The 284,414-nt window shown below is 42.8% G+C and overlaps 6 protein-coding genes across 19 annotated transcripts in view; 5 read left to right on the forward strand and 1 right to left on the reverse strand.

The window, feature by feature from the left end:
• Positions 1 to 26,887: 26,887 nt before the first annotated feature.
• On the forward strand, positions 26,888 to 135,533 carry LOC121285771 (putative adenosylhomocysteinase 3). 10 transcript variants are annotated; one of them, XM_041202565.1, is made up of 19 exons: positions 26,888 to 27,300; positions 83,638 to 83,749; positions 85,724 to 85,753; positions 98,874 to 99,017; positions 101,507 to 101,607; positions 105,102 to 105,204; positions 111,296 to 111,390; positions 112,381 to 112,487; positions 114,406 to 114,531; positions 115,836 to 115,952; positions 117,021 to 117,084; positions 119,817 to 119,905; positions 121,963 to 122,033; positions 122,569 to 122,663; positions 123,094 to 123,192; positions 126,407 to 126,475; positions 131,886 to 131,964; positions 132,775 to 132,895; positions 133,680 to 135,533. In XM_041202565.1, the coding sequence occupies exons 1-19, from the start codon at positions 27,019 to 27,021 to the stop codon at positions 133,684 to 133,686; spliced, it is 1,911 nt and encodes a 636-aa protein (XP_041058499.1). In that variant the 5' UTR covers positions 26,888 to 27,018; the 3' UTR covers positions 133,687 to 135,533. The 10 variants fall into 10 exon arrangements, with proteins under 10 accessions (XP_041058499.1, XP_041058501.1, XP_041058500.1 ...); XM_041202567.1 differs by having other exon boundaries at positions 85,724 to 85,732; XM_041202566.1 differs by having other exon boundaries at positions 83,641 to 83,749.
• An 8,031-nt stretch (positions 135,534 to 143,564) lies between these two features.
• LOC121285927 (striatin-interacting protein 1-like) lies at positions 143,565 to 182,125 on the forward strand. The gene is made up of 22 exons (XM_041202881.1): positions 143,565 to 143,621; positions 146,117 to 146,182; positions 148,401 to 148,470; positions 149,691 to 149,765; positions 151,490 to 151,624; positions 153,329 to 153,449; positions 156,076 to 156,144; positions 157,536 to 157,642; positions 162,077 to 162,204; positions 165,236 to 165,418; positions 165,730 to 165,938; positions 166,429 to 166,494; positions 167,700 to 167,763; positions 171,142 to 171,213; positions 172,237 to 172,311; positions 173,411 to 173,508; positions 174,302 to 174,428; positions 177,177 to 177,277; positions 178,913 to 178,979; positions 180,405 to 180,509; positions 181,035 to 181,239; positions 181,720 to 182,125. The coding sequence occupies exons 2-22, from the start codon at positions 146,129 to 146,131 to the stop codon at positions 181,974 to 181,976; spliced, it is 2,388 nt and encodes a 795-aa protein (XP_041058815.1). The 5' UTR covers positions 143,565 to 143,621; positions 146,117 to 146,128; the 3' UTR covers positions 181,977 to 182,125.
• A 13,501-nt stretch (positions 182,126 to 195,626) lies between these two features.
• Positions 195,627 to 217,268, reverse strand: LOC121285911 (carboxypeptidase A1-like; the record flags this gene model as incomplete). The annotated part of the gene is made up of 12 exons (XM_041202853.1): positions 217,204 to 217,268; positions 211,111 to 211,192; positions 209,976 to 210,110; positions 208,896 to 208,994; positions 208,213 to 208,314; positions 207,302 to 207,403; positions 206,125 to 206,235; positions 205,054 to 205,144; positions 204,305 to 204,504; positions 203,223 to 203,307; positions 202,671 to 202,833; positions 195,627 to 195,642 (listed from the first exon to the last, which is right to left on the reverse strand). Coding segments are annotated over exons 1-12 (1,251 nt in total), but the record flags the coding sequence as incomplete, so codon positions are not given.
• On the forward strand, positions 198,171 to 199,054 carry LOC121285645 (small lysine-rich protein 1). The gene is made up of 2 exons (XM_041202297.1): positions 198,171 to 198,182; positions 198,806 to 199,054. Exons 1-2 carry the CDS (start codon positions 198,171 to 198,173, stop codon positions 199,052 to 199,054), a joined length of 261 nt encoding a protein of 86 aa, XP_041058231.1.
• Positions 217,269 to 222,722: 5,454 nt separating the features above from the next.
• On the forward strand, positions 222,723 to 246,782 carry tmem209 (transmembrane protein 209). 4 transcript variants are annotated; one of them, XM_041202962.1, is made up of 15 exons: positions 222,723 to 222,775; positions 223,158 to 223,302; positions 223,927 to 223,985; positions 224,787 to 224,918; positions 226,275 to 226,516; positions 228,873 to 229,077; positions 230,806 to 230,984; positions 231,757 to 231,828; positions 234,105 to 234,201; positions 234,879 to 235,004; positions 235,682 to 235,779; positions 239,117 to 239,231; positions 239,840 to 239,937; positions 240,762 to 240,835; positions 243,144 to 246,782. In XM_041202962.1, exons 1-15 carry the CDS (start codon positions 222,772 to 222,774, stop codon positions 243,196 to 243,198), a joined length of 1,701 nt encoding a protein of 566 aa, XP_041058896.1. In that variant the 5' UTR covers positions 222,723 to 222,771; the 3' UTR covers positions 243,199 to 246,782. The 4 variants fall into 4 exon arrangements, 3 of the variants coding, with proteins under 3 accessions (XP_041058896.1, XP_041058897.1, XP_041058898.1); XM_041202963.1 differs by having other exon boundaries at positions 222,745 to 222,775; positions 223,158 to 223,243; positions 224,848 to 224,918; XR_005944859.1 differs by lacking the exon at positions 239,840 to 239,937 and having other exon boundaries at positions 222,745 to 222,775.
• An 8,724-nt stretch (positions 246,783 to 255,506) lies between these two features.
• cax1 (cation/H+ exchanger protein 1) overlaps positions 255,507 to 284,414 on the forward strand; it is an 88,706-nt gene continuing 59,798 nt past the window's right edge. For both annotated transcript variants that reach the window (XM_041203569.1, XM_041203570.1), the window contains exons 1-9: positions 255,507 to 255,670; positions 269,999 to 270,132; positions 272,623 to 272,731; positions 276,045 to 276,161; positions 277,101 to 277,162; positions 279,609 to 279,758; positions 280,899 to 281,084; positions 282,841 to 282,943; positions 283,912 to 284,053. In XM_041203569.1, the coding sequence (XP_041059503.1) occupies positions 255,607 to 255,670; positions 269,999 to 270,132; positions 272,623 to 272,731; positions 276,045 to 276,161; positions 277,101 to 277,162; positions 279,609 to 279,758; positions 280,899 to 281,084; positions 282,841 to 282,943; positions 283,912 to 284,053 (1,067 nt within the window). In that variant the 5' untranslated portion in view covers positions 255,507 to 255,606. The remainder of the gene's footprint in view (positions 255,671 to 269,998; positions 270,133 to 272,622; positions 272,732 to 276,044; positions 276,162 to 277,100; positions 277,163 to 279,608; positions 279,759 to 280,898; positions 281,085 to 282,840; positions 282,944 to 283,911; positions 284,054 to 284,414) is intronic.

The following is a 284,414-nucleotide window of genomic DNA, read 5'->3' on the forward strand; positions in this document are numbered from 1 at the left end:
GGTCTCCAATTAACCATTTAATGTGCAGTTTCTTACTACCTAACATATCCCTGGGCATCACTGCTCCTGTCCCTGTGATGATACAGGTTTATCATTAAGCCCACAAGTTCATCAATCTCTCAGTGTGTGGCTTTGTAGTATTTCTCACTGTGCTCTTATGATAGTGGTTGGTTTATTCTCCTGTTTTATAATGTCAGAATCTTGAGTCAGTGATTGTGTGGATTATTCAACTTGGCTGTTCAAGCCGTGTCAACCTTGACTCACTTGGAGGTACACTTGCCTCCTGAATCAGAAAGTTGTGGGTTTCAAACACCACTCCAAAGACTTGCATACATAATCAAGGCTCGCAAGTCCAAATTACACTAATTAAATGCTGCACTGTCAGAGCTGCTGTTTTTTTGGATGAGACATTAGGTTGAGATCTCACCTACCCTCTCAAGATCTATTGATACTATTGGACAATGTGCAAATGTGTTCTCAAGATGTCCTAGCCAACATTTATCCTGTAACCAACATGTGATACACTGGCCTAGATTTTCACCACGACAGAGAGCTTCTCTGTAGTGGCAAAAATGGTGGAAGAGGCCCATGTCTAGAAGTCCTGCCCCCAAACACAGCATCCACCGTTTTTATGGGGGCGGGAATGCTGCCGGATTGGGATTCGCACATGCACACTTCGAGGACACAGCTGCCCATAGAAATCAGTAGCTGCCTCTCCTCGTGTAATTTTGGTGTAAGAGGTGTCTGAAATCCACATGCACAGATTAGAGCTGGTAGGAGCAGGCCTGATCTTTGTGGATTTGTTTGGATAGCCAGGGTACCCATTTGAAGAGGTAAAGTACCTCTTCGGATATGGTCCTGGGAAGGCTTTGGGGGAGATAAGGTACCCTTTTGGAGAGGTCTGGTGCCCTTTGGGATTACTAGAAGTATGAATGTGCTTTAAAAAGTGCATAAATTCATTGGAACTGTGAAGCTCATTGGAACCGTCAAAAACAACTGTCAAAAGTGTCAAGGAGCTGTCAAAGGGTGCCTGTCATTTCAGTTTGATTGATAGCTCCAAGTGGTTATGGACTCTTTGAAGTGGGACTACGAATTCCAATGCTTGTTTTTATAAGGATTGTGCACTGAATGAAATGTTTGTTGTAAATGATAAGGTACTGCAAGGAATGTAAATGTAGTAAATGGGATTTTATGAATGAGAATTTTCTTTTAAATAAAGTCTGCAATAGACAATTGGAATTTTATTTAATCTCAGAATGGGTTCTGAGGTCTTCCCATGATGGATACTGGGTGAGTTGGCATGGCAGGTATAAGGGCAAAGCATGGTGGGTGGGGTCATGGGTTGGCATTAGTTGGCACCAAGTTGGCCTAGGGGCTGTAAATGGGCATAGGAGTGCGCAGAGGGGCATAGGTGGGCATTGGGGCTCTAAAGCACCATTGGAGTGGGCAGAGGGGCACAGGTTACCATGAGGGTGTGAGAGGCCATGAGGGGTGGGCAGAGGACATGAGGTGGCAAGGCATAGATGAGGCATGGAGGGGGGTGAAAGCTGGAGAGCTGTTTTCTGTGTTTTTAATTAAACTACAACACAGTGCCAGAGCACAGAGGCAGGCCTTCTACCCAGCTCGCCTCCGCACCCAGCATCCTCTGCACTTGTTCCAGGCCCGACTCCCAGGGAACTCCGGCACCTGAGAATGAAAATATGATGTTTGGTCAGACACTTTTGAAGTCGAGTTCAGAAGACTGGGAATTCTTCCAACTCTGCGTACCCAATGCACAGATGAAAATCTTCCATTCATCTCCTTGCTGTTTGTCGGACCTGGCTGTGCAAAAATTCTAACAGTGATTATGCTTCAAAAGTAGCAATGGGCAGTAAATGCTGGCCTAGCTATGAAAAAAAGCAAATTTTACAAAAGTACTTCAATGGATGTAAAGCCTAAATACATGTTTCTATTCTTTCTATAATAACACTATCTTTTGGATCGTCGTCCACCAACTTCATTGAAATCTCCTACAGCATTCAACAGCTGTGGAATTTTCTTCGACAAAACACTTTAAACCCCATTAAGATATACCAACAACTAACCCACAATGTTATAATGTGTTCTCAGGATATACAAGATGACCCAGCACGCCCCGTCAAAATGTAATAGCAAGATTCGCCAAAATAACAGCAAACGTTGAAAATATACCAGCAAAACCTCAACAAAAATACACCAACAAATCTCAATACACCTGCAAACTTCATCTGAAAAGCACCAGCAAGGCTCGACGTACACCAGTAAAGTTTATTGAAAATACTCGAACAAAGCTCACTGAAAACATACCAGTAAAATTAATCAAAATAGCAGCAAATCTCACTAAAATATGCCAGTAAACCTCACCAAAAACACACTGGCAAACCTCCCCAAAACAGGCAAACCTCACCAAAAGAAAACCAGCAAAATTCACCAAAATAACAGCAATCCTCATTAAGATAAACTCACCAGAATTATATCAGTAAATTTGGCAAAATACAGTGGGTTTGAAAAGTGGTTTATTTGATAGAAGTACTGTGAGGAATAGCTTTAAAGTTATTTCTCCCAGGTGACTGCCTGAACTAATAACATCAAAAATAAACTTTCCAGAAAAATTCCACAGTGACAATCCTGAAACACATTCAGCTAGGGGCCTGGAGATGGTGCTGTTGTAAAATATAAATATGGGTAAAGAGGCTGCCGTTGCTAACCATGCACCATGGGATTCATGCATTATGAACAGTGAACTGGTCCATTGTGCTATAATTCTACAGAATCTGAGGTGAATAATCTTTGTGATTAAACAACACATGTTACCTACCTCAGCAAATCAGGGATCAAACCTGCAAAAAAGGAAAAAGACTTGTATTTACATAAAACCTTTTGCAGCCCCAGGATTTTCTAGTGCTTTCTGAAGGATGTTCTAAAATACTTTCAAAGTGTAGACACTGTAGGAAATTTGGCAACCAAATTGCACACAACAAGCTCTCACAAACAGCAATGCGATAATAACAGGCTCCTCCGCCTGACTGAACTTGTTCTTACATTGAACAACTTTTTCAACTCCACTCACTTCCTCCTAATAAAAGGTGTTACTATGGGAACTTATACGGGTCCTAGCAATCCTTGCCTTTTGGTAGAATAAATGGAATATTCTTTGTTCCAGTCTTACACAGGTCCCCTCCTGCACCTCTTATATTTAATTTTTTTTATTCATTCACAGGATGTGGGTTTCGCTGGCTGGGCCAGCATTTATTGCCCATCCCTAATTGCCCTTGAGAAAGAGGTGATGAGCCACTTTGTTGAGGAGTGGTTTGCCAGGCTATTTCAGAGGGAAATTAAGAGTCAACCACATTGTTGTGGGTCTGGAGCCACATTGGCTAGACTGGGTAAGGATGGCAAATTACCTTCTCTAAAGGACATTAGTGAAACAAATGAGTTTTTTTAATGACAATCCATTAGTTCCATGGTCACCATTACTAATGTTAGCTTCCAGTTTATTTATTAAACTGAATTTAAATTCTCTAGATATCATCGTGGGATTTGAGCTCATGTCTTTGGATTTGTTGGTCCAAACCTCTGGATTACTAGCCCAGTTACTATGTTTTTATTCCTATTCTGGCACATTGATGACTGTATCAGTGCTGTTTCCTGCTCTCAACCTGAAGTAGAAAATGTCATCAACTTTGTTTCAAATTTCCACCGCCCTCTTGCTTTTAGATTTCTGATTCTTCCCTTTCCTTCCTCAACTTCTCTATCTCCATTTCCAGGGATATGTTGTCCAACAATATCTGCTACAAGCTCACTGACTCCCATATCTACCTAGATTACATGTAGGAAGAAGTATAAGGACTCTATTCCATTCTCCCAGTTTCTCAATCATATCATATTCTGATGTGATTCTAGTGCTTCCAATATGTCTTTCCTTTTCCTTAAGTGAGGATTTCCCCCACTGTGGTTGACAGGATATTTGACCATATCTGTTCCATTACCCACAATTCTGCTCTAACCCCTTCCCTCCCAGAATCACAATAGAGTTTCCCTTGTTCTCACCTTCCACTCCACCAGGCTCAATATTCAATAGATCATCCTCCGCTATTTTCAGCAGCTCAAGCATGATGCCATCAAACACATCTTTCCCTCCTCTCCCATTTTAGCATTCCAAATGGATAGTTCCCTGCACAACACCCTGAGCCATTCATAAGAACATATGAAATAGGAGTAGACCATTTAGTCCCCCGTGCCTGCTCCACCATTCAATATGATCATGGCTGACCTTCAGCCTCAACTCCACTTTCTCACCCACTCACCATATACCTTGATTCCCGGAGACCAAAAGTCTGTCTGTCTCATGTCTCAGCTTTGAATATACTCAATGATAGAGCACCTGTAACCTTCTGGGGTAAACAATCCCAAAGATTCACAACCCGCTAAGTGAAGAAATTTCATCTCATCTCAGTCCTACATGATCAACCCCTTATCCTGAGGCTGTGCCTCATGTTCGAGATTCTCCATTCAGGGAAAATAATCTCTCAATGTCTACTCTGTCAAACCCCTTTGAATATTGCATGTTTCCATTACATCACCTCTTTCTTCTGAATTCCAGAGAATATGGGCCCAATTTACTCAGCCTCTCATCATACGACAACCCTCTCATCCCAGGAACCTAGTGAACTTCACTTTACCACCTCCAATTCTTCCAAATATTCTTACAACACCAACAACTCCTCATGTCACCTTCCAATACAAACGCAGATGATGCAATACTTGCCTTTTCACCTTCTCCATTCCCACCATCCAGGGCCCCAAGCATTCCTTTCAATTGAAGCAGTGATTTACATGTACTTCTTTCAATTTAGTGTATTGTAGATTGGATGATTGCATTGTTGGACACCTCTGCTCAGTCCACTTATGTGACCCTGATCATTCACCTGTCATTTTAATTCTCTATTTCATTCCCACTTTGACCTTTGGTCTCCTCTATTGTTCTATGGAAGCTCAACGAATAGCACTTCATCATTCGATTAGGCACTAAACAGCCTTCAAGGCTCAAAATTGATTTCAACAATTTTTAGTACATTGATGATAATCACTGCCCCAAATTTTTTTTGGAGGGCAGCTGCTGGTAATAGTCCTGCTTTTGTCATTTGCATTGTCCTCTAGCCCCATCGTTTGTTTCTTCACTTCTCTCATTACCACCCTCCTTTTGTCACTTAATGACCCCTGCCCTCCCCGCACGTCTCCCTGCTTTTGTACTTGTTTGAGAGCTTTTACATCTCTAATATTTACCAAATTTGAGAAAAGGTAATTAACCTGAAACATACATTCTGTTTCCCTTTCCAAAGGTGGTGCCTGGACTGCTAGGTATCTCTGAATTTTCTGTTTTTATTTCAGATTTCCAGCATCTGCAGTATTTTGCTTTTGTAGTGACAATGCGATAATGACCAGATCATCTGAAATGTAGTGATGCTGATTGAGGGATAAATATTGGCCAGGACACTAAAAAGAACTCACTTGCTTTTCTTTGAAATAATGCCATGGGATCTAGTGCCTCACCCGAGAGAGCAGACAGGGTCTTGGCTTAACGTCTCATCCAAACGACAGTGCAGCACTCCCAGAATATTGTAGAGGAGTGTTGGCCTGAATTATCTGCTCAAATCATCTGGGGTTAGACTTGAACCCAAAATAACTTCAGACATAGAGACAAGGGTGCTAATTACTAAACCCCAGGCTGACACGCAACCACAGATTAAAGTGACGTGATACATGGCAACCTTTTTTGAGGCAGCAAACATTAGTTTGTTTTCCTGACCATGAGTACAGAGACATAATTTTATTAGTTGGATTTCATTTCCAGCTCATTAGTGGTAGGGCAGTTGCCAGGGGAACATGCGTGCAGTGTGGGATTTTGTGAAGTATGTACTTGAAGGGAACACAGCATGTTCCCTGCTTGATTTATTATACTGTAAAAGTCATAGTTCACAGATGCTCCATGATATGAAATAATTCACAGGCAACTACTCAACCTTATAACATTTCTTGGGGTCAAATTTTACTGCCGTATAAATTTTAAGTCCTTTAAAAAAACAGATACTGTACATAAATATCTGGTCAGAAACTGATTTGAGCATATTGGAAATATTAATAGCTCTTGACCTGCTGTGACTATTGAAGGATCAATGAATAGAGGAGGCTGGAAGGTTCTGGAAATATTCTGGAGTTAAATTTTATTACTGGGGCAAAACATGACTGACTGGAACTTAATATGAGTCAATGGGGCAGGTGGTGGAGTAGTGGAGGCGCAAGTGGGTATTTGATCATGTGGCTCCTGTGAGATGTAAAAGGGGGAGTGTCATGTGATCTCCCGGTATGGGTATGCCAGTAATGTGCGGGAGTTACTTGATTTTCAGGTTTGATGGGAAGCTGGATTAATATCTACTGGGAATAGTTAAAGACTGAGATATTCACACGTTCTACAGGATACAACAGCCCCTTGTGCCATCTGGTGTTGGCTCTTGTCTGCAGAACAATGGACTGCAAGACTGAAGTTGTCTTGAGATGTGAGGGTGGATATTCTTAAATCTTGTTTGGGAATTGGAGTTTTACATAGAATGTTCTCTTAGGTTAGAATAATTGAGGGGGAGTTGATAGGATTGAATCTACACTGTTCAGGAGCAGATTAGAGGGGCAGAATGGCTTCTTTATAGGATGAATGCATGATAGTTACACAGTACATAACTTAATCCAGTTGGGAAAAGCACAAATGACAGCACAAACATCAATGGACAGGCGTGCCTCTATTAATGAAACACCTTGTGAGAGCTCCAAGTCCTTTGAATCCGTGGGTATTAACCTGGTGTGACAGTTGAAGAAAAAGTGCCACAGATACAGATGGTCCAAACAAATAATGGAAGACCCTGGGTAAAGAGAGTGCCAAATTTATTGAGCAAAAGGGAATGTGATTCCAGACATTATGACATGGGAGGAATTCTCCGTTGTGTTAAAATAGTGTTGTTGGCCAGTATCTTCAAGGTACAGGTAGACAGATTGTGTCTACTATGTCCTCAGCACCATCAAATTCAGGAAAACACCCATCAATTGCTTCAGGTTTTTAAAAGTTCTTATGTGGCTACTTCACCACAACTCCGATGGCTCAGCAGGTAAATGCACTGCCAACCGTTTCACTGAGCCATGCAGACCAAGAGCCAACTTCAATCTCTACTCTGCTGGCTTGAAGTTGGATGCCAGTAGTATTACTATAATTACTCTTATTGACCTTTAACTAAAAAGGAGGGGGAGAAGAGTCAACCAGGGTTCATATTGCTATCCAGGGATGCAAGCTGAAAAGTATGTGCATGCATGAATACAAATGTGCATGATTATCCGCATGTGTGCATGTATGTGTGTGTTTAAGCGTGGGTGTATGGGCATGTGACTGGGCATGTATCTGTGTGTGTGCACATGCATTCACGTGGACATGTTTGTGTGTGCGTGCATGCATTTGTGCACGTGAGAGTGTGCATTTGTGTATACACTTGTGTACATGTGAGGCCATTAAGTGCATCAATTTCAGTGTTGTCATGGTCAAATAGTCTGTTGGCCCTCATGAGGGGCAATCGTAGAATCCCTTTACCCATTGGGGAGGTGCTCCTGCAGAGAGTGTGGGATCAATGTTTGCCCATCTCTAACCCATGCTGGAAACAGAATTAGCCCTACTGTTTAGGGATGCAGGAAGGCTGCCGTAATCTGAAGAAGTGAATCACTCTCATCAGGGAAAAAGATGAATGAGACGATCTGAGGTTTTTAAAAAAGGGACTTGTTTTTGAAATAAAATGCATCAACCATTTAGAAAAACGTGCCTCTCCCTCAGAGGTTCAGCATGTTTTTTTTAAATTCATTCACAGGATGTGGGCTTTGCAGGCTGGGCCAGCATTTATTGCCCATCCCTGGCTGCCCTTGAGAAGGTGGTGGTGAGCTGCCTTCTTGAACCACTGGAGTCCATGTGGTGTAGGTACATCCACAGTGCTGTTAGGAAGGGAATTCCAGGATTTTGATCCAGCAACAGCAAAGGAACGCGATATATTTCCAAGTCAGGATGGTGAGTGACTTGGAGGGGAACTTCCAAGTGGGGGTGTTCCCATCTATCTGCTGCCCTTGTCCTTCTAGGTAGTAGTGGTCGTAGGCTTGGAAGGTGCTGTCTAAGGAGTCTTGGTGAATTCCTGCAGTGCATCTTGTAGATGGTACACACTGCTGCTACTGTGCATCGGTGGTGGAAGCAGTGAATGTTTGTGGATGTGTTGCCAATCAAGCGGACTGCTTTGTCCTGGACGGTGTCTAGCTTCTTCAGTGTTGTAGGAGTTGCACTCGTCCAGGCAAGTGGGGAGTATTCCATCACATTCCTGACTTGTGCCTTGTAGATGGTGGACAGGCTTTGAGGAGTCAGGAGGTGAGTTACTTGTCGCATGAATCCTAGCCTCTGACCTGCTCTTGTAGCCGCAGTATTTATATGGCTAGTCCAGTTCAGTTTCTGGTCAATGGTAACTCCCAGGATGTTGATAGTGGGGGGTTCAGTGATGGTAATGCCATTCAAAATCAAGGGGCGATGGTTGGATTTTCTCTTGTGGGAGATGGTCGTTGCCTGAAACTTTTGTGGCACAAATGTTACTTGCCACTTGTCAGTCCAAGCTTGGGTATTGTCCAGGTCTTGCTGCATTTGGACGTGAACTGCATCAGTATCTGAGCAGTTGTGAATGATGCTGAACATTGTGCAATCATCAGCGAACATCCCCACTTCTGACCTTATGATGGAAGGAAGGTCATTGATGTAGCAGCTGAAGATGGTTGGGCCAAGGACACTACCCTGAGGAACTCCTGCAGTGATGTCCTGGAGTTGAGATGACTCACCTCCAACAACCACAACCATCTTTCTTTATGCTAGGTATGACTCCAACCAGCGGAGAGTTTCCCCGATTCCCGTTGACTCCAGTTTTGCTCGGGCTCCTTGATGCCACACTCCATCAAATGCTGCCTTGATGTCAAGGACGGTCATTCTTACCTCAACTCGGGAGTTCAGCTCTTTTGTCCATGTTTGAACCAAGGCTGTAATGAGGTCATGAATTGAGTGGCCCTGGCAGAACCCAAACTGGGCATCAGTGAGCAGGTTATTGCTAAGTAAGTCCCGCTTGATAGCACTGTGGATGACCCCTTCCATTACTTTACTGATGATCGAGAGTAGACTGATGGGGCAGTAATTGGCCGGGTTGGATTTGTTCTACTTTTTGTGTACAGGACATACCTGGGTAATTTTCCACATAGCTGGGTAGATGCCAGTGTTGTAGCTATACTGGAACAGCTTGGCTAGGGGCGCGGCAAGTTCTGGAGCACAAGTCTTCAGTACTATTGCCGGAATATGGTCAGGGCCTAAAGCCTCTGCAGTATCCAGTGCCTTTAGCAGTTTTTTGAAATCACATGGAGTGAATCAAATTGGCCGAAGACTGGTATCTGTGATGCATTGAACCTCTGGAAGAGGCCAAGATGTATCTTCCACTCAGCACTTCTGGCTGAAGATTGTTGCAAATGATTCAGCCTTATCTTTTGCACTGCTGTGCTGGGCTCCTTCATCATTAAGGATGGGGATATTTGCAGAGCCTGCTCCTCCAGTGAGTTGTTTAATTGTCCACTACCATTCACAACTGGATGTGGTAGGATTGCATAGCTTAGATCTGATCTCTTGGTTGTGGGATCACTTAGCTCTGTCCATCACTTGTTGATTATGCTGTTTGGCATGCAAGTAGCCCTGTGTTATAGCTTCACCAGATTGACACCTCATTTTTAGGTATGCCTGGTGCTCTCCTGGCATGCCCTCCTGCACTCTTCATTGAACCAGGGTTGATTTCCTGCTTGATGGTAATGACAGAGTGCGGGATATGCCGGGCCATAAGGTTACAGATTGTGTTTGAGTACAATTCTGCTGCTGCTGATAGCCCACAGTGCCTCATAGATTTATGCATTTATGAAGTGATATGCAATTAGACCCACTCCCCCACTCTTTCGCATATCCTTCCAATTTTTTTCTCCTTCAAGTGTTTATCCAAATCACTTTTGAAGGCTTTTATTAAATCTTCATCCACCACCCTCTCAGATAGTGCATTCCAAATCCTAATCTCTATTTAATGATGGAATTACAATAACATTTGCAATTATACATAGAATTGTATGATTCACCTAGCTTGGGCTAAATAGAGGAATCTCCGGCGTAAGCCTCACAGCAAAAGTCAGTTTTGGGACTGGAAGTTACCCGACTGGGAAGTAAAAGGAAGCAAGCCATCGGGAGCTGGGAATAACTTTGGACTAGTTCGTGGAGAATGAAGTGTCCACTTACGGGACATACTGAAGTATAATATAGAGGAAGATTTTTGGTCATGTTAAAAGCTAAATGGGGACTTTCTTGTCTGTAGTTGACAGTAAAAGTTGCCTACTGAACAGTGTTTAGGCAATGTTGCTTTTAGTTTGTTTGTTGCAGTAAAAGTCTTGAAACTTAAAATATTGTTGTGTGTTCCTCTCAGTCACTGGACATTCAAATATCTTTTTAAAAGTTATCAGATTCCATGGGGATTATAACAACACAAGGAAGACACTATCCCTCTTTTCCCTATAGCCCTGCAAATTCCACTTCAAGAACAACATTTCAAAAGGGACATTGCCTACAATGCTGCAGGACTTTTGAAGCGTTAATCTAGTTTCAGTGCCTTAGCCCTGAAATGAGGTTTGAACCCAGACTTTCTGGTTCAAGGGCAAGAGTACTACTGACTGAGCCAAGCCACACAATTAGCCTCACTGTTAACTGTGCTTCAGAAGTAGTGCTCTCACCTCTGAGTCAGAAGATTCCGAGTTCAATATTTATCCCTATACCAGCATCACTAAAACAGATTATCTGGACATTATTGCATTGCTGTTGAGACCTTGCTGTGTGTGAATTGACTGCTGCTTTTCCTACTTTGCAAAAGTGACGACATTTCAAATGTGCTTAATTGCCTGTAAAGCACTTTGGATGTCATGAGGCTATGAAAGGCAGTATATAAATGCAAGTTTTTTCAGTGGGTATTGGGGGGTGGGGGTGGGGGTGGGGGGGGGGAGACGGAATTAGCAAGGTTTTCTACTCATTTGTTTGTCTGTCTGTATGGCTAAAGTTGGTGTTGAATACTTTGCCAACAACACTCATTGTCTGGGCTGACTCATTATGAATCACACAGAATCACAGTGCAGAAGAGGCCAGTTGGCCCATCAAGTCTGCACTGACAAATCGGAAACACCTGACCTACCTACCTAATCCCATTTACCAGCACTTGGCCCATAGCCTTGAATGTTATGACATGCCAAGTGCTCATCCAGGTACTCTTTAAAGGATGTGAGGCAACCTGCCTCCACCACCCTCCCAGACCATCACTACCCTCTGGGTAAAAAAGTTTTTCCTCGCATCCCCCCTAAACCTCCTGACCCTCACTTTGAACTTATGTCCCCTTGTGACTGACCCTTCAACTAAGGGGAACAGCTGCTCCGTATCCACCCTGTCCATGCCCCTCATAATCTTGTACACCTCGATCAGGTCGCCCTTCAGTCTTCTCTGCTCCACGAAAACAACCTAAGTCTATCCAACCTCTCTTCATAACTTAAATGTTTCATCTCAGGCAACATCCTGGTGAATCTCCCCTGCACCCCCTCCAGTGCAATCACATCCTTCCTATAAGTGGTGACCTGAACTGCGCACAGTGCTCCAGCTGTGGCCTCACCAAGGTTCTATACAACTCCAACATGACCTTGCTACTTTTGTAATCTATGCCTCGATTGATAAAGGCAAGTGTTCCATATGCCTTTTTCACCACCCCACTAACATGCCCCTCTGCCTTCAGAGATCTATGGATACACAGGCCAAGATCCCTTTGTTCCTCAGAACTTCCTAGTGTCATGCCGTTCATTGAATACTTCCTCGTCAAATTACTCCTTCCAAAATGTATCATCTCACACTTTTCAGGGTTAAATTCCATCTGTCATTTATCTGCCTGCTTGACCATCCCGTCTATATCTTCCTGTAGCCCAAGACACTCAACTTCACTGTTAACCACCTGGCCAATCTTTGTGTCATCCGCAAACTTACTAATCCTACCTTCCACATAGTCATCTATGTGGTTTATATAAATGACAAATAATAGGGGACCGAGCACAGATCCCTGTGGTACGCCACTGGACACTGGCTTCCAGTCACTAAAGCATCCTTCTGTCATCACACTCTGCCTCCTGCAACTAAGCCAATTTTGAATCCACCTTATCAAATTACCCTATATCCCATGTGCATTTGCTTTCTTTATAAGTCTCCCATGTGGAACCTTGTCAAAGGCTTTGGTGAAATCCAAATAAATTACATCAACTGCACTACCCTCATCTACACACCTGGTCACCTCCTCAAAAAATTCAATCAAATTTGTTAGGCGTGACCTCCCTCTGACAAAGCCATGCCGAATATCCCTGATCAAACCTTGCCTCTCCAAGTGGAGATAGATACTCTCCTTCAGAACTTTCTCCAATAGTTTCCCTATCACTGACATGAGACTCACTGGCTTGTAGTTCCCTGGCTTATCTCTGCAACCCTTCTTAAATAGCGGAACCACATTAGCTGTTCTCCAGTCCTTTAGCACCTCCCCCGTGGCCAGAGAGGAAATAAAAATTTGGGTCAGAGCCCCTGCGATCTCCTTCCTTGCCTCCCTCAGCAGTCTGGGATACAAATCATCTGGACCTGGAGATTTGTCCACTTTTAAGCCTGCCAACACCTCCAATGCCTTATCACTCCCTATATCCATTTGCTTAAGAACCTCGCAGTCTCTCTCCCCGAGTTCGATACCTTCATCCTCATTCTCTTGGGTTAAGATGGATGTGAAGTATTCATTCAACACTCTAGTGGTGTCATCTGGCTCCACCTATAGTTTGCCCCCTTGGTCCCTTTTGGGCCCTACTCTTTCCCTGGTTATCCTCTTCCCATTGATATACTTAGAGAATATCTTGGGATTTCCCCTACTTTTACCAGCCAGAGCTTTCTCATATCCCCTCTTTGCTCTCCTAATTGCTTTCTTAAGCTCCACCCTGCACTTTCTATACTCCACTAATGCCTCTGCTGATTTGCTTCCCTTGTACCTGTTAAAGCCTCTCTTTTCCTTCTCATTGTAACCTGAATACCTCTGGTCATCCATGGTTCTCTGGGCTTATTACTCCTTCCCATCACCCTAGGGGGAACATGTTGAACCTGTACCCTCTCCATTTTCTTTTTGAACACCCCCCACTGTTCCTCTGTAGATTTCCCCACAAATAACTGTTCCCAGTCTACCTTGGCCAGATCCTGCCTTATTTTACTAAAATCCACTCTCCCCAAATCCAAAACATTTTTTTACAACTTGTCAATTTCTTTGTCCATAACAAACTTAACCTGTACCATGTTGTGGTCACTGTCGCTAAAATGTTCGCCCACCACCACCTCAGCCACCTGTCCGGCTTCATTCCCCAGAATTAGGTCCAGCAATGCACCATCCCTTGTTGGGCCCTCTACATATTGACCTAAAAAGTTCTCCCGCACACATTTCAAGAAATTCATTCCATCCAAGCCCTTAACACTATGTCTATCCCAATTAATGTTGGGGAAGTTGAAATCACCTAATACAAGTACCCTATTGTTATTGTTTTTACACACCTCCATAAATTGTGCACATATTTGCTCCTCAATTTCCTGCTGACTATCTGGGGGTCCATAATAAACGCTTAATAATGTGGCTGCTCCTTTTTTATTACTAAGCTCTACCCACAAAGCTTCATTCGATGCCCCCTCCAAGATATCATCTCTCCTTACTGCAGTAATGATCAGATTTTCTACAAATTTGACTTCAGTAAGAGGTCACAGCCTTAAGGATGAAAGAAATGAAATGGGGAGAGGAAAACATAAGCTTTTAAAACAAAATATGCTCCACCTTTAAATATCCAGACTATAGGAGTCACAACAAATGTACTGAAAGGTAATTTGTGACACAGAGTTTTAAATGCTGCCAATATGCACACAATGCTTTGTAGAAAGGAACTGTCTGATCCAGTAATACAATACCAGGCACATCAAAGCTCTATGACAAAGTCCACTAGGGACGCTTTATGCTGTTACTGTTTCAGGGGTGACTTCTAAGGCCGATAAAAATCTGGCTCACAAAAGGAGTGTAAGGTACGGTTAACATGAACTCTGTTCTCTCTGCCAATAGTGCATGACCTGCTGATTGCTTGCAACATTTTCTGTTTTTATTTCCAATTTCCAACATCCACATTATTCTCAGAGCCAGTGCAACCACCAGACAAACTAAGCAGTCGCCTAAAGGGACATACGAGTAGGGGTGGACCATTCACCCCCTTGAGCCTGCTCCGCCATTCAGTTAGATCATGGCTGATTGTCTACCTCAGTGCCATTTTTCCACGCTATCCCCAAATCCCTTGATGTCATTAGTATAAAGAAATCCATTGATCTCTGTCTTGAACATACTCATGACTGAATATCCACAGCCCTCTGAGGTAGAGAATTCCAAAGATTCATTACCCTCTAAGTGAAGAAATTTCTCATCTTAGTCCTAAATGGTTTGCCCTTATTCTGAAACTGTGTCCCAGGTTCTAGGCCCACAGCCAGGTGAATCATCTTTTCTGCATCTGCTCTGCCTGGCCTTTTAAGAATTTTTAAAGTTTCGATGAGATCATATCTCATTCTTCTAAACACTTGAAAATACAGGCCAATCTCATCAACAAAAACAGAATTACCTGGAAAAACTCAGCAGGTCTGGCAGCATCGGCGGAGAAGAGTTGACATTTCGAGTCCTCAAGACCCTTCAGCAGAACTGGGTGAATCCAAGGTGAGGGGTGAAATATAAGCTGGTTTAAGGTGGGGTGGGGGGGCACGGCGGTGGGGGGGGAGAGAGAGAAGTGGAGGGGGGTGGTGTGGTTGTAGGGACAATCAAGCAGTGATAGGAGCAGATAATCAAAAGATGTCACAGACAAAAGAACACAGAGGTGTTGAAGTCAGTGATATTATCTAAACGAATGTGCTAATTAAGTATGGATGGTAGGGCACTCAAGGTATAGCTCTAGTGGGGGTGGGGGGGCATAAAGGATTTAAAAATAATGAAAATAGGTGGGAAAAGAAAAATCTATATAAATTATTGGAAAAAACAAATGGAAGAGGGAAGAAACAGAAACGGGGTGGGAATGGAGGAGGGAGATCAAGATCTAAAGTTGTTGAATTCAATATTCAGTCCGGAAGGCTGTAAAGTGCCTAGTCGGAAGATGAGGTACTGTTCCTCCAGTTTGCGTTGGGCTTCACTGGAACAATGCAGCAAGCCAAGGACAGACATGTGGGCAAGAGAGCAGGGTGGAGTGTTAAAATGGCAAGCGACAGGGAGGTTTGGGTCATTCTTGCGGACAGACCTCAGGTGTTCTGCAAAGCGGTCACCCAGTTTACGTTTGGTCTCTCCAGTGTAGAGGAGACCGCATTGGGAGCAACGAATGCAGTCGACTAAGTTGGGGGAAGTGCAAGTGAAATGCTGCTTCACTTGAAAGGAGTGTTTGGGCCCTTGGACGGTCAGGAGAGAGGTAGTGAAGGGGCAGGTGTTGCATCTTTTGCATGGGCATGGGAGGTGCCATAGTTGGGGGTTGAGGAGTAGAGGGTGATGGAGGAGTGGACCAGGGTGTCCCGGAGGGAACGATCCCTACGGAATGCTGCCGGGGGGGTGAAGGGAAGATGTGTTTGGTGGTGGCATCATGCTGGAGTTGGCGGAAATGGTGGAGGATGATCCTTTGAATGTGGAGGCTGGTGGGGTGATAAGTGAGGACAAGGGGGACCCTATCATGTTTCTGGGAGGGAGGAGAAGGTGTGGGGGCGGATGCGCAGGAGATGGGCCGGACACGGTTGAGGGCCCTGTCAATGACCGTGGGTTAAGGAAGAAGGAGGACATGACAGAGGAACTGTTTTTGAAGGTAGCATCATCAGAACAGATGCGACGGAGGCGAAGGAACTGAGAGAATGGGATGGAGTCCTTACAGGAAGCGGGGTGTGAGGAGCTGTAATCAAGGTAGCTGTGGGAGTCGGTAGGCTTGTAATGGATATTGATGGACAGTCTATCACCAGAGATTGAGACAGAGAGGTCAAGGAAGGAAAGGGAAGTGTCAGAGATGGACCACGTGAAAATGATGGGGGGGGTGGAGATTGGAAGCAAAATTAATAAATTTTTCCAAGTCCCGACGAGAGCATGAAGCAGCACCGAAGTAATCATCGATGTACCGGAGAAAGAGTTGTGGGAGGGGGCCGGAGTAGGACTGGAACAAGGAATGTTCCACATACCCCATAAAGAGACAGGCATAGCTGGGGCCCATGCAGGTACCCATAGCCACACCTTTTATTTGGAGGAAGTGAGAGGAGTTGAAGATGAAATTGTTCAGTGTGAGAACAAGTTCAGCCAGACGGAGGAGAGTAGTGGTGGATGGGGATTGTTCGGGCCTCTGTTCGAGGAAGAAGCTAAGGGTCCTCAGACCATCGTAAGGTGTCAGAGGTGACGTAAGGTGTCAGAGGAATCACGGATGTAGGTGGGAAAGGACTGGACAAGGGGAGAGAGAAGGGTGTCAAGATAACGAGAAATGAGTTCCGTGGGGCAGGAGCAAGCTGAGACGATCGGTCTACTGGGGCAGTTCTGTTTGTGGATTTTGGGTAGGAGGTAGAAGCGGGCCGTCCAAGGTTGGGCGACTGTCAGATTGGAAGCTGTGGGAGGAAGATCTCCAGAGGAGATGAGGTCAGTGACAGTCCTGGAAACAATGGCTTGATGTTCAGTGGTGGGGTCATGGTCCAGGGAGAGGTAGGAGGATGTGTCTGCGAGTTGGCGCTCAGCCTCCGCGAAATAGAGGTCAGTGTGCCAGACAACAGCAGCACCACCCTTGTCAGCGGGTTTGATGACAGTGTTGGGGTTGGACCTGAGAGAACGGAGTGCAGTAAGTTCAGGGAGAGACAGATTAGAATGGGTGGGAAGAGCAGAGAAATTGAGATGACTAATGTCGTGCTGACAGTTCTCAATGAAAAGATCAAGAGAAGGTAAGAATCCAGAGGGAGGGGTCCAGGTGGAGGGAGAATATTGGAGGTGGGTAAAAGGATCCGTTGAACGGGGAGAGGACTCCTGCCCAAAGAAGTGAGCCCGGAGACGAAGGCAGCGAAAGAAGAGTTCATCATTGTGCCAAGCCCGAAATTCATTGAGATGAGGGCATAAGGGTATGATACTAAGTCCTTTGCTGAGCACTGAACGTTCAGCGTCGGAGAGGGGAAGGTCAGGGGGTATAGTGAATACACGGCTGCGGCTGGGATTGGAAGATGGGGTGGGGACGGAGGGACAGGTAGGAGTGGAGGGTCCTAGATGGGTGTTGGTGTCGATGAGTTGTTGGAGCTTACGTTCCTTAGCACTTGAGAGAAAGAGAAAAAGTTTCTTGTTGAGGCGTCGGATGGGACAAAGAATAAAATGAAACTGGGGGCACGCGCAGCTTTGAAAATGGTGGTGCTGCTGGAGGGAGAGGTTGAGTGTGTTCATATGGCGGCGCATGGCACTGAGTGTGGATCTCAGAAGGTGACATGAACAGCAGTCCGAGAAACGTTTTATGTCCCAGAGATACCTAGGTGGGTTCGAAACAAGAGGGATGGAATTTCAGTTGAAATCCACGTGGGGTAAGTCGGAGATGGAGACAGTCACTGAGAAAGGAGATATGGCTGTGAAAGCGGGTTTTAGTAAACACCTTTTCAAACACTTGTTCTCACACTGAACAATTTCTCCTTCAACTCCTCTCACTTCCTCCAAATAAAAGGTGTGGCTATGGATACCCACATTGGCCCCAGCTATGCCTGTCTCTTTATGGGGTATGTGGAACATTCCTTGTTCCAGTCCTACCCCTTCCACAACTCTTTCTCCGGTACATCGATGATTACTTTGGTGCTGCTTCATGCTCTCGTCGGGACTTGGAAAAATTTATTAATTTTGCTTCCAATCTCCACCCCTCCATCATTTTCACATGGTCCATCTCTGACACTTCCCTTCCTTGACCTCTCTGTCTCAATCTCTGGTGATAGACTGTCCATCAATATCCATTACAAGCCTAGCGACTCCCACAGCTACCTTGACTACAGCTCCTCATACCCCGCTTCCTGTAAGGACTCCATCCCATTCTCTCAGTTCCTTCGCCTCCGTCGCATCTGTTCTGATGATGCTACCTTCAAAAACAGTTCCTCTGACATGTCCTCCATCTTCCTTAACCAAGGTTTTCCACCCACGGTCATCGACAGGACCCTCAACCATGTCCGGCCCATCTCCCGCGCATCCGCCCTCCCAGAAACATGATAGGGTCCCCCTTGTACTCACTTATCACCCCACCAGCCTCCGCATTCAAAGGATCATCCTCCGTTATTTCCACCAACTCCAGCACGATGCCACCACCAAACACATCTTCCCTTCAACCCCCTGGCGGCATTCCGTAGGGATCGTTCCCTCCGGGACACCCTGGTCCACTCCTCCATCACTCCCTACTCCTCAACCTCCACCTATGGCACCTCCCCATGCCCATGCAAAAGATGCAACACCTGCCCCTTCACTTCCTCTCTCCTCACCGTCCAAGGGCCCAAACACTCCTTTCAAGTGAAGCAGCATTTCACTTGCACTTCCCCCAACTTAGTCAACTGCAATCGTTGCTCCCAATGTGGTCTCCTCTACATTGGAGAGACCAAACGTAAACTGGGTGACAGCTTTGCAGAACACCTGCGGTCTGTCCGCAAGAATGACCCAAATCTCCCTGTCGCTTGCCATTTTAACACTCCACCCTGCTCTCTTGCCCACATGTCTGTCCTTGACTTGCTGTATTGTTCCAGTGAAGCCCAATGCAAACTGGAGGAACAGTACCTCATCTTCCGACTAGGCACTTTACAGCCTTCCGGACTGAATATTGAGTTCAACAACTTTAGATCTTGACCTCCCTCCTCCATTCCCACCCCGTTTCTGTTTCTTCCCCCTTCCTTTTGTTTTTTCCAATAATTTATATAGATTTTTCTTTTCCCACCTATTTCCATTATTTTTATATCCTTTATGCCCCCCACCCCCACTAGAGCTATACCTTGAGTGCCCTACCATCCATTCTTAATTAGCACATTTGTTTAGATAATATCACTAACTTCAACACCTCTGTGTTCTTTTGTCTGTGACATCTTTTGATTATCTGCTCCTATCACTGCTTGCTTGTCCCTACAACCACACCACCCCACTTCTCTCCCCCCACCCAACACCCCCTGCCTCCCTCCCCGCTTAAACCAGCTTATATTTCACCCCTCTCCTTGGATTCACCCAGTTCTGCTGAAGGGTCATGAGGACTCGAAATGTCAACTATTTTCTTCTCCGTCGATGCTGCCAGACCTGCTGAGTTTTTCCAGGTAATTCTGTTTTTGTTTTGGATTTCCAGCATCTGCAGTTTTTTGTTTTTATCCCCATCTCCTCAATCTCTCCTTGTAGGACAATCTCACCATCTCAGGAATTAGTCTGGTGAACTTCTGCTGCACTCCCTCTATGGCAAGTATATCCTTCCTTAGGCAAGGAGACCAAAACTGTACACAATACTGCAGGTGCGGTCTAACCAAGGTTCTATACAATCGAAGAAAGACATCTTTATTTCCATACTCAAATCTTGTAATAGTGGCCAATATAACATTTGCCTTCCTAATTGCTTGCTGTACCTGCATGTTAACTTTCAGTAACTTATGAACGAGGACATCAAGGTCCCCTTGGACATCAACACTTTCCAATCTCTTACCGTTTAGGAAATACTCTGCACCCCTGTTCCTCCTACCAAAGTGGATAATCTCACACTTATCCACATTATATTCCATCTGCCATGTTCTTGCCCAATCACGAAGTTTGTCCAAATCCCCTTGAAACCTCTTTGCATCATCCTCACAACACACATTCCACATTCCCACCTAGTTTTCTGTCATTCACAAACTTGGAAATATTACATTTGGTCCCAACATCCAAATCATTGATTTAGATTGTGAATAGCTCAGGCCCAAGTACTGATCCTTGTAGCGTCCTACTAGTCACAACCTGCCAACCTGAGAATGACCCGTTTATCCCTACTCTCTGTTGTCTGTCCATTAATCAGTCCATGCCAATATATTACTCCCTATCCCTATGCTCTAATTTTGTTTATTAACCTCCTGCATGGGACTTTATTGAAAGCCTTTTGAAAATCCAAGTACACCACATACACTGGTTCTCCCTTACCTATCCTGCTCGTAATATTCTTAAAAAACCCCAACAGACTTGTCAAACATGATTTCCCTTTCATAAATCCATGTTGACTCTCCCCAATTAGATCATTATTTTCTAAGTGGCCAGTTATTACATCCTTTTAAAATAGATTCTAACATTTTCCCTATAACTTACGTCAAATCAACAGGTTTGTAGTTCCTGGTTTCTCTCTCCCTCCTTTCTTAAATAATGGTGTTGTATTTGCAACCTTCCAATCTGCAGGCACCATTCCAGAACTTATAGAAATTTGAAAGATGACCACCACTGCATCCATTATCTCTACAGCGATCTCCTTCAACACTCTGGGATGCAGATCATTGGGTCCTGGGGATTTATCAACTTTCTCCAGTACTACTTTTTTCTAATTCTAATATTATACTAATACTAATTTCTTTCCGTTCCTCATTTCTGCTCGTCCCTTGGTTCTCTATTGTTTCTGGGAGTTTTTTTTTGTATCTTCCTCTGTGAAGACAGGTGCAAAGTAATTATTTAGCTTTTCTACCATTTCCCATTATAAATTCTCCTGTATCTGCCTTAAAGAAACTAAAAAAAATATACATTTGTTGTATACCATGTATTAATTGTTTAAATATTGGCCATTGTCTGTGGCCTAACATACCTTTTCATGTGTTTTCCCAGTCCATCACAGCCACATTGCCTCTTATACCTTCATAGTTTCCTTTGTTTATATTTAAAACCCTAGTTTTGGATTGAGCTACATTGTTTTCAAACTTAATGTAAAATTCTATCATGTTATGGTCACTCATCCCTGAAGGTTCTTTTACAACAGGATTATTAATTAGTCCTTTCTCATTGCCTAATACTAGATCTAAAATAGCCTGTTCCCTCATTGGTTCCTCAACATGCTGTTCTAGAAAACCATCTTGTGCACGTTCCTCCACAGCATTGGTGCTCATTAGATTTACCCAATCTAACTGCAGATTGAAGTCACGCATAATTACTGTATTACCCTTGTTACATGCACCTTTAATTTCCTGATTATATCATGCCCCACATCTCCAATATTGTTTAGTAGCCTATAAACAACTCCTACTAATGCCTTGCTGTTTCTTAGTTCTACCCAAACAGATTCTACATCTTGTTCTTCTGATCCAAGATCCTCTCTCACTAATGTAATAATCTCATCCCTTATAATCAGTGCTATCGTATCTCCTTTTCCTTTTTGCCTATCCTTCCTAATGTCGAATATCCTTGAATATTCAGTTCCCAGCCTTGGTCATCCTGCAACCGCATCTCCGTAATGGCAATTTGATTACTTACATCTATTGTTGCCATCAATTCACTTATCTTGTTGCAAATTCTGTGTGTATTCAGAAAGTGTGCCTTTAATTCTGCCTTTTTAATATTATTCTGTGTTTTGACTCTAATTAATGCTCGCATTTGTTTCTGCTGCCTTCTATTTTCGCTTACTGCTTTCCTACTTTCCATTACTTGCTTTGTTTATCTCCTATCTGAAGAACACCAAAATTTGGTGTATGGCAAAAAAACTGCATTAACTATTCATGAAACTACATATGTAAACAAACAGTCTTCAGTTGTGGGAATGAAAGGTCCAGATCTACTTACGTATATCCACATAAACTGACATATATATGTAGATTTCCATGTATTTATATTGCAAACTTTCACAAAATTTCATATATTCCTCATTCTGTTTATGCAGGTTTTACAAATTTGTGCATGTACAAGACTGTTCCAAAACTGTGAACCAGTAAATAATATTAAAGAACATAACTTAATCTAGTTCATTCTCATTCATTCACTTTTCCAGAACTGCTTCATCCAATTCAGGGTCCCGTGGAGTCTGAGCCTATCCCGACAGGCAAAGGGCGCAAGGCAGGGTACACCCAGGAAGGGACACCAGTCCATCACAGGGCACACACTCACATACACACACACACAGAGGAACAACTTACCGTAGCCAATCCACCTAACCAGGACGTCTTTGGATGGTGGGAGGAAACCGGAGCACCTGGCAGAAATCCATGCAGACACGGTGAGAACATGCAAACACCACACAGTCCAACCCATTCTATCAAAATGATTATTGATTGTGTAACTTGTGCATAAAATCATTCAGTAATTGTTGCAGGAATGCATAGAATTACATCATATGAGCCTTATTACACATTATAATGTGCATTTATTCTAGTACATATCCCGCAAAAGGTTAGAAAATGAGAACGTACAACAATGATAAATGCAGAATTTTTATTCATACTAATGTAAAATATTCATTTTTGAAAGATAATTGTGGAGGGGGGTGGGGCACAAGACTGAATGTTCACCTGAATGTTGCACCGGCCCTGATTATTTTGCTTTTGCGGTTTTAAAGGTGTCATCTTCATTGAGGTAGTGGATTTTGTGGTCAAAGATGAAGCAAGGGTGCTCACTGCTGACCTCAGAGAAATTTGCCAACAAAAATCTAGCTATCTCTGTGGCGTGGTTTTCCCCTCTCTCAAGGAAATTTAAATCTAGTGTCAAGTTGAGGTGACATCTTGGTGCATGGCAGTAATGATGTCAACAAGCAGGTAAGGAACAAATCACATTAAAGTAGTTACACACAGCAAACCAGGGAATTGAAATCACGAAACCCTTCACTTTCAATTGACATTTTTAGAAAGCAAAATAAAAGACCATGATTTTTTTTATTCATTCATGGGATGTGGGCTTCGCTGGCTGGGCCAACATTTATTGCCCATCCCTAGTTGCCCTTGAGAAGGTGATGGTGAGCTGCCTTCTAGAACCGCTGCAGTCCACGTGGTGTAGGTACACCCACTATGCTGTTAGGATGGGAGTTCCAGGATTTTGACCCAGTGACAGGGAAGGAATGGTGATATATTTCCAAGTTAGGATGGTGAGTGACTTGGAGGGGAACTTCCAGGGGGTGGTGTTCCCATCTATCTGCTGCCCTTGTCCTTCTAGATGGTAGTGATTGTGGGTTTGGATGGTGCTGTCTCAGAAGCCTTGGTGAATTAGGATAGATACTAAAATAAAGATAAACAAACCTTTAAAAAAATGTTTTTAAATTTTTTTAAATATGTGGATTTTTTTATATTATGGAAAAATTTGACATTCCACAAATATAAGATTACCTTTTCAAGAGCAGTAAGTATGTTTAGCAGTAATTATAAAGTTAGAACACCATCAAAAACAGTTGCACTTCATTCAACAATGTATAAAGCACTTTTTCAACATTTTTATGGCTAGACTAACAATGTGGAAGTGGAAGTTTTCATCAAATCATGATTGCAAAGGAGATTACAGAGAACCACAACAGTACACCTTATGATGGAGCGTAGACTCACTGACAGAAACTTATTGATTTCTGCATTATCCTGCACATGTGCAGACTCACAAAGTTGCTGTCAGTTTCAATGGGGTCATGATGGACAGCATTGATAGTTTCACTGTCATCACTGCAGAAAAGTCTGGGCCAATATCAGCTGGTGAATTAGGCCATGCACTGATGACTCCCTCTTCTGTCAGAAAATGTGCCCACCAGGAATTTCTGTTTGGATGCTATAACTTTGGCGGAAACCCCATTTATACATTTATTACTGCTGCTCAGTGATCTTGCCCATGATTAGATCTCACACGTAACTCCCATTGGAAGTGTGCACGTGTGTGAGAGATACTGGGTCTGTGATGTTATACATGACATTCACTGTGCTCACAGAGATAGAACGGTGAGGTACCAGAAGGCTGCTGGTGCCTATGAAATATCTCCTGGCAACACTTACTGTCTTCAGAAAAGGAAAAATAGAGAACAAAACAATTTTCTGAGTCTTGAAGGGTTCTTCCTGAGTTTTGATTTTTAAAGGTATTGCATTATGATTGAATCTGGAATCTATCAGGCTGGTATAGCTCAATAGCACATCACATGCTGCAATTGCCTACTGTTCTATAAATTGTCATTTTAGTTTGTACAAAAGCTTAATGCCTGAACTTCAATAAAAAAACTTAATCTCTAAAAGAGAACAGTACAGTCAAAGGCTAGTTCTCTATGACAGCTGTCAGAGTGTCTGGTATCAGCTGTGAGCAAAGTGGCTGCCAGATTTCCTATATTACAACAGTGGCTTCAGTTCAAAAATATTTCCTTGGGTGTGAAGCACTTTGGAACACCCTGAGGCTGTGAAAGACTATATAACTATTGGTTATTTCTTTCCGGTAAAATGAACTTAGGCAGTTATCCACTCTGTTTTTCTGTGGTTGCAAGTAAAACACTATCCAACAGGGGTTTTAAATTAGCAACAATTATGCAGTAAAAACAGAAACTGTTGAAAGTACATAACATTGACAGTCAGCAAGAGAAAGGACAGATTGTGACATTTCGGGTGTGTGATGCTTCATCGGAACTGAAGACTGACACAGGACAGACGTTTGATAAGATTGGAAAACACTGGGAGAAACTGGAGAGAGACAATGTAGTGAAGTGAAAAATAAAAAAAATCTGCTTAATAGAAAACTGTTAGATGATCTAAGGAATAATCAATTAGGTAATGGGCTGAGGCATTAAAAGAAAAGAATGATGTATTAATAATATAAAAAGGCCAACACCAGGGAAATTGGACCTCAATAGCACTGATAAAGATTCTGCGCCACAAACATGAATACACCTCCCCTCTGTCTAAAGATCCTGTGTCATGTCATTTGAATCTAAGGCCAAGCCGATGAGATGAAAGTCATCAGTGGGGCAGAGAAAATCGTAACAAAAGAAAAACATAGCACACAGGGGACTTGATTGAAGGCTGTAATCTTTCCTTAGGTTTCAGATGATGTTTCAAAACCACTCATGCTTTGCTCTCTCAGGCTTTATTACTGGCATCAGAACCCTTCAATGAGGTAAGATGTGGTGTGTCAGCCTTGGCTCAACGGATAGTACTCTTGCCTTTGAATCTGAGAGTTGTGGATTAAAGCCTTACTCCAGAGTCTTAAGCACAAATCCAAGTTCTCACTCCAGTGCAGCACTGAGGGAGTGCTGCACTGTTGTGAGGTTTTATCTATTGTACATGATGATAAGCTTTTAAGTGGACAAAAATATCCCTATGAGGACAGGGGAGTTATGCTGTCTAATATTTAGCTCTCCACAAACATCAAGTAACAGATTATCTCATTGCATCAGCACTGAAATTCAAACACAACATTGCTCAACGATGTGGTAGGCAGAACGTCTATTTGGATTGATGACAGAATCCTGTTAATGGAAAATACCACTTGTGTAGCTACTGCACAGTAGCAGCATGAATTGGCTTCCTTAATCTGTTGCTCATTTTTAAAAATTCATTTGTGGGATCTGAGATACTTTGCCTTTTCAGGGTAATTTGATGCCAGGTACATAAGCCATACATCCCAGCAATTAGCTGATCGAAGTCAAACAGCATGTTCCTTCGTTGTTCGTAATAGGCAGAGTATACACTGTACTCACCCAGGCTGCGCTTGCAAAACCCAAAACAAAATGCCTACAATCAGATGTGATTCGGTGACTGGGCAGCACTTGCTGTACAATCCCAACTGTGAAATAGCTACACTAATCACCAATTTAAGATAATGATAATAAACCTCACAACATGGCTCATTTACACTTGCTAGAAATCACATACATTCATAGGTAGGGATTTGTTCTGAGCAAACAAAAGGAATATGTTAAAATCTTGCACCTTTTTAAATTTACCAAGAGCTTGATGAGCCAAAAGTTTCCCATTGATTTCGCCATGGCAACACTTTGACCAATCAGAGTCAACTTGCTAACCAATCAGCACCCTTTTCTCCTGTAGTATAAATTGTTGCGGTAGTTTGAAACTGGCATCCTTATGTTTATATTGATGAATGCAAGATGCAAAGCTTCGGCAACATGTCTCTCTTTTCAGTAATATTCATAATAGCATGCATGTCAAAAGTATTTCATTGGCTGCAAAGTGCTTTTGGACGTCCTGAGCCCATGAATGGCTCTTTATAAATGCAAGTTATTTAAAATTATATCCAGCAGCCCTTTAAAGCGTAACAATTGTAATTAATTATTGATTTTATTTTTCGCAAATCAAACAGGCTCATCCACCAACCTCTCAATGTACAGATACAGATTTTAGGTCGCTCATATCACCTGAATAACCCTAAGGCACTGACCGAGTAGCAAACAGAATTCAGCACTCTGCAGGATTGTGTGGAGGAGAGCAATGGAAAAGACTACAATTCCCATCGTGGCGCAAGCGATACGATACACATGCATAAAGATATACTGAAGGGAATTCTGGGATGCGTAGTTTTTGCACTCCTGTCTTTATATACTTCAAATGCAAAAGAACTACGCTACCCGAGAGTCTTTGCGACGCTGACATGTTGTCAGTGAAGAGCGTTGTGGGGCATATAGTCTTTCTGGCCTGTTCAACGCGTGGAGTCAGCGGGAATAGAAGCGGAGAGAAACTACAAGGCATCAGCACGGGGGAAGGCTGCATTGTGGAGGGGCGGGGCATGCGCAGTGTGAGGTTTGCTAGTGCGGCGAGTGTGTGGAGACATTGGCAAAGCTGGAGTTTGAAAGCAACGGGCACAGTTGGAGAGAGCGAGAAGGCGCGGGGGGAAACAAAATAAAAAAATGTCGCTTCAGGTGGTCACAGCAAAGATGGCCGAGGTGGAACTGAAGGAGGCGGTGGTGGCCTTGGATAAGGTGAATGCTGAGGGCAACAGCGTTCAGACAAAAGACGGGGAGCCCACGGCGACAAGCTCAGCGGAAGAAATCAAACAGCATCAGCTGCCGCTGCTCAACACCACCCCGAAGGACTCCAAGTCGGCGATGAAATGCATCCAGGCCGCACAGAACGGGGACACTTTCAGCGCGGACGGCACCGTCATGGAAGCACCGCGGACCGTGAAGAAGGTGAGAGGCACTGAGCCTGTTCGGCAAACCCTCCCTTAACCACCTACCTCACTCACTTCCTTGTGTTTTCTGGCTTTGAGTTTCGATATCTACGGTAATCGGGAGGGGGGTGGTGGTGGTAGTGAATATGTTTTGTTAGGGACACGGGGATTGACTTGGCAAGGCTCTTGCCTCCGTGGCGGAAGGTTAACCGCCGGGATGGGTTGAATTGAACAAGTTCTCGGGCCCTCGCGCGTTAAAGGGGGCGGAGCTTTGAGGGTATGCGTGGCGTTGACATCACAGGTATCAATCCGCCTCTTATCGGAATGATACAACACCGGAGGAAGCCATTCTGCCCATCATACCTGTGCTGGCTCTTCGAAAGAGTTACCTAATTAGTCTCCTTCCTCTGCAAAAAAGATTGTCTTAAACTTTTCTCTTTTGAGAGTTTGTTGTTGAATCTTCGCATTCCTTGGTTTTACAAACCAAGGCCCCTAATATTTCTAGCCTCCCACACATAAGGATGGATTCCCTTGAGTTATTTGTGCTGCTTGTTTGGAGAAGTGCTTTTGTGCAATGTGACCATAGACTTGCCATATCTACGTGACCTCTGCCATCCATATTGTATAAAGGTTTGAGAGCAGAAAAAGTTCATCTTCTACATGGTCTTCACTTTCACTACTCTTCACTTTCAACCAATTCCGTGATGCCACAGCTCTGGCCTTGCTGACTTATTAAGCAGCTAAATTGTATTCTGGGGTAGGAGGGGCAAAAACCAGAGTACATAGGTTTTACAATTGGTGAAAGAACGGGGGTTTGGGCAGTGTGATTTTTCTTTCACACACTGAGTTGCTACGATTTGAATTCCACTATTTGAAAGGATGATGGAAGCTGATTTGATTAAAAACTTTCATAAGGGAATTGGACGTATACTTGATGATAAATAATGTGCAAGTCTGGGGGAAATTGAGGGAGTGGAACAAATTGGATACCTCTTTCAAAGAGCTGACACAGGCACGATGGGCCAAATGGCCTCCCCTCCAATAAGTGCAAATAGTCCTTTCAGCAGATGTCAGATTTGCACTTCTGTTTTATTTTTATTTATTATTCTAGCCCTCCCTTAGGAATTGTCAATTATTGAGCATATTTATAAAAACAAAAATAAAAACAAAAAAACTGCGCATGCTGGAAATCCAAAACAAAAACAGAATTACCTGGAAAAACTCAGCAGGTCTGGCAGCATCGGCGGAGAAGAAAAGAGTTGACGTTTCGAGTCCTCATGACCCTTGGAGCATATTTGTTCATTCAGCCTTCATTGGTCACTTTGCATCCCCAGTTAATCACAATTTGTTCTTTGAAGTGATTGTGCTGAATGAGCTGACCCTGCACTCGATTTTAAAGCTTACTGTCAGACTGCTTTTCTTTGAGGTGCACCAGCCTGCCTTCAATAGCTCATTTGAGTGCACTGTAATAAAATTGATATTGTTTTGTTCTGAAGTCGAAAATGTTTGATTCCTTAGTGCTGTGAAAGTCAGTGTAGGAATGAGCAAATGGTGGCAGTTGGTCAAAGATGTGGGATGATAAAAGTAACACTGCTAAGTTGAAATGCAGTTTGCCTTCAAGCCCAACGTTGTGTGTTATGAGAGTTTCGTGATGGAAAACAAGCTGTGAGACTGAGTGAAGCAGATGTAAAAGTTGTGCTTCAAAAATCCCTTGTACAGCAGTATTTGTACATTTTTTTTGTTGGACAGATATCAGGCACAAACATTGCTTGTCACAGGATATACTTCCATTGAAAGTAATCTGGATGAAAAAGTGTTTATTTTATTGCTTCACTGCACGGGCGTGAAGTTTTGGAGTAAGAGAAACCATGAATGTTGAATCTGCAATCATAATACAGGTCCTAAAGCTATACTATAGTATAAATTCAGCGTGCCATGCTTTACACTTTCTCTATCTGCTTATAACATTTTGTATGTGACAAGCCATTGTTAGGTATGATGTGAAAAATGTCATGTCTGGTAATAACTGGAATAAGCATTTTCTCTGTTGCCTTTGGGATTACGTTTTTTCAAAGTACCACCATGTTTGAATTGAACTGAAACTGAAGAACATCTGTTCTTTCTGAACAGCAATGACAGCTTTAAATCCTTTTCTAAATTATTCATTCAGTCACTAAGCTAAACATAAACAATTGATTTTGCTGAAACTATTGTCTTTTGAATTTTGAAGATGGGATTGAGCTACATATTTGCAATATTTAAGCTTTCATAGTCATTAAAACATATCTCCACACATAGTATCAACAAATTGACCAATGTTTGAGATTCTTACTGTGTGCAAGCTCAAAGGCATGCAAAATATCAGGGCGTGAACAGAAGGATTATGTCTGACTGTCTTGGAGGCACGCTGGAGAAAGGGTGCAGCTGTCTGTTGGTCATGTCAAGAGAATACCAAGACTACAATTGGAGTTGAAACTGTTTAAAAAAGGTCACATGGGCCAACCAATGAAAGAATGCCTGATCTGGCATTTTAAGCAAACTTTTTTGCTGACATGGTAAAGGTGGTCAGGAATTGTTTACTAATGTAGGTTTTAACATGTATCTACGAAAAGCTTTCTTTGTGGGCGAGATAGCACTTGCTCGCTGATGCATTTTGTAACTGGATCAGGGTGTCTGGGGCTGAGCTGTTCTGCTAAAATCAATAGCTTGTTCAGAATATACAGTCTGGGAGCTTTTTATAAAAAAAAGTTTCAGTGCCCTGCTGGTCTGATTAACTTTATTGATTTTAAATTAGCAAAATGACATATAAAAGTAGGGAAATCTTGCCTAAACTGTATAGAGTGCTAATGAGACCACACCTAGAATTCTGCATTCAGTTTTGATCTTATTTAAGAAGGGATAAACTTGCATGGGAGGCAGTTCAGAGAAGGTTTAATCAATTGATTCCTTGGATGTAGGAGAAAAGGTTGAGCGGATTAGGCCTATACTCATTGGAGTTTAGAAGAATGAGAGGTGATCTTATTGAAACATATACGATCCTGCGGGGGGCTTTACAGGATATGTGTTGAGGATGTTTCCTTTCTCAGGGGGAATTTTGAACTAGTGGACACAGTTTTAGCTAAGGGGTCACCTGTTTAAGAGGGAGGTGAGGAATTTCTTTTCTGAGGGTGGAGAATCTTTGCAATTCTCTACTGCAGATAACTGGAGGGCCAAGTCGTTGAATATATTCAGGGCTGAGTTAGACAAAGCTTTGAACTATAGGGGAGTCGAGGTTTAAGGGGAACAGGCAGGAAGGCGGAGTTGAGATCAATATCAAATCAGCCATGATATTAAAGACAGAGCATGCTTGAGGGGCTGTAATATTTACCCTCCTTTCTCTTACATTCTTGTGTCCTTGGGACAAATTTCAGTAATACTTTTGCAATCTCAGCCACGTGCAGCTCGGACTATTAATACATTGTGACATTACAGTGTAGGTGGTGACCTTCCTGTTCTGCCTGTAGGGAAACTCTGATTCAGTAGCAGACAGATTTTCTTGTGGTCTAGGCAGGACACATCATTCAGAACATTGTGCTGCAATAGACATAGAGCTCCCTCTAGAATTTTCTGCTTCAGGACTGTAAAATTACTTTCTTATGCTGTCCTGTCATTCAGACAGGATGCTGTTGTGCAGGTCCTCAAACAGTATCAAATGCCTTCAGTTCAATATAATATGCTGTTATTTATAATGCCTACATTTGGTGAAATGGCAGAAGGTTTATGTACAATCTTTGAAAAGTGTTATGAGACCTGTGCTCTGGCCTGGTTTGGTCATGTGCAATAGTGCCGCAGCTCTCTCCTGTCTGTCATGCTGACACTGTCTGGCAACATTTTATTCCCTTGTGTTTTAAGTATTAATTCATTCAGTAATAGCATTGATACAGGTCATTGCTTGTATTTTCATATTTACTTTATTCATTTTTATTCATAACTTAATATTCTGACAACTTTTTGTGTGAACAGAATTGTTTCTGCTTTGATTAAACCTGAAACTAATCAGTGATTGTTTTTATCCTCTGTAACTCATATAACATAGTTTACCACATTAGTAGGAAGCACTCCAGACTTAAAGACTGCCTTGCTCTTTTGAAAGCAGAAACCTCAATGTCTTTTTAAAAGAATTGCTTAGGGCTGACATGCATATTTAAGTTTTGCTTCCCCATACTCGGCCTCTAGACAGTATCTGCACCTGCACAGGTTGATGAGCTGTTAGCAGACCTTCAATGTTGCTCTTAAACTGCTGTGTGATGCCCAAGAGGGTATTATAGTCATTCTTTCCCTCTGTTCTGGGATGGGTGGAGGAGGAGAACAACTCAAAGCAAAGGTTTAGATGAGGAATTCAGTGGTTAAGATAATTGTTTGGGTACATTTGTTTCTCTGGCATGTCTAATCAGGTTGTTTAAATGTTTTAAAATCAGCTGCTCTGTGTTTCTAAGAAACTGAATCACAGAATCACAGTGCAGAAGAGGCCCATCGAGTCTGCACTGGCACGTGAGAAACACCTGACCTACCTACCTAATCCCTTTTACCAGCACTTGGCCCATAGCCTTGAGTGTTATGACGTGCCTAGTGCTCATCCAGGTACTTTTTAAAGGATGTGAGGCAACCCGCCTCCACCACCCTCTCAGGCAGCACATTCCAGACCTCCACCACCTTCTGGGTAAAAAATTTTTCCTCACATCCTCCCTAAATCTCCTGCCCCTCACCTTGAACTTATGTCCCCCTGTGACTGACACTTCAACTAAGGGGAACAACTGCTCCATATCCACCCCCTCATAATCTTGTACACCTCGATCAGGTCGCCTCTCAGTCTTTGTTCCAACAAAAACAACCCAAGTCTATCCAACCTCTCCATAACTTAAATGTTTCATCCCAGGCAACATCCTGGTGAATCGCCTGTGCACCCCCTCCAGTGCAATCACATCCTTCCTATAAAGTGGCAACCAGAACTGCACACAGTACTCCAGCAGTGGCCTCACCAAGGTTCTATACCACTCCAACATGACCTCCCTACTTTTATAATCCATGCCTCGATTGATAAAGGCAAGTGTCCCTAATGCCTTTTTCACCACCCCACTAACATGCCCCTCCGCTTTCAGAGATCTATGGACACACATGCCAAGGTCCCTTTGTTCTTCAGAACTCCCTAGTGTCATGCTGTTCATTGAATACTTCCTTGTCAAATTACTCCTTCCAAAGTGTATCATCTCACACTTTTCAGGGTTAAATTTCATCTACCACTTATCTGCCTGTTTGACCATCCCGTCTATATCTTTCTGTAACTCTTTCGAGTACAAACACGTTTCCCATCTGTTTCAGATGAAGTTACATTGTTTCATAGTTTGCCATTGTGAGATTTGAACCCTTGATCTTGGGGTTACAAACCCAGTACCATAACCACTTGGCTATTTAGGCCAAGCCCAGTACCACTGTAGCCCAAGACACTCAACCTCGCTATTAACCACCTGTCCAATCATTGTCATCCGCAAACTTACTAATCCTATCCTCCAAAAAGTCATTTATGTCGTTTATATAAATGACAAATAATAGGGGACCCAGCACAGATCCCTGTGGTACGCCACTGGACACTGGCTTCCAGTCACTAAAGCATCCTTCTGTCATCGCCCTCTGCCTCCTACAACTAAGCCAACTTTGAATCCGCCTTATCAAATTACCCTGTATCCCATGTTCACTACCCTCATCTACACACAATTGGTATCTAATCAAGCATGACAGAGAGTTTAACCGCTTGCCAAACATATACTAACAAACTGATGTGATACTCAATAACCAAGTGCCTTTTCAATAGGCACATTGACTGCCTTCTTGAAACTGGCCTAAAAAATAATTATATTCATACTGTTTCCAAGGAATGTCTTTCTATGAGCAAATCAGTTCTTAATTTACTCATCCCTGCTGGTGATTTGTCTTTAAGTTTTTTGTAGATTTGCTTTGAGTGAGGAAGCCCTGGTTCTCATTAGGGTTGTTATGGCACAGCCGATGGTAATTGCTGAGGTGTTCAAATCCCAGAGGAAAACTTGAAACAATTGCCACAACTAATTTTTCAATTTATATGTTTCGATATGTGGGCTTTGAATTCAGTAGTAATAAGACCACCGAGCCTTATAGGTTTTTACAAAACTAGATTAAACATTTATTCATAAGAAATTATTTTAAGCATATACATATGTCTACAAATTACTACTATAGTAATTTCTAAATCCCTAGTTAATCTAAGTCCCAGTTACACTTTTGTTAAGGCAACAGTAAAACACACAGATTTTAAAAGACCCGGGCAAAGAAACATGATACCCTGAACAATCCAATTCAAAGTGAGTTTCCTTAACTTCGTCTCTTTGTAGACAGCAGCTTGAGACTTAGGTGCTGAAGGCGTTTCACACTTGTTAGATCTTAAAATTCCTACCCTTACAGCTTTGCACCTTTTATACATATTTTCACCTTTGAATGCAAATTCCCATTGTTTCACAATGTCTTTGGACTTTATCTCCCTGATCATAAAAATAACCATAGTACCAATTTTGCCAGTAATCTTTGGGAAAAATAAACACACTGTTTCTGATCTTCTCCTGGCTAGGTGACATTTCACCCCTCCTTTCCAAACAATCTGCTCTGGTTTATTTAAAAATGCAAATACACTTTTACACCTTACATTCTAAACATTCCCCATGTTTACCTACTTAACATTTGAAACCTAACTTCATCTTTTGTTACATCAAAGTCTCCAGATTAGCTATCTTTAATCCAATTAAGTCTCTCACACACAGACACATATAGACACAGATACCAGCATAAGATAAAGGCAAAATACTGTGGATGTTGGAAATCTGAAACAAACAAAAAGTGCTGGAAAAACTCAGCAGGTCTGACAGCATCTGTGGAGAGAAGGACAGTGTTAATGTTTCGAGTCTGAATGACTCTTCTTCCAAGCTAAAGGGAAGTAGAAATGTGGTGAAATATATACTGTTTAAGGGGGGGTGGAACAGGTGAAGCTGGATTGAAGGCCAGCGACAAGTGGAGGTAAAGGAGAGATTGTAAAAGATGTCATAAACAAAAGTTCAAAGGGTTGTTAATGATGGTGGTACCGGCTAAAGGAGGTGCTAATGGTGTCATTGAGAGTGGAAAGCAGAATGTTATAATAGCCAGACCAGGGTAAGCACTCTGGAAAGTGACAGATGGCCCTAGTGGTGGGAAAAAATATCAAAAATAGGCTAAAAGCTAGGGATAAAACAATGAATAAAAGTGGAAATGAATTTAAATAATAATAATAATGGAATTAAGTAGAAAAAATAAAAATAAATATAGAAAAAAGGGGTGGGGATGGTGGAGAGAGAGTTCATGGTCTGAAGTTGTTGAACTCAGTGTTAAGTCTGGAAGGCTGTAAAGTGCCTAATTGGAAGATGAGATGCTGTTCCTCCAGTTTGCGTTGAGCTTCACTGGAACATTGCAGCAGGCCAAGGATGGACATGTGGGCATGAGAGCAGGATGGTGTGTTGAAATGGCAAGCAACAGGAAGGTCTGGGTCATGCTTGCAAACAGACCAATGTGTTCTGCAAAGCAGTCACCCAGTCTGTGTTTGGTTAGAGGAGACCGCATTGGGAGCAGCGAATGCAGTCGGCCAAATTGAGGGAAATGCACTTGAAAGGAGTGTTTGGGCCCTTGGATGGTGAGGAGGGGGGAAAGTAAAGGGGCAGGTGTTGCACCTCTGCGATTGCATGGGAAGGTGCCTTGGGAGGGGGTTGAGATGTTGGGGTTGATGGAGGAGTGGACCAGGGTGACCTGGAGGGAACAGTGCCTATGGAAAGTTGACAGGTGGGGGTGAAGGGAAGATGTGTTTGGTGGTGGCATCATGTTGGAGTTGGCAGAAATGGTGGAGGTTGATCCTCCGAATGCGGAGACTGGTGGGGTGAAAAGTGAGAACCGAGGGACCCTATCATGGTTCTGGTAGGGAGAGGAAGGTGTGAGGGCAGAGGTGCGGGGGATGTGTCGGACACAGTTGGGGGCCATGTCAACCACCATGGGTGGGAAACCCCAGTTAAGGAAGAAGGAAGACATGTCAGAAGCACTGGAGAAACTCAGCAGGTCTGGCAGCATTGACCCTTCATGAGGACTCGAAATGTCAACTGTGCTCTTCTCCGCCGATGCTGCCAGACCTGCTGAGTTTTTCCAGGTATTTCTGTTTCTATTTTTGTTTTGGATTTCCAGCATCTGCAGTTCTTTGCTTTTATGTCAGAAACACTGCTTTGGAAAGTGGCATCATCAGAACAGATGTGATGGAGGCGAAGGAACTGAGAGAATGGGATGGAGTCCTTAGAGGAAGCAGGGTGTGAGGAGCTGTAGTCGAGGTAGCTGTGGGAGTCGGTGGGCTTGAAATGAATATTGGTAAACAGTCTATCACCAGAAATTGAGACAGAGGTCAAGGAATGGAAGGGAAGTGTTAGAGATGGACCATGTGAAAGTGATGGGGGTGGTGGAAATTGGAAGCAAAATTGATAAATTTTCCCAGGTCTAGACGAGAACATGAAGCAGCACCAAAACAGTCATCAATGTCCTGAAGAAAGAGTTGTGGGAGGGGGCCTGAGTAGGACTGGAACAAGGAATGTTCCACATACCCCATAAAGAGACAGGCATAACTGGGGCCCATGCGGGTACCCATAGCCACACCTTTTATTTGGAGGAAGTGAGATAAGTTTAAAGGAGAAATTGTTCAGTGAGAGAACAAGTTCAGCCAGACAGAGGAGAGTGGCAGTGGATGGGGATTGTTCGGGCCTCTGTTCAAGGATGAAGTGGAGACCCCTCAGACCATCCTGGTGGGGGATGGAGGTGTAGAGCGATTGGATGTCTATGGTGAAGAGGAGGCAGTTAGAGCCAGGGAACTCATGGGGAATTTTCTTTATGGGTACTCTTGTGGATTTTCCCTTGCCAGTCCCATTATAGTGCCAAATTCAACCTCAGTTGATATCAACCAATTCAGCTTAGACCAGGGATCAAATCTCTCACCTTCCTGTTCTGTAGAACTCAGCTGCATGGCTTGTGACTCTACTAAGCCATTGGGGAACCTCCAGAAAATTTGTTTTCAACCAGAACGGGAATCTGATACTAAAAGCAAAATACTGTGGATGCTGGAAATCTGAAATAAAAACAGAAAATGCTGGAAAAACTAAGCAAGTTTGACAGCATCTGTGGAGAGAGAAGTAGAGTTAATGTTTTGAGTCCTTATGACCCTTCTTCAGAGTCGGGAATGCGATGCTGTTGTCTCAGATCATTCTGCTTTATTGAACTTTGGATGTTTAATGAAATCACTGTTGGACCAATTACTTGCAACTGCAATTAAATAATACACTGTAACATAACACCATAAATTCCTACTGGAATTTGATTTATTGCAAGTCAGTCAGGTGACTTGGGAGACTGGCAAAGCACATTTAGAATTTAAAAAAAAAACTTTCGGTCAAATGTTTTGTGTTTAGCACAAACTGAATTAAATGACATGAGGATAGATAATGTACTGGTTGTCTAACATTTTGGGTGGAGCTGCCCTTGTCTTGTTCTATTCCAATCTATCCAGTTGTAGCCAAAGAACTGCCTGCAAAAGCTCCTGAATCATTACTTTTGAAGTCTACCTAGGATCTATACTTAGTCTCTTCCTATTTCTCATATACCTGTTATGCGGGGCAATATCATCCAAAAAACACGTGGGCTCCACATTTGCATGACAACACCCTTTCTCCATTGCCTCTGATTTGTCATGTCACTTGTCTGACATTCAACAATCAATGAGCAGAAATTGTCTTCAACTAAATATTGGGAAGATGGAGGCCGTTGTCTTTGGTCCCCATCACAAGGTCTGTTCCAATTCACCAACTCTATCCTCCCTGGCTCCTGTCTGAGCTTGAACCAGAATAATTGTATGCTTGGTGATCTATTTGATCCTGAGTTGAGCTTCCAATCCCATATCCTCTCCATCACCAAGAATGCCTACTCCCAGCTCTGTAATAGTGATCTCTGCCATGCCTCAGCTTGTTGCTATGTAAATCCTCGTCCAACATCAATTTACATTTTATATAGCACCTTTAATGTAAAATGTCTCAAGGCACTTCATAGGAGCTTTCTCTAAAAAAATTTTGTAACTGAGCCAGTTGAGGACAAATTAAGGCAGATAACCAAATGCTTGCTAAGGATGAAGGTTTCAAGGAGCCTCTTAGAGAGAGGTGGGGAGGTTTAGGGAGGGAATTCTAGAGCCTCAGACCATGTCTTTGTTGCCTCTACACTCAATTATTCCAAATCCCTTCATGGCCAGCACAGAATAGCAAGACATTATTGTGTTTTCGTGAAGGTTTCTTGAAATCTTTTGTTCAGTGAGAAGATGAAATGTTTGCTTGGGGCCTTAATTTTTTTGAGAATGAGGGAACAAGATGAAAGGTTTTAGTACGTTTCACCCCTAGATATACTTCATACCTCTAAACATCAACAGTATTAATTAGCTGAAGTCTTGAAACAGTAAGGAACGCAAGCTCCAACACCCATCCAGGACCCTCCACCCCTGCCTGTCCCTCTATCCCCACCCCATCTTCCAATCCCAGCCCCGGCCGTGTATTCACTATACCCCCTGACCTTCCCCTCTCCAACGCTGAACGTTCAGTGCTCAACAAAGGACTTAGTTTCATACACTTACGCCCTCATCTCAATGAATTTCGGGCTTGGCACAATGCTGAACTCTTCTTCCGCCGCCTTCATCTCCCTGCTCACTTCTCTGGGCAGGAGTCCTCTCCCCGTTCAATGGATCCTTTTACCCACCTCCAATGTTCTCCCTCCACCTGGACCCCTCCCTCTGGATTCTTACCTTCTCTTGATCTTTTCATTGAGAACTGTCAGCACGACATTAGTCATCTCAATTTCTCTGCTCCACTCACCCATTCTAACCTGTCTCTCTCTGAACTTACTGCACTCCGTTCTCTCAGGTCCAACCCTAACATTGTCATCAAACCTGCTGACCAGGGTGGTGCTGTTGTTGTCTGGCGCACTGACCACTACCCGTGGAGGCTGAGCGTCAACTCGCAGACTCTTCCTCCTATCTCTGCCTGGACCATCACCCCACCACTGAACATCAAGCCATTGTTTCCAGGACTGTCACTGACCTCATCTCCTCTGGAGATCTTCCTCCCACAGCTTCCAACCTGATAGTCGCCCAACCTTGGACGGCCCGCTTCTACCTCCTACCCAAAATCCACAAACAGGACTGTCCTGGCAGACTGATCGTGTCAGCCTGTTCCTGCCCCACGGAACTCATTTCTCGCTAACTTGAGTCCTTTCTCTCTCCCCTTGTCCAGTCCCTTCCCACCTACATCCGTGATTCCTCTGATACCTTACGTCACATCAACAATTTCCAGTTCCCTGGCCCCAACCGCCTCCTCTTCACCATGGACGTCCAATCCCTCTACACCTCCATACCCACCGGGATGGTCTGAGGGCTCTCAGCTTCTTCCTCGAACAGAGGCCCGAACAATCCCCATCCACCATTATTCTCCTCTGTCTGGCTGAACTTGTTCTCACACTGAACAATTTCTCCTTTAACTCCTCTCACTTCCTCCAAATAAAAGGTGTGCGTATGGCTACACCCATGGGCCCCAGCTATGCCTGTCTCTTTATGGGGCATGTGGAACATTCCTTGTTCCAGTCCTACTCCGGCCCCCTCCCACAACTCTTTCTCCGGTACATCGATGATTACTTCGGTGCTGCTTCATGCTCTCGTCATGACTTGGAAAAATTTATTAATTTTGCTTCCAATCTCTACCCCTCCATCATTTTCACATGGTCCATCTCTGACACTTCCCTTCCTTGACCTCTCTGTCTCAATCTCTGGTGATAGACTGTCCACCAATATCCATTACAAGCCTACCGACTCCCACAGCTACCTCGACTACAGCTCCTCACACCCCGCTTCCTGTAAGGATTCTATCCCATTCTCTCAGTTCCTTCGCCTCCGTCGCATCTGTTCTGATGATGCTACCTTCAAAAACAGTTCCTCTGACATGTTCTCTTTCTTCCTTAACCGATGTTTTCCACCCACAGTAATTGACAGGGCCCTCAACCGTGTCCAGTCCATCTCCCGCGCATCCACCCTCACGCCTTCTCCTCCCTCCCAGAAACATGATAGAGGGTCCCCCTTGTCCTCACTTATCAGCCTCCGCATTCAAAAGATTATCCTCCACCATTTCCGCCAACTCCAGCATGATGCCACCCCAAACACATCTTCCCTTCACCGCCCCCCCCGGCGGCATTCCGCAGGGACCGTTCCCTCCGTGACACCCTGATCCACTACTCCATCACCCCCTTCTCCTCAACCCCCTCCTACGGCACCTCCTCACGTGAACGCAAGATATGCAATACCTGCCCCTTCACTTCCACTCTCCTCACTGTCCAAGGGCCCAAAAACTCCTTTCAAGTGAAGCAGCATTTTACTTGCATTTACTTCAACTTAGTCTACTGCACTCATTGCTCCCAATGCAGTTTCCTCTACATTGGAGAGACCAAACGCAGACTGGGTGACCGCTTTGCGGAACACCTTCGGTCTGTCCACAAGCATCACCCAGACCTCCCTGTCGCTTGCCTTTTTAACACTCCACCCTGCTTTCTTGCCCACATGTTTTTCCCACCTATTTCCATTACTTTTAATGTATTCCACCGATCATTTATCTATACCTTTTATGCCCTTTTAGTCTTATTTCACCCCACCCCAACTAGAGCTAACTCTACCTTGCTTGTCCTGCTATCCATTCTAAATTAGCACATTCTTTTAGATAATGTCACCACCTTCAACACCTCTTTGTTCTTTACTCTGTGACATCTTTTGGTTATCGTCTCCTATCACTGCTTACTAGTCCCAACAACCACTACCACCAGCCCCCCCCCCCGCCCCCCCGCTCCCCACCTTAAGCCAGCTTATATTTCACCCCTCTCCTATTTTAATTAGTTCTCTTGAAGGGTCATGAGGGCTCGAAACGTCAACTTCGCTCTTCTCCACCGATGCTGCCAGACCTGCTGAGTTTTTCCAGGTATTTCTGTTTTTGTCTTGAAACAGTTGCTCTGTCCATCCTTTTGTTTAGAAAAGATATGGCATGGGGGACTAACCTACAAAATGAGGATTTTGCCTGTTACAGGTTTCGGCCAAGCTGTTCTTGAGCATGTCAACAGTCACTAGGTTGTGCCAGCCTACAGCAACCCAAATAATTCATAAAATTGGCCCATTTTTAGAGGAACACAAACAATAAACAACCAAATTATATAAAAGGAAACTTTGCAAATTGAGTAATATTGCGATGCCCACCTGTCACAAACGGCCTCAGGTTGCCAGTGTCAGCAGTATTGCACATCAGATTGCAATATTACAATGCAGGAAGGCTGGTAAACAGCACAGGGAGTGGAAGCAAACCCTGAAACAGCAGCTGTACAGGGAGTGGGATGACAGTGGAGTGTTTCACTTGAAATGCACCACTGTTTCCAGCAGGAGCCACCAATCTTAATCCCAATCAAGGAAGAACAGTGGGGTGTTGTATGGTGTATGGTATTCAACAGGCATATTGCTGAATCAAAAGATAAAAACAAAAAACTGCCGATGCTGGAAATCCAAAACAAAAACAGAATTACCTGGAAAAACTCAGCAGGTCTGGCAGCATCGGCGGAGAAGAAAAGAGTTGAGGTTTCGAGTCCTCATGACCCTTCAACAGAACAACGAGTTCAGTTGAAGGGTCATGAGGACTCGAAACGTCAACTCTTTTCTTCTCCGCCGATGCTGCCAGACCTGCTGAGTTTTTCCAGGTAATTCTGTTTTTGATATTGCTGAATCTGTAGATTTACCTTTTCAGCTGAAGGGAAGATGGAAGTTTTCACTTCATGAGTCAGTGTATCAGACAGCTCCGGCAAAGTTTCATACCTTAAAGTCTCCTGCTGCAGAAATCACCGCTCCTTTAGAATTTATATAGTACATTTTAATGTAGTAAAACATCTTGAGGCATTTCACAGGAGTGTCATCAAACACAACTTGATACTGAGCCACAAGGAGAGTTTGGGTACAGCTGCAACACTGACATCCACCCAACAGTGGAAAATTACCCAGGTTTATCAGCAAAAAGCAGGACAAATTCTACCTGCCCAATTACTGTCCCCTCAGTCTACTCTCAATTACCAGCAAAGTGATGGATGTATTGTCGACAGTGTTATCAAATGGCACTTATTCAGCAACAACCTGATCACATGTTCAGTTTGAGTTCTGCCAGAACACAGCTGTGGACCTCATTATAACCTTGGTCCTAACAGATGGCCATGGAGGCCAATTGTGACACATTATTGCTGCCCCAACTTAGATGAGATCAGCAGATATCTGAAACCTTCCTGGTCTGGATGCCTTAGTTACTCCCCTTAACCAGCTAACCGTCAATTGAGCGTGGAAATAGATTACAACAGTTGTTAACATACTACATTCTAATACAGACCCTTCGACTAGTACCAATTTTAAATGAGCTGAGATTTGAGAAAGAAGCATGTAGCTTCCATATCTAAGTTCCTATAAATAAAACTGTAGTAATCACTTGGAAAAAGCGACTTACCATGGGGCCAGGTACAGCTTTGGAAAACAATTCCTCACTCTCACCACATGTAGCCATGTAGGCCTTATTACTGCTTAACACAAATGATGTAAGGCGATGAGATTAAAAATTGAATAATTCTATAGACTGCAGAAACTAAAGCAGTACAGATTCTGAAATTTTCCAGTTTTAACCACAATTTTAGACTCCCCCCCCCCCCCCCTCAGGGATATTGAAGAAATCTAGTGCTTGGCTATAAATTTTCTTTTAAACTAAATAACTAGAGTTATCAGGACTCTGAATTCCATCTCTCCATATTGTTTCCCTCTGCTTGGTGCCATATACGTTATATGCTATTCTCATATTCCCTTGGTCCCAAGGCCCCTTCATCCAATTGGATGACAGTGATTGGTTGGCTTTCAGTTATTTATCATGTCCAACCACATGGTGTACCCCCTCGATATCACAGCTGAGAATGGGAAATCGCCATGAGGGAGGATCATTGGCATGGACTCACATCACACACCATAGTACAAAACAAAATAACTGAAATTTCTAGTATAAGGGTGCAAGCAGTACAAAACTAAAAAGGTAAAAACAATTTTACCCTTCAGTAAATTACTGAGAAAAGAGACATGCTGTTGAAGCTTTTGTCCGGATGATCCACTTGCAAACCAATCAGCACCCTCTTCTCATGCACTATAAATTGTTGTTCCCTTTGAGATTTGGTATTCTTGCGAATCTGTCCTGATGAGTACAAGATGAAAAGCTTCGATAGCGTGTCTCTTGTTTCAGCAATACTCTACTACCAAGTGGCACTTACAGCAAATGTTAATTTGACAATTCTCAATAATAAATTATTTTTACATTGTAATATTTAACAGCATGTACACTTTTTCAGAGGCTAACTATTGCAATATACAGAGTATTGATTGATAATTAACAGTCTAAAATTTAAAGAATGCAGGAATTCAACAATCTCAAACACGTCTGTCAGAATCTCAGAACACTTTCACAAGTGGTCCAAATGATGCTTTCTGAAATCACAATAAGATTCAACATTAGAATTTCAATCTTAATTACAGTGCTCCTGTCTAAAAGAGCAGTGAATTGCATGGCGCAGTTCATCATCCTTTGTTTTATTTTTGTTACCCTCGGGCCTTCCTAACATAATGACAGGAGGGGAAGGTCTGATCAGCCTCTTACTGATACTGCTTTATTTTGGTATAACTTGGAAAGGGTTCAGATTTTGTTATTTGCAGGGTTACTGGTTGAGGACTGAAAATAGTTAATTTGACCATTTACAAATTAATCCCTGGTGATCCTAAAAATTTAGTAATCAATGAATTGCTTTTCAATCATCTCCACTTCATGTTTTAAAATCTTTTTTAAAAGGTCAGACTCAGTATTCCCCATGTTCCTCAAATTGTCAGCCAGGCAGGTTTCTCTTTCATGTCTTAGTATCATATATGAACAGAAACTCCTATTTACTACAGTATGAATCGTATGCTCATGGATACCTTCAGATTCAATGTCGCTCTTAATTGGTTTATTTAATGATGTAGGGTGCCACATACTCCATCTATACTGCATAGTAACTTTTAAACTTCTACAATGCCAACTGTTTCTTTATATGGAGGAGTGGATTTGGCAACAACAATTTATTTCTCTATGTTCAAGGTTTGCACATATATTTGCTCCAAAGTGGCAAACCTAGGCCTGGGTTTCATTGAAGTGGCAATATTGTTGGTAAACACAGTTAAGTTTAACCAATGTGCTGGAAAGTTAATTTGTATACGTGACAGCAACCAATCGGGAGTGACATTGCTAATGTCTGATATCTACCCAAGGTATAGGTATTTGCCACAGAATGGAGCAACAGATTATTTAGTGTTTGCATACCCATAAAAGAGCTGAACAATTTGTACAGTTGCTCATTTATTATGTTTTAAAAATTGATCTGTATAAATTGAGACTTTTTTTCTTGTAATGACTTCTGTGGATTATAACGAAGCAGTCAGCTAAAACAATGGTTCCCCATAATTTTTGGTTGAACGATTCCTTTTCAAATGGATTAGGATTAACAGACCCCCATTTAAATTTTCATACCATAAACTCCTTGCACATTTACATTTCTGAATGTAAAGTTCATCTGCATCTTTTTTTTTTAGTTGATTCAGGGATAAAGGCATCACCAGCAATGCCAGCATTTATTGCCTATCTTTAATTGCATTTAAGAAGGTCGTGGTGAGCTGCAGCCTTGAACCGCTGCAATCCATTTGGTGCAGGTGTTCCCACAGTGCTGTTAGGGAGGGAGCTCCAGTATTTTGACCCAGTGGCAGTGCAGAAACGACGATATAGTTCCAAGTCAGGATGGTGTGTGCTTTGGGAGGGGACTTGCAGGTGGTGGTGTTCCTATGCATCTGATGCCCTTGTCCTTCTAAGTGGTAGAGGTCGCGGGTTTGGAAGGTGCTGTCAAAGGAGGCTCGGTAAGTTGCTGTGGTGCATCTTGTAGATGGTGTATGCAGTTGCCACTGCGTTGGTGGTGGAGGGAGTGAATATTTAAGGTGATGTATGGGATGTCAATCGAGCGAGTTGCTATGTCTCAGATGGTGTCAAGCCCTTGAGCTGTCACAAAAGTGTCATAATTCTCATAATATTATTGTGATTCATTGTAAAAGCAGGTTAATAGTCGGGTGGGTGTGTGTGTGAGATTTAATTGAATTGGAGACAGCTGGTCTGGCAGCTTTGACTCATCAAAAGAAGCTGGGTTTGAAATATTAAATACGTAAACTTGGCTGAAATCTTAGAATGTGAGGTGAGGAGAATTTGCATTTTTAGATAAATCAGGGCAGTTTGAATTTCAAAGAGACGGTAAGATGTTAGAGAAGTTAAGCCAAGCAGTATGTTTGTTTTTCCCAAAGCTTACCGATAATAGCACCATAAAAAGATTTATATTATGAGAAAGGTAAAGTTCCAAAGACATATGGGAACAATGGGATTTACATTAAAATGGAGAAACATGTATAAAGGAGAATGAGGCTGTATGTCTGGGAAGGCATTGTAAGATCTAACATAAGTGTGAGAGTATTTGTGCATTAAGCTTACTGTCTACAGGAACCGAAGCTGGGAAAAGCCGCTTTGAATTCTACTGTCCAGGGTATTGTGTTGACTTGTCTGGATCTGTTTAAATCTATTTTTTACTGCTTCCTTAATGGGGGTGTAACTGGAAGCCAGATTACTTAGGGGTTTTACAAGTTATTATAGTAGCATTTGTTGATCTATGTATGCGCTTGAAATCTTTCCTTTTGTTAATAAATGTTTAATTTAGTTTCTAAAAATCCCAAATCTCGGTCTTATAACTACTGAATTCAGGGCACGCATCTCAAAATAAAATACAAATTGCAAAACCATTGTGACTGCGTGATCAAGTTTCCCTCTTGGATTTGATCTGCCTGACGCACATCATCTGCCATGTCATAACAGAGTGATGTTGAAGCTGCACTTCTCCAGGAAAGTGGAGCGTATTCCACCACAGTCCTAACTTGTGCTTTGTAGATGGTGGACAAGCTTTGGAGAATCAGGAGATGAGTTACTAACAGCAGAATTCCCAGCTTCTGACCTTCTTGTAGCCACAGTTCTTGTGTGGCTGTTTGAGTTGAGCTTCTGGTTAATGGTAATCCCTAGGATGTTGATAGTGGGAGATTCAGCAATGGTAATGCCATAGAGTGTCAAGGGCCAAAAGTCAGATTCCCTCTTACTGGAGATGGTCAATGCCTGGCACTTGTGCAGTGCAAATATTTTGCCACTTTATCAGCTCAAGCCTGAATGTTGTCCAGGTTTTGCTGCTTGTGGACACAGACTGCTTCAGTATCTGAGGAGTTGTGAATGATACTAAACACTGTGTGGTCATCAGCGAATATCCCTATTTCTGACCTTAGAACGGAGGAAAAGTAATTGATGCAGCAGTTGAAAATCATTGTGCCAAGACACTACCCTGAGAAATGCCTGCAGAAGTGTACTGGGGTTGAGATGATTGGCTCCAATAACCACAGCCATTTTCCTTTGTGCTAGGTATGACTCCAACAAATGGGGAGCTTTCCCACTGATTCCCATTACCCATCCTATCTAGGGCTCCTTGATGTCACAATTTATCGAATGTTGCCTTGATGATAAAGGCAGTCACTTTCACCATTTATCAGGAATTCAGGCATGTTTGGCCTGATGCCATGGAACTTGATGGAGTCCAGAGTCAATGTTGAAGACTCTCAGGGCCTATTGTATATACTGTTGCCAGCACATCCTCAATGTCAGAACATACCCAGGGTCATTGGCTGGAAGGTATGATTTGGGGCGTATGACTGTCAGGCTGCTGCTTGACTAGTCTTGTGGGCTAAATGAAACACGAAGGATCTATTGTGGATAATTCTAGGAGATCACAGTAAAAAGGCATTGGCCATAAAGGGATTGGATACAAATTAATAGAGGTTGTACAGCATCAGACACCTAATTTTATTATGACCCCCCCACTTTGAGTAGTGTGGTGCTGCTGACCTAATCATAGAAAGAAATTTTCATTCAACTGGTATCAAAGCTGTCAACTAAGTTCATTCTGATATCAAATATCTACATCATTAGAAAATATAGTTATTTGTAAAAGAAGTTAGTTCAAGGTGCCTGAACTGATATTTTAAGAATTATTTGAAAGTTAATCCAGGAAATCATATATTATGCAAAGGGCTCAAATATCTTGCCACAAGCTAAAAGTTAGGAGTACCAAGAGAAGTCATGCAGAACATTTTTACACTCAAGTAATAGATTTATGGCAAAAAGTCAGTATAAATGGAGTCAAGAAATGTCTGAAGAAGAATTATATGGACTTGAAACATTAGCTCTGTTTCTCTCTCCACAGATGCTGCCAGACTTGCAGAGTTTTTCCAGCATCTTTTGCATTAATATTGCATTTATTATTATTATTCAAGAGATTTCTAATTGGTTAATGGAGGAAGAAAGAATTAAATTTAAAACCTGAGCCTAAATATAATTATGGAAATCCCTGTTTGTCCTTGGTTGAGGTCCATATGTGTCCTTATGGTGGGGATGCCGGGAGGGGGGCAGATCATTAAATAGTTACTGGATGTAAAAACTCTGACTACAGCAAGGTGCTAAGGCTAATCTTAGTTCTCTGTTTATCACCCTGGTTGAAATCCATTAACTGGGCATGAATTGAATTTAGAACCTCCTGGTCTGCAAAGTGCAGTACCACATCATATCTATTCTCATATCAGATTATTTTGAAGGTGATTGGAGGAAGGATTGAAGTATGTAGGACTGTCTTTGCAGGCTTGTAGAACAATGATATCTGTGGTTAATTATATCTCAATTATTTTCCTTAAAAATTGCCAACATGACAATATATAGCCATGGTAGCTCTATGGAAATGCTTACAGAAATCCTATTCATATAGCAACACGTTCACAGCAGTTTTAAAGGATGAATAATCCTCAGAGCTTTTGTGAAGAAATTGTACTATAAATGAATAACAGTTTATAAAGGCTTCCAAGTAATGTTTTATTGACCTTCATGTTTTTTTATTTGTCCATTACTGACATCCTTGAGGTAAAATTGCTAATTTATCAAGGACTGTATGTAAAGTAATTGTTCTGTGAATAGGAGCTACCTGAAGTGAAGCAACCCTGTACAATGAGAAATGAGGGATTTGGCATCAGAGGCTCTCCTCTGAAAACGCTTTTCACAATTGTTAAGGGGCTTACTTCTGGCTTGTTTAATGTAACCTTGTCAAATATCCTATAATAGATTATTAGCAAGCTGCGAGGTAGCAATAAGTCAAGAAACATTGGTGACCTTAAAAGGTTGAATTTCACCATTGGTACTGTTCATAATTTTCTACCAGTTTAATTTTTAAAGAAAGAGTTAAGATAATTTTAAAATACCACTTCACACTGTTGCTAACTGCATGTATGTTCCCAGTCATGCAATGAGGAGTAAAAAAATCTAAGTCAAAATGATCACGACAGACTGCCTGGATATGGTGTAATTTTTTAATCCAGTTCTGCAACTGAGGACCCTGGATTTGTTGCATAATCTGCTCTTGATGATGATTCTTGATTGCAGTCAAGTAAGTTATAAATTCATTAGTCACAAATGAACTGGTCACAGATAATAATGGATCTTGGCATTGTACTGGCCATTATTTAGATGACGAGGCTCGTCTGCCTTTGTCGCTATTCCCATTCAGATCTGCCTGTGACTGGTGCATCATCTTGACCTGACCTTGCATATGGCAAATGGAATCAGTTATAAATTAAGTCTTTTCATTTTTGTTGCAAATCATATATCCTGTAACAGACTGTTTGCTTCAGTTGGGGAACACTGCTAGCTATTCTGGGAGCGGAAGGCTGCTTTGTTAATTTACAGAACGTTGTTGTTAAGCAAGCACCTCCTAACCTTCTATCTTAAGTGTACCCCTGGCTTTTATTAAGCAGGTAATAGCTATTTGCTGGATCATGAGTTATTTGTAATTGTGGCCCACTGATTATCCATCTTACTCTTAATGGAGTTCATTGTCATCACATAGTACACCTGACAGTAAAGTTATGGTAGGCAAAAATTCTGGAATACAAAAGTTCCTGCTGAAGAGGGGGAAAACCTTGAAATGCTAGCTAACAGAGAAGACCTATCAAATTCTGTAAAGAGAAAAGACAAGTAAATTTGGCAATGCGCTCTCTCACTTTTCCAGAACCACCTTATCCAATTCACGATTGCAGGGAGCTGGAGCCTATCCTGACAGGCAGTGGGCACTAGGTGGGGTACACACAGGATGGGACGCCAGTCCATCACGGGGCACACACTCACATGCACACACACAAAGGGGCAATTTAGCTGTAGCCAATCACCTAACCACGTCTTTGGACGGCGGGAGGAAACCGGAGTGCAAAATCTGCAAAGGAGATGATGGATGAAATTAATTTGTATTTGGTAGTATTGTTTGAGGGTGAAATGTTGGCCAGGACTGTAGAACATCCTGCTACTCTCAAATAATGCCATGGTATCTTTTGTAAGCACCTGAGCAAGCAGATACCAGTTTACTGTCTTGTCCACAAGAAGGCGCCTTGAACAATATTGCACTGTCTCAGTACTGCACTGAGGTAGTAGTTTAGATTATGTTAAGCTTTGGAATGTAAACAGACAAAATCATGACACAGGCCAAGTGTTCACTCGTTCATAGAAAGTTTAATGAAATGTAATGACTTTGCTTGAATGCATGTCTCAGACAAGCTTAAAGAGTGCAGCATCAATAAATCCCCACAGCTATATGGGCTAATCTGCAAAATGCTGAAATGGAGGTCCCATTGGATTGGAAAATCCAATCTTGCACCTATTTTTAATTGCTTCAGCTCCTCCTTAACGCAGTTACTCATGCTGGATGGTTCCACATGCGCCAGTAGCTATCCAGTATCTTGTGCGATTTGCCATTCTTTCCTACTGTGGATTGGTGGTGAATATTAGCAGATAACTCAACTCAGCTCAACCATGGGGAGCCACAATTCAGTTCAATTGTCCTTCCACCCAACGTTCATACATGTGTATTTTCCTGTAGGAGTCACTGGATAATGAGTCAGGAAATTTGGAAGATTTTATTTTGCTTTCTGATCCCTGGCACAAGGATTTCTTTTAATTCATCCATGAGGTGTGGGTGTCGCTGACTAGGCCAGCATTTATTGTCCATCCCTAATTGCCCTTGAGAAGATGGTGGGGAGCTGCCTTCTTGAACCGCTGCAGTCCGTGTGGTATAGGTATACCCACAGTGCTCTTAGGGAGGGAGTACCAAGATTTTGACCTAACGACAGTGAAGGAACGGCGATATATTTCCAGGTCAGAATGGTGAGTGACTTGGAGGGGAACATCCAGATGGTGGTGTTCTCATGTTTCTGCTGCCCGTGTCCTTCTAGTGGTAGTGGTCGTGGGTTTGAAAGGTGCTGCCAGAGGAGGCTCGGTGCATTCCTGCAGTGCATCTTGTAGATGGTACACACTGCTGCCATTGTGCGTTGGCAGAGGGAGTGAATGCTTATGGATGGGGTGCCAATCAAGTGAGCTGCTTTGTCCTGCATGGTGTCAAGCTTCTTGAGTATTGTTGGAACTGCACTCATCCAGGCAAGTGGAGAATATTCCATCACACTCCTGACTTGTACATTGTAGATGGGGAGTCAGGAAGCGAGTTACTCACTGCAGGATTCCTAGTCTCTGACCTACTCTTGTAGCCATAGTATTTATATGGCTACTCCAGTTCAGTTTCTGGTCAGTGGTAACACCCAGGATGTTGCTAGTGGGGGATTCAGTACTGGTAATGCCATTGAACATCAAGGGTGATGGTGAAATTCACTCTTGTTGGAGATGGTTATTGCCTGCAATTTGTGTGGTGCGAATGTTACTTACCACTTGTCAGCACAAGTTTGGATATTGTCCAAGTCTTGCTGCATTTGGACATGGACTGCTTCAGTATCTGAAGAGTCGCAAATGGTGCTGAACATTGTGAAGTCATCAGTGAACATCCCCACTTCTGACCTTATAATGGAAGGAAGGTCAAAGATGAAGCAGCTGAAGGTGGTTAGGTCTAGGACACTACCCTGAGGAACTCCTGCAATGATGTCCTGGAACTGAGATGATTGACCTCCAACAACTGCAACCATCTTCCTTTGTGCTCGGTATGACTCCAACCAGTGGAGAGATTTTCCCTGATTCTCATTGACTTCAGTTTTGCTAGGACGCCTTGATGCCACATACAATCAAATGCTGTCTTTATGTCAAGAGCAGTCACTCTTACCTCACCTCTGGAGCTCAGCTCTTTTGTCCATGTTTGAACCAAGGCTGTAATGAGGTCAGGAGCTGAGTGGCCCCGGCGGAACCCAAACTGAGCGTCGGTGAGCAGGTTATTGCTCAGCAAGTGCCACTTGAAAAGCACTGTTGATGACTCCTTCCATCATTATACTGATGATAGAGAGTAGACTGATGGGGTGGTAATTGGTGAGTTGGATTTGTCCTGCATTTTGTGCACTGGACATACCTGGGTAATGTTCCATGTTGCCCGGTAGATGTCAGTGTTGCAGCCATACTGGAACAGGTTGGCTAGGGGCGCGACAAGTTCTGGAGCACTAGTTTTCAGTCCTATTGGCAGAATGTTGTCATGGCCCGTAGACTTTGCAGTATCCAGTGCCTTCAGTCTTTTCTTGATATCACGTGGAATGAATCGAATTGGCTGAAGACTGACATCTGTGATGCTGGGGACCGCCGGAGGAGGCCGAGATGGATTATCCACTAGGCACTGCTGGCTGAAGATTGTTGCGAATGCTTCAGCTTTATCTTTACGCTGATGTGCTGGACTCCCCCATCATTGAGGATAGGACTATTTGTGGAGCATCCTCCTCCAGTGAGTTGTTTAATTGTCCGTCACCATTCACGACTGGATTTGGCAGGATTGCAGAGCTTAGATCTGATCCGTTAATTGTGGAATCACTTAACTTTGTCACTTGCTGCTTATGCTGTTGGCATGTAAGTAGTCCTGTGTTGTAGCTTCACTGGATTGGCACCTCATTTTTATGTATGCCTGGTGCGGCTCCTGGCCTGCCCTCCTGCACTCTTCATTGAACCAGGATTGATTCCCTGGCTTGGTGGTAATGGTAGAGTGGGGGATATGCCAGGCCATGAGGTTAAACAGATTGTGGTTGAGTACAATTCTGCTGCTGTGGGCCCACACGGCCTCATGGTTGCTCAGTCGTGAGTTGGTAGATCTGTTCAAAATTTACACACGATACGATGGATGGTATCCTCAATGTGAAGACGGAACTTCGTCTCCATAACGACTACCGATACTGTCATTGACAGATGCATCTGTGGCAGGTAGGTTGGTAAGGATGAGGCCAAGTATGTTGTTCCCTCATCACCTGTTGCAGACCCAGTCTACCCACTATGCCCTTTAGGACTTGGCCAGCTCAGTCAGTAGTGGTGCTACTGAGCCACTCTTGGTGATGGACATTGAAGTCCCCCATCCAGAGTACGTTCTGCACCCTTGCCACGTTCAGTGCTTCCTTCAAATGGTGTTCAACATGGAGAAGTACTGATTCATCAGCTGAGGTGGAGGTGGGTGTGCAGTATATGGTAATCAGCAGGAGGTTTCCTTGCTCGTGTTTGATCTGATGCTATGAGACTTCATGGGGTCCGGAATCAATGTTGAGGACCCTCAGGGCAACACCCTTCCAACTGTTTATACTGTGCTGTCACCTCTGCTGGGCCTGTCCTGCTGGTGGGACAGGGCATACCAGTGATGGTGATGGTGACGTCTGGGACATGCTGACACATTTAACGGCTTCTTGGTTGAGAGCAGCAAATTCATTATAGACCTGGAATCTTCCTAGTGTGGATATACTATAGCTTGCAGAATACTGGCTAATGATGGGAGTCTGAAATGAAAAACTAGGTTGATGTGGTGAATTAAAAATCAGTTCACTGTTCTCTCTGTGTTACAACATATTCTGTTTCTCCTGTCCTAGTTTGAATCCATAATGAGTTTTGTGCTTGGCATTACAATCACAATGTGGAACTAAGAGCCGAAGCAACAATTTACAAAAGAGGTCTTCGAGCTAAGTTATTTAGGATGGTGAAATTTCCCATAGCACCTAAATTCTCTTCACTCACTGTCAGTATTTCATTCCTGGACAGCATCCAATCAGCTTGTGTTAGACATTTTTATAAAGAGTAAATTGTTGCCCTTGGGAAAAAATACCAGAAAGTATTTTTGTAACCTGCAAAGTATTGTATGAATTTGAATAGATTTTGTCCAATGACAAAATTATTATTTTGGTCAGGTAATCTGAAATGTGAAATAACTTGTACATTTTGTGCCACTTAGCTATTTATAAAGCAGCTGTGATTGCCATGATTTTGTGTGTTGCTTTAAATATATTGCTTGCTCAGTATGCGGTCTTGGAAAAATTCATGTTGTTTACAGATCTGTTGTGAAAAGTTAATGAGCACAAGTCATTTATCTATTCTCATTTTAGAGTCATTTATCTATTCTCATTTTAGAGTCATTTTTCTATTCTCACTTTAGAGTCATTTTGACTGGACAAACAGTTGCAGCACATTGGACCATGCTGCTCCTGAATATACTGGGCTGACTGACTGCCTTTGCAGCTAGCCAAATTGTTTGTAAACCTTCTAAACAATCAAAAATGTCCTTGTAATTTACAGTAATTCCATCTTTCCAAAGAGTGCCTCATTGCCAATGATTCTCTTCATGGAAAGATTCCAATACTGAAATGCTAAGAATTCTTTACTGTCCAACAATAAAAAGAATTTTTGAATCCCCAACAAAACCATTGGTGTTTTTAAAAAAAAGTCTTAAACTTCCAACATGTCCAAACGTGGACAAAAGAGTTCAGTTCCAGAGGTGAGGTGAGAGTGACTATCCATGACAACATGGCCACATTTAACTGAGTGTGACATCACAGAGCCCTAGTAAAATTGGAATTTTGGGTGGGGGTGGGTAGTGTTATACCTAGCACAAAGGAAGATGGTTCTGGTTGGTGGAGACTAATCATCTCAGCCACAGGACATCGTTGCTGGAGTTCCTCAGGGTAGTGCCCTAAGCCCAACTATCTTCAACTGTTTCATCATTGATATTCCCTCCATCATAAGGCCTTAAGTGGGGATGTTCGCTGATGATTGCACAGCGTTCAGTACCATTTGCGGCTCCTCAGATACTGAAACAGACTGTGTCCATATACAGCAAGACCGGGACAACATTTGGACTTGTGCTGATAAGTGACAAGTAAAATTTGTGCCACACATGTATCAGGCAGTGATCATCCCCAGCAAGAGTGAGCCTGACCATCTCCCTTGGCATTCAGTGCCACAACCATTGCCGAATCCCCAGCATCAACATGTTGAGGTTACCACTGACTAGAAACTTAACTGGACCAACCACACACACATTTATAGCTGTAAGAGTAGGTCAGCTATTCAATATTCTGACAGGTGACTCACCTCCTGACTCCCCAAAGCCTTTTCACCTCCTGCAAGGCACAATAGCCTGATGGAATACTTCTTGCTTGTTGGAATGAGTGTAACACTTAAGCTCGCACCATATAGGACAAAACATCCCTCTTGATCCTTCACCACCAGAAAATGCATCACCTCCACCACTGAAGCACTCATTGCAGTATGTGCCATTTTCAAGATGCACTGTAGCAACTTAGCAAGGCTTCTTCAACACTTTTTCCAAACTCGCAACTTCCACCACCTAGAAGCCCAAGGGCAGCAGGTGCATGTGAATGCCACCTCTAGTTCCCCACCTAGTCACACATCATGCTGACCTGGAAATATGTCACATTTCCTTTGTCATTGGGTTAAAATCCTAGAACGCCCTACCTAACCGCCTCTGGTAATACAGATTGCAGTGGTTCAAAAAGATGGCTCACTACCACCGCCTCAAGAAGAACTTGGGATGGGCAATAAATGCTGACATTGCCAGTGAAGTCCACATCCCACGAATGAATAATAAAAATGAAAAATTCTAACAATATAACTAATCCTTCCATTTCTAGTATTTCTAGCAATGTAAATAATACTTTAGATCCCAATCTCAGGAATGCAAGAAATGCAGGATTCCTGTAAAAAAAAAAAATCTCATGGAATTACTAATAATTTCAGTATTTTCAAACATTTCTACAAACCAAAAATTCTTAGTAATTACAACTTTAAAATTGCAAATAATTGAGGCAGTATCAGAGTTTAAGGTAGAAGCGTTTTAAATCTGAACAATTTAAAAGAAAATTGGCTTGAGGAATTGAGGCCATTTTGACTAAGAAGCATAACCACCCAGTTGTTGAGTGCAAAAGCTAGCCATTCCACCATTATCTTCCAGACTGCCCAACAAACGTGTGTATTGCAGCCCTACTCTTTGATGCTAAGGACTGCCCCAGTCACAAGTTAGAGGTTCCACTGGCTGAAGAAGTAGTGTGGGGGAGTAGTGTGAGCATCTGCAAATACAAGCAGGAGTGGCAAGGTAATAAAGATTCAAGGGGGCTGCAAATGGACCGAGGAATAGTTGAATGCATGGGACTGGGGATCACTGCCCAATGGACTAGCCATGGGTTAGATAACAGGTTGCAGACTTTGGAGAAAGGGTTTAGGAGATAGTAGACCTCCAATGACACCTTTACAATGTGTATGGAAAATAATATTTAGAAAAATATATTTAGTTTGTAATAAAAGGTGAAAACCAAGAAGAGGCCAGAAAGAGCAGTGAACCAAACAGGAGACGCTACAAATTGTACTGGACGGTAGGATTAGGGGAGAGGATGATTGAAGCACAGAGGCCAGCAGCTGGACAGATGTAAGCAGGGCAAGGAAGTCTTGGAGGGCAACAGGCAGGTAAGGAAAATTAAAATTTAAGTCGAAGATACCTTCAGTTAATTATAAAAGCAGTGGCTGCAGCAGATCCAACTGACTCATGTTGCTGTTGAGTTGTGTAGCTGGGTGTTGGGAGCCACCAGTGATGGAAGGACTGAAACTGTTGTGTGGCTGTTAACTTCAAAGGTTAATGGGAAATATTGATGCAAAAGTTTAAAAATATTCGATACCAGGAAGTAAGATTATGGGCAGGAAGTGCTCTGTTAAAATAGACCTGTGGAGTTATTTTTGATTATTGTGGTATATTGTATGCTTTTGTTCTGAAGCAGATAAATCAAGGCAATTAGCTTTAGCATATATAAAAACGTAAATATATTATATATAATATAACAGTAATTTACCCCCAAGTAAGAAGTTTACTGCAACTTATTGTTAAGTAGGCAAACAATAGTCTTTGTTTATTGTTGAAAAGAGAGACATGTTACTGAAGCTTTTTGTTTTCAACTCATCAGGGCAAAAGCAAGAATGCCAAATTTCAAACAATCACAACAATTTATACTACAGGTGAAAAGGGTGCTGATTAGTTGGCAAGTGGAGTCTGATTGGCTGAGGCGTTGGCATAGAGAAAGCAATGAGGAACAATAGGCTCCCCAGCTGCCAGGTAGTTCAAAAAAGGCACAAGGTTTGAACATACTACTTTTGTTTGCAGAGAATGGGCCCCTGCACATGAATGTATGTGGCTTCTAGCAAGCATGAATGAGCCACATTTTGAGCTCAACATTGTCTTAAATTAGTTATTAGCCCTCCCTGTAGGATCCATTCTCAAAAGGAATATGTTCAAGCCTTGCATCGTTTTTAGAATGACCTGAGAGCTAAGGGAGTCCATAGTTCTTTCTCCATGGCAATGCTTCGACCAATCAGAGTCAACTTGACAACCAATCAGCACCCTCTTCTCCTGTAGAATGAATTATTCTGATCGCTAAAATTTGGCATTCTTGCGTTTGTCCTGATGAGTGTAAGACAAAAAGCTTCAGGAACAAAGTCTCTTTTCAGCTATATTCAATTTCTGTGCTACCAAGTGACAGTCTTTGTTTACCCATATACATCACAGAATAAAGATGCAGGTTTTGATTCACAAGGCATTCAGTTAGTTCATGGGCACTGTCATGAAAAATGTGCCTGGAAGAAAGCCTAGACCGTGACATTGTCCAGCTACTCCAAGCAGACAGTTTTGAGAGTTGGTATTTCAAACCAAAATCAGCCAGGGTAAATGAAAGTGGGCATAGTTTTCCTTCCTGTGTTAGAATCATATCTCTCAAGACTGAATTTTTCTTTTATAAAATGGAAGGACATCACATGATCTGGACATTTTGAAGTCAACCTGGGATTTTTTTTAAAGGAGGTCATAACTTCACCTTGGAACTGTCAGCAAGCAGACCTCTTCCAAGAAATCACCTGATCTTTATGACACTTGACGAAGATCTGGTTGTTTGTTTTGAACTGCAATCACTTTAATTGATGGAGAAAAAAACTGCAAAGGAAGGTTGGTAACTTGCTGAAAATCACATGGGTGAGAGGGAAAAAACTTAATTTGTGAACCGGCTTATTTTGAAGGCAGCCTGGTTGGGGAACAAGCCGAGGAAGGCAAGCTACCTTAACTGGCTCCCTCTCTCTACCTTGCCTAAAATTATGTGTGGCTATCAGCCTGTAGCCAGAGAATTCTCGTCTGAGTGTAACTAGTCTGCATTTGGACCTGCAAAGCTGAGACCAGTTGGTGAGAACTTCCAGACATCCACTGGGACCAGTAGCCAGTCTTCACATAAGGGAACTTCAGGTTGACAGCGTTGAGACCCTGCGGACTTTATCCTTCATTTTATAACACCCATCCTCCAAAGCCCATCTCTACAGAGAGACTCCATCTGCTGGTCCTTTGTCTGAGTGTGTGCTAGGGGACTTCTTTCGGAAGAGATGGATAGTTATACTTCCTTATTACAATTTTGTTAACCAGTACTTGCAACTTGTTAAAAGAAGTTTTGTTTTAAAAAAATAAATTAATCATTGAGTTTCTTGAAAGAAGCTTGGTTGAAGACTCTTTATTTTGGGGCACCAGCAGGGGAAATAGACGCTGGCCATTTCAGTGAGAAAATTAAACATTTAAGTTAATGGTACGGGCTGCGGAGTAGTGGGGCTTGATAACTCTCGCACCCCTCCCATCCTGGTCATAACATCTGGATCCAGACTAGGTGCTAATTTTAATTGTGAAAGTAATGCTTGATGAAGTACTGGGGGGGTAAAGTAGTATAGTGATTATGTCACTGGACTAGTAATTCAGAGGCCTAGGTTAATAATCCAGTGAATGAAAGTTCAAATCCTGCAATGGCAATTTGAGAATTTGAATGCAGTTCAGAGAATTTCGAAGTAAAAGTCTAGTATTCAGAGATGTGACCATGAAACTGTTAGATTGTGTAGAAACCATTAGAAGGAAACCAGGTGTCCTTACCCACTCTGACCTAAATGTGACTCTGGTTCCACACCAACATTGTTGGCACTTAACTGCCCTCTGAAATGGCAGCAAGCCACTCGGTGAATTATATGAAACCACTGCAAAGAATAATGATACATCGTGAGAGTAACTTCACCACAAAATATGCAGTCTTTCAAGAAGGCCCACCACCACCCTCAAGACGAGAGAAGATAATAAATGCTGGCAGAGACACTCACATCCCAAGAATAGATTTTTTTAAGCAAAAAAATTTTTTTTAAACCTATTTTTCTCTTCTCCACATCTCACCTGAAGGTGTTGATTCTTTGGTAGGATGTGGTTTCGTGGGTACCTGGCCTGTTCAGGACCTTGTCCATGTGCCCATCTTCTTAAATGGGCCCTGTAGTAACTGTTAATGGAATTTGTGAATATGCATTAAATGAGTTGTCTTACTGCTGGGGGAGGGGATTAATCTAAACAGCACTAATTTCTCCTCTCCCCAACCGGTCCTGAACCAGAGCTTCACGTGTGGCCTGCTCATCAAAACTTAAACAGCAGACCGAGTTATGCAGTTCAGCAGGAGAATGCTATTTGTTCCACAAGCCAGAAGCCACATGACTCCCATCTCTCCATGATGTCTTCAACAAAGGATGTTTATCCAGTGTCTGAAAATTGGCTTTTGTGTTCCAGGCTGATAATGTCCAGGCATTATGGGTTCAAAGGAATGTATGAGAGGCCATTGTTTTAGCAGACATTCTGTCTCCACAGGCCAGCCTGGGTTATCAAATACAAATGGCCTTCATGTAGCTCCCTTTGAAGCTGGACTGTGCAGATCACAGGTGGTCGTTAGTAGCTCCTCAGAGATAACGAGGTCTGAGTTTGCCTAAAACTGCAACATGGCTTCTTTTGTTCAGGGGTCACAGACAGACACAGTTTCAGCCATTTTACATATCTTTGTTCAATTTTTTAAAAATTAAGAAATAGCAATGAGTATATCTGTTTTTTTTATAAAAATATACAGTGTGAGGTCTTAGTCCCCCTCAGTCTTCGCAGCTTCGGGGAAAAAATTAATTCTATTTAATTTTTTTATGTGGCCTTATGAAGGAAGAACAGGAAGTAAAGACGTATGTATTAATTCTCTTGTTCACTCTGGCATGTCAAACACACAGCTAGCGGGGGCAATGGCAGCTTCCTGCTGCATTTCTCTTTTTGAGGTTTAAATCTGGATTAATGCATCAGCAAGAATATTGCCCTGTCCTGGGATGTGGAGTGATTAGGTAACCCAGGTTACCTAGAAGAAGTTAACCCAGAAGACTGAAATCTGTTTATGGGAAATCTTGCTGGGGTTGGCTTTCTGAATTTTTCAATGTTGGGGATCAGAACTCTGCCTGTACAACTCCTGATTAAGTGCCCACTGACTCTTCAGGTACTAAAGCAGTCCATGTCCAAATGCAGAAAGACCTGAACAATATCCAGGCTTGAGCTGACAAGTGGCAAGTAACATTCACGCCACACAAGTGTGAGACAATGACCATATCTAACAAGAGAGAATCTAACCTTTGCCCCATGACATTCAATGGCATTGCTATTGCTGAATCCCCCACTATTAACATCCTGGGGGATTAAGCAGAAACTGAACTGGACCAGCCATATAAATACTGTGGCTACAAGAGCAGGTCATAGGCTCAGAATCCTGTGGTGAGTAACTCACCTTCTGACTCCCCAAAGCCTGCCTCACCATCAACAAGGCAAAAGCCAGGAGTGTGATAGAATACACTCCACTTGTCTGGATGAGTGCAGCTCCAACAACACTCGGGAAGCTTGGCACCATCCAGGACAAAGCAGCCCACTTGATTGGCACCCCATCCACAAACATTCACTTCCCTCCACCACCAACGCACAGCAGCAGCAGTGTGTACCATCTACAAGATGCACTGCAGGAACTCACCAAGGTTCCTTAGACAGCACCTTCTAAACCCACGACCACTACCATGTAGAAGGACAAGGGCAGCAGACATATGGGAACACTACCACCTAGAAGTTCCCCTCCAACCCACTCTTCATTCTGACTTGGAAATATATTGTCATTGCTTCACTGTCACTGGGTCAAAATCCTGGAATCCCCCCCCCCCCCCGCCCCACAACAGCACTGTGGGTGTACCTTCACCACATGGATTGCAGTGGTTCAAGAAGGCAGCTCCAACTTCTGAAGGGTAATTAGCGATGGGCAATAAATGTTGGCCTAGCCAGCAATTTTAAAAAAATTTAAAGGTCTGGGGGTTTTACAGGGTGATTAGCACACAATGGGTGAGTAATGGCCAGTTGCTCAGGGCTACCTGCAGGGAAATGCCAAGTATCTCAATCTGAGAGTGCCAGGTTCTTTGATCATCAGGCTGAGTGGCAAATTGATTCCTGCTACTGGTAGTTCAGGGATAATTCCTACCCCTGACACAGCCTAAAAGGTCACACTTTATGTGGACCCAGTGGAGGGGTGCAAACGCTCATCCTCCTTCCACTCTACTAGTCAGTGCTTTAGCCTTCAGGACGGACTCGCAGGGGATAGGTTTAGGCTTCCCTCCAACATTACAGACTTGGTGGCACCTGTGTCCTTGGGAAGTACAGTGGGCTTTGTAAAGAACATATCTTTTTATTTCGGTTGGACTGTGGTTGCAGTTTGAAAGACATGTCTACTGGAACAGTGTGAGAGATATATACAGTGTTGCTGCCCTGGAGCTGAGTGTTCCATGAAGGACAGGATGGTGCTGAGGAGGAGTCTGGGGAACTGCCTGGCAACACCGTTTTAATTGGCTCCTGACCAGGTGATCAGGGTTTGTGTGAGAGCAGTACAGCAGAATAGCTCCTAGCCTAAAAAAGGAAGACCTAAAACCTCTTGCTCCTGCGTGTCAGATTCCAGTAATTCTGCAATAATAGCTAGCTGGCCTTTTTTCCTCATATCTCCATAATCTGCTCTCTCTGAAAATCCCTGTCAAGAGGCAGAGGGGAAAATCACCATTAGCGACATTGAAAAGCAAGTGGTCAACCAGTGAAATAAAGACTGAAATTGCAGGAAGAACACCTCGTGTCATCAACAAAGAACTGAAAGGAATTTGGAAGACATCGATCAAAATCAACCCATCAAATCCTGTACTCTGGAATTGGTGCTATTGAACTGTTTTATCCCACCCTTAAAATCCATGTTTTTGTGTGCCTTATGTGTCTTGTATGTGTGTGACTAGGGACTTAAGAAGGAGTAGAGTTTAGCTTATAGAGTTAGAAATTAGGAGTTCATATTTCTTTCTTTTGCTAGTGGTTAAAGCCAATTTGTTCAATAAACAGTTATTTACTTATTAAGTTTACAAACCTGGTGCTCGTATTCTGTTAACCTAAATTAAACAATTAGGTGAGTTGATCAAACTTTTTCACTTTTGTCGTGGCTCGGGGAACAGTGGGGCTTGATATTGCAGTGCACTATCCCCAGTGAGTCGTGACAACTTGCTCACATTTTGGGATGAGTAGGGAACTCTGTTCCTGAAAGGACAAAACTCCAGAAGCTCCCTGGGAGTTTGTCTGGCTCGGACACACAATGCCATGCCTACAAAGGGTAAATTTCTGTAGTGAGAGTCTTTGCCTGCTCAGCCACACTACCCTTTGGGGCGACCTTTGGGGGACTATTGATGTGGAGCCCTATTGGGCTTTCTTCGCAATATCCAGCACTCAGGCCTGGAATGGCCTATTTTATTACAATGGGAATACACCAGCCCCCAGGTGTTCTCCTTTCGGGCTGCAGGAGGAATCCTCACACCCTCCTTTGTGTTTTCTTTTCTTAGTGGGGGTCCTTTCCTATCCAGGTCAACCTGCTTATCTGTCCAATGTTTATGGGAATGTTTTGGAAAGGGTCTGCCTGAGTTTCCGGGCCTGTGGGGAAATTGTAGTCGTCTGTTGTGACTGCTGCATTCTTGGCTATGAGGATTCCCTGCTCCACTAAGTGCATCCGCAGGCTGGTGGGGTGAAGGCACCTCTAGCTAGCAGCAGCCACACTATGATTGAATTTTCCATCCAGTTTGAAAGGGAGATGAGTGGGTCTAAGTCTATAGTATGTTAAACTTAAATAAGGACAACTATGTGAGCATGAAAGCTGAGCTAGCTGAAGTATACTGGGATATTAGGCTAGAGGATAGATCAATAGAGAAGCAATGGCAGACATTTAAGGGTATATTTCAGAATAAGTATATTCCTACTAAAAAGCTAAATTCTAATGGGAGGACCCATCATCTGTGGCTAACCAAAGAAGTTAAGGAAACCCCCAACTTGAGGAAAAAACATATAACTGTATAAAGATGAGTGGCAGGTCAGATGATTGGTCAGAATATAAAGAGCAGCAGAGAATGGCTACAAGATTAATCAGGAGAAAAGAAACTAGAGTATGAGAGAAATGTAGCTAGAAATGTAAAAACAGATAGCAAGAGTTTCTACAGTATATGAAAAGGAAATGAGTAAGTAAAGTGAGTGTTGGTCCTCTAGAGAGTGATAGTGGGGAGTTAATAGATAATAAGGAAATGGTGGATGAAATGAACAGACATTTTGCTTTTGTCTTCACTATAGAGGATACAAAAAACGTTCTGGTAACAGCTGTAAATCAGGAGGTGAAAGGGAGTGGGGAACTTGGTGAAATTACAGTCACTAGGGAAGTGGTACTGTGCAAACTGATGGAGCTCTGGGCTGACAAGTCTCTGGGCCTTAAGAACTTCATCCTAGGGTCTTAAAAGAGGTGGCTGATGAGGTAGTAGATGCGTTGATGTTAATTTTCCAAAATTCCCTAGATTTTGGAAATATTCCATCAGACTGGAAAGCAGCTGGTCTCTCTCCCATTGAGCTGCTAGCTTCATTTCCAATTTTTGGAGCTGCAATTCTCTACTCCTTTCCTGTTCTCTCTCTGGAGCCTCTGTTTCCCTCTCCTTAAATTCCAGCTGCATGCTGAGCTTGTCCAGCTAGAATTTGGCTCAGAGAAGGGAATTCAGAGTCATGGTTGAGTCCTTTATCTGTCTGTTCTATTGAATATGAGAGATCCAAATGTTCTACCATCAACTGGATCAGTTCACTTTTATTCAATTTACTGGGTAACTTTAACAGTACCTCCCAAGCTACAGCTTTCAGTTGTTCTGTGCTAAGGGATGCTAATATTTCACCATCCAGATTTCCTTGCTTGACCCACATCTGAGTATCAAAGGTCACCATTTCTTAGTGCTAGGGAAAAGGAGTTGGCTGTGGAAAATTACTGTGCTTTAAAATTTGTTCCAGCCACTGGGTTTTTTCCGGTTGGTTTCCAATTGACTCTTTTATCGCAGATTTGGCTCATGTCTTAGTTAGACACTGGTCAGATGGGTGATTCTGGACTTGAGCTCCCAATGCCTATTACAGACAGGAGGCGGGGTTAATTTAATCAGCACTAACTTCTTCTATCACCACCCATCCATAAACAGAAAGGTGTTTTGATTTGTTTCCCTCTCTAAAAGTGCTGGCATATTTCCCAATCCCTTGGTTTTTGTGTGATCCAATTTCCTATTGATAACCCACAACAAACTTGAGATAGGATGAACTCAAAGGGTTTGTTTATTTGCACACACTCAAAGTGCAAAAGAGGGTTCACAACATCCTCCTTGCATTCAGATAGTAAAGAGAGGGATAGATTGAAGAAAGATTTACAGTATAGAGGCCACAAAGAAAAGAAACATTGCTTCATGTGTGTTCCAGAATCAAAGTCCAATAAGGTATTCCTCCATGGAGGTCAGTGGGTTAAAAACCTATGCTGGATAATTCGCTTCTCCAGTAGTGTTGACTTCACACAATGAGATAGGCAAGCAGAGATGAATCAGTCAGCTGGTTGACGGTACAGTCTCCCAGCAGAAGCAGGGTAGATAGGGCCAAGTGTCCAACCTGGCCTGAGCGCCTTCCTGTGGCTTGCTAGTCAGACGTTAAACAGCAGAATGATCAATGTAGTTCTGCAGGGTAATATTACTTGTTCCTTAAGCCAGAGACCCATGACACATGACTTTACCTCTCTGCAATGCCTTCAACAAATGATGTTTATCCAATGTCTGGAAATTGGCTTTGTGTTCCAGGCTGATAAAGTCTCAGGCATTGTGGGTTAAAAGGGATGTTTGAGAGGCCATTGTCTTAGTGGACATTGTCTCCGCTGGCCAGCCTGGGTTAGCAAGTACAAATGGCTTTCGTGTTGGTTCCTTTGGCTGTGCAGTCCATAGGTGGTCGTTAGTGGCTCCTCAAAGATGACAACAAGGTCTGAGTTTCCCTGAAACTGCAACATGGTTTCTTTTGTTCAGAGCTCACAGAAAGAGTTTCAGCCATTTTACATATCTTTGTTCAATTTTTTAAAAAATTAGAAATAGTGATGAGCATATTTAAGAAAAAATGAATTCTATTTCATTTTTTATGTGGTCTTATGAAGGAAGAACAGGAAATGAAGAAGTATGCATTCCTGCTCCGACATGATGTCCATGTATACACATTTCTAATCTGATATAGTGACCAGTAGTGGTAACTCTGGCTGCTTTCTCTGCTTATACCCCCACCCCGTGTCACCATCACTCATTCATTTTCCCTTCACTTATTCATGGGCACTAAGATCAGTTGTAACCACCCCTGTTCATTTTTTCCCCAAAGATACATTTTATTATAAAATTTATGAAATTGCACCACCTGACTGTTGAAAGTTGACATTATTGACATTACGTAAGATGCAAATCAAATCAGTTTCTTCCAATACTGTATGTTACTCATTACACTTACAATTACAGTTAATACTTACCATACTCAAGATGGCGAACATAGAACCCGAGGGAGTTTTCACAGTTTCCAACCCCTGGGTGTGCTATGGTTGAGGGGCCTTAGGCAGTGGCTTTTCCCAACTGCAGCAACTGCCCCAAGCTTTTGTGCATTGCTCAGCACATAGTCCTGCACCTGGGAATGTGCCAATCTACATACTGGGTCATGGTCATCTCTTTGCACTGGAAGACCTGCAAGTATTTGGCAGACCAAAATACCCGTGTCACTGTTCTGGCAGTAGTCAACTAGCTTAAGACAGCAGGATATAACTTGCGATTCTTGGACTGTGTAAATTCAGCTAATCATTAGAGAGAAACTTACTGAGCCATAAAGGGAAATAATTGTGAAAATTTTAAGAAAACACCTTTTACCTTCCCTATGCCCCTGCCTCCTTCTAGAACTCTAGTCAGTCAGCCAGAGTTGCATGGAATGACGCTGGGATGATGGACTTCTTCCCCATACTCTGAAGGTGTCTGGATTTTGCACAAGAGTTTTTAGTGATTAAAGCTTTCAGAAATTGAAGACAGTGAACTGACCTGAACCTGCTTTGTACATACTGACATTGAATATTTCTACTTCTTTCCTGCACCAACAAACAGTAAAACAGTTTATCTGAAGTGATGTTAAAATCTTTGGTAAAGCATTGTTGTAATTTCAAAATTTGCTTATTTTAAACATATTCCAATTATGAACCTACAGCATTGCTTCAAAACTTAAATGTTATTTTCATAAAGCATAAAATAATGACTGGTTTAGACTTTTGAGCTGGAGCTCAGTGATGCATTTTGACCCATTCATCCTAAGTCATCAAGTTTAGTGTCCTTTGGGGTCAGCTCAATTTAAAAAAAGGTGTTTTCACAAGTGTGATTGCATGGTGTCTTTGGAGATTAAACATTTACAGGGTAAACTGTTCATTGCAAAGGTGAATCTCAATCGGTGCTTCTTTTTAACAACCCATCATTATACTGGTGTGTTCTTTCATGAACAAATCGCAAAGAAAATCTGCCATTTTTTTAAATTGTACGTTTCAGAGCTTCTGCACTCTTTAAACAGTGTTCAGTCCATGACTTAAACTGTTGTTGTTGTGTTAAGGTGGCGCACCTATTTGGAAAGAGGTGGAGTATTTATATTCTTTTCCAGGATCCTGATATTGCTGCAGCTAAACAGCCCATCTCAATACTTGCCTGCTGTAAGAAGAATGAGGAAGGTTCGCTCCTTCTTTGGTCCATCAGTGCATGGGCAATACAACATTGAGCAGGTATTTGTAACTGTGATCATTAATAGAGGTGGATATAGATTTTGTGGAGTTGTAGGGCTTATAATAAAATAATCTGTTTCTCCTTTTTCCCCACTTGAAAAATACTTGAAATTAACAAAGTGTGTTAAAATTTCAGTATTTCAATCATTTTATTGCTATTTTAAATTTTTTTTTTCATTTGAATTGGTCACTTAGCTTGGAATAAATAACGAGATGTAGGAAACTCAATGCTTTTGCAGAGTCTATTGTGATTATTTTTTCTTTTTAAAGCAGTTTGAATGTAGGGGATTTGCTACTTAAATAAAATCCAGTAATGGCCTAGTATGCTTTTAGGGTGTAACTGAACCAGAAGATGTTCATTTCTTTCGGCAGAGCTGTATAAACTAGCTGTTTCGTGAGACATTGATATGCTGAAATGGCTAGGTAATTCTCAGATGAAATCCTGATTCTTGGCTATAAAGACATAAGGTCCAAAGGCAAAGTCATGTCCAAATGTACTCACTTGGCTTTACTTTTGTCTGTTCTTCAATTCCATTTATTGCAGTGCAGCACAGAAGGAGGCCATTTGGCCCATCGAGTTTGTGTTGGCTCATTCGCAGAACGATCCTGTTAGTCCTACTCCCCTGCTCTTTCCACAAAACCCTGTAATTTTTTTTTCACTTTCAAATATTCCCTTTTGAAAACTACAGTTGAAGCCACACCCCATCAGGCTGTGCATTCCAAATTCTTGTTGCATAAAAAACTTTTCCTCATGTCACCTCTGGTTCTTTTGCTAGCCATCTTAAATCTGTGCCCTCGAATTGTCAACCCTTCAGTCACACACCAGTTTCTCTTTACTCTTTCTAAATTGTTTTACCAAATCTCCTCTTGGCATTCCCTGTTCCATATAGTGGTAATCCCTGACCCTTGGTTAGGCAACACTGCATGTGGTTCTGGTCACCATCTTATAAAAAGAATGCAGGTGTACCGGATAGGGTTCGGAGAAGATTTAGCAGGATGATATTAGAAATGTGTGGGTATATATTTCAGCAAAGATTGACAGGTTTCTTTTCTTTTGAAAAAAGGAGGGTGACCTAATAGAGATCTTCTAAAATTATGAAATTTGTTGCTCGAGTGGATACAGAGAGGATGTTTCCTCTTGTGGGGAAGAACTTAAAGGAATTGGAAATTATCTGAGGAGAAAAAATTTGCAGGGCTACATGGAAGGGCAGCAGAACAAGAATAGCTGAGTTGCTCTTGCAGACAGCCAGCACAGATATGATGGTCTGAATGGCTGCCTTCTGCACTGTGACCATTCTATGATCCCTAGAACCATTCTAGTAAATGTTTTCTGTATTCTTTCCAAAGCCTTCATGCCGTTCCTAAAATGTGGTGCCCAGAAGTGGGTACACTACTCCAGCTGGTCCCAAAGAAATGCATTATATAGTTTTAGCATAACTTCTTGTCTTTTGTACTCTGGCGATCAGAAATGGACCACTTTTTGGGCATTATAAATAGAGACAAAGGAAGAGAAGTCAACACTGGCCATATTTCATGTGAAGGGTTTTAATGTACTATTATTGATACTAATAGGCAAGGTGTGGATTAAATAATCCCAATCTCCTGGTGGAAAAATGATGTAAATGGTTTGTGGTAGAAGAATGAGTAACAAAAAGGATCTGTTTTTCTTGAGGAAAGAACAATATTTGTTTTTATATACAGCTTTCTCTCTCTATAGTGAGCAGCGGGCATATTTAAAAGTTGAAGCAGATCACTATATGTAGAAGATATGCCTTGACTTAACTCTGGTTAAATTAAGACTGGAAATGTAACTTTGGAAAGTGGGAATTTACATAGGGAAATATATTTTTGGAGTACCTCAGAAAATTGCATTTTACTCAGCAGTGTGCTTTGCAAAGAATGCTGGGATACCAGTTTATGCTTTCTATCAAGTTTTCATTAATTCATTAAATCCTTAGCTATGATTAAAGACCATACTGGTGAGACACCTGCATTGCTTCAACAACAAAATGTGCAGTGCAAATGTAAATATGTGTGTAAAATTAAAAATCCTCAGAATGAGTAAGTTTCTGGGCTTATTGACGGCATTCCAATGTTGACCGGAATATTTTTCAAATTAATCTGATCAGTCAACTTATTGCCCACTTCCACATAGATGCTTACCTCTGTGGTGGTTACCTAGGTTTAGCGAGGGTGGTGGAGGGTGGGAAGAGAATAAGAAACGTTGTTAAAATTGATAAGTAAAATGAGTGCTCTGGGGTCTTGGATTCAACAAACACTTCTATGTAGCAGTAGCATCATCAGTTGGAATAAACAAATTGTTACAAGATCTGTGCTTGATTGAAAAATTGATACCTTATTAAGCTCAAAAACTGGATGCTTTTTGTATATCATGAGTTAACTTTTCTTGGAAAGTCAAACGAGTCATTTACGGCAAAGAAGGAGGCCATTTGGCCCATTGAGTCCATGTTGGTTCCCTGTGGAGCAATCTAGTAAGTCCGATTCCCTCACTTGATCCCTGTACTCCTGCAAGTTTATTTCCTTCAAATGCCCATCCAATTTCCTTTTGAAAACATTGACTGTTTCCACTTCCACCACCCTTGTGGGCAGTGAGTTCCAGGTCATTATCACTTGCTGCGTAAATAAGTTCCTCCTCACATTCCCACTGTGTCTCTTGACCAAAATTTTAAATGTGTCCCCTAGTCCTTGTATCATCAAAGGAATTGGAATGCTCTCTAGTGGGTTATCTAACCTACAGCCTGGGAGTCTTGCAATCCTGCCATTGAAACTCAAACGTTGGCCTTCCCATATTTTGGCATCTTAGAGTTAGAAGCATTGGCAGCTAACGTACCAGACTGCCATTTGGCATAATTAGAGGCCTGTGGGCTCAAACTGTGATTGTGACTTAGACCCCTGAATAGAATCCAGGACTTTTTTTATTTAAAATAAATGTGATCTTGCTGCTTTCTTACTAGTGGAGTTTTGGGGAAGTTGTTTGGATGCTTTTGGTGGCTTGCAAACTACCTGCCCCCCACCTCCCTCCCCATTCTTCCTCCCCACTCCTCAACTAGCCAGTCTTTGGCCAACCTTTCTCTCACTTCATTAGGTGTCCTAGGTGCATCTCTTGTGCCACAGGAATCTGCTACATCAATGGAAATTAAGGAATCCCCACTTAACCTTAAATATTGCTGTGGTCGGATGCATCTAGTCACTTGTATGGAAATACTGTCTTCGGCTTCACCATCCCCACCCCGCAATGAATTTTCAGAGTCAATAGGATTTTCACTCACTTATTCTTTCACAGTACTGCAGAAGCATAAAGTACAGCCTGGTCCTTAGTTTTTAAGTTTGGGTTCTTTTCTGGACCAGTTGTTGCTTTAGCTAACTCTCTTAGTTTTTGTTTGTCTCTACTTGACTTTGGAATCTCAACATCAGTAGTACTAGAATTATCTTTTAATCTCCCAGCATGTGAAAGTTATTTTCAATCCACGTCTGCACCAATCTTCAGATTGGATCTCATCAAAGGAATTTTCAGCTGCTGACCATTATGGTTTTTCCCCCTGTTACTTTCTTACTTAGGCAAAGTAAAGATTAGCCTTGTGGACTGGGAGCAAATGTTCAGAGTACATACACGATCTATTCCCTGCCAAATCAGAGCTCCTGGTGCAACAAATTAGACCTGTCGTGCTCTCTAATGTCCCAATTCATGAAAGATGCTTGGAAGATCAGGTCATTGATTCATGCCTCAACATCGTTCTGCTTATCAAACATGCGTCTGAGTTCTTCAAGCCCATGTTGGCCTGTAACTCAGGTTTTTCACTAGGAACACTTGTTTTCCTTCTGTACTATGATTTCAGGATATTGGGTAAATGAATCTTTGGATGGATTTCTGTTGCACACTTTGGGAACTCTAAGGTGGGATTTGGGGGTCTTGCATGTCAGTTTGTTGGTGTGCTCAGTTATACTGCCACATGGTATTGATTTAGAATGCAGATCATTTTGCATTGATGTACCCATGAGAGCTGTGAACCCAAATAATAGCATGTAGATTGGACATGCAAGGCTATGTCACACCATCACCATACAATGTTATTGGTTTATCAACTCATTCACATTTTAGAAGTTGATGGTAGATTTAATTGTGTGTAAATTTATTTTTGAGATATTTCTATTGCATACCAAAATACAACGCTGCTTTTCTGGAAGAGGAGTCAGTCTGGGGTTCCTTGCATGTCTGCTTATGACTGCAGGGTGGCATTAACATAGGTTGTGATTTGATGTTCTGCTATGCTCTTTTGGGCCGTATGCATAGGCAAGGCAAAACTCTGAGGTTTTGCTAAATCCAGTTATTACAACAACTGACAGAAATCAGACTCAGTATGTACCTACCTGAACATGACTGATGTCTGACCTTGGCTGCCATATTTGCTTGGGAGAGGAGAAGCTGCCTGCTGGAAGTTATTGCTTCAAAATATTTATCCTTGGTACTTTCAAGAAGAATCCTTGTGGTTAGAGAGAGGATGCTTTAAATACAACTTATGGAATATTTTTATTTGTGTCTGTCTGATTTTTACAAAGCGACTTGAAGGAAGTTTTGGTGTAGGGAGTAAATACAGTTCTATTGGAGAGAGTTGGTTAATCCTGGTTCAATAAGCTGAGGACAGATTTTTTTGTTGTTAACTGGCTATTGCCAATCATAGGTAGCATTTGGCTTTTCTCTATAATAAATAAGATTCTTTGTTACTTGCTCAAACTTGTGGTGTTACTAAGTAGCTCTGAAAGTGGACCAATCTTCTTAGAGCTGCCCGCTGTAGTTGAAGAAGCAGACTTGTAAACTTAACGGAGTCTCAAAATCCAGCTTTAAATGGCCTGACGTTTTGTGAGGAAAAGTCTTTTAATTTTGTTTTAAACAAAACCTTGCACAATTGGATCTTAATAGATTAGTTTTGACTATTGAAGGTGTTAATTTTGTGCCTGAGTCAAACTTGAGATGGAGGATTGGGAATCAGCTGTTGCAGCTTTTGAAGTCCCTCACTGGAGGGTGAGTGATGTAAAAGTCTTGTACGGTGCACATTTTATTCTGTAATATGAATGGTTATCCATGATAACCTGCCTTTAGAGGCCAATAAATTATCAACAACCAAATTTGCGGTGTTACTAGGACTTCTCTGGGGTTGGTGAAATCTTCATAAAATATCCACCTGCGTTGTGAAAATCACCCAGCAGTTCAATTGTAGATTTCGGGTTGTATCTGGGAGAGCATTTTAAACTATACAACAATAGACTTTGGTTCAAATGGTTATAGTCTTGTCACCTCTGGGTTGCGAGCAGTTTGATGTGATGAATTAAGGATGTTACAGAAAATGTAAAGTGTTCAACTAAAATATGTAGGTTGAGGATTTTCTGTTGGCTATTAATATGCTAATAAGGCTTAAAATGGCAACAACTGCATTGTGCCTTCTGCTCTCACACACATGAGTAACATTCACCACAGAAAATGAAAATGTGTTTCAAAAGTGAGACACCTGCTTTCTGTTTGGGCCATGTATTGCCACAGAAATATTTTTTGCAAATTGTACGTTTTTGTGCCATAAAAAGCATGCAAGTATTTCTACTGCACAAGTGTATTAACTCTTGCGAGATAGCCATTTGCAGATTTGATGAAATATGGTCATCTGCATTTGGTGACTATCTAGTGATAATTTTCCTTTGGCGTAAGTGGGAGCTTTTTGGCTTTGAGGTGGTACCCGCTTTTCCTTTATTTGTGTGCTGCCCCTAGCAACATTATCCTTATAAATGAGGCCATTTTCCATATTTATGTTGATGACTGCCAGCTGTACCTCCTCTCAACCCACCCACTCTCCCATGCTTATATGATATCCAGTTTTGGCTGAATGGCAATTTCTTCTAGCTAAACATTGCGCAGGCCAAATTCAAGGTCATTTGGCTTCTACTACACACTCTACCCTTGTAACTAAGCCTATGCCCATTCCAGCCACACTTTCAGGTTGGACCAGACTACTTGCAACCTTAGCATCCTTTTTGATCCTGAATAGCAATTTCGATCCCTCTATATTCTGTCCATCACCAAGGCTGCCTACACACTCCTCCATTTCATTGTCTGTTTCTCCCCTTACTTTAGCCTATCTGCTGAAACCATTATCAATGCTTTTGTCATCTTCAGAGTCAACTGTTCCAGTGTTCCTCTGGCTGGCCTCCAGTCCTTCACCCTCTGAAAGCTTCAGCTCATCCAAAATTTGGCTGCTTTATCCTATCCTGCTCAACCATTACATCTGTTCTCACTGGTCAACAGTGGCTCCCCAGCACTTCGAATTTAAAATTTTGATTTTAAAATCATTTCATGGACCCATCTATCCCTTTACTCAAGGACTTCACATCTCCCTGAACTCTCTTCCTCAGAATCTAGCCTCTGCACCACTTCCCTCCACAAATTGGGTGGATGTGCACCTGGCTATCCAGGATCCACTCCGGAATCCTCTCCTCCTTTAAAACCCTCTTTAAAATTCGCCTCACTGGCCAAGCTATCCTTTGGCTTAGCATTTGTTTTCCCTTTGTGCTTCCATGAAGTCCCTTGGATCATTTTTCTGTGATAAGGATGCTATCCAACAACAGTTTGTATTTTTACAAGTTTATTGTTGAGCTCTCCTGGCTGAGATGATGATTACTGCAGCTAATTCCAATAGGAGACTTCCTCTCAAGTGAGTTAGTTTTCCATTCCTCTGTTGAGCAATTGTATACAGCATGTGATAAGATGTACTCATTAATTTAATTTTTCTCTTTGAGAAATATCAAATGCTCAGCAGTTATGGATTGCAATTTTAAAACACATGCCATATTGATTCTCGTTTTCTCTCCGCAGCTGCATTGAGCTTTAGGCTTTCTTTCACTTGGCATGCAAGTCATTATAATACATATTTGAAATGGGTATTCTGAAAGAGCAACTGATTATTAAAGAGCTTTTCTAAGACATCCCTTTCTGAGCCAAATGGTTGTGGGTTTGTTTTGGAGGGAGCAAGTCTGGATGAGGATGTTTTCTTGTCTCAATAATCTCATAATTTCAGAGTAAAAGATCCTCTGGGAAAACATGATCATAATATAATTAAATTCTATATTAAGTTTGAAAGCTACATTCTCCAGGTCCAAACAAGCATCTTAAACTTAAACAAAGTCAATTATGTCATTATAAAGGGAGAGCTACTTAAGGTTGATTGGATAAATAAATTAAAAACTATGGCAGTAAATAAACAGTCGGAAACATTTAAGGAACAAAATCTTATTCTCTGTCTGACGTTATGGGGCATGAGAATAAAGCAGCAGGAGCTCCCAGAAAGGGCGTGAAAAAGTCAGTGAAAAAGGCCCCAGCGAAGGGTGAGGAAGGAGAGTTACTCCAACTACATCTACAAAGTGATGAAGCAGGTTCACCTGGACACCGGCATCTCCTCCAAGGCCATGAGCATCATGAACTCGTTTGTCAGCGATATTTTCAAGCACATCGCAGATGAGGCTTCCCGCCTAGCCCAACAAGCGCAGCAGCACCAGCTCCCTGGAGATACAGACCGCTGTGCGCCTGCTGCTGCCCAGGAACTGGCCAAGCACACCATGTCAGGGGAGACAAAAGTGGTTGCCAAGTACACCAGGTCCAAGTAAAACACTGCATTTCACTGAAAAAAAAAATGCAAAGTGTTCCAACAAAAATTTACACCATTTAAAAAAATAAAAACCCAACAAGAAAGATCCATCCGTACCTTACCTGGGAAGTTAAGGATAGTATTAGTTTTAAAGAAGAGGCTTATAATATTGCAAAGAATAGTAGTGACCTAAAGATGAGAACATATGAACAAACATATGAATTAAGAGCACGAGTAATCCATTTGGCCCCATCGAGCCTGCTCTGCCATTTGATAAGATTCTGTCTGATCTAATTGTGGCTTCAATTCTACTTTCCTGTTTATCTCCTATAACCTTCGACCAAAACCCTTGTCAATCAAGAATCTATCTAACTCGGCCTTAAAAATATTCAGTGACTTCATTGCTCTCTGGGGAATAGGATCCCAACAGACTAACGGACCTCAGAGTAAAAATTCTCATCTCCATCTTAAATGGGAGACCCCTTATTTTTAACTGTGTATCCTAGTTCTAGTTTTTCCCACAAGGGGAAACATCCTCTCAGCATCCACCTTGTCAAGCTCCCTCTGGAAGATTGAAACATAAAATCCTAACTCCAGTGGATACAGGCCAAATCTGTCCAAACTTTCGTCATAAGATAACTTTGTCATTCCAGGAATTAGCTGCGTGAACCTTCTCTGAACTGCTTCTAATAAACAGGTGCCAACCCCATTTCCGGGAAGCTCGGAACCGGATGTGTACTGGATTTGGGGATTTTATGGATTTTGGGTCCTAGGCCTAGCATGTACTTACAATACATAAAATAAAATGTGAAAAATAAAGAATTAAAAAGGCTTGATACAAATTGTTACCCAGCATGCCAGCTTCGAATGTAGCCGGTTTTTGGGTCCTTCCGGATTTTGGGATGCTGGCTAAAGGGTCCATTACCTGTAATTATATCCTTTCATAAGTAAAGAGACCAAAACTGTACACACTACTCCAGGTGTGGTCTCAGCAAACCCTTGTGTAACTGTAGCATAACTTCCCTACTTTTATATTCCATTTCCCTTGTGATAAACAGCAGCCAACAAAGAGTAATCAGAATGTTGATGCAAAGGGAAAATATAGAATATGAGAGTAAACTGGTCAAGAATATTAAAACAGATTGTAAGAGCTGTTGGTGGTCTGAGTTGCTGTGGTAACAGGCACTTTTTATATGCATGTTGTAGTCTGGAGCAATGGATAGTGATGGTAGAGGGTCCAACTTGCTTTCTGCCACAGGATTGACCAGGAATCTCTCCTGTTTTTACTGCCTGTTCTTGGCATGCTAAGAGCATTTACAAGTATATAAAAAGGAGGCCGATAGCTAAAGTAAACATTGGTCTCTTAGAGACAGAGACTAGAGAAATTATCATGGGGAATGAGAAAATGGCAGAGAAGTTGAATAAATATTTTGTCTGTCTTCTCAGTTGAAGACACAACTTGTGTACCTGAAATAGAAGGTGACCAAGGGACTAATAAGCTGTGGAACTTAAGGTAATTAACATCAGCAGGAAAAAAGTGTTCGAGAAGCTTAATGGACTAAAAGCTGGCATACCCCCAGGACCTGATGGTCTACATGCTAGGTTTCTAAACTATGTAGCTGCAGAGATAGCGGATGCACTGATTATGATTTTCCAAAACCACCCCAGTGGATTGGAAGCTGGCATATGTAACACCTTTATTCAAGGAAGGAAGGAGAGTGAAAATTGGGAACTACAGACCAGTTAGCCTGACATCAGATGTTGGGAAAATGCTGGAATCTATCATTAAGGAAGTCTTCACAATGCACTCAGAAAATCATAGTATGATCAGACAAAATCAACATGGTTTTATGAAAGGGAAATCATGTTTGAGAAATTTATCATAGAGGGAGATGGTGGTGTAGTGGTAATGTCACTGAGCTAATAATCTAGAGACCCAGGCTAATGCTTTAGGCACATGGATTCAAATCCCATCACAGCAGCTGGTGGAATTTAAATTTAATTTAAGTTCAAGGGCAATAAATGTTGGCCTTGCCAGCAACCTTCAGATCCTATGAAAGAATAAATTTGAGTTTTTTTAAGGATATAACTAGTAGGGTAGGTAAAGGAGAACCAGTAAGTGTAGTACATTTGGATTTCAAAAATGCTACATAAAAGGTTGAGTGTAATATGTTACCATGGATAAAAGGATTGGTGAAGCAGTGTATGGATAAATGAGCCATTTTCAAGTGAGTAGGCTATGATTAGTTGAGTACTGCAAGAATCAGTGCTGGGACCTCAGCTATTTATCATTTACATTAATGACTTGGAAGAAGAAACCGGGAACAATGCATCTTAAGTTTGCTGACAATACAAAGTTGGGTGAGAATTTGAAGAGGACATAGAGGCTGCGGAGCGATATAAACAAGTTAAGTGAGCATGCAACATGGAGAAGTGTGCGTATTCACCTTGGTAATAAGACTGTAAAGCAGAATATTTGTTAAAAGGTGTAAAATTTGTAAATGTTGTTCAGAGACACTTTGGTGTAGTCATACAAGGAACACTGAAAGTTAGCATGTAGGTTATAGCAAACAATTTGGAATACAAATGGCATGTTGGCCTTAATTGCAAGAAGATTGGAAGTACGAATAAGAAAGTCTACAATTGTGTAGGGCTTTGGTGAGACCAGTAGGGTGGAGTAGGAATGCACAGTTTTGGTCTTGAGTTGGAGGTGGTACAGCAATGGTTCATTAGGTTGGTTCCAGGGATGAGAGAGTTGTCCTATGATGAAACGCTGAGTTTAGAAGAATGAGAGGTGATCATGATAAAAGGTTCTGAAGGGCCTTGACAGGGTTGGTGAGGTTTTCCCCCTGATAGGGGAATCAAGAAAACAGGGGAAAGTCTCAGGTTAAGGGTTTAATCACATAGGACTAAGATGAGGAGAAATTTCTTCACTCGGAGGATCATGAATTCTTGGAATTGTCTATTCCAGAGGATTGTGGATGCTCCATCATTGAATGTACTTAAGACTGAGATAGACAGTTTTGATCTCTCAGGAACTCATGGGAAATGGAGCTGAGGCAGATGCTCAACCATGATCGTACTGAATGGCAGAGCAGGCTTGAGCAGGAACCATACAAATGGTCGTCTACTGCTCCTGTTTATTATGTTCTTATGGTTAGTTAATTTCTGAAGGTAGTTTATCATCTCGGGTGTGCAGCACAGAAATGAGGTTTCCCTCGGTCTTCTTTCCTCCTCGCCTGTTGGGTATGGTTCCACAGATGCCCTTGATACCTTGTTAACTATTCATTATTCATATGTTAGACCAGGGCTCTAAATTTTTTGAGGAGAAAAAGACTGCCTAACTTAACTTTCTCAAGGGCTACTTTTTGATTTTCAGAAGCTACTTTTTCATTTTAACTGACTCCTTTATTAGGTGATGCAGTCATGTAGTAACTGTATTTGCATTGAATTTTTCTTTTGGGTTTCCTTCTTTAGATAGCAGAAATACCAAACAGACTCATATATAATTAAATCTTTTATTCCTTATGAAAAATTCAAGTTCTTCACGATAAGTGTTTAAACTGTTTGTATGATACTAGACGGAAAGATTTAGATGCACTAGGATAATTACACACTAATGTAAAAGTAACAATCGATCAATATCCTCCCAAACCTCTACCATTACTGTTTACTATTGTTTTACTTAGCTGGCCATCTTCCTGACCACATCTTGCTTGGTGGCTCCCTTGTTGCTGCCTGCTTTCCAGCCACCTTGGTGCCTTGCTCGTTGCACTTCTCCCAAGCCCTCACTGTGAGCAGGGAGTGGTCAAAAGTGCACTGAGTGGGAGGGAGGTTGGGAGGGCCTATGAACATGAGGGAGATCAGGAGGACCAATGAGCGAGAATGAGTGAGGAGGCTTGGGATAATGGTGGTGAGAGAAGTGGAGGAAAGTACTTAAAGAATATACTAAGCTCTGAACATGTGTAGTTCAACAGAGTTTCTGTGGGGGCAACTTTTCTCAATATTTAAAATTTTTCACCTCCATCTTTAATTTTTCACAGGCTATCTTGGAGCCTTCAAGGGCTAATTTTCCTAGCACCCCTGTGTACTTTGAGCCCATGGTTAGTGTTGGATTATTCAAATACTGCGAACATCACAGCTGAATTTGATCCTGCACATATCTGCACACTTTTAGCAGAATTTGCTAGGTAGTAATCATGAGCAGGAGCTTAAGACCTGGAAAAAATACTGATCATAACAGCAGCAAAAACTCATTGACCTGAAAACTGAGTGCTATTGATCCCAAACACGAAAAATGCACTGCAGCCTTTGTTAACCAGAGTCTGTAATACATTTTTTAAACAGCAGTCTGGTTATTCATCTTTTTGGATAGCAGGGGTCTGATGTCAGCTGTGATCTCCATGAAAGGAGGAAGGTGAATCAATGGAAATGATCATTTTTTGTTTCCTCCCACATACCTGTAGAGGGTGAACTGTATGGTGTTACAGTACACAGACCAACGGCCCCCATATTTGCTTTCTGGTCTACGCTGAGTTTGCTCATATCAGCTGGTTCAGCAATTAAGAAGCTGTAATTCACCACCAGATCATTAATATAGAAAGAAATAATAGCAGCGACCCTACTTTTTACCTTAACAGCTCAGGTCAGGAGAAGTTGAGTTCAGCTGTGATGCCCTCTGCCATTGAATTGTCTATTGATACTCACTGTCTGCGCTCAAGCATAAAGAATGGTCGGAAGAGTGAAAAGGAGGCCATTAATACCTGTGGTCTGTATTCCTGTAAAAAATCTGCACCTTCAGGAGAGAAGGGATATTGGCTGTGTTATTCACTGGCATTCCCAGTGCCCCTGCCATTTATTTATATTAAAGCCCAGTGTGATTACAGGAATATAATCCTTTCTATTTAACAAAGGTTGCGCTGTGTTCTTGCAACCTGTGGGATTCAATTTTTGGTTTAGTATGTTCTTGCTGGTGAGAGCTTAATCTACGATTGGAATTTTTCCCAAGCATTAAATTCCTTGATGAAGGCAGAAAATATATTTTGAGGACAAAATTTATTGTCAGTTATCAATGAAACATTTTTTTTAACAAGTGTTAGTAACCAGATATTTGTTTGGGTGTCTAATTCTCATCCGGGTAGTGAAACACCTTTCCACATAATAATACCTAGCTTGATCACTGCATCCTCCTGCCAGCAGAGCCAGAGTTGTTGTATTCCCAATCTTGGGATGATGGCTGTGACTGCTATATTTTTTGCAATAGACGGCTTGGTTTTCCATTCGATAGAATGTCCCTGTATTTGTGTGCTACTTGCTACATTTAATTTTTCCCATTGCCAAGGTTCAGTTCTGGAATACACTGTTGACCTCTGTTGATAGAAAATAGTACTGCAGTCAAATATTTTTACTTCACACCAGTGACCAGGCTGTGGTCTCAGTATTACAGTACCACTGCCCAATATACAAGCTCATTGCCTTCATACATCTAGATACTGTTGCTCAAAGCATCTTTTTTTCTCTCCCCTCTCTTTTGGAGTATAGTAAAGGAGAGAACTCATCTGATTAACCAACTTGACACTGGTTCTGACACGAGTGCGAATCCTATTGATTACTAGCTTCCAATTCCCATTTGCTTAAACATTGTTCCAACATTGTTTAAACGTGTCCGTACTCTTGGGGACTATTGTCTTCCTGTGAATCATGTTAAGTCCCTGGGCTTGTGGTCCCTAAGATTGTTACAAGGCTATTTAATTAAGATGAGTTTTTTTGTATTTGAGAGAGAAATTACTCGGTACACAAACCTTTATTATTGTTTTTAGAATTAGTTTGTTGATATGTTTGACAATATCTGCTAGTTTTCGAATAAATTCTGATTAAAACTAATAAAATTGCACCAACAATGAGTTCTAGTTATGGCATGGTCATCATCTTGAAAGTTTCTCTCCAATTAAGATTTCATGGATGCTGGTGGAACAATGTCATTAGTTGTTTTGACTGAAAACCATTTAACAGCTAAACAATTGCCTCATTAATTCGTGGCAGATAAGCATTGTTAATTGCTCTGGGAGTTCATTTTTAAAAAAAAACTGTTCTAATCCAAGTCCCCAATAACAACATTTGCAAGTTTTAAAAGTGAAATTGAGGCTGTGTGAGGACTGGGCAGGACAGGAGCACAAGTGTATGCATGGTACTGATTTTTGGTAAGCAGAGCACAGGTAACCGAGTATCCCTTGTACCCAACAATGTCCGACAGCAAGGCGTTAACCAGCAAAGGAAAGAACAATGCGACATGCTCTAACTCTATTCCCAAGCAGGTATGGAGCATGAAACCGCACTGCATTGGCTGAAATTGCTTGGATGAGCTGAGGAATTATTTGTGGTGTTTTTTTTTGGACGTTTTTCATCTTTGTGATGTGCAGTGCTGGGATAAAGCAGTATCTATCCAAACTTTTCTTAGGATGTGAAAAGGTTTTTTGACTGAGCTTTCTAACTATTTGTGATTTACAACAATTCTGTTTTTGTCCCCAGAATTAATCTTAATTGTGGTTTTAGACTTTTGGATGTGGAATTTTAGTCTTGGTATATTTATTGTGTAAATGAGACATTAGTTTTTAGTATTGTTTGTTCCTAAATGTTAATTCTATTATTGGAAAATATTTTGGTCAGAACATTTATTTTTACTTTTGATACTTTTGTCAAAGCATTATCATTTCTTTAATGTATATTTCAAAAAAATTTAAGTTTCATTTCAAAAGCAAGTTACAAAAATTACAAAATACATTAAAGCTGTGTTGTAATTGAGACTTTATTCACCTGTTTCAATGTCTGTTCCAAAAGGTTGTGGATTTCTAACAATCCTGGAAATACTTTTAGTCTAATTACATGTCTCTATCCTGTGCTCTCTTCAGTTTTATTATATTTTTAATTTTCATATTTCTATCCTAAATTTAGTTTTAGTCAACGGTACATCATCCTTACTTTTGCTGACTAAGACCACACTGGTTTACCATTAGCATAATACGCAACAGGAGAAGCAGCAGAATGTGTTTTTTGTTTTGCTGTACGGCTCTGTACCAAGCAGAACATTGGCCTGTATCCATGCCACTGTACCAGGCTGGAGTCGGTCCTGAATGTCCACGTTCTGTTTTGTTTTTGGCTACAGGACTTGGACAGACAAATGTATTCTTTTTATTCCTCAAGATTATTTTGCAAATTTTCCTAGTACCATCCCTTCTTCCCTCACTTGGTCATTTAGGTAGTTTAATATCTCAATTAAAGAATGGTGGCTTGACAGTGCGGTACCCCTCAGTTCTGCCCTGGAATGTCAGTCCACATTATGCACTCCAGTTGTGGAGTGAGGCTTTCAGATTTTGGGGAGAGTGTTATGAACTGAGCCAAGTTGCCACTCATACCCAAGTTAACCTATTAGATTTTGCATTGGGGTATGCCTGAAACCATTCTACATCAACACAACTGAGGTGGTGTTGGCGTTGCTCAAGACGATGGCACATTTAAGACATGCTTTTGTTATCATTGTGATGTGTAATGTGATGGGATTTTTTTTGCATAATGTGTAGATCCATTTAAATCAGGATTAATACACCATGCTCTTTTTGTATGCTAGGAATATTGTACAACAGTGAAATTGTGTTTGAATAGTGAATGTGTACATAACACAATCTTAGAAATATATTGTGAAAAGCCTGCACAAGCATCTTTTTGCATGTGGGAGCATAGTGCTGAGTGTGTATTGGTGTTAAAATTATCAATGCAATATGAGACTTGATAAACTCCTTCACTGGTCTACTGTGAAATATAATACTGATTTTGAACTCTGGACAACTGGGCCACTTGTAATTTGTATATTCCAATGTGATTGCATCAGTGTGTAATCTTTTCACTGTTTTGCTGAGTCCTTCTAATGGCAGATACATTTTATCAGTAATGAAAGTTAACAGTGAGCAACTTCTGATCTTGGACTGTTAACTCCAGGAGTGTTGCTTTGCTAACTGATTGCTGGTCTGACATCAATATAATTTTCCAAATCTTAGAGTACAGTGTTGACAAATTGAAGCCATCCTGTTTGAATTGCATCAGCACTCTGATACCAAGCCTATTAATCTTGCCATCTGCCCATTTGGGCTGGGCATTATGTTATGCTGCCTCATTACACTGTTTAACCTCAAGGAGTGACAAAGCCTCCTGACCACCACCAAATCATCACCAAACTTCACTGACTTGCTCCACGTGCTTTGTCAGATTAGCTTCAAGATCTCAATTCACTTTTCTGGAAAATCAGTTTTTAGCTGCACATCACACTATAACCTCAGCTTGCCTGGCACCAGATTGTTGATGACCTCCCGTTCTTCAGTACTCTTGCCGAAGCAATTTGAGTTTTGACCTTTCTCTTAAATTCATTATTTCCCGGTTCATTATTTCCCTCCTTGTGATGTGCTGTACAGACTTTTTTTTTACACAAGGAGTACTCCACTAAAAGGTTTCCACTGATTATGACCTTGTGGCAAACAGATTCTAGTGATATGAACTGAGCCAAGCTGCCACTTGTGATCCTGTTACTCTTTGCATTGGTGTGTGCCTGAAACCAGACTACGTCAACACAACTGAGGCACTATCACTGCTGCACAAGACAATGGCTGTAATCTAGCAAAAACTAGATAATCCATCCCCACCCCCTTTTCGTTTCTTCCCCCTCCCTTTTGTTTTTTCCAATAATTTATTTAGATTTTTCTTTTCCCACCTATTTCCATTATTTTTAAATGTATTTCACCCATGGTTTATTTCATCCCACCTCCCACTAGAGCTACCTTGCTTGTCCTGCTCTCCACTCTTAATTAGCACATTCTTTTAGATAATATCACCACCGTCAACACCTTTTTGTTCTTTTGTCTGTGACATCTTTTGGTTATCTGCTCCTATCACTGCTTGCTTGTCCGTACAACCCCCGGTAAACCAGCTTATATTTCACCCCTTTCCTATTTCTACTTAGTTCTGTTGAAGGGTCATGAGGACTCAAAACGTTAACTTTGTTCTTCTCCGCTGATGCTGCCAGACCTGCTGAGTTTTTCCAGGTGTTTTTGTTTTAGATAATTGTAAAACTAGCTGTTGAATTGTCCTTGGATTACAGGTGCTGGGGACAGTTATGCTATTTCACTGACCAATGCAATCTTTTTATCTGAGCAGCAATTGTGATGCATTTAGTACTATTTCTTGACACACAAGGTGGAATCTCTTTTTTTTTCCTTGCCATTAAGGGAATGGTGTTTTGGAGGGAATTATATTGGTTGGAGGAGAGAGAGGAGTACCCATGGATATTACCCAAGACTGGGGATTAAGTGAGGGGAACAAAAACAAAGTGCTGGAAATAATCAGGTCTGGCAGCACCTGTGGAAAGAGAAACAGAGTTAACGTTTTGGGTCAAATGACTCTTCTTTAGAACTTTGTTTTCATTTCAGATTTCCAGCATCCACAGTATTTTGCTTTCATTTGATTAAAATTGAAATGACTGAAATCTGAAAATCATTTTTTTAAAAAATGATTGCAGATTTCAGCATTTGTATTGTTACTCTGAATGGTGAATAATCATGTAAATGTATGTTTTAAGCTGGTAACATATGAATTCCTCATGATTCAACACCATCACTGACAACATCAGGAGTTTTTAAAATTGATTCACTGGTTAAGGAGGGCAGAAAATCTGTTCCTGCAGCTGTTTAACTTATGGCTGGTATAAAAGAGTAGGAGGTGATTATTCCCTGATAATTTTTAAAAATACTCTTGTAGTGGGATGCCATCTACTTCATAAACTACCCCCATGACACCATCCCCATCCAATGGAAACAGCAATGGTGTGAACTTACCTTGTTTGGGTAAGTGCCAACTGAATCACACATTCACACATCACATGGCATGGTGCATTGGTTGAGCCAATACACTGTGCTACCCAGTTAAGTTTTTTATGGATATCCTAAAAATGCTAATCCCAGATTCTTGAAATCAATCTACAGTAAATATCCTTTCCTTTTCTTATGAATAGCAGATCCAGTTTGCTGACCAGAAGCAAGAGTTCAACAAGCGTCCAACAAAAATAGGTCGTCGTTCGCTTTCTCGATCAATCTCCCAATCCTCAACGGACAGCTACAGCTCAGGTAGGCGCTTCCAGGGCTTCAGTAAGATCTCCTGTATATATGCATATGAAAACACAAGGAAGTTAGGACAGGAAAAGATCATTAATCCCAATAAACTCATCCTTTCTTCATGGATCGACATCACCTTCCAGCTTCTCAGAAGATTCCCAATTTCATTTCCCCAAATCCTATTCCTCATTTGTCATGAAATTATCCTAATTGCTACCTATCTATCCTCTTGGCTATAATCACTGTCCTGTAAATCAGTAACCAGAACAGCATGCGATATTCCAGATCAAGTTTCCCAATATTTTGTACAGCAATAGGACAACCTCTTTGATTTGTACTGCTTGCCTCTGCTACTGCAGTAAAGGTGATGCACCATTCATAAAAATATGCACACAGATTTGTTTGTGTATAGATTTCATATGTAGAACATTTCAATAATTGTGTGCTGTATTTTTTTTTGTTTAGAGTGACTCAATAGATCTATAGTGGCAGCAATGCAAAAACTTATAAGCTGTATGATCTAACCTGGTTAGTTTTTAAAACACTGATCCCAGCATTAACAGTGGCACTGTTGTGTGTTTGATTCAAAATTGAACTGGGTTTGTTGTGTAGTTTTCAGATGGTGAAAGTGTAGTGGAGACACAGCATGCTGGGTATCAGTGCATGATGCAGTGCAGGTTCAGTTGACTCACCCCATTTGAGTTTTATATTCTCAGCTACTTTGCTAGGGGAAGATGCTGCATGGCTTTCAAGGGTGTCCTTACAGAGAGGATGGAGTGAAAGAAAAATCAGATGGAGAGTCTTTTGGACCAGCATTGGTGGACACCTGATGATGGGTTGCCAGTTCATTAGTATTTTGACTTGGGGGCATGATAAGAAAATTGGTTAATTTCAAACTTTCCCAAAAATAGAACAAAAGTACCAACATAAATGCATAAGCTGCCAGTCGTTAGCACTATTCAGTTTATTCTGTAGTGTCGGTCGACAGCAAGGCACAAGGTGCAATTGGGTGATGGGCTAGGTGTCCACGGGTTCATTGATTCACTAGCACTTACTGATATAATTATGTTCTAAAGTCATCATGAGAATGGGATGTCATATCATCACAAGTAACTTGAATTAGAACCCAGAGAGGCCTCTAGATGCATGACTAAGGACCTGCAAAGACAAATGGAGAGAACAGCAAGTCAAAACTCAACGTGTTGAGCTCCCCTTCAGCCTACTTATCTTGGATGGGTGTCACGTATTTGATTTTACAGATCAACCTGTTCCATCTCTCCCAGCGCTCATCCAAATGTTTTTTGCTATCCCAAGCACTTTTCTCTCCACCTTCTTTAAACATTTGCTGACAATGCATCTTTTTGACAAACTTTTGGCTACTCTCCATGACTAGGCATCCATTTCCTGATTTCTGTTTATGAGGCACCTCAAAAGACTTTTTACAGAAGTTATATAAATGTTCAGGAGCCTGGCAAGAGTGTTTCTTCTACTCCTAAATACCACAGCTGCTTGCTGTTTTTACCCATGACAGTTATGATCTTGGGACTGCTGCAGATTGCAGTGCAACTGTGCAAAATGACTCGCACAGCATTATTTAATAATTACCACAACTTTGGCCTTTTTCATTTTATCCTCTAAATGAAACATTCTGTTGTAAATGCAAGAATCTGAAAAATGTTCAGGAATGTGTGTTGCCTGTGCAAAGGATTAATCTAAAGAGATCAGTGCTTTATATTAATGCTGCGCTATTGAGAGGAAAGTCTAAGTTTAACTATCCTCTGCCTACACAATTAACAGCTTTATTCTTGAATTATTAAGGATTTATCACATTGAAATTATTACTAGAATCTGACCACAGCCTTGCGCTGAACTGCATTAACCTCCAAGTGATCGCTTGCTGTTTGCTTCAAATCTGCAACTCACCATCGTTCTCTATGCAGTGATGGAACTAGCCACTAACCAGCTTCTTTTTTTTCTTCTCTCCAGAACTGATGGGTATGTCTAATCAAAATAATGGTAAGCAGATGGTAGAAATAGTTTGGAAAAAATGAAGCTGTTCATAGAGACAGGTATGAGGAAAGCAATCACTTGTCCCAGTGTATACTCACCTGTGGCAATTACATCTCATGTCAAAAAGAACAGACAGAGGAAGCCATTTTGCAGCTGGGAAGATAAACCGAATTAAGATAGTGCCCTGTTATAATGAACTTGATTTTTGTGTTTTTTTGGGAGCATTGGGTGTTATGAATAATTATGCTAATTACTGACAGCAACAATGGAAAATAACTGCTAAATACAGCCACCTTTTTGACACATGACACCTTTTTGGTTTTTAGTGGAAGTGTTAACCTATTTTAAATAACAGGTTAAATGCTATAATGTAACAGAGCTGTGGCTTTCCTACAAGTGCATTGAGTATTTGTCTATTAAATGTCACCAACAAATAATTCTAAACCCATACCTTTGGGGTATTTCCTTTTCATTTTGTCCCTTGAAGTTGTTGAATCATTCTGCTATAGTTCATTGGGCACCAGCAGCCTTCCAATATCTTGCCTAAATGACCATTTGTGATGTGTGAATTTAAGGCAGTGTTGTCATGCTGTTCATGCTGGGGAGACAGAAGCTGCACAGTCAAAACTGGTGCTATTATCGATCCATTTTGCAGCAGGAGCCACTGGAAAGCGATCAGACTTGAGAATTCCTCAATTTTCCTCTTCTACTCTCCCTAAATTCTCAAATGCACTGAGGCTAATTGTAGGACTCCTACCACTGCCTAAGATCAGTTAACTCAGAACAGACCAAGGGTCAAACCCTATTATTTGTAGTTTGTGTAGCTCACTACCACACTTAAACGCACCTTTTATTAAAGTTATGGGCTTGGAGAGAGGAGGAAGCTCTATGATTGTTAGGCACTTTACATGGAGTGCTGTATTCAACAGGAAAACATTGCACTAAGTCATTGAGACCTCCTAGACTATTGTCCATTCATAATGTTATCAATAGGGAAGATCTAGAACAGTTGTGGGAGGTCTTAATGTCTTCAGAGTATATCCTAGAGCAATGAATTAGGATTGATCATTATGATAAACATTAATCCTGTACTTACCAAATTCCTGGAGTTAACCTTCTCTTAAGTTAAATCAGGGGCCTGATGTGTTTGACCCTGGATCAGTAAATGCCAAATAGCTTATTTTAGCATATTCAGCAGCCCTAACCATAGCTAACTATCTTGTTCCCAAGAAGACAAAAGGAATATACTTTTATTTAAATTACTCCAACTTCTATCTCATTTTGTCATTTAATTTTTTTTTACCAAGGCCCAACAGTCCTGACTGCTTGTTTTACAAAGAAAATCTTTGACAATTGCAATTCAAGCAGTTTTGTTGTGTAGCATGGGGAGGGCGGATTTGCTGCAGTCACTTCAAGGAAAAAGTAAATTTATTTTTTAGAAATAATTTCCTTGAGTAAACTGGTCTGTTTAATATATGTAGTAAAAAAGCATTGAAACTGAGTAAAGTCACTCCTTTGTGAAGCTGGTTTACTTTTATTTTACCTATACTTCTAGTCTATAAAGTTATTGCTGAGATGGTCAGAAAAGAAGTGTTTATTTAGGTGAAGGATGACAACACTGCACAATAAGTTAAACACTCATAATATGCAGCGATCTCTCCTTCGCCTTATTATGTAATATCCATTTGGATAATTATAATCTAGTCACTCTTTCTCTCGCCCTCCCATCCATACTTTGATTTTGATTGGCAAGTGCGTATTGGAAGTTGAATGGCCCCATAACTGTACATGTGAATCTACAATTCCAGGACAATAGAAGCAACTACATCCGTGACTTGTGTTGCTAAGCCATAAAAACCAGGGTGTCTCTGGATTTGATCCTCAGTCTGTTGTAAGTAGGTTGAGCTGAGGGAACCTGGATGGACTACAGCATTACATTTGGGCTTTATGTCCCATTTCCAGGGAGGGAAATCTAAGGCATTTCTGACTTTGCTACTCTGGCAGGGGGTTTGCCCACCAAGAGTGTGTAATCAGGAACTTGGGGACGTTCTGTACATAATTTTCCAACCATTTAAATTGACCCTTGGAAAAATGTGTCCTATGTATACTGCAGATGAGTTCCTTAATCCTTTGTCCACACTGTTAAAATCCAGATTCATTGTACTATCCCCACTCTAATTTGTTATATTATTCCTCAGGATTGGAAGGTCACTGGGGGTTTAGGCTCGCACCTTTTGACATGAATTCTGACAAACTTAAGGAAATTGATCCATGGTTAACACATCATACCCTGGCATTTAAGTATGAAATTAATTGATTTTTTTTTTGTTTAATACATATAAACTTGGAAATCTGCTGAAGCTTCGCTGTCTCCTCTCCTCTTTGTCCCAAAGAGGATGGTGTTCACTAATTAAATCACTTTGCCTCTTGTTAGTAATCAGTGATCCCAGTAGTTTGTGCCTTGGATTTGTTGAGATTAAATCTTGGCCCTGGTGTTAAGAGCAGGCTACCTGTTGGAGATCAGATAGGAAATTTAGTGATGGTGACCCTGTCTTGATGGTGTTCACAGATGTTCTTCATATGGTTGCCACATGGCACCACAAATTAAAATCTTGTCATAACATGTCACATGTATATGATGTACAGCTATTCCACTATTTTTGCTCCCTGGCATAAAGACTATTTTTTTAAGTTTTCGCTTGCTTTATTTTTTGTTCAGCCTATCTTTGAGTCTTTCTTAAATTGACAGTTCAGTGGGAATGACAGAATCCTGATCAATAAGTTTGGGCATTGGGTAAATATTCCCAGATAATCAGTAGTAGGCATATTAGTTTATAAAAAGCTATTGATTGCATCACTCATTTATCCTTTACCGTTCAGTTCATTACATAAGTTCTGTTGCACCTTCCTAGCCATAAAGATTATAAAACTATCCTTGTTGTTCACTCAGTGGGTAAATGTGTCACGTAATTGGATACATAAGAGTCACAAGGCAGAAATGAAATGGGGCCATTCAGCCACACTTGCCTATGTTGATGCTTACCTTCCACAAAACAAATAATCCTATTTACATTTATGCAACCCATTTCTTTAACCCTTCAACCCTTTTTCCATCATTGACCTACTCAAACTAATCTTGAATGTTGACAGTTTCTGTCTCAACCGCAGTCCTGGAGTGAATTTCATAACCTCATGACTCTTATATAAAGAAGCTCGTACTGTTCTCTCTTTGAAATCTCTTGCCTTCAATCTTACGGCCCCTCATTTGAGATCCCTCAACTACTGGAAATAGACTACTTCAGCCTAGTGACTCCTGCTAGATGTTTGGCACAGACAGGGTCAGGCTCTCCTATGATAGCTGCTTACCTTCCAAGTTCTATTTAAGAATGTCTGCTTGAGAAAAGTATTACATTGTACAAGCTACCATCTGGAGACGTGATTATGGAGAAATTGAAGAACTAAACTTGCATGAACAGAAACAGAAATACCTGGAAAAGCTTAGCAGGTCTGGCAGCATCGGCAGAGGAGAGCACAGTTGACGTTTTGAGTCCTCATGACCCTTCAACAAAACTGTGCTCTTCTCCACCGATGCTGCCAGACCTGCTGAGTTTTTCCAGGTATTTCTGTTTCTGTTTTTGTTTTGGACTTCCAGCATCCGCAGTTCTTTGCTTTTATAACTAAACTTGCATGATGCAGTATAGGATGAGAACGAGGCAGCACCTTGTTCAGCTTTGAAGCTTCATCCTAGCTTCTGTACCTCTTTTGGTAGCCCAGTTGTAACTGTCCCATTGTCATTTTTTCCACATAACATTCAAAGACAATAGAAGTTTCAACATGTCACATTGCTAAAAGAGCCTCAAAATGTTTTAAAATGTCAACATTTAATCATAGTCAAATTTGTTGCTCTGCCTATGGGGCGTTCTGGCAATTATCATCCCTGCAACTCTCCTTGTATTTAGAAGATGGAATACAGTTACTAACCCCTGGATATTTGACACATGAATTAGATGATGGGAAGACTGCTTATTGTCCTTTCACTTTTCTTTTTTCCTTATTCTGCCTTCGCAAAGGGTAGGGTTTATGGTGTCTTAGTGATGTTAGTAATCATCAGAATTGATAGGAGACATTCATCTTCATAATTGTGCTTACTTTTTTGTTGGCTAATAGAATCAGCCCCTGCACAGCAAGTTGTATTTCAAAGCCATGTTGTATATAATTTACATTGGTTGTTTCTAGGATTGTGAAATGAAGGAGCAATGAGAACAGCGGCTTTGAAAGTTAGCATTAATGTACCTACAGAGCTCTTAACGCGATTAAGTAGAGTGAAATAAAAGCAACATATAACCAAATAGAGCTGTGGAAAAACTGAAGTCAATGGGGGCCAAAGAGAAAACTATCCAGTGACAGGAGTCATACTTGACACAAAAGAAGACAGTTGCAGTTGTCAGAAGCCAAGAGATTACTTGGGGAAATTCCTCACGAAAATGCCCAACCATCTTCAGCTGCTGCATCAATGCCCTTTTCTCCATCCAGGATTTTTAAAATATATTCGTTCATGGGATGTGGGCGTCACTGGCTAGGCAAGCATTTTTGCCCACCCCTAATTGTTCAGAGGGCATTTGCTGTGGGTCTGGGGTCACATGTAGGCCAGACCAGGTAAGGATGGCAGATTTCCTTCCTTCGTGAACCAGATGGGTTTTTACAACAATTGACAATGGTTTCATGGCTACCATCAAACTTTTAATTCCAGATTTTTATTGAATTCATATTTCACCATCTGCCATGGTGGGATTCGATCACAGGTCCCCGGAGCATTATCCTGGGTCTCTGGAATACTAGTCCGGTGACAGTACCACTATGCCACTGTCTCCGACTGTTTGCTAGTAATTCCAGTGTTTGCAATTCCTCTGAAAATGAAGCAACTGATTCCAGCCTACAACAGAACCTGGGTAACATCCAGGTTTGGACTGTCAAGTGGCAAGTACCTGTTATCCCACATAAATGCCAGATAATGACCATTTCAAACTGTCCCTTGACCTTCAATAGGTGCACCATTGCTGAAATCCCACCATCAACATCTTGGAGGTCACCATGACTATTTGCTAAACTAAATCAGCCATATCAACGCCATGGCTAAAGGAACAGGCCCAGAGACCCTGTAGTTTGCAACAAGTGCTAAACTCCTGACCCCTTAAAACATCTCCACTACCTAGGAGACTCAAGCCATACGAACTAATGAATTAGGAGTAGGAGACGGCCATTCGGCCCCTCAAGCTTGCTCCGCCATTCAGTAAGATCATGGTTGATCTGATTGTGGCCTCATCTCCCATGTTCCACCTATGTCTGATAAGCTTTGATTCCCATGTTAGTCAAGAATCTATTTACCTCTGCCTTAAAATATTAATTGATCCTGCCTCTACCACTCTCTGGGGAAGAGAGTTCCAAAGATTCACGACCCTCAGAGAAAAATTGTTTTCTCACTTTCACCTTAAATGGGAGACCCCTCAATTTAAACTCTCTCCCTATTTCTAGTCTGTTCTACAAAGGGAAACATCCTTTCAATATCCACCCTGTCAAGTCCCCTCAGAATCTTACATGTTTCAATAAGATCACCTCCCAATCTTGTAAACTCCAAAGCATACCAGCCCAGCCTGGCCAACCTTTCCTTGTAAGCAATCGCCCCGCCCCCCCCATCCCAGGTATCAGTTGAGTGAATCTTCTCTGAACTGCTTCTATTGCATTTATATCCTTCCTTAAATAAGGAGACCAAAACTGTTCGCGGTACTCCTAGATGCGGTCTCACTAAAGCCCTGAATATTCCGTTCCCTTTGAAATAAACAACATTTCATTTACCTGCAGAATCACTTCATGTGCCTACATACTAACTTTTTCTGATTCATATACCAGAACACCCAGATCCCTCTGTCCTTCCGAGTTCTGCAAACTCTCTCCATTTAAATAATATCCTATTTTTCTATTTTTCTGCCGAAGTGCACACAAGTTCACATTTTCCCACATTATACTCCAATCTGCAAAATTTTTGCCCACTCCCTTTCTATGTCCCTTTACAGACTGCTTATGTCCTCTTCACAGCTTACTTTCCTATCTATCTTTGTTGCCATCGGCAAATTTAGCAACAATACATTTGATCCCTTCATCCAAGTCATTGATATAAATTGTAAATAATTGAGGCCCCAGCACTGACCCCTTTGGCACTCCACTTGTCACATCTTGCCAACCTGAAAAAGACCCATTTATCCCTACTCTCTGCTTCCTGTTAGCTAACCAATTCTCTATCCATGTTAATATGTTACCCACTACACCGTGGTCTCTTATTTAATGCCTTCTTTAAATCTAAGTATAGCACATCCACAGGTTCCCCTTTATCCAGGTTACTTGTAACTTCCTCAAAGAACCCCAATAAGTTAGTCAAACATGATTCCCCTTTCACAAAACTATGTTGACTTTGCCTGATTGCATTGAGATTTTCTCAGTGCCCCGCTATAATCTCCTTAATATATTCCAGCAATTTCCCTACGATAGATGTTAAGCTAACTGGCCTGTAGTTTCCTGTTTTCTTCCTCCCTTGTTTCTTGAATAGGGAGGAGTTACATTCACTATTTTCCAATCTGATGAGACCTTTCCAGAATCTCAGGAATATTGGAATATTAAAACCTACTAACTCAGCTGTCACTTCTTTTAAGACCCTAGGATGAAATCCATCAGAACCTGGGAACTTGTCAGCTTTTAGTTCTAATAATTTTCTCAGTACCCTTTCTCTGGTAATTGTAATTGTTTTAAGTTCCTCCCTCCCTTTCACCTCCTGATTCACAATTATTTCTGGGGTGTTATTTATTATCCGCTACATTGAAGACAGATGCAAAATATCTGTTCTATTCCTCCACCATTTCTTTATTTTCCATTATTAATTCCCCATACTCACTCTTTAGAGGACCATTGCTCATTTTACTTACTCTTTTCCTTTTTAAATACCTATAGAAACTCTTTCTATCTTTTTTTTAAATATATTTCTAGCTAGCTTTCTCTCATAGCTAGAGTTCTCCCTCCTTATTAATCTTTTACTCATTCTTTACTGTTCCTTATATTCTGTCCAATCTTCTGACCTGTCACGCATCATTGTGGAATTATATGCTTTTTCTTTCAATTTGATACCATCTTACCTTCCTTATCTAGCCATGGATGGTGCATCCTTCCCTTCACTGGAATTGTAAACATTATGCCCTTGTTCCAAAAAGGTTGTAAGGATAAGCCCAGCAATTATAGACCAGTCAGTTTAACTTCAGTGGTAGGGAAGCTTCTTGAAACAATTTTTCAGGATAGAATTAATAATCACATGGAAAAAGGTGGGTCGATTAGGAACAGCCAGCATGGATTTCTAAAGGAGAAAATCATGTTTAACTAACTTGTTGGAGTTTTTTGAAGAGGTAACAGAGAGGTTTGATGAGGGTAATGCTGTTAATGTGGTGTACATGGACTTTCAAAAGGCATTCAATACAATGCTACACAACAGACTTGAAAAATCTCGTGGAATAAAAGGGACAGTAACAACATGGATACAAAATTGGCTGAGTAGTAGGAAACAGGGTAATGGTCAATGGATATTTTTCAGGCTGGAGGAAGGTTTGTAGTAGAGTTGGGTTTTGGGACCCTTGCTTTTCCTGATTACATATTAATGACCTAGATCTTGGTGTGCGGGGACAATTTCAAAGTTTGCAGATGATACGAAACTTGGAAACATTGTAAACTGTGAGGACAGTATAGAACTTCAAAAGGACATTGGGAAGTTGGTGGAGTGGGCAGATAGGTGGCAGATGAAGTTCAGTGCGGAAAAATGTGAAGTGATACATTTTGGTAGGAAGAACGTGGACAGACAATTTAAAATAAGGGGTGAAATTTTGAAGGGGTTGCAGGAGCAGAAAGACCTGGGAGAATATGTGCATAGTCATTGAAAGTGGAGAGAGTAGTTGTTAAAGCATAGTGTCCTGGACTTTATTATAATAGGGGCAGATTAGGCTGAGCTTATATAAGACACTAGTTAGATCTCAGCTGAAGTATTGTGTACAGTTCTGGGCGCCACACTACAGGAAGGATGTGAACGCATTGAAGAGAGTGCAGAAGAGGTTTGCAAAAATGGTTCCAGGGATGAGAAACTTCAGCTATGAGGATAGATTGGAGAGGTTGGGATTGTCCTCCTTAGAGAGGAGAAGGCTAAGAGGAGATTTGATAGAGGCATTCAAAATCATGACGGGGCTGGATATTGTAGATAGAGAGAAACTGTTCCCAGTCGTAAAAAGATCAAGAATGAGAGGACACAGATTTAAAGTGATTTGCAAAACAAGCAAAAGTAATGTGAGAAAAAGCTTTTTCGCACAGCGAGTGGTTCAAGTCTGGAATGCACTGCCTGGAAGTCTGGTGGAGGCGTGTTTGATCAAGGTATTCAAGAGGGTATTAGATGGTTATTTGAATAGAAACAATGTGCAAGGGTACAGGGAAAAGGCAGGAGAATGGCACTCATGCTGCTCATTTGGAGAGCTTGTACAGACATGATGGGCTGAAAGGCCTCCTTCTGCGCCATAACATTCTGTGATGCATCTTTTCTGAGTAATTTGAAAAAACTCCTTAACTGTCTGCCACTGCATCTCTACTGACCTATCCCTTAACCTAATTTTCCAGTTCACTTTAGCCAGCTCTGTCTTCATGTCCTCAATTACCCTTACTTAAGTTTAAAACACTAGTCTTAGATCCACTCCTCTCTCCCTCAAGCTGAATGTGAAATTCAATAATATTATGATCAGTGCTGCCTAAAGGTGCCTTCACTAAATGGTCATTCATTAATCCTGTCTCATTGCACGTTACCAGATCTAGTATAGCTTGCTTTCTGGTTAGTGCTAAAATGTGCTGCTCTAAGAAACAGTCCCAAAAACACTCCATGAACTCATCATCCAGATTACCTTTGCCAATTTGATTTGCCCAATCTGCATGCAGATTAAAACCGCCCATGATTATTGCTGTACCTTTCTTGCAAATCCCCATTATTTCTTCCTGTAACCCTGTCCTACAGTGTGGTTACTGTTTAGGGGCCTATAAACCATTCCCACAAGTAACTTAACTTTACAATATCTCATCTCTACCCAAACTGATTCTACGTCTTGATCTCCAAAACTAAGGTCATCTCTCTCCATTGTACAAATGTCATCCTTAATTAACCAAAGCTATCCTTCAATCTTTTCCTAGCTTCCTGTCCTTCCTAAATGTCTAATACCCTTGAATATCCCTTCAGGTCCCAGTCTTTGTCATCCTGCGATCATGTCTCTGTAATGGCTATCAGATTATATTTGTGCTGTCAATTCATCTGTTTTGTTATGTATGCTGTGTATTCAGATACAGAGCCTTTAGCCCTGTCTTTTTACTTCTATTTGTAACCCTTAGCCTTATCTGTTGGTGCACTCTTAGGTTTATACACTCTGTTCCTTCCTGCTGTCCCTTCTCTGATCATTTCCCTTATTCTTATCTCGCTCTTTTGCATTGTCTCCTTTATTTAACTTATCACATTTTACCAAACTGGATCTCTTGTTCCTACTATTTTGTTTGAAGCCCACTCTACTGCCCTCGTTATACGACTTGCCAGAACACTTGTCCCAGAGGGTTCAGGTGAAGACCATCCCAACGATACAGTTCCCACTTTCCCCAGCACTGGTACCAGTGCCCCATGAATCAAAACCCATTTCTCCCACACCATTCTTTGAGCCACACATTTAACTCTAATTTGATTTAACTACACCAGTCTGCTCGTGGTTCAAGTAGTAATCCAGAGATTATTACCTTTTGAGGTTCTGCTTTTTAATTTAGCCCTAGCTGCTCATACTCCCTCAGCAGAACCTCTTTCCTGGTCCTACCTACGCTGTTGGTACCTGCGTGGATCAAAACTGCTGGATCCTCCCCCTCCCACTGCAAGTTCCTCTCCAGCCCAGAGCAGATGTCCCAAACCCTGGCACTGGGCGGGCAACACAGCTGCCTGGACTCCCTCTCTTGGCTGCAGAGAACTATCCCCCTGACTAAACTGTCCCCAATTACCACCACATTTTTGTTAACTTCCCCTACTTGAATGGCTTCCTGTACCATGGTGCCATGGCCAGTTTGCTCATCCTTGCAGCCACCACTTCCATCCATACAGGCAGCAGGAACCTTGAACCTGTTAGACAATTTCAAAGACTGAGGCTCCTCCACTTCTATCTTCTGGGTCCCTCTCCCTGCCTCATTCACAGTCACACCCTCCTGTCCCTGTTCACTGACCAAATCAGAAGACCCTATCCTAAGGGTTGTGACTGCCTCCTGGTACAAAATGTCCTGGTAATCTTCCCCCTCCTTGATGCATTGCAGTGTCTGCAGCTCGGCCTCCAGCTCAATGATTCTGGGCCAAAGCTCCTCAAGCCGCAGGCACTTACTGCAGACGTGAATCACCTCAGTGTCCAGGAACTCGCATGTTATGCAGCCGCAACACATCACCTGCCCTGCTATCTTTATTATGTGTTAATTAATTTATTTATTCTTAATTAATTTATGACTAATAAACATGCTACTCCCAATAATCTTTACTACTGCTAGTAAACCTTACTACAGCTAATAAAACTTCACAATTACTAAAAAAATTATACAAGTTTTGAAGATAAACGAGCAAAATATTCATCAGCCAATTACTTATTGATGCCACACTTTGATTTCTCTCAGAATGCGGACGCTTCACTCTAGAGTCAGAGATTGGATTAGATAGCTCTTCTAGGTGATCGTTACTGCCCTGGGTCCTCTTTCTGCCTGTTCTTCTAGGTGGTGGCTACTGCCTCTGGGTCCCCATTTTGCTTACTCCAGTCAGTGGTTTAATGGGATACTTGCCTCTCCCTTAGATATGAGCAGTTGGATTGATCGATGCCCCTGCCACTGGACTCAATATCTACCTTCTTCATCACTGTGGCTGTGATATGTATGATTTACAGGATACATTAAGGTTACTTTGACAGCATGCTTGTCCCCTGCAACCTCTACCATAGAGAAGGATAAGAACAATGTTTCTCATGTGTCGGTGCAGACTTGATGGGCCGAAGAGCCTCTTCTGCACTGTGAGATTCTGTGAATGTCATGAGAACACCATCACCTCTATGTTCCCTTCCAAGCTAAGCACCATTTCAATTTGGTCATATTGCTGGCCCTCTATCCAGCTCTTCTGGTGTCCCCCACCCACCTTAAACCAGCTTATATTTCACCTCTCTTCTATTTCTACTTAGTTCTGTTGAAGGGTCATTCGGACTCAAAACGTTAACTGTGCTCCTATCCATTTCAACTTGGTCTTATTGCTGGCCCTCTATCCAGCTCTTCTCGTCTCCGCCCCACTCCCCCCCACACGCACCCCCCCCCCCCCCCCCCCACCCCCCCAGCTTATATTTGACCTCTCTCCTATTTTTACTTATGTTGAAGGGTCATTCGGACTCGAAACATTAACTGTGCTCCTATCCACAGATGCTGCCAGACCTGCTGGGTTTTTCCAGGTATTTTTGTTTTTGTTTTGGATTTCCAGCATCTGCAGTTTTTTGCTTTTATTTTGGTCATGATGCTGTTCATTTATTGTTGCTGGATCAATGTCTTGGAATTCTCCACCCATTGGTGGGAGCAGTGCCACCATGAGGACTTTTTATTATTCTTTCCTGGGATGTGAACATCACTGGCAAGGCCAGCATTTATTGCCCATTTCTCATTGCCCTTGAGGAGGTGACGATGAGATGCCCTCTTGAACCGTTTCATTCTGTATGGTGTAGATACACCCATAGTGCTGTTAGGGAAGGAGTTCCAAGATTTTGACCCAGTGACAGTGAAGGAAGGATGCTATTGTTCCAAGTCAGGATTGTGTGATTGCAGCAGCACAAGGAGAAGGCCCATCACCTTAGGGCAACTAGGGATAGGTAATCAGTGTGACCATGTGCAAAAAAAAAAATCCAACAACCTTAAACACAGTACATGTATGGTGATAGTTCTACAAGCTTTGAAACATTTATGATCGCTTTTAGTGTTTGACACTGTAAATTGTGTGAAATTAACCCTTTATGTTTCAAGATATGACTGAAGCATTTGGGAGAGCTGCATAATTTGCACTATCTCTGATAACTCAACCCAATGCTTCCACAGCAGCTGGGTGCAGATGTTGATCATCCTGTTGGTTGCATTCCACCTTTTTTGAAAAGAAATAAGATTTCAGATCTAAAGGTATTGTGGGCCCTCAAATTCTGTCTGGATAAGAAAGCCAGTTTCTATAATGGAAAATGGCAAGCCACTGTCTGTGTAGGTCTTTATATTGGAGGATGAACCCTACATGGCTCCCAGAGATCACTGTGACTCAGCGTAAAACCAGCATTTGAGGTCTCTGTCCTGAAGTAGCGTGCTGTTTTAAAACACTTCATAAAGTTTGCTTTGATACTATATTTTCTATGGTTTCCTTGTTAGTCAGGGAGTTGTAAGCAGTATTTGTATACTGAAGGTCATGAGGAAGCAAAGAGCAACAAGGGATGACTGTGTTTAGATGCTGATTTCAGACTTTACCACTGTATATTAAGGCATGTAGAAGTAATGGGCATCCAAAGACCTCCATTCCAGTTAAGTGTCACTGAAGCAAAATTTCTTCATGCCGTATTAGGGGGGAGGTATCAAGACATGAAAGGCAACTGAAAGAAACTGCTAAGAGTGGACATTCCTTTAGTCTTTCACCTAAACTTTAGCCAGTTTACTCCTTTCAGCAAAAATATAACTTGAGCTTTGACTAAAGATTATTCAGTTGTACAAGTGCATTTCATTTGAAATGCTTTCAGGGATTTAAAGAAGTCAGAATCTCATACCATCAACCCTGTCCTCCTCACCTCAGCCACATGCACTCTGTTACATAGAAGTGCATTGATTCAAACATATTTGAGAATCAAGTGGTTCTCGACATGACACTCCATGACCTTTGATGAAGGTGTGGAGGGGTTCACTGCCCAGTGTCTACTTTCCCAGATTAGCATTGAATAAGGCATTAATATTTGTCTGTTGCGTTGATTGTTCACTAATTCTCATTTGCTCCTAGCGGCATCTTACACCGATAGCTCAGATGATGAAACATCACCACGTGACAAGCAGCAGAAAAATTCGAAAGCCAGTAGTGACTTCTGCATCAAAAACATCAAACAGGCAGACTTTGGGCGCAGGGAGATTGAAATTGCAGAACAAGGTGAGAGATGATACTATGCGGTTGTCAATTTTGGTACATTTTGTTCATTTACAACATTCTGAGCTGGTTTCTTGAAATACAAAGATTCATGGCAAAGCATACTTGATCGTCATTGACAAGCAAGGGTTCCCTGAAAAATCAGGCTGGCTGAAGTCTTCCTACTGGCTTTTGTCGTGTCTGATGAAAGATCTTTCCTCTGATGACCTGACTGAGATAGGAAACCCATTATTTTGGAAATGGCGGGGGGTGGGGGGGGTGGGTGATGGTGGGGGGTTGGGAGGTGGGCGGGGATTGGGGTGGAGGGTGGAAGTTGAAGGCTTTGATTGAAATAGTGACTTCATTAATGTACATCAGCCCATTCACTGATCCATTCAATGAATACAAAACTGCAATGTGATAAGATATATGTAAAGTAATATCTTGAATTTATTTACTGCTTTAAACATCTCGAGGTTTTTCACAAACATTGGTAGGGAGAAAAAAGAAGCAAAACCATGAGCGTGGGATTAGAAGGGGTGACCTAAAGTTTGGTTGGAAAGATTTTGAGATGGTTTAAAAAGGAGACAAGAGAAAGTGAAGAAGTGTGGAAATTTAGGTGTTTCAGTGATTGGGCTGAGGTGTCTGGAGACTGTGCTGCCAATGCTGGGGTGAAGAAAGAGGGCGGTCAGAGGAGCAAATGGTGTGTTACTGGGTGTAAGATTGGAGGGAGGAATTTGCAAAGAAGACATTAGGGTAGTGCTGTGGATGCTTTTTAAAATGAGGCTCACTATACTTGTACCCTCTGTTTAAAGGCTTTCATGGAGCATAAACACAAGCATAGACCAGTTTGACTGAATGGTCTGTTTCTGTGCTCTACGTTCATCTTACGTAAAGATCCAGTTATTATTCTACTCTAATCAGAACAAGTAATTTTCAATCTCCACCTGAAAACCAAGAGATTCCAAGGAATCTGGAAACCATTCTTGGAAGCTGGGTGAAAATAAACTGCTCTGCCCTTCCCAGCATAGTGACCCATCAATCGCCATGAAGGCAAACAACTCCAAGGAATATAGTAACAAGCAAGTCCTCCTACCCAGTCTTCACCCCAAATCTAACTTATCGCAGAAAGTAAGATCAAAAAGGTTGCCACAGCCCTTGCTTCGTTACATTCAAAAGAGTTTGCCAAGAACCTAGGTGCATCAATACATTCCTCATGCAGAGCATCATACAATCGAAAGGTACAACAGCTTCATAAAAATGTGAATATTTTCTCTTGAAGATTCAATTTAAAAATAACATTGTTTTGTGGCAATCAGGAGTTCAGACTTTAACAAAATAATGCATGATGTTGTATGTAGGTAGTATGCCCCACAGATACTATTCTCTGTGTAGTGAGGCTGCCACCCAAAATATGACCTCGCCATACACTGACTACTCTAGAATGACCTGCTGGCCAAGCTATGCTGATGACTACATGAATACGGTTTATTGGGGTTCACGGCTCATCTCCATGAGTCTTCCAAACTGCTGCGAGCAACAACGGACAAGGTCAGCTGAGACAGAAACCTGGGACTGCAATGGAGCAAAGTATTAGGTAATGGTATTCAACTATATAAAATAATGAAAGGACAGCACTGACTACCTATTGGTAGGTTACTCTATTTTAACAGATTGGGGAGGACCAAGTGGCATGCTTTTTAACTAAGCAAAAATAGGAATAGATCTGGATGTTAGATGGTTCTTCTTTTCCCAGAGAGTAGTGAGCCTCTGGAATGCATTGCTGACTGGTGCGGTGGGTGCTGACTCTCTATACCTTCAAGAGGGAGCTCGACTGGTTCTTAACTGAGGCAGAGATTGCATCATAGAGAAGGTAAGTGCATTAACATACACATGGTCAGTGTGATCTTCTGGACTGGTTTCAATTGCCTGAGGGTATTGGAGAAGAATTTTCTATGGGTTTTTTCCCGTATTGACCCTGGATTTTTCCCTTGACTATTTGATTCTTTTGCCTCTCCCTGGACATTAGATATCTTGTGGGGATAAGAAGTGCCTGGCCATGATGCTCCAGGCATTATCCATGTGGGGCAAACTTGATGGACCAACTGGTCTCTTCCTGCCCGTCATTTACATGTATTTGGATTAGGAAATTTTAACATTGAGACTGAAAACCTTTGTACATGATTATTGCTGAATATAAGAGATGTTCCCTTTGGTTCAGTATTGGCAGAGGGGAATGTGAAGTTGTTTTCTCAGAATTGTGCAATGTCTCCTCCAAGTTCAGCTTCATCCAGTAGAATGTTCAAAATCTAAATGTTTCCTACATCCAACATTTTTAGATTGTCACTTGTAATCTAATCTAACCACACCTCAATCTTTTTCATTTTGTTGTCAAATTGTAGAATAAAACAGAACATGGAGTTCCCAGAGTAAACTCATTGTTAACCAAGCAATCATGTGTTGCAATAAAGGACTTCTTCACTCATTTTGTGCTTACTGTTGTTTTGATGCAGAGATGCCAGCACTCATGGCTCTTCGAAAACGAGCCCAGGGAGAAAAGCCATTAGCTGGAGCTAAGATAGTCGGCTGCACTCATGTTACAGCCCAGACTGCGGTGAGTGTCCAGTTTTAAATCCCTAGTTATAAAATTCCAGGGGGCATATGTTGAGTGGCTTAATTAACACAATGTCCAGAGCCCCTGTTTCAATCCAGCCCACCTTGATGAAATTTTTAATGCTATGTAGGTTACTGTGAAATGAGTTATTGTTTTTCGCACCCAACTCTTAGATGGATTAGCGAGTGGAAAATAATGGTGCTAGCAGAGATGTTCTTCTGAGGTTAGAATTGAGGGGCATTGTCTGGAGAACTTCAACAATCTGTTGTACTTCATCTAATGATGCAAGTAAAAAAAAAAAAAGAAATTTCATTCCTCTGTACTGATGCCCTTTGCCATTGTTATGATCACCGTAGAGTGATAGAGGTCTACAGCACAGGAAAAGGCCCTTCGGCCCATTGTATGCATGTAGGGACTGATAACTTTGAAAAAGAAATTGAACTTCCAATTAATAACTGAGTTCATGTTTTAAGACTTTTACTGTAACAAAAGACTGAAAGCACTTTTGACTAAACTCTATCTTTGTAGGCAACTTAATACTTTAAATCACAGAACTTGCTCTTTTTTACTTCTAGCACAACTGAAAAAATAAACCACAGATATACTTCACACTGTCTCTAGGTAGGCATTCAATTCTCCTGTAAACAGTTTAAAGTGATTCTTAGCTCCCAAGGGTTTACTTCTGTTAATCTCAGGACTGTCTTTCACAATGAGGTTCCCCCAGCCCCCACCAGAGATGCTTCCTCTAGTTCAAGCTAGACGAATCTTCCAGCCTTGTTCTAATTCCTCATGAATTTGGTCTTTCCAATCCAGGCATGAGTTCCCACCTGCATTCCTGCGCGGTGAACCATAGAGACTTTCAGCCCTAGACTGCTATTGCACTCGCTCGCTTTCTCTTTTTCTCTTTCTCTCTCTCTTTCTCTCTCTTTTCCGCTCCCGCTTGCAGACTACCCAACCTGTCTATGATATTCAGTGATATTTTAGGAAAGTCTGTAACCTGATATCACAATGGCTTTCTCTGCACCCTTCCCCTTTCAAAGCCCAGCACAATGGCCTGAATCAGGCAGGTCTTGTATGCAAAACAAAAATAAAAATAAAAATACCTGGAAAAACTCAGCAGGTCTGGCAGCATCTGCAGAGAAGAACGCAGTTAACGTTTCGAGTCGTATGACTCTTCAACAGAACTAAGTAAAAATAGAAAAGAGGTGAAATATAAGCTGGTTTAAGTGGGGGGTAGGACAGGTAGAGCTGGATAGAGGGCCAGTGATAGGTGGAGATAGCCAAAAGATGTCATAGACAAAAGGACAAAGGGGTGTTGAAGGTGATGATATTATCTAAGGAATGTGCTAATTAAGGGTAGAAAGCAGGACAAGCAAGGTACAGATGGCCCTAGTGGGGGTGGGGTGGGGGGAAGGGAAGGGATCGAAATAGGCTAAAAGGTATAGATAAAACAATGGATGGAAATACATTTAAAATAATGAAAATAGGTGGGAAAAGAAAAATCTATATAAGTTATTGGGGGGAAAAAAAGAGGAATCAGAAAGGGGGTGGGGATGGAGGAGAGAGTTCGTGATCTAAAATTGTTGATGGTCTTGTATGCAGGTAGAAATGCTGATTAGCTATTCTTTAGACCCCAACTCTATTTTATTGTGGAATTGAATAGTTTAAAACTCAAATGTTTGCAACATATTTTCAATACCTTCCTGGGACCTTGGAGACTAGCAGTCTGACCACTATAAACACAGATGCCACTACCATTGTCTGCTAGTGTGAACGATCTACACCTTGCCAGTAAAACAGTCTTAGTCTTCCTTTAATTTTTAACAGCCCCATCACCATGGTCTGTTGTCAGGCAGACTTAGCACAGGTCACTTGACCCTCTTCATTTTACCTTAAATTAAAGACACAGTCCCAAAACATAAAAAATCTTTTAAACCTCATAATTGCAACACAATGATGACCAGAAATTATCTCTCAGCTCTTTTAAATTTATCTTTCCTCATATTTAATTATAAAGCCTTATTTTATTTCCTTTAACTATCAGATGTTTCCCCACACTGAAACTTCTGTGTTTAGAGCCAGAAATAAGGAGCTGAAAGAAAGGCAGGAACCAGTAGTACACTAAACAACCGCCAACACTTTTCCTCACCAGGTTCATGTGCCATCTGTTGTTCACATTCACCCACAGCACCTTTAACTGATTTACCAGGTAAAATGAATGTTGTGCCATTTACCCTATGCTGTGAAGGTGGTTATGCTTATCAGGCTGCATTCATCTCCATACTGTGTTACAGTTCAGCATTTTGCACTTGCAATTATTCCACTGTTTGCCACATAGCAATTGAAGTTAACAATGTGCCACATCTATTCCTGCAGGTGGCACTAGTGAGTTATCAGAAACAGCATCACCAGTAGACCATTCATTCATTGTCTACTACATATCCACTGTTCCCTTTATTTCATATGCTATTAGAATTTTTTCTTTTTGACTACATTTGGGTTAGTAGTACTTGTGCAGCCTCTCACTATTACATCAGAGTATATAAAACCATTAATCACTGTATAGTTGCCCACTGTAATAGATTGGATTATGTTTTTAAACTGTCACCAACCCTGTAACCCTTCTCTTTTTCTTACTCAAGCTGATAATGTATGCTGGGTACATTTCTAACATGTGTAGGGGGGGCTTGTGGAGGCGGTGGATGATGTTAGTGGCCCTTCCTTGTAAAGATCACCCAAGTGGCCACTATTCATATTTGACCCTACACAGTGTTGGCAGACTATATGACCTGCAGGGATGAGACAACCAAGCCATACTCTGTGTCCCAGATGTCTACACACCCACACCTTTCCAGCACAAATCAAGGGATTGTGATCTTGTGGGAGCCTGTTTTACTGGTATCCCAAGTGGCTATTTGTATTTGATGGTAAAATTATAGCTTCACTCGTAACATGATCTTTATCATTTTAAATGGCTTCCTTGTATAATTGGCTAATATGATTAGTATAATCAGTGGCCTTATGCAACAAACTGCTAATACAAATAGTGGTGGTCTTCCTTAAATCACTATGATTTTACTGGAACATATGTGGTTACTTTTTCTAACCAACAACTTAGTGAACAGTAAATATAACATGTGTGAATTTGCAGTTAATACAAGGAGAGATCACTGAGCAAAGCTAATGAAATGGGCTGAATTGCCTTTGGTGCTGTCGGGAAACAAGACTGACTGAAATGTTTGTAAATGAGTTTTCTCCTGGATAAAGTGGGATGCTGAAGGATGCTTTGCAGAGGCAGACTCTGCAGTTGCTTAAATAATTATGTTTATTTGTGGGGAGGAAGGAATTGTAAACTTTAAAACACAAGGTTATGTGTATGCTAAACCTGAGGTTTAAATATACTTGTTTTAACTGAGTAGCTGTGAGTGAACAATGTCTGGTGCTCCACTGCCTTTGTTGTGATCTCTGCCTTGTTTTAATTTCTGATGCGGCAGGTGCTGATGGAGACCCTCGCTGCCCTTGGAGCACAATGTAGATGGGCTGCCTGCAACATTTATTCCACCCAGAATGAAGTGGCTGCTGCTTTGGCTGAGAATAGTAAGGGAAAATTGTTTAACATCAGTTTGGTGTATTCAAGTGATCCGTTTTTCCCCGTTTTGTTCAATGCCTTTTGCCTTGCCTTTTGTATTTTCCTTTTTATCTCGATCATACAATACGTCTTAGCTCAGAGGGTAGAATAATGACCTCCAAGTATGAGTGATTCCCTCGCAGTTATTCTGTTGCTCTGCAGGCACGTAATGTACTAATTTTTCAATTAAAGGTTGTATGTTGCAAGTGAAATACTGCTACAGTTTAGGAATGGTACACAATGGGCCATAATTTGTTGTGGGTGTAAATCTAATGGCACCTGCCATGAGGTAGATTTGCCCTTGTCCATTTAATCTCAGTGATGTTTTGTGCCCCAATTTGCTGGAAGTGCAAACTGGAAAAACTTACAGCCAGGGAAACTGGGCTTCTGGGACCTGAATGAACTGTACTAGCACCTGTGTATCTCCTTATCGATTGTTAAATAAACAGTGCAATGACTAAGAAAGAAGCATAAATTAGTGTGGCTAAAATTAGAATGCCAGATCAGGTACAAAAATAGAAATAAAGTTTGAACATAGAAAAGGTTGGATTAAGAGAAAAGTAAGAGCCAAAAAAGGGAATGTATACAGAAAAATAAATTTAACATTTTTTTAAATATCCAATAGCAATTAAACACTGAGAATGAGACACCACATTTGTATTAGCTGATTTTCAGTGCCAGATTGGTTCATCAGTAGTAACTAAAATTAGAACATTTGTAAACAAATCTCTAACAGTTAATCAAGGCTTAATTAAATATGTGCGAATTTTAACTGCCTCCAGAATAGTCTCCCTGTGTCGTTTCAGACCAGTTCTAACTTTGTCGCAAGTTTAGTTCAGATCTGCCTTATAAGTATGGCAATGCCCAATGCGTTTTAGCAGTGAGCCAAACAATGAGATGCCACTTCTGCAAAATGAATAGCAGAGCAACACATCTCAGACAGCAACTTTTGATTTCCATATTATTTGGCATCTGTCATGCCTTAAGTTACTGTAACATTTCCATAATTAATAGTGAGACTGATGGGGCTTGGCATTATTTTGATAAATTATGGAATGTTATTTCCTCCTATTTATATGTAAAAAAGACCCTTTACAGAAACAGTTCGCACTAAAATAAATGCATTCAGAATTAATCCAATTACCAATTTCATTGAGCCTTTCCAAAAATATCTTGTTTATTTTTATAATTCCCTATTCATCAGACCACTTACAAAGATTATTGTTCAGTGCTCAATTGCACACAATTTCAGCACTCAAAAATCACAATGAAGGAATGACATTCAGTATTGTGTCACCCTCAACACAACCAGGGCTAGTTGCCGGTATGAGTATTCACTGTACTAAGCAGGCAGCATTTTTGAACATCTTGGGAGAGTATAAAGCTAACCTACTGAAGTGTCATTTTCTGATCAATTTGAATACAAGAACCTTGAACAAAAATCTGGCTAAGAAACAGATATTTAATCAGTAGCATATCCTTCAGCAATCTTGACCTTATCCCTTTGACCTTGCTACTTTTCTCCCTGCTTTAAAAGCAACCTTAAAATCTATCTTTTGGTTATCTCTCTCGACTCTCCACTGTTGCTTGCCATCTATTCCTCTTTGTGAAGCGCCTTGTGATTTTTCTGCATTAAAGCTGAATATTAATATAATGAGACATGGGGCAGAATTTTGCCCTTGGCGGGGGCAGTCGGGGGTGGTCAGGAAGCCGAATGCCGATTTCATGCTGGCGGGCCAATTAAGGCCTGCCCAGCATGAAACGTAAGCGGCAGCGCTGAGCCCTGCCTATGCGGGGAGGGGTGGGGGTGTGTGTGCAAGCGCAACCTTCGTGCATTTGCGCGAGTGAGCGCTTCATAGTCTCCCTAGTCACCCTGAGGCACAAGAGTTGCCTCAGGGAGGTGAAGACATATGGAAAAAAAATAAAAATTGTAATGAAACATGTCCCCTCATGTGACTCTGTCACATGAGCAGGGACATGTTATTAATGAAAAATTAAAGTTTTTATTTTATTTTTATTTATTTTTGGAAACCTCATCCCACCCGTGGATGAGGCTTCCAAAAAATGCAAAGACTGTTAGATTGGGCATGCAGTGAAAATTTTAATTTAATTTGATTACTTAATGGCCTTAACAGGCCTTTTAATTGTGCGTTACCGAACTATTGCGTGACTGTGTGCTTTGACATTGGCATGCTCGGCGCAGCATTTCATGCTTGAGTGAGTCGGGTGCCAGTTTGCCTGCCGAATGAAAATTTCTGCCTGTGGTTTTGTTGCCTGGTTACCAAAAAAGACTATATAACTGACAGTATCTTTGCAATATTAGTGAGCCTATCCAGTGATCCACTCATGTATCAGTTCAAGAACGGTTCTTCAACTTTCAAACTTAGAAGTGTAAAAAAAAGTCTGCTGCAACTAAGTTGGCTGGGCACTGAATATATTTTTGTGCTAGTGGTGGAAAATGTTAAATCTGCAAATAGTTTTGGATAGCGTTTAGTTTGAGAGCTGTTTTGTACATAATCTTAAATCTTTCAAGGTAATGATTTCTGCTGGAATGCCGCTGAGCAGCACCGGCTGCAACTGCGGATGAAAATTTGATTGCCTTGACCCTGACCATCCAACTACCACTCCCCAAGCCATTGCACTTGGTCCCCATTTTGAGGTGTGACAGATGTTGTTCCTGTATCTACTTGTAGGTACGTGAAAGTTTGCTTGGTTGTCCTCCCCAGAGTTTGTTCAACCTATTCTTTAAAAATTCATTCACGGGATGTGGGCTTCACTGACTGGGCCGGCATTTATTGCCCATCCCCAGTTGCAGGTGGTGGTGAGCTGCCTTCTTGAACCACTGCAGTCCACGTGGTTTAGGTACACCCACAGTGCGGTTAGGAAGGGAGTTCCAGGATTTTGGCCCAGCAACACTGAAGGAATGGTGATATATTTCCAAGTCAGGATGGTGTGTGACTTGGAGGGGAACTTACAGGTGGTGGTACCTGCTGCTCTTGTCCTTCTAGATGGTAGTGGTCATGGGTTTGGAAGCTGCTGTCTAAGGCGCCCTGGTGAATTCTTGTAGTGCATCTTGTAGATGATACACACTGTTGCTACTGTGTGTCGGTGGTGGAGGGAGTGAATGTTTATGGTTGTGGTGCCACTCAAGCGGGCTGCTTTGTCCTGGATGGTGTCAAGCTTCTCAAGTTTTGTGGGAGCTGCATTCATCCAGGCAATTGGGGAGTGTTCCATCACACTCCTGACTTGTGCCTTGTAGATGATGGACAGGCTTTGGGGAGTCAGGAGGTGAGTTGAGTTACTCATCACAGAATTCCTAACCTCTGACCTGCTGTTGTAACCACAGTATTTATATGGTTAGCCCTTTTCAGTTTCTGGTCAATGGTAACCCCCAGGATGTTGATAGTGGGGGGGATTAAGTGATGGTAATGCTATTGAATGTCAAGGGGCGATAGTTAGATTCTCATTGGAGATGGAATCTAACCATCTGGACAGGTGAGGGTGGAGTTTTGCTCTGCAGCACCCAACTGTGGGGCATTTTTCACTAAAGCCCTAGATACTCTTGTATCCTATCCTGCAGATTGTTCCCATTTATCATTCTCATACTTGGGTCATTTCCCCAGTTTTGTGACGTCATGTTGAATAACATATGGCATTTTTTGGCCTAAACCTCCAGTTTTGCAACTGATCAGCACCTTTCATGAATAGTTATGCCCTAATACAAATTATTTTGGTAATTTAAAAAAACCTTGAACACCTTGCAGACTCTGCTTCCACTGCATTTGATCTCACTGTAGAAAACCAATACTGTTGGCTACAATGCTGAGCTGGGATCACTGTAAACTCTTGAGTCAGTCTTACCTGTTGGAGACGCAGCACTCAACAGAGATTAACAGTGGGCTTGAGTCTATCTTACAGATCACTTGGCCATAAACTACTGTGGTTTGATGTGACTAAATACCATGACGGTTGTGAAAAAAGTTTTGTATTGCAGCCTTTATTTATCATGGTGTTTCAAGTATGTCAGGTGCTCTGTAGTCTGGTAAATTGTTTGACATAAATGACAAATGTAGCTGATAAATGTGTACCTCAGTCTACACCACATGAAGAAACCTCTGATCCACTGTCATTTTGGAATCAGGGGCACAAATCATGACTTAAGCCCTGCAAACTAAACTCATTCAAGTGCTGAGCTTGCATGGTTTGTCTCATTGTCAGTAATGCAAGCTGCAAGTCTTCTAAGCATACCTGTGCTGTGGTTGAACATTTGAAAATTATTTCTTCTGTAATCCTGGACATTACAAGGGGTGTCTGCTGCACACTGCAGAAGGATTTAGACAGGTTAGGAGAATAGGCAAAGAAGTGGCAGATGGAATAAAACGTGGGGAAATGTGAGGTCATGCACTTTGGTAGGAAGAATAGAGGCATAGAATATTTTCTAAATTGGAGAGAATTCAGAAATCTGGAGTGCAAAGGGACTTGGGAGTCCTAGTCCAGAATTCTCTTAAGGTTAACTTGCAAGTTGAGTTGGTAGTTAGGAAGGCAAATGCAATGTTGGCATTTATTTCGAGAGGACTAGAATATAAAAGCAGGGATGTGCTGCTGAGGCTTTATAAGGCTCTGGTCAGAACACATTTAGAATATTGTGAGCAATTTTGGGACCCGTATCTCAGGAAGGATGTGCCGGCTCTGGAGAGGGTCCAGAGGAGGTTCCCGAGAATGATCCCAGGAATGGAAGGCTTAACATATGAGGAACGTTTGAGGACTCTGGGTCTATACTCGATGGAGTTTAGAAGGATGAGGGGAGATCTGATTGAAACTTACAGAATACTGAAAGGCCTGGATAGAGTAGACGTGGGGAAGATGTTTCCATTAGTAGGAGAGACTAGGACCCAAGGGCACAGCCTCAGAGTAAAAGGAAGACCTTTTAGAACAGAGATGAGGAGAAACTTCTTTAGCCAGGGAGTGGTGAATCTATGGAATTCATTGCCACAGAAGGCTGTGGAGGCCAGGTCATTGAGTGTATTTAAGACTGAGATAGATAGGTTCTTGGTTGGTAAGGGGATGAAAGGTTACAGGGAGAAGGTGGGAGAATGGGGTTGAGAAACTTATCAGCCATGATTGAATGTTGGAGCAGACTCAATGGGCCGAATGGCCTAATTTCTGCTCCTATGTCTTATGGTCTTATATGGTCATTTGGAGACTATTTTAACACTCATATTGAAGCCATTTAATCACTTCAAATTTGCCATTTCTTTTTATGCCAGTTGTTTTCTGATGATCCGATTGTACAGATTATTAATTGCAGTAAATGAATTGAGATTTTTAATCCCTCAATGAGGGCATAATTGTGTATGAACTCTATGGAGTCCCAACTATTCATTCTGTTATGCTTCTGACAAAAAAAATTCTAAATAGAATAAAAGTTTCCGTCCTAAGAATCCCTAAAATAACTTAAATATGTAACATATAATGCACTAATAATTGTGGGTTTTAGATGTTGAATACAGACCATTTGACCTTCACTCCTGATGACAGCTGAGTCCCTTTTAAGATTATTTGAATATCCTTCAAAACATTGAATCCTTCAGTTGCTTTCCTAGCTATGGCTTGCACCTGGATATTCTTTACTATTTATAAGTCAACCAAACTTCTTAATTAGTTTCCACTATGTTGTGCAGCAAACATCTCTTTGTAATGTCCAGGATAGTGACTTACAGAAGAAATAACCTTCAGCAGTTCAAACACAACACGGGTATTCTTTGTAGACTTATCTTGCACTATTGGCAAACCCAACAGACAGGAGCACGCCACATGCATATTAAGGAAAGATGTTGAGAAGGAAAAAAATCACCATCACTAACTTTCATTCCTAGGCATCCATTGTTCTCGGTATTTAAATTATGATCCTACAAGGAAGCAATTTTGGTAAATGTCCTTATTAACGTAAGGTCTCTGTCCCAATTTTTTAAAAATCAAGTAGAACCCAAAAGGCTATTTGGGATTGTTTTTCCATACCGTAACTGAAAATCATTTTGTCTTTTTATTCCCCTGTGGCAGGTTATCCAGTTTTTGCTTGGAAGGGAGAATCAGAAGACGATTTCTGGTGGTGCATTGATCGTTGCGTGAATGTGGAAGGATGGCAGCCTAATATGGTAAAGACAGGTTGTTGCTCTTTACCCGTTTTGAATGTTGGTAAATGAAGAGCTACTCTGTTGTGCGATCATTCAAGCTTTGATCAGTTTGCGTGTATAAGTTAAAAATGATGACTCAATTCAATAGCTGAGTAGTTGGACTTTTTTTTGCTATATTTTTGTGTGTGGCAGTTGATTTCAGTTAAAATATTAAATATATTTCTAAGGGTTTATCAATAATTTCCATCATGGGACATGACTAAATTCCCTAGTGCCTAACTCGCATACTTTTGACACTAACCCCAGTTTTCAGCTACTCCTTTCAGGCGTTCTCAAAAACTTGCTGATGATATGAAAATATAAAATTACCACTATCCACTGTGTTCAGGGTGCCTTTACTTACTGTAAACAATTGATTTGAGAATTGTAGGAAATGAATAACACATTTTCACAAGGAATGAAAGATGAAAAGGATATAGAAGAGTTAGCACAGTGTGAAAATAGATTCAATTCAATGTCGGAAAATATGAAATGGATGTAAGAATACTGGAAGCAATATACCTTAAATAGCAAGATTTTAGAGGAGCAGAAGGACCTGGGTGTTCTGAAACACAGGCCATTAAAGGTGGTAGTATAAATAGATAAGACAGTAAAACTAAATCTTTGCTTTTGTATCTATAGATAGATAATACTGGCAGAGTCGGTATTGATCTCTCTTTATCGTTTTTTGAAAGGTGGAGTCTGGAGCACCTTTGTAGAATTTCCCCTGAGGAGATTACCCAGATTGGGTATTTCATAGTGGATGGGTTATACAAACCTGTGTAATGATTGAGTCCTGAGGATGGGGAATGGCTCTGCTTCTTTTGTGCTTTTCTTCATAGGCTTGCCTTTTAACACTTGGAGCCAGAGCTGCAGTGATTTTCCTGTGGACCTGTGTCACTGTGTTCTGGCCTGGTACTACCACATATTCTGCTTATCAAATTGCCTTTGCTAATTTGTGTTTTGTTACAGATCTTAGATGATGGTGGAGACCTCACTCACTGGATTTACAAGAAGTATCCTAATATGTTTAAGAAGATAAAGGGCATAGTGGAAGAAAGTGTGACTGGTGTTCACAGGTGAATATTATTCTAATATACAGATGGCTTAGCCAGCCTTCCTTGTCCCTGGTTTATTGATCTTACTCAAGTTCTCTGATTCCTCATAATATTTTAAGGTGTCATTCTACATGCTATTCTTCTTTGCTGAATCCTCATTGTGTTGAAGTTGAGACTTATCATGCCACCTCCTTCTCTAGCTAATTATGCAACATTGTTCTTTCTACAATCTATAAGCTTTTAAAGCTCAAGCTTTACGGCCAGATCTGCTCCACCCTCCCCCATCTTTCTGAGCAGTGATATATTACAGTCAGTTATGAATGTGCCTCTCTTCCCCCCCGCCCCACAACATTCAAGAGCTCTGAGCAGCACTCCAAGAGATTACACGAAGCATGACTGGTGCCTCAGTCACTACAGTTACCCTGCCTCTTGACTACCCAATTAAACCATGCTTACTACATATTTGTTATTCAAATAGTTGCTTGGCAGTGCAGAATTTGAGAATTGCTGAAGAAAGAGACATGCTGTCAAAGCTTTTCACCTTGCACTCATCAGGACACACTCAAGAATGCCAAATTTCAAAGAGAGCAACAACTTATACTGCATGAGAAAAGGGTAATGATTGATTGGCAAGTTGGTTCAGATTGGCCAAGACAGCCATGGCGAATGCAGCAAGAAACTAGTATTCCCCCATGCTTTCATGCTTTTGCTTATTCAAAAAAGTGCAATGTCGAGACATATTCCTTTTGCCTGCAGAGGACTGGTCCTACGTATGAATATATGTAGCTTCTAGCAAGCGTAAGTGAGCTACATTGTGAGCCTGACTTATAATCTTAAATTGGTTGTTAGTGTAACTCTTAGCACACTCGGGATTGTTTAGAAAGTGTTGCCCAATCACAGAATCACATCTGACATTAGGCATTATGTTCTTGAGTTTTTCAAGCATGGTTTGGTTGAGTACAGTTAGTACTCTGCCTATAACGAGCAGCCAAAAGGATGTGCTGTTTGATATGATCCACTAGTCATTGGGATGTATAGTCTACACACAAGGCATTGCACCGGCACTGAAATTCATTTACCACATTACACATTTGTGTGGTAGGCAGAACATCTTTTTGGCTTGAGAGCAAAATCCTGTTAGTGGAAAACACCACTCATGTTGCCATTGCATAGTAGTAATGTGAAATAGCTAGCTTCACCTGTTGCTCAAATTTTTGAGATACTTAGTTACACTAACATTCAATTTAAGATAATCATTTGGGCTCACTGTAGCTGTTACGCTTGCTAGAAGTTACATGTGCAGGGACTTGTCCTTTGCAGGCAAAAGGAATATGTCCAGACATTACACTTTTCCTGAATAAACAAAAGTATGGGAACAGTCGCTTCCTGCTGCATTCACCATGGCAACGTCTTGACCAATCAGAGCCAACTTGTATCCCTTTTGTCATGCAGTGTAAACTTGAAATGTGACATTCTTGTGTCTGTCCTGATAAGTGCAGGACAAAAAGCTTCATAGCATATCTCTTTTTTTCAGCAGCACACATTTGTTATTGTCAGCTTTATTTCCTTGCTATGGGGAAACACAGCCCTTCCCACAGCAATTGTGAGCAAGATGTATGCCAATTGAAGCAGTTAATGCTTGAAGCCTGGTGTATATGAGATGCTCCTGGCAGCTCTCGGACACACCCAGACCATTGCCTAAGGTGAGACTGCAATTGAAAACCACCTCCTACTGACCCTACCCCTTGCAGGCATATAGGCCACTTGATAGCCCCCCTTGTTCAGCCTAGAACTAGGACTCCTGACAAATGATCGCATGTCTGAAGCAAAATGTAATTCCCAAAGTGTGCGCAGCCACATCTAAAACCCTAAGTTTGGCAGTGAATTCTCCTATATATCTTGTGTGATACAATCATACATTTTTAATTCTATCAAACAGTTTCATGTTTTGGATATTAATGCATCTTCAAACAGTACAGTCTGTCTTCCAGAGCTTGCTTCTAGCCTTCTATACAGGATGGTTCACCCAGCCGCATTCCAACAGTTGTCAAGTTACAAGGGGCAGGTGAAAAATCCAATCTATCAATCTATTGATTATCATGAAATTTAACTGTGTTTGTATTCAATGTATCTGAAAGGCATCAGATTGATGGAGTGGAATAGGCAAATGCGTCGAGGAACTTGTTTGCCAGTGTCACAGTGGATGATGGTGCTGTCCAGGTGGCTTATCCAGTGAGTAGCTGGGCCAAACATACCAGGAAGCTCTCAGTTGGTGTACCTATCTCATTCTCCATTCTGGGTTAGCTAATTTTGGACAGGGCGGTAGTAGGGACACTGCAGTTGGTAAGGAATTGAAAAATCAGCCAGGGTTCCCTTCTAATGATCACTATTCAGTAAACCCATGCTGGAACTGGACATCAGTTGAGGCCTTGCTGCTGTGGTATAAACCTTGCTGATGCTCACTGTCTGAACACAGACATTGGAGAATGGCTGATTGGGTAAAATGCCAGAGGGAAACTGCAGCCTGTGATTTGATCACTTAGTCAGCACCTTCAGATAAAAAAAGGGAAAGGTGAATATTGGCAAGACAAGGGGAGAAAATAATAACATATTGTCACAGCTTTTCCCATCTCCTTATGTTACATTGCCCCGCCTGGCATCATATTGAAATGAATCCATTAAAAGTTTTCAAGTATATTTTTCATTGGCTTTGACGTGTTGAATTTTACATTGGCCTTGAGCACAATTCCAGAATATAATTGGGATGGTTGTTATACCTTTTCAACGTAAGAGGACTATTGCAAAGTTATTGAAAAAGTAGGGATTGCTATGTAAGAGTTTCAACCTGATTCATTCTGGCTAAACATAAAGTTTTTGATTTCCTGTTTGAGCAAAAGTTTCTTCAGGACTCGTGCCTCAGGTCTTCAGGTTTCTATTGGGTTTCATTGTACTACCTAATCCACTTTTCTGTCTTGGAGATGTCAGCTGATTCCATCATAGCTCTCTTGCAGTTATCTGGTCCTGCAATTGAGCCAGATCTCCAGGTGTTGATTTTAAAATTTCCCATAAACTCTTGTCCAATGTAGAATGTTAATGTAGCAGAAGACTGTAGCAGACAACTAAATCAGGTAGCATTGCTGCATCTTTGATCAAAGTGAGGGTGATGAGGGGCAGTCTATTGTAAGTATCTGGAAGAACTTCTGGTCCCATGTTATAGAACAGAATAAAGCAGATCTATGATCATTTTAGAGCAGTTTTCTGTTGGGTTTCCTCAGCAACCTGCCTGAACTATCGGCTCAGTCGATGTATTACAAACCAATTTTGGAGCTCTTGGTTTCTGACCTTTACCTTTTCTCTTCCTTTTTCTAGACTTTACCAGTTGTCTAAAGCTGGTAAGCTCTGTGTCCCGGCCATGAATGTAAATGACTCCGTAACCAAGCAGAAGTTTGATAATCTCTATTGCTGCAGAGAGTCCATACTCGATGGGTATGTAATCAAAGTCTACTGGCCGTGAACCAGGTGTAGACTAAGATGAACAGCAATGTTCATTAAATCCATTTGATGGTGAAATAATAATGATCCAATAAGTGGCAGATTGTATATCCAGAGATTTTAATGCTCTCAAGTCCTCAGCCTGACCAAGTAAGGAAATCAAAAACTAACCATTCAGCCTCTCAAAGTGGTAGGAAGCTAATTTGTGCCTTTCTGTTTTCTGCTGTAATTCTGTGTGAAGATTGCAAATAGAACTAAATGGTTTCCCAAAGGAAATGGAAGCTTTTGGAATAGCTGTATCCAGCGTCTCGTGGTGATCTAGGACAGTGTCCCTGACCTTTTATGTTTTTATTGAGACAAATAATCAGAGTGGGAGGTGACGGGGAGATTAATAAAAATACCAATGGGAATGAAGTTGTGAAGTTACTTTGTCAATGAGTGACCGACCTTTTCTTAGAAAGTTTCAACCCTAGCAGTTTAAAGGCAGGCGACTTCTCTCTGGTTTTCACCTATTGATTGGATAAAGTTAGAAATATATTTACTTTCCTGACAGCTTATTAAATCCTTTACTTGACTCGGCATATACTGAATGGTGTAAGGTGCACCATTAATGTTGGGTTTTCTATCTACTTTTAGAGATTGCATTGTTTCCCTGAACACATGCATTGTACATGTTTCTCCAACTCTGGTCTCTCTGACCGATCTTAACTCCCTACCATGTGGATATGCGACACTGTCTACTTATTGGGTTCAATAAGATTTTTGGAAAAAATTCTGATTGTAGAGAGTTATAATATTTCTCTGCTCCCCTACCCTTTCACCGCATGGTGAGCCCTAGAGGGAACTGCAGAGTTGGGCACAGTCCTTTTTGCCGGAAGAGAGCAAACGTTTGAAATAGTTATCATCTTTATTCAAGAGCTTAATTGTGGGTTTCTTAATTAGCTTGCCTTTAAGAAACAAGGGTGACTGTCAGAACAGTGAGTAATTACAATACATTTTTGTTCAGTATATGTTATGCTATTTTGAGAGCTAATTGTATGAATTTCATATCTTTTAAAAAAGCCTCAAGAGGACAACAGATGTGATGTTTGGAGGAAAACAAGTCGTTGTCTGTGGTTATGGGGAGGTAAATATTCCCTTTTTTGGGTAGGAGAGTGTTCTCCACCCTGCTGTCCTAAACTGTTGGATAAAGTTAGAAATATATTTACTTTCCTGACAGCTTATTAAATCCTTTACTTGACTCGGCATATACTGAAAGAACCAGAGTTTACCTCCCAGCCTCAAGCCTGCATTCTTTTCCTTTAAGCAGCCCATAGCTTGGGCTGTAATGTCAGTGGATTCTGTTTCCCATCTATGTTCTTTTAGATGATTTGTTTGCTGATGTGCATATGGTAGACCACAGTGAAGTCTCTTTCTTAACCATTACTAAGCTGCACTGATCACTTCCCACATTAAAATATCATTGTGATGAAATCATCAAATTTCAGATTTTATGTGCAAATTCAGAAAAGGAAGTGGCCACAGAGATTCAGTGCATTTGATTGTATTTATGCATGTTTGATGGTACTTCAGAATGATGGGGTGTTGGCATCAACCAATGCTCCCCATAACGATTTTCAACAGGCCATAGTGTCCATTTACCTCAGACATTTTAACTGCTGCACGTTAGAGCAAATGTAAATTCAGTTTTGTTCTTCATATGTTCAACATCTGAAACATCGCTCTGATTTGTAATTTGGGGCAGGAATTTGTGCTGAGTGGGCACGCAAACGGCCAGCCCGCTTGAGTGTAAAACGACGCGTGATCTTTTGGTCGGTGGGCGCGTGCAAGAGGCGGTGGTGTGTCCACTGACAATTAAGAGGCCTATTAAGCCCTTAAGTAATTAATTAAGTAGCATTTTTTTGCTGCCCGCTCAACCATTCGGCGAATAGGCCAGGTGGCCTTTGCATTTATAAAAAAAACCTCATCCATGGGCCAGGTGAGGTTTCCAACAGTTACAAAAAAAAAATCAATAAAAAACTTTTAACATCCTTTTTTTTACATGTCCCTCTTCATGTGACTGATTCACATGTTGGCACATGTTTATATAATATATAAAAAGTTTATTTCTCATTTTAAAATCCTTCAACTCCCTGAGGCAGCTCTCTGCCTTCAGGGAGCTGTCAATGCGCATTCCCCTGTTCGTGCACACACTTCAGTGCTCACCACCACCCTGACGATGCTGAGGCTCTTAGCGCACCTTTCACGCTGGCTGGCCTGTTAATTGGCCAGCCAGTGTGAAATCGTGGTCATAGGCTGATCATGGGTAGCGGTCGGTCTCACGTTTGTTCCCGGACCTGCCTGATGCACCCACCCAATCAGGGGAAAATCCTGTCTTTGATGTTTGTCTGAGCTATACAGTTTTTCTTTCTTTTGTTCTTAAATAGATTCAAAAAAATGATATACACCACACAGAAAAAATGGGCTGAGATAATATTTCGCTTTAAAAAAAATCAGTCCTTGAGTTCGGGGGATGAATCCTTGCTTATATTCAGTTTAACCCTACAGTGGGCTTAAATTGTGTCTGGTGATGTTTAAATTAGGAGCAAAGTTATCTGAACATCGCATCTGAGCACCGATGTATGCTGGAGTTCTCATTTATTCCTCTTCTCTTGCCACTTCAAACAATCTGGATTTGGATATGGGGCACAATATCAAGATATACAAATGACACAAAAGTGGAGAGCATGGTTAACTGGGAAGCTGACTGTAAACAACATCAGTAGGGAACAGACAGATTGATAGATTCAGTAGAAAGATTTCACTTATAATCTAATGTAGAGAAAAATAATGCATTTTAGGATGGAGAATAAGAAGAGAAAATTAACACTGAATATTGCTGAAAAAAGAGACATGCTGTCTCAACTTTTCATCTTGTAATCATTAGGACAGTTCTCAAGAATAATAATAGTAAAGGGAACAGCAATTGATACTGCATGAGAAGAGAGTGCTGATTGGTTGGCAAGTGGACTCTGATTGATAGTAGGTTGCCATGGAGAATGCACCAGGGAACAGTTAACTGCCAAGCTTTTGTTCAAATTCAAACCAGGAAAGTTGACTCTGGCCAAGGCATTGCCATAGGAAACGAACCAGGGAATGGCTGTCCCTCAAGTTTTTGTTTAGTTGAAAAAGGCGCAATGCATTGGTGTGCGCCTTCTGTTTGCAAAGGACAGTGCCCCTTGTGTGAATATATGTAGCTTCTTCTATGCATAATTGAGCCACACCTTGGAGGACAGCCATTCCCTGATTCATTCCGTATGGCAATGTTTGACCAATCAGTGTTCACTTGCCAACCAATCAGCTCTCTTCTCATGCAGCATAAATTGTTATTCCCTTTATTATTGGTATTTTTGGAGACTGTCCTGTTGTGTGCAAGACGAAAAGCTTTGTCAGCATGTTTCTTTTTTCAGGAATATTCAAGTTCTACACTAGAAAACAACTATACAATACTGAACAGTAAAACTTAAAAAGGAAAGCAGGAGCAAAGAAAGTTGGGGGCACAAGCAAAATACTGCTGATACTGGAATTCCGAAAATGCTGGAAATATTCACCAGATCAGGTAGCATCTGTGGAGAGATGATCCAACTTCAGTTTCCTAATGGGTTTATAAACAGTATAAATAAACATAACAATGTTGACTTTGCAGCATGGACTTTTCCTTTGGGTCAACCTAGAAACCACAAAAGTGGTTGCAACATATAGTTTGATCATTAAGAACCACCTACAGTAATTTTGATTGGGAAATTGTGCTGTGTTGATGGCTAGGTTTATCCTGACCGTTTCATTGACTATGCGAACTTATCTTGTGTTGCTTTCCAGGTTGGAAAGGGTTGCTGTGCTGCTTTAAAGGCGATGGGATCCATAGTGTATGTCACAGAGATTGATCCAATTTGTGCCCTGCAAGCCTGGTAAGTACCTAGAATTAGAATGCTGAGTATGTTTGTACATATTTGTTAATGGAGACAAGTAGGGACTTGTAGAAGTTTAAAACTTATTGACAGGTTACGGAACATACAAAGTTATCTGGTTTAGTTTGCTTACTCATGACTGGGGCAATCCTGAATTTGATTTCTTCACACACAATGCATTCTGTCACGGTGAAGTCACTTTAGTCCATGTCTGTGCATGTCTGTAATATAGATGGCAGCTGGCGTTAACCTGACACCAAGAACTTGAATAGTATTCACTGCAAATCGTGTCTTTGGTAGTAACATGATTAGAGACAATTGTATTCTTGTTAGAAAAGCTTGCAGATTGAAGAGAGTTTGTCCTAGTGTTTAATTGCAAATGATTGAATAGTTCAGAGCTGTAATTAACCTGCATAAAACCTCAATTGATACTGTTTGAAGGGTATCTTGATACTGTGCTGGGCTCTCTCAGCAGGTCCTGGATAAGAAAGTACAGTAATTTTTGATATTTAAATCTTATAGAGTATAGCTTATTAACCATTTGTATGTTGCTTTTTTAAATAGGTGACTGCCTAATTCTTCATTTCAGTTTTTCATCAGTTAGACAAGTGTATGAAGGGACTATGATAGCACAGTACTTTTAGGGTGTTCTCTTTGATTTGATAGATTCCAGGGACTCCAAATCTCGAAAAGTGGTACATGGAAATTAAGCAGCGTGGTCCGAGACATTTAACTGATTCAGGATATTACAGCCTGGGTCCTCACCCACATCACCATTGTTGGTTTGTGCTGAGCTGTACTGATACCCTGTCTCCTAATGAATTGACTTCAAGCATCTCATCTTCATTTTGAAATTCTTCCATGGCCTGGTCCCACTTTACTTCAGCAGTGATCTCCAGCCATATTTCCCTATGCAGACCTTTCACACATCAAACAGTGGGTTTCTCTTTGTTCACTCCTTACCATTGGTTGCCAGTCTTTTAGCTGCTGCACGCTGTCCTCTTGAACTTCATCCTTGAATCCCTTCTCCTCGTCACTTTCTTTCCTGCCTTGAAAACCTCTTTAAAAGCTCTCATATTCAACCTTGCTGGCTAAATTTTCTGTTTTCCCCTTCATCCGCATCTATTGTTTTCCTCTGCCCTTTAAAGCACTCTGAAATGTCATTTTGTGCACAAAGAGCACTATGTATAGAAATGTAAGCTGTCTTATCTCACAAGTATGCTCACTCTGCTGGTATGGTTCTTCTGGTGTATCATCCAAGTGATCATTCTTCATGCTTAACCCTAAAATGTCAGCAGGTTGGGGTTCTAAGTGCCAAATGTTGGCTAGTGATCCTTGCTGTTAAGTGAGGATGGAATCATACAGCTGTGATGTTCCTCATAGTTGATTGGCCTTACATGAAGAATATTCATTTGGATGAGGCAACAGAGCACTTCTCAGTACCTGTGGAATCAATTCCTAGCATAAGTTAACATCAGAAGAGGAGAAATAAATTGTGGCGTCAGTTGGCATAGCTTGTTTGTATCAGTGGTAGAACTCACCTACATAGCCCCAATTCTCCATATAACAACTAATATAATCTTTATCGTCTGCAAATATTTCAGTTAGGCAAACAACAACAACATGGGGGGGCATTGATGTGTAAGAATGTCTAGGACACTCTTGTGTCCCTCCTAACATCAGCTATTGAGAGAAGATTGCACAGTAGTAGATCTTCCCCCTACAAAAAACCTCATCTGACTCGCAGCTTATTCTCCTCTCCTGCTCTTGCTGTGTGCCACTCCTCTGACCTGCAATGCACAATCTCCCCAATTACTCATACTTCTTAGCTCGTTCTTCAGCAAATGATATCCTTGACCTGCTATGCACCATATCCCCAGTCACAGCTCATTGTTTGGCAAATGGTGTCCCACATTCTGACACTATCAAAACAGACTGACTGTGACAATGTTTAAGAGCGGAAATGCCAAATCAGGTAGATTTGTTTTTGAGCTCTGTCCTTATGAATATGACTCAGCTCCTGTGTACATTGATGCAGCTCTACCTTTCCTTTACAGTATGGATGGATTCAGACTTGTCAAATTAAATGAAGTCATTAGACAGGTGGATGTTGTCATTACTTGTACAGGTAAAGTATTACTAATATTGTTTAATGTTGATATAGGTTCAATATAACAAGCAGAAGTTCAAGTTGAAATTATAGTTAACACTCAATAATTTTAGGTCTACTTTTGCTGGATTGATATTTTAATGCTCTAACCCTGGTTAAGGTTAGATAGTTAAGATGAAGAAAAATTTAAAGTTAATTTGGAAAAAGCACCAAATATTTATTTTGTAAATCTGTAATTTTAGCCGATCTGTGATGCAGGAATATGGCTGTAGTACATTTCTTAGGTTCTGTGCTTCAACATGAAACAAGGAGAGTTTTACAAAGCTTCACCTGTATAGTTCCCTGTTCCACTGCTGAAATAATCAGAAGGTGCCCAAGAGCAATCTGTTTATACTGTATCTCACTACTTTGAGTCAGCTGGGACTTGGCCCTCTGACCAGTCAATTCAACATCCAGGGCATTTACACAATGTAAATCATCTACAACTCCATAACTATATTATGATAAAGCACCTGTCTTGAGTTTTAATGCTAGGTATCTGCCGTATCTTTAGGTAACAAAAATGTAGTGACCAGAGAACACTTGGATCGCATGAAGAATGGCTGTATTGTCTGCAACATGGGACATTCCAATACGGAGATTGATGTGGTATGTAACAGGGTGCAATGTAACTTAACACACGATATTCCAATACAAAAATCACTGTGGAATGTAACTGGATGTGAAATAACTGATCAAATTATTCCAATATTGAAACCCATGTGATGCATACTCATTGTGTAAAATAACATTTCAGTTTAATAAAATACTCCCAAACCTATAAACTGTCAAACACATTACTTACTGTTTATTATTTTTCCATAATTACTTTCCCACCCTCCAATCAGAGGTGCCACTGACTCCTTCGGTCAATGGTTTTATGGATACCAGTATTCCTGTGGCATATCAAGTGGTTGTTTAATTTGAATACCCAGAGCTGGTGAGAATGTAGCCTCCCAACAGCCAAACGTTTTCAGAGAGAAGAGCTACTATTTATTGCTGCCTCAATAATTACGTTGTCTTCCCTCTGTCCTTTCAGGCGAGCCTTCGAACTCCAGAGCTCACATGGGAGCGTGTTCGTTCACAAGTAGATCACGTCATTTGGCCAGATGGGAAGAGGATTGTGTTGCTTGCTGAGGTAATTGTGTCTTTAGCAAATTGTTCAGTTTACCACTTGTTTGTACAATTTGTGTGGTACTGGAGGAGATTACAGAGATAGGGAGGGTGCGACCATCGAGGGACTTGAAAATAAGGACTTGAATTTTAAAGTCAATAGTTGCTTGACTGGGAACCAATGTAGGTTAGTGAGAACAGGTTTGATAGGTGATTGGGACTAGCCTTGAGTAAGGAATTGGGCAGCAGAGTTTTGGATGACCTCAAGTTTGTGGAGTGTAGAATGTGGGAGAACAGCCAAGAGTGCATTTGAATAGTCAGGCCTAGAGTTAACAAAGGCATAGGTGATGATTTCAGCAGTCAATAAATGGGAGCAACAGAGGCAGCTGATCAGATGGTTTTGATCTTAGTGACGAAGAAGTCTATGAGCTCCTCACGTTTGCTGTTAGGGGTGACAATGAAGGAGACGGAGAAAGAGGTTTAAGAAGACGATTTGCAGTAGAAGAAAGAAGCTGGGCAGTTATTTTTGCATGCCAGGATGATCCTGGGAATAGTGAGCAGTTTTAACAGACGAGAGCAGGACCTGATAATGTCAGATCTGGCTGGACCACATTAAACACTGGGTGGCTAAACCTGTTGTTCATCATATCCTTTCAAGTCTGCATCCCTTTGACTAGGGAGCGGAGATGAGGGCCATACAGGAGCAGCAGCCAGAGTGAGAGAGTAATGGTTTTTTTGGCGACTAGAGCACTGAAGGTGGTGGTGAGAGTACAGTGGAGCAAATTGATAGCTGCAGAAATGTTGTGGCGAATGTGGGGGGAGCCAAAGGTTAGACAGTTGAAATTTTGAAAGTGCAATTGTAAAAGAATTGAGGGATAGTTTTTTTAAGGGGTGGATATAGGATGTGGTAGGTTGGGGTGTAGAACACGGGACGTGAGTGGAGAGTGATACAAACGATCAGAGATGACCTTATCTGTGATTGATACTATGGGGATGGCAAGGTCAAAGGAGTGGCCATGCATATGGGTTAGTCTGTTTCCAAAGACTTTATGCAACACTTAATAATGTTACAGAGATAGAAATAGGCAGCCTTAGTAATGCCTTGAATATGTAGTCAGTAGTTGGTCTCAGGTTCAGATGGTTGTGAATAGCATGGTTTAGCATCAGATAGTTGCCAGGGAGAAGGATGGAGCTGGCAGCTCGCGAACTGAGTTTGTGGATGGGACCAAAGACAATGGCTTTACTTTCTGTTTGGTTGTAGGAAGTTTCTACTCATCCTGCACTGGATGTCAGACAAGCAGCCTGATAAGTTAGCAACAGTGAAGGAGTTGCGAGAGATGGTGGTGAGATAGAACTGGGTATTGTCAATGTATATATGAAAACTAAAGCCGTGTTTTTGGATGATGTTGCTGAAGCGCAGCTTATAGATGAGAGAAGGAGGGGGCCTAGGATAGATAGTTGGAGAACATCATAGGTAACTGTATGGGACCAGGGAGAGAAGCCTTGCAAGTGATACTCTGACTACAAATAGATAAGAATGCAATCTGGTGAGGTTTGGGGTGATATTAGCTTAACATCCATCATTGGGAAAATGTTAGAGTCTATTCTAATGGATGTAGTAGTAGAGCATTCAGAATTACGTAATCTAATCAAGCAAAGTCATCATGGCTTTATGAAGGGAAAATCATGCCTGACAAATTTATTAGAATTCTTTGATGAGGTAACTAGCAGGATAGATAAAATGGAACCAGTAGATGTAACATATTTGGATTTCCAAAAGGCATTCGATAAGGTACCGCATGTAAGGCTACTTAATAAGATAAGAGCCCATGGTGTTGGGAGTAGTTTATTAGCATGGATAGAGGATTGACTAACTAATAGAAGATAGAGTTGGGATAAGGGGAGGGGGCATTTTCAGGATGGCAACCTGTAACTAGTGGAGTGCCACAGGGATTAGTGCTGGGCCTCAATTATTTACAATATATATTAATGACTTAGATGAGGGAAGTGAATGTACTATCGCCAGATTTGCGGATGATACAAAAATAGTTGGGAAGGCAAGAGGTGAGGATGACACAAGGAGTCTACAGAGGGATATAGACAGGTTAAGTGAGTGGACAAAAAAGTCGCAGATGGAATATAATGAGGGAAAATGTGAGGTTTATGCACTTTGGCAGGAAGAATAGAGGAGTTGAATATTATTTAAATGGAGAAAGGCTGCAGTACAGAGGGATTTTGAATCCCAAAAAGCTAACATACAAGTTCAACAGATAATAGGAAAGGCAAATGGAACGTTGACCTTTATTTCAAAGGGAATGGAGTATAGAAATAGAGAACTCTTGCTAAAACTATACAAGGCACTAGTTAGACCCACACCTAGAATACTGTGAACAATTTTGGTCCCCTTATCTAAGGAAAGATATACTGATGTTGGAGGCAGTCCAGAGAAGGTTCACTAGGTTAATCCCAGGTATGGAAGGATTTTCTTATGAGAAGAGGTTGAATAGGTTAGGCCTGTACTTGTTGGAGTTTAAGAGAATGAGAGTTAATCTTATTGAAACATGTAAGATTCTTAAGGGGCTTGACAGGATAGATGCTGAGAAGTTGTTTCCCCTTATGGGAGAGTCTAGGACCAGAGAGCATAATTTCAGAGTAAGGGGTTTCCCATTTAAAACAGGTAAGGAGGAATTTCCATCAGAGTGTAATTAATCTGTGGAATTCTTTACCACAGAGGGCTGTAGAAGCTGGGTCATTAAGTATATTCAAGGCTGAGATAGATGGATTTTTAATCAGTAAGGGAATCGAAGGTTATGGGGAAAAGGCAGGAAAATGGAGCTGAGGATTGTCAAATCAGCCATAATCTCACTGAATGGTGGAGCAGACTCGACGGGCCAAATGGCCTACTTTTGTTCCCTACGTCTTATGGTCTTATGGCAAGGATATCAGCCTGGTCCTCTTCAAGAGTTGACTAATAGGCAGGCTGCTGCAGCTGTAATAGGGTCTGTACATTCTAGATGGATGGCAAGGGTGAGCAGAACTACCTTTGTCTTCTGTACCTTTCTTGTGATGCAAAATTGTGCTTTTAGGCAACATGATCTGATTATGAAAATTGAGAAATGAATAAAAGAACTTCACTATGCAGTTGACGCTTGACCCCTGAGATATATCCTATGCTCAGTCTTTCAGGGTAAAAATTTTGCAGTTGAGTGACCAGATGTCCCACTTTCTCTTTTAACTAGGGACGACTGCTTAACTTGAGCTGTTCTACAGTCCCTACCTTTGTGCTGTCAATTACTGCTACCACACAGGTAAGGTAACTTGTGTTTTATATCGCTGAATGATTAACAGTGGAGATATGTTATGTACTGTGACACAGGATCACTGGATGCCTTCAGCAAATAAATTAGTTCTATCACTGATTCAAGAGGCATTTGTTGCTATTTTATTACCAATTTTAAAATGATGACAGATTCTCAAATCACTATTTTTAAAAGTGGTTATGTTTTGAATTGCATATTGTCTTTATAAACAGCCTAAACCATATTCACGGCCACCTTTTGTCCTTGCCATCTCATGTGGTCTTGCAAGTCCCATCGTATTAATCACAGCCAAGGCCATCTTTGTTTGTTTGTATCACTCTCCACCCGCATCCCCTTTCTACACCCCGATCCTACCACCTCCTTGTATCTGCTCCTAGAAAAATCTATCCCCCAATTCACTTACAACTTCACTTTCAAAATCCCAACTATCTAACCTTTGGCCCTCCATTCACCACAACATTTCTGCAGCTACCAGTTTGCTCAACAGCACTCTCACCTCCACCTTCGCCCCAAAACCATTACTCTCTCACCCTGGCCATTGTTCCTGTATGGCCCTCATCTCCGCTCCCTTAAGTCAAAGGGACACAGATTTGAAAGGATAAAATGAACGACTGGTTTAGCCACCCAATGTCACATCTGGCTGAACATAAAGGACATCGGGTCTTGTTCTTGTTAGCTAAAACTACTCATTATTCCAGGATGATCCTGGAATGCAAAAATAACTCCCGTCGTCTTTCCTCTACTACAGACGACCTTCTTAAACCTCTCTCTATCTCCTTCGCCCTTACCTCTAACAATAAGTGCGAGGAGCTCATGGACTTCTTTATCACTGAGATTGAAATAATCTGATCAGCTGCCCCTGTTGCTTGCTGTGGTCCTGTTTTCAGTTGCCTGGACCCTACGCTCTGGAATTTCCTCCCTGCACCCCTCCACATCTCGACCTTGCTTTTTCACCCTAAAATCTATGTCTTTTACCAAGCTTTTGGTCATCTTGCCTAATATCTTCCTATGCGGCTCGATGTCATATTTTCAAGCACAGAAGCACCCATTGAGTCCATGCAGCTCCCTGTAGGGCAATCCAGTGAGTCCCATTCCCTCACCCTATTGCCATAGCCCTGCAAGTTTAGATCCCTCAAGTGCCCATTCAATTCCCTTTTGAAATCAATCAGTCTCTGCTTCCACCACCCTTGTACACAGTGAGTTCTAGGTTATTACCACTTGCTGTGCAAAAAATGTTCCCCTTCACGTTCCTTCCTGCATCTCTTGCCCAAAACCTTAAAACTACGTCCCATGGACCTTGTACCATCAACTGATGTGAACAGCTGCGTTATTTAAACCTATCATAATCTTGTACATCTCTGACAAATCTCCCCTCAATTTCCTTTGCTCCAAGCTGAAGAATCCCAGATTTTCCAACCGAAACTTGTAGCTAAAATCCCTCATCCCTGGAACCAGTCTGGTTTATTTTCTCTGTGCCCTCTTAAGGATTCTTATATCCTTCCTTAAAGTGCTGACCAGAACTGGACACACTACCCCAGTTTTGGCCTAACCAGAGCTTTATAAAACAAAAACAGAATTACCTGGAAAAACTCAGCAGGCCTGACAGCATCGGCGGAGAAGAAAAGAGTTGACGTTTCGAGTCCTCATGACCCTTCGACAGAACTTGAGTTCGAGTCCAAGAAAGAGTTGAAATATAAGCTGGTTTAAGGTGTGTGGGGGGGGGCGGAGAGAGAGAGAGAGAGAGAGAGAAGTGGAGGGGTTTGGTGTGGTTGTAGGGACAAACAAGCTGCTTGTTTGTCCCTACAACCACACCAACCCCCTCCACTTCTCTCTCTCTCTCTCTCTCCGCCCCCCCCCCACACACCTTAAACCAGCTTATATTTCAACTCTTTCTTGGACTCGAACTCAAGTTCTGTCGAAGGGTCATGAGGACTCGAAACGTCAACTCTTTTCTTCTCCGCCGATGCTGCCAGACCTGCTGATTTTTTCCAGGTAATTCTGTTTTTGTTTTGGATTTCCAGCATCCGCAGTTTTTTTGTTTTTAGAGCTTTATAAAGGTTCAGCATAACTTCCCTGCTTTTGTACTCAATGTCTCTAATTAAGAAGCCCAAGAAGCAATATGTTTTGCTAACCATGCTCTCATTGTGTCCTGCCACCTTCAATGATCTATGCAAAAAAAATCCCAAGGTCCCTCTGACCCTTGATACTCTTTAGAACTGTGCCATTAAGTCTGTATTCCCTCTCCCTAGACCCCACCAAAACACATCACACTTTTCTGCACCAAACTCCATCTGCCATCCGTCTGCCCACCCCACCAGCCTACCTATGTTCTCTTGCAGTCAATTTATCATCCTTGTTATTTTGGTATTGTTGGCAAATGCTGAAATTTTACTGTGTATTCCAATATTCAAGTCTTTTATACATATTATAAAAAGCAGGGGTGCCAGCACTTTGACCCTTGGAGAACACCACTGTCAACCATCCCCAATCTGAAAAACAACCATTTAACAAGACTTGCTATTTTCTGTTCTGTTTTATTATGTTAAAGACATTATATAAATATAAGTTGTTTTAAACTGTGGTCTGTACAATTCACCAGAACAGAGAGACTCAGACCTCTGCATACCATCCTGTGCAATAGGTTTGATTGTGCTTGCGTGAAATATAGTCAGTAGAGGTTGCCCAGATTTAGGTCAACAGACTTTCTGCCAGCAATGACAGTGCTTCTGAACAGACGCAACTATAAAGCGCATTTGATCCTGTTTGACAGATCAGTTTGTTTAAATATATACTTCTAGTGACATGACACAGCATTATTCTCAGTATGATGCTTGATACATACTGTTTTTACACATTTTTCTTGCTTGCCAGACCTTATAGCATTAAGATGGCACAAAATAGCAGTTGAGCCAATGACAGTTAGTAGGTGCACTTTGATATTCAGCAATCTGGAGTATATGTTTAATTGCCAGTCTCTGTAATGTTAGCTGATCTCAACTGGGCTGACAGTAGGGATGTGACAGGTGGCTTCAGTGCCCCTGAGCTAAAGAAAATAAATCTCTGATTATTTTCTAGTAACCCCTGCAGAAAAATGCACACTGTGGCTTTATAATCACTTTCACTGTCAAATATCCTACCAGCTCTTACCATCTGTACTCATATACTTGGAAGTGCGTGATAAAATTGGGCAAAATCAGCATGGTTTCATCAAGGGGAGGTCATGCCTGACAAATCTGTTAGAATTCTTTGAGGAGGTAACGAGTTGGTTAGACAAAGGAGAGCCAATGGATGTTATCTACTTGGACTTCCAGAAGGCCTTTGACAAGGTGCCGCACAGGAGGTTGCTCAGTAAGATAAGAGCCCATGGTATTAGAGGTAAGTGCTAGCATGGATAGAAGATTGGCTGTCTGGCAGGAGGCAGAGAATGGGAGTAAGGGGGTCCTTCTCATGATGGTGGCCGGTGACTAGTGGAGTTCCGCAGAGGTCAGTGTTGGGACCACAACTTTTCACTTTATACATTAATGATCTAGATGAAGGAACTGAGGGCATTCTGGCTAAGTTTGCAGATGATACAAAGATAGGTGGAGGGACAGGTAGTATTGAGGAGGCGGGGAGGCTGCAAAAGGATTTGGACAGGTTAGGAGAATGGGTAAAGAAGTGGCAGATGGAATGCAACGTGGGGAAATGTGAGGTCGTGCACTTTGGTAGGAAGAATAGAGGCATAGAATATTTTCTAAATGGGGAGAGAATTCAGAAATCTGGAGTGCAAAGGGTCTTGGGAGTCCTAGTCCAGGATTCTCTTAAGGTTAACTTGCAGGTTGAGTCGGTAGTTAGGAAGGCAAATGCAATGTTGGCATTTATTGCGAGAGGACTAGAATATAAAAGCAGGGATGTGCTGCTGAGGCTTTATAAGGCTCTGGTCAGACCATAGTTAGAATATTGTGAGCAATTTTGGGCCCCGTATCTCAGGAAGGATGTGCTGGCTCTGGAGAGGGTCCAGAGGAGGTTAACGAGAATGATCCCAGGAATGGAAGGCTTAACATATGAGGAACGTTTGAGGACTCTGGGTCTATACTCGATAGAGTTTAGAAGGATGAGGGGAGATCTGATTGAAACTTACAGAATACTGAAAGGCCTGGATAGAGTAGACGTGGGGAAGATGTTTCCATTAGTAGGAGAGACTAGGACCCAAGGGCACAGCCTCAGAGTAAAAGGAAGACCTTTTAGAACAGAGATGAGGAGAAACTTCTTTAGCCAGGGAGTGGTGAATCTATGGAATTCATTGCCACAGAAGGCTGTGGAGGCCAGGTCATTGAGTGTATTTAAGACCGAGATAGATAGGTTCTTGATTGGTAAGGGGATAAAAAGTTACAGGGCGAAGGTGAGAGAATGGGGTTGAGAAACTTATCAGCCATGATTGAATGGCAGAGCAGACTCAATGGGCTGAATGGCCTAATTTCTGCTCCTATGTCTTTTGGTCATATGTGAAGAATGGTTACTGGGTTGAAGCCTTCAGAGGAAAGCTGATCTGAGTTGGTTCAGTGATGGAGGAGGGAAACATAAATAAGAATTTTCCTTTCTAATTTAATTTGGTAGCATTTTATGCAACACTTGTGTTGTGAGCTGTTTATTCGAAATGGGAAAAACAATGATTGTTAAGACACGGGTTATTGCAGTCATAGCTCTGACTTCTTATTTTCTAAAGTAAACAGGTAAGGACTTCCTGAGTGTAACTGATACCTATGTGTTTTGTGCTAATGACTAACTATTAAAAGTTTTCTATCCCAGAGTATATAAAGAAGGCTTACACAGTTTAGCAAGAAAAGCTGCAAGAAACCATGAGGCTGTAATTCCCATGGCTATTAACTGGCAGTTAAGTGAAAATGTCAGCGCCAGTTTAATACAGATCAGGATCATTTCTTCCAAACTTTAAACTTTTAAACAATTATTGCTGCATTCGTTTTGCAATTTCCCACATTTTTAACCTGAACTACTGAGAGTTGTAATTATTTTTTGTATTCAAATTTTTTCCTCTTCTGTCCTGAAGGTTTTGACTTTTGCTGAAGAACAATTTTGTAAAGAATGGCAGCCTTCTGGTATTTCACTCATTCTTGTATGGGGCTAGGTAATGAGCAGGCTTTTTGAATGTGGTAGGAGGAGAGGAAGGGATTGTAGCTGAGGCCCACCCTCTTCTTGCCCAATGTCAATACATCTGCCTCAGTAGCACTTATGGGCTCTAGTCAGTTCATTACCCATTCCTGGAGCCAACATGGCACTGAGGGCAGTATTGTGCTCCAACTGCTAGTCAGGTAATTTGGGCTCCAAGTAATTTTGTTGTATCTGTATTTTCACTGTTTGTACAAACTGTAGAGATTAATATTTTGTTTGTTGTCCTCAGGCACTGGCAATGATAGAGCTGTACAATGCTCCGGAGGGAAGATACAAACAAGATGTCTATTTGCTGCCTAAAAAAATGGGTACGTTCTAGAACATGTGTATGCTTTTGCTGCACTCCATGCTCTTAAGGTGACTTGGCACAGCAGATCTAGGGATTCAATCCAAAATTTCACAGCTTTGAGTAATGTCATCTGTACCCTCCCATCTGTGTAAGATGATGGACATGCAGTAGATCAAATCCTTTGGGAATGGTGTAGCTTCATATGAGGTGACTTGTACCTTAAAATAAATTGACAAAATAGAACGAAGTGAATGAGAACTCCATACAAACGAGAAATAATTTATTTGTGAAATTCCTACATGGTATGTTCTCATTTATTGGCCACAAGGGAAAAATAATCCTTTTTCAGTTCTCCATCCCTTGCGAGCCAGGTGGGAGGATGGGGAGAGGGACTGCTCACCGGCTTGTACTGCTCTGCACTGTCGTTGCTAGTGCAAGAACAGACTGCAGTAATTATTGTACTTTAACCTTATTTGGAAACTACTTGACCCATGCATATGCATGTAGAGAGATGGGGCAATGAGACAGATACCAACACAGGCAATACAGACAGACAGACACACTCGCATAGGCACTAGAGACAGGCACTGTCAATATCAGAAGCTTGTCCTCTAGTGATTTGTGACCAGTGTTATTCCACAGACCAACCAGAAGAATCAACCAGCAGTTTTGTGACAGCACTCTTATCGGGCTGCTATCAGTTTAGAAGTTCTTAAAACTTTCCAAACTTAATTTGACTTTAAGAAAATAGTTATTTTTCAAAATGTGCAACTGTATTTGTTTTCACAGATTGCTAATGCTGAATGTACTGTTAACTCATGCTTTTCAGATGAATACGTAGCAAGCCTTCACCTGCCCACATTTGATGCACATCTCACAGAACTGTCAGATGAGCAGGCAAAATACTTGGGTTTGAACAAGAACGGGCCTTTCAAGCCAAACTATTATCGGTAAGATGCAAAACAAAAAGCTGTTCAAACTACAATTTTTGGGGTATGGTAAGTTCAGCTATTGGCAGGTAGCAGATTTAAATTTAACGGCAGGGAGGGATTTTGTCTGGGCATTCTGACTAGAACTGTGGATAAAGCAAGTTGTTTGTAAGATCCATGAAAGAAGGAAAGAATGCAAACATCTGGAAGAATAAAAAGCAGTTAAGTTTCAGACCTGATGCCTGATGGAGGATTTCACAATTTTGAGATGATCATTTTGTGCATTTTCCGATTATAAATCACATCCACAGTAGCCTCACAATTGGTTGGTGACATTTTTGCATTTATCAAGGTGTGAAATGCATCGAACACTCTTTAGCTATGTAGATAGAACAGGTTAGATTGGGGGAATACTCCCGCTGCACTATAAAGCACTAAGATACAGCATGGATCTTGTACGTGCATCTCCTGCAATACCCCAGCAAGTGCCTCCAAGTCATAAACAACTTGAATTCAGTACAGAGGAAAGCTACTTCTAGACTGCCTGATTAAGTGCTCTGAAATCCAACAAAGCTGCACCTTTGTATCTATGGATAGGATAAAGTGACTGGAGAGAATGACAGGAGGAAGAATGGGAAAGGGAAAGATTTAGAATGAAACTCCAGAAGGTTTGCAAAGAATCAATGATACCTAAATGTAGGGTGAAGAACTTTGTGTGGAACTGACTCCTCTCTTTTACATGGCAGTAAGAGCAGAGCCTAGTGAAGCATTGCTGATGCATTGTTTATGTTGTTCTTTGTCCTAGGTATTAAATGTAAAACAATAAGAACAACAAACAAGAGGAGGAACCTTTCGTCACTACTGTACAGGATCAAAACCTCTGATTTAGCTGGCCTTGATTAAGTAGTTTTAGGTATATAGTCATTTATTTATTTAAATAGAATGTGTATAATCCCACCAGACGGTTTTACTGCACTAGAAGATGAAAAAAGTGTCTCCGTTTAATGTGATTTTTTTTTCTTCTATTGCCGTAGTGTTTTAAAATAATGAATTAGTAACATCCTAGCTATTAACTGTGGGAAAGAAACAATGGAAGCGAAAAATCAAACCGTCAGCTGTTTTAAAAGTTTTAAGGTGCACATATTCCAGTCTTTTTTTTGTTTTTAATTTTCTTTTTGTTGAGTAAAAGGGTATGGTAAAGAAATGGTTAAATACTTCATATTTAGAATATCATTATGGAATTCCTCAAAGGATTTTTTTAAACAAAGCCCAGCAGTATGAGCTGGAGAACTTGCAAACTATAGCTTGTCGTTTATGTTCCGTTTTGAATCTTTTTAAAAAAATAGGATCTAGCAGACTAGGTTCTGTCTGACTGGTCGGATAGCGTAGCACTTAAAATTCCTTCTTTACAGCGCTGCTGTTCTTGGCTCAAGTCCCTGGCAGTGTTTGACACTTGGTCTCACCTGTTGTGAATATGAGCTTATTCTGCCCTCAGCCGGGGCATTAGCTTTGAGTTGGAGGAGCACATGAAACCTAGAATGGCATGTGGGACTGACTGGGTCACTTAATGTTGCACAGGTTATCTGCAGACCTTTCACCCATCTTTATCTTTTCATTTTTTAAAAAAAACAAGTGAGCTGTATGATTATTCTGTGACTGAATTCAACATCTAAGTAGAATAAAGTTACATTTTGGCTCAGCAGTTCTTAAATGGAAGAGAGAAATTATCAGCAATTTTAAAAAGAGAAGTTTCATTTGTTTGCATACCAGTGGATTTATATTGCGGAACACCATGAAAGAGAGTCTTTGGTGTTTGCCAGTGTGTTTTTGATTTAATTTATTATTCTATCTCTCCCACCATCCTCAAAAGCTTCAAATGGTACTAGCTGTTACAAACTGTTAGCTGATGGCTAGGGCTTGTGATTTGCCCTCTCTCTCAGACCAGCATTTTCACTGATTTTGGACTTTTGTTCAAGTTGTACTGCAGCAAATCTCCTGTCCAGGCAGTAAATGGAGAAATGTTGCACAATTTATCACCGGTTAGAACCTTAGATTTTTACAACACAAATTCAGCCCACTGACCCTCAACTAGCTCTCTGAGCTGTGCACGTTGCACCATTCCTCTCCCCGTTTTACATTTTCCTATTTTATACTCTATGACAAATCACTCGCCCTTTTGATGGCTACCAGTCTAATTATTTGTCGAAATATATTATGTATGTTAAGCAAGTGCTGTTTTATTTAAAACATTTGATCACATCTGTTTTTGGATTCCAACAAATATCTTGACCCTATGCATTTCTGCAAGCTGCTATATTTGTGGGGGTTTTTTTTCCCAAAACTGAAGCTTATATCTGAATCTCAGCCAGTTTTAGTGATTTATGATTTTTAATTGTTTTGATCGTGGAGAAGGGGTGCTAGTGAATGTATTATCATATGTTACAAATAAAAGTTTGAGGGAAAAAGGACACCAGCAACCTGCTCAGTAGAGCAGAAAAATCAACTTTTAAAAGAAACAAATCACTTGTTTATCTGCACAAACTGAGTTTCAAAATTGAGGTAACTATTTTAAGTACTGTATTAATGGTCAAGTATTGTAGTAGATGAGCAATAATGAATCTGTAATCATAAACCCAAATAAAGTGTTGATAAATTCAAAGTACTTTCAATGTTTTTTTTTCCCTGTTGCATCTCATTCATTTTTCAATGAGGCATGTATTGATTTCCAACATTGTTTCCATTTGTTTTCCAGCTCTTCATCCCTCCCTATATTCATATTTGGAGAGTGAGACAGACCAGCCCACAGACAGTTCCTTCAGGGTACTATCTCTAGCCAGCCTATCAGGGTTTGTGCTTTTGTAATGCAGGTAGCACCTTTCTCCATCTTCAGTATTGACTTGCTGAAGCTCTCCAAACTCTTCAAGAGCAAGTTTGATGATGAGGTGTGCATTAAAGGCTGAAACCTCCATTGAGGCTTCAGTTTGTGGCCTACAGCTAGGGGCCAGTTTTGAGTAGAGGCCTGGAAATCTCGTAATAAGTAAACTAAACAGCAAGCGGCTGAATCTTTCCGGCATTTTCACTGGGCTTTTAAAAACTCCTCTGCTTGCACCATGTCACACTTCCCCTCCACCCCTATACTCACCAACCTTCATTGGCTCCACATTTCTCTCCCAAGTAATTAATTACAAAATTTCTATACTTATTTACAAATCTCTTTATGTCCTTGCCATCCTTCTGTCTGCAACATGCTGCAACCCTAAATGCAAACGCCCTGTACTCCTCCAACTCTGGATACCTTTGCAACCCTATCTATTCCATCTTCATTGCAAAGTCTTAGCCTTTTTGGCTCACATTCTCACATGACATCTTTAAATCTCTCTGCCTTGCTTTTCTGCTTTTCAAAGGCTTCATCAAAACCTATCTCCTTGATTATGTATTTTTGTTGCCTTACAATGTGCATATACTGCTGACTTGCACTAATTTCCAGTTAAGAGTAAATATTAGGTTGTGATACCTTTGCCATCTTTACCTTTGACCCCTGCCAAATAGAAACAGGAGGAGACCAGTTAACTCATGACTTGCCTGATAACCAAATGGAGAAAGCCAGAAAAGCTGTGAGGTAGAAAGGAAACATGAAGTGAAGAGGAAAAAGTGAAAATACTAATCCAACAGCTCCAAGGTCTTTTATTTGTCTATTTTATTTTGTCTTTTATTAACCCTTTGAAGAACTTTAAACATTTTTTTACATAAAACATTGGCCTATCGATTCAGTAGAGGACCTAACAGCTACTGATTCAACCTGTGGAGGTTGGTTAGGAGTTGTTTTTTCCAGTTAAAAGTCACAGCTCATTGTAGAATTGTAGTTGATGAAAGAAGAAAGATTTATTAGGAATTTGTTTGGTTGTATGATTCAAACAGCATGCTCTTTCAGGGGGCTTCATACTCACATATGGAAGTTGATAGACACAGTTGGCAATTGCTCCTGCCACTTGGGAGGTGCAGTCTAGGAGCAAAGACCATGGGGACCTCAACAACCCCGGAATTTGAAAGAGTCCACCTACGCTGTCCTAGGCCCAACCTTCTTCAGCTGTTTAATCAATGACCTTCCATCATAAGGTCAGTGAGGATGTTCGCTGATAATTGCACAATGTTCAGCACCATCCACGACTCCTCAGATACTGAAGCAGTCCATGTCCAAATGCAGCAAGACTTGGACAATATTCAGGCTAAGCCTGACAAGTGGCAAGTACAGTTCGCACCATGCAAGTGACAGGCAATGACCATCTCCAACAAGAGAGAAGCTAACCATCTCCTTTTGACATTCAATGGCATTACCATCGCTGAATCCCCAATGATCAACATCCTGGGGGGTTACCATTGACCAGAAACTGAACTGGACTAGTCATATAAATGTTGTGGCTACAAGAGCAGGTGAGAGACTAGGAATCCTGCAGCAAGTAACACACCTGACTCCCCAAAGCCTGTCCACCATCTAAAAGGCACAAATCAGGAGTGTGATGGAATACTCTCTGCTTGCCTGGATGAGTGCAGCTCCCACAACACTCAAGAAGCTTGACACCATCCAGGGCAAAGCAGCCCACTTGACTGGCATCTCATCCACAAACATTCACTCCACCACCACCAACGAACAGTGGCAGCAGTGTGTACCATCTACAAGATGCACTGCAGGAACTCACCAAGGCGCCTTGGAAGGGACCTTCCAAGCCCACAACCACTACCATCTAGAAGGACAAGGGTAGCAGATACACGGAAACCACCACCTGCAAGCTCCCCTCCAAGCCACCCTCCATGCTTACTTGGAAGTTTATTGTTTTTACTCCACTGTGGCTGGATCAAAACCCTGGAACTCCCTCCCTAACAGCACTGTGGGTGTACCTACACCACATGGACTGCAGTGGTTCAAGAAGGCAGCTCATCACCACCTTCTCAAGGACAATTAGGGATGGGCAATAAATGCTGGCCAAGCCAGCAAAGCCCACTTTCCATGAATGAATTTTTAAAAATATTGAGTGGATTTATAATAAATGAGTAATGTTCTGCTTATTCAATATCCATCCAGTAACTTGGACTCAGTCTCAAGGTGGAGTGAGGAAAGGGGTCACAGAGCCATTGGCACTTGGCAGAAAAACCCAAGTGGATTCAAGTTGTGACAGAAGACTCATGACAAGATACTGAACTGAGTGAGCTGATGGAGTCTGGCTACCAAGCAGCGCTGGCACCAGAGCAAGATCACAAAAAGTTCAGCCAGGACCATGTGGAGATGACTGCATGAAGGAGGCTCATTTTCCCCTTAAATATCTTTGCATTTGTGGCATTGGCCAATGGTGCCAGACTTGATGTTTGAACAAAGAGCCAAGGGATTGGACACAGACACCTGCCACTCCAAATGGCCTTGCATTTTTGTGCTCAAATAATAACAAAAAAAGCTTGCATTTATATAGCACCTTTCACACACACTGGATGTTCTAAATTGCTTTACAGCCAATGAAGTACTTTTGAAGTTGTAAGCCCATTGCGCACAGCAAGCTGCCACAAAAACCAATGTAATATTGACGAGATAATCTGTTTTCAGTGATGTTGGTTGAGGGTTAAATATGTGTGAGGACACCTGGGCGAGCTCGTCTGCTTTTCAAAATAGTGCCATGGGATCCTTACACCTGCCTGAAAGGGCAGATTTGGTTTAACGTCTCATCCGAATATACAGTGCATCAATAATTGTAGTGGTTGCCAAAGAAACTGGTAGGTTTCAAGTCAAGAACTTGAAAAAAAAATTGATTGCAAACATCGAGAAAAATGTTGACAAGCAGCAGTAGGTTATTGATCTGTGCACTGAAACTGTTGACATTGGGATAACTAACTGAAGATTTGCCACACGTGCTACATATTTTCTGATCTGGAGGAAAACTAATTAACCAGCCTTTTTAGAGGCAGGCATGCTGTATGGATTGTCATAACATTTTAATGGGATGGCGTCCTTTTTGTGAGGACATATGGTTGAGTCCAGCGTGTATGAAATATTCATTTTGGCAGATGGGCAGTTGTAACTCATCCTTAGGCAGGGTGGTTATTCATGGTACTTTCTTCCCACTAGGAAACCTTACGCACTAAAATTTCATTTATTCCAAGGCTACCATGAACTAGAATTGTAAAAATATAAAAGATGTTTAGGGTAGATGATTCTCAGATATATGCACAACTTACAACTTCAAGGTTATGACAACTCCATCCACTCCACTTTACGCTCCACTCCCTGTGTCTTCCACCCTCTGCACTCTTCACTATCTGCATCTTTCATTATCTCCATACTGCAGTGAATTTATCTGATGAATAGCCTGGTAATACAGATGAATGAAATGTCAGGTTTGGACCCCAGTCTGTGCGCTGAATTAGCTGATTTGCATCACATCAAAATATAAATGTCCTTAGCAACCCTAGCTTTCGGAGTGTAAATGGGTTCCAGTTGGGGGCTGGGGTGGGGGAGATTTTGTGGACCATTCTTAGGAAGGTTATTTAGACCTGAAACGTTGACTCCTGTCTCTCCACAGAAGCTGTCTGACCTGCTGAGTGTTTTCAGCAGTATTTTTCTGTTTCCATTTCTGATTTCCAGCAGCTGCAGCATATTTGGGGCAGGTGTAGATGTCTGTGAAAGCAGGATTGAGCTTGGCAATGATGCCTCACGATTGAACACCTTGCTGTTCCACTGCAAAAATCAGGAAACGTGGCTTTCTTTATGTGAGCACTTAGCACTGCTCCCCAGCCTCAAACTTTGTAAAATTTCTAATGCTGGGAAAACAACATGCTTTGGTTGGGAGATCAGCCTGATTAAAGTTATACCCCACAGGTGATGGCAACAAAAAGTCCAAGAAGAATCAAAACATTGATTTTCCAGCTCTCTACACTAACTCCAGAGGTCGTGTGGTGCACAGGTAGTACCCTTGCCTCTAAGCCAGAAGCGCTGGGGACTGAGGACTTGATGGTCAAGGAAGGTGTGTTCATTACACGGCCAAACAGGTTGAGTATCAACCTGTAAAACCTTCCAAAACATGCCAATGGCAGGCGCTAAGAATGGGAGAGATTCCTGGTCAGCCATGTGCTGGAAAGAATGTTGAAGCCTCTACCGTCACTATCCATAGCCCGAGCTTACAATGTGCATGTAAAAGTGAATGTTGCCACACCAACTTAGACTTCCTGAGTGAACTGTAATACACCACCATCACACTAACCCTAAAGGAGTCTAGACAGAGTAGATAGAGAGAAACTGTTCCCATTGACGGAAAGATTCAGAATCAGAGGCTACTGATTCGTTCACAGGATGTGAGCATTGCTGGCTCAGCCAGCATTTATTGCCCATCCCTAATTGCCATTTGAGAAAATGGTGGTGAGCTGCTGCACTCCATGTAATGTAGGTACACCCACAATGCTATTAGGGAATTCCAGGATTTTGACCCAGAGACATTGAAGGAACAGCGATATAGTTCCAAATCAGGATGGTGTGTGGCTTGTAGGGGAACTTGCAGGTGGTGGTGTTCACGTGCATCTGCTGCCCTTGTCCTTCTAGGTAGAAGAGGTCGCAGGTTTGGAAGGTGCTATTGAAGGAGCCTTGATGGGTTGCTGCAGTGCATCTTATAGATGGTACATTCAGGTGCCATTGTTCTTTGGTGGTGGAGGGAGTGAATGTTTAAAATGGTAGATAGGGTGCCAATCAAGCACACTGCTTTGTCCTGGATGGTGTTGAACTCCTTGAATGTTGTTGAAACTGCATTCATATAGGAAAGTGGAAAATATTCCACCACACTCCTGACTTTTGCCTTGTGGATGGCGGACAGGCTTTGGGGACTCAGGTGGTATGAGTTGCTCTCAGCTGAATTTCCAGTCCCTGATCTGCTCTGGCAGCCACAGTGTTTATATGCTTGATCCAGTTCAGTTTTTGGTTAACAGTAACCCCCAGGATGTTGATGGTGGGGGATTCAAAGATGGTAATGTCATTGAATGTCAAGGGGAGTGTTATGACGCAGCAGATGATGTGCTTCATGCAGATCAAATCCACGAGGGAAACTTGATCACGTGGTCACAGCGGTTTTGCAATTTGTATTTTATTTTGAGATGCGTGCTCTGAATTCAATCGTAACAAGTCCACCAAGACTTTAGAGATTTTTTAGAAAATTAAATTAAACATTTAACAAAAGAAACGATTTCAAGCACATGCTTAGGTCTACAATTTACTACTATAATAACCCCTTAAACCCCTAAGTAACCTGGCTTCCAAGTTACGGCCCTGTTAAGACAACCGTAAAAAAAAAAACAAGCGGATACCAGCAAGTTAACACAATATCCTGGACAGTAGAATTCAAAGTGGCTTTTCCCAGCTTCAGTTTCTGTATACAGCAAGCTAAATGCACAAATACAGGAGGCTTTTCATACTTCTGGTAGATCTTACAATGCCTTCCCTGACACACAGCCTCATTCTCCTTTATATATGTTTCTCCCTTTTAATGTAAATCTCTTTGTTCTCATATGTCTTTGGAACTTTACCTTTCTCATAATATAAATCTTTTCATGGTGCTAATATTATCAGTAACCTTTGGGAATAATAAACACATTGCTTGGCCTAGCTTCTCTGGCCAGGTGTAACCATCCTACAATCTTTTTGAAATTCAAACACCCTGATTTATCTAAAAATGCAAATTCTCCTCAACTCATTCTAAGCCATGTTTACGTATTTAGCATTTCAAACCTAGCTTCTTTTGATGAGTCAAAGCTTCAAGTCCAGCTGTCAGCAATTCAATTAAATCCCACACACACGCACACAGAGAAACTATCCAAATCCCCCTATTAGCCTACTTTTACAATATTATGAGAATTATTATACTTTCGTGACAGGGACATGGTTAGATTCTCTCTTGTTGGAGATGGTCATTGCCTGACACTTGTGTGGTGAGGATGTTACTTGCCGCTTATCAGTCCAAGCCTGAGTATTGTGCAGGTCTTGCTGTGTATGGACACCGACCGCTTCAATATCGAGGAGTCAAGAATGGTGCTGAACATTGTGCAATCATCGGCGGACATCCCCACTTCTGAACTTATGATGGAGGGGAGGCTATTGATGAAGCAGTTGAAGATGGTTGGGTCTAGGACACCATCCTGAGAAACTCCTTTAGCAATGTCCTGGGACTGAAATGATTGACTTCCAAAAATCACAACCATCTTCCTTTGTGTTATGTATGACTCCAACCAGTGGAGGGTTTTTCCACTGATTCCCATTGACCTCAGTTTTACTAGGGTTCCTTGATGCCACACTAGGTCAAATGCTGCCTTGATGTCAAGGGCAGTCACTCTCACCTCCCCCTCTTGACTTCAGCTCTTCTGTCCATGTTTGGATCAAAGCTGTAATGAGGTCAGGAGCTCAGTGACCCTGGCAGAAACCAAACAGCATCAATGAGCAGGTTATTGTTGAGTAAGTGCTGTTTGTTAGAACTGTCAACGACACCTTCCATCACTTTACTGATGATCGAGAGTAGACTTTGGGAAAGTAATAGGCCGGGCTGGATTTGTCCTGCTTTTTGTTGACAGGTCATACCTGTACAATTTTCCACTTTGCCAGGTAGATAGATGCCTAGGCTAGGGGCACAGCTAGTTCTGGAGTGCAAGTCTTCAGTGATATTGCCAGAATATTGTCAAGGCCCATAGCCTTTGCAGTATTCAGTGCCTTTAGCCATTTCTTGATATTGCGCGGAGTGAATCAAATTGGCTGAAGACTGGCATCTGTGATGCTAGGGACCTCAGGAGGAGGCCGAGATGGATCATCCACTCAGCACTTCAGGCTGAAGATGGTTGCAAATGCCTTTTTTGCATTGATGTGCTGGGCACCTCCATTGAGGATGGGGATATTTGTGGAGCCACCTCCTCCAGTGAGTTAATTGTCCAACACCATTCACGACCAGATGTGGCAGGACTGCAGATCTTAAATCTAATCCATTGGTTGTGATTAGCAAAAGTTGTTCAAAGAATTTTTTAATGCAGGGGGTGGTTAGGATCTGGAATGCACTGCCAGAGTAGGGTTTAGAAGTAGATTCCAGCATGGATTTCAAAAGAGAATTGGATAAACTTCCGCTTCTACTTTAGCCGTATTGGTATCACAGATTAAAATCCATATTCCCCCAAAATTTATAAAGGCGGTGCTAGCTAAACCAGGCAAGATCTGATGAGGTGGTAATCCTGATGATGAAAAGTTTTAAATGGAAATAATCTAAAAATGGCTCTTGAAGATTTCAAGTGATGGGTGACTATTTCCGTTTGCAGCCTGTCCCATTGTGGGTTTGTCCTTGGGAACAAATGGTCTTTGTAGTTTGTATGGATGAAGGGGGTAAATAAATTGCAGGGCCGGGGAGCGGGATTAGCTAAATGGATCTAGCAGAGAGCAGGCACGGACACAAAAGGGCTGAATGGCCTCCTCCATTCTATGATTCTCAAGCTGAAGGCCGGGCGGGGCAACAGAACTGACTGACGTCCCACTGGTCCAATCAGGGGCCGACTCAGCTTCTATCTCCCGCCTCCGAATCAGTTGTCCAATAAGGAGTGAGTGGGCGGGGTTCTGAACGCTGGCGCTTGGTTACAGAATGTAACCGAGTTTAGTGGCCGATTGAGGATGGAAGCGGCGAGTGTCGGTGGCGGCAGCTTGGCTTCCCGGGCGAAGGAGCTCTTCCGTAACCAGCGCAGGGACTCGGAGGTGAGTCTGAACCTCGGGTTCGGCCAGCAGAGTGACACCGACAGGTGACAGCGGCTAATAATAACCGGCGAGGGGGCAAATGTCAGTGTCAGTCAGCCGATGGGAGTAGGTGCCGGTCTGTGACTCGGAGCTGCTCCCATACGCCAATAGAAGAGTGGCACAAGGTCATGGAAATAGGCGAGAATGGAGCCGTACAACTTTGCCAAAACAAGAAGCCTAACTTTTCTGTTTACTTTTAAGCGACAAAACTAGGTTCGGCCAACTTTTCATGATTTGTGCTAAGGAAAGACTTGCATTTATGTACCACTTTTGACGACCAGGAGACGTCTAAAAGCACTTTACAGACAATGAAGTACTTTTGAATTGTAGTTATTGCTGTAATCACAGAATCTCAGAATTATTACGACGCAGAAGGAGGTCATTCTGCCCGCGGGCTGGCTCTCCAAAGGAACAATTCACTGAATGCTACTCCCCTGCCCATTCTTCCTTATGAGAGAATAATTCAATTCCCCCTTCAATGCCTTGATAGAACCTGCCTCCACCACACACACAGGTAGTGCATTCCAGATCCCAACCACTCACTGCATGAAAAAGTTTTTCCTGATGTCTCCATTACTTCTTTTGCCAATTATCATAAACCTGTGCCCTCTTGTTCTTGATCCTTCCACCAATGGGAACAGTCTTTCCATATATACTCTGTCCAGACCTCTCATGATTATGAATACCTCAATCAAATCTCCTCTCAACCTCCTCCAAGGAAAACAGTCCCAAACTCTCCAATCTATCTATGTACTCTCAACCTATCCTGCCACCTTCAATGACTTATGCACCCAGTGCACCCAGGTCCCTCTGCTCCTGCACCCCTTTTAGAATTATATCCCTTTATATTGTATTGCCACATTCTTCCTATCAAAATGAATCACTTCCCTGCATTAAATTTCATCTGCCACTTGTACACCCATTCCATCAACTTGTCTCCTTTTGAAGTTCTACACCTCACAGTTTATAATGCTTCCAAGTTTTTTATTGTCAGCAAATTTTGAAACTGTGCCCTGTACGCTAAGGCCAAGATCGTTAATACATATCAGGAAGAGCAAGGGTCCCAACACTGACCCCTAGGGAACTCCACTACAACCCTTCCTGCAAGCCAAAATATATTCATTAACCATTACACTCTGTTTCCTGCCACTCAGCCAATTTCACAGCCATGTCACTATTGTTCCTTTTATTCCATGAGTTATAACTTTGCTCACAAGTCTGTTGTGCAATACTTTTGTTAATGTAGGAAACATAACAGCCACCTTGTGTACAATAAACTCCCACAGACAGCCATGTGATAGGCCAGATAATCTATTTTTTTGTGATGTTGATTGAAGAATAAATATTGGCCAGGACACCGGGCATAACTCCTCTCCTCTTCAAAATAGTGCCATGGGATCCTTTACATCCACCCAAGGAGGCAGATGGGAACCTCTGTTTAACACATTTTATGAAAGACAGCACCTCGGACAGTGCAGCACTCTCTAGGTACTGTGCTGAAGTGTCAGCCTTGATTTTTATGCACAAACCCTGGAGTGGACCTTGAACCCAGAACCTTGTGAGTCAGAGTCAGAGTACTCACAACTGACACATAAAGCCTCAAATTTGAAATATAGTGCATTTTGGAAGATTTGCTCATTGTAACTGAAGTTTAACCTGCGAATAGTGTTGAAACCAAGTCAGTTAATTAATATGATTTGAAATCTGGATTGTACTCTTATCTGGAAAGCATATCCCCCTCTAAGTTTCTCATTTCCTCTTCATATTTCTTACCCTGATATCTCTGTAACTCTCCCTCTTATGTGCCTCTTTCTTATCTCTCTCATGCCTTTTCTGCCTCTTTTGTCAGCCCTCACCTCACTTTTGTTCCCCTCTACTGTCTCACTCCTGCTTACATCACTCTTTCATTCCCCCCCCGTGTCTCTCAAACTCTTCTGACTTCCTGTCAGCTCTTCTCACTCTCTTGTCCACCCCCCCACCCCCACTCCCTTTCCATCTTTTATCTTTCTTCTGTGCGTCTCCCTCACCCTACTTTCATACTCTGACCTTTGCTTTCCTCATGTTCTCTTATCTACCCTTTCCATTTACCCCTCTCTGTCCCTGTTTAATGTGGGATAGTCAACTAACCTTTTGGGAAGCTGTTACTTGGTATCATCATAGTACAGGGGAAAGGTGAAGAATCGGTTGAGGGAAGACTGCTCCTCTGATATTGTTTGGGTGAAGGTGGGTGCTAGGCTGTATCCCTTTGATCCACTTCATATTCAGTTGGCTTCTCTATTTTGAGTGCCAGCCCACAATGGCCTCCCATTTCGCAGAATGATTGTATATTGCCTATGAAGTGTGTGCTGTTAAAATGTGTGACCTCTAGAAGAACCGCTGTGACTTGTTTCCTGCCAGCAATGAGCGAAGTTTTGTGGCAGTTGCATTAGTGATGCTTCTCATTTTTCCCTTTTAAGGGGCCCCAGGGGATGGTGAGTGGTGAGAAAGTGGACAACAAGTACCAACATGAGGCTCACGTGAAGGTTGTGGCATGGCTGTTGAATTTAGGAGATCAACTTCATGAAGAAAAGAAAGATTATATCATGCTTAGATCCCAGCTCTCATTGTGATTCCATAAAATCAATTGGTGCATTGCCTCAGTGCACTGAGCACACGTCATGGTTTTTAATAACGTAGGAGGAGGTCGCTCAGTCAGAGTCTGTTTTGCCATTCAATTAGATCACAGATTATCTGTACCTCGACTTCATTTGTCCCATATTCCTTAATGCCCTTATCCAATAAAAATGTATTGGTTTTTGCCTATCCTCTATAGTACTTCCAGTCTGATGCCTGCTAAAGTACAGTTGAGTGATGATGTGCCACCTTGGGCGATGATTTTCTGCCAACTTTTCCATTTCAATTGTATTATGATGCCAACTGATGTTACAACTGCACAAGCCTGATCCCAAGGTGGAACCCAGCTTGATAGATCCTAATTTTTATTTTTTGTTTAAAAACGTGGACAGCGGCTACTGAACAGAGTCACAGCAGTCAGTTGATGAACTTTTAACAAAAGAATAAAACATTTATTAAATAAAATATGAACTATATTGCAACACTCCTCCACTCACAACTCTACCTTTACAGATACATGCAGATCTGTAAGGATATCACAAGTTACAAAAGCTATCTTATATTCTAATGTTCACAGTAAGTACACAGTCCATGTAAACAATAAGCGACATGTGGTCAGACACACCACACTCTGAAATCAAGTGAAGTGACAGATGCCACCCCAAACAGATGCGATGGATCTCTCCTCAACTCCCCCAGATGATTGTCACACTGTGAGCCAACCGGTCTCACTGCACTCCGTCTTTCACACAAGGGTTTCCAATCTCCACTCTCTAAGAGTTTGCTTTGGAATCGTCTCTCAAACCGACGTTTTCTCTCAGACGCCTTCTGCAAGGGTCCACCTCCAGGGTTTCTTACTCTCCTTCCAATGTTCCTCCCTCCTGGGTCACCACATGCATTCAAGCTTTCTTCCACGTATTCTGTCTCACTGACTCGGCCGTCAACAGCTTTACATGCCCATAGCAAAGAGTTACAGACCTTCATCTGGCTCTTTGGACCTTCTGGCCTCTTGCTTTAAATCTGCACCCTGCAGCTTTTCTTCCTTGAAGCTTGGCGCCTTCCTCTGCTCCTCACTCTTAACTTCACTTAACAGGATTTTTTCCAGGTTCCTGTCCTTTCTTTGACTACAAGATCTTCTTGGGACTTTCTCCTGTTTCTGTCTCACTCCTTGGCCTTGGGACCTTTCAGTCTTTTTGGGAAATCTGCTGTCACTTTGCAGCTCCCTTTCCCAGTGTCCAGTCTCTCTGGAGTCTTGGCTTCAACTTCAGTTTGGGACTTGTTATCTGCCCCTCCTCTCCGCCCTCTCCCTGACAGCTGTTTTCAACTGAACTTGAGCTGCTTTCTCTTTAGCTTTTGTGTATGGATGGGGTCTGCCTCTTTGAGCCCCTGTTGCTGGGCAGCAGCACGGTTTTTTCTACTCTTGTGTCTGCTTTAACTTCTCTTAGAGTTGTAAAACTCATTAGAAATGGAGATATACAAACAGTTTTAGACCTGCTGTCGCCACTCAAAATGAAACTAAATCCCATGTTTCATCTTTTAAAGTGGAACTAAAACTCAACTTGACCTTTCCTTAACACACACATACGGAAATATAAATCAAACTTAAACTTTAAAGCTAAAACTCATCCCTAACACCCACAAATACAAATATAACTAATTTAAACTGTCTCTGTTTCCTAACAATTGACCCAATATTGCTAAGCAGGCAAAGCAACAGGCTGTGTAATGTAGGATGTAAGGTTAGGTAGATGGTCTATAGTAATCCTTGACTTGCATATTTGGCATCCAGGAAACTACATTCCAAAGCCTTTCTCTGGTAATACCATGGACCAAATAGAGTGAATCACACATAATCAGGCCATTGGTATGTTACAAGAGTTCCTCCTGTGCAGACCCCAAACCAGGGGCATAAATAGCCTTGATGGGCCAAATGGTTCTCACTTTGCCGCTACCAGAAGGTGGGTTGCAATTAATCTTTGGTTGGCCATGTTTACTTTGGTCAGGATTTTACTCCATGAATTATAATTGTGTCAAATGCACTGCTTATGGTTATGATACTTTTAAGACATAAGGGGGTGATGACAATAAAGTTGAAACCAACAAAATGCTCCTCTTGCCAATTTTTAGGGTTCACTGGATTCCCCTAACCTAGAGTTTGAATATGGAGATTCAGACAGCATTGTTGCAGAGCTGTCAGGTAAGGGGAATTGCCACCTCAACTACTTTGTATATCTAGTTCTGTTTTAATTAGCATGCATGTAATTAATAGGATCCTTTGACACAGCAGCTGTAGTGAGTCCTGTATTTCTTTAATGCTGAAGAGTAAATAATTTGCATCGGTGTTCCACCTTGTAAGAAAGGCGATAATTTTCAGAACCTTAAGGAGGCTAAATTTAAGGCGAAGTAGTTATTGCAGAGGATAGCTATAGATTTTTTAAGGAGCAGGGTAATTTATAGTAGTTGAAGTCATAAGCATGAGTCTAATGAGGGATAGTTGAGTATTTTGGAGCTGAGTGGGGGTGCGGGGAAAGTGGTCAAGGGAGCGCAAGGTCCTAGAAGGAGGGGAGGATCTATAAATGGTGCAAGTCTGGAACTGGAAGTGGACTGCAAGGATGTGGAGGCAGAGGCAGATAAGCATCTAGCCTCAATCCGCAGACTGGCATTGGGTTCCATCTGGCAGTGGAGGGTCTTATTGATTCTAAGGACCTGGGTTTTGATGGCAAGGCTGCCATTTGTTGCCCATACCCAGTTGCCCTGAGAAGGTGCCTTTTCTTCAGCTGCTGTTTCTGTTTGTAGCAGTTTGATGCAACTTAATGGCTTGCTTGGTCACTTTAGAGGGCAGTTAAGAGTCAACCATGTTGGTTTATGACTGGAGTTACGTATAGGCCCAAACAGGGTAAGGACTGAGGCTCCTTCCTTAAGGACATTAACAGACCAGTTGGGTTTTTATGACAATTGGACTGCTTCATGGTCACTTTTATGGAAACCATTTTTTAATTTTCAGATTTTTAAAAAGTAGAAATCGAATCCTCAAACTTCCCTGACAATATTTCTATTACTGTCTTTTGTCTATTAATCCAAGCCTCTCGATTACTAGCCCAGTAACATAACCACCACTGTAATCAGATGTAAGAATGGCGGCAGGTGGAACAAGGAGGTGATTGGAGACACCAAAGATGAAAAATTTTTAAAAGTAGTTGTAAAAAATGAAATCCATTTTTAAAATCATGTTTGAAAAGCTGATGCAGAAACTTCCCTAAAGTAGGAGTCTGTGCAACACAAAGTGTAAATTAGTAAATCTTACGTAAGACTCCAGTTCTGGCTGGATCCTCTGCCTTCACAGAAGTGGACAGTGTGGTGGAAACTCCCCATCACACTGCGCAATGTTGAGCAATCTTTCCTCTTCTCTTCCCACAGAGCTATACAGTTACACGGAAGAGCCTGAATTTGCTGCTAACAGGGATTGCTTTGAAGAGGATTTCGCGATTCACGGTAATGGGCAATTGCGAAGAACAGTGACAGGGGGTCCTCAAAACCCTCAGCACATTTGCTAGATTAAGTCTTGAGTTTGAGCAGGGTTTTGATGAGAGCTGATATCCCAGAATGGGAGGGGAGAAGCCGGGCCTGAGAGATCAAATTGCCTGTAAACTAGTGCTTCCCAAACTCTTGCCTAATGTTAACCCCATTTTAATGCTTCAGGCTTAGTGTGACCCCAGAGTGAAAATTGGGGGCAAGGGGGTGTGGGAAATATTTTGAGCAGGGTGTGGGCTCAAACAGCAAGGATACCGGCACAAAAAAAACAAGTAAGAAACCTACCATTTTTATCCCCACTGGGGATCTACCATTTTATAGACTCTGTTGGTGTCAGCAATTGGGCCTCAGAGCCTCATTAGATTAGGCCATGTCCACAGACAAAAAAAAAAGGGGGGAGGCCTTGCACCCATTCCTAGGACTGTCAAATTTGAGTCTCTGCTCCACAGCCGCCATTGCTGCCTCCAATTGCTCATCCTATGACCCCACTGGGGATCGTGACCCACAATTTGGGAACCCCTGCTGCCAATACCTTTTAATGATAAATGATGATTACTAGAATGCTGCCAGGGTTGAGAGACTTCAGTTACCTGGATAGTCCAGGGACCTGGAGTTGCCCTTCCAAAGGCAGGGAAGATTTAATAGATGCACACAATGTCATGAAGCATTTTGATAGAGTAGATAGGGAGAAATTGTTTCCAGTGCTAAAGAGGTGGTGACCAGAGGACAGATTTAAGTTGATTGCCAAAAGAGCCAAAATAAGCTGGGAAATGTTTTACATAGTGAGTTGTTGTGATCTGGAATGCACTACCTGAAACTATGGTGGAAGCTGATTCAATAATAACTTTCAAGAGGGAATTGAATGAATATTTGAAGAGTAAAAATATGTATGGCTCCAGGAAAAGGAAAGGGGAATGGGAGTAATTGAGCAGCTCTTTCAAAGGGCAAGTACAGACAATGATGGGCCAAATGACCAGAACCTGTACTGTATCACTCTGATCTGAACATACCAGAGGTTTGAGGGCAAGCTGAGTCCTTCAGTAACTCCACTCACTGTCCCTCCTCCTGGAATTTTCATTTTTAACCATTTGATTAAGCTTCCTTTTTCTGTGCATCCTTTCTCTATCACTGTGCCATTTTAGGCTACTTAGCCTGCAGTGTGCACACTGTGGTACTTAGGTTATGCAGCTAAGTGCATGACTGGTTACTGAACCTCTCATTCAGTAAGATCAGCTCGAACTGCAGTGCCAGTGCAGTGCTTTATATCCTACATTGGTTCAGCCGGCTCATTTCTGTTAGTCTTCTCAACGTGTGTTAATAAACGCACACACATTGCCCAAGACCCCAGTTAACTCCAGGTCAATTAACATCATCCCTAGTGGCTGAGGAGAAAGAGATCACAAATGGCAGTTCCAGTTAGGTTATAGATATGGCTGTTTTTTGCAAAGGGAGTGTAATACAGGACAAGTTTGACCCCCGTTACTATTTCTTCTTACTTTGTTTGCTGATAGTCTGTCTCAAGTTCCTGCATGTTAGGGGGTCAAATTGTTCCCTGGGGAACAGATTGAATAGGGTTTTAAAACCAGCGAGGACCCAGAGAGGTTTGTTCAACCTTTTGGATGTTGGAGAGGTGAGGCATGTGAATGTTGGCATCAGTATAATTTAATATTTTTTGTCTCTTACAGGGAAGGGCAAGAAATGGGTAGAACTGGAAGAGGATGAACATAAGTCCTACTTAATGAGGTTGCTAGATGGATTGGAGGTCATAAGCAGGGAGAAGAGACTTAAATTTGCCAGAGCCGTTCTTTACCTGGCCCAAGGTAATTAGTGACTGACGACAGTGTAACTCCTTCCTTTTCTGAATTACCTTCCCCCACTAGTAGTCTTCTGTTGTGTAAATCTAGTGGAAAAATTAAACCAGCAGCATAGATTCAACCAAAGTTAACCCGTATAAAACACAGACATGGAGCCTTAACTCTGCACAAGAGTCTAGTACCCAAACTAGTCAACACTTCGTATCATTTACACACCATTAACTAGAAGACAGTTTAATCCACCAATTATGTAACCTGATGTAAAATCAACATCAGGGCAGTTTCTGCAAAGTTTTTCGCTGTTTTCTGTCCTTTCCTTCCCCACACACCACCACCACACCACCGCCACCCCCAAACCCCAAACAGCCTGACACTCCAGGGCTGCACCGTCAGCTACAGCCTCCCCCACTCCACCTCAAAATCTGATGGTCCAATACTGTACTGTCAGTTATGGCCTTTTCCTGTTTTGGTGATTCTGTTCAGCGTATGAAGGTCCCATACTAGAAGTCAGAGAGTTGGGGGTTCTCCCCAGATGATCTTGGCCAGAATTCTCAATGCTGTCCACCATCAATGGATTGCTACAACTCTGACACCAAAGCCCTCCCTCAGCATTGCACTGGAGTGCGGGGTGGAGGCAGGGTCATTGAACGCTTTTAAGACGGAGGTAGATAGATCTTGTTAGGCAAGGGAATCATGAAGGTTATCTGGGATAGATAGGAATGTGGAATTTGAAACACAACCAGATCAGCCATGATCTTATTGAATGACTGAGCAGGCTCGAGAGGCCAAATGGCCTACTTCTGCTCTATCTTGTATGTTCCTAACCTAGATTATGCACTGACGTCCTGGCATGGGCTATGAAACTGTGATGTTCTGACTTTGAGATGCTTACTATGAACTGAACCAAGCTGTGGTCAATAATGATGAGGATTTTCTCCCTGCATTAAGTGGAGATATGTTTCTTTATGTGCTATCTATTTACCTGCCTGCAGAGGGGAAGCAAACGCTCATCCCTAGGAAGCAATCAACCGATGCTTATTCGTTTTCTCTGGGTAGACTTCTTACAAACTTCTTTATAAAATTCTTCCAGTGGAAATGTGCACCCCTCTCCCCATTTCCACATCCAAGCGCCCACCACTCCTTCAAATCCACCACCTCCATGTCAACATGTGTAGTGCCAGAGATCAGATGAACCACTTTGGAACACGACCAACACAGTTGTTAGTAGGCAGCTGGGACCATAACATAAAATGACTTGCAGTGTGTCATAAAGTGCCAATTTACTATAGCCAGACCACTGGTAGTGAATAATGTTTTCCTGAATTTGTAGCAGTGGGAATTTGACTGGTTTGCCAATGACTTGAAAGCATTGGCACTGACCCTCAGCACTAGAATTGCAGATCATTCCACACTTGTGGCAGTGACATAACTTGCACAACTGAACAGAAAGTGGCACTCCCTTGCAGTGTTCCCTGTAAGCTGTCCACAGAAATCCAGAAGTGGCTGCAAAGGCCAATCAAAATTGTCCCCTTTAAGATACCGCACAAGAAGAATTTTAAGTTACCGCTCATTGCAATGAACAAGCCACACACAATGTTTAAAAAAAAATAGAGGGGACATTGCTGTGATCTTTCCCACACGAAGTAAAAATAGAATGTCTTTTCCTTCTCCTCGCTGTACCTGACCCCTCGGTTTCGATGCTCCCTATAGGTGTGTTTGATGACTGCTACACGGAAACCGAAGTGGTGCATTGGGCCCGGTACAATGTCTTCCTTCTCTATGAGATGGGCACGTTTGGGGCATTAGTGGAGCTCCTCAATATGGAGATCGAGTGAGTGAAGAAGGGGACTGGTTGCAGTGGTAACGACCTGTCTGTGGATTACTTTTCCGCGTGAAGTAGAATTAGACTTGTAGGCCCAGTGGAGGCTAAATTCCAGGTGGGGTCCTATGAAACCGCAGGCTGGAATATGTGCTTGACAGTGAAACACTTAATCTCCACTGTAATGGAGAGAACTCCCCAACCCGGGAATGGATAATTGGGAACTGGCATATCCTCAAATGTGAATCTTATGTTATGAACATTTATCAGCATGCCAGACATGGAAATGAAACAAGTGCAGTATAGAGGAACATGAGGTTGTTGACTCATGAGGAAATTATAAACAAAATATGATGTTCATATCGTATTTTGCACAGGGATTTATTCTGCAAATGTACTGATGGATCAGTAGAATGGCAGATAATTAGGGGCAGATTTTTGCTGTCGGTGAGCAGGGGGCGGGGCCCAATATGCAAAATGATGCGGGATGACATCATCTCGCCCCATTTAAATTTTCAGGAAGGCGGAGGCGCAGCAAAATCAGCTGTGCGCCCGCCGACCTGTCAATGGCCAATTGAGGCCATCGACAGGGTCATTAAAACAATTAAAGGACCTGCCCTTATGGTTAACGGGCAGGCTAGGAGCCCCGGCGGGGAATAGATAAAACATGAAACCTCATCCACCGGCGGGATGAGGTTTCATGCAGGTTTTAAAAAAGTGTAATAAAGTTTTAGTGAAATTTATTAACATGTCCCATCTCATGTGACATTGTCACATGAGGGGGACATGTTACGGGTTTTTTTTTCTCTAGTTTTAATGTGTATACAGCTGTCAGCGATCTCCCTGAGGCAACACTTAGCCTCAGGGAGATGTGTGCTCTTTCGTGCGCATACGTGAAAGAGCGCACTCTCGCATTTGGGGAATCCCCTCCCTGCCCACACAGGGAGTGCTTAGCGCTTCCCGCCGGGCGTCACGGCCAACACTTAAAATGGCGGCGGGGCCCGCTTCTCCGGCGGGGGGATCAGCTCCCCACTTGCCGGAGATTGGGCCGGGCCTGCCCTCCCGGTAGGCAGAAAATTCTGTCCTAGGAGTGTGGATAACCTTCTTTAGCCCTTGTTTCAAAGACACTCAAGCGGTAAATCCCCAGGTGATAATTGTATAATCCTAAAGGGAGGCGTGAGGCTACAGATGGAACCTGCAAAGTGGTGGCTGCCAACGTGATGGAGTCATTGAATACAGTGGGGGTGGTGTTGCCACTGGATTAGAAACAAGAGAGCATGATACCTATTTTTAAGTAAAGCAGTAGTGCAACTGCAGGCCCCTTAGTCTTTTATCAATAATTTTTGGAGTCAAGTTGAACCCCGTAGTCCAGTTAATGGTAGCCAGCACTGACTCAAACCCTGCCTGACATTTTGTTGAAGAAAGTGACATCTATGTGGATGTTGAAAAGTCCAATGATATAGCATTCCTAGAGACCAGAGAGTCTTTGATAAAGTTCCACATGAAAGTCTTGAGGTGAATAAGGAAAAGAGCAACACAAGTGCCAATTAAGGGGGTGATTTTGGGCAAAGGAGATGTAATGATCATGTATCCTTGATGGTGGAGCCTGTACTGTTTTTGATCTATATAAATGGTCTGGATTAAGAACTCTGATTCACAGATGTTAAACCACTATGGGTTGTAGAGTCTGGTGAAACAACTAAGGAGTTACAGACAAATCTATTTGCAGGTGTCTAAAGCCAAGACCAGCATAAGGTCAAATAACTGGAAGAGAAGTTTATGGGAGATAATGAATGTTACTGACTTGACTAGGGAAGTGACTGGAAAAGAAAAGATCTAGGAGTGAGAATAGACACATCAGTAACCACGTCCAATCACTGCTGAACAGCCATTAACAAAGGAATTTCAATATTGCACCCTGAGTTTATGTTTGATGCTCTCAGTCTTCGGCTTAGGCCAAACTTTGAACAAGTTGTTTAATTCCAGTCATTAAGGCACAAGGGAAATGCTCAGGCCTTGAAACAGGTCATGGAAAGGTCATGAAACCCATCCCTAGTGTCAGTGGATTGAGTCATGAGGAAAAGTTGGAAAACTCTTCAGCTTTGAAAAGAGGTGATTGACAAGGAGAGGTCTTAAGGAATTGCATAAGTTATGAAGAGGACTATAAAGATTAACCCTGAGCACAGCTTCACATTAAACCAGGAATGTAGATCAAGGGGACGTAGATATAAGTTGATGAAACGCCAGTTGAGAACTGATGTTAGGAAGCATTTCTGCAGACAAAGGAGTGATTAGTACCTGGAATGATCCCTGGAAAGAGCAGGGAGAGCATAAACTTTGGATTCATTCATGAAGTTAGATTCTCTGATGGGGCGAATCATTGAGGAATGTGTTAGATTGGTCGAACGGCCTCTCTCATTTGTCCATGTCTTTGCGAACTCTTGCCAGTTGTGATAGATAACAAACACAAATTTGCATCTGGCAACTTTGATCTGTACTGCTGTGCTCCATGCCAAACTAAGCCAACTAGGCAATCTGAGAGAATTAGTTGTATTTATATATACTGTCGTGTTTATGGTTGCCACCTTGTTAATGGAAGTATGAAATTGAATGTAAATATAACTCTGTTTAAATGCAGTAACAGCCAGGCATGCAGCAGTTCTCTGAGAAAACCAGCCATCTCCCTAGCGGACAGCACTGAGCTGAGGTAAGGGGATTACCTGTTTCTTATTGCATTGGTACCCGCATGGGAAGAGGTAGCATGTATCATAAAATACGTCTGATGCTTTTTGAGTTCCATGTAGGCAATAGCTGAAATGTGCTTCCATGTGTTCCTAGTCTCTGCTTCATCTCCTGTCCTGGAGCATTGTGGTTCACGTTGTACTGTCAGTCATCGTCTGGTACTTTGGCCAAATCCACTCCTGTCAGGAATGTACCTGGACTGAGTGTTGCCAAACTATTTGACCCGGCTAGGCATAATCCAGACATCCACACATTACTGCAGGAATGGCTGGACAGCAATAGAACAATGGGCAAGCAGTTTGCTGACTCCATTTTCTTTTTCTTCCTCTGATGACAGATATTTGAGGTCAGCTTTTGTGGCATTCCAGCTAACTGACTGGGGTCAGACTTCCTGCTCTGGTTGATGCAGTCTGGCTGCTATACTTGCACGCTGATCAATGTGACCCTTTAAATTGAAGTAAGGAAGAGCTTTTATTCTACACCTCCCGGCTGGCTATTGAGATAAGGTTTCCTCCCCTGCCATCCCAGAGAGGCTTCATTAGTTTTTTTTTATTCATTCACGGGATGTGGGGTTCGCTGGCTGGGCCAGCATTTATTGCCCTTCCCTAGTTGCCCTTGAGAAGGTGGGGTGCGGCAAGTTCTGGAGCACAAGTCTTTAGTACTATTGCCGGAATATTGTCAGGGCCCATAGCCTTTGCAGTATCCAATGCCTTCAGCTGTTTCTTGATATCACGTGGAGTGAATTGAATTGGCTGAAGACTGGCATCTGTGATGCTGGAGTCCTCCAGAAGAGACTGAGATGGATCATACTCTTGGCACTTCTGGCTGAAGTTTGTAGCAATTGCTTCAGCCTTACCTTTTGCGCTGATGCATTGGGCTCCTCCATCATTGAAGATGGGGATATTTGTGGGAGAGACGATGGCATAGTGGTATTGTCACTGGACTAGTAATCCAGAGACCCAGGGTAATACTCAGGGGACCGGGGTTCAAATCCGGCCACGGCAGATAGTGGAATTTGAATTCAGTAGAAGTTTGGAATTAAAAGTCTAATGATAACCACAAAACCATTGTTGATTGTTGTAAAAACCCATCTGGTTTATTAATGTCCTTTAGGGAAGGAAATCTGTCATCCTTACCTGTAGTCTGACCTACACGTGACTCCAGACCCATAGCAATGCGGTTGACTCTTAAATGCCCACTGAAATGGCCTAGCAAATGCCACAGAATCGCCAATGAGCCATCAAAGTCACAAAGTGCTCTGCAGTTTGGTGTTTAAATGATGCCTGTTTATATGACACTTGTTTTATTAATTATTAATCAAATTTATCAATTATTTGCGCATGGATGATATTCTAGGGTGCTGCTGAATATTATGTACCTGATGGTGGAGATCATGCGCAGAGAGGGGGAGGATGACAAACCGGAGTGGAGTTCAGCAAGAGATGGATTCCGGACTGAACTAAGTGAGTATGGTTGCTTCCTGGTGGGAATTAATCAAATAGTCTGACCCTCTGTCCATTTTCTATCTTTCACTTTTTTTCTAATGTAGGTAGACTTGTATTTTTTTAAATTTATCGAATGTGGGCATCACTGGCAAGGCCGGCATTTGTTGCCCATCCCTAATTTCCCCTGGGAAGGTTGTGGTGAGCCGCCTTCTTGAACTGCTGAAGTCCATCTGAATGCTGATACACCCACAGTGCTGTTAGGGAGGTCACTGCTACCTATACTGTCATGGGAAGATGCATCTGTGACAGGCAGATTGGTGAGAACAAGGTCTAGTAGGTTTTTCCCTCATGTTGGTTCCCTCATCACCCAATACAGACCCTGTCTGCCAGTTATGTTCTTCAGGACTCGGCCAGCTTGGTTAGTAGTGGTGCTGCCAAGCTGCTCTTGGTGATGGACATTGAAGTCCCCCACCAGAGTACATGCTGTACCCTTCTTATCCTCGTGAAGTTCAACATTGAAGAGTACTGGTTCATTAGCTGAGGAAGGTGATTGATTGATGGTAATCAGCAGGAGGTTTCTTTGAATATGTTTGACCTGATGCCATGAGACTTCTTTGGTTCCGGAGTCAATATTGAGGACTCCCAAGGCAATTCCCTCCCGACTCTGTACCACTGCCTCTGCGGGGTCTGTCCTGCTGGTGGGACAGGACATACCCAGGGACATTGTCTGTAAGGTATGATTATGTCAGGTTGTTGCTTTAATAGCCTGTGGAATAGCTCTCCCAATTTTGGCACAAGAGAAGGAGAACTTTGCAGGGACAACAGGGCTGGATATACCTTTGTCGCTTCCGGTGCCTAAATCGCAAATGGTTGGTCCATCCAGTTTTATTCTTTTTTTTACTTTTCTGAAGCAGTTTGATATAACTGAGTGGCTTGCTAGGCTATTTTGGAGGGCAGTCAAGAGTTAGCTATATTGTGTCGGCCTGGAGTCACATGTAGGCCAGACCAGGTAAGGACGACAAATTTCCTTCCCTAAAAGACATTAGTGAACTATAGGACATTAGTGGCACCATTACTGAGACTAGCTTTCAATTCCAGATTTTTATTTGCTGTGGTGGGATTTGAACCTGAGCCCCCAGAGCATTAGTCTGGGTCCCTGCATCACTAGTCCTGACCATTACGTCACCATCTCCCCCTATATGATGATTTTCATGACTTCAGAAAATCCCAAAGTGCTTCACAGCCAATGAATTACTTTTGAAGTGCAGTCACTGTTGTAATGTGGGAAAGTCAACAGCCAATTTATGCACAGCAAACTCCTAGAAGCATCCCACTAGGGGTCCCACTAAAGCGCAATATGATTGCAGCAAGACTTCCTTACCCTTATAACCTCAACCCCCTTGCAGTGAAGGGCAACAAACCATTTGCCTTCCTTACTGCTTGCTGTAATTAAATGCTAATTTTCTGTGACTCATACAAGGAACACCGCACCCCCCCTCCCGAATCTAAACATTTACTCATCTTCCATTTTTATTTTAAAAAATTGTTTTCCATTCTACCTTCCAAAGTAGATAATATCACTCTCCACATTACATTTCATCTGCCACCTTCTTGCCCACACTTAACCGGTCTATATCCCTTTGCAGCCTCTTTTGCTTCCTCATGGCTTACTTTCCAACCCAGCTCTGTATCATCAGCAAACTTGGATACATTACACTTAGTGCCCTCTTCGAAATCATTGATAGAGATTGAAACTAGCTGAGACTACTCTTCTGGTTACAGCCTGCCAGCCTGAAAATGGCCTACTGCTGAAGGTTGCAAGAATGTGTGATAACAATGCATTTTATGGACATTTCCTAGGATTTCCAACCCTCCAAGATTGGGCTGGAGTCTTTAGGGATTGAAGATCAATCTTTAGGTCACTGTGTGCAACCCTTGAGAAAAATCATTGGGACATTAAAAACAAAAGGCTCTTTTGTATTTTTTTGAACATTTCTCTTTACCAGATATAAAAATATTGAAAATGGGATGGGGAAAAGGCTATTTGGCTGCCAATCAAGCATCATCCAATTGGGGATTGAGCCTTTCTGCTTTCCAGTTGGCGTAAGATGGTTGTAAAAACAAAAATAAAAACAAACAGATATAAAAACAAAAAACTGCGGATGCTGGAAATCCAAAACAAAAACCGAATTACCTGAAAAAACTCAGCAGGTCTGGCAGCATCGGCGGAGAAGAAAAGAGTTGACGTTTCAAGTCCTCATGACCCTTCAACAGAACTAGGTGAATCCAAGGAAAGGGGTGTAATATAAGCTGGTTTAAGGTGTGTGGGGGGGTGTGGTGGGGGGAGAGAAGTGGAGGGGGGGGTGGTGTGGTTGTAGGGACAAGCAAGCAGTGATAGAAGCAGATCATCAAAAGGTGTCACAGACAAAAGAACAAAAGAACACATAGGTGAAGTTGGCGATATTATCTAAACGAATGTGCTAATTAAGAATGGATGGTAGGGCACTCAAGGTATAGCTCTAGTGTAAGATGGTTGTGTTGGCCGATGAATGAGTGAAGCATGGGGGCAAGTCCCCATGTTAAACCCCCAGGAATACATTTAATCACAGTTGGCAACACTAACATTTTCCTGAGATCTAAAAACAGAGACTGCTGCAAACGTGCAGTGGGTCAGTCAGCATCGATAAAAAAGGACAGGTTATTGATGATCTAGGTGTAGACCCTTCATCTGACCCCTTGAGAGTTCTGATGAAGCGGCATGCATCCAAATCATCAATAGTCCAACCTTTCATTCCACATGGGTGCTAACTGAGCAACTGTGTTCTCAACATTTTGTTTTTTTTTAATTTCAGATTCCTAGTATTTTCTGCTTGTCTTAATGTTTGCACAAGCACTCTGGCTTTTTGGGATGAGATAAGGGGTGGGGGGAAGAAATAGAGAGAGAGAGAAAGAGATGCGAAACTGTGTTAACTGGTTAAAAATAAATTCAAGGTGCCCGCAGCAGGGATCTAGGTCCAGTTCCATCAGTTATAAAACAAGTAATGTCCTGGATTTTATATCCGATAAAAGTTTATTCTCTAAGGTATTGACCCAGAAATCTGTATACAGAATTTGGGAAGGCATAACCAGGGCACAGTGTTGAAATCAAAATTAGGGCCCATAAATGTCACTATTAAATCTAATAAGGAATTCAGTAGAAACATCTTTATTCAAGAGTGTTTAAGAATGCAGAACTTGTTAATTGTATACCAGTTGATTTTAATTATATGCAAGTGGGGGGCATTAATTGGGGTTTCACTTGAGCATATATAAAGAGACACTTACTGAAACTGTGGTGTTGTTGAGTTAGGAGGTGTATGCTCGTAATGTTTCACTCTGAAAATAAAGGTTAGATTGAGTGAAGATTGGCCCCAGTATTGTCATTCAGCAACTGGCTTTCCAGAATAGGACAGAACTCATTACCACATGAGGTAATTGAGGCAAATAGCATTGATGTTTTTAAGGAAAAGCTAAATAAGTTTGAGAGAGAGCTGAATTGATGGATATGCTGATGGGGTGAGATGAAGTGGAGTAGGAGGAGGTTCATGTGACGTATAGACACCAGCATGGACCAGTTAGACCACTTGACATGTTCCTGTGCTGTAAATGCTCCAGCATAGCCTTAAATGTGTTCCTGTGAATCACTGGCTTTAAGATTAAAACTTTACAACTGTGGTGTGTGATTTTTCTTTTCAATGTCCCTGGGTTAAGGACAGCAAAAATCAGCTAATCTCCTGCTCCTGAATGCTACCCAGCAGCCTCTGCTGATCATCAAGTTAGGGTGGGGATCTGGCTCATCTCCGATGCACCCCATGGTTGGATATCTTGTTGTTGTTCTCTGGCTGGGCTCACTCACATCAAGACTGGTCACTTTGGGATGCTGGAATTTGACTGACACACTCAGAAACAAACAACGGCATGATTCTGGCAAGCTATTCAACTGCAGAGTCCTTGTCAGCTGAGTCCTGCAGTGTCCTTGCTGTGATCCACTCTTCCAGCGGGATCTCAGGGTGTTGAGCTGATATGTACCTCTACCCTACCCTTCACAGGCCATTTCCACAGCTGCCTAGTCCAAGCTGAGGCAGCTGGATTGTAAAAAGATGTGAGGGTGCCTTTCCACCGCTGCAGTTGCTTTTAGGCAATGGTGTGGGATAGAACCAAATATCGGGATGATTCAGGTGTGAATTTCAATGGAATTCACTCCTTCTGTCCTTCTAAAATATTCCCCACCTTCCACCCCCACCCTCAACTATCTTGTGAACTTCCAGATAATACAGAGCTGTTGTTGCAATTGTGTGAATGGAGTTTGTCATTGGAATTGGTTTAGTTCAAAATGACCCAGACTGTTTCTCAGATAGTTCACGTGATAAGTAAAATGTGTCCTGTGTTGATGAATTGCATCCTGTTCCTTAGGTTCCCCGGTATATAATGGTGAGCCCTTTGCAGTTCTCCTCTTCTCTCTTGTTAATAAATACTGTAATGGACACACTCCACATTGCCCCATTAAGAAGGTCTTGCTGCTTCTTTGGAAAACAATTCTGGTAGGTCTCATTGCAGTTTCCTTTATGCTTTTTAACTCCCTCTAAGTTTTATTTTTATTCATTCTCAGGATATGAGCATCACCGGTAAGGCCAGCATTTAAAGTCCATCCTTAGTTGCTCTTGAAAGAGTGGCAGTGAGCTGCCTTGAACCACTGTAGTCCATGTGGTTCACTCAGTTAGAGAGGGTGTTCCAGGATTTTGATCCAGCAACAGTGAAGGTCCAAGTCGGGATGGAGCGTGACTTGGGAAACTTGCAGCTGGTGGTGTTCCCAGGGACTGTCCTTATCATTTGAAGTGGTGGAGCTGACAGGTTTGGGTGCTGCTGAAGAATCCTCAGTGAGTTGCTGCAGTGTGTTCTATAGATGGTACATGCTGCAGACAGCTATTCTGCCCCACACTTCCTCAACCCTTTCCCACACCCTTCCCCCTGCTGCAGCTGCTGCTCCTTGCTGGGACATGGTGCCACAGGTGCAACAGACTCTGGCATCTCAGTTGAGTAGCTTTCCCCGCTCCTCAGTTCAGACAGCAACTTGCCTGTGGAGAGCATTGTAACCCAGTCTAGCCCTGATCTTTTTCTCGATTGAGGGTGTTTGCATGCCCTTTACAGCAGGCTAGCCACCAGGAATGGGGACCTTGGGTCATTTTTTTCCCCAACCTCACAGGGCCACTGAAGCCAAATGTCTATCACCTCCACCACCTCTGCCGGGATTGGCTAATTGGGGTCTCAAATCTGGAATCTCAGATGTGTGTAGTGGTAGCGCTCCTTTAAATCCCTGCATGGCCTCTCCCTGCGCTACCTGAGTCTACATGCACCTTCAGTACTGGGTCACTAAATGACCCTTCACTCCACCAGTTAGTGGCTGCCTGTTTCTGTCCTCCACAATTTTCTCACTAATTCTCTTTTCCTTGCCGTTCCCCTTCTGCTTTCAGAAACCCTCTTCTGCTACACCTCCCCCTCCCCACAAAACTAAACCCCTCTCCTTTCTCTCCGCTATTATTTCCCCTGAGCATAAAGCACTTGAAATGTTTTCCTGCCCGTGGGGAGTCCAGGTTGTTTTATACTGGTACACCTTGCACTGTCACGTGTCCTCAACCTAACCGAGTGGGCATCAATCCACTGCCAGCCCTGCCCTTGAGTTAGGAGCTGTTCCTCATCTCTGCCTTCCTGTGAGGAAGCTTTGCTGTCCTGCTTGATGCCAGTCCGAATGCCAGTGCTGCGCCAGCAAACTTTTCCAATACAATCCAGCGGACCCCACAATTGTATATCCTATGGATTGAACCTGGAGGATATCCACAAACTCCTATGTTCATCCTAAGTGATTCTTAAATCCCTGAGGGGTCTGTGCTGTTGTACTATGCTTAAATGGAACAGATCCAGCAGATATTTACCCTCCCCTACTCCACACCCCCCCCCCCAAAAAAAACACTCCAACATTATGATTGGTTTTATCAGAGGGCATATAGCGTCATGCCTTGAACTTGTGCACCAAAGATCTTGGTGTTACTCCATTACAGGCTTTGAAACAGACCAGGGAGGTCTACAGTGACCAATGCAGACCGTGCACATCTCTCATTGGTTATATAGGATGTGCAAAGGGAGTACTTGTGGGTGCAGAGAAATGGTCACAGGTGAACAGTGCCTTTTATTTTGTATGAAGTTTGTACACACTAAGAACAAGTGTGCTAATGATTCAGTTCTAATATAACTTCTCAGAGTATCAAGAAATAGGAACAGGAGTAGGCCATTCGGCCCCTCGAGCCTGCTCCGCCATTCAATAAGATCATGGCTAATCTTCTCGTGTTTCAATTTCCACGTTTCCATCTAACTCTGATAACCTTTGATTCCCTCGCCTAACAAGAATCTATCTACTTCGCCTCCACCACCTTCTGAGGCAAAGAATTCCAAAGTCGCACAACCCTCCAAGAGAAAGCATTTCTCCTCATCTCTGTCCTAAAAGGGCGACCCCTAATTTTAAAACAGTGCCTCCTAGTTCTGGACTCACCCACAAGAGGAAACATCCTTTTGATGTCCACTTTGTCAAGGCTGTTAAGGATCTTGTATCAGTCAAATCACCCCTCACTCTTCTAAACTCCAGTGGAAACAAGCCCAGTCTGTCCATTCTTTCCTCATAAGGCAACCCATTCATTTGAGGTATCAATCTAGTAAACCCCCTTTGAACCGCCTCCAATGCATTTACATCCTTCCTTAAATAAGGAGACTAAAACTTTACACAGTATTTGAGGTGCGGTCTCACCAATGCCCTGTATAACTGAAGCATAACATTCTTATTTTTATGTTCAATCCCTATTGTAACAAAGGATTGCATTCCCTTAGCCTTCTTAATTACTTGCTGTACCAGCAGACTAACTTTTTGTGACTATTCTTCATGGGACTTGTAGATGAATAAACCAGTCACTTGTATCTGTGTATTATGAATAGGAAAGTTTTTTTGTATTTTTATACAGCTAAGAAGGTGGCTATTCAGCCCTTCAAGCCTATGCCAGCTCTTTGGTAGAGCTATCCAATTAGTCCCACTCCCTCCTGCTTCTTTCCCGATAGCTCTGCAGACTTTTCTTTTGCAGGTTTTTATTCATTTCCCTTATAAATGTTATTATTGAATCTGCTGCCTTCACCTCTTCAGATCATTTTTTAAAAAACTTGCCTCTCTGGTGCTTTATGACAATTACCTTAAACCTGTGTCCCCTGATTACTGACCCTGCTGCCAGTGAAAATAATGTCATCTCACTTATTCTGTCAAATCCCATGATATTTTTTAAAAACACCTTTAACAAGCCACCCCTTAACCTTCTCTGTTCTAAGGCGAACAATCCCAGCAGCTCCAGTCTTTTCACATTGAAGCCTCTTTTCCCTGGTATCATTCTGGTAAACCCCTCTGGCACTTTCTCCAAGGCCTATCCCGCCCTGATTTGTGTACTGGTGCAGTTACCCTCCACCCCTTCAGGTGCTCAGGTTGTACTTGGTGCTATTGAAAGGGTGAATCATTTGGTTAACCACTTTCCTTTGTCCTAGTTCTGTTTCGGAGGCTTTGAGAAACTCCAGGAGCTGAAAGTGGAAAAGCGAGTGAAGCTGGGCCTCCCTCGGCTGTTGGAGGACAGTATCCAGGTAACGCGAACCCTACGAGCCACCTCTCCACCGGCATCTGCCATGGACATCCTGGAGCAGCAGCAGAAGCGAGGTCGCAGGGGCAGGAGGGTAAGATCCATCTTCAGAGCTGCTGATCCCCTTCTGTCCTTCATGGGAACCATTAGGCCATTCAGCCCCTTCAATTCAGTGTGGTCCATTCAGTTAGATTATGGCCAATCTTCCTCTTAACTCCATTTGCCCGTCTCGGTCCCGTGTCCCAACTAAAATTTATCGTACTCAGTTTTGAAAGAGAGGCTGGGGGCAAGAAGCTGACGGATGGGCTATGGGTGGGGGGAACACATGTACAGATGGGCGATGCGGGGTTGGGGGGGCATTCTGGACAGCTGGGGTATGTGTTAACCATGTGGTCTCACTGGCAGGTTCTCATGAAGCAGGACAGCCTGGACATCTACTGTGAGAGAGATGAGGCTCGGGAGGAAGAGGAGGAGGCAGATGATGGTGACGGTGGGATTGAGGGAGATGTGGATCCACTGGAGAGGGAGGCACTAATTCAGGACCTGCCTTCCCCTGGACTGGCGCCAGAGAGGTTGCTCTTCCCTCGATGCCTGCCCTGGGCCACTAAAGTAAGGTGTGTCGTTAGTTATTGACAACATTAATCAGACTATGATTTTAAGATTTTTTTTGTCTGGTTATGTAACTTTCTGAAAAGGACACTCACCTTCACCCATTCCCACCCCCACCCAACCCTTCCTCACTGGTCAGTAGTTCCCTGGAGGTACATGCCCCATAGCAACAAGCGCTGATCATTTGCTCCGGGTCACACAGACCATTTAACTGACTGAGTGAGTGCCACAGCATTCCAGGGGATCATCCCATTTATATCCTCCCTTCCCTCTCATCCCCAGGAGACTCAACTCGATCTCCATTCGGTGACTATTCAAACCCACTCAATGTACAGCTACGCTGAAGTATCTTGATCGCACCACTGCTTAGAAATGTTTGATTGGTTTCCATTGGAATGTGCTGCTGCTGTTTGATATGCTGCATATTCTCAGCTTAAAGCCTTAGCACCTCCAATGTGAACGTGATTGTCAGTTTTGTTCACCTCACTTCTGCAGAGAGAAGGACATTGAAGATTTTCTGGAAGTCAGTAGGTGCAAGTTCATTGGATTCACCCTGGGAAAGTGAGTGAGAAAGAATTATTGCATGTGTGTATGTGTATTCTATGTTTACCTGTGTATATGTGTTGTATATATCATGTGTGTGTGTGTGTACTGCTAAATTTTTGTGTGTCAACTCAGCAGTGACAATGGGGCCAATTAAAATAAAATCTAAAACGTTTGTGTGTTCTTGCTGCCTGTCACTGGCTGTAACATCCTCCTCGCCACCTGTCGCTGCCTGTAACTACCCCCCTCACCGCCTGTCACCAGATGTAACATCCTCCTCTTTACTTTTCCATTGATATAATGATTTGGACACAAGCACGATAGAAATGATTCAGAATATTGCTGTCAACAAATTAGGGAGATTGTCAGGCTGTTCTCCCAGTGATAAGATTCTAAAATGGGAAGAGAATGCAGAGATCAGTGGCTGCAGATACATAGAGAAGACTATTAAAATAGCAAATGGGTCTCTGTGTTTTTATATAAAGGGATATTGAGCACCAAAGCAAGTGAAGTGGAACTTGTGCAAGACAGAGGTTCAAGAGGCTCCATGATAGGGAGATATTAGAACCATAGAAAGGGACTGGGGAAGATTCTTTTAGAATGGCACCAGGAATGAGAGACCATAGTTATGAAGAAAGGCTTGAGAAATCAAGTGTGGTTTTTTTTTAACTCTAATGGAGAAGGTTAAAATGGTTCAAACAGAGTTTTTCTTAACTTTGAAAAGATAGACAGTTTAGATTTGTTTACTCCTGGTTTGCAAATCGATTGCTAGGAGGCACGGACTGAGGATTAACAGGAAAAGAATGAAGGGGAAGTTAGCAGAAAGTCTTTCTGCAGATATTAAAGCATCTAAAATTGGATTTTATTGAAAGAAAAAGAAGATTGATGGATAGAGAGAAAAGGCAGGGTTGTGAGATTAGAGTGTTCCAGTTAAAGAGCTAGCAAGTGTGCGATGGGCCAATTGTCCTGTCGCCGTAATATATTGTCTGATTGTGATTCTTCCCTGTGCCTGTTCCCAACTCTGCTCAGTGTGTAATTCGCTTTCAAGTATCCTTAGTGTTTGTAGTGAAAGTAGTAAACTCCTCCAAGCTGTGTCAGCCACTCATTGATAAAAAATATTGCTTAAAAAAAAACATGCTGTGAAACTTTTCTTTTTTCAGCAATACTCAAGTTCTGTACTACGAAACAACTATTTAAAATATTCTTGTGCTCTCTGTTTCTAGTGACACAGAAACCCTGGTGGGTTTGCCCAGACCCATTCACAACAGTGTGAAAACCCTGAAACAGGTAGGAGAGTAAATACTGAGTACAATTCTTCTGAATCAAGCAGAGTTTTTATTTCTTCAAAAGAAAAGTGCACAAGCAAATATTTTAGCGAAACAGAAAGGGAAAATGCTGTTTTCTTGTTTAAAAAAAAGTACATACGCAGCAGACAAGCAGGAGGAAATTCCTATTAAGAAAACTAAAAGCTGAGTAAACGATTGTTTGCTGGAGGTACTCGCTCAAGAAGACGCCAGGAACAAACCCCACTCATCATCAGACTAAACTTACTACCACTGACATCATGTCATGTCATTCAGTATATTCCAGACAAGTGCTATAGATTTTTGCATGTTAAAGGATAATTGGGATAGTAGGTGAGTTGAGGTAGGAAATTAGCCATGATCATATTTATCAGCTGGCAGGCTAATAGGGCTGAATGGTCTACTCCAGCTCCTATTTCTTATGTCCTTGTGTGCTTGGAGTTCCTATAGAGACTGAAACTCAGCCATTGCAATTGGGAGCACGAAGGGTGAGGGGGTGGTTTATGTACCTCAGGGTGAAATCTATAAAGTGCTGACACTCACCATGAATGATTTACTGAATGCAGGGAAAGATTCTGGGCCGGATTTTCCACCCCCCCCCCCCCCGCAATCTTCCGGTCCCGCCGCAAGTCAATGGACATCCGCCTCGCCCACGGTGGGTCCGATCAGCGACGGGGCTGGAAAATTGAGAGCAAACCAGTGTGCTTCTCATGTTCAAAAAATGGTGACCAGAAAACTAGGAAGACACCGTGGCAAAATGCGGGGAATCCATCAGTAAGATATGGCCTCCTGGGCATGATAGTGAAGGAATAAAAACTCTGGATTCATTCAACAGGCAATTACATGCTGCGTTGGTGAGATGAGTTTCCTTTGAAAGAATGAACCAGTACTTCTTGCCTTTGTGATATTTTGGTGATTTATTTTGAGTTCAAGGGAAATCAAACACTTTTTTTAACTTTTTGGGTTTTTTTATCACCTAAGTCCACACTGAGCTCTCTCTCTCTCTCTCTCACTAAGTCTAGTGCTGATCAGATGCTTCCCTCGGCCTGTGTTTTGTCTAGGACAGGTTTCCACATTCCAGTTATCCTATTTTTAGGTTTACAGACAGGGAGCTTCAGGAGATTCCTCATTGAGTACAATCTGCAGTGCTGTTACAGAGATCTGCAGATCCCTCTCTCGCTCTCTCTTTTTCTCTCCCTTTCTTGCTCTCTCTCTCTCATCTTTCAGCTCCACAGCAAGATTGTTTGGGATTAATAACCCCTCCCCTCCATCTTTCACTGCACAGGTAAATACAGGTAGCTCAATAATGAGGCCACCTTTGTTTCCTTTTAGAAATTAAAGGAAATTCTTCAGGATAAGCAAAGGTTCTGTCAGTAAGTCCACTCTCTTAGGAAGACTAAAGTCTCCTGGGCCTCTTAGACATAGAACTAATTTATGAAGAATTTTAACCATTCATTTCCAATTTGAGAGGTTTCTGGGTGCAAGTTTGGCTGCCATGTTTGCCTATATAATGTGTGACTAAACTTCAAAAAGTAATTAAACGGCTGGAAAACATTTTGGGAAGTCCTGAGTGAGTGAATGGTGCTATATATATATATATATATATATATATATATTTATATAATTGCTGTCAGATGAAGACTCACAGCAGCTGTACTGATCCTGTGGAGTCACTTTATGTCGTACAAACATAGGAGGGCAGGATGCCCTGGAACTCTATGGACACCAGATTCACCATGGAATTTCTCCTGAAGCAATTTTCTCCTTTGGGCTTACTTTTGGAATGAATTTCCAGTATTCTAGCAATTGTTGGCATCAATCTTCCAGCTTTGATTGACTTTTTTTTAAAAAAAATATTCATTCAAAGGTTGTGGGTGACACTGACATGAACAATATTTGTCCCCATCCCTAAGGTGGTGAGCCACCACCTTGAACCATGGACAGTCCATATGGTGTAGGTACTCCCACAGTGCGTAGAGAGGGAGTTCATGGATTTTTTGACTCGATGATAGTGAAGGAATGGTGATGTATGTCCAGGTCAAGATGGTGTGAGTCTTGGAGGGGAACCTGCAGGTGGTGGTGGTGTTCCCCAGCCTCTACTGTCCCTGTCCTTCTAGGTGGTAGAGGTTGCAGGTTCAGAAGATGCTGTTGAAGAAACCTCGGTGAGTTGATGCTTGTGGCTTGTCCACCTCATCATGTTTCACACCTTTACCTGCAAGAAAGGCCACTTTGACTATTTGATGCCATTGGGACTCTGCAAAGCTGAGAGGCCAACCTGGGTTAATAAATGTTTCAAAGTGACTGTGTTTACAAATGGCATTTTCCATTAGTTTGATGTGTCAATTAGCAGAGCACTGGCTAGAGGGTCATTTTGATTTGCAACTGGGAGCCCAAATAGATCAGTCTGCAGCGAAGCAACAGCTGAATGGGACTCTGTGCAAGTTAGGTTATGGGCAGCAGAGCCTTGGATGGGCTAAAGTTTATGAAGGATGAGAATTTGACCCAGGGAACATTAGGGTAGTCAGGTCTCAAGGCAATAAAGGAATTGATAAAGTTTTCAGCAGCTGATGAGCTGAGATTGAGGAAGAGACAAGCAATTTTACAGAGGTGGAAGCAGGTGGTCATGGAGATGGAGACAATATAAGATCAGAAGCTCAGCACAGAGTCAAATGGGATATCAAGGTTGATTCAACATTAGGCAATAGTCATGGAATGGGGTGGGGTCTAAGTCCTTCTAAGGCTACTAATAACTAATAACTGCTACTAACCTTGCAACTAGGGACCATAAATATGTGATGTTTACTGATAAATGCAATAGGAAAGTAAGAAATTTATTTTACTCGGGATGGTTAGAATATGGAACTCGCTACCACAGGAAATGGTTGTGGCAAACCGCTTAGATGCCTTCAGAAGGAAACTAGACGTAACATGAGAGAAAAGGGAATAAAAAGATAAGCTGGAAGGCTGAGATGGGAATGGGAGGAGACATGTATGGAGTATAAACACCAGCATAGTCTAATTGAGCCAAATGGCCTGTGCCTGTTGTGCAGAATCTATGTAAGTCTAACTTGAACAGGCTTGTGGCTGGATTTACGATCTGGCGCTACAGCATTTTATTGAGTCTGATGATGCTGCCATTCTGTCAGCTGAACTATTGGGAGGGTGAGGCCAGGAGTGGGCTGTGTTGTGATGCCCTCCATGATGCAATAGTCTGCTGCGATTGACTGCCTTGGCTCAACATGGGTCTTCTAATGGGCCATCAAGAAGCTTGATGTGACTAAGTAATTACGCCAGGACATCCATTGGCTGAAGAAAAGTATTTTTTTAAAAAAAAATTGGTTTTGTGTTTTTCCTCCATTAGCACAAGTACGTATCCATCGCAGAAGTACAGGCCAAGATGGAGGAAGAGTTGCAGAAATCCCCAGTGTCACTGGTAAGGATTGTGCAGTGTGTACCCACCCCATGGTACGTAGAGTTCATGAGGAACAACGGAGGGCTCTTAGGCAATCACACCCTTTCTATATGCATTCTGTTCAATGGGGCTTAAGAGCAGGGCATGGAGGTGACCTTCAATCCACTTACTTGCCTCGTGTGAGTATCACTCGAAAGCTTTGACTTGCCAATGGATTCCTTCCCCAGCCCTCCATTGCCTGATTTTGTTACCTTCCACAGTGGGCGATTCTAAATGACCCCATTGTTAGAATACCTTGCGTAAGCACCTATTTTACATTTTTTGTCCCTAATATACATTTAATGTTGCTTGGAAATATGCAGAGTGAGGTAGCCAGTATTGAGAGATTAAGTAGACATTCTGATTAGCTGAGTTACCTCTTGAAGGAAAGATTCAAAAGTTTTGCAGAACTTCCTCAGGACTGGATTGAGTAGAGTCCAAGATGCACAGTCTAGTGTCCTCCGGCAATGACAAAACACCAGGTAGCCATCCACACAAACTACAAAGACTATTTGTTTCCAAGACAGTGTGTCAACAATCTTTCTCCCCAAGGACAATCCCACAATGGAACAAGCTGCCAAAATCACAACCCCGTTACTTGAAACCTTCAAGACCCATCTCGAATTTATTTCCATTTATAAGCCTTTCATTACCAGGGTTGCCAACTCAGCAGGTCAGACCTGATTTACTCACATAAGTGTTGGCAGAATACGGGTATTAGCCTGTGATTGCTGATACACCAAAAGCAGAAGCCAACCAAGTGGAAGGAAAGGCTGTAATCAGCCAAAAGCTTCTGAAGGGTATATACCCCCCGCCATCCCCCCACCTGCTGCAAGTATAAAGTAGGATATAAAGTAGCTTCAACTCATGGTAACTTACTGCACTCTTAGCAACTGGGGGGGAATATTCTCACCCAACTCAACGATTGTTGTGCAGTTTAACAACAGACTGAACTGAGTAACATTAAACAAAATGATTACAATTCTGCCTTTTCCTTGAACACAGGGAGCTGAGGAGGTAGAACAGACCCCAGTTGAGATCCTGTATCAGGCAATGTTATACAACCTACCTCAGTATATGGTGAGTATTGGCTATACACAGCCCATGTCTCAACAGTACCTTTGTCCCGATCAGTACCATTCTTCTGCTTTTATTCCCAATTTCCTAAGCCCCTGCCACCTCTCCAGGACCAGTTCATTGATTGAGGGGGTCAGATTCACAGGGGCCAGCACACCCTCCCATCCCTAGGCCCTCTTCTGGTGCATGAATCAGAGGTGCCACTTTGGCTGAGATCCACTCAGACTGGGGGTCAAACCAGGGATTGTCCTTTGCTGTGCTGCCCCTTAAAACCTGCTGTGTTTCTTGTTTTTCCATTTCACTCCGTGCTTTTCCTTTCCACTGGAAAGAGGTCACTGGATCAGGAGCAGGAATCTCCTGAGTTCTTTCATCTCTCTCTATAGGAACAGTCCTGAGGCCAGACTGGGATTTGAACCTATGCTCTTTAATGTGTCTTACATTGGCCTTACCAACTGACCCCTTGCAGATGTTGCAAAGTATTAAATCTTATTGTTTGTTCCCCTACTTCTGCCCAATTCCATTTCCAACTTTTTAACTTGTTCCCCTTGGCGTGAGCCCTGCTTGAAAATCCTCATATTATTCTGAATACCAGTTTAGCACAGTGTCCAATTCCTTTCCTCAATAGGTTTTATACTTACTTGGGTGTCAGCCATAAATTGGTTAGTAGCATTTTCACCTTCAAGTCTGAAGGTTGTGGGTTGAAACCTTACTCCAGAAACTTGAGCCCAAAAATCTAGGCTAACACCCCAGTACTGAGGGTGTGCTGCACTGCCATCTTTAGGATGAGACTTTGAAGTCAGGAGAACGTAAATATATTGCCTGGTGCCTTTTCATAAAAGAGCAGGGGATTTCTTCCCACTGTCCTGGCTAATATTCATCCTGCAACCGGCATCACTAAAAACAAATTATCTGGTCATTATCACATTGCTGTTTGTGGGAGCTTGCTGTGCGCAAACTGGCTGCTGCATGTCCTAACAGTGACTGCACTTCAAAAGTACTTGCTTGGCTGTACAGTGATTTGTCAAAGGTGTGCTAAAATGCACTTTCTTTCCTTCTTAACTAACAGTTTTTGATGGGGTGGTGGGGTGTTATGATTCTACAGATAGCACTGCTGAAGATCCAGCTGGCTGCTGCCCCCACATCCAAGGCAAAGACTGACTCTATCAATATCTTGGCTGATCTCCTGCCTGAAGAGATGCCGTGAGTTTTGTTCAGATAATGTTTTCAGTGACTCCTTTCTGCATTTGTTTGTGTCCTTATTTGGAACGTTTCCCCTAAAATAACAAGGTCTGTTTGATTTTCAATATGTCCGTTATCCTCCTGCTACTCGTTGCACAAGGGCTCTGGTTTTCCTGTGGTGTTTCCCCACCTCTTCAGGAGATGCTCATCCAAGTCAAGCCAAATTCCATTTTCCAACATCACGACACTCGGTGCACGTTAGTTGCATTCGTTATTTGTGAAGCTGGAGAGATGCGACCATTGGGCCCATGATTAGTCTTCATGCCTGGGCCTAAACAAAACTGCTGACCCTGGAGTGAGAGGAGAGGAAGGACTTTGTCTGATATTATTTCCCCTTCTCGCCAACCCTAGCCCCAGCCCAGAACACAACAGTTGTCCCAGACCAATGCAATGTCACTTGGGCAAATGCAAATTGGAATCAAACTTGGGATTGTCCTGAGCATATCCCAGTCCACACTGGGGGTTATTTCATGACCATATCCCCGTGCCACACTGGGGGGTTTTCCACTATTATACCCCAGTGCCACACTGGGGGTTAATTCATGTCCATATCCCAGTGCCACACTGGGGTTTTTTCCACTATTATATCCAGGTTATTTCACGACTGTCCTGGTGCCAACTGGCTGACCCTATTACGAACAGAACTATCAGCATCTCTTTAAGTTAGTTCACAGTAGTTCACAGAGGAAGCAATAATAATAGAGTATTTAATATTTCAGTGGGATAGATTCTCCTCTTTGTTACACTTACGCAGCAATACTGTGCTACAAAGCATGAAGTTGGGGATTGACGTCAACAGGCACAAGGAGATCATTGTTAAAGCTATCTCGGCACTGATGCTCCTGTTACTCAAGCATCTCAAACTCAACCATGTCTACCAGGTAAACAACACTAGAGGCACTGACCGAGTGGGGGGAGTGTGGGTTGGTGGGTGCAGTGTAGGGCGTGGGTTTCGTTTCCCGAACTCAGTGCAATTTCTCACCTTGAGCTGTATTAAGTGACAATCATCCTCCAGCTGCCAAATGGAAGCATTGTGCCTCCTAGTGGTCAACCAGGGAGCACTGGACCAAGTCTGTGAACTTACGGCTCTTTGCAATCTTGGCAGCTAAGGTACCGAGTCTGGATGGAATGCAAAACGGGCTCAGCTAGGGGGAAATGCCCAACAAAGTAATGGAAATAATAAGGGATGAGAGGGAGGATAAACAGTTATAAAATACTTCCACATGTGTCTGACCTGTTGCTGGTTAGTCATACAGTGGAGAATTCACAAGTATTAGATCTAGAAAATCAATCTTATTTCAAACACAGAACAGAATGGCTATAAGACATCAGGCAGTGGGATAAAATGTATATGTCCCATTAACTGTGATTCATTCTGAATGACAGTTCTATATCTAAATCCTCGATTATGTTTTAGCCTCTAACTCACTCTTGGATATCCACTATTCTATCCACAAACCACCCAGACCCCTGGATTAGATTCCAAACTGTGACTCACTTGCTTCAATGTCAGCCTGAAAAGTAATATTAAATGTGAAGCTGGTTATCCCCTTTCTGTTCTCTGGTGTTACAGAGTCAGTAGAAGTTATTCATCCAGGGAAGGATTCTTATTGATCCTTGATTGACAAGGGAGTCAAAGGCTATGGGGATAGACAGGAATCTTATGATCCTATCAAATGGTAGAGCAGGCTCGAGGGGCTGAATGGCCTACTCCTAATTCTTGTGTTCTTGTGGATGAGCACTGATGTTTGAGATGCAGTGCAGTTTGGATAGTCCCTCCACAGTCACACAGCGGGCTAGCCTGCACCTTCCATTTATTCATTCCCCTATGACGTTCCAATGCAGGCTGTGCTGATCCATACTTTTAATGGTGAGGAGAGGTGGTTGATTCACAGTGTCCGCAATTGGTTCTTGACCCTCCCCCCATGCCTCCCCCCTCCACCTCACCCTGCGTGCGCCCCCCCCCACACCCCCCCCCACCCCTTGTGCTCTCCTACATCCTCCTCATCTAGCCACAGGTATTCTGACGGGGTGTTCTAAATTCAATAGAATCATAGAAGAGTTACAGCACAGAAAGAGGCCATTCAGCCCATCACATCTGCGCCGGCTGAAAAAGAAAAAGAAAACTGGCTGCCCGTTTTAATCCCACTTTCCAGCACCCAGTCTGCAGCTCTGTAGGTTACAGCACTTTAGGTGCAGATCCAGGTGCCTTTTAAATGAGTTGGGGGTTTCTGCCTTCAGGCAGTGAATTCCAAACGCCCACCACCCTCTGGGTGAAGAAGCTTTTCCCCATGTCCCCTCGAATCCTTGTATCAATCATCTCAAATCTGTGCCCCCTGGTAACTGTCTGCTCCACTAAGGGAAACAGAGCATCTCTGTCTATCTAGGCCCTTCATAATCCTGTACAACTCAATCAGGTCACCCCTCTGCCTCCGTTCCAAGGAAAACAACCCCAGCCTATCCAATTTTTCCTCATAGCTGCAATTTTCAAGACCTGGCAACATTCTTGTAAATCTCTTCCATACTCTCTCCAGAGCAGTTATGTCCTCCTTGTAATGTGGCAACCAGAACTGTACACAAAATTCCAGTCTAACCAGCATTATATACAGTTCCATCATTATGTCCCTGTTTTTGTAGCCTATACCTCATCCAATAAAGGAAAGCATTCCATATGCTTCCTTTGTCACCTTATCCAGCTGTCCTGTCACCTTCGGGGACCAGTGGACATGCACACCAAGGTCTCTCACTTCCTCTACCCCTCCCAGTATCCTCCCATTTATTGTATATTCCCTTGCTTCGTTTGCCCTTCCCAAATGCATTACCTCATACTTCTCTGGATTGAATTCCATCTGCCGCTTTTCCGCCCACTCAACCAGACATTGATATCATTCTGGAGACAACAGCTATCCTTTTCACTATCGACTACAATTTTTATGTCATCTGCAAATTTCCCAAACATGCCACCAATTCACTTCTTGGGGCGTCATGTATTCCTCAAAGAGGCACCATGAGTCTTTGAAGTGACATCCTGTCCAGGAGCTGCACAAATGTACGGCAGCCATGTCGGCTGGTGATCTTTTTTTCCCCGAACCTTGTGTGATTTCCCCCTCCAGCTCCCTTTCTAAAAGCTAACAGGCTTTTCTTCTGCTATTCGCCTTGTGAACAATTAGTTATCAGTCCTATTCATTGGTCTTCAAAATTTTAAATCAAAACAGAAAATGCTGGAAAACATTCCGGAAGTCAGGCAGCATCTGTGGAAAGAGAAACTGACTTAACACTCGGAGTTGATGGCCTTTCATCTGAACTAGAAGGCGTTAGAGAATGAAGAGTTTTGTTTAAGCCAGATCAGAGCCTGTGAAGGGGCTGAAAGGAACAAACAATTGGGAAGCTCTGTCACAGGGTGGGAGGCAGAGTGATTAACCAACAATAGGGATGATGGGGGCAAGGCAAAAAGACAATAAGAAAAGACCTACACAAAAGAGGTATAAATGGTTACTGCAGAATAGCAGAGGGGGAAGGAGCAGGAAAACCTGGCAAAAGTAGAGTAGGGCCCGTGGCCTGGGAATGTGATTTTAAAGTTTGAATAGGAGATGATCTCTTCTTACTCTCCTCTTTGCCTTCCCTCCTAGTTTGAATATGTTTCCCAGCATTTGGTATTTGCTAACTGCATCCCACTGATTCTGAAGTTCTTCAATCAGAGCATCATGTCCTATGTCACCGCCAAGAACAGGTGAGAAAGGTGAACTCTGAAATCAAACCCAGCTAGTGAGCAGCCCATCTTAAACTAATGGTGCCCCTCTGGGTTATTATTTGGGTTACTGTCCAAGAACCCCTGCTGTAAAGCCCACGTGTGGGCATTGTGAGAGGTCAGGCAGGCTTGGCCAAGATGCCTCCCATGATCGAATGGCTTGCAGGCACTCACTGATCAGAGTCTTTTCTCTCAAGAATGGGGGTACCTTTGGTAAGGTACCAGGGAGCAGCAGGTGCCTATGGAAGGAATGTTAGCACCTTCAGAGGGGGAGGAAATCTGTGCTGAGAAAGCCAACTCCATCTGGCCTGAATGCTCGTTAGCGGAATGCTCGGTTGGGGGAAATTAAAACTCTCTTTTTTTCCCCCTAACTTCTCCTCCTCCTCCTCAGGCTAGCCTTCCATTCCAAAGGTGCCAGTCTTTCTCCATGACCTCCCCATATCACCATCAAGCCTAGGCAGAGTTAATTGCAGCCTTCAGGAGTTATCGCAACTGAGTTCAAAACTGTCCTCTGCTCCTCTCATTTTCTAGCAGGGCTACCTCTCACTGAATAGGGATAAGGGACTGCAATGGTGACTGAGTTTTCTTCTTCCCTGAGTTAGGACAGCACAGCCCATTGTAATTCCCTGACTGAGTTTAGGTGCCTCTGATTAAACCTGGGACCTTCCCGTATCTGTAACAATCAAAGACTCTCTGATTGCGACAGGATTTTTTAACTGTTCAAAGCTAACGCTTTTCTGTATAAAAAGAAGCATATGGAATTCTTCACTTTATAAACAGAAACGTAGAATACAAAAGCAAGGAGGTTATACTGAATCATTATAAATGGCTGGTTAGGCCTCAGCTGCAGTCTGGGCACCAAACTTTAGGAAGAATGTCAAGGCCTTGGAGAAGGCGCAGATGACATTTATTAGAATTGTACCAGGGATGAGGGACTTCAGTTTGGTGGAGAGACCAGAGAAGCTTGGATTGTACTCCTAAGGGCAGAAAAGATTAAGGGGCGAATCAGGAGCTGTTTAAAATTAGGAGGTGTTTTTGTAGATAGGAAGAAATTATTTTCACTTGAAGAAGGGCCACAGATTTAAAATAATTGGCAAAAAAAGCTAGGGAAGATGAGCGTTTTCTTTCCTGTTGTTTTGATCTGGAATGCACTCTCTGCTGGGGTGATGGAAGCAAATTCAATAGCAACTTTCAAAGGGAAATTGGACCTGCACTTAAAAAAAGAAGAAATATTTTCAGGAATATGGGAAAGAGATGGGGAGTGGCACTAATTAGATGTCTTTCAGACACCCAGCACAGAAACAATGGGCTAAATGGCCTCCTGTGTGCTGCATGATTCTAGATGTTATTTGAAGGAAGAGCAGGATTGTTAAGTACATTGTTAAGTATTGATCCTGTACATAACTGGGATATCTGAGGATGGGAGTAGGGGAATCCAATCACAGAACAAGTTCTGCTGTGTGTCTGCCTGTTCTTTAGCAATGATTTAACCCAGGATTCATACAGTGAGAACCAGGTGTGAATGTTGTGTTAGATCACTGAAGTCATTTTTTTGAAAGTTTGAGCAGTTTACGCCAAGGACTTTGCCTTAATTATTCTGTTTCTTTGTGTGCACAGTATCTGCGTCCTAGACTACCCTCATTGTGTAATCCACGAATTGCCAGAACTCACCACAGAGGTTCTGGTAAGTACGGAAGACATTGAAATCAGAATCTGTCCTGTGATACTGGGTCATACTGAGTAACAAGGCTGCAGCTGAGCTGAAATGGTGGAGCCCTGATGGTTAGCTTCCCACTCCTGAGGAAGGAAGGCAGAACTCAGCCACTCCCTGATTCCTGCTGGGAAGGGCAGGTATATGTACATATTGAGTGAGGATAGGATGCCTTCTGTGACAGCCAGAGAGCTGCCAGTATTATAGAGCCCAGCATCAGTTGCCATCTTCAGGTTTGGAGGCACAGCAGAATTAATCAGCCCACATGGTTCCAGCATTAATCATTGCACCACACTAATTTGGCCCACATTTTTATCTTTATAGCAAGTCATGTGTTCAAGTCCCATTCCGCTCAGTGCAGTGCTGAAGGAAAGCTGCCCTGTTACAGGCGATAGCTTTAGTTCAGCCATTAAGTAGTTTCCCTCATTTGGGAGGTGCAATTTGGAGAAAGCAGAGAGTTCTCCCAACTCCTCAGCTTATACTCCCCCCTTGTACGAGCCTCAGCAGAAACAGACCTGGAGCTCGTTTATCTTGTTTGTTTGTGGCACATGCGTCTTGCACAAGTAGAAGAGAGCAGCCGAGGACTAACCAGTAACTCACTTGGAGGGAATTGGACGGCCCGCTGGTTTAGTCCATCCTCTGGGGTCAGCATTATAATTCAACCCATGCTCTCAGGGTCACTGTCTCTTCCCTCAGTATGAGGGAAGGTGCTGAGTGAATTTGAAGCAAACGAATTTGAGTCAGTTCCTAGTGGGCATGAATCCAAAACTTAACGATGACTGAAATTCAACAGTAAATTGTGCATTTCCCAGAGAGGCCAGAAGGTCATTGATGTTCAGGAAGTGTCATCCTGGATGGGATTGAGATGCATGCTTGGATCAGGATAAGAGAAGCTTCACTGAATGTTCAATCTGTGCAACAGTGCGTGAGGGGATGTGGCGTTGTGATCTACCCATATTCAACACACACATTCCTCTTCACCCACCAGCCCTGGACACATCGACCTACATCGGCTCCCAGTATAGCAATGCCTTGAATTTAAAATTCTCATCCTCCTGATCAAGTCAGTTCATAACCTCACCTCACTCCTGTCTCTGAAACATCCTCCAGCCCCACAACTCTCCAAGGTCCCTGCATTCCTCCAACTCTAGCCTCTCAAACATCAACCACTTCCATTGTGTTCAGCTCTTTAGGTCCTAAGCTCTGGAACTCCCCCCTGAAAACTGTCTATCCCTGTCCTATTTTATCACTCTCCTTAAAACCTTACCTAGCTTTTAGTATCATGTCCCAGTATCATCATCTCCATCTCTGTGTCAATTTGTGTTTGAAGTGCACTGGGATGTTTTAATATATTAAAGGGACTATATAAAGACAAGTTGTTGTTTGTTCTGCCTCTAGGAAGCTGGTGACCACACCCAGTTCTGCTGGAGGAATCTCTTCTCGTGCATCAACCTGCTGCGTATCCTAAACAAGCTCACCAAATGGAAACACTCCCGCATCATGGTGAGAATAAAGGTTGATCTGTTTTGTGGGTTCCTTGGTTACACCACAAGCGTCAACAAGGATCCCAGTAGCTGACAGCACATCTACAGTGAAACTCGAGCTAAAATGGTGCTTTTCAGGCATGTGCTGTGCCCCACCCCTCACTCTCTCCCCATTACCATAGAACAGTGCTGAGTCAGAGAGCCTGACTGGCTTTTACCACTGCATTGTCCAATTTGTAGATACATGTTTCATGGAAAATGAATCAGTCATGCTACCTTCAGTCTATCGCCTACTCAGCACTGGCCAGTTGTGCGCTCGCTGTTTAATCTCATTCTCACGGTCACCTACATATTGGCTGTGGCCCCTTAAACCTAGTGGAGAGAAGCACAGGTGACAAGAAATAACCTTCCTACAAGACACAAAAATGTCCCTTTGAAAGCCCATGGTTATGAATGACGATGACCCTGTTGATTTTTTTTTTTGGAGTCGAAAATGTTCATCAATTTGTTCGTTGACTACCTGCATCTTCTGGTTTCTTTTTAGATGCTTGTGGTTTTCAAGTCGGCCCCAATTTTAAAGCGGGTGCTGAGGGCAAAGCAGGCAATGCTGCAGCTCTACGCACTGAAACTGCTGAAATTCCAAACCAAGTACCTGGGGCGCCAGTGGAGGAAGAGTAACATGAAGATCATGTCTGCCATCTACCACAAAGTGCGACACCGCCTCAACGATGACTGGGCATACGGAAACGGTATGGCAAAGAAAATCAGACCCATGTGTGGTTAGTTAGGCTGGGTCAGCAATGCACACTGTATACTGGACCAGCAGCAGCGCAGGACTTTGAGGTTCCAATTGGGCACCCACTTTTGTAATTTAGAAGATGTTCAGCAGTCAATTTGCACACAGTAAGATCCCACAAACAGCCCAGATTATCTATTTTAGTGATGCCAGTTGAGGGATAAATATTGGTCAGGACACTGAGGGAGACCTCCCATGCTGTTCTTGCAGTGTGATTGTGGGGTCTTTCATGTTGATCTGAGAGCACAGAGGGGATCTCGGTTTAATGGCACCTCCAACAGTGCAGCACTCCTTTACTCGGATTGTCAGTTTAGAAAGCCTGTTCAGCCTTTCCCAAATAGTGTTAACCACTCGGTTCTGGCACCACCCTTGTAAATCTGGGATATCGATTAGTTTCCAACTGCAATAAGTTCTGACGTCTGTCTTCCTACAGATATTGATGCTCGACCCTGGGATTTCCAGGCAGAGGAGTGCGGCCTGAGAGTCAATATTGAGATGTTCAACAGCCGACGCTATGGTCTGCACCACAGTGACCTGGAGTTTGCCCCAGTGGACAACTGCCTCCAGAGCGTCCTGGGCCATCATGTCTCGCTGCCTGAGGATTTTCGCTACAGCTATGAGCTCTGGTTGGAGAGAGAGGTTTTTGCCCATCCCATCCGCTGGGAGGATCTTCTTCAGCCTCTAACTTAATGAGGACAGCTCACCTCTCGAGCTGGTGCTTCTATAATGACCTGTCTTCAAAAGACTTTTTTTCAATGAAAAACCCATCTCAGCAGTTATTTGGTGTTTGGTTTTTAACCTCATTTCGCGGGGGTGGTGATTTTGCAGCTTCATTTATTCCACCCTCCCCGCCCCCCACCCCCCACCGCCCCAGCCCCAGCCCCTGCACACTGCCACCCAAGGGTCTGTGGTGACTGAGTGGGTGCATCCACATCTCATTCTGGAGTCAGTCACTTACAGCCGTCTGGACCAGGACATAGGGGCCATTCAGACGGGATTTTCCACCCGCCCACTTCAATTGACAGATCAGGAACTGAATGGAGCTTGACGCATGTTTTACTGTTGTAGACTTGAGTAATGCAGTGTTTACTGCATTGGTACAGGGAGGGGACTGGGTTCTCTTCATGTCCTACTGGTGCATTAAATGTGAAAAACATTGCACCACCTCTTTCCCCCCTCCCAGCCCCCACCTCTTTTACAGAAAAACCGAAAGGTGTTTACTTCAAGGTGATTTTTATTCAAAGTGCACTGTGACCTGGAAAGGCCCAACCATCTTCAGCTGCTTCATCAATGACCTTCCTTCCATCATATGGTCAGAAGTGGGGATGTTCACTGATGATTGCACAATATTCAGCACCATTCATGGCTCCTCAGATACTGAAGCAGTCCATGTCCAAATGCAGCAAGACCTGGACAATATCCAGGCTTGGGCTGACAAGTGGCAAGAAACATTTGTGCCACACAAGTGCCAGGCAATGACCATCGCCAACAAGAGAGAATCTAATCATCACCCCTCGACGTTCAATGGCATTACCATCACTGAATCTCCCACTATCAACATCCTGGGGGTTACCATTGACCAGAAACTGAACTGGACTAGCCATATAAATACTGTGGTTACAAGAGCAGGTCAGAGGCTAGGAATCCTACAGCAAGTAACTCGCCTCCTGATTCCCCAAAGTTTGTCCATCATCTACAAGACACAAGTCAGGAGTGTGATGGAATACTTTCCGCTTGCCCGGATGAGCGCAGCTCCGACAATACTCAAGAAGTTTGACACCGTCCAGGACAAAGCAGCCCACTTGATTGGCACCCCATCCACAAACATTCACTCCCTCTACCACTGACGCACAGTAGCAGCAGTGTGTACCATCTACAAGATGCACTGCAGGAACTCACCAAGGCTCCTTAGATAGCACCTGCCAAACCCATGACAACTACCATCTAGAAGGACAAGGAAAGCAGATAGATGGGAACACCACCACCTGGAAATTCCCCTCCAAACCACTCACTATCCTGACTTGGAAATATATCACTGTTCCCTCACTATCGCTGGGTCAAAATCCTGGATCGCCCTCCCTAACAGCACTTTGGGTGTACCTACACCACAGGGACTGCAGCGGTTCAAGAAGGCAGCTCACCACCACCTTCTCCAGGGCAATTAGGGATGGACAATAAATGTTGGCCCAGCCAGCGAAGCCCACATCCTGTGAATGAATAGAAAAAATAGGTGGCAACCTGATGGGTTGAACGGCCTCCTCCTGTGCTGGAAAGTTCTCTGGATTGAAGGTTTGGAGGGTTTTAACTGCAGAGTTTTGTGCTCTTGTCCTATTGTGGGACGTGCTGCTGTTTATATTAAATTGTGGATACCCGGTAGTGTTAGTCACAATGACTCAGGAGACGGTGAAATTTTGAGACACATTGAAGCGCACGATGCTAAAGTGCTTTTAGTTAATGTCTGGGAACCTTAGCCGAATTGTGCTGGTGGCTTCATATAAAAGTGTTTTTTTTTTTGTGTTGCTGATGTATTTATATTGTGCAATAAGTTGTGGGCCAGGCTGGTCCAAGCAGCACTACTTATGTGTGGGACCTGTAGCACAATTGTTAAGTTTGCATCTTAGTTGAAGCTGTCACCTGACTACCTGAGAATGCAAACAGGGCTTTGGTATAATGTCTCGTCCAAAAGACTACAGCTCTCCCTTGGTACAACACTGGGGTCTCCGCATAGATTCTGCGCTCATGTCTCTGGAATGGGACTTGAAGCCACGACCTTCTGGCTTAGGTGCGAGAGTGTTACCACCGAGTTCAGGCTGACACCATTGCGTCAACCAATGAGTTTGAGATGGGCAGGGACATCCGATGGAGTGGCAATTGAGTTGGGTTGCCACTCCGCTCAAAATGACTGACCTGGAAATCCAGGCGATCCTATCTTGCCCAACCTTCCAACTCCAGCCAGGCGAGATCTATGTAGTGCAGCTTGCTCCCAGGGCATACAATTGAGGGCAGCTCAGTCAAAGATAGATAATTTTATGGCGCTAGCTGCTGTAAACCAGGTAAGCTTAAAAGTCCAGCCAAGTTTAAAGGTCTTTGACAAGCCAGAGAGAAGATAAGTGTATAAAGTAAGTGGGTAGGTTTTTTTGGGGGTGGTGGGGGTTGGAGGAGGGGTTTTTGTTGGGAAGTCGGGGATAGGTTCCAGGGGGCGGGGAGTGTTGACTCAGGCCTGGGTAGCAGGGTGGGGGTGAGTCGGGCCTGGGGAGGGGGTGGGAGGTGTCGTGAGTCAGGCCTGGGGGGGGTGGTAATGGGTCGGGTGTTGGGCCTGAGGGGTGGTGGTGAGTCGGGTGTTGGGCCTGGGGGGGTGGGGGGTGGTGAGTCGGGAGTCGGGGCTGGGATTGGGGGGAGCAGGGGGGTGCTGCTGTGGGGTGGTACGTCAGGAGTTGGGCCAGGGGGGAGGGGGGTAGTGAGGGTGGGGGGGGGCAGGGGAGTCAAGGCTGGGGAGGAGGGGGGTGCTGCTGTGGGGTGGTGAGTCAGGAGTCGGGCCGGGGGGAGTAGTTAGTGGAGTCGGGGGAGGAGTTGGCCCTGGGGCTGGGCGGGGGGGTAGGGAGTCAAGTATGGTGTGGGGGAGGATTGAGAATCGGGCCTGGGGAGGTGGGGGGAGGGTTTCGAGCCCGGGAGGGTGTGGGAAGAGGGTTGGGAGTCGGGCCTGGGGAGGGAGCAAAGGGTCGGGAGTCGGGCCTGTGGGTGTGGGGAGAATCAGGAGTCAGGACTAGGGAGGTGGGGGCGGAGGAGGGCGTTGAATGGGGTTGTGTGGGTTGGGAGTCAGACCTGGGTTCAGGAGTTATGCCTGAGAGGTGGATTGGGGAGGGCAGTCGGGGTGTATTAGGCAGGTTGGGGGGAGTCCGGTTTGGGGTTAGGAGGCTAGTCCTGGGGGATCAGGGACATGGGGTTAATCCCATGGGGTAGTCCTGGGTGGGGTTGAGAGAGGTTGGTGGAGTTCTGTGAGGGTTGATTGGTGTGGGGTGTGGTGGGGGTCAGGGGAGGTCAGTGCAATAGTTAACCCAGAAGCTAGAAGTGGTTTTAATTCTTGCAACTTTTTCTCGGTAACTATTACTGCAAGATAGTAGGAACCATCCAAAGTTTGCAATTTAAATCACATTTTCAGATGTTTCCCAGTGCAGGACAAGTTTGAACTTCTTGTGTAATTGTCATGCAATCCTTATCTGGGAAATTCAGGGTTGGGTGGGGGTACCACCCCCCCCCCCCCCCCCCCCCCCCCCCCCCCCCCCACCACCACCACGATACATTGCCCTAGAGCTCAGAAGTTACAGCCCAATATTTCACAGCAGACAAAAGTGCATTTATTCAGCAAAGAGTAAACAGCTAACAGCCTACAGAGTCTACTTTAAATGAGTACTTACAAACTGGAAGAATCAAAACTCAGAATTTGAACAGCAGCAACTTCTGATAAAAACAGCCTGGTTTCTCCAGAAAAATGCAGTGAGGGGGGAATAGCTGCATGATATAAATTGTGTGTGTAAAATCAGTCCAGTCGCTCACTACAGTGCAGTTTCCAGAATTGATCAACTGGCTAATTCTCCCATCATCTCCATTGTGACTGGGAACAGTGGTGTCCCCATATTGCTGCCCAAAGGATTGGTAAACATCATTGGATTATGCAACACAGGAGACCATTTGGCTCATCTTGCCTGTTTCTTTAAATGAGCTATCTAATTAGTCCTACTCCCCTGCTCTTTCCACGTTGCTCTGTAAATCTTTCCTCTTCAAGTAATTATCCAATCCCCTTTAAGTTGCTATTGAACCTGCTTCCACCATCTTATCAGCACTGAAATCTAGATCATTGTATCCCACGACTTAAAAAAAATTCTCCTCCCACTACAGATTTTTTTTTTGACATTTATCTTAAATCCATGTTCTCTATTCATCCCCCAAACACCCTCTGAATCCTCTCCCCAATAAGTGGAAAGTTTCTTTTCATTTACTCTATCAAAGCCCTTGGTGATTTTGAACACTTCTGTTAAACCTCCACTCAACTTCCCTGCTCCAACGAGAACAATCCAGCAATTCCACATAAATTAAGTTCTACAACCCTGCTACCATTCTAGTAAATCTCTACATTCTCACCTTGACATTTTTCCTATTGTGTGGCGCCCAGAAATGGACACAATTCCCTAGCTGGGGCCTAACCAATGAATTATTAAAGTTTACCTTTGATTAATTTTTTTGGACCACTAGGTGTAAGTAGCGGAGTTATAGTTAAGCGTATTGATGGGGAGGAGGGGAAGATAGCTTTCAAGTAAAGATGTTATAACATGCTGTGTGTAAAGGCAGTGTGCAGTCTAATGCATTCACTATATTCCTTAACATCATGAAAGGAATTATATGCAGTTGTACTTTTTGCCACAGTAGAAACAGGCCATTCTGCCCAACTCGTAGATGCAGTTAATTATGCTGCATTTGGTTGTGCTGCTCTATCAGCACATATCTTCTATTACTTACTTCAACAAGTGTTAATCCTAGCTTCCCCTTAAATGCACCTATACTATTCTCAACCACTCCTTGTGTTTGTGAGTTTGTCTTTTCTCCTGAATTCCCTATTGAATTTATCGACTGTGTTCTATTTATGGCTCCATGGTTTTGGACTTCCCCCAGAAAGGGTAGACATACAGAAAGCGTTTTACATCAACCTTTTTACAATTGTAAAGAGCTCTTATCAGGCCTGTCATTCTAGAGGAGCCTCTGTTCCCCTTTATTAACCCACGTCAGTCATATTGTGTAAGCCTCACTTTGCTGTGATGACATGAGTAGTGAGTGTTGCCCACAATGCACTATCCCTATTCATGATGTCACAGCAGATAATGCATTAGCTGAAGGGTCTACCTGTAGGGCCTTCCTGACCAGCTGTTCTAGAGCCAAAATCCAGGTGGCGGAGTTGGCTGGGAGGCGGTAGGTGTGCAGATTATAGAGATATTTATTGCATAATTCAGTAACATAAATGAATGAAAATCAATGAGGTGGAAAATAAATATGCAAACTGTCAAATGGGAGAGAGTGTATGGAGGGGGTAGTGAGAAAAATATATTGATTTGCTTAAAATCTGAGCTGCCAGGTTGGATGTGTGAAACAGAAAAACTGTAGAAGTGCAAGCATTTTGGGATTTAAAGATGTCTAGCAATGTCAATAGCACACAACCTGATAAAGTTTATCTTATGGAAGGAAGTAATTTGGCCCATTGTGTTTGTACTAAAACAATACAAAACTCATTGCGCTTTTTCTCCACCTGCTCCAAAAATGTGTTCAGTTTCCTTTTAATAGAAGCAGTGATTGCTGTCATAACCTTTCCATATGGAATCGCATTCCTGTGATCCCCTTGCTTCGCTACCTTAGTGATCATCCTAACCAGAGAATTATTTCCCTATTCACTCTATTAAAACTTTTCATAGTTTTAAGAAATGTAAAACAATCTTCTCTCCTCCAATGGAAATAATCCCAGCATCTCAATTTTCACCTTCTACGTAGGATCAGAAGTCAGACATTCAATTCTTCTTGCCTGTTCCACCATTCAATCAGATCATAGTTGAGTTGCACCTCAGCTACATTTTACCGGCCATAATTCCCTATCCCCTGATATCCTTACCTATTGATCCTGGCCTTGCATTGATGTCATGTGATTGAGATTGGCCTCCACGAACTAGAACCATCTTTGTGAGAGGTATGACTCCAGCCATTGAAGGATTTTCTCCCTTGACCACACTGACTCCCAGTTTTGCTGGGGGCTTCTCAGTCAAATGCTGCCTTAATATTGAGGACAGTTAGTTTCACTGCTCCTGTTGACCCTTGTAGCCATGCCTCGATCAAGGCCTTGATGGAAGTCTGAAGTCGCGTGATTCTAGGTGAACCTACGGACCGTTGCTGAGCAGTTTATTGGAGACTGGCTCATGTGATGGCTCTATTGATAACTCCCTGTATTACTTTATTGATGATTGGGAGGAGATGGATAGGGCAGTAATTGGCTTGTTAATTTTATCCTGTAAAACGTTCCCAGGTAATCTTTCATATTGTTAGGCGTCCTAGTTATCTTGACTTATCCAGGCCAACTCAGTTAATCTGAGAGGGAAACATGTTATCACTAAAGGTGAAAAAGACAATTTTTAACACATTTATCCATCTTCACATTTCTATTTTTCAGCCCCAGCTGGTGATTTTCCACACATTTCCCTTTAGTCCACAGCATAGATTTCATTCTTTCTCAGAGTATTTGAACACCTTGATCTGTATTTACCCCTAAAACCACTAAATCTAATTGCTTCCTTTCCACATATTCGTACAGTTCATTTCAATGCCTGGCCCTGATCACTTGTCACCAAACAATTGTCTTTTAAGTTGACAACTCCTGCCTAATTTTCATTATTACTCAAACTTGTGGCCAAGGTATTTGGTTGGTGATACTGGCACCTTGTCACCTACACCCATCTCCAAGGGTTTCACACAATGAATTACATTTTGGAATGCAGTGACTCATTCTGGAGGCAGATATATTTGCCATTTTATATTTGCAACAGTACAAATAGCATTCAGCAAATGACCTCTCTAACTCTTTCTTTCCTGCTTTAAGATGCTCCTTTAAACTTCCTCCTTTGACAAAGCTTGTCAAATTTTATTTGATAATTGCTCTTGGGAAGCATCTTGGCATGTTTTAATACCTCAGAGGCACTATATAAATGCAAGTTGTTGACAATTATTAAAGGGGCTTTGGTGTCTATTGATTGAACACTTTCGGCTAGGCACAAGGACATTATTCCTGTTCTTCAAACAGTACCATGGTGCAGTACAACTGCTCCTGGGTTCTAATGCAGGATGTAGTTTTTCTCAGAGTCTGTGCAGACGCTGGGCCAGAATTTCATCCCTCCATGGGAGGTTTTGGCCAGTGGCCTTAGATTTTGTTGAGTGACCATTGTTGTTAACAGAATAACCAAATGCTCTGACCCTGGACTAGTTGTATGGTGCTAATAGTCCTTCATAAAATCCTTATGCAGCAAGCAAAACCATCAAAGCAAGCTTGGTTAAGGAAGAGTAGGTCCACCATCCTATCCACTACTGTGCGTGTTGGGAATAAATTAAAAAGGCTGTAATGGATACAGGGTTACAAACCAATATAGTATAAATGTCATCTGCCTTTACAGATTATATTACAGTCTCCTTCATTCCTCAACACAAACTTTTCTTCTGAATACTGCTGGCATGATAGAATCAAATTATGCTAATGACCATTTATAATCAGAATTGCTGCAGCGTACTCCCCCATTGAGTGTTCATTCGTTGAGTAACTAGAATATTCCTTCACAGACTAATCACTATTAAGAAGTGATATTTCAATGAAGTGCTTTATAATATTTCAATAAAGCTTTGGAAGGTGTCAGTGACAGTGCTATCACATGAAATTTCCCAGTGTCACAGTATTGTTACAGTGCAGAAGGATGCCTTTCGGCCCATCAAGTCTGTACTGGCTCCCTGAAAGAGTTTATTCTTGGTGTGGATTCCACTAGGAATCCAAACTTTCTTTTTTCAGACCACACTAAAACCTTGCTCCAAACATGGTCATAACAGCTGAATGCCAGAGGTGATGTGCAAGTGCTATCAAGGCAGCATTTGACCAAGTGTGGCATCAAAGAGTTAAGTAAAGTTGAAGTAATTGGGAATTGGGAGGAAAACTCTCAATTGGCTGGAGTCATCTCAAGAACAAAAGAAGATCATCATGGTTAGTGGAGGCCAATCATCTCAGCTCCAGGAGTTCCTTAGTACAGTGTCCTAGGCCCAACTATCTTTAGGTCAGAAGTAGGAAAGTTTGTTGATGATATTCCAGTGTTCAGTTCCATTCGTAACTCCTCATGGTTAAGCAGAACATACCCACATGCTCAAGACTTGTAGAACATTCAGTCTTTGTCTTATAATTGGCAAGTAACATTATTGCTGCACAAGTGCTAGGCAATGACCTTTTCCAAGATGTGAAAGTCTAACCATCTTTCCATGAAATTCAATGGCATTGCCATCACGAACACCCCCCGCCCCCCTATCAACATCCTAGGGGTTATCATTAACCAGAAAGGTAACTGGACCAGTTCTATTAATATTGTTGTGACAAGAGCAGGTCAGATGCTGGATATTCTGCTGCTAGTAAATCATCTGACTTTCAAAACCTGTAACCTGTGCATCGTTGAGAAAACACAAATCAGGAGTGGAATGGAATACTCTGCATTTTCCTGGATGAAAGCAGCCCCCTTCATGAGAACTCCATCCACCAACTTAAGCATTCACTCCTCCCATCACCAGCACAACAAGTGCATTCTGTAAGATATGCTGCAGCAACTCACCAAGGCTCCTTTTGCAGCACCTTCCAAACCCACAACCTGTACCACCTAGGAAGACAAGGGCACACCACCACCACCGACGAGTTCCCCTCTTAAGTCTCACACCGTCCTGACGTGGAAATATATCAGCCATTATTTCACTGTTGATGGGTCAATATTCTGGAACCCCCTCCCTAACAGTACTGTGGGAGTACCTATACCACATGAACTGCAGCGGTTCAAGGCAGCAGCTCATCAGCACCACCTCAAGGGTAATTGGATGAGTAATAAATGCTGGCCTTCCCTTGAATGAATAAAGAAATTACTGCAGAGTACAACTCTGTTGATTTTTAATTAATTAATAGGACATGAGAGTTGCTGGCTAGGCCAGCATTTGGTGCCTTTTTTAAATTGCCCATGAGAAGGTGGTGGCGAATTGCTACATGTGGTGTAGATACTCCCACAGTGCTGGTAGGAAGGGAGTTCCAGATTTTTGACCCAGTGACAGTGACAAACACGGCCATCTTCCTTTGGGCTAGGCATACAGAGTAGTTACTGCAGAGAACTCCATCATTGAGAAATCACTGCAGAACAGAGCAAGTCCTCGTTTTGTTGCGTCCAGAATGTTTTCACCCCCACACGCAATCTGAAGGTTCTGTCTCACGCGGAGATTAAACTGCACCCTCTATTATCTTTCATTTTTCATGGTCTTAAAGAGAGATTAATCCACTATTCGACAATTTGAGAACGAAGCAAAGGTTCTCAATGTTTGTGGAGTGGGCTTATCCTCACACGCATTCACATACAGTATATAGCACCTCTCAATTACTAAGCGTTTCTAAGGAGACGGTCTGTCAACAATTAGTTTCGACTTGAGTAGACAACGAGAGATTATAATTTCGGCTCTGATTCAGACTCCAGGCAGGTGGAGAGATCAGTAAATCCCGACACTGGGAAAACCCATCAGCTCCTGACAAACTTCAGGAGAAAGCAGAGGGGAAAAAAAAACTTGCTGAGACCAAGCAAAGTTCTTGCAACTTTGAAGAAGCTCTTCCCGAGTCGGTGCTGCCTCTTTGTTAGTCTCGGTTCCCCCTGTGACCTGCGCCTGGACATTTCCAACGCCGCCCCGTGAAGCAGATCCAGTAAGTGTTTTATATCCATGCAATTTTTGCATTCGACAAACCGAGTGCTCTTGACTGTAAATGTTAAAAAGAAAAACCGAATACGGTTGCTGGTGATATACAGGTCAGCGAATATGTGAAAATGTAATACACAAGTTGGCATTAATATTCCCGATGATATAGACATGATTTTTTTTTTGCAAAAATATACTTTATTCATAAATCTTCAAAAACATTTCGAAACATTTCAAATCACCATTACAAAAATACAAACAGGTTCAACTTTTACAACATGAAACACAAGGTGTATCAGAAAAATCAATGAAAATTTCAATCATTGGCAGACATACATTTTAATCTGTACAGCCTGAAAGGCTCTTTACAGTTCCCAGCCCCCCAGTGCACTGTGGCAGAAAGGTCTTAGGCAGCAACCCTTCCCCATTGCGCCTTTGCGGCGGCTGCCCCAAGCTTAACTGTGTCCCTCAGCACGTAGTCCTGGACCTTGGAAAGTGCCAGTCTGCAACACTCGGTCGGGGACAACTCTTTGCGCTGGAAAACCAACAAGTTTCGGGCAGACCAAAGAGCGTCTTTCACCAAGTTGATGATCCTCCAGCTGCAGTTGATGTTTGTCTCGGTGTGTGTCCCTGGGAACAGCCCGTAGAGCACAGAGTCCTCTGTCACAGAACTGCTCGGGATGAACCTCGACAGCAACCACTGCATCTCTCTCCAGACCTTCTTTGTAAAGACACAATCTACAAGGAGGTGAACAACGGTCTCTTCCCCACCACAGCCACCTCGAGGGCAACGTGCAGAGGGGGTGAGACTCCTGGCGTGGAGGAAGGATCTTACAGGGAGGGCCTTTCTCACCACCAGCCAAGCTACATCTTGGTGTTTGTTGGAAAGTTCTGGTGATGAGGCATTCTGCCAGATGACTTTGTCAGTCTGCTCAGGGAACCATCCCACAGGATCTACCCTCTCCTTTTCCCTCAGGGCCTTTAAGACGTTACGTGCCGACCACTGCCTGATGGACTTGTGGTCGAAGGTGTTTCCCTGCATAAATTTTCCCACGAGGGACAGGTGGTACGGCACAGTCCAACTACTTGGAGCGTTCCGCGGCAGCGTGGCCAGACCCATCCTTCGCAACACCGGGGACAGGTAGAACCTCAGCATGTAGTGACACTTGGTGTTTGCATACTGAGGGTCTACACACAGCTTGATGCAGCCGCACACAAAGGTGGCCATCAGTATGAGGGCGATGTTGGGCACGTTTTTTCCCCCTTTATCTAGAGGCATGTACATCGTGTCCCTGCGGACACGATCCATTTTCGACCTCCAGATAAAGCGGAAGATGGCTCGGATGATCGCCACCACACAGGAGTGTGGAATGGGCCAGACCTGCACCACATACAGCAACAGCGAGAGTGCCTCACACCTGATGACCAGGTTCTTACCCACAATGGAGAGGGAGCGTCGCTCCCACAAGCCCAGTTTCCTTTTCACCATAGACACTCGCTCCTTCCAGTTTCTAACGCGTGCCCTGGTCCCTCCAAACCATATCCCCAGCGCCTTCAGGCCATCAGCCCTGACAGTGAAGGGGACAAAGGATCGGTCAGCCCAGTTCCCAAAGAACATGGCCTCGCTCTTCCCACGATTTACCTTGGCTCCCGAGGCCAGTTCGAAACGGTCGCAGATGTGGATAAGTCTGTGCACCGACAGCGGATCCGAGCAGAAGATGGCGACATCGTCCATGTACAGGGAGACTTTGACCTGAGTGCCTCCACTGCCTGGGATCGTCACTCCTCTTATGCCCGGATCCTTCCTGATGGACTCAGCAAAGGGTTCTATGCAACACACGAAAAGAACAGGCGAGAGAGGGCAGCCCTGCCTGACTCCAGATTTAATAGGAAAGCTATCTGATTCCCACCCATTGACTGAGACTGCACTACTGATGTTAGTGTAGAGCAGTTGGATCCAATTGCGAATTCCCTCCCCGAACCCCATTTTGGAGAGCACATCCACCATGTAGGTGTGCAATATTCTGTCAAAGGCCTTCTCCTGATCCAGGCTGATGAGGCAGGCATCCACACCCCTGTCCTGAACATAGGCAATCGTATCCCTGAGCAGCACGAGGCTGTCAGAGATCTTCCTGCCCGGCACAGTGCAGGTCTGGTCAGGGTAGATCACCAATTCCAGAGTGGATTTGACCTGATTGGCGATGACCTTGGACAGAATTTTATAGTCCACATTCAACAGTGAAATGGGTCGCCAATTTCTAATTTCCTCCCTTTCCCCCTTGTGCTTGTAGATGAGGGTGATAATGCCTTTCCTCATGGATTCTGACATACTGCCAGCCAGGAGCATACTCTCGTACACTTCTAGCAGGTCTGGGCCGATCCAGTCCCACAGAGCCAAATACAGCTCCGCCGGCAAGCCGTCGCTTCCGGGAGTTTTACTCTTCTCGAAGGACTCAAGGGCCTCAGTCAGTTCGTCAGGAGTTAGCGCTTTGTCCAGACTCTCCCGTGTACTGTCATCTAAGACCTCCGTGATAGAGGACAGGAAGGACTGGGAGGCCGTGCTGTCTGTGGGCATCACGTCATACAATCCGGCATAAAAGGATTTGCTGATCCTCAAAATGTCAGATTGCAATGACTTTACTGAGCCGTCTTCTTCCTTCAGGCTGCTGATCACAGAGCTCTCTCTGTGTACCTTTTGGAAGAAGAAACGTGAACACGTCTCATCCTGCTCCACGGTGCGGACTCTGGAACGGAAGATGATCTTGGAGGCCTCCGAGGCAAAGAGCGAGGCTTGCTGGCTCTTCACCTCTTGGAGTTCCTCCTTGATATCGACCCCCATCGACCGCAGCCAGAGCAGATTCTGCATGTTTTTCTGGAGTCGGGACATTTCCCTCTGTTCCTTTCGAGCTTTCTGGGTGCCTTTGAGGATGAAAAACCTCTTGATGTTTCCCTTGATCGCTTCCCACCCGTGTGTCAGTGACTCAAAGAGGGGTTTCATGGTTCTCCAACCTTTGTACTCCCTCTTGAGCTCCTCAATGTTCTCTGGGGTCAGCAGTTGCACGTTTAGCTTCCATACCCCCCTGCCAACCCTCTGGTCCTTCTCTAAGTGACAGTCAGCCAGTAGGAGGCAGTGGTCAGAGAAGAACACCGGTTTGACGTCGGTGGATCTGACTGTGAAAGCACGGGACGCAAACAGGAAGTCTATCCTGGAACAGACGGACCCGTCTGGCCACGACCAGGTGTATCTACGCTGCGCTCCATCTGCAGGGTTGCTGAAGACGTCGTGCAGCTTGGCATCCTTTACTGTTTCCATCAGGGATCTGGAAGTAGCGTCCAATCTGCTGTCGGCCCTGCCGGATCGTCCAGCCGCATCAATGATGCAGTTGAAGTCACCGCCCAGAATGACCGGTCTGGAGGTCGTCAGCAGCAGTGGGAGCTGCTGAAAAACCTCCAGCCACTCAGCCCCTTGTGACAGGGCGTAGACTTTAATTAAACGGAGTGGAGCCTTCTTATACATTACGTCTGCTACGAGGAGAAGCCCGCCCACCACCTCCTTAACCTGGGAGACGGTGAAGCTGCCTCCCCGCAACAGAATCCCCAGGCCGGAGGAACGAGAGTCGTTTCCTCCCGACCAGATCGATGGCCCATGGGACCACCATCATGACCATTGCCTGTAAGAGCTGAGGTGCGGTATTGCACACTCCTGCAGAAACAACAGGTCAGCTTTGACCTTGGCAAGGTAATCCAAGGTCGCAACACATCGCGTAGTAGATTTAATGCTACGCACATTTATGGATACAATCTTTACACCCATTTTAAAGCAGTTAGTCGCTTACCAAACCTGTTGTCTCGAGAGTTCCTTCATGCCCGTGGTGTGCTTCACTTGGGATGGGCTGAGGAAAGCGTCCTGAACCTGCCCATTGGAGATGTTCTGCTCGGGTGGCATCTGGGGGTCCGTGCAGAGAGCGGGGTTTGAAATGTCCTCTGTTGGAGAAGCTTCTCCAATCCTCTCCCCCTCTGGGGCGTTGCTGCTCCCGGCTTCCCGGAGCTGGGGTGCGCTGAGCGCCTCACTGTTCCCAGATTCCTGGGGTTGTGGTGCACTGGCATCTTCAGGTTGTGGGCAAAGTTGGGGTGCGTTGGTCTCCTCATTTTCTCCAATGTTCTGGAGCTTGGGTGTCTCGTCCTCCAACTCCCTAGCGTTTTGCCGCTTCTTCTGTTGGCGCCGCCCTGGCACTTCTTCGTCCGAAGAGCTGCTGCTCTTGTTATCTGTGTCGGATAGGAGATGCCTCTTGACTCTTGTCTGGGAAGAGGCTTGGTTTCTTTTTTGCCCCTCCTTCCTTTTTGCTCTCTTCACCAGCTGCCACTCCCCCTGCTGCTTTCCCACTGCTGCCTCCTCCTCCTCCGTTGATTTGCTCTCCTGAGGAGTGGGAGGATCAGGGGGCAGTGCTGTTGATTGGAAGTCTGCTGCCTCAATCTTTTCCTCCACCTTGTCTCTCTCTGTGTCCTCCTTTGTCTCGTTGTTCTCCCTGGGGGCCTTGGTGGTTGGAGTGACACGAGGCATTTCTTCTGCTTCCCCCTCGTTGGCTTTAGCTGCCTGTGAATAAGTACGGCAATGTTTGGGGCAGGTCTTGTAGAGGTGACTTGCCTCGCCACACAGGTTGCAGCACTTAGCCTGTTTACAATCTTTTGTCTGGTGCCCTTCCTTTTTGCAGTTCTTGCAGAGGACAGCACTGCAGTTGGCCGCCACATGACCAGACTTGCTGCATGAGCGACAAAGTTTGGGTTGCCCAGCGTAGACCCACGGCTTCCCCCGATAGCGAATCTGGAAGGGGGGGTGGAAAACAGCTCCCTTACCGTCAGTCTTGAGCGTTACCTTAACCTGGCGTTTACATGTCCAGATCCCCAAATTATCTTTAACTTCAGTGCAGCTTCCAACCTTATCGAAGTACCTGGTAAGGAAGGTGAGCACGTCAGCGACAGGGACGTAGGGGTTGTACAGATGTACCGTCGCAACCCGTTCACGATGCAACGGTAGAACAAAGAGCAGCTCCACCGTCAGGATCTTCATTTCTGGCAGGTCTTTCTTTTCCTCAAACACCTTCAGGAGTTTGACACAAGCTGCCACGTGCTTGAAGGTCACATCAAAGAAACCAGCGCTGGGGAAATCCTGGAGGCAGTAGATCCCACGCAGCCTCGAAACCACACAGCTTGAACAGGATCCTCTTGGTGCAGAAGGTCCTATCCATTCCTGTTCCTTGCTCGCTGCCCTTCACCATGACTCGGATGGTGTTAGGTACTCCATGGTAAGGGGTTTGACTGGTTATAGCCATTTCTCTTTCCCTGGCAGAAACACGATGAAGGTCTCTCCCCTGCCAGGTAAATGATGATATAGACATGATGTTTCCACTTAGCAGCGGCACCCTGGGCAGCATTAATATAAGACAGTAACTATGAAATCTGATAGAGAATTCAGGAGAAATCTCTTTACCCAGTGAGTGGTTAGAATGTGAAACTCGCTACACAGGAAGTATTTGAGGCGAGTAGCCCAGATGCATTTAAGGAAAACCAGATAAACATATTGGAGAGAGTAGAGGGATGTGTTGATGGAGTTAGAAGAGGATGAGAGAGGCTTGTCCGAAGCATTAATATGGATTCTTTTTATTGGTTCATGAGGTGTGGGCGTCGCTGGCTAGGCCAGCATTTATTGCCCATCCCTAGTTGCCCTTGAGAAAGTGGTAATAAGCCGCCTTAATGAATTGCTGCAGTCCATGTGGTGTAGGTGCACCCACAATGCTGTTAGGGAGAGAGTTGCAAGATTTAGATCCAGTGACAGTGAAGGAACGGCAATACGTTTCCAAGTCAGGATGATGTGTGACTTGAAGGGGAACTTGCAAGTGGTGATGTTCCCATGTGTCTGCTGCACTTGCCCCTCTAGGTGGTAGAGTTTACGGGTTTGGAAGGTGCTGTCAAAGGATCCTTGGTGAGTTTCTACAGTGCATCTTGTAGATGGTACACACTGCTGCCACTGTGTGTTGGTGGTGGAGGGAGTGAATGTTTAAAGGGTCCCAATCAAGCAGGCTGCTTTGTCCTGGGTGATGTCGAGCTTCCTGGGTGTTGAGGGAGCTGCACTCATCCAGGCAAGCGGAGAGCATTCCATCACACTCCTGACTTCTGCCTTGTCGGTGATGGACAGATTTTGGGGAGTCAGGGAGTGAGCTACTCACCTCAGAATTCCTAGTCTCTGACCTGCTCTTGTAGCCACTGTATTTATATGGCCAGTTGAGGTAAGTTTCTGGTCAATGGTGACTATTTTAAATTTGAGGCTTTGGGAGACTAGGAGTTGATGTAGGCCAGTGAGGTCAGCATGATGGGTAAATGTGACTTGACATGTGGAATAAGGTTTGGGCTTTTTGAATGATTTGAAACTCATGGGGTCGGGGTGGGATTACCATCCTGGAGACCACTGGAGTAATAAAGTCCAAAGTTGATATAGAGGAAGGTTTCAGTAGCAGATGAGCTGAAGTAGAGGCAGTGACTGGCAAAATGCTGTTATGGTAATGTCAGTGATGGATTTATTGGGTTTTGGCTGTGTCAATGGTTACTGTCCAACTGCTCTTTTTATCTAGGAAATGGTTGCCTTTGAACAACACTAAGAACTTACGTCCCCTGCGATCCATATAATTTCACAATGGCAAGTATTGATTCATCTTCTTTGTTTTAAGGGTGTTTATACATTGATGGGGGCATCAGTTTCCTTCCTATCATATCACTAAGTCCTGTGCTTCTGCTGGGATGAGAAAGGATGGCTTGACCAATGTCTGCCACCTCTTTGATTGACCAGTGGAAGGCCAGTGACACTGATTCTGTTGCTCAACAAGGGTGGGGGGGACCATGAGAGTGCCAACAGCTATCAGTTTCTTTTGGGTGCAGGTTTAGGTGTTGGGACCCTTGCCATTAGGCACCTCTCGTTGTGAGTGACCATTTGATTGGAGTGAAGCTGAGCTTGTCTGCTTCTGTTGCAGCCCTCCAAAAGCCGCAAGTCAAAGGGAAAGGCCCAAAGTGCCAGCAGCAAGAAGGGAAAGGGCGGTAAGAAGGGTGCAGGTGGCAGGAAGAAGAAGAAAAAGGACAAGAAGGAGAAAGAAACTGAGGTGGATATTCTGAGCCCGGCAGCCATGTTCAACCTGTACTACATCTCTCACAATGTCACCGACAGCCTAAGCTTTCGAGGCTTTGCCTGGCCTGGTAGTCCAAAGAAGAAAGGACGGCGATGAATTGGCTAAATAAATAAAGCAAGAAAAAAAAGACATATGTAGAGAAATAAATATTTAATATTTCAATACGTCACAATTGGGAGGAAAAATCCTCTCTCTTTCTCATTCTGGGCTAAATCTTGAGAGTTCATTTGACTCTAATTGCCTCATCTGAAGACAGCCTGGGTACAATCCCATTGTGTCTGGATGCCACCTGATATTTTGGAAGTGGTAGATAGGGTGTAAAAAAAGAATAGAAAATTGATTATATTTTCTCAGTACACCAGTGGTGGGGACATATACCAGGGATGTGCTACACTGTCACTGTAATGTTATCTAGCTCACAACAAAACAGAACACAGATAGCTGAAAGAGGTAAGCTGTGTCTCACCTCAGGCAGTTATAGTTAAAAAGAACCAGGTGGATATAAAGGATCCATGGCACTGGTCAAAGAACAAGGGAGTTCTCCTGGTGTCCTGGCCAACATTTCTCCCTCAGACACCAGCACCAAGAAAGGTTCAGCGATCATTTATCTAATTTGTTCTTGATGTTTAGATTGTCTGCAAAATTACCCTAAGTAACAACAGTGACTACACTTCACAAGTAGTTCCTAACTTGTGAAGCAGTTTGAGATTCTTGAGAATATGAAAGGTGATTTATAAATGCGGCTTCCATTTATTTTCATTTATTCTATTTAAAATGGTTGATGTGATACCGTGTTAGAAGCTGAGGGAGAAAATCTGGAACTCTCTCCCCCTGATGGTCAATTGATAATTTTCACACCTTAATATCAGTAGATTTTTGTTGGGAAAGGCATCAATAGACATGAATCAAAGGCAGGCCGATAGAGTTGAGGTACAGATCAGCTATGATCTAATTGAATTGCAGAACAGGCTCAAGGGTCTGAATAGCCTCCTGTTGCTAATCCTATGGCGTTATACAGCCTTACTACAAAATGTGATGCACTGTATTTATATTGGTGTTAATTGTTCAGTGGCTTTGACTGGGAACAAGCAGGTCATCGACTACCCCTTTCACCAGAATAGCAGTGACTTGGAAGGAAACCAAGGAACAAGGAAGCAATGAAAATCATCTCACAAGGTGTATTCATTTCAATAAAGGAATCCTAAACCTGTAATTAGGGTGTTCCTAGGCCCAGTGGTAATCAGGGTATTATTAAATCATATTGAAGATCCCGTTTCTGAGACATAACCTCTGATTCAGAGGATATTTTAACTTTGGCTCCTCCATAACTGCCCCACAGCCAGTTTTTAATTTAAATTTGCCATTCTCCCTCCTTATGTCACAACATCGACTCTCTCCTGGAGACCCTTCCACAAGTATCAGTGGCTATTCAACACCTCATGCAAGCATTTGCTGAGACATTGAGTGTCCACGGGCTATTTTACTATGAACTCATCACAGCCATGCTGAGCTCTTCCCTCCCCCAAAGACTGTGCATATAAATTATCAAGAGTGGACGTGGTAGTCACTAAATAGTCATCAGGGCCAAGAAATCTGGCCAGTCTTCCCAAGCCTATCTGTTGTGCTCCTAACTCTGAGCCAATGGAGAACTCAGCACAGACCTGGAATTGAAACTAGCACCTTGTTCCCAACCACGTGGCTCATTAATTTTTAAAATTCATTTGCAAGGTGTGGGCATCACAGGCTAGGCCAGCTTTTATTGCCCACCCCTAATTGCCCTCGAGAAGGCGGTAGTGAGCCAGCTTCTTGAACACCTGCAGTCCATGTGGTGTAGGTACACCCACCGTGCTGTTATGGGGGGGTTCCAGGATTTTGACCCAGCGACAGTGAAGGAATGGCAATATATTTCCAAGTCAGGATGGTGAGTGACTTGGAGGGGAACTTCCAGGTGGTGGTGTTCCCATGCAGTTGCTGCCCTTGTCCTCCAAGGTGGTAAAGGTTGTGGATTTGGAAGCTGCTGTCAAAACATACCTAACGGATTATTTATCCACTGAGCCTGGGGGGGCAACCAATTTATTTCCTAATTTAAGGATAATCATTCAGCCAAAATTTTATAGTCTGTTACTATCAACAGCAACATCAACTTGCATTTATATAGTCTCTTTAACATGGGGAAATGTCCCAAAGCTCTTCACAGGAGTGTAGTCTAATAAATGTGAACTTTGAGACAAAGGAGGAGACATTCGGAAGGAAGCCCAAAAGGTTCATCAAAGTGATGGATTTTAAGAAGGGTCTTAAAGGACAAGAGTGAGGCTGAGAAGCACAGAGGTTTAGACCCATCTAGGCGTCACACTAGTACAGAGGAAGCGCAGTATTTTCAGAGCTTCCAAATGAGATGTTTAAGTGGCAGCCTTGGCTCAGTCATTGCACTTTTGCCACTGTGTTAAACCAAGGCCCTGCTCCAGCTGTTTAGCTCAATGTGAAAGATCCTATGGCATTATTTGAAGCACAGGCAGCTCCCCCAGTGTCCTGACCAACATTTATCCCTTAAACAATACCCGGAATACAGATTAACTGGCCTCTTCCCTCATGGTATTGGTAGGACTTTGCTGTATACAAATTGACTGCCTATAAAATAACAGCAACTTCAATTCATAAGAAAGAAAGGACTTGCATTTGTATAGCACCTTTCACAACCTTAGAACCTCCCAAAGTGTTTAATAGCCAATTAAGTACTTTTGAAACATAATAACTGGTCTAATATAGGAAAATACAGCCAGTTGCACATATCAAAGACCAAATAATCTGTTTGAATGCTGTTGGTTGAGAGATAAATAGGACACCAGGAGAACTCTCCTACTCTTTCAGTAGAGCCATTGGATCTTCTACATCAACCTGAGAAGGGCAGATGAGGCATCAGTTTAACCCAAGTGATAGCACCTCAGATGGTGTGACACTCCCTCAATACTGCATTGGAATATTGGTCTGGACTATGCCCAAACCTCTGGACTGCAACTTACAAAATACTTTATTGGCTATGATTTGGGGTTTTCTGAGAGCGCGAGAGGTACTAAAAAATGAAAGTTAATTATTTTTTTCAGCAATGGGAGAAGAGGTTACCTGTGACTGGGGGAGAGATTTTAATGATTGGTTTACTAGTAATGGGGGTTACTAAAGATTATGGGAGGGTTTATTAATGATCAGGGGTAGCTTCATTAGTGGTGGGAGAGGTTCACTTGTGATTGGGGAGTGTGTTGCTGCAGGCTATTCTGTGAGGATGAGCTCTTACAATCCCGACAGTTTTTTTCTCTTTTTTTAAACTTCCTTACACAACTACTGCCCGATAATATGAGGTAAACGCAGCACCAGAGTGCTCAGCCACTCAGGACAGTTTTGTTCCTGTTTGTCTCTGTTTCCAATAAGAAAACTTTCAGCTCAGTCTAAAAGGATTGAATTTCAAATATCAGTCAGGATTGTCCCTTTCTAATCTTTATTTTTTTTTGACGATGGGGGTGGTGGTGGGTTTTGCTCATACATTTACATGACAATGCATTGATAAAAATACAAGTAAAACAGAAGCAGCTCAATGGGAGTTGTTGCAAATTACAACATGTTTGACATAATGAATGATCATCAAATGACAAGTTTAGCTATAACCCTAACTCTATGTTGTCCCAATTGGTATAAAGATCACGAGCGGTCGCTAACGTACTCCATGATTGTCCTCATCGCCAGCCAAGTCTCCTCAGCAGTTGGGAGAATCTGCCTGGATGGCAGCATGAAACCATAGCGACCGGTGTCACGGAGTTCAAAGGCAAAGGAGTACTTGATGCCCTCGTTGTATGTCCAGTCAATGCTGCCTCCGCTGGCCTGGTCTGAAATGGAAAAGGAGAGCGTAAACCTTAAGAGTGTTTTGTCATCACAGCTTATCATTTCCTCATTCAAAAGAAAGATTTGCATTTATATAACACCAGCAAGGAGAATGCCCTAGATTTCTTGAAAATAGGGCTATGACATCTTTTAACTTCCACCTGATGGGGCATGCAGGGCCTTATCTGAAAGGTGGCACCTCCCACACTGCAGTACTCCTTCAGTACTGCACTGGAAGGTCAGCCTGGACTATCTGCTCAGTTTCCTGGGACTTGAACCCATGACTTTCTGACTCAGGGGAAAGAGTGCTATTGATTCAGCCAAGGATGACCCTAAAAGAAAGCTTTTGCCCCATCTATGTGTAACTGTTACTGGGTGCGGTTATTGTACTTACAGATTGCATCACAGATAGACCCGACCTTATACCGTGTTCCGTACAATGAGGTTAAAGAGCTGACAGCAGATTTAGCAAGTGCCTCCTGCAGAGAGAAAACAGAATCAGCACACTTCACCAATCACCTTCCCATGGTCCAGTCTGGAGCACTGATCATGGAAAATGAGAGCAGAATTAGAAAAGGTCACTTAATCATTCACAGGATGTGGGTGTCACTGGCAAGGCCAGCATTTATTGCCCATCCCTATTACAACTGAGTGGCATGCTAGGCCATTTCAGAATGTAGTTAAGAATCAACCACATTGCTGTGGGCCTGAAGTCACAACTGGCCAGCAGATTTCCTTTCCTGAAGAATACTAGTAAGCCAGATGGGTTTTTTACAACAATCTAGTAGTCTTCTGGTCACCATTACTGATACTAGCTTTTTATTTTATTCCAGATTTATTGAATTCTGATTACTAGTCCAATAACATAACCAATGTGCTGCCAAAACTCCTCCCATGACCCATAAACAGTCCACTGTATCATGGGTTCTATCTGGCCTTTTAATATCTTGCAGGTGGGTTATGTATAAATAGTCCCAGATATTGAAGTGCAAAAAAAGCAAAGTGCAAAAGAGAAAATAAAGAATTCAATTCATTTAGCACTTTTCATGATTGCAGGGCATCCCTAAGCACTTTACAGTCAATGAAGTACTTTTTGAAGTGCAGTTACTGTTGTAATAACCAAAAGAATTCGTCACTCTCCTTCAAAGACCACCACTGAATATTTTACATCCATCTGAGTGGGAAGGGAAGGGAAGACCTCAACATCTCATCCTAATGGGAGTGCAGCCAGGGACCAGGACAGCACTGCGCCTGCTGGTGACGTTGAATAGACTGGCCATTTGGAGGAGTTAATGGAGGGGGCACAGCTTCAGTGAAACAGTCCTCTCACCTCATCAATGGGTCCAGCCTGCTCAAGAAATGGGGGAATATTCATTGGAGATGGGGGAATATTCATAGGAGATGGAGGAAGAGGCAGCGGGGTGGGGGTGATGTAGAAAAGTGGACAATAAAGATTGTAAAGAAGGTTTGACCTACCAGCTCCTGGTAATTAGCAGGGTGCACACACTTGTACCCAAAAGGGAACATGAGGAGCTGTGAGTAACTGTGAATGGTGATGAAGCTCTTGATGTTTCTGTGACTCCGCACAAAGTTCACAATGGCCGCGACCTCGGGTTCAGAGTTGGGGTGGGGCCCATGGTACGTCTCCATGCACGGATTGTTACTGGTTCCGGGACCTGTCATATGGGCAGCAGCTGTCATTAATCTTTACACAAACATCTTAGTCCCTCTGTATTGCTCTCAGCCCATCTCACCTCTTCCTCCTCTGCTGCTAATTCCCAGGCACTGGTGCATGCCACTATCTTGCCCAAAGGGCAATGACCAGCTATTCAACAACAGGGGCATCAAAACCAAGTTTGATCCTGTACCCACCTGAAGTCTGCACTCTCTTACTTCCAGCCACAGTCCTGACATGAAATTTTGGAACCCATTTGTCTGCCTTCAGTTAACCTGATCTCAGTCTCCATATTCCATATTCAGCCAGGATTCTGACTTCTGGCAACTTATCCCGTGAAAACCACGTTTCCCTCAGCCCACCCCTCCTCCAACCATTGTATGGTGTCTGTGTGTAGGCGTCAGATGAAGGCAAGACTAGACACAGTGGTGATGCCTACAGTGGTCAAATAAATCTCTGGCATTCACTAACTGATGACATCAGGACGCGCCTTAAGGGTCATATGTTCTTATGGAGCTAAAGGAGGAAGAAAAAAAATCATTTCACACACCTCCAAACCCAGCATCAAAGTTCCTGTTGGCATCGACCCCAACACATTTCCTTCCAGGGGCTGTGGACCTGGTTTTACGCCACATACGGTTCTAGAAAAAGGTCATGTTATCAGAACACCAGCATTACACCAGACTCAACTATTCCAACGCACTCCTGGCTGGTGTCCCACATTCTACCCTTCGTAAACTCGAGGTTATCGAAAACTCTGCTGCCCGTGTCTTAACTCGCACCCAGTCCCGTTCCCCTATCACTCTTGTGCTCGCTGACCTATGTTGGCTCCTGGTCAAGCAACATCTTAATTTTCAAATTCTCATCCATGTTTTCAAATCCCTCCATGACCTTGTCGCTTGCTTTCTCTGTCATCTCCTCCAGCTCCACAACGCTCCAAGATATCTGCGTTCCTCTAATTCTGGCATCTTGAGCATCCCTGGTTTTAATCATTCCTCCTCTAGGTGGCCATGCCTTCAGCTGCCTCGGCCCACAACTCTGGAATAGCCTTCCTATACCCTTCCACCTTTCTTTCTTCCTTTAAGATCTTTGACCAAGCTTTTGATCATGTGATCTAATATCTCCTTCAGTATCTGTGTCATATTCTGTTTTGTAATGCTCCTATGAAGTGCCTTGGGACATCTTATCACATTAAAAATGTCATATAAATATAAGTTGTTGTTATAGCATCCTCATGAGCACAACGACTACAGCATCTTCATGAAGTCAGGAGAAATAGAAGGCACTTCAATTTATATAGCGCCTTTCATGACCTGAGAACATCCCAAACCACTTTACAACCAATGAAGTTACTTTCTTAAGAGGTGGTTATAATATAAGGGAAACGCAGCAGCCAATTCGTGCACAGCAAGCTCCCACAAACAGTGGCGTGATAAGTGACCAGATCACCTGTATTTACTGACAGCGTATCATATCGCTCAGTCACATGAAGATTGTCTCCTTCACATAAGGGACCAACGGAAGCTGCTAAGCGTTTGTGGTGAATATTGACAGAGCCTAACCCAAGATTTTGAAGATATCGGAGTGGTTCAGTCAAGCTGGAAACCCTTGGGGTACTGACCTTGGTGTGGGTATAAACATAACCATCTGGGTTCATCACAATTTCCATATAGATGTCCATTTTCCTCAGCAGTGATGTGATGAAAGGTTCCTGGCCATAGTCAGTGCAGATCTGAAAGAGAGAATTTGTGATACAACGAATTGTGCTTGATCCCTGCTCTTTTCCTCAGTGTTATTTGGGACTGGGTTGAATTTCGACAAAGGTTAGCAGCCATACATCGCTCAAGGATCAAACCTGGTGCATTCCAGGTGTGCAAATCTCAGTACCACACCCCGAGTTACAGTTACCATACACCCCAAGGAACCTGGACTGTAGCGGTTCAAGAAGGCAGCTCACCACCATCTTCTCGGGGCAATTAGGGATGGGCAATAAATGCGACACCCACACCCCATGAACAAATATAAACAAAAAACCCACAGTGCCATCCAGCACAGTGCAAATGCTCGAAAACCTCGTCTGAGCAAGTGAGAGAAGAGAAAAACAGACCAAGTGAGCGAAACTGATAGAGATAGAGTGAAGTAGATAAAACGTAGAGAGAGAGAGATAGTGAGATAGAACGAGTCACAGATAGCTCGATCGATAGCAAGTGAGACAGAGAGTAAGGTAGAAGAGAGTGAGACAGAACAAGGCACAAATAAAGAAGTAGACTAAGTGAGACAGAGTAAAATGAAGAGAAAGAAAGTGAGACAGGAAAAAACAGATAAAGAGAGACAGTGAATGGGATGCAACAAGAAACAGATAAACAGAGAACCGGGAAACAGCTACCCTGCCACCAGGGTCAGTCAATCTCCACCTGTCACACAAAGCCTCACAATTCTGTCCATCCTCGAACCCCAGGGTGCTGATGTTGACTCTATTGCCCCACCCTGCTTCTCTCCCTTCCACAGGGTCCTGAGGCCAACCCTTCTTCCTCCTCCCACCCTCCCCTCCCACCACCACCACCACCACTACCGCCCCCCGCCCCCCCCACCCCACCGCACCCCCCCCCCCCCCCCCCCCCCCCCCCCCACCCCACCCCCCCCACCCCCGCCATCACCTCCAAGCACTGAAGTCAGCTAACAGAGCACAAAACAGGAATAGACCCCAGACCTTTCTTGCTCTGTGTGGCTCAGTTTAATCTATGATGCCTTGGGCATTAACAATGCCTGACAACTTCACTGACTATGGGTTTGTTTACCTTCTTCGCCATCCAGATTGCACTGGCAGGAGAGACCCACTCACGGGCATGGATCCCACCGTCAATCCAGATTGCCGGGCGTCCAGTTCCACCGGTGCTGAACTGTCAAAGTGAATAGGATATGGTTACAAGGAGGAACACAGCCCTGCAGCGAGGGGGGTAGATTTTCTCCCTTAGAACCTGGCAGGCTTAAAGCGTCGTCTGGGGAAGCAGAGAGGAAACTGAGAGCACAGCCCATAATACAGTCCACCTGTTCACTCAAATGGACCAAATACCAGAGGCAGGCCCTGTCACAGGCTCATGATCCTCCCCAGTCAAATTTCCCCAAACAGCACCCAAGCAACAGTTTATATCCCAAAAGCTAACAAGGAAATTTTGTCCTCATGGAAACACGCCCTTCACAGTGGATTTACCAACAGATTCCCATTGTGCCACACACAATATTGGTGAAGGATTTAAAAAAGGTAGTCTGCCTGGGTGAACTGGTAAAATCTACAGGAATTTGTCCAACCAGAGTTGGCAACCCTACAGCCCATGCCTGACTCGCTCAAATTGCTTTATCTGCCTTGGTGTTGGATTAAATCCCACCAAAGGGAGAATAATTCTTCTTGTTTCAGTGAGAACTGAACAATCTTGGTTGGACATTCGGGTCATGGGGACTTCTCTGGTTAAGCCAGGTCCTAGAGCACAGGCCCAGAGTTGGGCCTAGGATGATGATCAAGCCAGTGGCTCCACATGATAACTGGGCCCAAGCCCCCTGGCTGGGTTGGAACTACCCAAAGTCCCCAACAGCTGGCAGCAAGAAGGAAAATTCAACTTTCAACCCCTCATCCCTGGCTGGATGTGAAGAACCTGGTGGTGGGAGGCCAGTGTGTAATTAGTCCCCAATTACTTTCAAATCATTTCCATACCTTTAACACATAGAGCGGGCGGCCTTCGAACGATGTCCCAATCTGTTGCTTCTCTACCAGTTCTGGATACTCAATAGCAAGACTGTCCATCCAACTATATACCTGGCGCAAAGATTAAAGATAAATCAAAACATTGCAGACTAGCACTTCTGTGTAGAGGAACAGGAGAGGAAGGAACACATGAAAGAAAGACGGCGATTGAAAACACTCCAGCTTTGGCTATATGCATCAACTAATCTAGCTAGCCCTGGTCATACTAACTAACCAATCTAACTAGTAAATGACAATTCAGATCTGTCATAATAACTAAAGTAAGTGGCTGGGGATGTGTAAATGAGATTGCCTGGAGTGTTGCTGGAAGCGTTCCTGTAGTGGAGAGTCAGTGAAAGGTCTGTGGATGGAAGGAGCTGTAGAGGCCACTGTTCTTTCCTTCTCCTTGTCCCTGTCCCACCCTCCCTCCCTCATGCTTTCATCAACTTTATCTGCAAGACCTGCATGCAGTGACCAAGAGCATCAGGAGCTGGCTGGTGCCCAACTTTACCTCTGACCACTCCCCCAACACCACCACCACCACCACCACCACCACCCCCCCCCACCCCCCGCCACCCCAGTCACAGTGTTGTCAGAGCCCAGCAGACAAAATGTGATGCAACTCCTTCCCAGTAAAACCCCTGAGTGTGTACCTCGTCCAGAGTGTGGTATTTGCCGTAGCTGAAGGAGGAAGCGGTACGTTCCATCATGGTCATCTGCTCCAGCTCAGCTTTCTCATCATCAATCAGCACCTAAAGGTAAGATGCAGGTTTATACAGAACGTATCACACCCTCAGCACATTCCTAAGTGCTTCCCAAAAATACTTTTCAAATGTTGTCAATGTTGTAATGCAGAGAAATACAGCAGTCAGTTTGCACACAGCAAGGTCCCACATCCAGCAATGAAGTAAATGACCAGATAATCTGTTTTAGTGATGTTGGTTGAGAAGACCATTATTACTAATAGTCATTTTCTCTCCCATCTATTTTCTTCCTTCATCTCCAGCTCAGCAGGTTACCCAATGCTGCAGACATGACGGACCAGCTGTTCTCATCTAATATTGTTCTTATCTGACATTTCATACATCCTTCTAGACACACACACACCCTACACACCACTGTTCACATATATACACACCCCATGTGCCCCCAAACACACAGCTCTACTCACATATACTTATGCAAGCCTTCATACACACCCAAATACATATTCCACACACATGCACACCACTACAAAGTCACATACCCACTTCATACAAATGTAAACACACACAAACCTGTTCACAAATACACATACCCCAAATGCCTCCAAACACCCACCGCTACTCATATGTACATACCCCCCACATGAATACAGAACATTATGCACACCCCCATTTGCATAACCTCATGCACATGGTCACATTCACTATACACACACACACACACACCACCACCACACCCCTGCAAACAGTCTACACTCACAACCAAGTACATGCAGTCACACACATGCCACTGACACATATTTGCATACACTTACACATATCTCTACTCACACATAGGCCCTCACACATAGCTCATATACACAGACACTTGCACAGGCTTCCATACACCCCAGTCACAGACATGTACAGCAGGGGCCACTGGAATAAAATTAAGAATGGGAAACCTGGCCAAATATCTCCCTCTCCGACCCAGGAAACTGAGCCCAATTGTAGTCCCTCTATCTGGCTTAATTTGGTTTAGTGTCATACCTGCAAGTCTTCAATCATCACTGAGTACTGAATACCATTGTGCTCCAGAAACACTTTGAAAGACTGAAGGCTGCTGTCTGGAACATGGATATCTATAATGAGGTCAGACTTCATGGGACTGCGCCATATATCAAGCTGGAGAGAGGGAGAGGACAATTGTGGTTATGTTTAACATATGGAATATATATTTGCAGAACATTATATAATATAGGCTACATTTCCTGGCAACGACTTGTTGACTAGTGTACAGCAATATACGGCATCTGAAGCAAGGTTTTGTTCAAAAAACAGATGTTTCCACACAATGTTGCTAGTCGCCATGTGTAATTGGTTGGCCAGATCCCAATGATAAGCTGCTGAATTTACTGTAAGAGTTTTCACACTGTAAGTCATCTGAACCCAGTTTTATTCCACTTCAGTGACAGGAAATATAACAGGAAGGAAAATCGATCAGTTACTGATCATACCCATCACACACCAGAGTCATACCTTGTTTTCAAATCCCTTCATGCCCTTGGCCACTCTACCCCTGTAATCTCCTCCAGCCCCACAATCCTTTAATTTTGGTCTCTTTTGCTCTAGCAATGGTGATCGTGCCTTCAGCTGCCTGGGCTCTAAGCTCAGGAATTCCCTCCTTACACCTCTTCACCTCACTTTCCTCTTTTAAGACACTCCTTAAAAACTTGCTCTTTGACCAAACTTTTGGTCATCTGACCCAATATCTCCTTATTTGGCTCAGTGTCACATTTTGTTTGATAATGCATCTGTGAAGCCTTAGGATATTTCATCACGTTAAAGGCACTATATAAATATAAGTTGTTGTTTCGCTACACAGGCAAATGAAATTTTAAAAAGGGGGAGAAAGTCATTTTTTGACTTAGAGCCTGACATTTACAACCTGTTGGAACTACTCTCTGGTCCCAACAGTTATAAGTAGCTCCAAAACCTGGTGAGGCCAGTTTGAATGGCAGTCTTAAAGGAGCTGGACAGATTAACACTGAAACATTGGAATGATGATGTAGACTTTAGTCTATCTTTCAGCAATGCCATGGGCTGGCCGCTGATGAAGAGTTCATGTGTTTGTAGCTCCCTCTATAGCTTATGGTGAGAGGTGCAGATTTACAGTTTGACTCACCTGGAGATGCTCCTGATCCTCCAAGGACATCACTAGTCTCGCCTGTTCTTCATCTCTTGGTGTTATCCGGAGGACCTGATCCCTACAAAGAGGGCAGGTATCAGTGCCAGTGTTTCATTTTTGGGCCTCTGATTAATTATTAAGAAAGAAAAGAACTTGCATATTTATAGCACCCTTTCATGATCCCAGTATGTCCCACAGCAAGGTACTTTAAGATATAGTCACTGTTGAAATGTAGCAAAATGCAGTCAATTTGCACAGAGCAAGGTTCCACAAATAGCAATGAGATAAATGACCAGATAATCTGTTGTAATAAAGTAGGCTGAGAGATAAAGATTGCCTCAGGGCAATGGTGAGATACCCCCTGTTCTTCCAGTGGTGCTGCGGTATTTTTTTACCTTCACCTGAGAGGGCAGTCAGGGCTTCGGTTTAACGTCAAGATGGCATCTCTGACAGTGCAGTGCTCCCTCAGTTCTGCTCTGAAGTATCAGCCTAGATTTTATGCTCGAATCGCTGAAGTGGGACTTGGACCCATGACCTTCCGAGGTGAGAGTTTGCTCCGAGCTGGTATAGCACAGGTACCTCATGAGAGTAGAGATGTTGAAAGATACTTTGTGAAGCTATGAGAGAACTTCTGGGATCGTTTTGATCTGCGGAATGCATCACAGCTTCGGAGAACAACTAAAGTGAACAAATATATTTTAGCACAAAACAAAAACAAAAATACCTGGAAAAACTCAGCAGGTCTGACAGCATCTGCGGAGAGGAACACAGTTAACATTTTGAGTCTAAATGACCCTTCAACAGAACTAAGTAAAAATAGAAGAGAGCTGAAATATAAGCTGGTTTAAGGGTGGGTGGAATAGATAGAGCTGGATAGAGGGCCAGTGATAGGTGGAGATAACCAAAAGATGTCACAGACAAAAGGACAAAGGTGTTGAAGGTGGTGATATTATCTAAAGAATGTGATAATTATGAGTAGAAAGCAGGACAAGCAAGGTACAGATAGCCCTAGTGGGGGTGAAGGAATCAAAAAAGGCTAAAAGGTAGAGATAAAACAATAGAAAGGAAATACGTTTAAAAATAATGGAAATAGGTGGGAAAAGAAAAATCTATATAAATTATTGGGAAAAAAAAGAGGAAGATCGGAAAGGGGGTGGGGATGGAGGAGAGAGTTCAAGATCTAAAATTGTTGAACTCAGTATTCAGTCTGGAAGGCTGTAAAGTGCCTAGTCGGAAGATGAGGTGCTGTTCCTCCAGTTTGCGTTGAGCTTTACTGGAACAATGCAGCAAGCAAGGACAGACATGTGGGCATGAGAGCAGGGTGGTGTGTTGAAATGGCAAGTGACAGGGAGGTCTGGGTAATGCTTGTAGACAGACCGAAGGTGTTCCACAAAGCTGTCACTCAGTCTGCGTTTGGTCTCTCCAATATAGAGGAAACCACATTGGGAGCAACGAATGCAGTAGACTAAATTGAGGGAAGTGCAAGTGAAATGTTGCTTCACTTGAAAGGAGTGTTTGGGCCCTTGGACAGTGAGGAGAGGGGAAGTAAAGGGGCAGGTGTTGCACCTTCTGCGGTTGCATGGGAAGGTGCCGTGGGAGGGCGTTGAAGTGTAAGGGGTGATGGAAGAGTGGACCAGGGTGTCCCGGAGGGAACGATCCCTATGGAATGCCGCCAGGGGGGCTGAAGGGAAGATGTGTTTGGTGGTGGCATCATGCTGGAGTTGGCAGAAATGGCAGATGATGATCTGCCATATATATATATAAAATATATTTTAGCAATTATTTATTTCTCCCTTCTGTCCCTCCTGCATGCTTTCAAAGAGCTAACTCCTATTAAGGCCTGGTTCCATCGTTCCCAGGTCATTCTTTAAGAGAGTCTTTACAGTGGGGGGCACGTTTAGTGTAAGATTAATACTAGAGATGAAGTGTAAATCCCAGGATCAGTCTTTAGATGTAAAGTTAATACAAGAGATGGGGGCGTAAACCACAGTTTTGGTCCTTTAGCGATAAGTTAACAAGGGACCAAGTGTAAACCCAAGGATCAGTCCTTTAGCATATGGTTATTACAAAAAGTGGGTTTAAATCCCAGGATCACTGAGATGAAAGACTAATTCAGCAGTAATTGCAAGAAGTATGAGGTCAGGTGTGAAGTCTTGCAGATGTTATCACTATGTGAGAAGAGATGTGAAATGGAAGGGGTGTAGGAGCAGATAATCAGGAGACCAGAGACCAGAGTCACCATTAAAAAAGTGACATTGTTTCAGGCAATCGGTACAGTTGCAGGAAAATCTTCAGACCGTTGCCATCCATATTCTTAAATTGAAAACTGACACTGAGAAAAGCCTGGCTACAATTTGGAACCATCCAGTAGATGAAGCTCTAAGATGAAAGCAAAAAACTGCAGATGCTGGAAATCCAAAATAAAAACAGAATTAGAAATACCTGGAAAAACTCAGCAGGTCTGGCAGCATCGGCGGAGAAGAGCACAGTTGACGTTTTGAGTCCTCATGATCCTTCAACAGAACTAAGTAAAAATAGGAAAGGGGTTAAATATAAGCTGGTTTAAGGTGCGGGGGGGAGGGGGGGGGGGGGGGGGGGGGGGGGGGGGGTTTGGTGGCGGTGCCGCGGGGGTTGTTGGGACAAGCAGCCAGTAATAGGTGGAGATAACCAAAAGATGTCACTGACAAAAGGACAAAGAGGTGTTGAAGGTGGTGATATTATCTAAAGGAATGTGCTAATTAAGAGTAGAAAGCAGAACTGACAAGGTACAGATAGCTCTAGTGGGGGTGGGGTGAAGGAATACTAAAAGGGCTAAAAGGTAGAGATAAACAATGGATGGAAATACATTTAAAAATAATGGAAGTAGGTGGGAAAAGAAAAATCTATATAAATTATTGGAAAAAACAAAAAGGAGGGGGAAGAAACAGAAAGGGGATGGGGATGGAGGAGAGAGTTCAAGATCTAAAATTGTTGAAATCAACGAATGCAGTAGACTAAATTGAGGGAAGTGCAAGTGAAATGCTGCTTCACTTGAAAGGAGTGTTTGGGCCCTTGGACGGTGAGGAGAGAGGAAGTGAAGGGGCAGGTGTTGCATCTTCTGCGGTTGCATGGAAGGGTGCCGTGGGAGGGGGTGATGGAGGAGTGGACCAGCGTGTCATGGAGGGAACAATCCCTACGGAATGCTGCCGGGGGGGGGTGAAGGGAAGATGTGTTTGGTGGTGGCATCATGCTGAAGTTGGCGGAAATAGCGGAGGATGATCCTTTGAATGCGGAGGCTGATGGGGTGAAAAGTGAGGACAAGGAGGACCCTATCATGTTTCTGGGAGGGAGGAGAAGGCGTGAGGGCGGATGCGCGGGAGATGGGCCGGACACGGTTGAGGGCCCGGTCAACCACCGTGGGTCGAAAACCTCGGTTAAGGAAGAAGGAGGACATGTCAGAGGAACTGTTTTTGAAGGTAGCATCATCGGAACAGATGTGACGGAGGCGAAGGAACTGAGAGAATGGGATGGAGTCCTTACAGGAAGCAGGGTGTGAGGAGTTGTATTCAAGGTAGCTGTGGGACTCGGTAGGCTTGTAATGGACAGTCCATCACCAGAAATTGAGACAGAGAGGGCAAGGAAGGGAAGTGAAGTGTCAGAGATGGACCATGTGAAAATGATGGGGGGGGTGGAGATTGGAAGCAAAATTAATAAATTTATCCAGGTCCCAACGAGAGCATGAAGCAGCACCAAAGTAATCATCGATGTACCGGAGAAAGAGTTGCGGGAGGGGGCCGAAGTAGGACTGGAACAAGGAATGTTCCACATACTCCATAAAGAGACAGGCATAGCTGGGGCCCATGCGGGTACCCATAGCCACACCTTTTATTTGGAGGAAGTGAGAGGAGTAAAAGGAGAAATTGTTCAGTGTGAGAAGGGAATTCCTCCAACTCCAACATGATGCCACCACCAAACATATCTTCCCTTCAGCCCCCCTGGCGGCATTCTGTAGGGATCGTTCCCTCGGTGACACCCTGGTCCACTCCTCCATCACCCCCTACTCCTCAACCCCCTCCCACGGCACCTACCCATGCAACTGCAGAAGATGCAACACCTGCCCCTTCACTTCCTCTCTCCTCACCATCCAAGGGCCCAAACACTCCTTTCAAGTGAAGCAGAATTTCACTTGCACTTCCCTCATCTTAGAGCATTCGTTGCTCTCAATGTGGTTTCCTCAACATTGGAGAGACCAGGGTGACCGCTTTGCAGAACACCTTTGGTCTGTCCGCAAGCATTACCCAGACCTCCCTGTCGCTTGCCATTTTAATACTCCACCCTGCTCTCTTGCCCACATGTCTGTCCTTGGCTTGCTGCATTGTCCCAGTGAAGCTCAACGTAAACTGGAGGAACAGCACCTCATCTTCCGACTAGGCACTTTACAGCCTTCCTGACTGAATATTGAGTTCAACAATTTTAGATCTTGAACTCTCTCCTCCATCCCCACCTCCTTTCTGTTTCTTCCCCCTCCTTTTTATTTTTTCCAATAATTTATATAGATTTTTCTTTTCCCACCTATTTCCATTATTTTTAAATGTATTTCCACCCATTGTTTATCTCTACCTTTTAGCCCTTTTAGTATTTATTCATCCCACCCCGACTAGAGCTATCTGTACCTTGTCTGTTCTGCTTTCTACTCTTAATTAGCACATTCCTTTAGATAATATCACCACCTTCAACACCTCTTTGTCCTTTTGTCTGTAACATCTTAGTTATCTCCACCTATTACTGGCTTCTTATTCAAACAACCTCCCTACCCCCTTAAACCGGCTTATATTTCACCCCTTACCTATTTTTACTTAGTTCTGTTGAAGGGTCATGAGGACTTGAAACATCAACTGTGCTCTACTCCGCCAATGCTGCCAGACCTGCTGAGTTTTTCCAGGTATTTCTGCTTCTGTTTTTATTTTAGATGAAGCCTTAATCCTTGCAGATATTTCAGAGACCCCATGGGAGTACCCAGCAGCATTCCCAGTAGTCTTTGTTACAGCCCAAAGTCGTCTCTTCCTTCTGACCTTCCAGGCCTTTAACCTGCTGATCCCCCCAACTTGATAGACTCAGTTACAAAATGGTCAGATGATCACTACACAGCTCTCTCTACTCAGCCCCAGCTATGTGCCTCAGACCCATCCTGAGAGGGACACTCACAACTACTCCAAGATGACAATTCTCCACTTTCCGTACCCAGTTTCCTTGATTGCCAATTCAGTACCAACTTGTGGAATGAGTTGCCTTGTTGGTCCTCACCCATGAGGAATTGGAGTAAAGACTTTCCCAGTCATTTTGTAGGCAATCCCTAGAGGAGGGTGCCAGATGTGATCTTCACCCCATCACTTTGGATGATGTTTGAACTTAGATAGCGAAGGTGTAAGGTCAATATACTAATCACTGCATCACTCATTTCTCCATCTTTAGTCTCTGTTAGGTTCCAGGTCAAGGTTTGATTTGCTATGGATTAGTGAGGCTTTCTAGTTCAGTCACTAACAGTGCTGATCCTTAAACATCAGCAACTATATCACAGCCAACACTCTGGAATTGAACAGAACACTTGATTACTCTCAGTATGTTTATCCTTGGAACCAATGGTGCAACCACTTTGATACTAATCAGGGGTGTGTTAGCACACCACAGGCTTATGAGTAGCCATCAAAAGAGCAACTCTTTCCCATTTACTCTCCAAGGTTCAGATGAGAACACCTCATCTAGTTGATCCATGTGGGAATCTCAGCCATTAGTGTTGGCTGGCTATTTTGGTAAGAGAGATGTCACAACCAAACCTAATTGTCTTCACACGGACACACATCTTTTAGATGGCGTATCCCTGGATGAGTTTCCCCTTCCCCACCCCAATTCTGAGCTAAGAGCCACAGAGGTCAACAGTCACAACACCTCCATTATGCATCAGCAAACTCAACAAACGGCAAGGATTGAACCTGGGAACTTTCTGATTCCAAACTCAGATTCCAAACCAAGAGGTCCTTGTAAAGGCCTACCACCCTTGTGTCTGAGTGGAATAATAACATTGAGGAACCTGGCCACAAGACTGCAACTCACCCCTCGAAACCTCTCTGAGCATAAACGGCCACGAGCAGAGCCAAGAAGATCAGAAGTGTTCTCATGGTGAAGCCTTGTGGAAAGATACAATGTGTTGGGCCATATTTAAAGGGTCAGAGATGCCAAGGCAGTGACTCGGACCAAAGATTAATGATCAACATTAATCTGTACAAAGGTGGAATAATTCCCACACAAGTTGAAGCTGTTCATATCAAAACCTTGTTTGTTTTTCCAACAAACTCCTTATACTTGTGAATAAATATATGTACCTCTTCATAACTCGACAATGTGCAAACAAATTCAAGAATGGAAAAATTGTGCATTGGCTACTTCCAATTCAACAAAATCACTCAATGCTGTTGCTCTTTGTGATTCTTTATAAAACTTACTTTTAGGGTTAGAAGCGGTGGCAGTGGGAGGAAATGTACAGATGATTTTGTGAGTTGGCATGTTCCTAACCCTTTCATTATCAGGGAGAACAAAGTTTCAAAGCCTGTTCCATGTTGAGTTACCTAATCTCATCTGGAGCAGTTGTTGGGGGAGCAGAGGAAATAGTTTCTCAGTATCTGCCCCACAGAATTCCTTTATCATTTGAAACAACTCGATGAGATGACCCCTCAAACTGCTATACTCTATAATATATAAATCAATCTTATGCTGTCCTTGTAATTTAACCCTTTCAAGCCCCAGGATCATTCTGATGTATTTACACCGCATTCCCTCCAAATCCAATTTATCCTTCCTCATGTGTGGCGCCCAAAACTGAATGCTGTTACTCCAGACAGGGTCTGACTAAGGCTCTGTACAACTGATGCTTCACTTCCTTATTCTTGTATTCCAACCAGCAGTAGTTATGTAGATGGCAGCAGGAAGTTACAAAGGAGCATAGACAGGCTAAGTGATGTGCAAAACTGCAGCAGATGGTGTTCAGGATGAACAGTGTGGGGTCATTCACTTTGGATCCAAGAAAGACAAATTGCAAAACAAAAACAGAAACAGAAATACCTGGAAAAAATCAGCAGGTCTGGTAGTATTGGCGGAGAAGAGCACAGTTGACGTTTCGAGTCCTCATGACCCTTCAACAGAACTAAGTAAAAATAGGAAAGGGGTAAAATATAAGCTGGTTTAAGGGGGGGGGGGGGGGGGGGGGGGGTGGTGGTGGTGGTGGTGTTGGGATAAGAAGCCAGTAATAGGTGGAAATAACCAAAAGATGTCATAGACAAAAGGACAAAGAGGTGTTGAAGGTGGTGATATTATCTAAAGGAATGTGCTAATTAAGAGTAGAAAGCAGGACAAACAAGGTACAGATAGCTCTAGTGGGGGTGGGGTGGGTTGAAGGGAAAGGATCGAAATAGGCTAAAAGGTAGAGATAAAACAATGGATGGAAATACATTTAAAAATAATGGAAATAGGTGGGAAAAGAAAAATCTATATAAATTATTGGAAAAAACAAAAAGGAGGGGGAAGAAATGGAAAGGGGGTGGGCTGGAGGAGAGAGTTCATGATTTAAAATTGATGAACTCAATATTCAGTCCGGAAGGCTGTAAAGTGCCTAGTTGGAAGATGACGTGCTGTTCCTCCAGTTTGTGTTAAGCTTCACTGGAACAATGCAGCAAGCCAAGGACAGACATGTGGGCATGAGAGCAGCGGGGAGTGTTGAAATGGCAAGCGACAGGGAGGTCTGGGTAATGTACTAAAATAATAAGACAAATTGCAAGATTTTCTTGATGTGAGACACTCGGAGCCATGGAGGATCAGATTAATGTATGTGCCCATGTACACTAATCACTAGAATCTAATGCACTGGTGCAAAGTGATCACAAGGCTAATAATTTGGCACTCCTCCCCCAAAAGGCTGTGTGTTTTAGGCAAACTAAAATTTTTCAAGCTGAGATTGATAGATTTTTGTTAGGTAAATGCATCAAGTGAATATGGAGCAAAGGCTGATAAATGGAGTTGAGGTACTGATCTTTGACTGAACTGAATGGCAGGACGGACTCACAATGGCTGAATGGCTTCCTCATGTTCACCATGTTCCTATGGTTAACCCTGGAAAACCATGGTCACCTTCCTCTGTTGTCATGTTTTACCCTTGCCACATGAGTGTTTATCTCTTAACCTCCATTAACCTCATTTTTCTAAGGGCTACTTGGCGGTGTACATGGTCAAATCTCCCTAGGGTGGTTAATCTCATTGGTCCTCTGTTATTGAGTTCTTGCATCCATCCTTGTATCAAGGCTGTGATGTGGTCTGAGCTGAGAAAAAGCACTGGAGAGACTCAAAGGACTAAAATCTGACAAATCCCCAGGAGCTAATGGCCTGCATCCTCAAGTTTGAAAAGAGATAACTGTTGAGATAGTGGATGCACTGGCTATGATTTTCCAATATTTCTGGGATTCTGGAAGATCGGAAGTTAGAAAATGTAACACTGCTATTCAAGAAAGGAGGGAAGAGAGAAACCAGAGAACTATAGGCCAGTTAGCCTAACATCAGTCATCAGGAAAGTGCTAGAATCAATTATTAAGGAACTCTTAACAATGCACTTAGCAAAACAGCATAATTGGAACAAGTGAACATGGTTTTATGAAAGGGAAATCCTGGCTGACAAATTTATTAGAGTTTTTTGAGCATTTAACTAGTAGAGTAGATAAAGGGGAGCCAGTAGATGTAGTATACATGGATTTCCAAAGACATTCAATAAGGTGCCGCACAAAAGGTCAATACTCAAGATAAGGGGCAGAATTTTCACCTCAGCGGGCGAGCACAAGCCTGACGCACTTGAGAGTGAAATGATGCATGTTGACATCAGGCAAGCGTCCCAACGTCAACGCACAGTCATGCAATAGTTCGGTCGGCAGGCGCATGTGGGAATCGGCAGTGCGCCCACTGACAATTAAAAGGCCTATTAAAGCCATTAAAGTATCATTTAACTTAAATTTTTCACTGCCCATCGAATCTTATGGTTGGCAGGCAGGCGAAAAGGCCAAGCGGCCTTTGCAGGCGGGATGAGGTTTCCAAAGTCAAATTAAAAATGAAATAAAATGTTATAAATTTCATTTATAACATATCCCTACTCATGTGACCGAGTCACTTAAGGGGATACGTTTTATAACATTTTTCAAATCTTTATTTTGATTTTTGAAAATTCTTCATCTCCCTGAGGCAGCTCTGTGCCTCAGGAAGATTTTCGAGTATGCACTCGCATGCATGCGCAAAGTTCACGCTTGTCCTGCTCATTGTCCTCCCCCACCCCTGCACAGGCAGCACTGATTGCCTGAAGCTCACATTTCAAGCTGGATGGGCCTTAATTGGCCCGCCAGTGTGAAATCACAGTGCAGCCCAAATCGCAGACGGCGGTCGGCTTCCCGACTGGCCCCACCCACCCCTGCCGAGCCTTCCCAACAAGGGCAAAAATTCTGCCCCAGGGCTCATTGAATTGGGGATGATACATTAGCATGGACAGAGGATTGGTTAAATGACAGGAAACAGTGAGTAGGGATAAATGGGGCATTTTCAAGTTGGCAGACTGTGACTAGTGGAGTGACACAAGGATCAGCGCTGGGGCCTCAGCTATTTATCATTTATATTAATGACTTATTATTGCATTGGAGGCGGTGCAGCAAAGTTTCACTAGATTGGCTCCTGCTATGAGAGGCTTGTCCTATGATGAGAGGCTGAGTAAATTAGGTCTATATTCTCTGGAGTTTAGAGGAATGAGAGGCGATCTCATTGAAGCATTCAAGATTATGAAGGGGATTGACAGGGTAGATACTGCTTTCAGTATCACTGCTTGTTTGTCCCTACAACCACACCACCCCCCCTCCACCTCTTTGTCTCTCTATCTCTCCGCCACCCACACACACACCTTAAACCAGCTTATATTTCAACTCTTTCTTGGACTCGAACGCAAGTTCTGTCGAAGGGTCATGAGGACTTGAAACGTCAACTCTTTTCTTCTCCGCCGATGCTGCCAGACCTGCTGAGTTTTTCCAGGTAATTCTGTTTTTGTTTTGGATTTCCAGCATCCGCAGTTTTTTTGTTTTTATTTTTAGATACTGAGAAGTTGTTTCCATGACTGGGGATTCCAAAACACAGAGGCACAGTCCCAGGATAAGGGGCCAATCATTTAGGACTGAGAACTAACTTCACGCAGAAGGTTGTGTATCATTGGAATTCTGTACCTCAGAGGGTTTTGGATGTGCCATATTTAAGGCTGAGATAGATTCTTGGCCTCTCAGGAAATTGAGGGATATGGAGAGCAGAGAGTAAAGTGGAATTGAAGCCCAAGATCAGCCATCCATCATATTGAATGACGGAGCAGGCTCAAGGGTATGCAACTGGTCCTATTTTTTATATTCTTATCAGTGCCTGGGCATTAGACTGAAGGCTGATTAACAAGTTATTGGTGAGTAGATGTTGTTTTCTGGAACTATGGGATGTCCTGAGAACATGAAAGGTGCTTTATAATTGCATTTTTTCTATTAACTATCCTTTATAAGTGCCTGAACACTTCTTATTTTACCAATTTGCCAATAAGGGATGTTTTGTCTATAGCTTAAGATCCAGTATTTTGTTTCACCTTCCCACTGGGAAAAAATAAATTGGCAATCAAAATAGTATTTTCTAAAACATTTACCACATGCGCTGGAGTTTAAATAATCACCTAATAATGAAGTGGGTGCTTTCAGCCCAGCTTCTTCATGTGTGTCAAAAACAAAAATACCTGGAAAAACTCAGTAGGTTTGACAGCATCTGCGGAGAGGGATACAGTTAATGTTTCGAGTCTGAATGACTCTTCATCAGAACTAAGGAAAAATAGAAAAGAGGTGAAATGTATGTTAGTTTAAAGTGGGGGGAGGTTGGGACAGGTAGAGCTGGATAGAGGGCCAGTGATAGGTGGAGATTGCCAAAAGATGTCATAGACAAAAGGACAAAGAGGTTTTGATGGTGGTGATATTATCTGAGGAATGTGCTAATAGGGACATTAAGGTTGGAAGACCCTTTGTCTCCATTAGCACATTTCTTAGATAATATCACCACCATCAACACCTCTTTGTCCTTGTGTCTATGACATCTTTTGGCAATCTCCACCTATCACTGGCCTTCTATCCAGCTCTACTTGTCCCACCCCCACCCCCCTTAAACCAGCTTATATTTCACTTCTTTTCTATTTTCCTTAGTTCTGTTGAAGGGTCATTCAGACTCGAAACATTAACTGTATCCCTCTCCGCAGACGCTGTCAGACCTGCTGAGTTTTTCCAGTGTAGGGGGATTGACCCAGGATCAGGGGTTGTGTCCAGTGACTCAGGGGGCTTGTTCTGTCGGCAGGGGGCGTGTCCTGAGAGTCGTGGGCGTGTCCCGTGAGCCGTGGGCGTGTCCTGTGGGTCAGGGGGCGTATCCCGCGGGAAGTGGGCGCGTCCTAAGGGCAGTGGGCGTGTCCTGTTGGTCACGTGCTAAATTTCCCGTGCCTGTTCAAAAGGTTTTGGCTGACGTCAGGTTTGACGTTTTTGAGCGGAAATATGTCATTCTTTTTCCGGCGCGGTAGAGCGAGTAGGAGAAAAACGGTCAATGAGTGAGTGAGAGGGGAGAGGGAGTGGAGGGGAGGGGAGAGAGAGAGAAAAGGGAGGGGGAGGAGAGAGAGAAGGGAGGGAGGGGAGAGAGGGGAGAGAAGGGAGGGAGGGGGAGGAGAGAGGGAGGGGGAGGAGAGAGAGATGGGGAAGGGAAGGGAGGGGTCTGCAGGGTGGAGAGAGATGCTTGGGGCAGTGGGCTATCAGGTGCTCAGGGACTGGAGTCCTGTCCTCGGCACAGTTACCACACACACACACACACACACACACACACACGTGCCTTTATGTTGCATGTCCACGTTATGGAAGTCTTCACTTCTCCAGTTTATCCTTTATTGAAAATTATTGAAAATCAATGACTGTTAAACTATTACTTTGTGCCCACAGAAATGAACCCAGTGGGAAATGGGGTAGCTGGCACTGCCCTCATCGACCGCACCATACAGATGAGGAAGGAGGTGCAAGCCAGGAAGGTGATGCTGGTCTGGGGCTTGCTCAATGTAGGACTTGCTGGGATGGTCTATATGGAAATGTCAGTAGTTTTTCTTTGATTTCTATTTTGTTTCTGTTGTAGAATAAAATTGTATACCTTATGTTAGAAAGATGGAACTTACATTTCTGTGGTGCCTTTCTTGACCATAGGATGGCCCAAAGCACTTTGCACTGAAATACTTTTGAACTGCCAGCACTGTTGTAATGTGGGAAACACGGCAACCAATTTTTGCACAGCAAGCTCCCACAGACAACAGTGACTAAATATGTTTTAGCAATATATCTGCAAATTTCTAATTCTGACCTCTTCTGCATTTCTGATTTTAATTGCTCCACCAGTGGGGGCTGAGCCTCTACTAATCCCAAAGCTCTGGAATTCTCACCTTATACTTCTCTGTCTCACTACCACTCCCCATCCCTTTACAACACTCCTTAAAACCTACATGTTTGGGTCAAGCTTTTGGTCAACTGCCCTAGTATTCCCTTGTGTGGCTCAGTGTGAAATATTGCTTGTTAATCCTCCTGTGAAGTGCCTTGGGATATTTTGCTATGTTCATGTCTTGAGTTCAGGCATTTGATTTGTAGTTGATTGTATAATTTTTTTCTTTATTTTCATGTGAAGGTGTGTATGTTTATCATTTTAAAAAAAAATCTTATTCTGCAGGACAGGCAAATTGCTGAGCAAATTCTACAACATCAGCTACTGGCCCCTGTGGTATATCGGTGAGTACCTCTACCCTATCTGGTGATTGTGTCGCCCCTGTGGTATATCGGTGAGTACCTCTACCCTATCTGGTGATTGTGTCATCTCCCACAGGTTAATTGTGAGGGTGGCTGCTCTGGGATGACACTATGGGGGGAAAAAGAGGTCACAGCAGGTGACTAGGACAATCAGATGGGGGTGTTGCCTGCGTGTTGCAGACTGTTATCACTGCCACCTTGCTGGGATGCTTGGAACATCCCACAGAACTTTCCAGTGCCCCAGTTGGTTGCTGGTCCATTCTTGTTCTCACTTTCAGCCTCATCTTTGTGCTGAGGCCAATTGCGTGTCTTTTGTTTCTATTTTGTAGAATTTAGTTCAGAAGGAGGCCGTTTGGTCCATAGTGTCTATCCACACAGTCTCATTCCCCACCCTTTAACTATTTATTTTTCAAGGGTTTGTTTACTTCCCTTTTAAAGATTTTTCCCCCACTGTTTCTGTACAGCCATCCCCTGTCCTAATCTCTGTCTCCTTATAAACAGGTAGGCTCTGGTTACTGACTCACCTAGTGGAAATACCTCCCATATCCTTCACGCTGCTTTCTGATTATTCTTTCCACTGAGGGCAGCCACTGCTGAGAGCAGCCAACTCCACAATGAACATGAGCTCTATTTGAATCCTTCTGTGTATTTCAGCTTAAGAAAGAGTGAATATCTAAGCAGCCAGTACTACAGCATGAATCCTACACAATCACTGCCTAAATTTAATTTGGTCTTTTCCATTGCATATCTTTTAACTTTGCAATTTCTTTATTTTTGTTCCAGAGCTTGTGCTTGTCATCTTGTTTTGCTTGAATGCTCTATTTGATTTCTGGTGTTACTTCAGGAGTGCCGTGGTCCCAGCTAACCTGGCGATGACCCCACAGCAACAAACCCTACTGGGAATGATGAACCCAGGTAGGTTGGAGCACAGCAGTGGCGTGATGTGAGGAGAGAAAAAAACTTGTGTTTATGCAGCGGCTGTCGTTAATCCCAAAGTGTTTCACTGTTAAAATAAGACAGCTGGCCAAAATGGGATCTGTGAGAAGTCCTGCAGTGATCATTGCATGTTCAGGGGGTGGAGACCTGCAAAGCTGACCTCGGGACTGGGAAGAGGGAGTGATCTTCACTCTCCACCTCCGCACCCCCTCACTCCCCCAACTTTGCGGTGTATTTAAACCCATTGTCCTTTAACCCAGTAGAAGAGAATAATACCCAAAGAATAATATTCTCAAACATCTATCAGCTTGGTCTTCAAACATTACTCCATTTGGAACAATGTCCTCACTTCTCAAGTCTCTTGGTAACTGTAATATCTCATCCTTGATAATATCCTATTGAATCTACACTGCATTTTCTTCTCTTAGTTTTCTTCTTTTGTATCCATCCTATAATGAGCTAGCCAAAAGTATACACAACACTCCCAGTGCAATCTCACTGGAGTCTTAAACCAATCTAAAAAAAAATGTTGTCTTGCTTTTATAATCTCTGTTCCAGGTACTGAAACCAAGGAGGAAAGGAAGATTGTTGGGATGGGGTATTTTGGGTGGGAGTAGTGTAAGAAACACCACAGTGTTAAATTGGTTAAAGGATCAAGAAAACGAGATAAGAATGAGTTCAGCACACTGAGGGTACAGGGACGAGGGCGGGTTGAGACTTTTGAGTATTGGATTAAATGAGATGAAGGGCCAGAGCAACGCTCTTCAAAGTATGGAGATGAGAAAAGTCTCAACGGTGCGACAACAACTACTTGCATTTATATTGCACTTTTATTGTGGTAAAATAATAAGGCACCTCATAGGAGTTCTTAGAAAATAATTATTGACACCAAGCCATATAAAGTGATATTAAGACAACTGGGGTAACTTTTAAGAAGCAACCTAAAGGGATAGGCAGAAAGAGGTAGGCAGGAAATTCCAGGGTTTGGGGCCAGGAAACTGAAGACATGGCTGCTGTAGACAGAGCGATTAAAATCAGGACTGTGTTAAAGGCCCGGGATTGCAGATATCTTTGCGTGTTGCAGGAAGTTATAGAGAGGTGAGAGACCCTGGAGGGATTTGTGAACAGGATGAGAATTTTAAAATCGAGGCATTGCTAGACTGGGAGCCAGTGTAGGTCATCGACCGCAGGGTGATGGGTGGGCGGGACTAGGTGTGAATTAGGACATTAGTGGCAGAGTTTTGGATTAACTCAAGTTTATGGAGAGTTGAAGATGGGAGGCTAGCCAGGTCTGATGCTCAAGTAATTAATCTGTCAGAGCTCTTCTCTCCTCAGCGATACTGACCACTCCGCAGCAGAAGCCAGCCACCACATCCACCCCCAAGAGCTCCTCACCAGGCATTGCACAGGGACAGAGTGTCCTGTCCTACAGCCCTCAACGCCCGCTTGGCTCCTGCCCCAAGTTCAGCCCCAGCTGTATGACGGGATTTAGTCCAACCATGCAGACGCCTTCTCCGCCGGGGAGCGGATCCTTCCCATCTTCTGTGATGTACTCTCCTGGCAGCAGCTTCAATACGGTATTTGGGATGGAGATTTAAAATCTAACCATTGGCAGCAGTATTAAACCTTAACTGGTATCTCTTAAATCACTGTTACCGGATTGTAACTGTGAGGAAGCACAGCAACCAAATTGTGCATAGCAAGCTCCCATAATCACCAATGTAATGATAATCTGTTTTTGTGATATTGCTCAAGGGATAAATATTGAACAGGATATTGGGGATATCTCCCCTGCTCCTCTTCAACTAATGCCATGGCATCTTTTACAACCACCTGAGAGATCAGACGGGACCTCAGTTTAACACGTCATTTGAAAGACGGCACCTTTGACAGTGCAGCAGTCCCTCAGTACTCTATTGGATTGTCAGCGTTGGTTTATGTGCTCAAGCCCTAGAGTCTGACTTGACCCCACAACCTTCTCACTCCAAGGCAAGAGTGCTGCCCACTGAGTTGTGGTTGACACTGAGCAAGCCTTGCTGTTCTACCACCCTGCTGAATCCTGCCCAGTTCCACATTAGTTGATATGGGAGCAGCGCATCCCACCTGAAAAATAAAAATGAAGTTTCTCTTTAAATCCTTGGTGGTTTGCAGTGAATTAAAGGAGATGGTAGCCAAAGTGATTGTAAGAGGTTTTTTCTTTCATATTATGGTCAGGCTGGCTGTGTTCTGGCAGCAGGTGAGCATGATAACCTCTTTACCCTGACCTTTGCTGCCATATGTTCTCTTTAGTCATTTGCCCACCATTCCCATTTTTCTTGGCATTCCAATTCTATTAATAACACTGCCATCTGCTGCAGAGGTTCCAGGTTCCCTGCATTTTCAAAGTGCGTCAGTCTGAGCCAGAATGGCCTGTAATGACTACATGAGTTTATATCCACACAGACCAAGGAGTTTGCACTCCTGATCTGTGAGGAATTGGTTGATCTCATCTAATGTTGTATTTGCACTGTTCTGATCAGTGTGAGGATCATGGCTTAGTGAAGTGGCCAGGGCTGTGCTCCTGGTCACAATCTATTGGCCCTTGTTTAAAGTCTGCAGACAGTGGAATAGGATAACAGATTTGCCGATGATGATACCATTTGGAAAAACCCTTTGACGTACATTGGAGCACAACTTTGTTATAACTGTGGAAGTGTCAGGTCAGACCCTTCTCCCTTTAATCACTCCCATCCAAACCCCTTTACGTTTCAGATCTGCTTCAAGTTGAAATGTAGCAACAGCTTTGGAATTGATTGCATGTGATTCCACTCTACTCACTAGCCCTCTATATCCCCCTTGACTAAATTATTATATGCCTCACCGTCACAGAAGTGTATATTTGTTTTCAATTTGCGGTAGCTGCACTGATATGAAACTTGAAATTTTTTAAAAATTAGAATTACAAAAAAAACTCTGAAGTTTTCTGGTCAGAGAAACCAACAGAGGAATGTGATAGTGTGGTGTTTTTTTTTTTTGAAGACAGCACCTTTGTATTTTCAAGCCCTGTATGTTCATGTGATTATTGTTTCTATAGTTCTATGTTAAGCACATCATGTTAATAAAAGGGAATTATATTCTGAGGGTGTTAAGTGAGGGGCCAAGGCCCTCAGCGCAGGTCACCAAGGTTGAGAAGAGTATGACAGGTGACAAGGAGGAAAAGCCTCGCATTTAAATAGTGCCTTTCATGACCACAGGGCATCCCAAAGTCATTTACAGACAGCCAAGTACTTTTGAAGAGTGATCACTGTTGTAATATAGGTAATGAAGTAGGCAGTAGTGAGCTTGCAAAACAGCACTGTGATAATGACTGGATGATCTGTTTTGGGCGTTGGTTGAGGGATAAATATTTCTCATCATCCAGTAGGGGATTGGGATCTTTTTCCAGTTGAGAGGGCACACATGGACTCAATTTAACTTTGTATCTGCAAAAGCAGCAACTCCAGTGCAGCATTTCCTCCATTCTGCACTGGGAATATTACCATACATTATGTGCTCAAGGCTGGAGTGAGGTGAACCAAATTTGAATGGAGGTAAGTAGAGATGTGTTTAGGTGACTCCAAGTTTAGATTTTAAAAGCTTGATTGTTGCGGGGAAGTAGAGTGTTCCTCGGCTTTGAAGCCGTAGGAAAGAATGTTCGAGTAGTGATGAGCTTTGTTTTTGACACTGAGTGGGAGGAAGGGTGCGTAGGATGGTGTGTTTGAAACAAAGGTTGTGACAGACCTGGGAAAGGGGGAACCTTGCTAAGTTGGAGGCCAGAGACAATCGGGACTTAATCTTAAGTTAAAAGCAAAAAACTGTGGATGCTGGAAATCCAAAACAAAAACAAAAATACCTGGAAAAACTCAGCTGGTCTGGCAGTATCTGCGGAGACTTAATCTTTCCTATTTCCTGCAGGGCTCCCCCTTCAGTCCTGTTCAGAATTCGTGTTTGTACAGTAACAACGTTGGGACCACAGAGTGCTCCAGCCTGAGAGCTCGTTACCGATCTGCCCCTTCCGTGTACAATGCGCCCCTCACACGAGATGAGTGCGTGACCGATATGAAATCTCTGGAGAACTTCCTTCGCTCTGAAGAGGAGAAGCATGGCCGCAGTCAGCTGGGTTAGTTAAGGTTTGAGCTGTTCATCAGCTTCTATACTGTGATATAATCTGAACTATATGGCACAGGGAAGGAACCAGATACAGGGCCTCTTATGTATGGTAAGTCTCTATTTTAAATTGTTCTGCTTTAATATTGGGAAATAGGATTAATTAGGGCCCTCATTTGCCTTTTGTTTAAACTATGTTTCATGCCGGGTCTGACACAAAGTCACGTGACCCAATCAGATCCATTTTGGAGCAGCATCTCCTGCTCCCTGACACTGGTCACTGCCGAGAGGGAGGGTTGGCAAGCTGGAGGTAAGTAGAATGACTCAACAGATTTATATTTTAAAATTTATTTTATAAGTTATTTCATTTATGAATATAGGAATTTAGCAATGTAAAGCATTTCAACTAATAGGGTATAATGTTTTAACTTTTTTTGAGAAATCTTCTACGGAATCTCACCAACTTTTACATTGGTTATAATGGGAAAATCTGATATCATTTAAATCTGTTTCATTTAAAGTTGCACTTCTCAGGAATGCAACTGTAACGTTAAGCGAAGACTTACTGTACTGAGTTCACCAGGTTAGTTGGAGGAGGATTGCAATTGTTGATGTCTCTGGAATTTGGATGGGAGGCCAAAGAGAGATTTTCTTACCCGATAGCCATCTAGTGACCCCTCCTACGATGTGTATACATGGGCATTGGGTGAGCAAGAACAATTTAATTTGGAAGGCTAAGGGGAAAGAGTAGGGGGAGTGGGATTATAACTCTTTCAACAAAACGGCGCAGACACAATGGGCCAGATGGCCTCTTTGTGCTGTATGATCCTGTGAACAGGGTTGGGCTTGGCCAGAACTGATTTTCTTTGCTCTTTCCCAAACAGTTGGGACTATTGTTAAGTCAATGTCCAAGTTCACACATATATACGGGAGGAAGATTTGGTTTGAGTGAAGCCAAAACATGACACAGACCTTCAAAAGGAAGGGGAAAGCTAAGGGGAGTGGACAACTTTAATTTGAGAAAATCTCACTCTCTATTGCAAATTGAAAAGCTGTTTTCTGGTATTGAGGTGTGGGATGGAAGATGGGTAGGATGAACTACTTTTATGAACAGCTATTCAGAATGATCATTTGTTAAACAGACTTTCTGCCAAAAGCTCATTTGATCATTTCCCTGATGGATGAACTCAATTAAGTTGTGAGCAGCTGTCTGTCTAAGTCTGTGCTATTAGCCCCTCTGCCAGGATAACAGTGATGCCTTTTAGTTGGCCTCAGCAGTTCTAAGTTTGGGATTGGGTGAGTGGAATTGAGGTATCTGCTGGAAGTGTCTATCATTTGACTGAGAGTGGCTTCAAGCTTAGCTTTGCTGTGGTTGAATAACTTATCGAAGTGCTCTTGTGTAAATAATGATGAATAGTCACTTGCATGATGAAAGCTTTCCTCCAATCCCCCCACTGCCCCCCGCAATCCCCAACCATCCAGCAAAGAAGGGGCAAAGACTTGTTTCATACATTCAAATTGGAAGCGAAGAGGCACTCTGAACTTTAATCAGATTGAATACATCTATACATTTAAGGCTGTAATGTTTTAAGAATGAATACAGTGTCTAGACTGAGAAAGTGAAGCTGGACCTCAACTCTAAAGGATCAGTGATTGAAGATTTTTGAGATTGGATGATAAAGTTTCTGTCTCTGTTTTAATTGCTGAATGCTTTGCCTTTACTCGATGTGTGTACACACAGGAAGCCCCGAATGTACATCCAGCAGCAACAGTCCTACTTCCTTTTGGAACTATAGCCGTACCACAGGAGACTACGCGCAGTCACTGCGCAAGTTCCAGTACCAACTCGCCAGCCGTTCCCAGGCCCCCTCGGCCCACAAGGATGACACTGATCTGGGCTCCAAACTGCTCGCCGAAGAGGTGTGTTATAATTTCCACATGAGTCCTAACCCCACCGCCCTCTGTATCAAGATTCATTTAAAGGCATTGTTCCCATTCATTTTCTTTTATTAATCAGTTCCATATATGTAAATTGTGAATGTACAACTCTTCCAGTGACTCATTTGGTAGATGGTGGAGCAGGAGGAGGCCATTCAACCCTTTGGACCCTTACTGCAATGTATTAAATTGTGGTTAATCTGTGCCTCAACTCCATTTACCTGCTTTAGCTCCATATTCCTTGGTACCCTTGCCTAACAAAAATCTATCAATCTCAGTCTTGTTTAGTAATTAATGGGGAGAGGGTTAGAGAAGAAAATAGAAAGTGAAATGGAAGGGTACTGAATGAAGTACTATACTAATTGTGGGGTTTTCTAGCTCACCACTCAGCCGGTTAAGACAGCGAATTGCTGAACCATACAGAGACCCCACATTGGAGCCCTGACCAGCGCAAAGGGGCAGGAGGTGGGCAACAATTGAGGTCCGCGTCCCAGGTTACATAGGCAGCTGGGCAATCCTTGTACTCCTGATTTCCACCCAGCAACCTTTGCGGGAGAGTGAGGGTGTCTGGACCCCTCATGCAGATGGGGCTTGACCATAATGATACTGTCTCCCCCAAGCTCCCTGAAAAAGACTGGAGAAGGCTTTGGAATTGTCACCTAGCGGGGAGCTGTCGGGGACAAGATGAGAGGGTAGGAAATCAGTATGAGGAGGGATTGACCAAGATTCGAAAGTTGCCCTTCATGCTTTGCAGGTATGGATCAGGCTGAATATGAGTCGACAGCAGTTGGACCTTCTCGATTCCTGGACAGCCAACCTGAGGAATGTAAGTAACCATTCACAGCACCCTGCTATTCCGTGGTTCACTCGTTGGGAGCTTGCTGTTCTTGTTAGGCCTCAGCAGCAATCCCATTAAGTTTTAAGTGACAAGATCCTTAATCTAGTTTGGCACAATTCATCCTGTCCACCACACCAACTCCACCATGCTCCCAGCACAGCACCAAGCTGCACTTAAAGAAGCCTAGTTCAACAATGACATAATGAGCTTGGGTAGGGGTCTGAGCAAGTGCAACCTGTAGTCTAATATAGTCCCCACCACCTATAGTGGGTGTAAATGAGATTTGTTGCTATACATGATGGTAAAACCAAAGAAGCAAAGTAATCAACTTCTGTTTATATTTATAAAGTACAGAAAATCTCCTTAGCAATAGCCTCTCAGGCTACTATTGAGCCCAGAATTCACATCACAATTTCAGTTTAACCAGGTGTAAACAACTGATTGAAACCAGTTGAAGAACTAGCTTTGCCTGAAATCAACAGAGCCTTTGAAATTGGTCAGTACTTTACCTGAAATAGCTGGCAACCTATCTAAGTTACAGTGGCATCTTTGTGATTGCCTCTGGGGCTGGCAGTGATGGCCAATGGTTAATGCCATTTACTCAATATAGGCAACACCTATGATGAGCACAGATGGTGTTGGTGGTAACTGTAACTGGATCTACAATGTATACGATATACAGTATATACTGGAAACTGAACTGTACTAGTTATATAAATACTGTGGCTACAAGAGCAGGCCACATTCTGTGGCGAGTAACTCACCTCCTGACTCCCCAAAGCCCATCCACCATCTACAAAGCATAAGTCAGGAGTGTGATGGAATACTTCCCATTTGCCTGGATGCGGACAGCTCCAACAACACTCAGGAAACTTGACACCATCCAGGACAAAGCAACCTGCTTGATTGGCACCCCATCCACAAACATTCACTCCTCCACCACCAACCCACAGTGGCATCAATGTGTACCATCTCCAAGATGCACTATGGAAACTCACCAAGCCTCCTTAGACAGCACCTTCCAAACCCATGAACACTACCATCTAGAAGGACAAGGGCAGCATGGGAGCACCACCATCTAGTAAGTTCCCCTCCAAGCCACTCACCATTCTGGCTTGGAAATATATTGCTGTTCCTTCACTGTTGCTGGGTCAAAATCCTGGAACTCCCTCCCTAACAGCATTGTGAGTGTACCTACATCACACGGACTGCAACGGTTCAAGAAGGCAGCTCACCACCACCTTCTCGAGGGTAATTAGGGATAGGAAACAAATGCTGGCTGAGTCAGCATCGCCCACATCCCACGAATGAAGTTTTAGAAATTGTGCCTCATCCGGGGTGGTGGTGGGGGGGTGGGGTGGGTGGACACAAAATCTCAACCACTCCCCACCAACCTTGGTTAAAGGTTCCTCTTCCTGTTTCTGCTGTTTTGAGTGCTGATAGGGAAATTAGAATGTCAAGACTTGGGCAGCTTCCCAATGCTTGTGAGCTGGCAGCATTCCTGATGTGGAGAACAGATTGTAGGGCAGAGGAAGCAACGGCCTGGAAAAGAACAAAAGCAGAAGAAAGTGTAATCAGGCTCTTCTACAATCCCCCCCTAGAACACCTGCGCAGGATACAAGAAATAACTCATGACCTGATTCGGTATTCCCCCTCTGCATGACGATCCCTGTCCTCTGTCCCCCAATGTTTTAATACTGTTCTGATTTCTGCTCCTATGGAACAATGGCGTCAATGATTTCATCCAGAAGGCAACAGAGTTGTGGTGCATTTACCCTAATTCACTGTCTTTCCTTATTAACGTCCTAATATTTAACTTCTGTCTACTTCTATCAACACATGCAGTAAGTTATTAGAAGTACATAGTTTCTAGTTACTGTTGCAGACCTGGATATAAACAGTGAATTCACAAGGAGTCCTCCTTCCCTGAGCCCTGCACTCAGTGAAGAATTAAAAGTAGTTCCTGGTGATGAAAATTATTTTGTGTCATTGAATATGGGAAGTGCACTTGATAACGGAGGGTTTGCTCTGCCATTTTGTTGCCATTGACTGCTTTTATCCTTTCATACCAGTTCCATGATTTTTCTCCATATCTTGTATATTTCCTAAATGTGTCTCCTTTTTAAACACTGCACCAGTGGCTTTCTGGGGCAGGTCATTCCACATTTGATTAATGTTGTGCAGAAATATTTACTGGATTCACTTGTAACTGACTTGGTTCAGACTCTTAAGATTGTGCCCTCTTGTATCTTATCTGAATGTAGTGGATCAACGAGACCATTTTGAATCGTTTGGTCAAAGAGATTGACAGTGTGAACACACAGCTAAGGAGACTAGGGTGTCCGGAGCTGCAAGTGGGAGGTATGTATATTGTATAAGGACTTAGCAACACCCATGGCTTGCCATCTTTAAGCAGCAAGTAGTTGAACCACACCAGTCAAGAAGATCCCAGGGTCAATTCCCAGTCTGTGCTGATTTTATTGATGCTGACCAGGATGGTCGTAGTGGGTGCTAAGATTGTCCTCAATGTCCTGTGGGTTTTGAAGGGGTGTGTGGGAGGGAGCATTAACTTCCTAAGTAGATTACTCCACATATTTGCCCAATATGTGATAGATGTGTAACTGTGTAAATGCCCGCATATAGTATCACTGTTTGGAATAGAGCAGAGTAAAGAGTTTGTGTCTGCACTCAAGAGGGAAGGCTGATAGGGCCCCTGTTCAGCAAACCCCCACCCCTTATTGACTTTCCTGATTCCCTGTGGAACAGTCAAAATGACTAGTTGAACTGTAGGGCTTTGGAATTGTGTGAATGTGTCTTGCTGCTCTTTGCACTTGGTGTGGGGATTCCCAGGTGTGTGCTGTATCTCACTGCTCTCTGATACTCGGTGTAGGGATTTCCAGGTGTGTGCTGTATCTCACTGCTCTCTGACACACTTGATGTTACAACAGTGATACAGGACCTTTGGATTTGAGAATTTATTTGTGTGGTATCCTAAGTAAACTCCAGTGGTTGACTAGAGTTGCTCTTTGCTTTTTCAGAGACCAGTATCAGCAGCCTAAGGCAAGCTGCTCTAGTCCGAGCTCCCCAGATTCCAACACTCAACATAGTTGTCCAGTATTTGGACATCACTTCAAACCAAGAGTACCTGGTGGAGAGGATCAAAGGTGAGTGTTTCCATTTAATCTGCTGTTCACAATTCAAGTGGACATAGTATGAAATTTCAGGCTCATAAAGTTAAACACTAAAATCCCGGTGACTGGATCACGTCAGAACCATCGACATTGACTGAGTCTTAAGGGGATGAGATGGTGTAGTGGGTTAATGTGCTGAGGTGTGGTGTTGAATGTAGGCTAAACCTATAAGATGAAAGTTCACTTTAACTCTCTCTTCTCCCCATTTCCACTATGAGGGCTCATTAATTAGTTTTGGGATCTCTACAGCTCCTTGCTATCGTGTTGGATCCACAGCATTAAACTGACCATCTGAGTCTGAGAAGCAATGAGATGTTTGGGGTGGGAAATGTCACAAATATGCAGTTGTTGGGGTGAAGGGGACAAGAGATGGAATTTAGACACGTTGAACGGAATAAAAGAAGATTTAATGATGCATCCGGCTGTTATACCTGCCATCGAAATGCTTGATGCTACCTTTGGGTGCACCAATGGAAAATAATTATTTCCTTAGCACCAGCACCCCTATCCTGAGCACAAATGTTTGGGAAAAATTAGTTGTGGAGGGCAAGGAATTGATAATGAATGAGGAGCCTTCAGCCATCTACTTTGGTTGTTAGTCATCTGCAACAAAGTTCAGGGTTCCCATTAAGTGGCTTGGTTTGTTGCAGAGCTTGCCCACGGTGGTTGTATGAGCTCCTTCCGATGGAATGGAGGAGGAGAGTACAAGTCCAGGAAATGGGATACTGACCTTCCCACAGATTCAGCGGTGAGTACCAAAGCAAGAAGCGAGCAAAGCTTTTCTTGGGCATGTTTAGCATCTTATCACTTAGTCTCCTTATGTGTATATATTAATTCCTGGAACTTGGCAACAAATGGGTGCATGAGTACCCACCTTGTTTACACCTTGTCTAATAGGTTCCCCCCCCCCCACCCTCTCAGCTTCTGACTGAGACAGGAAGCTCACTGTTTTGGAGGGATGGGAGGGGTTGGGGACTGTGATTGAACTGGTGGCTTCATTGATGTGTATCATCCCATTCACTGAGGCATCCAATGGATGTGCAGGTGATAACATACAAGTATAGCAACATCATGCATTCGTGTAATGCCTTCAATGTCTCAAGGTTTTTCACAAGTAGAGATAGGGAATGCAGAACTCAGCCATGGAGGGAAAGATTAGGAGGGATGCCTCGAAGGTTAGAGTTGGACGTTGAGAAAGTTTAAAAAGGAAGCAAGGGAAGTGAAGAAGTGTAGAAATTTGTGGAAAGAGCTTTGGTGAATTGGGCTGAGGCGTCTGGAGACTGCTGCGAATTCTAGGGTGAAAGGAAGAGTCAGAGGAGCAAATGGTGTGGCACTGGGTGTAAAACTGGAGGAATTTGCAAAGACACTAGGGTAATTCTGTGGATGATTTTAAAAATGAGGCTCACTGATTGTGTACTTGTACTTTGTATTATGCTCCACTTGAGCTTCTAAACAATCATAGACCAGTTGGACCTAATGACCTGTTTTGCTGCTGTACATTGTATGTAAGATCCAGTTATTAAAGAAAGAGCTTGCCCTTTTATAGTACTTTTCTCCACCTCGACATCCCAACGCACTATACAGCCAATGAAGTAACTTTGAAGTGTAATCACTGTTGTAACATAGGGAGATGCAGCAGCTAATTTACACACAGCAAGCTCCCACAAATAGCAATTAAATAAACGACTGGATTATTTCTTTGTGATGTTGGCTGAGGGACCACAGGAGAACTCTCCTGCTGTTTTTTTGACATAGCACCATGGAATTTTTTTACATCCATACAAGAAGGCGAAGGATTTTAATTTAACATCTGATCCAAAAGGTAGCACTTCCTACCATGTAGCACTCCCTCAGTACTGATATTGAAGTGCTGGCTGGCACTGTGTTCAAGCCTTTGGATTGGGTATTGAGTCCACAACCTTCTGTCTCAGGTGGGAAAGCTATGTCTGAGCTAAGGCCAAATGGCAGTGTTGTAAGTCCATTGGATAGTTTGGTGTACCCTCGACTCAAAAGTACAATAACAAAGTGACCAGTTCAATCCCAGTTGTGTCCACAAAGTTTTTCCACTGAAGAACAGGATTTTTCGATTTAGTTTGAGTTTGAGTCTCATTAATTATTTCTTTATTTGCTTTCAATCTCACTTTATTTAACTAGAATTGTACGGCTTTATATTGTTAATTGACTTGAACTGGGGCAAGTAACTGCTTTACAGTCGGCACTTAAGACCAGGGCTAAGGGTGGTGAGTTTGGGGGAGGAAGTATCAGCCAATATTCCTGCTCCAATTCACTGTTCATTGAATTCTGCTGGAAGGATGTAGATATCTGTTGGAGCCCTAGGCACAGATGTATTAGAATCATAATGGGAATGAGAGAAACTGGGGTTGTTCTCCTTCAAGCCAAGACAGTCAAAGGAGAGATTTAACAGAGGTGTCAAAATCATTAGGGATTTTGATGGGAAAAGAAACTGTTTCGCCTGACAGGATGGATGACCAGAGGGCACAAATTCAGGATAATTGGGAGAAGAATCAGAGGGGAGATTGGGGTGGAGGGAATTTACTCAGCGAGTTGCTTTGATCAGGAAGCAGATTCAATGGTAACTTTCAAAAGGGAATTGGATAAATACTTGAATAATTTGCAGGGCCATCGGGAAAGAGCTGGGCGAGTGTGGCAAACTCAGACAGCTCTTCCGATGAGTGGGCACCAGTGTGATGTGCCAAATGATTATCTTCTGGATTGTGTAATTTTGTTAACAAGCGTTTCCAGTTGGGTTGCTGGGAAGCAGGCAGCTGCAACCCTGACTGATTTCCTCAGGTCGACTCTCACCGTACAGACCCGACTGAAAATCCAAGACCTTCCTGGTGTCTGTGTCGCCTCTCCTTGTTGGATAAACCCACGCTATTGGAGGGGAACTCATGCAGTCCACAGTGTCAGCTTTACTGTGTCACAACCATTTAAAAGATATTTTCTTAAAGCGAGCTAAGAATTCATGTGTATGTGTATAGCCCCCTTTTAATTTGAGTAGTTCAAATTAAAAATAACAGCAGACAAACTTTAGTCTTAAACGAGATAAAGGTTAGTTTATTACAAAAAGCACTGCGGAAAGTTAAAAGTGATAGTTATTAGCTAAAATGCAGACAAAAGAAATAAAGATACTTAAAGTTGAGATTTCAAATCCGTCTTCTTGAGATATCATTACAGGCTCGTTGTTTGAATTTTTTATTTCCTCCTTTTGGAAGTGAAGTTGAAACTTGAGGTTTGGTTTAGCAGCTGTGATGGCTTCTGTAGCTGAAGAGTTGGAGTATGCGTTTGCAGCTAGACTCACCAAGCAGAACAGGAATAGGTCCTGGGAGTGAGTGGAGGTTCCTGTTTTCACTTTTATCGTACTCTTGACAGCCTGATTTAGTACAGCAACCCGATAGCTGCTTCTGGAATCCTTCCTCAGTGTCTCCCTGTTGAGAAGCGGTTTCTGTTTCAAGGTGTCACTCTCATGATGTTCAAGATGGCTGTGCACAAAATGGCTGTTCGCAGCCAGACTTTATGTAGCTCCAAAACTTATATTGGCTGCCACCCCAGACTGTTGAGTGATGCTTCCATATCAGGTATTGGGTTAGTCTGGGGGCATAGTCCCATCCATTGTCTTTTTAGCTGAGGTAATTAACCTTTTAAAAGTCTCAGCCATTAACTTCAATACTTACCATTATCCTGGGTTTGAGGAGGTAAGGAAGAGCTATTCAGTCCTCCACAGAAGCCACAAAGATTTTCTGTTTCCACTGGTGGAAATGTGAATTAAATTTCAAATGTCTTCACGTGTCCGGATATGTCTACTTGCAGTCCGCTTGGAGCTTTCTGGGAGCTTGACCACATTGCAGTGGAAAAGGTCAGGTGACCTTTGGCAGTAATCCTTAAGGATTCTTGTGTCCATTTATAAAGGAAGATTAGCTCTTTACAAAATTTATAATATCACAATTACACGTTCGTGACAATTTTATCAACATATTCTGTACTCCTAACTCGCGGTAGTATTCTGCGCCGCATAGGGAAAATGGTGCAACCCTCTCATACATTCTCTGATTTCTTTATTTCAGATTATAATGCATATGTTCTGCACATATCTTGACTCCAGGCTGCCTCCACACCCCAAGTACCCTGATGGGAAAACATTCACCTCCCAACATTTCATTCAAACTCCAGATAAACCAGGTATTTATCTATAGCTGGCACCTGTATACCAGCAACACTGCAGGTTGCACTTTTGGATAATAATTGTGATGTTTCCAGCTGTACCATTGCATGGAATGACAGAGAACAGCACAGAAACAGGCCATTTGGTAACAGCGAGCTTATGTAATGTGCAGCTGTTGTAACTGTTGCTATGTAGACAAAAATGGCAGCAATTTTTGCACACAGTTTGATCCCACAAGTAGCACTGGGTTGAATGGTGAGTCAGTTTTTGTTTTGAGGGAGGAACTTAGGCCATGACATCAGGAAAACTGTTTTGATTTAGTGCAAAAGGATCTTTTAACAACTGAATGTAAGAAAAGATTTTGATTCAAAGTCAGATGCGAAAGATGGCACCTCCATCTTACAGTGCAGCGCTCCCTCAGTACTGCAGTGAGGTGTCAGCCTGGATCATGTGCTTAGACCCTACAATGGGCTTTAGTCTCGGGGGTGCAATTGAGCCCACCTGAACCTGTGCGTAGTTAGTGATTAACGATAGTTTCCCACTGTACTTTAGCTTGTGTTGTTAAAGATTTGGCTAGCTATTCAGTTTTGGCTAATTTTTCTCTGGTTCCTAATTCTGTTTGCAGACACCACGAATGAGCATTTGTTCTGTATACACCAAAGCAACATCAATCCCCCACACTACCAGCTCATCTACCACGGGCAGACATATAACTTGCCAAAGGTACCCAAAGGAAAAGTCTCCTTCTGACTTAATTTTATTATTTCTTTTCTTCTTTTGAACCCTGTCTAGGTGATGCAATGAATGAAACAATAACTTGCATTTATATGGTGACCATCCCATCCTGTATCTCCTCAGTCACTTCAAAACCAATGAATTGTTTTTTACTCTAGGGAAATGTGGCAGTCAGCGTATGCACTGTAGGATTCCACAAGTAGCAATCTAGTGAATGACTGGTTAATGTTGACTTGGACACCAGGAGGAATTGCTGCTATTCTTGGTGCCACACAGACAGACTGGGCCTCTTGTTAACAGAGGTCCCTCAATGTTACACAGAAGTGTCAGCCTGGATTATGTACTCAAGTGTGTTGCACAACCTTCGTAACTCAGGCAGCATGCTACTCCTGAGCCTCAAACCTCCATGGTGAAACCTCAGATTGTTAGAGGAATGAAACTGCTGTTACCAAAGATTAGACAGAAAGACTTGTGTTTAAGTAGCACTTTGTGACCTCTGGACATGCCAAAGCACTTTACAGCCCCTGAAGCACTTTTGAAATGTTGTAACTTCTGTAAAGAAGGAAATTTTTGCATGCAGCAAGGTTCCACAAACAGTGTGATAATGATCAAATAATCCATTTTATGTTTTATTTGGGGATAAATATTGGTCAGGACATCGGGGAGAGCTCCCAGCTCCTCTTGGAAATAGTGTCACAAGAACTTTTTACATCCACCAGAAGGGACAGTCAAAGTCTAAATTTAACGTATCATCTGAAAGATGGGATTCAACTAAGTGTTCCAACTTGAAATAATCTTCTTTCATTTTGCAGGACAGGAGTAACATGTTTCACACCATCCTGATGTTTTTGTACATAATTAAAACAAAGGAGTCGGGAATGCTGGGGTACGTGGTTATTTTCAGACTTTCCTAACAAACACTTCGCTGATGGATTTCTCCTGTAATCATTAGCAATGAAGACAGATAATTTGGAGTTTTTGGGTCTGATTTGTTATCTTTCTCATCACATTCTAAAAGATGATCACTTGCAATCGATCAAAAAATAGAAATCTCCATTCCAAACTTCCTGATTTTCCCAACTAAAACTTCCGACCTCCCACTGAAAGGGGGAAGTGATGTGTAGCTGACTGCCTCTGCCTCAGTCCCTGTGCCAAGCTCTCTCCTAGGACTGAAGACCAGCTCCCAGCAATCCTGTGAACAATGCCAGGGGAGATGTGCGTGATGATGATCCTGGAACCAGTGCAGTTCCACTTTGGGAAGTTTTGGGTTCCTGGTCTCTTTCCCCCCACCCCCCAACCCACCCATCCCAGTCCAAAGCATGAGGTGTTTGCATGCAGCATATTGATGGCCTGGATAGGAAGGTCACATGCACTGCACCAGTGCCCCTTATTACTTAACCCACTGAAGGTTTTCTTAAACCCCTTGAAGATGGTCGTGTTTCTCAGCACCTCGATGTAACTGAGCTATTTGTTCGGGTTGGGGGTGTGGGTTTAGCCCCAGTTTTCTGCTTCCCCTCTCCTGTTCCCCTTCCTTCCACAGGCTCTTTACCTTTTGTTCAGGATTCAGAATTATACTGTAAATAAAAGGGCAGGTTGCACAAATTTGGCTTGCTTTCCCTTGAATGGTTTAGGAGGTTCAGGTGATCTAGTCGAGATTTTTAAAACGAAGAAAAGATCATGTGTGATATGTACTGAGAAGTTATTTCTTCTGATGTGGGAATCCTGAACAAGGAGCATAATCTTTACATTAGATCTAAGCCAGTCAGGAGGGAACTCGGGAAGTACTTCTTTACAGAAAGGGTAGGGAATATCTGAAATGCTGTCCCCCAAAGACTGTGGATGTTGAACAATTGGAAGTTCCAACACTGAAATCAGCAGGTTTTTAAGTATATTGAGTGTTATGGATTAATGATGGGTAAGTGGACTGGAGGTACAGGTCAGCTATGATCTAACAGAATGGTAGAACAGACTTTAGGGGCTGAATGGCTTCCTTCTGTTCCCATGTACCTCAGGCATATTGCTGTGGGTTTTGGTACCGCTCCCAGGCACTGCAGTTGAGTGGTTGTTCTTTGAGAGCTGAGCAGTGCCTGTTGATGGTATATTCAAATGGAAGGAGGCATTGCAGCTAAACTGCCCTGCAGTGACACTAATACACATGGACCTGCCAGATTGGGGGAATGAAGAGGTGAGAGGGTAATCGTTGGTTAGCCGTTGGGATTGTGTCCCCTCACTAGCCAGGCTGTTTGTAACGCTCCACAGAGCCACCCATCTAAGATCAGCTGATTCAGCATGGACCAGTGATAAAGCTTGGGGTTTTCTTGTCTGTGTGGGACACTGTGCAACACTGGGAGGAACATTTACCTAATGAGCCACCAGATGGCGCTCTGGTGGCTGTTGAATTGGTTTGGATCTGTCTTTCCATAAAGTACTTCTGTTCAGTCAGTCATTCTGTTTAAATAAATAGTTAAGTTTGTCCCTTTGTATAACTTGGCAGCAAGGAAGAACTGTAAGAAAGAAAGACAGGCATTCATTTCTGTTCTTCATGTCCTGTCTTGCAACCAATGAGTACTTTTCAGATGCAGTGACCAATTTGTGCTCCCACCATCAGCAAATGCATTGAAGTATCAGCTTAGCTAAAGTAATAATATGTAGAGTAATAAATTCCCACAGCCTAAAGTATAAATGATCCAAGTAGGGTCAGTCAGTGGCTCTTGGGAATCCCTGATGTCATCAGCTTTCTCTATGGATTTATTGGTGTTTCCCATGGTTTATAGTAAACTAATGAAACACGTTTTCTGCAAAGGTTTCTGATGGCCCTACAGAAGACCAGGCAGCATGTCCTTGTACTTCAGGGATGACTAGTAGTCTGCCCTTATTTGCAGGGGGTGTGTAAATATTAGTACCAAGCTCCCCCATTCAATAAGATGTGAAACATGATGCCCTAGAATGTTTTCCAGCAACCCTTGTGTTGCAAAACCAGCCCTTACCCAAAGGGGGAAGACTGTTCCTGAGACAGCTGGGGGGGATAAGTAACCTGAAGTCAAACACTGAAAAACATGTTTATAAAACACCGCCCCTCCCCCCCCATTTAAAAATTTAAATGATTATATATGTTATCCTTTTTGAAATAAATATTAGAATGCAATCTGCATGAACAGTGTATATTTAATCTAATTATTTATTTCCTTTTACAGGAGGGTGAATCTGGGCTTGTCTGGAGTGAATGTTCTGTGGATTTTTGGAGAATAAGGAACAATTGCCAGGAAATGTAACTCCACAACATTTGTATTTGATTCGTGCAGAAACTGAACAGATTCCACATTTTAGCCCCTCAGCTCATTCCCCCTGCCCCCTTCCCCCAAATTCTTTTCCCTTTGATCTTTCTCATACAACCAGCTGACTGAGAAATGTGGGACTCTGGAACAGAAACTCTGAAGCCGACCTTGTGATTTTTTTTCTGTAACTCTGCCATCACTCTGTGCTCACTGAGAATCTGGCTGCAGTGCAGCTGCTTCACTACTGAAAGACCTATTTTTCTCTTTTTTAAAACAAAGACTTTTTTCCATCTCCCAGTGTTTGAAGAGAAGGACTTCTTTTATACTCTCCAATGAAAGTGTGTACACTTTTCACGATCTTCATTGCATTGTGTGTGAGGCAGCAAAATGCTGCTGCATTTGCTGTGAAAGACCAGCATTAATTCCTGTCAGCATTGTGGTATTTCTGTTTTGGGATTGTCCAAAGGTGAGAGAGGGTGACATAATTTGTGTTTTCTTTTCTGATGCTGTTCTGAGGACACAGACACTTCATTGATGCCTCATATTGCTGGAATAATGGCACGCACAGCTGTGCTCTCTTGGTCATCTCTTTAATTTTGCCCCCTTTTAAATTGGTGGTGTCAATGAGCCTTTTATTTGGAGTTTAAAGGTACTCTGAGCAGCCTGGTTGTAAAGTACTGCAGGAATAATTTGGGCTGTTAGACAGGCTGTCAAGACACAACTATCTCCATTAAAAATTGCCTGAGAATAAAAATAGGTGAAAATGAAAAGCTGATGGGCTTTCACTCGGTAGGGGAAGGAGATGGATTATGGCAAATAATTAGCTCTGGTATCAGTCCATATTGTGAGGGTCCTTTCAATTGATTTTAATATGGGCTGCCTCAGTCTGCCTCCCACTGGGCCTGGGCTGATAGCACAGAGCTCATCCTCCCCAGTTCAAGGAAATTGGTTTTGTAAGGAGTGGTCCATCAGACATAACTGTGACCCCCAGGGAGAGAGCTTTTCTCTGAAGCCAGCCTAGGAAGTACTGGGCCCTGCTGTGCATGGCTACATTGGAGCACTATCACTCACCCTTCAGTGACAAATGCACCATTTCTTTTTCATGTTATTCTGAGCAAGTTCTGCTGACTCAAATATGTTTTGTATTGTTTTGATTGTGATCCAAGATCTTAATCAGTTGCTGTAAGTTAGAGCTTTGTATGTATTTTAACTTTATTTTAATACGCCAAGCTATTGACAACTAGGACAGTTTTGAGAGTCAGTTAAGGGGTACATTAAAGCGAGCTGCTCTATTTAAATAAAGCATCTTGTACCCTTCCCTCCTCTCCATCCTGAGCTCCACTTCCCCAAATACCAGAAGCCCTCCAGTACCTCACCTCTGACCATTTCTTCAGGTGTGTATGTTGGGATATTTGACTGCATGGGGTAGTGCAACAGAGGCCAAACGCAGCCAATTTTCCAGCAGGACCAACTAAATGCGGAGCAGGAGAAGGAACTTGTGACCTTGTTGTAGCTCTCCGCTCTGGGGTCCCTCAATAGCTCAACTTATTGAATGACTGAGCTGCACAGACCAGGAAGTTTCTTCCCCCCACACCCTGCCTCCATTCAGTTCCCCAGACTCTGCTAATTTTTGCTGGACAGGCAGCATGTGGTTACGGCCAGGGGTCCCATTGTGGAGGTGAGTGAGCATGAACGGTATTGGGTACTACAGTAACTGCTCAGTCCCATGGGTGAATGGCCACTTGAAAAAGGTACTAGAAGGAGACTGATGTCTGTGGAACTTACATCAGCAGGAGTTGATGCTCTCAGGCATATTGAATGGCATTTGATAATCTCATTCGGAGAGGCTGTGGAATGGGCCATTGTGGAATATGGAAAAAGATCTCTAGTGTGAAAGGGGGCACACTTTTGAGATTGGGGCTGAGGAATGTGGTAGACAGGTGTAAAACTCTTATCGATGCAGTTCCCAAGGGGGCCCTATACACAACTTTTCTGTGCATCTAACTATGAAGTAACTCAGCCTGGGGCCATGAAAATGTTTTATTTGATACTGATACGCATTTGTCTTGAAGAGACCTCTGCTATTTTTATAAAGTGAGATGCCGGTGGTTACAGTTTACTGAGGTGTGGGATCTATTTTGATTTGTGGAGCACTGCAGATTCAGTTTGAAATTCTGCAGTCTGATTGGGAACTATCATGACCTCTCCTGTAACTATCCAACAGATTTGTAATAATTTATAGATATTTACACCCTTGGTTTCCTTGTCCATTTTTGTGCTCAGCAGTTTCCTTTCATCCAGCATTTGATTCAAGCCAGCCCTAAACAGCGCACAGCAAAGGGATATGTCTACATATGGCAGGGAATAGCACTAGACAGAAGAGTAAAAACATAAGGCAAAGTAACATTGGCTAACAACTGCTTGCTGGCAATCAATAATACATCATTAAATGGACATGGGAGAAACTATTGGAGGGCTGCTGGGGAGGAAGAATGGATATTTCTCGCCCAGTTTGGTATGCAGTGCTGGATTTAGAACATCAACATTCCAGAAACAGAATACTCATTGAAATGGAGTCTGACCAAGGATTCTGGCCAATTATTGACAAATGCAGTGTGGGAAGTCCAGCTCTCGAACTAAAAATGTAATAATAGATCTTGGAACAATTCCTGTCATTGCAGTTTCATCCCTGGCTCACTCCCAATCAAGATATTCTGACCTCGCTCTTTAGCTATATTGGGCACAAGAGAAAGGTTCAATTAACTGGACACAAGTGCACAGCTTCTTACACAGTAATTCTCTACTTAATGTTTTGACACCATTGAGATGCCATTCTATACTGTTTAGCCTTTGATAGGTCCAATATTTGAGAGCGAAACATTTCTATGTCTAACCCCCGAAACCAATTCTACAGTGGTGTGAAAAATCAACACTTGCTACATTCAGTCGCTGCTGAGCATCACTATAGATTGCAATGATCAAATATTCCCCAGGGTGATGTTACCCATTGATAGCAGCAAGCTAATGGTTTTCTTCCTCTTCTGTTTTCCATTCTTCTCTCGAAAGTGTTGACTCTGTGCTGGAGTACAGTTCTTGGGAAGTGAAACACCTATACTGTAACTAGCCAATGTGGCTGCTGTTAATTTGTGAACTTGAGTTTGAATATCAACAGACTTGGACACAGATCCCGATCCCATCCTCTTGTGAAAGTGCTGGGAAATGATTGCGAACAGGAGATTTGGACGATTTTCCCTTTCGGCTAGTTGTAGTAGTGCCTTTGAGGCTAGTAAACTCTCACCTACTGGAGTTCAATAGTAGGGATAGAATCACAGAATAGTTACAGTGCAGAGGCTTGGCCTGTCAAGCCTGTGCCAGTTCTCTGCAAGAGCAACTTAGCTAGTTTGACTGCTAATTATTTTCTGTAAGCCTGCAAATTTTTGTTCCTTCAGCTGCTTATTCAATTCCCTTTTGAAAGCCACAATTGAATCTACTTCCGCCACCCTCGAGCAGCGCATTCCTGATTAAAACAACTCACTGAATAAAAATGTTTTATCCTCATATAGCCTCAGGTTCTTTTACCAATCATTTTAAATCAGTAGTCTCTGGTTCTCGGCCCTTCTGTCCATGGGAACTATTTCTCATTACTTAATCTTCCTAGACCCTTGGTGATTTTGAATAGTCTTATCAAATCCGTCCTCTACCTCTTTAAGGAGAACAAGCCCAGCTTCTCGATCTATCACATAACCGAAGCCCCTAGTTTCGTGAAAACATTCCTGTAAATACTCTGCACCCTTTCTTAAGCTATATCTTTCCTAAAGTGGGCACAATCCTCCAATTGATGCTGAACTAGTGTTTTGTAAAGGTTCATCTTAAGTTCCTTGCTTTTGTACTCTATGTCCTTACGAAGCACAGGATCCTGTGTGACTTTTAACCACTGTCAACCTGCCCTGCTCCCTTCAATAATTTGTGCATGTATATCCCCAGGTCTATCTGCTCTCGCACCTCCCTTTAAGAATATGCCCTTTATTTAATATTGCCTCTCTATGTTCTTCCTATCAAAATATACCTTCACATTTCTTTGCATGTACTTTCATCTACCACTTGTCTGTCCTCTTGGAGCTTATCACTATCCTCTTTAGGAGGATAGTTGAATTCTGGACAATGCATGATGAGAGAATGTACCAGGTCTAGATAATTTGGTGCTTTGAATCATTCTAATTCAACTAATGCTGCACATGGTTTAATGGCGAAAACATGTTTTTAAAAAAAAGTTGCATTTATATAGCTTGCTATTGAGGACATTGAAAAGTTCTTTACAACCAATGAGTTACTGTTGGTGCAATCACTGTCATTATATAGGTAGACATGGCAGCCGGTTTACACAGCATGGTCAGCCATTAATATCAGCCATTAATTTGTTCTTGGTATGGGTTAGGGGAGGAATATAGGGAAGGATGTAAAGTAAAATTTCCTTTGCTTTCAGGGAACCTTATACATCTGAGCAAGCAGATGTTCAATATCTTAACTGAAAAGCAATACCTCTTTAGCACTATCTCAATATTGTACCAAAGTATCAGCTTACATTACACCCTCCAGTCTGTAGTAGGGTTTGAAGCCATGAGCTACTGACTGGGAGATGGGACTGCCAGCAACAGAACCAAGGGGAAGAGTGTCCTACAGTCAGCATTGCGGTGAAGCAGTCTGGGAAAAGTGTCCTACAATCAGCATTGCGGTGAAGCAGTCTGGGAATAGTGCTGCTGGAGGATCATCAACTCGGTAAAGACGCTCTTTGGTCTGCCTGAAATTTGTTGGTGGTCCAATGCAAAGAGTTGTCCCCGACCGAGTGTTGGAGACTGGCACATTCTAAGTTTCAGGACTACGTGCTGAGGGACGCACTAAAGCTTGGGGGAGCTGCCGCAAAGGCGCAATGGGAAAAGGTCACTGTCTAAGACGTTTCTGCCAAAGTGCACCAAGGGGCTGGGAATTGCATAGACCCCTTGGGCTGTATGACTCTCAAAGATGGTATGTAGTGAATACTAAATGTATTATAATTGTATTGAAGCCCCTCAGAGTGCAACATGATGTATGTCGATAACTCCAATACCATTGCAGTGCGACTGTAATGACCATATTGAAATAACTAATATTTATTGATTGTATTGAAGCACCTCGTGATCAATGTGGAAAAGTTGAATCTGATTGCACTGTTTGTGATGGCCATTTAGAAATGTTTTGTAATGTTCTTTCAGATATTTTATGAATAAAGTATATTCTTCCAAAAATAAAGAGTGACATCACAAGACAACGCGAGAGAGTGGTGGAGAGGTCAGAACCAGTGTGAGTGTGGGAAAGCTTCAAAAGTGACGTCAGCACAAAGGGTGAGAGCTGATTGGTGAGTAGTGGTAAGTGTTTCTCTCCAGTTTTTTTTTTTCTCCAGTTTGAAATAGGTTAAGCTAAGGAAAGGTAAAGGTTCTAGCTTTTATTTAAAGTATATAAATAATGATTTTACTGTATTTAACTTAAAGTAAGGGTTTTTTTTTTCAACTAGAGGCAGGGCAGCTCAGTCCCATGTTATGTACCGCGTGCAACATGTGGGAAGTCCTAGACGCTCCTTGCGCTCTGACCAGGTGTGCAGGAAGTGCCAGCAGCTGCAGCTACTTGAGCTCTGAGTTTCCGAGCTTGAGTGGCAGTTGGAGGCACTGGAGTGCATCCGTGAGGCTGAGAGTTTCGTGGATAACACGTTTTTACACCTTCCAGACTCACTTGCTCTCTCTTCTAATTTTGGCTGTTCATCTCCCCCTGCTGAACCTACTCTCAGGATCTCATCCCCCTGCCAAGTTAGTTTAAACCTTCCCCAACAGCACTAGCAAACCTCCCTGCAAGGATGTGGGTCCCATTCTAGTTCAGATGCAACACGTCTGCCTTGTACAGCTCCCACCGCCCCCAGAAACGGTCCCAATATCACAGAAATCTAAAGCTCTCTCTCCTGCACCAACTCTCCAGCCACACATTCATCCCACAGCTTATGGAAGTACAGACAGAGAGGGAATGGTTGACCATCAGACAGAAGAAAGGTGTTAGACAGGTAGTCAGGAAATCTGCAGGATGCATTTTGCCCGAGAACCATTTTTCTATTCTGGAAAATGGTGAGAATGATGGTTCCTCTGGGGAGTGCAACCACACTCATGGCACTGAGTTGCTCAGCTACACGGTGGGGAGGGGGTGCTGGGGGTGGGGGGGGAGGAAAAAGAGGGTAAGAGAAATAGTGGTAGGAGACTTGATAGTAAGGGGAACAGACAGACGTTTCTGCGGCTGTGGATGTGACTCCAAGATGGTATGTTGCCTCCCTGGTGCCAAGATCAAGGATGTCACTGAACGACTGCAGGGCATTCTAAAGGGGGAGGGCAAACAGACAGATGTCGTGGTACATATTGGTACCAACGACATAGGTAGAAAGAAGGATGAGGTCCTGCAAGCAGACTTTAGGGAGCTAGGAAACAGATTAAAAAACCACCTCAAAGGTAGTAATCTCTGGACTACTTCCAGTGCCATGCGCTAGTGAGTATAAAAATAGGTTAGTCCAGATGAATGTGTGGCTGGAGAGATAGTGCAGGAGAGAGGGCTTTAGATTTCTGTGATACTGGGACTGTTTCTGGGGGCGGTGGGAGCTGTACAAGGTGGACGTGTTGCATCTGAACTAGAATGGGACCCACATCCTTGCGGGGAGGTTTGCTAGTGCTGTTGGGGAAGGTTTAAACTAACTTGGCAGGGGGATGAGATCCTGAGAGTAGGTTCAGCAGGGGGAGATGAACAGCCAAAATTAGAAGAGAGAGCAAGTGAGTCTGGAAGGTATAGAAATTATAGGCCAGTTAAGGCACAAGAGAGTTTGGCGAAGTTGGATGGTATTTATTTTAATGCAAGGAGTCTGACGAATAAGGCAGATGTGTTAAGGGCACAAATTAACACATGGAAGTATGATGTCATTGCTATCACAGAGTCATGGTTGAGAGAGGGGCAGGATTGGCAGCTCAATTTTCCAGGATATAGGGTCTTCAGGAGAGACAGGGAAGGAGGTAAGAGAGGGGGGATATCACAATATCAATTACAGCAGTAAGAAGGGATGACATTTTAGAAGGCTCCTCAAATGAAGCCATATAGGTAGAACTGAAAAACAAAAAAGGAGCAATCATATTGCAGTGAGTGTGCTATAGACCCCAAACAGTCAGAGTGAAATGGAAGAGCAGATATGTAGGCAAATTTCAGAGAAGTGTAAAAATAATAGGGTAGTAATAGTGGGGGTATTCAACTGCCCCAACATTAACTGGGATAGTCACAGTGTGATAGGTTTAGAGGAAGCGGAATTCTTAAAATGTATCCGGGAGAGCTTTTTAAACCAGTACGTAGAAGGTCCTATAAGAGAGGGGGCGGTCCTGGACTTCATTTTAGGGAATGAAGCCAGGCAAGTGGTAGAGGTATCAATGGGGGAGCATTTTGCAGATAGTGATCATAACTCTGTTAGATTCAAGGTTGTTATGGAAAAGGGCTAGGATGGGCCAGAAATCAGAGTTCTAAATTTGGGGATGGCCGATTTTAATGAGATCAGATATAATTTGGCTAGAGTGGACTGGAAGCAGCAACTTTTAGGTAAACCTGCGTCAGAGCAGTGGGACCCATTCAAGAAGGAAATAGGGAGAGTACAGGGCCAACATATTCCAGTAAAGACAAAGTGTGGGACCAACAAATCCAGGGAACCCTGGCTTTCGAGGGATAAAGAGAAAAAGGGAGGGTTTTGGCAGATAGCAAGGGCTCAAAACAGTGGAAGCCCTAGAGGAGTAAAGAATGTGTAGGGGGGAAACTTAAAAAGGAAATCAGGTGAGCAAAAAGGGGGCATGAAAAAACATTGGCAGGTTAAACTAAAGGAGAATCCAAAGTTATTTTACAAGTACATTAAGAGTAAGAGGATAACTAGGGAAAGAGTAGGGCCCATTAAAGACCACAGCGGTAATTTGTGTGTGGAGCCGGAAGACGAAGGTAGGGTTCTAAATGAATACTTTGTGTCGGTGTTCACAAGTCAGAGGGGCGATGTGGGTATGGAAATCAGGCAGAAGGGCTGTGATATAATTAAAGAAATTAGCATAGAAAGGGAAGAGGTTCTAAGTGGTCTGGCAGGCTTAAAAGTAGATAAACCTCCAGGCCCGGATGAAATGTATCCCAGGCTGTTGAGTGCTGCAAGGGAGGAGATAGCAGGGGCACTGGCAATAATTTTCAATAACTCTCTGGCCACAGGAGAGGTGCCAGGGGACTGGAGGACAGCCAATGTGGTACCGTTATTCAAGAAGTGAGAAAGGGATAAACCAGGGAACTGCAGGCCAGTCAGTCTGCCCTCAGTGGTGGGGACAGAATTAATCTACATTGGAGAGGTAGAGATTAATCAAGGACAGTCAGCATGGTTTTGTTAAGAGGAGGTCATGGCTGACCAATTTGATTGAATTTTCCGAAGAGGTGACCAGGTGTATAGATAAGGGCAATGCATTTGATGTAGTCTTCAGCAAGGCTTTTGATAAGATCCTGCATGGGAAATGATAACAAAGGTAAGAGCCCATGGGATCCAAGGCAATTTGGCAAATTGGATCCAGAATTGGCTGAGTGCCAGGCAGCAGGCCATTGACTGGTCGGCGGGCATGCAGCTAATTCAGCTGAGCCCCCACCAACCTGAAAATTGAAATGAGGTGGGGGTGATGTCGGGAGTTCCGCCTGACGTCATCCCGTGTAATTTTACGTGTCGGCGAGCAGGCCCCCGCTCGCCGACTGTGAAATGCTGGCCTAAGAGTCCGGTTTTGTGAGTGTGTGTGTGTGTGTAAAGACTGGAGACAATGTTGAGGCCAGTGCACCCCAGCTCCGGGAAGCTGAGAGCAGCAACGACCCTGAAGGGGAATGGATGGAAGAGGCTTCTCCAACAGAGAACAATCCAAACCTCGGTCCTTGCATGAATCTTTCGATGTCACCCAGGTGGAACATTTTCAATGAGATGTTCAGGATAATTTCCTCAGCCCATCACAAGCGAGACAATTTCCAAACACTATGGACATACAGGAGCAGGCCAAAGGACTGGAACTGTCAAAGACAGCAGATCTGGTAAGCAACAAAATGCTTTAAAATGGGGATAAAGATTGTGTCCATTAACATACGTAGCATTACATCTACTACGTGATGTGTTGCAACCTTGGATTACCTCAACTGCATCATCAATGCAGCTGGATGATCCGGCAGAACCAACAGCAGACTGGACGCCACATGCAGACTCCTGATGGAAATAGTGAAAGATGCCAAGCTGCACGATGTCTTCAGCAACCCTGCAGATGGAGCACTACATGGTTACACCTGGTCGCAGCCAGACGGGTCCGTTTGTTCCAGGATAGATTTCCTGTTTGTATCCCAAGTGTTCACGGTTAGATCCACCAATGTCAAGCCTGTGTTCTCTGACCACTGCTTCCTACTGGCTGACTGTCACTTACAGGAAGACCAGAGGTTTGGCAGGAGAACATGGAAGCTGAAAGTGAAACTTGACCCCAGAAAGCATTGAGGAATTCAAAAGGGATTACAAAGGTTGAAGAACTGTGAAATCCCTCATTGAATCCCTGACTCACTGGTGGGAAGCGATCAAGGAGAACATCAAGAGGTTTTTCATCCTTAAAAGGTGTTCAGAAGGCTAGAAAGGAACAGAGGGAAATGTCCGGACTCCAGAAAAGAATGCAGAATCTGCTCCGGCTGCAGTTGATGGAGGTCAAGGAGGACCTCCAAGAGTTGAAGGGTCAGCAAGTCTCGCTCTTTGCCTCAAAGGCCTCCAAGATCATCTTCCGTTCCAGAGCCCACTCTGTGGAGCAGGATGAGATGTGCTCACTTTCTTCCAAAAGGGACACAGAGTGCTGTGATCAGTAGCCTGAAGGAAGAAAACAGCTCAGTCTGACATTTTGAGGATTAGCAAATCCTTTTCTGCTGGATTATATGATATGAAGCCCAAAGACAGCACAGCCTTCCAGTCTTTCCTGTCCTCTATCATGGAGGTCTTGGATGACAGTACACGGGAAAGTCTGGACAAACCACTAACTCTGGATGAGCTGACTAAGGTCTTCGAATCCTTTTGAGAACAGTAAAACTGCTGGAAGTGATGGCTTACTGGCTGAGTTGTATTCGTCTCAATGAGACTGCATCAGCCCCGACCTACTGGAAGTGTACAAGAGTATGCTTCTGGCCGGCTGCATGTCAGAATCCAGGAGCAAAAGCATCATTCTACAGGTGGAAGAGGGAAAGGTAGGAAATTAGAAATGGGCGACCCATTTCACCATTGAATATGGTCTATAATATTCTGTCCAAAGCCATTGCCAATCAGGTCAAGTCTGCTCTGGAGTTGGTGATCCACCCTGATCAGATTTGCGCTGTACCTGGCAGGAAGATCTCTAATAGCCTCACGCTAACCAGGAATATGATTGTCCATGCATGGGATAAGGGTGTGGACACCTGCCTCAACAGCCTGGACCAAGAGAAGGCCTTTGACAGGGTAGCACACACCTACATGATGGATGTGCTTTCCAAGATGGTGTTTGGAGAGGGAATCTGCAATCTGATCCAACTGCTCCACACAAACATCAGTAACACAGTTTCAATCAGAAAGCTTTCCAATTAAATCTGGTGTCAGGCAGGGCTGCCCTCTCTCCCCTGTCCTGTTCATGTGTTGTATAGAACCCAATACTGAGTCCATCAGGAAGGATTCAAGCATAAGAGGAGTGACGATCCCAGGCAGTGGAGGCACTCAGGTCAAAGCCTCCCTGTAATGTGGACGATGTCGCCGGATCCACTGTCAGTGGGCGGACTGATGAACATTTGCAACCAGTTTGAACCAGTCCCAGGAGCCAAGGTAAATCGTGGCAAGAGTGAGACCCTGTTCTTTAGGAACTAGGTTGGCTGATCCTATGTCCCCTTCACCGTCAGGTCAGACTGCCTGAAGGTGCTGGGGATATGGTTCAGAGGAACCAGGGCAAGCACTAGAAACTGGAAGGAGCGAGTAGCTATGGTCAAACAAGAACTGGGAATGTGGGAGTGATGCTCCCTCTTCATTGTGGCTAAGAACCTGGTCAGCAGGTGTGAGGCACTCTCGGTGCTGATGTACGTGGTGCAGGTCTGGCCCATTCCTCACTTCTGTGCTGTGGTGATCAACCGAGCCATCTACCGCTTTATGCGGAAGGAAAAAATGGATCATGTTCACAGGGACACCTTGTGCAAACCTCCGATCTTTCCTACACGCCTGGAGTCTCACTCCCTCTGCATGTTGCCCTCGAGGTAGCTGTAGTGGGGAAGAAACCGTTGTTCACTTCCTTGAGCGATGTGCCTTTGCAAAGAAGGTCTGGAGAGAGATGTAGTGGTTTTTGGCGAGGTTCATCCCGAGCACCTCCCATGATGCAGGAAGGTGCTTTATGGGCTGTTTCCCAGGGATGCACACTGCAAACATCAACTGCAGCTGGAAGATCATCAACTTAGGTGAAAGATGCTCATTGGTCTTCCTAAAACTTGTTTGTCTTCCTGTGCAATGAGTTGTCCTCGACCGAGTATTGCAGACTGGCACATTCCAAAGTCCAGGACTGTGCACTGAGGGATGCACTAAAGCTTGGGGTAGCTGCTGCAGAGGTGCAATATGGGGAAAGGTCACTATCTAAGGCCTTTCACCCATAGTGCACGGAGGGCCTGGAAATTGTATACTGTAAATATTACATGTATCAGAATTGCATTGAAGCACTTGAGTGCAACATGATCTATGTAGAAAATTTGAATATTATTGCACTCTCTGTAATGACCATTTTGAAATGTTTTGTAATGTTCTTTTAGATATTTTATGAGTAAAACATGTTTTTGCAAAAAAATTATTCTTTTCTGCTTGCATGCATTAAAATAAAGAATGCTTATTAGACTCCTTTACCCTACGGAAAGAAAACACGTCCTTCCCCGTCTGATGCTGATGTACCTTGCCTGTTTTAATTTCAGATTTTCAGCTTTCCCAACTTTTTACTGAGTGCAGCAAAGAAAAAAATACTCCTTTTTGTTTTTCAAATTCTGTTTTTAACAATTCTGAGGAACGCAAAAAAAATTCCCAAGTTGTCAGCAAAGCGACGACAACCGCGGAAATATCCGGGGTTGGGGCGTTGTAGTTCCCTGAGTCCCACTGAAACAGGTGGAAGTGGGTGGAGAACTACAGCTCCCAGAAGGCTTTGCGAACGGGTTAAAGGCGGCCCGTGCGCAGCGCCGGTAAAAGAGCCGAGTGAGCGGTCAGCAGGTGCCGAGATCGGCTTCCTCTTTTCCGTACACCAGCAGCGGTCTTAATCCCCCAATCATGTCGGAGATCGAGCCAGAGTCGGAGTCCAGCTTGCGGAGACGGAGCACCCAGGACGCATTGAGTAAGGAGCCGCGTGGAAACATTGTATCACCAGCTTAGACATTGTATCATCGGCTGAACCCAGTCCCTTTAGCCGGCACTTAACTTCCCATGGTGTCTGACAGCTGCTCTTCACCGCCTCCTCATCCAAACCTAACTGGGGCTCCAGGGTGCTGTCAGAATTAGAACAGCTTGTCTGTAGATTTTTCTTCTTTTTTTTAAAAAAAGAGAAATTTCAATGTCATGTGGACCTTTTGAAAGCTTTACCTGGAAAGGTTGCTGGAGACTGATGCCCCGTGCATAATTTCAGCAAGGGAGGTGGACAGGTACTTGAGGCTGACAAGCTACCAGGGTTAAGGACAAAAAGTGGGGAGATGGGTGCAAACGCGGCTGCTCTTTCAAAGAGCCAGCGCAGGCAGACGGGCTGAACGATCTCTTCCTGTTCTGTAAATTTCTATAATTCTATGTAATAAAACTCTAAATTTAATGCTGGAGCCTATATACCAGGGAGGACACTTTCTTTTGCTAATTATTTTTTAAAAATGGGGTGGGAAAGAATAAAGCTAATTTTTTTCATGGCGTTGTTATGATGTGGAATGAGCTGCCTGAAAGGGTGAAGAAAGCAGATTAAATAGAAACTCAAAGGAGGATTGGATACTTAAGTGCAAGGTTTTCAGGGCTATGGGGACAGGCAAGGACTAATTGGGTAGCTCTTTCAAAGAGCAAGTACAGCCATTGTGGGTTGAATTGTTTCTTCTGTGCTGTATGATTCTGTAATACGGTCTTTACTGTAATTGTGATTAATGTTAATCCCCATCCTTGCTGTGTTCTGGGGCTTGTCCTTGATGACAATTATGTGATTTTTATATAACTCTTAATATGAAACTTAATATTTTGCTTAAACTGCTGAATGTGGCTTTGTTTAGCTGGTTTGGATTTGCTGTTTTATACTAAGATGCTGAAACCTGGACAGATTAAGTAATACTGGCCTGGTTTGCTGGCATTTTAATATGGTTGGAAACAAAACTTGGATTTGATGGTTGTTATAAATACATCAACTCTTTCAGTCTGATTTTGCTTTTGTTTCAGTTGGATTAGTACTGTCTCTGGAGGCAGAGGGGCATGTTAGTGGGGTGGTGAAAAAGGCATACGGAACACTTACCTTTATCAATCAAGGCATAGATTATAAAAGTAGGGAGGTCATTTTGGAGTTGTACAGAACCTTAGTGAGGCCACAGCTGGAGTACTGTTTGCCGTTCTAGTCGCCACATTATAGGAAGAATGTGATTACACTGGAGGGGGTGCAGAGGAGATTCACCAGGATGTTGCCTGGGATGAAACATTTAAGTTATGAAGAGAGGTTGGATAGACTTGGATTGTTTTCGTTGGAGCAGAGAAGACTGAGGGGCGATTATGAGGCGCATGGACAGGGTGGATGGGGAGCAGCTGTTCCCCTTAGTTGAAGGGTCAGTTACAAGGGGGCATAAGTTCAAGGTGAGGGGCAGGAGGTTAAGGGGGGATGTGAGGTAAAACCTTTTTACCCAGAGGGTGGTGACGGTCTGGAATGCACTGCCTGGGAGGGTGGTGGAGGTGGGTTGCCTCACTTCCTTAAAAAGTACCTGGATGAGCACTTGGCACGTCATAACATTCAAGGCTATGGGCCAAGTGCTGGTAAATGGGATTAGGTAGGTAGATCAGGTGTTTCTCACGTGTCGGTGCAGACTCGATGGGCCGAAGGGCCTCTTCTGCACCGTGATTCTGTTGCTCTATACACAAAACTATTTGAGACAGTACATTTTATTAAGCAAAATTCACTAATGCAAGTATGCTGCTTGTTTTTGGCTGATTCCAGTTTCTCTTGCTGCCGGCATTTCACCTTGTGCTGCACAATTAGAATGTCTGTTTTCAACCATAATGCAAATTTGGGAGTTCTCAATATGTAAATGAGCTTCCCAAAGCCTGTGGTAGGTGAACACTGAGCACTTTACTTACCTGCTGTTTGATCCCACTGAAATCTTGTAATAAATATTACTGCAGTAATATTTATTACGCTTTAATCCCTCTCTCCATACAAGTTGTGGTGTGGCTCCATGCTAATTGAGTGGTGTTTGGGCTGCACGCTTTGTGGGGGAGGAAAGTAGCCCCTTGCTGGCCTATATCAGCTCCTGGTTCACCAACTCTTCAGATTTAGATGAGAACATTATATGTTCAAATCCCTCCATGGTCTCGTGCCTCCCTATCTCTGTAACCTCCTATAATCCTTTGACATGTATTCTTCCAGTTTTGGCCTCTTCCATGTCCCTGACTTCCTTTGCCTCATGTCTTGAGCTCTGGAATATTCCTACTCTCTATCCTTCTCTCACACTAGATTTCAGTCACCTGACCTCCTTTAGTCCTTGTAAAATGCATTAATGTTTTGTTTATTAAAGATAAGATATGAGGAAGGAAGAATTCAACTGCTGGCAGCCTTTTAATCATGGGTATAAATTATTTTGTTTACAAGTGGACTTGTATTAAAACATGCCTTGAATGGGAACAGGAAGCCATGTAGTTGGTTGTAGTTTGGGTGATTTTATTTGAATTAATTTAACCTTTGTATCTGCTTGATCTTAATTTGCCCTCTACATCCCAGTAGAGTAGAATCTTAAGGATGCAGCCCAGGAGACCATTCAGCCCATCATGTCTGTAACCATAAGCATTATATTGAAGTGTCTAATACACAGGTACGTGATTTTAAAATGGCCTGGAAATATTGAGAAAAATGGCTCTTAGGGTTGCACTGGACTATATTTAGAACAAAATAAATCTGAAAGAGTAAAAAACCCATGGTACAGTCAAAGGGCTTTAAAAATCCCGAATAAATCTAAGTTTGGATGGAGCCAATATATTAAAATAAAAAGCAGAGGCAGGAGGGAGATTTTGAGCTCTAGCAGGGAAACAAATTGAATCTTTGTTTTTCATGAGGTCGTGGAATAGGGAAGGAGGTGGAATGAAAGTTGGGTAACTTCAGTGTAGAAATGAGATGATTTGTGTGGAGAACTGACTTTTGATGGCAGAATGTTAGATTTTCTTCTATCTCATCTGCAAGTGCCTGTGATGTAGATTATGTCGAATGTTATAACTTGTGAATAACATTCCCAACAGTGAGTCACAACACCAGTTCTGTTTGACTCATAGGGGTTGTGCAAGTCTTCAGGTCAATTTCTATACCTTGATCTTTGGAGCACAATGGTTGAAAGTTTTGCCAAAGCGTCATTTAAAATGATCTGTTTGTGATGTCCAAATCGGATAGCCTGGGTGTAATTTGCAACACACTGAATAGCCTGCTCCTTATTAAAGTCTCTTATTTCATGTTATCTAATACAATATTTTTTGCAATTTTCAATTTACATAATTCCAAGTTCTTGGATTATTAAAAATGAGTGCAAATATGATTGATTTTCCCAGGAGTAGGTTCTGCATTTTATATCTTCTTCCGTGTGGAACAGTGCTTTTTCAAATGGCTGTCAACAACGTGCATGTGCAGTTGTGTTGTTTTACTCTGTTATGTCATTGGGACACCACAGTGAACTTATTCGTACTGTGTCAATATAGCTGCAAATTTCTTTTTTTTAAATAAATTTGTTGGTCAAGCTTGTTTAGAAGGTAATTTTGAATCATCATATCTACCACATCAAAAACAAAAATAGCTGGAAAAACTCAGCAAGTCTGACAGCATCTACGGAGAGGAACACAGTTAACTTTTCGAGTCCATATGACTCTTCAGAACTAAGGAAAAAATAGAAAAGAGGTGAAATATAAGCTGGTTTAAGGGAGGGGGGTGGGTGGGACAGGTAGAGCTGGATAGAGGGCCGTTGAAAGGTAGAGATAACCAAAAGATGTCATAGACAAAAGGACAAAGGGGTGTTGACGTTGGTGATATTAGCTAAGGAATGTGCTAATGGTGACGTTAAGGGTAGAAAGCAGGATGAGCAAGGTACAGATAACCCTAATGGGGATGGGGTGGGGGGAAGGGATCGAAATAGGCTAAAAGGTAGAGATAAAACAATGGATGGAAATACATTTAAAAATAATGGAAATAGGTGGGAAAAGAAAAATATATATATATGAATTATTGGAAAAAGGGGGATCAGAAAGGGGTGGGGATGGAGGAGAGAGTTCATGATCTAAAGTTGTTGAACTCAATATTCAGCCCGGAAGGCTGTAAAGTGCCTAGTCAGAAGATGAGGTGCTGTTCCTCCAGTTTGCACTGAGCTTCACTGGAATATTGCAGCAAGCCAAAGACAGACATGTGGGCATGAGAGCAGGGTGGTGTGTTGAAATGGCAAGTGACAGGGAGGTCTGGGCCATGCTTGCGGACAGACTGAAGGTGTTCCTCAAAGCAGTCACCCAGTCTACGTTTGGTCTCTCCAATGTAGAGGAAACCATGTTGGGAGCAGCAAATGCAGTAGACTAAATTGAGGGAAGTGCAAGTGAAGTGCTGCTTCACTTGAAAGGAGTATTTGGGTCCTTGGACGGTGAGGAGGGGGGATGTAAAGGGCAGTTTGCATGGGAAGGTGCCGTGGGAGGGGGTTGAGGTGTAAGGGGTGATGGAGGAGTGGACCAGGGTGACCCAGAGGGAACGAACCCTGTGGAATGCCACCAGGAGGGGTGAAGGGAAGATGTGTTTGGTGGTGGCATCATGTTGGAGTTGCCGGAAGTGGCGGAATCATATGTGCCATACCTACCACATCCCTGGGACACTTGAATTAGAAGATTTGATATTTTCGACTTAAGTTTGAATGACTTTGTCTAGCTGACCTCTGTAGAAAACATATCTAAGCGCTCGGGTGATTCTCTGATTCAGATATCATATTCTAACCTCAGATCCTGAATTTTGCTTTGGTGTTTTGCATTTTCAATCAAGGACACACTAAATTCACTATCCTTATGAGGGTAAGATGAATCTCCATTCTATTTTTCTCCCATATCAAAATTTTAATGGTCAATTATTCATAGCACAACAAAGTTTATATTCAGGACCCCAGATCATAATCCTCTGCAATTAAGGTCATGGACTGAGGTTTAATACATCAAATCCATAGGCTGGGTTGCAGCAGAGTGATGTCATGGGTTTTCTGTGCATGCACAGACTAGTGTGTATGTGCAGATATTTATCGATGGCCATCTAGCATTGGTAGGAGACAAGTGTCTTCAAACTTGTGTGGGGCACCCTGTCTCTGCTGGGGGCTCTTGGCCCTACTTTCCAAAAGACTACTAGCTACCCAACAGGAAACAGTGATTGAGGTGTTGGTGGGGTACAGCACTTGTAATAGCATGCTGATAGGTGAACAGTCTGGAAACTTGATTTTTTTTTAAAAATTCATTCATGGGATGTGGACATTGCTGGCTAGGCCAGCGTTTAATGCCCATCCCATATTGCCCTCAGAGGGCATTCAAGAGTCAACCACATGATGAAAGAACCTACATTTACATAGCACCTTTCACAATCTCAGGACATCCCAAAGCACTTTACAGCAGGCACATTATCGGAGCACACAAGTCACTTGCAACCTCTTATCAAATATAGAAATGTCTTTTTTTTTGCTTTTACTCCTTCAGCTGTGTGTGTGTCCCTTTTTTAAGCCTATTATTAGGTGGACTTATTCAACTTCTGGGTCCTTTTTTAAAATATATTTCAACAACCTGTGGGTTTTTGTAAGAATAACTTTTTTAAAATTCTTCCGAAGGAGCCGATCAAAAGTTGCTGCATCAGCTTCTAGCCATATTAATGGCCACCTGTCTCCGTTGATGGCTGATCTGGTTGAAAGAGTGAAGACTGAGTCAAACAGCCCATGGTTGGTTCCCTCAACTATGAAATAAGAGCTGATCTCTTTGCACAGTTGAGGAAGTGGAATTTGCTTCCACAGTTAGTGGGTGAGGTGAAAACTGTGAAAATTGAAATTTAGATTCAAAAAGCAAAGCTGATTAAAACTTTATTTTTTTTTAAAATAACAAATTTTCGCACGTGGGAAAAAACCTGCTGTCCTTATCCAGTCGGGCCAACATATTATTCCAGTCCGACAATACAAGATTGAGTTTGGACTGCCCTTTTGAAGTGGCTAGCAGCCTCCCCACGCTCCCACCCCCCGCCCACCCCCCCCCCCCACCCTCCAAATTGTATCAAAACCACCACCAAGTATAACAATGTATTGTGGGGGCACCTTTGTCACATGGACTGCAGTGATTCAAAAGGCAGTGATGGGGCAAGTGGAGATGGACAATAAATATTGGCCTTGCTGCAGTTTGGGAGTGAAGGATTTTATTTTTTGCTGGTGACTGTCATCAGTTGTCCCTTTGCCAAAACAATCTCTGCTGTCTGCAGCATTCATTTGTTAAGCACCCCAGCTTGTTTATTTTTTGGTTGCTGGCAGTCTGCAGGGTTGTTGCTATCAACTGAGAAGGATACTTGAAAAGAGAAATTAAATTTGATGTCTATGAAGCAACAGAGACTGAATTAATGATCTGTCAAGAAAAAGATAAGCTGACCTCTAGCTTAAGGTATTAGTCACTGTATCACATGTTTCAACTGTTTTGAAATATTATGAGCGTATGCAGAGGGAAAATAGGCCATTGTTTTGGTGTTGATCCTAAGTTTTTGGTTTTCAAAACTATTGAGTTCCAATAACCAGGGCAATGTACGAGTTTAAAAATGGATTCCATTATAGCTTCCCTTTCTAATCTCAACTAAACGTGAAGAGCCAGCAGTGGATTGTTTGTATCTAGCCATGGAGATGCTGTACAGTTTGCTGTGAATGGGGAACAAAGCTTGTGGAATAAATGAACAAGTATCAAACTCCAAGGTCAAGATGAAGCTGTTGAAGGATATATTTCACATCCTTTCCTTCTGCTGCAGATTCTCCTACTGCTGGAGGACAGACAGTTACACTATTGAACCTGAAAACTTAACTTGCCTATAAATAGCCATTCCTTCTTTCTTCATCCCCTTAAATTTGTAAGCCCTGAAATCATTGCAGAAGTGGGAGCTCATGATTTTGCTGAGTGAGTTGGAAATATGGTAGAGGTTTGAGTGAAGTCAGTGGATGATGCTTGGTTTTTAGTGATGTCCACATTATGCACCAAATTGGATGTATATTTGAAAATCACTACCCCTGGTACTTCCCAAATTGGGTTGTCTGGGGAAAGCATTTGAGCTGTTTGCCATTAGGATGAAACTATAGTGACTACAGAATAAAAAGGCTTTGCACAAGGAATGTATTCTGCAAAACTGATTTAAGATCCAATTCCCTCTTGAAAGTTACAGTTGAATCTGTTTCCACCAGCTTTACAAGCAGTGCATTAAAACCATTTGCTGCACACAAAATTCTTATTTGATCTCCGGCTTTTTTTAAAAAAAAACTAATTATTTTAGACCCATGTCCTCTGGTTACAGAGCTCCCTGTCAGTGGAAATGGTTTTCTCCATCTTTCATCAAAGTCATGACTTTGATGAAACACCTCTATTAAATATGCTCCTTAGGGCAAAGAAGGTTAAGGGAACAAACCAGTTTCTCTAATCTCTGACTTATGTGGGGAAAGTCATTGATGAAGCAGCTCAAGATGTTGGGCCTAGGATGCCATCCTTGGGAACTCCTGCAGTGATGTCCTGGGGCTGAGATGATTGGACTCCAACAACCATTACCATCTTTCTTTGCGTTAGGTGTGATTCCAGCTAGTGGAGATTTTTCCCTCTGGTCCCCATTGAACTCAGTTTTACTTGGGCTCCTTGGTACCACACTCAAATGCTACCTTGACTGCCCTCATTATCAGTCATATGTCCCCTCTTTAATTCGGCTCTTTTGTCTGTATTTGAACCAAGGCTATGAAGTCTGAAGTGCTGCTTGATAGCACCGTCAGTGACACTTTCCATCACTTTACCACCCTATCAATCATATGTAATGGTTGGATTGGATTTGTCCTGCTTTTTGTGAAGAGGGCATACCTGGACAAATTTCCACTTTATGTAGAAGCCAGTGTTATAGCTGTTTTGGAACAAATTGGCTAGGAGCATGGCTTGTTCTGGAGCAAAAGTTTTCAGTACTACAGCTAGAATGGTGTTGGGGCCCATAGCCTTCGCTGCAACTAATTTGATCTCAGGAAGAGATACTGATGTCGAAGCTACTGGATGGCATTAGATATAGCTGAATACCCAGAGCAATTCAACTGAGTGCTGATAATCACTCCCTTGTGCAATTAAGCTTGACAAGCTAGCTGTGTAGCCAAGTGAATGGAGGACAAATTGAAAAATTCTATCAAGATCCATAACTTAACAGAAAGATGAACATACACTTCATTTCAAATGTGCATGTGATATGCGAGGTGATTATGCAGAATTTCAAACTTCCATGGCCGGTGTACAAGATGTGTGTATTTTAATCAGTTAACATTGTTATTGCACCAACAGGAAGTCTAGTTCCTTATCCCCTGCTCCCCTCTCCCAAACTCAAGGAAGTCAGGGCTGACTGTGCAAAATTAAGATTCTTTTTTTAGCAAATGGTGGTTTACTTTGAGCTGATGGATTTTGGTTGCCATCTTTATCTCTTCTGACTCATTGGTTTTGCCTCTGCTGAGGTGGCAAAGAGTGCAAGCCAGTCTGGACCTCTGGAAGCTAAGTATGGGGGCCTCACCCACCAAGTGCTTAAATGTCAATCAGGAAGAAATTTGTATTGTTGATGATCTTCTTTCACCTTTTTGAAGTTAATGTATAAATGTAGCATGGGGTTTTTGATTGTGTCATTAATGGGAATACCTTTTCTGTAGTTAACTATTAGTTGCCAATTAAGTAACATTTATTTGATACAAAAACAGAATTACCTGGAAAAACTCAGCAGGTCTGGCAGCGCCGGCGGAGAAGAAAACAGTTGACATTTCGAGTCCTCATGACCCTTCAACAGAACAGTTCTGTTGAAGGGTCATGAGGACTTGAAACGTCAACTCTTTTCTTCTCCGCCAATGCTGCCAGACCTGCTGAATTTTTCCAGGTAATTCTGTTTTTGTTTTGGATTTCCAGCATCCGCAGTTTTTTGTGTTTATCTCAATATTTATTTGATGTTGATTTTAGATTGTTACAGTAAAAATATTAAAATGAGGGCTTGTACAGAGGTTTGGAAGGGAATTCCAAATAGGAAGAAGGCATGGTCACCCAGGGGTGAACAAAGTAACACTCCTTCCTCTATCTGTTTCTTGCTACCCTTCACCTGGTACTTTATTCACTGTTTTCTTGGGAGCTGCTTTATTCTCCTGTAGCATTTTCAAACTCCATATCTCACCTGACAAGAGATCTACCTTCCATAGTGATGCTTTATATGGTAATCTTGGAAGAAAACTGGCTATCAAACCATTTGATGTTTTACAATGAAACTCAGTCCACACTTTTTATAATGTTCATTTAGCTTCCGTTAGATTTAAGCCTTCAGAACAGTTATTGGCCCAGTTGTTTAAACTGTGTTAAAGTTGCTGTTGATTAAAGGACATTGTAGACAAAACTACATCCCAGGAGAGACTAGGAGCAGTACAACAGTGGTTCAAGGCAGCACACCACCACTTTCCCAAGGACAATTAGGGATGGCCAAAAAATGCTGGTCTAGCCTGTGATGCCACATCCAATGAAAGAAATAAATAAATAGGACACAGATTGAGACCTAAATTCTTAATTTCATCCGATGTATGTAGTGTGCTAGTTTTAGATGATGATAAAAGGATTCAGTGAATGCCTCGTGTTTGAATTGATGGTGTGCAGATTCTACATGTGGCTATCAGCTTCACAAGCTTGACACTGTGTAGTCAGTATCTGGGAGAGGGAGGGAGGGTGGAGAAACGAGCAGAGACTGAAGTGCTACGGTTAAATTGTCCTTCTGATGGACAGTGTCTTCACTGAGCATTTTGGGTTTCGAATGGTCTTTGTCCATATCCCACTTTGTCCACCACAGGGTGACTCTGCCTTCTACCTATTTGGAATTCCCTCCAAACCTCTGCCCCCTTCACCCCCCTCTCTCCTTTTAAGACTCCCCTTCAAACCTACCTCCTACCTCTTTGACCAATGTTACAATCCCTGTAGAGATGTGATAACTTTGGAAAATTCATATCTTAAGTGTCCAACACAAAGGGATTGCAAGACAAGATTTCACATTTTTAATACATTTTTATTTTTAGCAAGCTAAAATCAGCATCAACTAAACATTACTTAACAGGCAACTAATATACCAAATAGGCAACTAATATACCGAATGATGGAAAAGGTATGCTCCATTAATTTAACACAACTGAAAATCCCATGCCATGATTATTTCTTACATCGCACTCTCAGCAAAAATGCAATCCTGTGTTTAAAATCCCCAAGCTCCTCCTGGCTTTAACAGGAACTCTTCTCCCTGCCCCACCAACGTGAATTTTCTAGTGTTCTTTTAACCAAAGTTCTTCCACTCAATCTTCTGAAGTCCATTTGATTATGCTCAATAGCAAGGCACCCACTTATGATTCCTAGGTCTTTCACTCTCTGCAAGCCTCGTTTCTGCAAATTGGGAATCTGTCCTCAGCACTCTGCTTGGTGGTTAACCCAAAAACAGGCCTTTTCTGCTTGGTATGGCAGCACCTGCTGTGGGGTCTTCCCCAAGTCTTTGTCTGACTGACCCTGAGAGTCTGCACGCAGTAAGTCCAGCTGTCGTCTCCTTTTGAGTTCAGGTGTTAAAACTTGCACCTTCCTTTCATTTAAGTTTTTACTTGAGGCCCCTGTTCCTATGGTAACCAGGTCACATGGCTTGTCTCTGGGAAGATTTCGTAGGAGGTCACATCCTCCTCCCTTGAATGAAGGGAGACACTTTAGAACAATCATTTCAAAGTCCACAGTCGCAACATCATGTTTTTGGTCACCTGACCCAATGGCTTTTCCTTTGGCTCAGTGACAATTTTTGTTTGGTGCTCCTGTGAAATGCCGTTACTACATTAAAAGTGCTGTATAACTTTGATATTTTTGCCTTGGCACCGGAATTGAATAAAATAATTAATCTTAGTTTGTTAGTCCACCTTCATTGGGTTAGCCATTATTTGAGGGGGGAGGGAAGGGGGAGCACATCAACAAGTTTCACTTGCCAGCTCATCCTAAGATGTCCCTATTCCTGTACCTCTTGCATCAAGTTTACAGCAATGGTAGTCCTCTGTTCCAGCAGTAGTGGCCACTCCTGGCTTTACTCACTTTGACTAGGCTGTCACTTACTATCTGTAACTCGAAAGGCATCACTCACTCCCATCAGCATATTGAACTGATCCTTACTGGGCTCTGTGTCGAGGGCATCCTGTTATGGCACCTAGTCAACGACAGGCACTCTCTTGCACTGTGCATCTGAGTTCCCATTAGTCGTCATGGTAATCGTTGCGCATGACCATGGCTAGAGACTGAAGATTCTTCACAATCACAGAATTGTTATGATGCAGTAGGAGGCCATTTGGCTCATTGTGTCTGCACTGTCTCACCAAATGAGCTTTATGATTTAGTGCTAATCTCCTGCCTTTTCCCCATAACCCTGCACACTGTTTCTATTTAAATAATCATCTAATGCCCTCTTGACTGCATCAGTTGAACCTGCCTCTGCCTCCACTACACTTCCAGGCAGTGCATTCCAGACCCAAACTACTTGTGTGAAAAAGTTTTCTCACATCACGTTTGCTGCTTTTGCAAATCACTTTAAATCTGTGCCCTCTTGTTCTCAGCCCTTTTACATGTGGGAACAGCTCCCTATCTATTCTATCCAGCCCCCTCATGATTTTGAACACCTCAATTAAATCTCCTCTTAGCCTTCACCTCTCCAAGGAGAACAGTCCCAACCTCTCCAATTCAGCTTCATAACTGAAGTTTCTCATCCCTGGAACCATTCTTTTAAACCTCTTCTGCACTCTTTCAAATGCGTTTATATCCTATCTATAGTGTGGTGCCCAAAATTGTATACAATATCCAGCTGAGGTCTGTCTAATGTCTTATAAGCTCAGCATAACCTCCCTGCTCTTGTACTCTATGCCCCTATTAATAAAGCCCAGGATGCTGTATGCACCCTTCAGTAACCCAACATTGCACCCATTGTGCCTACAGACATCAGAGGCAGCCTTCCTTTAACAGAAGTAGCTTTGTTTACATTTGTCCAAGATGTACAGCTTGAACTGGAGTATGGTGATTACAGATCCTGTAAATATTGGTGATGCTGATATTGGCCTCTGTCTCCTTTTTTCTTGGTCCAACGTGGAAAGCTGTGTGGGCTATATCTACCAGTGCCTGTGAAAGATGCCCACAGACAAGGCCATATTAGGATCACACAGCAAGTAATGAACAGGGATAGTATGTGTCTGGCGTTGTGAGATTGAAACTATACTCCTCCCTCTTTTTACAGGCACTTGATTACTCTTCCTGCATTTAGTGAAGACAACATGGATATTTGAAGCAGCAGATGGTTTTCTTGTTAGAGTATGTTAAGTACTTGTTGCAGGGTAGGATATTCAGCATTACATATACAGAAATCCTGTGCTCAAATCTGCTCCACTAAAATGGCTCTGTGACAGCCCTTAAACTTTGAACTCTGCCTAAGACTATCAGCTATTCTGTTCAATGGTGTTGTATTCTTTCCATTTTCCCTCCTGACCCATTTGTTTCTCAGGAATATGGTTCCCCGGGGATTGTTGAGGATTAATTCTGAGCTCTAGCTGTAGTATGGCATAGACCTTTTTATAGACTACTTCTGTGACCTTTTTCTTGGCAGCCTTAACCCGTTTGTAGTGATCGATTGTCACTTTGTGCTGTCAAGTCTTGCTTAAGTCTCATGGGCCTACTCTTGGTGGGAAAGTGTAAGTGCCATCTAAAGTATCCCAGTGAGGGAAAACTGTTCATTGGAGATCCCAATACTAGAAAAGACTGCATTTAGCACAATACTTAGCATGTGCATTCTGTATAAGAGGTGAGGTTCAACATACAATGTTTCTCTTCTAGCAATTGCCAAGCCTATTCCTGAGGAAATATTTCTTTTTACTCCAAGCTAAATTGTAGTGAGTTCTGACTGTTGAATGAAACTCAATGTAGTGAGCTGCTTACCTTAAGTCATGGCAACTTCATATAGGAAGGGTCATGAGGACTCGAAACATCAACTCTTTTCTTCTCTGCCGATGCTGCCAGACCTGCTGAGTTTTTCCAGGTAATTCTGTTTTTGTTTTGCAACTTCATATCTCCCTGACTATAACTTGAGTTCTGCTTGAACTTGGTAACCTGGAAGATTGTATAGTGACTTCTACAGAAGTTACTATAGAGTACTTCTCTAACAGCCTACTGAGGACTTTTCTTTTTCCATCGATAGACAATGGGAGGGAGAGTGAGCTAAGAGTAGAATCACCTCACTATTCTCTGACCCTCTTGCTCAGGCACATCTGCAGACTGACATGATAGACACCCCTTCACCATGCACACCTATATTATTATTCTCAGGTTAGTCCAGCAGGTTGCAACATCTTCTAATCCTGCCCCTGCCCCCCACCTTCCTGCCAACCAAATGTACGAAGCTTGACTAGAGCAAGAGGTTTTATTGGATGTGGCTTTGCTCATTGCATGTATCTCCATGTTCACTTCTAATGAGAACCAGTTGGAGTGGATAATTGCTTTTTAATGGATTGACTTATACACCTCCTTCCAAAGTTAGTCAATCATTCACAAGTGAAATGATAGTATTGTATTTTGGACTAGAATTTTCTTTCCTATCTATATCTTCATGTTAGCACCAATCACTTAGTTGGACTAGTCTAGTCCGTTTCTCTGTCCAGCAATTAAACTCAACAGTTTAATTTTTTTTAGTTATCAGTGGATTTTTGTCTACCAGCAGATCAAGGTTACAGGAACTACCACAATGTGGAGATTGGCTCTCAGTCTGGGTTACTAGCGGTGTTCAGAATGAGTGTTAAATTCCTAGAGCAGCAGTAGTCTGGTGTGACTGTGTATGGGTGTGTCATCAGTTTAAAATCAATATTTTACCCATTATCAGCATAACCAAGATGTATAATGAGAGTATTGTGTTTACACACCTCCTGCAGTTGCAAGGACACTTGAAGTAGTGCGTAGTAAACCTTTCCCAAACCTTAATGTATTCTTTCCCCCTTCCCTTTTGTTCCTGAACAATGGTTTTGGGGTAAAATTGTTTGCATATGCCTGGACGGATTTTAAAAATTGTGTACCCCGTTCAAATTTTGGTTTTTTGCCACATTCACAACCTGAGGGCACACATGTAGCAAGTTTTAAAGGGTGGACTGTTCTCTTCTTTCTAAACTTAATTTTGGTTTCATCACAGTGACCTGTTCGACTCCAACCCAAAATCATTCATGTGAAGGAACAACATGTCCATGCTGCCTGATGATGACCACAAGGACTACATTGCTGGCAGAAAATGAGGTGGAGGCACACAAACTGGCCAACAACTACAAGGTCTGTAGGATATTTGTGATCTATCAATATTCTAGGATGGTTACATTCCAGCGCTGTTAGTTTATACCTACATCTACAAAGTTGGGCAATGGTTCTCTGAAAGGATTGGACATTCTAGTAATCCACTGGAAGGTTTAGTGAACTTGCAGCTTGGTCTGCTTCATTCCTTTATGAGGGTGATCTCGGCTATATTGTTGATGACCTGTATGCTGCTGGCCTCCAGTTGTTCTGTGTAAGATTTTGAACTAAAGTAGATAGCACATTACCTCCTAGGTTTAAAAGTTCAGTTAGTTGCTGACATCAGTTTGGTGTTCCCTCTCTTGCAGTTGGAAAGTGTGCCTTATCACCTGGTATCACTATGGTGCCAGAGGTCCTTTGGGATAAATGTGAGGAAAGGCTAGACTAGTATTGCTTGAAGAAAGTGTGCTGTCTTGAGTTTGATACAATATATTAATACGTTCTCTAACCTTGGCAGTAACATGTGACTGACAAAAGGCATAATTTTCCCTTGGTGCTGACTAAGGAAATGGTCAGATCCATTTATTTGCACTTCAGTCTTAATATATTCTAGTCCCTCTTCCCCATGGGCTGCCTGTGCCCAAGTCAAGATAAGTTACCAAGTATAAGAAATTAATTTATGTAAATGAATTGCATAGAATTTACAACATAACATGCACCACACAACACGAGCCCAATTAGTCTATGCATGTGGTTATGCTCCACGTGAACCTCTTCCCACTCATGCTTCATCTCTCCCTATTGGTATATCCTTCTATTCCTTTCCCACTCATGTATTTTTCTAGCTTTCCCTGAAATGTAACTAGATCTCAAACTCTGGTATTCATGCAGTCATTTTCTTAGCCAAAGAATGCTACAACATTTTACACCAGTAACAACTGGAAGAGTTCAGCAGAAAATGACTTCACCCAAGATGCCTCATGTCCATAGTTTGAAAACATGCAACATGCAAGCTTTTGTGCACAGTTATCTCGCTTCCTACACTTTAGGACAGATAATGCACTTTTAATAATATTAAAATATTTTCCTTTATCAGATGTCATAACTGTACTTTCTAAATTTATTCTTTCATGGGACGTGGGCATTGCTAGCTAGGCCAGAATTTATCACCCATCCCTAATTGCTCTTGAGAAGGTGGTGGTGAGCTGCTGCCTTGAACTGCTGCACTCCTTGTGGTGCAGGTACACACACTCTGTTGCCCTTGTTCTTCTAGGTAGTAAAGGTTGCAGGTTTGGAAGGTGCTGTTGAAGTAGCCCTGGTGAGTTGCTGCAGTCCATCTTGTGGATTGTACACACTGCTACCACTGCGCATCAATGGTGGAGGGCGTGAATGTTGAAGGTGGTGGTGGGGTCCCAATCAAGTGGGCTGCTTTGCCCTGGACGGCGTCAAGCTTGAGTGAGGGAGCTGTACTCATCCAGGCAAGTGGAAAGTATTCCACCACACTCCACTTGTGCCTTGAAGATGGTGGACAGGTTTTGGAGAATCAGATGAGTTACCCTCCCCAGAATACCCAGCCTCTGAGCTGCTCTTGTAGCCATGGTATTTATGTGGCAGGTCTAGTTCCGTTTCTGGTCAATGGTAATCCTCAGGATGTTGATAGAGCAGGATTCAACAGTGGTAATGCCATTGGATGTCAATGAGAGATGGTTAGATGCTCTCTTGTTGGCGATAGTCATTGCCTAGCACTTATTTGCCTGGTTACTTGCCACTTATAAGCCCAAGCCTGAATGTTGTCCATATTGGACATGTGCCTTCAGATACTGAAGCAGTCCAAATGGTACTGAACATTGTGCAAACATCCCCACTTCTGACCTTGTGATGGAGGGAGGATCACTAATGAAGTAGCTGGAAATGATTGGGCCTAGGGCATTACCCTGAGGAACTACTACAGCAATGTCTGGGACTGAGATGATATGACCTCCAACAACCAGTGGAGAGTTTTCCCTCTGATTCCCATTTATTCCAGTTTTGCTAAGGCTGCTTGGTCAAATGCTGCCTTGATATCAAGGGCAGTCACTTGTCTCACCTCTGGAGTTTAGTTCCTTTGTCCATGTTTGAGCCAAGGCTGTAATGAGTGGCCCTGGCAGCCACCAAGTAAGTGCCATTTGGCAGTGTTGTCAACAACACCTTCTGTCACTTTGAGAGTAGACTGATGGGGCAGTAATTGGCTGGGTTGGATTTGTCCAGCTTTTTTTGTACAGGATATACCTAGGTAATTTTCCACATTGTTGGGTAGATGCCAGTGTTGTAGCTATACTAGAAGAGCTTTGGTGGAATGGCGAGGTCTGGAGCACAAGTCTTCAGTATTATTGTCGGAATGTTGTCAGCACCCCTAAACATTTGCAGTATCCAATGCCTTCAGTTTCTTGATATTGGAGTGAATTGAACTGGCTGAAGACTGGCACCTGTGGGGCTGAGGTGTGGATGGTACATATTGACAATTGCTTACAATCTTCATTTCTAACTTTGTAGTTCGGGTTCAAGAAATGGAAGAGCCACGTAACAGAGAGACCCTTGGAAGACCGTTCTGCAGTAGTGAAGGAGCTGTATTCAGATCTAAATGTCATCAAACAATATTCGGGTAATGTGCATGAAGTTTTTCAATTTTTGTTTTCTTTCACAGTCCAATTAGAAAGGTAATGCAAGTGGAAGCTGCACAGTTGAGGCAAGGGGGAAGGTGTGGTTGGGTGGTGTTTTGGATTGAGCTTGACAAGTTAAACCAAGCTACTGAAAAGGGTCTTATTTTTTTCAAATAGGAATATCACAAGATTCACATGTCTGGGAAGAGGGCACTGCCCGAAGAGTTTGAGTAGATTGGGCTGGAGTTTAGAATGAGATGATTTCATTGAAACATATGAAATTCTTGCACTGTTTGTTGGGGTTGATGCTGCAAAGCTTTTTTTTTCCCCATCTAGTGGAGTCTAGTGGAAACTAGGGGGTCATAGTCTCAGGTAAGGGGTCAGCCATTTAGGACTGAAGCAGTAATTTTTACAGTAACTTGTAGCACCTTTTTAATATAATATAAAATGACAGGAGACATTGAAATAAAATGATCCTGAGCAACATGAGCAAGTTTTTGGTGATTTGATTTAAAAACTACCTCCTAAGGAAATATTAAGGAGTATCTTAAAGGAGGAAATCAAGGTAGAGGCGTAGGAAAAGAGTTCTAGAGCTTGGGGCCTAAGCAACTGAAACCATGGCTGCCAAAAGTAGGGATTTTTACAATTGGGGATGCTGAGGCCAGAATTGGAAGGGAGCACATCTTGGAGGGTTGTGTGGTTGGAGGAGATTAGAAATGGGGAGGGGTGAGGCCATGAAGGGATTTTAAAATGAGAATTTTAAAATCAGTAAGTTGCTTGCTTCCTGTAGGTCAGCAAGCACAGGGATGATGGTTGAATGGCAATTGAGATGAGTTGAGATGCAGACAGCAGAGTTTTGGATGACCAAGTTTACAGATGGTAGAAGGGAGGAGTGGGTCTAGAGATAAGGAAGGCGAGGATGAGGTTTTCGGCACCAGATGAGCTGAGACGGGTGAAGTTGAGTGATGTTATGGAGATGGGACTACAGTCTTGGTGATGGAAGTGAGTTTCTGACCACATGCACACCAGGTCTTCTTTTTATTGCTATGGGTGTGGAGTCATATGTAGGCCAGACCAGGTAAGGGCAGTAGATTTCCTCCCCTAAAGGACATTAGTGAATCAGATGGTTTCTTGTTCATAAGACTTTTAATTCCAGATTTTTATTGAATTTAAATTTCGCCATCTCCCATGGTGGGGCTCGAACCCAGGCCCCCAGAGCATTACCCTGGGCTTCTGGAATACCAGTACAATGACAATACCACAATGACACAGGTTGTATACCGATTGGATTAATTTCTCTCTGTTGCCAGGGAGAAGGATGAGGTTGGTTGCTAGTGAATGGAGTTTGGAGCAGGGACCTGAAGGCATGCAGGCACAGCAGGTAATGAGGAAGGCAAATAGAATTTTGGCATTTATTGCTAAAGGAATAGAGTATAAAAATAGAGAAGTGTTGTTGCAATTGTCCGAGACATTGGTGAGACCGCACCTGGAGTACCGTGCACAGTTTTGGTCCCCTTATTTGAGGAAGGATGTAGTTGCATTGGAAGGGGTTCAGAGGAAGTTCATTAGATTGATCCCAGAGATGTGGGGCTTGTCTTATGAGGAGAGATTGAGCAGTTTAGGCCTATACTCGTTAGAGTTTAGAAGGATGCGAGGAGATCTAATTGAGGTATATAAGATGCTAAAGGGGATAGACAAATTAGACGTGGAGCGGATGTTTCCCTTTGTGGGGCATTCTACAACGAGAGGCCATAGATATAGGCTAAAGGGTGGTAGATTTAAATCAGAGATGAGGAGGAATGACTTTCCTTAAAGGGTCGTGAATCTGTGGAATTCACTACCTCAGAGTGCAGTGGATGCTGGGACACTGAATAAATTTGAGGAGATAGACAGATTTTAATTATGAGCGAGTTGAAAGGTTATGGGCAGAGGGCGGGAAATTGGAGTTGAGGCCAAAATGAGATCAGCCATGATCGTATTGAATGGTGGGGCAGGCTTGAGGGGCTGAATTGCCTACTCCTGCTCCTAGTTCTTATGTTCTTGTGTTCATTATGAAATGATGGCTTCAGTCTTTCTGATGTTTAATTGGAGGACACCGTTGCTGATCCAGTACTGGATGTCGGATAGACAGTTGGAATTTAACAGTGGAGTCAAGATTGGTGGTGAGGTAGAGTTGAGTGTGGTCAGCATACATGTGAAAACTAATGCTGTGCTTTTGAATGATACTGCTGAGGGGAAGCATGTAGATCAGAAATAGGGGTCAAGAATAAATTCTTGTGGGGTGGTGGGGGGGCGGGTACCAGTGGTAATGATGCGGAAGCAGGAAGAGAAGCCATTGCAAGTGGATCTCTAAATGGACAATAAATGTTAGCCTTGCAAGCAACACTCATCCCATGAAGGAATAAAAAAATCTTCAGATAAGAATGAAACCAGCTGGATGACAGTGGTGAAGTGTTGAGGAAGATTGTGTTGTTAAACTGTCAAAGGCTGTAGACTGGTTAAGAAGGATGAGGAGGGAGGGTTGCTTTGGTTACAGTCAAGTAGTGTTACAGTCCTCTTAGAGACTGATTGCTTTTGTACAAGAGATTTGCATTCCCAGTGGTCAGCTTGAAATCTGTGCAATCCCTTTAAGTTTTTAAGGCTTTTACTGCAACACCTGTAAAAGCAACATTGACCAAACATTATCCAGTAAGCAACTAATACTCTAAGCTACAGAAAGGTTAACCCTTATTAATGTTTTAATGCAACTGATAATACCCATGCTGCATATATAATACATTATATCAGTGTCCATGATTACCCTTTTTTTTTAAATATAGGCAACAGAACACAGCCACTCTCAGCTTCCAATAGGTTCATGTCTCCCTGTTTTTGAGTAGCCTTTCCAGCACTCTGTTTCTAATTCTAGGCACCCAACCATTTCACTCGCTGAGTTTGGCTAATTCTGTAAACCTGGAATCAGACCTAACATCTTCTGGCTTGAATGCCCTGGTGCTATAAGCAGGCCCTGACTTTATCCACAAAGCCATTATGACAAGTTAGGCTTCTGTTGTTTTTCAGAAATGCTGCCAGCATTTGCTGTGACCTCCCCACCTCACCAGCTGTTTTGATCATTCTGAATTATTGTATACTGCTGGTTTCTGTTCAATAAACTGCATCAAATTAGCTAGCTTAAGGCTGGAATGTGTGTACGGAGTTGCTGGTGTGTTCGTGATCCCTGCATTGCAGTGTTTGTGGAATGCATTCAATAGCTTTTGAATACATAAAATTACATCTGTGCCGTAATATATTCAAGAATTTCCTTGCCTCTTTCAGGATCTCTGTTTACCTTTGGAAACTTGTTGTATGTGCTGCTGTTTGGATGGTGGGTTGCCCTGCTGTACCATCTAATTGCTGTAATTATGTTTGTTACAGTCGTGGGAGCACCTTATGGTAAGTTCTACTACCCATTTGTGTGGACAAAGTGATTTCTCTTTTTTAAATGCCCTGGATTATATTCCCAATCTATTTAGAATGGGTTGATGTACAAATCCATCTCTTGAGAGAATTGGGTATCTTGTTGGCCTTTGAGATTTAATCCCCTTTTTTCTTTGCAGCTCTATGCTTACTGGCTTAATTAGGTGGAGCAAAAGAACTCTGTTCCTCTTTTTGAGCCCCCAGAGGATTCGGCAGTCTTTAGCTGTTCTTCCTCTTTTTTTTTAATGGTCACTGGTTTTGTTTCTAGTTGTAGTATATGTGCTTTAATCAGCTCTGTTTCATAATGGATTTCCCCTTGCATTCTTCCTGACCTCATTTATATTCCATAATGTAACTTGTATCCTGCTCCATTAGATATCTCCCTTGCTGTAAACTGGATGTCAGTCACCCAGAATGGTAATTCCTGTGATATCTGCTCTTCTTACTGACTTGATAGGATCCCTTGCTCTGCTTTCAGACTTTAAATAAACCAGCTATATGTTGTTTTTTGACCAAAAGACCGATGTGATTGAGCACCACTTCGGACCATCCTAGCTCATTTTCCCTAAGGGAAAACCTATAGTCCCTGTGTCTCCCTTTTTGATTTTTCCCTGCTCCTTTCTTCAAATTCCAACAACTTCAACCTTGATTCCATGGTTTTTGCCTGCGCTCGTACCCATAAATCCATTCCATGTGTGGAGCTCTTCCTGATATCTGATTTTAAACTGGTAAAGACAAATTTAAAACTGTGTCCGTGTCCCATTGGGGTTTAGTATATTGTATCTATTTTTATGCTAAGTTATCTTTTACCCTCTGGTTGCTTTTATTTTTATTATCTCTGGGTGGGTGGGGTGGGAGGAATGTAGGGAAAGCCATAAAGTTCATATTAAAGTGGTTCTGCTTTTTCTCTCCCAGGGAAGATGTGTTACCGTCTTGCTGGATATTACTTCTGGCCATTTGGGAAGATAATTCAAAAGGTAAGTGCAGTAACTATTACCTGAAATGACTTCAGTGTACATGTATTGGTGAGTCACTTGACTTGCTTTCAAGTCTCAATATTCCAATCTGAGAATTGGTTCCAAAATGTAGCGATCCTTTTTGAGAAGGTTTGTGTTGAGTAGAATGTGATTAATTAAAGATATGCATTTGAGATATTAAATTCCTTGTCTTTGCCCCCATCTTGTCATTTTGCTCCACATTGTGTTAGTAAATCAGCTCTTTTGTAGATGCAGATTGTGGTATATAAGTGACAGTGATTGTCTTCCTGATGTATATTTAGCTTTTACTCTGTGGATTGAAGGGTAGGTGGATGGCATTCCTGAAATACCTTTTACCCCCAGTGGAATGTGATTGCTGTTTTGAGTTAACCTCATGCATATTGAATCACTAAATCATCAGGGCATGAGGAGGGGGCAGTTGTGTTGTATCAGGTACTGTTGTATCTTGTCGTACCTGATCCTTTGGCTGTTAACTTGGAACAGTTGTGCCACTAAAACAGTAGGGACTCATTGATGCTTGGGAGTCCAGTGCCTTGATGCTGGGCTCTAGAATATTCTTGACAGCAGTGAAATATGTTGGGGGGGGGATTTCTAGACTACCAAGTGCCATGCATTTTTGTTCCCATGAACTATGATTGTTCTGTAATCTATCCTTGCAGCGCTTCACTAATTGTAAAATAAATAGTAACTCCAAATGCAGTATTTAGTGTATTGATTAAAAATAGCCTGCCCTGCCACCTTTGGTAGGACATTAAATATAGTACAGTGTTTATACAAGTTGAGGAACTAAAATGTTTCTAGTACAGTAGAAATAGGAAGTGTAAAAGAATTTAGATAGTAATGTGTGACAAATACAAGAACCAAGCCCATGGGTTAATTACCCCAGGTTCTAGATTGGTAGACTACAGGTCTGATCTCTTGGCCCCCTTTGGTATCCATTAAATAGAACTGATCCAGATCAGACTAGCCTTGTGTTAAGGAATCCTTCCATCTGCCAAACTCTGGAACGTTGAAACGAGCTACAAAGGGGATCCCGTTTAAATTTAAGTTAGAGGCCAAATAAGATTGGAATTTGAGGATTAATTTAACAAATTGAATATATCCATACAAAATTAGCAAAACAAGTTTCTCATGAGCCAAACTTTTCCCCTTTTTTAAGTTGCATACTATGTGAATTTACAACAATTACACAATGAAAGAAATCAAATTGGCACAGGGTGATCTAGAAAAAGGACCAGGGAATATTACATTTCACTGTGATAAAGCTAATCGGCTACATGGACATGTACTGTAGCTGAATACAAGTCTGAAGCATTGTAAGATTTCACAGTGCACTGGCCAAATTGCAAATGCACTACTGTGTAGATTGCTATATGAGAAGGCTTGCATGTTTCAGAGCAGGTGAACTGTTGAGCAATAGGTGTGAATGTGACTACCTACATGAAAGATCAAAGAACTCTACGCTCTTTAGAAGAGCCTGGGGTGTAGAGTATTCAATGTCAATGAGCTGAAACCAGAATATTGCATCAGAAGTTGCATTAAAGCATTAAATCTCTTTTACCTAAATTGTTTATGGAAACTTGCAAGCAGCAGACAAATGTTGGCCACTATGCAGCTTCCCACTGCAGTATGTTGGGATAGTACCAGAAGGATCGCTTTGGGTCATTGGATTTCTCATCTTTGAACTTGTGTTCTGTGTGCCCTTTGGATCTTAACATTCCTAAACATGGTATCTATATTTTCTATTTGAAGTAGTAAATTCCTGTAACATGAGCCATACAAATGGGACAGTCCTCAGATTTAATCTTGGGTCTGTTTTGAGTTGGCTGAGGACAGTCTCTTTCCACTAGAAAGTATAAATATGGCAATGGTTTATAAATGTCCATCGGTCCTAAGGAATAGGATTGTACTTGAATGTTATTTCTCTAGATAACACCCCCCCCCCCCCCAAATTGTTGCGAATAGCCTGTGCTCATCTTGTTCATGGAAGGTGATTTATGGAGAGTGATTGTATGGAACCATTCTTGGTGTCAGTGCCTTCAGGAGCGCAGACCTAGTGTTTGAGGACAGTACACGTTGAAAATGCTGCCATGGATTTACAGTGACTAACAATCTTTTCAGACTCTGCTGAAAATCTACCTCTTTGATCAAGCTTTTAGTTGCTTGTCCTAACATCTCCTTATTTTTACCTTGCACCAATTTTTTTGTTACGCTTCCACATGGGGCCTGGGGTGTTTTAGCACATTAAATAGTGCTATATAAATGCAAGATGTTGCTGTAGTTGCTAGTAAATGAAGATGAAGGCTGAGATACTATCAGGAGTGGTCTGTTTCAAAGTCAAGGTTTCTATGTACCTAATGCACTTTTTTGCTTAATGTAGTACCTAAATGATTTCTAAACACTGGATCTTTCCTTTCTTTTGAAGCCATACATCTATCCTAGGAAAAGCAATGTTCGATTTTATGGTGAGGATGTTCCTGAGGTGACTGCGGTGGAGTCGACAACACTCCTTGATGTCACTGAAAGAATTGAAGATTCGCCATCACAGACTCAAAAAGAGGGAGTTAAGCCCTGGGTAGGTTAGCTCGTCAGATTGTTTTCCTTTTTCAATTTAGCACATTACTTTGTCAATATTTTTCTACTAGTAACTCTTCCTGGTTGTGGTGGTGGTTTGGGGAGGGGAGGGGGCGGGTTGGGAGCAGGGGAGGTTTCAATGTTGAATGCATAACCTAGAAATGAAATGTAATGGAAGGAAAAGTCAACACAAGGGCAATCTTTAAATCCTAGAGGTGGGCTGTTAGGATTGGGCACTGCTATGGGACTTCAGATAGCCCAACTGCACTATGTACATATTCCCCACCGAGGTACATTTCAGCGAGTTATCCTCAGGAAAATGATAACAACTGAAGGACCGTCAGTTGGATCATGAAGTTTGGGGAAATGCTTCACTTTAAAAACTGCAGGGATTTTCATAACTTCAATTTATAACAGAAGATGGTAACACATTATCTGTCTAACCCACACTGAAATCACTAAGCAGTCCTAAGATTGACTTTCTTGCCTTGGGCAGGCTCTTGCTGCTTTCTCCTGATCGTCTCTTAAATTAACATTTTGCATTGCTCCTGGCGGTTTTAACAGGAGATGTCATTCCTTCTGCATCTTTAACATGTTGACGACCTGGTTTAGCTGATGTCAAAAAAACAAGCTGCCTGTTCAAATCTCAGGGCATGTGTATCATGTCTCCTTTTAAATTGGTAACTTGCCTCCTGTGTCACCGTATCATACGCTGAAGTGTTAGCTTGACTGCGTATTTGTTTTAATGGTTCTGAAGACCTCTTTGCCAAGTGAAGGTGTATCAGACATCCCCCACAGCAAAACTTAGACACGTGGCCTTCGTCAGTAGGTGCAAGTGAAACATGGTGGGATAGGGAGTGACGTTGAATCCTTCAAGGTGGGTGTTCCTGGAAGAGACATCGCAGTGAATTAAACATCAATATAAAATACTGTGGATGCTGGATATCTGAAATAAAAACACTTCTGGAAATGTTTAACAATACTGATCAAAGGTTATTAACCTTAAGCCTTAAATCTTTGTCTGTCCACAGATACTGCCAGACTTGCTGAATGCATCGAGCATTTTATTTTTTTTGTTTCAGAACCACAGTTTTTTTCCTCTGTTTGAGAATTAACTTTCTTGTCTTGACCTACTTTCCAGCTACGCCTAAGCACCTACGTGTGGTTTCTCCTTGGGTATCCACCTCTTGTGCTTGTCCATAGCCTGGCTTCCTTCATTGCCTGGATCCTGGTAATCACCATCCCAGTAGCCAAGTTAAATTGCAGAGCCATTACTGTCATTCTACTGATCCCTCCTGAGCAGCTCCAGATCCGACAACCTAAGAGGGTAAGGAGCTTTTCTAGCAGTGTGATATGTTCTGTTGGGTTGGTCTTGAAGTTCAAACTATAAACTTTAAGTCAGGGCAGATGTACATAAAGAACATACTTATGCTTTCTCCACACTTCACTCGGGGTGGATGCTGACAGGATACTGAATAAACACCAACATCCTTCAGTAGATGGGAAAACTTACCCCACACTGAGCTTTCAGAATATTGGTTCATCCCATGGGTGACTATGGCATTGGATTTGGCATTTCTTGTTGTCTATCTTTGCTGCCTTGCACAGAGGGAAAACCAGACCATTCCTTTGAGATTTCTGTCCACCTCCTGTTTATGGAGATGATGGTTAGAGTATAAAGGAGTTGAAGTGTACATCAGCTACAAAGTACTGAGAGCAGTTCTGGCCACCACATGTTAGGAAGAATATATTGGCCTTGGAGAAAGTGCAGTGTTAAAAATACCAGAATGATATTTGGACTCCAAGGGTTAAATTTTAAGGAGAGATTATACAAACTAGGATTGTGTTCCCTACAACTTAAAGGATGAAGGGGTGATTTGATTTGGTGTGTTTTTATTTGTTCATGGGACTTGAGCATCGCTGGCTAGGCCAGCATTTATTGTCCATCCCTAATTGACCTTGTTCAGGGGGCATTTTAGTGCCAAACACATTGCTGTAGATCTGGAGTCATGTGTAGGACAGCAGATTTCCTTCCCTAAAGGACATTAGTGAACGAGATGGGTTTTTATGACAATCGATAATGGTTTCATGGTCATCATCAGACTTTTAATTCCAGATTTTTTAATGAATTCAAATTCCACTATCTGCCTTAGTGGGATTTGAACCTGAGTCTTCAGAGCATTATCTGGATTTCTCGCCGAGTGACTATGCCACCGCCTCCCCCGAAGGGGAACAGTGAGTAGATGGACAGAAACTATTTCTTATGGTGAGGGAGCCTAGAACTGGGGTGGGTTCATAGACTAACCATTAGAATCCAATCTTCTAGAAGTGGTGAAAGGATGGCACAGATTTGAAACTCCTGCAAATGAGGTTGATCGGTTAAAAATCTATGGTATTGAGGGCAAAGGGGGGTGTATGGAGTTTGGTCACCAATAAGACATGACCCTGTTAATGGCAAAACAGGTTTGGAATTAAATGGCTTAATGCTGTACCTAGGTTGGCTGCTTTGTAATGTGGTTATTCTAATTGAACTCCAGCAATGTGCCATTACTGGCTAGTATGTTACCAGGCTGCCTGTTTGCCACTGGTTATTCTGTCCCATATCAGATCAATGAGCCTATGTTATGCTTTTATTTGAACCTTGAGCCCTGCTGAAGCCACCCAAAGTTTCCATTGATCCTGAAGTGGAGGCTTTGGAGCTGTTAAGTGAGGTTTCCATGGCTCTGCACTAACTTTTTTTTTTGCTTGAATCCATCCAATGGTTCTGCTGGAAATAGTACATGAACCCCCTTCCATTCCTGTGGAAGAGCAGCAACTAGTTGTTGGAAATGTACCATTTGGGGAACGTCTGTGCTTATATGTATAAAACTCGAGCTCCTTTTCTAACCCATTCTAGAATTGAATTGTATACAGTTTTCCAAAATTGGACATTTTACTGCGTGTGCCTGGAAACAATACTGTTGCATTTGCCCATATAATAGGTTGCATTCCAAATCTGTTTCATTAAACATTGAGGTCTCAACATAAGGATCTGTGTGAATAGATTTCACTTGTTCTTTCTCTGTTTCACTCCCCACTCCCAGACTGAAGTTCCACTGGATGGGGAAGTGGTCCTCTGCTGTTACCATGCTATGAATTTCTACTATTACAAATATACTGTGGTTGGCATAAATGTATTTGCTGTGAGTATCCTTTGGTTCATAGTGGACAATTTAACTTGTTGGGGTAGGATGATGGGCAGGAGAATTGTACCATTGCCTATTTTTGTACTCAATTATTTTTGAGTTGTGGCTTGCTTACTTACTGGCACTTCCAACCTCCTTGGATTATCCAGTTCCTAGCTGTATATTTTTCCTCCATCCCCCAAGGTTTTTGCTCTATCTACCAACTAAGAGGTTTTCAAGTGGCTTTTGGTTCAGTTATTAAGGAGGAACTTCTAAGTTAATTTCCTTTCCCCCAGGAAGTATCTCTCTGATTACAAACTCTGATTAGCAACACTATACAGGAAACCAATGTCCTTCTACTTCTGTTAACATTCTAATTTACAGATACATAAAATATTATCTTTCTGACTAGCTACAGAGGTTACGTCAACATAGCCATATGTATGAATTTTAATAGAAAATGCCTTGCACACAATATGGGTAAATGTACTTCACATGTATATTTGCCTTACAACTACTATTCAATGATCAAGGAAACAAAACAATTAACAATCAAAAAATGTTTGCAGTGCTTTGTGCATTTTTTAATAAAATATGACTAAGGTTAAAATCCATACACATGACATGTGTATGAGGTCACATGTCCAATGACTGTTATCAGTACAAAGCTGCAAATTGTTTCCCAGTCAAAAGCGAATAATGAGAAGACCTGACACCCCCACCCCAACTGGACACTCAACCTTTGGATGATATTTTTAATCTTCATTCTCTAGCTAATGATAGAATACTTTGCCTCTTTGAGCTGGCCAGCCCATGTTTTGAAGCCTTGCACCTCATGACTGGTTGGGGAGGTAAAATGGAGGTAGCAGGAGAAGGAGGATGTGGTCAGTCTTTATGGGTAGATTAGGAATCCTGCAATGACTGATTTCATGTTTATTGCTGTCTTGGTTTTCCATTCCATTGGAGTTATTTCTTTAACTGAGTCTTCAGATCTGCTGCCTCTAGTTATAGTTGCTCTGGTGCTGGGTTATGGTGACACAGAGAATCGTTATGCCAGCTCACTCGTGAAATTTGCACTGTCTGTCATGGCCATAGTTCCTCTGTCTCACTACATTGGGATGGCAATTGCCAGGTAAGTGGAAGTTTTACATATAAAATGTAAAGTGTAGTAATGGGTCATTTGGCCCAATTGATCTATTTTAGTGTTTGTTCCACAAGAATCTCCTCCCATCCTAATTGATCTAACCCTATTACACACATTTTCTCCCTCATGGATTTGTCTGACTTCTCCTCCTTTTAAATGTATCATGCCGTTACCACAAAGAGCAGTTTGAGGCAATAAGTTCCAAATTCTAAATTTTGAAGGTAAATTCTGAGAACCATCATGGAGTTTTCATGGGGATTGGTCACCAGACATGTTTGGAAATCAGCCCCCTTCAGGGCTGAGCCAACTGGGTTTCTGATGGGTTTAAGAACTAGGTCTTTCAATGGGA

The sequence above is a fragment of the Carcharodon carcharias genome, chromosome 13 (assembly GCF_017639515.1).
Source record: "Carcharodon carcharias isolate sCarCar2 chromosome 13, sCarCar2.pri, whole genome shotgun sequence".
In the NCBI taxonomy this organism is placed as follows: Eukaryota; Metazoa; Chordata; class Chondrichthyes; order Lamniformes; family Lamnidae; genus Carcharodon; species Carcharodon carcharias.

Excerpts from the sequence above, each read along its gene's own strand:
- tmem209 (XM_041202962.1), top strand. Across the intron at positions 235,005-235,681 it reads CCTGGTGGAGAGGATCAAAG|AGCTTGCCCACGGTGGTTGT; the intron begins GTGAGTGTTTCC and ends GGTTTGTTGCAG. Across the intron at positions 239,232-239,839 it reads TCAAACTCCAGATAAACCAG|ACACCACGAATGAGCATTTG; the intron begins GTATTTATCTAT and ends TTCTGTTTGCAG.
- LOC121285771 (XM_041202565.1), top strand. The coding sequence starts at position 27,019 with ATGTCGCTTCAGGTGGTCACAGCAAAGATGGCCGAGGTGGAACTGAAG. Across the intron at positions 85,754-98,873 it reads TATGTCTAATCAAAATAATG|CGGCATCTTACACCGATAGC; the intron begins GTAAGCAGATGG and ends ATTTGCTCCTAG. Across the intron at positions 112,488-114,405 it reads AGTGTGACTGGTGTTCACAG|TTTCATGTTTTGGATATTAA; the intron begins GTGAATATTATT and ends TCTATCAAACAG.
- LOC121285927 (XM_041202881.1), top strand. The coding sequence starts at position 146,129 with ATGGTGAGTGGTGAGAAAGTGGACAACAAGTACCAACATGAGGCTCAC. Across the intron at positions 172,312-173,410 it reads ACAACCTACCTCAGTATATG|ATAGCACTGCTGAAGATCCA; the intron begins GTGAGTATTGGC and ends ATGATTCTACAG. Across the intron at positions 177,278-178,912 it reads TATGTCACCGCCAAGAACAG|TATCTGCGTCCTAGACTACC; the intron begins GTGAGAAAGGTG and ends TTGTGTGCACAG.